The sequence below is a fragment of the Prionailurus bengalensis genome, chromosome A3 (genome assembly GCF_016509475.1).
Source record: "Prionailurus bengalensis isolate Pbe53 chromosome A3, Fcat_Pben_1.1_paternal_pri, whole genome shotgun sequence".
Taxonomy (NCBI): Eukaryota; Metazoa; Chordata; class Mammalia; order Carnivora; family Felidae; genus Prionailurus; species Prionailurus bengalensis.
The window spans coordinates 74,047,908-74,310,340 of NC_057354.1; the positions used below are offsets into that span (position 1 = coordinate 74,047,908).

Consider the following 262,433-nt stretch of genomic DNA (forward strand, 5'->3'; position numbering starts at 1 on the left):
CCATTCATGCTCTGTCTCTCTCTGTCCCAAAAATAAATAAACGTTGAAAAAAAAATTTAAAAAAAAATAAAAAAAAAGAAATGGGGAGTAAGAAATATTTTCCATAAATGATCCTTATTTTAAGGTGCCATGTTACTTTTTACCTACTGTTTACTACATCTCTAAGAGGAAATTGTAGGTTGATTTGCACATAAAATGAAGGCTTAATGAATAATAGAGGCAAAGACACTAAGGCAGTTAGTACCCTCCTCATCTTATAGTGACAACAGGCTCAGAAAGACTAACCTGCCCAAGAAAACACAGCTGGGAGCCTTCTCTAACATTTTGCCTCCCAAAGTCTTACATACGTGAAAATGAAATTGCTTCCTGCAATGTATTAGTGTATTGACACCTATGTGAAGATTGACAGAACTGGTAGATGCGATTCTCTTCCTAAACCTCCAATACTCATCCCTGAAAGATTTAGACAGAATCATCTAAACAAAGTTATGGGTTATGTCTGAAAAAAAGTTTTCCAGGGTAAAGGAAAAGGAAAGATAATACTTAGCTAAATTGTATCTTACGATTTTTAAATGATTATTAACCACTTGTTATAAAAATCACCTCTTTGCTTTATTTCTTTTTGTATCAATCAGTTTAAGTGAATGTTAAACCAACTTAATTTTTTTTAGGAGTAATAAAGTTAACTAAAAAGTAATGAAATGTTTTTAAAAAGACAAATCAACCATATGATGGTTTGTTACGAACTGGATTTCTGTGGCTGATAATAGGTATTGTCAAGTAAAAATCACTGCCATTCAACTCCAAATCCCTTAGTAGCATTACTTTTAAAGGAAATGTTACAGCTTTTGTATTATTTGATTTGGTATTTAATAACAGTTGTAAGTACAATGGCAAACATTGAAAGAGAACCCTTAGAAATGAAAAAGACAATTTAAAATCAGGTTTTGTTAAAGGGTGCTGTTATAAGTGCAACTTTATCCATAAGCATTCCTTTTAAGGCATTTTCATTGTTGTCCCAATATCTCAACATGTACATCAAGGTTTATATCACAAAATGGGCTCCTTTTGTATTACTCATTCAAGGCTTAAAGAAAAAATACATCTCAGGACTAAGTGAAGCAGAAAAAAACACAAAAATTCACTTTTCTCATAAAAAGTCACTTAAAACACAAAGTCATTTAGCATACATTATTACTCCTCATTGTAATTCCAGATTTGGTACAGTATCTTTTTCACTTCCTGACATAAACTGTTAAGACAGTGCAGGCTCTAATACTTCATTTGTGAGGTGGCTGCAATTCTGTAATATGCACAGTGATTTTTTAATAGGCTCTTACCATGCCTTGCATGAAAGGTGCTACATACAAACCTGTTACGTGAACTCTTTGGTAACCACCAGTTCAAAACGTGGACCAAACATTTCCACATGGCCAGATCTGAAGCACTTTATTGGAGCTCTTTGCCGAAGCTATTACCCTGTATATTAATTTTTCAGTTTCCTAAGGGGTTAGGTGTTGATTTAGAAGACAGCCAGATAAAAGCATGTCAGGCCCCCTTAAGTTTCTAGGTGGCCAAATATTTTGTTTGGTAGAAGCAGTTTAAGGGAAAAGAGTGACCTCCTAGTAAGTTTGCTTCTGAATCTTTTGGAGAAAGTAAAGTATTCATGAGGTTATTATCTAGTCCTTCCTTGAAATGGTATGAAAAAGGTTATGAATATAATTGAGAATATTCCTACTTTTGAGGTCTTAAGTATTTCCTTGGTTGTCTCTAACTGCACTTTCTCAGGGTCAGCATACTGAGTCTCAGTACTATATAGGCTGTCCCTAAACATTTTCTGCATGAAGCAATAATGTGCTGCTTAAATCAACAGGTTCTCTATTTTAGGACATTAGTGTTCTGGAGAGGTCAAGCTGTGGTATGATTCATCTCACTGGGCAAACTCCTACTCATTAAATTCCAACTTTTAGTAACTGTCCTGGGATGTGTCCTAGTTGTGCAAATTAGATGCTAGTTAATATAAATCTAAGTTACCCACTTACTGTATTCAGCTAAAACATAACTTCTATATTTACTTTCAATTTATCCACCTAAAAATGAATTTACATTTTTTACATGCAAGTATCTCTAGACTGCCATGATGCCCATTATCAATTTGATACTTGAATCTAGGGAGTCACAATGGAGAGAGACGTTTCAAAGTCTAGAGATTAAGTTTTAAATATGTCTGTTGTGCAATATTTGTATTTTAGTAAGAATCCTTTGTATTTACATTTACATAGCACCTTTCATCCAAGAGTTTACAGCATTATTTGGCAGCAAAACCTAAGTTAATGGTGGCATTAAGATAAGTCCAAGTTCTCTAAATTCCTTTTTAATTTCTGGTCAACTATACATGCTGTATTTCTTTTCATTAGTAAGTCTTTCTGAAAGTAGACTATGAACACAATACTGCTACTGGCCTACCAAAAACAGAGAGGGAAAGGGATAGAGAGTGGGAAAGAGAGAGAGAGGGAAGGAGAGAATGGGGTGGGGGGGAGAGAACATACACATTTCTCACAGTTACTAGGTTAGTGATGAAACACACAGTTCCTAAACCACACACTATGAATATGGAGTTGTTCCAAAAAGATTTTTTAGAGCTGGTAATGAGAGCCTAAGAAGTACACTGTTAAAATAAAAAAGTCACTATCTTTGTCATTTCAGACCTTTAAGATTATTCTGATATTTATGTTAAATAATGAATTTGCATTAATAAGTATCAATGCCTTTTTTGATTTCATAAGAAAATAAAACTGTGATATAAAATTGGAGCTACAAAAAAACTGATGTTTCCCTGGGTTAACTAAATCTACTTTTTTTGTGCTTCTTTCAAATGTTTAAGGTAACAAATGCATACAAATATTTCAAAAGTACCAATAACAGTTACCAACTTTAATGTAATATTATAAAGGACAAAAACAGAAAAGTTCTTATTAATATGTGATAACCTTAAAAATAAATGAGTTCCTGGCAAAATGCAGATCATAGTAAATTATTTACATTTTTTTTTTTTGCCATAAGAAAACTTCTTAAGCAATAGTCAGCTCTCATGTTAAAAAAAACAAACACACATATATAACCCAATACTAAAGAAGGGAAATGAATTAAAACACAACAGTTTTATCTTGGGAATGAAATTTTCTGGAAAACCACCTTACTAAAAAAGTTTCAGAAAAACACTCTCTTTAATTACCTTGGATTGTGAATGCTTAGTGTTGCTTAATGAGGAATATGGAAATATTAATATTACTGTAAATTTTTTATAACTCCTATTTTTCAGATTTATCTTATAAACTGAATTTCTTTTGCAGTGCATCAAAATAATTAGTTAAAAAAAAAAAAAGAATACCAACACATGCAGTCTGCTAACCAAATAAGGCTCTGACATGCCAAAACAATGTTCTCTGTATCTTGATATATAGTACATTCCACAACATACAGCATTTTAGATTTACACAACTAAATATAAATGGCTAGATTCTGGCTAATACTTAGCAGAAGCATTAAGCAAACATGGATAAATTCATAAACAAATGACGAAAGAAGTAGATTGTTCTTGGAGTACTTCTTGAAACCTTAAAACACTTGGTCCTTAGAGAGAGAACATCCTTTATTCAGTAGATCTTAACAATACAATGTATAGTAAGTCCTAAAACCTTCTAAAAATTTTGGCAGTTGACTCCAGTAGTGCTCCTTGATTCAAGGAAGGAATGAAGGTTTTGTATTTCTTGCCTGCTCTAGTCACGAAGGATTGTTTAAAGTCTCCTTAAAGATTTTTAAAATGATTCCTATAGTTGGGTGTCTTGTTACTTCAGAAATAAAGGCTTCACACTGAGAAACTGAAGGACACTTTTCTCTCTGTATTTAGTTGGAAGGTAGAAAGAAGAAAGAAAATGTAAGAAAAGCTTGAAGATAAGAGAGATATAAAATACAGAGCAGGCACTATACGAACAACATGCACCAGATAGGTCTTCTATAGAAATGAGAGAGTGACAGAAAGAGACACTTTTTCTTGGAGTGGCTCTTCACAGAAAAGGTATGTAATTTACTGTTTATTCTCAATTATCAAGAACATTGTGGGGGGTGGGGGGGGGAGTGGATTCCTATAAAAGAAAAAAAAACAACTTCAAATTAAAAAAGGAATTCTGAAAACATTTACTAGTAAAATTAAATTTAAATTAAGACAAAAAAATAAAAATAATTTTTAAAGGTTTGTTTCCTGCACTGATAGGCAAAAGCTTACATCAATCAATAAATCTTCCTCAACTAGTAAGTAGGACAGAAAGTCGTGAATTAAGCAAGCAATATTTACATCTGTTAATGCAATGTGCACTTGTTCTTGTACGTAACACGGTTAGTTTGTATAAATGAGACAGACTAATCTCATTTACATTGTAAGGAAGAAACTCACCACTTGGCCCACATGTCATGTAGTGGGTAATAGAATTAGGAGCTTTGTTGCTCCCTAGACCTGCTTTTTGAATTTCTGCTTTCTTGTACTTTGTCCACATCTGCAGGAGAAAAGCATTTCATGTTATTTAATCAAAGGTTAAACATAATATAATTCATGAAGACAAGAAACTAATGAGCTCTTGTTGAGCAGGGCAAGAAGAAAGAATCTAACTGGGAAATTTATTAATATTATAGACATCTTATTACATAAAGACTGATTGTTATAGTTTAAAAGCCAGAAATAATATACTTGTGTCCTCTTACTATGTTTATTCACTAAATAGTCACAAATAGTTTTAAAGTAAAAAATAATCTTGCATGCAGCCACAGAGACATCCACAATGAAGTATTTATTTACTGAGAAAACCAGGTCTTAAGGCAAATTTTATAGGCAAATAATATACCTACTTTTACTGTTACAGCTAAAGTTGTTTTGGTCAAAGGGAACCCAATACCTAACAATGTCAGTTTACAATGTCAGACAAATAATAATGGTATAATTTCTAGAAACCCAGGCCAGGAATGTGAATGCCATGCAGTTTCATCTAAAATCAGGGTAGTGAATCTCCAAATAGTTTTCCAAATAACCCTTTATGAATCATAAGATATTTATGAGATGTCTTAGAGGAAGAAAGTACAGCTGCTCAACTGGGTCAGAGTTGCTTCATTTTTATCTTAAAAAAAATTAAAAAGTTACAATATTGGTGCTTCTTTGTAAGACTCATAGCAAGTTGTATGTTGATTTCTTATAGCATGGGAAATGCTGGCTGAATAATATTTCTAAGGTTCTTCCCATGCTAAAAATTTGATTCCAAACGCTATGCTAGTGTTTTGAAAAAATTTTAGGCCTCCACAACTGGTGGTAGTCTCTAGAGGAAGTGTAGCCTGTATTCTCAAAATCCTCAAGACCTATGGACATGGTATGGACCTGTCTTAGAGTACAATGTATATGTTCCTTTTGAAAACATGTTATAATATAAATTACAAACTATAGCCATTTGTTTGTATTGGAAATACTTCTTTCTGGTAAGTCTAATTTTGTAAAATAATCACAGTTTTATGATACAACAATTTCTGTATTTTGCATAAATAAATTTAATATTTCAAATTTAAAGTGCATGGCCAGATATATAATATCTAAAGAGTTGAAATGGTGATGAAATAATTCTTGGCTCAAAGTGGAAAAGTAGTAACACTAATTATTCCATTTTAATCTATTTGGCTCCAATCCAATCTCACTTATATTTACCGTTAAGTTTTATTATTAGGTTATTAATAGGTTATAAAAAAGAGATGCCAAAAACATTTTTAATGTTAGGACTGACTGTGAAACAACCAGCAATAAAACAGACGGATGTATTCATGGAAAAAGTATATTAGGTGGTAGTAAAAAATATGAAAATTTTCTGATTGGAGAGGGCCTACTCCCCACAATGACCTTTTGTAAGTACAAGAGAATAGTTTAATTTACAAAGGATACAAATTTCATTATGCAAAGATTCTTTACAGATTCTATTTCCACGGCCCAATTAATAACCATAATAATTTAATATAACAACATGTATGAAATAGTAATCCCCCTCACCCCCATTTAGAAAGTTACATTTCAAAGCATTTCTTCCAGATGCCAGGCTGAGTTATTAGCAGTAATATTTAGGCTGAATCAAAATGTCAAAAACATTCCAGAGAAAGAGCTAAGGTATACTTCTCTCCAGAAGTAAGTGAATCAAGTACGTGTTTTGTTTTGTTTTGTAAAATTCTGGGAGTTAGAGATTCAAGTTTAGCTTATTTTACTTTAAAAGTGTTTTGACCACAGCAAGATAATTTTAAAGTTTATTGACACTTAAGTCAGAATTATGAAATATTTTATCTTATATGGTTATTTTTTTAGCTAAAAGTTTATATTTATTTTTAGTTCTAAAATTTGTTCCACTAAAAACACACTTGTTTATTTAAATAGTTACAAATTCTAACATTAATTTTATTTTAGCACAATGTACTCTTTTAAGAAATTATTTTAAGGACAGACACGTAATTTAATAGATTACTGAAGCAACAATCTTTACTACTTTGTAAACTTGCTATCCTTTTTGAACAGAAGTAAAAATGCAAATTTTCAACACACTATTATTTATTTCTTTTACCCTATAAAAAAAGAACTGGCAAAACTAATATATTAATTGATTCCAATTTAAAAAGTCATCTTGAAGGAAAGATGGTCCTTGAGCTCTTACACTTAACAGATGAAGGAAAGTGAAGAGAAGAAACAGAATTAATACAAATGCTCCTAGCCACTGTGTAAGTAACAGGTAAATTTGATGGGGTTTTTAAAGAATTACACTCAATTTATGAGTAACAACAATGTTCTAAATCTGAACAAGTTTATAAATATGGGCAGTAGTTAACATTTGCTACAAAAGTGTTAAGGGAGTGACTATTTCTTTGAAAATAAAACAGGAGGACAGAAGACCTAGTTAAATGGCAAAAGAAAATGACATCTTTTTACGTATTTTCCTTAATGCTGTACATGTGCAATGTGAAGTGCACATTTGGGGGGGAGAAGGAGTGAAAAGAACAGCGAGGGAAGAGGAGCAAAGAGGAGGGAAGCAGAAAATGAACGTTCCTTTTTGGGAGTAACAAAGTAAATATGACTTGGAAATGCCTTCTTGGTAATTATAGCATGCAACTATTTTAATATGCTTGCAAGGTATCAAAGTAACAATCTCTTATCGGGTGACAAGAAATGAGAAAGAGGAGCATGTATTGTTAAGGATTTTAAAGTCATGCAAAAAATGTACAATGTAATTAATATTTCATGCAGGCTTTGGTGTGGTTACACATTCATATTTATATACATGCCGCCATGTACAAATGAATACTATGCCACAATTTAAAAATAAAAATATAAGCCTAGCCAAATGATACTTTTCAACAGCAGCTCTTCAAATCAGATTAGAGAAGCACAGTGCATATCAAGTAACATCAGTATTATATTGTGCAGTTTTGATCATACACAACCATATTCATACCAAACAATCTGATTATCCTCAGAAACCAACAATGCAGATTCTGTGTCATCAGGATAGAGGCATGCAGTAGTGATAAGATTATTGCTATCTGCAGAAGACTGTGGGTTACTGTTACTAGGGTTCTGATTATCAGAAAACTGTTCATTATCTTTCTTTGCAGCTTTATCCAAAATGGCAGAAGCCTGGTCAGTTACTCTGGCGATTGGCCTGGGAGGTAACCCACTTATGTTACTAACTAGTTCTGTATTCAGAGATAAAAATGGCTGAGATAGATTAGCCATAGTAAATGACTCTACGCTATCTTTAGCTGATATTCCAAATGCATCATTAGACATACTAATAATGGCAAAGGTTTCGTTTAGAAAATGTGACTTTTCTGTTCTTGAGTTTCTAGTCTGGGCATATAGCGACTTGGGCTTATCTGGAGCTGAATTGTTTTGTGCATGAGAACCCACAGCATGGGTTGTACTGTGAGGTGCATGAGAGGACCACTGGAGTAAATGGTACTCACGAGAGGCTGCAGTGATGTTGCTATCAGCAGTAGCTGGTGGAGAATCAACTGATATAGGTAGTCTACTGTCCTTGGTCAGAAAATCATGGATGCTTGTCCTTCGAGTAGTTCCTTCAGCAGTAGAGATCACACTGCTTGCACGAGGTAAAGTGGCATAAGGATTACTATCTTTTGATTGTCGTGACAGAGAAGTTTCTTTCACTAATTTTATCTTTCCTTGAGTGCCTAAGGTAGGTTTTCCTGGAGAGCTAATGAAGGAGGCATCTTCAGTCTTTCGAGGACTGGGTCTCATAAATTGTTCAGGCTTACTTGTCCGTCTATCGTAGAAGTCTCCTGGGGTTTTTCCACTTACTGACCTGGCCAGACCACAGCTAACTGGTTTGTTTTTTCCCAAAAAGTCAGAAGAGACAGACAAACTTTTCATTACTTCATCTAAAAGATTCTCTTGACTTGAGGACTTTATCTGTTAAAAAAGATACCACAGCAGATTAGTGAATGCAGCCAAGCTTCTGTTTTCCTGATATATTACACTGTGTGATATAAAATTGCTAGTATCTGTTTATAAACATGTCTTGATAGAAGCTCTATAGTTCAAAGAATTTTAACTTGTAGTGTCCATCTAAATGAATGTTACCATAGACAAAACTAACCTGTATTGAGGTAAGCTTGTTGCTTTCTTCCAAAAACTGTTGTAGAGTAACAACTTCACTTCCAGGAGAACCAGTTTTGATCTTGTGATGTGCTCGACTCTCTAACGTTTCAGGCATTTTGTGCTGGAGCATTGGACTTGATCTGGTCTGTCTTTTCAAGTATTGGATTGGACTGCTACCACTGCTGGACCAAGCTTCATGATCATGAAGCAGGCTAAATTCTCCACTGCTGTGGCTTTGTGGCCTGCTTTGGATATTAACTGCACCTGCTTTTGGAGTAAATGCTGTGTTAAGAGTTTGGTAACAGAAATGAGATTAAAACTATATAAGTAATTACATTTGTGGACTGGATTCTTATGAATAGCTAAACTGACTTTCAAATTTCATTTAGATATGCTTACTAAACTGTGTTCATCTTTCAACAGTCTAACACTATCTGCCACAGTCTCTTTATTTTGTTAAATTGACAGACAGTAGTTCCACAAGGACAAATACTTGCTTTTACCACTACACCCAGAGCGAAACATATGACGCAGGCACTCATTACATTTGATGAGTAAGTGAATAAAAAAATAATACATTTTTTCATTTTTATTAAAAAAAATTTTTTTTAAATGCTTATTTATTTTTGAGACAGAGCGTGAGCAGAGGAGGGGCAGAGAGAGTCACAGAATCCAAAGCAGGCTGCAGGCTCCGGCCTGTCAGCACAAGCCCAACATGGAGCTCGAACCCACAAACCATGAAATCATGACCTGAGCTGAAGATGGATGCGCAACTGACCAAGCCACCCAGGTGCCCCAATAATACATTTTAAAAACTCAGTTCAAGTCACTGTAAAACACCTCACAAGTTAGAACAAAACAGGATGATATGATTTTTAAATTACATCAAAATGTTAAAACCAGAATAAAAATTCAGAGGTTAAAAATTCGAATTCCTTGCCTCTCTATGAAATCTTCATTCTTTACTTGAAGCTTCCTCATTCATCCTAAATGAATAACCTTAAATAAATTTTTTTTAATTGAAACAGCAGGCATATATAAAGGAAAATCAATGGAAATATGATATAGTTACTTAGCAAATTCCAGTAAAAATATAAAGTCAAATATGTTTTATTTTATTCTTTAATGTCTGAATCATCTGATTGTTCCTGCTTTACACTGTTGGTATGGTGGTTATGTAGTCTTAAAAAACTCAACTGAGGGGTACCTGGGTGACTCAGTTTAGCATCCAACTTTGGCTTGGGTCATGATCTTATGGTCTGTGGGTTCGAGTCCCACCTCTGGCTCTGTGCTAACTGCTCAGAGCCTGGAGCCTGCAGCAGATTCTGTCTCTCCCTCTATCTCTCCCCCTCCCCCACTCATGCCTGTGCTCTCTCAAAAATAAAAAAAATTAAAAAAAAAAAGGCTCAACTGAGGTTAAGCAACTGTATAGAATGCAAATTACTAGTTCTGGAAAAAAAACTCCCTAATGTTTATGTTATTCCTTGGATTCTAAATGACAGCAAACTATATAGATATAATATCAAGATGGACAACACAACTAATAATACAAAGTAAAGTGGGTCACGAAAGAATTTGGCTCAAGTTATGTAACATTTTACAAAAAAAAAGATTTCCTTGAATTTTCAAATCAGAAAAGAAATACTTCAGTTTTCAGACTGTATTCTTCTACTACATATAAGAATATGATTATAAAAATGAAAAGATAATCCCTTCTTGAGATCAGATTTTTCAGACCACTACAACAGAGTCATAGCATTAACGATAAAATTACAACTGAGACAAAATGATTTTATAATACAAAAAGCAGGGGCGCCTAGGTGGCTCAGTTGGTTAAAAGCATCTGACTTTGGCTCAGGTCATGATCTCATGGATGGAGCCTACTTCTCCGTCTCTGCTTCTCCCCCTCTCCCACTCATGCTCTCTCTCTCTCAAAAATATAAATAAACATTAAAAATTTTATAATACAAAAAGCAACAGAACACATGCACTCATTATAATGGGACAATTCTGGACTGTAGAGAATACTTTAACCAACTTTTATAATCAATTAAACAATTCCAGAATCTGAGTAGGCAGTATACCTTTAAGGAAAAAAGTATTAGTCAAAGCCTCTAGACATTTACATAAAACCTCACCTTGGAATGCATATTAAAAAATTAATTTAAAAAATCTTGCATTCTTTATAGAAGCTATGTGCATCCATCTGGGTCTTGTTCTACACATACACATTTGTTTTCTTAAATTAAAAAAAAATATTTCCCCCTATTTCATGAATAAATAAAGCTGAAAGTATTTCTAAAGCACCTTCTGTAGAGTTCAATGTACATGCATCATGAGAAAATTAAGGACAACCATTTTCATGACGAAGACAAAACATAAGAAAAATAAGGACCTACAGATATTTTTGAAGTTAAAGATGCCATAAAAACATTTTGCCTGTGAAGATGAAAAATGGAAACCAAAATAACTGCTCCTGTTTTTACATTTATATACATGGTATGTATCACAATGCTAAGTATAAAATGTTTTAAGGAACTATGTTCCAAACATAGATGATTTGGATTTCATACTTTACCCCAGAAACTTCATCGATCTTCTATTATAAAATCTGGAAATGGATGGACAATATTAGTAAATTTACCTACAGCGTACCTTTGACTTCATGGAGTGAAGCATTATTATTACTATTGCTAGTGGATGTTCTGCTACTATCAAGGCTGGCTGGTCTTGAAGCTAAATGAAAAAATCAGGAGACAGTGTGATAAACTTCCAGCTAATGACATTGAACTTTACATTCTGATCACAGAATGCTTTGAGGAAGCAATCATGCATACTTTCACAGGCTAAGCATGCCCAGAGTTGAATCTTACAGATTAGAGAAGAAAGGCATTTACAGATAGTTCAGTTAGACACTTTAGAATAAGACATTTCTGAAACACTGAGATTCAAAGAAAAGAAAAGAAAATATATATTTAGATTTGGAAATGTTTTCTAGATGGATACCAGAACTGTTTGAATAGGGTGACACGCCAAAAAAAAAAAAAAAAAAAAAAAAAGTGCTAATGATTAGGTCACTTACAACAGATCAGAAAAGGAACCCTGCACACTGCAGAAATGCCATGAACAGGAGGAACATGAGCATCTGCAGTTGATGTCCTGTATTCCTACCCGCACAAGGGAGAACAACTGCACAGTTAACACAACCCTACCCTGTTTCTTAAAATCTTGCTTACATATGAAATCCCCTGAACCTGTTATCCATTTATTATTAATAATTTAGTTTGGCAAGATATGACTTTGCAGATCTCTCCAGAAACTTAACAATATGATATACTCAACACTGCAGAAAATGTGGTTTCAGAAGAGTTCATCCCTTTACCTAAGTATTTTTAAAACCAATAGTAAAATGTGTTTCTCATAACTTTAACGTTATAGCATAATGGCAACAAAATTACATTTAAGCATTGTGCAGGTATATTTTATAAATGACCTTGACCAAAACAGAGACTACCTAGATGAAGCAACAACCTCCAGAGGGGCAAAAGGGAGTATTAGGTTTTGAAGAAATGGCAGAAAAAGCTATGAGATGCAGGTTAGAGAACACATGCTTGCCGGCAACGCAACATTCACCAAATTGATGCGAAAGTCTTAGCATTCCCATTCTGTATGTAACATGTGCTCTCTAAATAAAGTTCATATCTTACCATGAACTCTTGATCCCGTACTAGAATCATCACTAATACCTTGTGGACTTATGTCTTCAAAGGATGTAGTATCTACATAAAATAACAAAATGGATATAAAAATATTTTTAAACAAACAAAAAAAAACCCTTATAAAATTTCCCTTATGCAGTTATGGATACTGTTTTTCAAGCACATATAATACATCTTGGTTTAACATATTTCATAGACTCAACCAGAAACTGGAACTAGGAATAAGAACAGAATGGCTGTGATGAAAGTTGACTCGCTTAGGGAAAACACCAGTAGCAGTGAAACAATCTCCCCAAGGACCCTGCAAAGCAAATCAAGAGCCTGGGCTGTTCTACGTGGTTCTCTCTGTTTAAAGTTTTAGTGTTTTTAGTTGTTTTTTTTTGTGTTTGTTTTCAAGCTCCTATCATCACTTTTTCCCTTTCTCACGCTTCACATGGTTTACTTTTCCTTTCCTTGTTAGTTCACAAGATGTTTATTATGAAAGGCCTAGGAAAGATTTTAATTATTTGTAAGATGTTTTAAATTTTTGAAATGAAGTGAAATTGAAAATTCTCTCAAATTAAATCGATTATTTTGATAATTATTTCAGGTTGTTGCTGTCAAAAAAGTACACATGGGAAAGTCAAATTAAAATTCCTGTTGCCAACAGTTACACCACAGTGCAAAGAGCAGACGGCCTATACCTTTATTATTAACCAACTGCTTGGATCTGAAGCCTGTAGAAGAGTTGACAGTTGAAAAGTTGATGGCTGTAGTAGAGAAGGCCATAGCTCCCAATTCTTTTCTCCTTTTACCCGTTGAAATATCATCAGGAACCTCCAAATTCTCAGTACTACCTGTCCACTGTCCTCCTGCTAGGACCATGGACTGCACCAGGTCATTCATGGCTGGGATGCAAATGAAAGCAAATGAATCAGCATGGTTAATGTATCTGCTTTTATTCCTATCTTGTATTATAAATGATCTGGTTTTTGTCTATGGATTAATGCAAGTGAACATCGAAAACTATAACCACAAGGTCATTCAAATTATGACATGCATTCAGCTGAATGAAATGAGTAGGCCAAAGGCTGATAAATTTCAGTCAATATTTTTATCCCATCTCCACCCCCTTTAAAGATAGGAAAAGGAATTTTACTCTGTACAACTGCCATGCTTTTGCGCAGTGATGTGCAAATATAATTAGAAGCCTTCATAATGTGGTTTTGTGATGACAGAAATGGAATGAATAAAGGTAAGATGGAGAGCAGTTCTTATACAGCATCATTATTGAAAATGACAAAGAGTCCTTGGTCAGAGCAGGTTACTGAAGAAATCATTCATTTTGTGAATCAAATAAGTATACCATTCAATAAAAACCTGAAAGAAATGATATCCAAAGTGACAGACATTTAATGTGATTATGTAATTACCCATTCTTCTTAAAAAAAAATAAAACTAGAGTATTAATATATAAAGAATGACAAACGTTTTCAAGGGTTACAGGCCATTTTATTTATTTATTTAATTTACTTCATTAAGAAAATAAAGTCCTAATGCTAAAGGTTTTGTTATATTTTAAGTAAATTTCTTTGGGAAAAAAATTTCTATGGCATAGAAAATTAAAGTTTTTTTTTTCTGCCAACTTTTAGAAAGGACTGGAAATGTATATTACATGTATGACTAAACATATGCATGTATATGTACCAGTGAATATACATATAATGCAAATTAAGTGCCAGTTTTGAAAAAAAAATATTCTTCCAGCTCCTTGAATTAGAGGAAGACTGCACTTTTGCAAAATAAAGACAGTTGGCACCGTCCAGAGAAAGGTTAGTGAAAAATTAGTAATGGAAGCCAGTGTGGTCATTTGAAAGAAGCTGAACTGTCATAAAGTCTTACACATGGAACGACGGTAGCAGGCCTTCATTTTGTCTTTATCCTTCGGTCTGTTCCTCAAAAAGGGCAGTCTTTTCAGTGCAACCACTTTAATGTCAGAGCATGAGGAAAAACAGAAACAGAAAAATGAAAGAAAAAAGGGAGAAGAACAGATGGCAGTTAAATGTTGAAATTAAGGACAGAAATGAATGTCTGAGTTTCAGCTATGTATGCTATACTAAAGCTATTACTCTTGTGCTGCTGAGTGATAATGAAATATGAAATATGTACTCTGATACTTTAAAATACTTGGAAAGCACTGAAGACAATGATGAGGAACATATACTTTGAAAGCTTGGGTTGGCTAAAGTCCTACAAATATAGGAACTGTTTAGAATTACTGAAGGAATATTTTTCCTAGTTAAGTTGTAAAGGTGTACCTTTAAAATCAGGGCTATTGGTGGGCCACAGTATACATGATGAAAATACACGGGGCTTTTCAATCCTCGGTCTTTACTTTTCAAATTATAAGACTTTATTTTGGAAAAAAATTACTTAGGAAGATGCACATTCTACAAGAATATTCTAGTAATATCTATCAACAAAAACTAGGGTGCCCCATCGATGTTTAAAACTTAATCTAAAGAAACTTTAAAAACTTTCATTATTTTCGTAAACCGTAACAAAGAAAGTAGGGAATTATTTTTTGGGATAAACTGAATTCTGGTGCATTATTTAGCAGCACCATGAAAATATATATTCTGAGCAAAGTCTTTCAAAAGATGACATGAGTAATTATATTCATTTCATTTTGCAAAAGGTTGGTGAGGGAAAAGAGAAAAACTAGCACTAAGTTCTTTCTATTAAGTCTAAAGGAAAAGGAGGCACCCTGATGCAAGAAAAAAATGACAGAAAATATGTATTTATAACATTTTTAGGTATTTTGAAGGGCTTTTTTGGTGAGTTTATTTAAAAAATCAAAGGTAGCACTGTGCAGAAAAGTTCTGTAAGTGAAAATTAGGGTTGTAACTACAGTAGGTGTCATTAGCATAGACATCCAATGTTCACTAGAGTCACTAACATTCTTGAATTATAATTTAATAAGATTTGAAAACAAAAAATTGTTACACCTTTTCGGAACTGCAACTTAGGAGTCAGGGCAATGATGTGAATAAAGACCTAGCCTTACACAGCCTTAATAACGATGATCCTTCTCAGGGTTTGTCGTCATCTTGTAAATAATCAAATCATCTTGTAAATAATCAAAGTTCTTCCAACAAACTGACAAGTGTCATCCATTAAGGAGAATGCAATGGACATACAGTTTTTTTTAACTTAGTTAACAATCATGATTCATTTAAGCTTTTAATTTGACCTATTTCTTTTCTATCTTGGTAAACACAGCTGTTTTTAATGATTTAAAAAAGAAATGAACTGAAAACAATGTAAAAATGGACACTTAGCTAAAACAAAGCTGAATGGTTGCAACATGCACATGTTGTCTTATTTAGATACTGCTGTTTCAACTGTTTTCCAAAGACTGCTTTACTGACAGACACTCTTCCAAAAACAGACAGGATAAAAGGAGTTTTAAACTTGCCATTGGTGGAATGTGATCCTTCTTGTGTCAACTAGTTTGTAGATATACAATGTTCTTTTTCCAACATACTAAAATTAAGGGAACATTAACATTGCTGGGTTTTGTGTTTATTTAAAAAATTCTAAAACTGGACAAATGCAAGAAAGGACAGTATTACTGCCTTCTGATCCTTATTCTGGATGTTTCAATTCTGGATCCAATTCTGGATCCTTATTCTGGATGCAGGAATGTCAGATTTATATTTAAAACAGGCAAGAAGACCTCAAAGAAAGACTGTCCTGCCTTTCTTGTGTACGTTATCCTATCTGAATGGAAACATCTTTTCTTAGGGCACCTGGCCTGCCTCAGTCCATAGAGCAGGCAATTCCTAATCTCAGGGTTGTGAATTCAAGCCCCATGTTGGGCATAGAGCTTACTTAAAAAAAAAAAAATCAATCTCCTATGAAATATCTTTCTTTAATTGGAAAAAAAATAATTAGACCTATTTCCATTTCTCATTTAATAAGATGTCAGATAGTTTATATCTAAAGGTAGCAGTTAAAACTGAATTATCTGGCATCTTTTTAAGGTAAACCTGATGATCTCTCCATAAGAATGCTCAGAGATTTCATGTAGATTTGGCTGATAAGACTAGATTAAAAACAAAACAAAACAAAAACACCACCACCCAGGTTATGATAATCTTATGTGGGATTTAATAACAAGAATTTAACAACCTTCTTGAGACTAACACACACACACATATGTATGTATGCGTGAATATTTATGGATTCTAGTTTTTAGGGTGGTATAAGTTGTATTCTGAAATACACCTTATAATACCTAATCTATACCCTAAAATACTGTCTTTTCAGAGATAATTCCTCTGAGGACAAAACACTATAGTTTTTTGAGTGTTTTGAGAGTTGCAATAAAGAGAGACTATCCCTGGGGGAAGAAGAAGCAGTTTTTGCCTATTTACTTCAGAAGAATGGCAGTGAGATTATATATATAAATATACCTACATTTAATATAGATATACATATACACACACACATAAATATATATTTTTTAATTTAGTGACTCTGGTGATAGTATGAGTGGATTCAAAGTTGTCTTGTTTACATATTCTCTAAGAACATTGTTAGGAGTCAGCCTGTTGGACACCTTCAAAGGGCCTAGCACTGAAAAGACGTTCTTTTATTCTTTTCTCTTTCTCTCAAAATATACTTCTTTAGGCTCTTACTTTGTTCTTAGTTAAGCACACTAGTAATAAAATAAAAAGATCATAAATTGTATAGGGCATGTTATGATGTAATACTTCTGTATCTGTAATTTAAAAATTATGTTTATATACCAGTTTATAAATTTTATACACAAACTTTTATCTCCACATCTATTTAAACTGATCCTTAAATTAATTAACCAAGCAATTGCTCAATAATTTTTATAACCTTCAATTACCTCTAAATCATTGAATAACATTCTCTTCAAATTCATATCTAGTTTTCTTTGCTTCTCCCCAATGTAGCTTTACTCCAATTCAACACCAAAGTATGTGAACAGAACCCCATTATAAAATGTCTTATTATAAAATGTCTTATTATTCTATTTCATTACAAATAAGCTCATAAATGATGAGCTCAAGATGAGCTCAAAAATAGTTCTCACTTGCTCTTCAAAATCACCCTGTATAGTAGGACACAAAGGTGAAAGGCGTGCCCATATAAATAGAACTAACAAGTGGCAGAGATATTCTGGCTCTTATTTCAATGTTCTTTCAACACTTGTTTTACCTTCCTGGCTAAATGATGGTAATTCTGCGTTTGGTGTATCTCTAAACACATAATATATAAAATCATGTGGTTATGCAGTATTGCAGTATTTAGTGAATTTTATAATCATATAGAGTTAAAAAAGAAATGCATTCATCAGACTATTACCCCAAAGGACTATGGAAGTTACAAGTTAAAGAAATCTTTTTGAAAGGATTCTAAAGCAATACTAGAGATCACAAATGTTTAAAGAGCTTAAGCACTCACTGCTGCTTTTCTTGGTCCCCAAAGTTTGGCCATCTTCTAAAGAATTTGAGCCTACTGAAGAACTATCTTGACTATCTTGATGGGGGAGTTGAAGAAATCCTTCACTGGAGTCTGAGCGGGTAGGTGTTAATGTAAGAGATTTCTGACGTTCCCGATTAATATCTTTCTTAGATTTTATCAATTTTCTCATTTTTAGAGTAATCCAGTTGCCTCTCCTAATAGAATAATTTAAAAAGCTCTTATGAGTCTAAAATTCAACATATAAATTCTTCACAAAATTAGAAGTCTTAACTTTTTTTTTCCAAAATAAAATAAAAATGAGTAAAACTTGGTTAACAGTACCTTCTAGGGGGAGATGGGTCATAAAATTTGTATTGATCCATTATTTTCTCTTCTAATTTCTCCTTTTGTCGTCTTAATTCATTTAACTTATCGCTATAAAAATAAAAACTGCATTTTAGGACATGCACCATTATTTTGTACAGTTATGAATATTAAATTATTTTGTGACTAGAATCTAATTTCTCTCCAAAACATAAACAAATACAGATGCCATAGTCGACAACTAAGAATTTATTAGGTATTCACAATGGGATTTTTTCCAAGTTTCTCCTTTTCTTTATATTTTCAAACTTACTTAATAAAAGGATATAGAATTCAATTCTTTAATACAACTTACTTGTTTGAAGAAAAATTTCCTTATTACATTCTCATCCTGACAAAGGAATTCTCTCAACATCTTTTAACAGCTATCAAGCAACACCGTATCAATAGTGACTATTCTCTTATTCTTGGATCTTTAGTATCTCACATCACTGTTGGTGATTTAGTATAATTTATGTAAGTAAAAACCTTTTCAATGGTTTGCTTACAACTGTAGATATGATAAGTGATCTTGTGATCACATCTTCATGAAAACAGACTTTTTTCCTTATGGCAGAATTATTTAGGCTTAATTTATGTCTAAAGAACTATTTTCTGCCTCTAGCAATACATGAATTACACTAGTTTCACCACATCTTAGTGTCATTTATGTTCTTGGTAGTATATATTATATAGGGAAACATCAAAGACCAAAGTAAAATGATCTTTCTAAAAAAAAGTGTGATGCCACAGTGATGCTGTTTACTCAAAAATATTTAGTGATAATTTACAATGAGGAAGACACAGAGACCATATAAAGACAAATAACAAGTAGCTCAACTCTGCTTATAATACAGTAGGAGAGAGAACATAAACACATACATGACTATTACAATCCAAGTCAGTAGTGGTACCAAAAGAAAAGCACTGTCTAGGGGCGCCTGGGTGGCGCAGTCGGTTAAGCGTCCGACTTCAGCCAGGTCATGATCTCGCGGTCCATGAGTTCGAGCCCCGCGTCGGGCTCTGGGCTGATGGCTCGGAGCCTGGAGCCTGTTTCCGATTCTGTGTCTCCCTCTCTCTCTGCCCCTCCCCCGTTCATGCTCTGTCTCTCTCTGTCCCAAAAATAAGTAAACGTTGAAAAAAAATTTTTAAAAAAAGAAAAGCACTAAGTACGAAGAACTTACAAAGGCAAAATATTTCTATCTTGGATGACCAAAGAAAGTCTTGTGGAGAAAATGCCCATATTAGAAAGACTGAAAAGATAAGAATGCTAAATTAAGCAATTTAGTTGAGGGGAAGCAGTGAGGGATTTTCAGGTTTAGATTTTGCTCAACAGGAAATCAGAAGCACTGAAGGTTTCATTACAAAGTGACATTATGAAATCTTTGCCTCAGGTACCCTTAACTCCCTAATGAAAAAGAACTTATCAAAAAGGATGCGGGTAAAGAAAGCAACCAGGAGGCTAATGAAGTAGTCACTATAGTTGAGCTGTCAGGCTGAATTAGGGTAGTAGGAACCAGAATGAATGGATCCGGATCTGAAAGAATTGTTTGAAGATGCTTTGTGAAAAGGCATCACCAACAATTATAGCAGAGCACAACAGCAGATGGTCTATACCTCCCAATTGTTTTCTCTTTTTATCTGTTGAAATATTGTCAGGAACTTCCAAGTACTACCTGTTCACTGTCACTTCTCCTAGGACCATGTGACAGAGGCATTTAGCTAAAACTGACATAGAATATGAATATTTTTAATTTAAATTCAAAAAGTCAGGGGGTGCCTGGATGGCTCAGTCAGTTATGCATCTGACTCAATTCTAGCTCAGGTCATGCTCTCATGGTTCATGGGAGTAAGCCCTACTTTGGGCTCTGTGCTGACAGTGTAGAGCCTGCTTGGGATTCTCCCTGCACCCCACCCCCACCCCCCCCCCCCCCGCCCCACACTCTCCATAAATAAATAAATAAATATTAAAAAAATAAATTCAAAAAGTCAGAATAGATATTAATGTTTTTTTGTCAGTCAACAATTACTGAAACTTTGGAAATGGGTTATTCATCGAGGGCCAGAATATTAAGATGATAAAATTTTGGAAAATGCCTCAAAAAACTCAAATGTCAAGAGCTTTACATACAGTTACTACTTCTTAAGCTAAAAGACCTCTATGGCAGAGAGTAAAAGCATACATACCCCTGAAATGATTAAAGGTGTAGTCCAAAGTGGCCAGCCACTTGGACTTGGACATTTCTTTGAAGTTTTGCATTTATCTTAAGAGCTCATGCAAACTCTGCCTTTTGCTCCATAAACATGTGTTAATATAAAGATCATGTTCCCTGCCTCAAATTTTATAAGAAAACTGATGCTTCAAAAAATGTCTGATATATCCTGGTTTCATATGTGCCCCAGCTCACCATCTAATAGATTAGGAGATGCCTCATTTCATCATCTGTGCTATTTCTATTATACTGTAGTGTTTTACATTCAGGGAGGGAACGGGGGAGAGAAGAATTTAGTAAAGCTGAATCTTGGTGTAATACAAAGATCATCCACTGAGCTGCTCAGGCCCAAATCCCTGATTTAGCAGATCCCTCTACTTAATGGAAACATAACTCACCAATATGAAGCCTTGCCAATCTCTCTCTTACAACTCATATTTGATCTCAACTACCACTGCTTATGAATTATGTTTCACTAGATTATTGCAACAGTCTTTCTAAAACTTACTCCTTGTCTCTCTATTCTCAGAACCTCCAATCTGTACTCTAAAATGTCATCAGTGCCTTTTAAAAAAAACACAAATCTAATCATTTTACTCCCCGGCTCGATTTTTTTCAGCAACTCCTTTGTATGGCACAGAAAAACCTTTGTGAAATGGTTACTAAGTTTTTAGCCACTTCTCTATTGCTCCTTATTCCTCAATTTTGCTCCAGGAGGAACTATTAATTTTTAGGTTCTATATCATACCATAACACCCCTTCAATACACCTCCATGTTACTTCATTTGTGCTCTCTGGCCTGGTATGTCTCCTCAGGCAAACTCCCATGACCCTTTAAATCTTAGCTCAAGTAATCATCTTTGGAAAGTCCACCTTGCCTCTTTCAGACTAAGTTACTCCTTCCCCCTATATTTGCTATATTTATATGGCCTCATATACATACTTCCGTTACAGCAATTATTTGTATTTCTTGCTTTATGTTACTAGTTTCTTAGGAGTAGGACCTATGTGTTTTCATATTAGCATTTCTGGTTACTAGCAGAGTGCCTGGAACATAAGCATTCAAAAAAATTTAAGTAGAAATAATAATGTCGAAAATTAAAAACAGTAGCAGTGACTGTGACAGTACGGTGACTATCTCTGTCACCATATGGCAATGATAAAATGATGAGCAATATTTTAAAATTTGGTACCTACATGTATTGTCTTTGTTCAACATGAAAGAGATCTTTGCTTTCCATATTTTGCTCCAATAGTGTTCTGTTCTGTAGCATTAATGTCTGAATTTGATCTAGTAGATGTCGATTTTCTTCTTCTAAATTTCCTTTAAGTTGGCTTAGCAACTGTTTAAACACAAACATTTTAAAAAAATCAACATTTACATTTAACAGAAATCAGCCGAAACATCTGAAAAATATAAAGGGCTTCACAAAGACTGCAGTCTTCTGCTACTTGAATAATTAGATGGTTGCACTTTGATCAGAACATGAGTGATTATTTTAGTTATAATGACAGCCAAAATACTGAGTTATGTGCTGTGCACACATTTTTAAAAATTCTTACAAATAGTGGGTTTAACATACAATAAATTATCTAGTTTCACAAACACCTACTTTCTTCAAACCGTTTAACTTCTAGTCCAAAAGCTACCTGGCCTTCTATTTAAGGAGCTATGAAACACTGGACAAGTTAATTAATTCTCTGGGCTTTAATGACCTTATCTATAAAATGATAATAACTCCCACACCATACTGTTGCAAGGATTAAATAAGATATGTAAAGTATCTTTTGTCATACCTATAACACAAAGTAGGTACTTAATATACCTCATTCTTTCCTCAACCACTGTTTTTTAGGAATCTTAAAAGTGTATAGTCTTTATAGCTTGATCAAAGGGACTCAGGTAGTCGTGTCAATGGCTGGTGTTACTAGGCTGATACTATTGGTAGTTGGGCTACCAGCAGCATTAGGCTGCTTCTTTGTAGCTAGAAGAAATTAGAAATATGCCTTAGTGAGGCTAGAGGTTCCCGTAGAAGTCAGAAAGCCCAAAGTAGTGACTTTCAAACTTTAACATCACTTGTAGAGTTTATTTAAAAATGTGGATTTCTGGGTCCTAGCATTCAAATTCAGCTGGTCTGGAGTAGAGCCCAGAGATCTGTAGTTTAAAAAAAAAAAAGCCAACAACAAGCCCTCCTGTGGGGGAGTGGGCGGGGGTGGGGAAGGAAAAGAAACATTTTGAAAACTCTCATAAGATACAGAAAAGCAGATAGTATAATACTATGAATATCCATAAACAGGCATTTAGATCTAACTGCTATTAATATTGTGCTGTATTTGTTTTATCAATATATTGTTAAATTGAAATACAACATGTGGTAGATTCGTTGCAAGATTGAATGCAGTTATTCTCCTCCCTGTACCTATACCTTCTTGTGCTGTGACTTCGTACTTTTACCATCAAGAAGTGGAACTTATTTTCTGACTTTTTGAATTTGGAAAGTCTTTGTCCATGAAAAGTAAGTGGTAGTGATGGAAGCTCCAAGCCTAGGCCTCAAGAGCCTTCTGTGCTTCCACTTGGAATTCTGCTGGAGGATGAGAGACAACGTGGCACAGAGAAGACTTATGCCAGCTAGGGCCACCTTAGGCCAGCCAGCCCACTCTCAAAGAATGTACCAGTTAAATGCAGATATAGGAGCAACCTCTACTAAGATCAAATGATCTTGGTCCACACATCAATACATGCTATCAGCACATCTGCTCAGCCAATCCACAGATCATGAGCAAAAATAAGTATTTATTGTCCATTACCAAAGGTTCTATGTTGTTATACAGCATTAATTACTGTGTCAATAGACAACTGATAAAGCATATATATAGAAAAGGGAAGAAATTTTAAGTAGATATAGTTCAGTGAATTAGAGCAAAGTGAACACATGTGTGGAAGGCACCAGCACACTGATCAAGAAACAGCTCGTTAACCGTATTCCAGAAACACCTTGTGCTCCCTTCCAATCACCATCCCTTCCCACAAAGATTAATTGCTATCCTGGCCTCTAACACTATGGATTGATTTTCTCCTTCTAAATAATGTTATTATATGACTTAACCCATAGTCAAGGGTTAACATTTGACTGGGTTGGGACAATCAGCCAGAGATAAGTAGTTCGCTAGGGCCCTGTCTGGTCTCTCCTGGATAGCTTTTTGGACCACCAGTGTCATGTGGAACTTGATCAAGATTCACTGTGGCTGAATATCTCATTCCTTGATTCTCCTAGTGAAATTTTTGACTAATTTGCCAATCTATTACTTGCCTCAACCAATATTCCAACCTCAGGCCATCTGAAAGTTGACCTTTGACAACTCTCTTGGGGATGGGGACTTTTTTGTGCTCTGCTCAAATCAAATCAATCTGCTCTGGTAGCAAAGTTGATGGTTTTCACAGTATGCCCCTCACCTAAACTACCAGGTGTTGGAACTGGGAAAGGGGGGAGGGGAATGGGAGAAATCACAAGATAAAATGCCTCAGACAACCAGAGTTCCTATCCAAAGTTGAGTAGCTTTTCTTGAATAAATGCTTCTCAATTTGTTGAACATCTTTCCTTGAGGTCCAGAGTCCTATATTGGTTGTTTTTGACAATTCTGCCCAATTTTATTGTTTCTTAGGGAGTTGATTTGCCCTATTCCTCATTCTGTAAGTCCATCGCTCCATATATATTTTATTTAGACTTTTATAAATCACAGGCAGAATGAATTTTCTGTACTTTCTGAGCCTTGTTGGATAATTAAATGTATATGATTTTTATTAAACTAATTTTTCTTTCTATTGGTTTATCATTTCAGACAAAAAACTTGTAAGTATTATTTTCTGAAGATCTATTCCTATTTTCCTTTAAAGACTAGCTTAAGTGCTTGTTTCTTAAAAGTGCGATGAAATTCAGGTGTTAAGCTATATTCAAACGTCAATGATTTGGGGACCAACTAATAAAATTTAAGGATTATTTAAGGCTTTCAGTATCCTTTTATATTTTAAAACTTTTATTGCTTTATCAAACCATCACAAAGAGAGGCATGGGGATGTCTGGGTGGCTCAGTTGGTTAAGTGTCCAACTCTTGATTTTGGTTCAGATCATGATCTCACAGTTCGTGAGTTTGAGTCCAAAACTGGGCTCTGCACTGACAGTGTATAGAGTCTGGTTGGGATTCTCTCTCTCCCTCCTTCTCTGTGTGCACACACACACTCTCTCTTTCTCAAAATAAATAAATAAACTTCAAGAAAAATAAATAAAACCTAAACAACAAAGAGAGGCATGGAATTATGTTAAGAACACAACTGTATACATAAGGCCAATGTCATTTCTGTTCAAAATGCTCAAATGGCTCTGGTGTTTTACTCTGAATAAAGTTATCTTTGTTCAAGGATGCCTATTAAAATCTCAATCTATACTCCTTCATTCACCCTGGAAGTCCTCCATATCCCCTTTTACCCTACTTCATTTTTACTTGCACATAACTTATCTACCTTGTAACATATCATATGTTGCAGACTAATTTTCAAAATAGGTAGAGCAGTTTTTCCAGTCCATATGCTCTTGTAGAACCTTGACATTCTCCACCAAGAGGCTGAGTCTATTTTCTCTTTCCCTTAAATCTGAATGGAATTTTGACTGCCTCAGTGAATAGAATGCAGGGGAAATGATGCTGCATGACTTCTGAGATTTGATCATCAAAGCAAAGATGGCTTCTGTCTTGTTCTCACCATGTTGTGAGAAAGCCCCAACCAGCCCTCAGAGACACTACGTAGAGAGAAAACTGATGCCTCCAGCTGATGGCCAGCATCAACTATCGAACATGCATTCACCTTTCAATCTTCAGGCTAGGGGCCCAGTGGCAAGTGAAGCAGAGATAAACTGGTCCCGCTATCCCTGTCCAAATTCTGATCCACAGATCGGTGAGCCTAATAAATGATTGTTTTACCACCAAGTTTTGGGTAAAGTGCTATATAGCCATGTTACAAAACACTGAAACACTATGTATTTCACTTACTTGTGTTTGTCTATTTTCTTCCACCAGAATAAGCTCCACAAAGGGAGAGATTTTTACCTTTTTGGTTTCCTAGTACATGCTAGGTGGTAAGTAAACATTTTTTTCATTAAACAAGGGCACAGTTTTACATTTTCAAAGTATCTGGACATGTCAGTTTAAACTAATAGTAAACAATGTTGATACTAATAATAACAGAAGTTTTTCTGAATTAGTTGTGAATTTCAATTATCCCTGATCACTTCTTTTAGAAATACCCCACAAAATATATACTGCTATCATCATTTTAATATGATTGTTTACTTTTTAGGCATGTCTTGACTCCCAAAATGAAAAAAACTTGGTAAAGCTCACCTCACACTGGTTATTGAGCTTGGTGGATGTGATGTCCAACTGTTGGTATTGTTCCTTTAACTTTGAAAATTCAGCTTCTAATCTGGTTTGTTCCAGTTTGGAATTATTTAGAAGACTTTTCAAGTTTTTATGGTCAGTTTGTAAAACTTCAGTTTCTTTTACAAGCTGATTATATGTATGATTCAACCTATTTAGAAATCATGACAAAAATAGAATTGGAATCCTTAATAGCTTTCATTGTAATTTACACAGTGTGAAAATGCTGTGGATCACAGACATACTTAAAGAATGTAAGACTCTTGCCAGTGACTAAACTCTTAAAAAATCAGTTTCTATTCTGTAAAACTAGATTTAAAAAATTCAAACTACTCTTCTTTTGAATCTTCCAGCATTTAAATGTTTAAGAAGACACTTATAATTTTATCATTAAAATGTGAAGTACTAATAAGAAAATATTTAGATTAAAGGACAAAAGAAAAAATAACCAATCCTGTTTAGATCTCATAGAGAAGTTTAAAATTCTAAAATTCAACGTGAAAATTCAAGAAAGATCAAGAGAATCAATCAATGCAGTACAAGAAATGATAGTCCATCAATCTGTTGCCAGATAATGGACTTAAACCAAAATTTTAGTTATTGAGATTTCCACAGCTGTGACAAATTATCCATGTTTATGTAGTCTCCACTTATTGAGAAATTGGAGATTTTTTCTGAAAAAAATTTTAGATTTTTTATAAAAAATCAAACCATACACCTAACTTATCTGTTTCTTTCCATTATACCCTCAGAACAAAGTCCACTGACATCTAAGAGCAGAGGTCAGCAACTTTTTCTATAAAGGACCAGAGTAAATATCTTAGACTTTGTGGGTCACATGCAGCATACAGCAAACTCTTTTCCTCTACGTGCTCCCCTGCAACCTTTTACAATGTAAAAACTATTTTCAGTTTGGGAGCTGAACCAAAACAGGATGGAATTGTTAAATTACTATATTGTACTACTGAAACTAATATAACACTGTATGTTAACTAACAAATTAAAATAAAAACTTAAAGTAAAAAAATAAAAAACAGAAGAGCTATATAATAAAATTTGTTTTTAAATGTGGAAAACAAAAACAAAAGCAAAAACCAAAATCAGAATGCAGCCTGGATTTGGCCTGCTGAGCTAGCTGCCTGTAGCTTAACAACCTTTATCTTACAGCATTAAGGACAGGATGGGACTTGTTCAAAACACCTAACAATCTGCTTCAACTCATTCCCCAAAGAATTGAGTCAGCTTACAAGAATTATAAATAACAAAACAGTATGTTTAAAAATCAAGACTTGGTAAAAAATAAATAAATAAATAAAATGGCAAGACCAGAAACATACAGAAAATGTTCCATAAATAAGTTGAATCCATGAATGAATGTATGCCATGAGTTATTAACAGCTGGTCAGATCTGAGACACACAATCAGCTACACGGTATATGTCAATATCTATGGAGATCAAAGATTTACTTACTGACGCTTCATGGGGGTGGGATATGAAGAGATACAATATACAATGTCCTCAACACCATCTCCCTGGCAAATGCTAAAATGAGCTCTTTAAGAGAGTTTTTTACAATATCCCTTAAAGCTGAGAACATTAACACCAAAATGCAATTCAGTGAACACAATACTAAAGAGGCCAAAACAAACCAGTCCATATAATAAACATTCCTGATTTGGCATTATCAAAGATTAAAACTTAGGTTATTTAGAGGAATGGATAAACAAACTATTGTTCTTCAGAATTTTTTTTTTTTTTTTTTTGTGAAAGAGCTCTTTCAAGGTTTTGCTTAAAACCTTTTCTTCCTTTACAACATAGACATGCATGCATAAAAGCTGGGATAGAACAGCTTTGAGAGAGAATACTCAGAATCACACTTCCCTTTCAAGCCTGCAGAGTCTTCTGGTTCATATCATCATGCTCAATTTCTTCTTATCATTTAGGCTAAGCTCCTTCTCAGAAGGCTCCTCAGAAATGAATACAATTAGATTCCTAGAAGGCCTATCCAAACTCACCAACTGTCCCAGTTTGTTGCAAATTCCAACAGTGGAAAAAGGTTAGGTTCAAGATGGGACTTTGATATTAAATGCCTTCCTCAATGTTATGTGCGTAATAAAAAAGACCCTGTCTTGGGGTGCCTGGGTAGCTCAGTTGGTTGAGTGTCCAACTTCAGCTCAGGTCATGATCTCATAGTTTGTGGGTTCGGGCCCTGTGTCGGGCTCTGTGCTGACAGCTCAGAGCCTGGAGCTGCTTTGGATTCTGTGTCCCCCTTCTCTCTGCCCCTCCCCCAATGGCACTGTCTCTCTCTCTCTCTCTCTCAAAAATAATAAAATAATATTTAAAAAAATTTTTAAAGACCCTGTCTAAAGGTATTCTATAACTTGTCACAATTTAGTCTTCTACTGAACATACCTTAATATTCTTCTCGATTCTAGCTTGGTGTTGAGCTTATTGAAATTCAAATCCCCTAGTACACTATTTCTAGTTATAACAATTACTAAATTAAAAACTATTGAGCATGAATATGAAAATGGCTCCAGAAACTTAGAGGGATTATTTTTTTTGTAAAGGAAAAGAAATAGAAATCGAAAAATGGATTATATTAAATTCATAACAGGACAATAGTCAATGAATGACCCCCACTTGAATTTTTTTGTGCTGCCTTTTAGCACTTCAGCTATGGTTAAGTCTAAGTGCAGTGCCAATGTTCAGACTGCTTAAACTGTCAAAGGTTTCTAAAAACCCTTTGAAATGTACCCTTATGAAGCAGGCAAATTACCAGTTGGCAAGTTTTGATTTTCCCAAAGCTACAAATTAAACAATAATTGCCCCATGCAATATGAGAACCATTAATGCCTAAGACAGTTAAAAATAAGAGTTCAAATCAGTCAGCTAGAAAACAGGAGGCTGCTTACTTGTAGCAACTTTGAAAGACAAGAACTGAGATATCAGACTAGCAAAAAGACGGACATAAAAATCAGATTTCATTACATTCTGTAGCAATAAAGCACGTAAATGCTATCAAGGTACAGATTTCTTTATATAATGTGGCTTAAAAAATTAATTAGTTGAATAAATCAAGAGAGAAACAGTAAGAGAAAACAAGGGACCAAGGTTTTCAAGCCATTTTATAACTAGCTGCATGATTTTGGTGGGTAATTTACATGTTGTTCTGGGGACTTTTTAAAAATTCTAAATTACAGATGGTAATGCAAAGGGGGCACTATACACTCTGGATGTAATGAAGAATATAAAACTAAAATATATAAATATTTATTACCTATCATTTTCACCACAAAGTTTCTTATATTCTGCAGCTATAGTCTCATGGTTTTTGTTTTCAAGCAGCATTTTTTCCTGTTCTACTTTCAGTGTTTTTTCCAAATCTTCCAATTGTCCTTTCCGTTTTAGTAACTGATTGTAACTGGGAAAAAAAAGGTATTTGGTTTATAATATTTCTTTAGAAAAAAGAAAATACTTTAGAAACAAAGAAAACAAGAGTAATTTATTAGTATCACATAAACATGATAAATTTCCTATATAAATTATCTTAGTTTTGTTTAACATAAAATTTATTATATTGTCTAAAAAAGATAATAAATTACCGATCTTCAAGGTCTTTATGTTCTACTTCAAGATTTTTGTGGGCAGACTTTAGAGTTCCATGTTTAGCGATGAGAGACTCATACTCTGAAGCCTGCCGTTCATGAAGAAGTTCCAGCTTTTCATGATCTTTGATCAGAGAATCATAGAGAGATTTCAGGTCTTCTCGCTCTTTGATTACAGCTTCATTTTCATTTTCTAAGGAAGACTGCTGGATTAGGAGTTGTGCATTCTGGTTCATCAGTGAAGTACTTTGGGAATTAAGGGTAGAATTTTCAACCTGTAAGAACGCATATTGTTATCAGACATAAATAGCTACCTGCTCTTTGAGAAGACACAAATATGTGGTATGTGTTTATTACAGATAAAATAATTTTCTCATGTTAAAAATTATTCAAAAATATAACTAATGGCAACATAAAAAATATAAAAGAGAATAGTGACTTTAAGAAGCTCTATATAAATCACAACAGATCATTTCATATTATACTGAGAAAGTTTGGTTTTTATAAGTATCCCAAAGAAAAAGCCTACAATTTAATTTTTATTTTTGGCAGATGTTATTAAAAATTATTATGAGATATATACCATACATGTTTTGGATTCAATTATTTTAAATGAAGGTGATTAGAAACAATTTGTATTCCACTCATGAAAAACTACAGAATCCAAAATGCTAATTTATCACTTCCTAAAAGTTGAGGGTTGACAGAACTGAAAAATTACTTGTGACATTTCAATTGGAAATTTTCTCAAGAGTCTACATTAACTTAGCATGTGTTTTACCATGTGGAAAAGAGTTACAGAAAGAACTTTCAGATTTGGAGATGGAATTTTTTCCTCTGGCTCTTTAAGACGTGTCAAAGAGTTACACTTTCCCAGACCTGATCCTTCTATTTGAAAAGACACTGCAGGGGCGCCTGGGTGGCGCGGTCGGTTAAGCGTCCGACTTCAGCCAGGTCACGATCTCGCGGTCCGTGAGTTCGAGCCCCGCGTCGGGCTCTGGGCTGATGGCTCAGAGCCTGGAGCCTGTTTCCGATTCTGTGTCTCCCTCTCTCTCTGCCCCTCCCCCGTTCATGCTCTGTCTCTCTCTGTCCCAAAAATAAATAAACGTTGAAAAAAAAATTAAAAAAAAAAAAAAAGAAAAGACACTGCAGCATTAAGTGCAAGATTGATCCTCTGAACCAAGGAAAAATCTGAAGACAAAATTCTCATGCTTTGTTGGTTTCTAATAACTGATACGAAAGCTGTAAAAATGAAATAAGCAATGGTATGTTGCAACCATATTCTAAAGCAAAGGTTTCTGCTTAATTACAGTCAACTTGCTGAAACAGGTAAAAGGCCATAAAGTAAACATAAATAAAATAAAGATGAAATTATATTTTAACTAAGTATTTTATTTTGCTTATTTATTTATTTTGTTTAATGCTGGGCCTTTCTGGCAGGTGCTGCTGAAGCTCCCCTGGCTCCTTGTGCAGGCTTCTGTTGTGCTCTACTATGGCCCTGGGCACTCCCATAAATAAGTATTTTCAATAAAAATTTTTAAATATAAACAAAGTTTTTTAGTAATTTAAATAAAGATAAAATTACCTTTATTTTATTTATGTTCATTGAATGAATTTGTTAGTTAATATTTAGAGGCTCTGACATTTAAAAAAATGCTGATATATGAAAGTCTGGTATAGCACTAAATAGATTTTATCATCCATTAATTTATCTCCCATTAAATTCACTCACTAAGAAACAATGTTACCATGTCCAGTTATCCTTATTTTAAGAGCATAATTCAAAAATTTGGTTGCACATCCCCAAATATTACATTACAACCTGAAGCTTCGCATTCTGCGTTTGAAGAGTAGTATTCTGCTCCTGTAAGGACACTGTCTGCCTCTGAAGTGCAAGAATCTGAGCCTGCAAATTATTGTTCTGTGTCTCAAGTTGCTTCAGTTGAGTTTTCAGTGCTTGCTTCTCTGCTTGCAATGTAGCATTCTTAATAAAGAAAACACATTTTAAAAAGCAACAAACATTTCTGTTTAACAGATATTACAATTTCATAACAACTATTACCATTATAATCCAAAAAAAATCCCAACAACCTTAAAAGAGTTAAACAGTTCCCTACTATTCCAAATTATAAAGATTTAATCTAAGAGAAAGAAAATGATAATACTAAAACCTTACCATACTATTGTGTCTCTGTACTGTCTGCTTTATAGCGTCCGAAAAATAAAATATTCCATTCTCAATAATTAACATAAGAAACTAGAATGGAGAGAGGGAAGCAAACCATAAGAGACTCTTAAACATAGAGAACTAACCAGGGTTGCTGGAGGGGAGTAGATGGGGGGATGGGTTAAATGGGTGATGGGCATTAAGGAGGGCACTTTTTGGGATGAGCACTGGGCATCATATGTAAGACATGAATCACTGGATTCTACTCCTGAAGCCAAGACTACACTGTATGTTAACTAACTTGAATTTAAATTTAAAAAAAAAAAAAAAAAGAAAGAAACTAGAATGGGGTGTTAAATCCTTTTTGTAGTGTTCAAAAGTACATGGGATTGTGTCTAGCCAATGAAGTGCACATTTTCTAATTGCCCAAAGGGAAATACATATAGGCGAGTGCTGGTCCCAGGGGTAGCAGCAAAACTATTTTATAAACACAAATTTAAGAGAGACGCAGAACAATTTCAACTATGTGTTTAAAAAATTTAGGCCAGGGGCGCCTGGGTGGCGCAGTCGGTTAAGCATCTGACTTCAGCCAGCTCACGATCTCGCGGTCCGTGGTTCGAGCCCCGTGTCAGGCTCTGGCCTGATGGCTCAGAGCCTGGAGCCTGTTTCCGATTCTGTGTCTCCCTCTCTCTCTGCCCCTCCCCTGTTCATGCTCTGTCTCTCTCTGTCCCAAAAATAAATAAACGTTGAAAAAAAAAATTAAAAAAAAAAATTTAGGCCATAATTGACCTAACAGATGTTATATATTTTCTGTAGTGATTTTTTTTTTCCATAGTATAAAATACTCACTAAAACTCTATCTCATCTATAGGACTTCTGGAGCAAATCCAAACAAAACATACAATTTTCAATTTTTCCAGTACATTTGAATATATTTCAATTTTATAGTTAAACAGTTGAATTACTATACAAATAATAGATTATTAATTTAATGCAATATATATTAAACTCTTTGCCATAGATACTGTATTTTTAGGATTATTTCTAAATAGCATTTCATAAAAAAATAGTATCAAAAGTATAAACAAAGAACCCTCTAGAAAACTGAAATAAAACTTTATATATAAAAAGGCCAGAATTTGTTGCATATAACTGTGATATGCATAAAAAGTTACACTGGACCACAACAGATCACTTTTATCGTACCTACACAGGGGACAAAGGAAACATTCATTTTATACGCTTTCATGTTACATATACTACATGTCACTGTATGAAAGGCAAGTAATGATTTAACCCATACATTATACCACAAAATCAAAGCTGAGGAAGCCAAAGGCTTTAAGATGGGTTTTGATATTGTCCTTTTCTTATGCTAATTTGTTTAGATAAAAAGGATAAAAAAATTTACACTGGAAGAATAATATGGAACACTAATGTATTTATATGTCATCTTGATACACCAAAGAAGTGAACCATTTTTCACTTACGTACGTTAAGTACCTTGTAGTTCAGGTCTTAATAAACCAAAATGTGCAAGCTCTAATGTTAAGTCTGGGTATCCCTATAGGAATAAGAAAAATTCCTATAGTCTATAAAAGAATAAAAGAGAGTAGAAAGGATATCTCAGAGCAAGAAAAAATTTACAATGGAGAAGTTATGAGGTCAGTAAATACACTGGCAAAAACACCAAAATTACCAGTCTAATATAGGGCTAGCCTTCTTTATAAACCATTAATGGCTAAAATATGACAACCAAGTAGTTTTTTTCCAATAGAAATTTATAAAGGAAGTCAGTGGGATAAGAAATTTACCTTACAGAACTTTACAAGTCAGCCAAATTTTCTGAAATATAATTATTAATCCAAGTGATGGAGGTGTGTGTCTATGTGTATATATATATATAAAATCACTGAATAATTAAAAATAGGCATTCATAACAGCTGATAAATATATAAAGATGTAAAATAGTTTGCCAATTTAAAACATGAAAATTAAAATATTTTCTTTTTGCTTTAATAAAAATTAAAAGACTAGTAATATCAAATGTATATCTAAAAAAACAGGTACTCTATTAGAAGGACTGAAAACGAATGTGATTTTCAATTTTAAGTGATGATATCATTTAAAATTACACACATACACAGATATGTATATATACCCTTTGGCCTATCAATTCCACTGTCAGGAATTTACTACCCTATGAACATATTATACATAGATTTTCATTGCAGCAAAATCTGAAAATAACCTAAATGCCCAGCAATGTGGGTTTTATTTAAATAAATTAGAGTAACATCCATACTATGGAATAATGTGTTCATTAAACAAAATGAGATAGATCTATATCTGTCTAAAATACAGAGATCCTCAAAATATTGTATAGCATGATCCCACAGATATAACTGTAAAAGAAATACACTCCCAGACATACAGATGGCTAACAAACACATGAAAAGATGCTCAACATCACTCATCAGGGAAATACAAATCAAAACTACATTGAGATAACACCTCACACCTGTCAGAATGGCTTAAATTAACAACACAGAAAAACAACAGATGTTGGAGAGGATTCGGAGAATCCACACTGTTGGTGGGAATGCCAACTGGTACAGCCACTCTGGAAAACAGTACAGAGGTTTCTCAAAAAGTTACAAATAGAACTACCCTATGATTCAGCAATAGCACTAATGGATATTTACCCAAAGGACACCAAAATACTGATTCAAGGGGATACATGCACCTTGATGTTTACAGCAGCACTATCAACAATAGCCAAATTATTGAAAAAGCCCAAATGTCCATTGACTGATGAATGGATAAAGAAGTTGTGGTATATAGGGGCACCTGGGTGGTTCAGTCGGTTAAGCTTCTGACTCCAGATTTCAGCTCAGGTCATGATCTCACAGTACATGAGTTTGAGCCCCACAGCAGGCTCTGTGCTGATAGGGCAGAGCCTGCTTGGGATTCTCTCTCTCCTTCTCTATTTGCCCCGCACCTACTCTCTCTCTCAGAATAAATAAATAAAACTTAAAAAACCTATGACCCAGCAATAGCACTGCTAGGAATTTACCCAAGGGATACAGGAGTGCTGATGCATCGGGGCACATGTATCCCAATGTTCATAGCAGTGCTTTCAACAATAGCCAAATTATGGAAAGAGCCTAAGTGCCCATCAACTGATGAATGGATAAAGAAGATGTGGTTTATATATACAGTGGAATACTACTTGGCAATGAGAAAGAATAAAATTATGCCATTTGCAGCAACATGGATGGAACTGGAGGTATTATGCTAAGTGAAATAAGTCAGTCAGAGAAAGACAGATATCATATGTTTTCACTCATATGTGGATTTTGAGAAACTTAACAGAAGGCCATGGGGGAAGGGAAGGGGAAAAATAGTTACAAACAGAGAGGGAAGCAAACCATAAGAGACTCTTAAACACACAGAACAAACTGAGGGTTGATGAGGGGTGGGGGAGAGGGGAAAGTGGGTGATGGGCATTGAGGAGGGCACTTGTTGGGATGAGCACTGGGTGCTGTATGTAAGCCAATTTGACAATAAATAATATTAAAAAATAATAATAAATATATCAAAAAAGAAAAAAGAAGTTTATATATATGATGGAGTATTATTTGGCCATAAAAAAAGAACGAAATCTTGCCATTTGCCACCATGTGGATGGAGCTAGAGACTATTATGTTAAGCAATAGAAGTCATTCAGAGAAAGACAAATACCAGATGATTTCGCTCACATGTGGAATTTAAGAAATGTAACAGATGAACACAGGGGGAAGAAACTAAAGGGGAAAACCAGAAAACAGACTCTTAACTATAGAGAACAAACTGAGGGTTGCTGAAGGGGAGGAAGGCATGGTGATGGGTATTAAGGAGGGCACTTGTGATGAGCATAGGGTATTATATATAAGTAATGAATCACTAAATCCTACACATGAAACTAATATTACATTGTATATTAAGTAACTGGGATTTAAATCTTGGATGAAAAAAAGAAATCTACTTCTATACACAGATAAATCATTTTTCTGGGAAAACAAACTGCTTACAGTGATTACTTCTGGATGAGAAAGTAGGAATCAACACTGTAGGAAATTAATTTTTGGCATTATGGCTTTAAAGTTTGCAAAACATGTTACATTAAAACACAAAAGCAACAACTGCAACTATTCTACTTGTTAATATATATATTCCAAAATCTCATTCATCTTTAAAGGATAGATGTTTGGTGAATTTATTTGATTACTGTTTCTTGTCAAGTATTTCTCCAACTCATTCAGGGAATATTTACTGTGTCTGCTATCCACCAGGCTTAAGTCTACATACTGAAGGCATAGTGGCAAAAAAGAAAGACAGCTTTCTGCTTTCAAGGAGCTTTTTTCCAGTAGACAACCAAGAAATAAAGAAATAATATTTCACTAGTGAAACGCATTATGAAGAAACTAAATAAGGCAGTGGCTTGGTATTAAATGGCTTAGGTTGAGAATAGCTACTTGACTGGTGGAGGGGTCAGAAAAGACCTCTCGCAGGAGATGTGTCAAATGAGGCCTGAATCCTGAGGGAAGCTAGCCATGTGTTCTATGTAGAGGATGCGAACATAAAGGTCTGGAAATATGAATAGAGAAGGCCAATATGACTAGAATTAATTGACTATATATCAGGCATTGTTTTGTGTTTTCCAGGTATTCACTACAGTAATATTATCTCCAGATAAATCAACAGAGGGGGTGGAAGAATGCTATGGTACAAGGCCAGCAATATAGGCAGGACAAAGTCAGGAATGATCTTACAAGACACTAAAAAATTTGGATTTTATTCTAATTGGAAGGGGAAGCCAATTAAGATTTTAAGTAGAAAAGTGGTATGACTAAGTTTTATGTTTTAAAATAAAAACTGCCTATTGTAATAGGAATGGGTTAGACTGAGCCAGGAGTAGAAGTGGGGGAAGACAGCACCTGAGAGGATATTCTCTCATCCAGATGAGAGATGATGGTACCTTAGACTAGAGTGGTAGCAGCAACAATGGGACAGAAGTAGATGGGCTTGGGATGTATTTTCACAAGAGTTGACAAAGCTTGCTGATGGACTTATATCAGGGTAGAAAAGTATATTAAATTATTAGTTCTTCAGCCCTTTATTACATTATAAAATAAATCAGTCGAGAAAGTATAAGATGAACAAAGCTCCAAAACCAGATTAAATAAATTTTCTGAATTATATATCCAATGCTACTTTACTTCTAAAAAATCTTATTCCTACAAAAATTTAAAAATACTTACATTTCTTTCTACTTCAATTAATCTGTCTTTAACCTTCAGAAGCTCTCTAGTCGTTTCTTGACTTTCTCGCTCCCATTTATTATCTTCACCAGAAGTTGGAGGAGAGCTCTGTACCATCCTTTCTTCATCTTGTCTCTGTTTGAGAGCTTCATAGTTCTTTTTCACCTAATATTTTATTTAAAATATTTTAATGGGGAGAAAAAAATCACCAAAATTATTACTTCTCACAATTAGATTCTGCACTAGTCTGGTGAATAGGAGAGACACTTCATTTAAAACTATGATAAATAATATGTATGACTATCATTACTATCATGATCACAATTTATGCTTTGTCAATTGCAAATCCTTTCCTTCTAGAAAATATCAAATATACTCTGTTTATGTGCCATACTCCAATTACATATTCTGTAATTTCAGATCCTATTGTTTATGATGAAGAATATATTAACTGGAAATAGACATGTTGCTAAATATTAGTAATTGTTTTTTGACATATCTATCGCTGATTTAGAGATTTCAGAGATACCCCATGTAAAGAACAAATGAAGACTTGACATACATAATAATTCCTTCTAAAAAAAGATACCTAAAGTTGAAGTATCTATAAATGTCTGTTCTTGTAAGAAGGATATGTTGCCCAGAATGCGTTATATTAATAAAGAAAATTAATGATTTCTTTATTCAGATCCTAAACCACATGTAATGACTACATTTTATAAAAAGTGAGCATCCAAGAATATATCTTACCCAGGGTTTTCTGGTGTGATTACAACCAAATCCTACTTTAAGAGAGTCAACTCAATACTAACAACTGGGTAATCTTACAGTACCAAAATTACTGATTAACTTAATAGCTCTCTTTAATTTAGACTGATTATTATTATACTTATCTTGAATCATTACTTTTTCCTAGGAGACATTTATACTAAATTTCTAAATTAAAGCTCAAACTTTGTATTAAGGCAAAAATATAAATGTCTAAAATAATTCAACATCTAGGGGTGCCTGGGTGGCTCATTTATTTCAGCTCAGGCTATGATCCCATGGTCCATGAGATCAAGTCCAGCATCCAGCATTGTCAGCGTGGAGCCTGCTTGAGATTCTCTCTCCCTCTCTCTGCCCCTTCCCCACTTGTACATATGTACATGTACTCTCTCCCTCTTTCTCTCTCTAAATAAATAAACTTAAAATAAAAACAGAAATTTAAAATAATTCAATATGTAAGGCAAACCTTAGGAAACTTATGACTCAACAATAAACTTTGCCACTATTGAGTTAGAAAATAATGAAGTGAGACTGAAGAAAAAAGATGCCCTAGATAGAATATAATTTAAAAGCATGGCTGAATGATTTAATAGGTATTCTGGGATCCTAATTTTCCAGTTTTTTGTTTTTTTTTTAATTTTTTTTTTCAATGTTTATTTATTTTTGGGACAGAGAGAGACAGAGCATGAATGGGGGAGGGGCAGAGAGAGAGAGGGAGACACAGAATCGGAAACAGGCTCCAGGCTCTGAGCCATCTGCCCAGAGCCCGACGCGGGGCTCGAACTCACGGACCGCGAGATCGTGACCTGGCTGAAGTCGGACGCTTAACCGACTGCGCCACCCAGGCGCCCCCCTAATTTTCCAGTTTTGAGGGTTTTTTAAAATTACTTTTAATACCCTAATAACATGAGTGACATCATTTCCTGTCTCCTATTTTACATTAATTTTCTACAGGGTTTTTCTAGGCTTATAAAGACTACAGATATATGCCATTATTAAGAAGGAGAGCAGAGAGTGATACACAAAGCTTATTTTTAGCACATTGTTCTTATAAGTATGTTTCAAAATTGGACCCTTTACCTTATATATCATTAATCAGAATCTGTGATTTATGTTCACATAAAAAAATGACATATTTTCCATTGAGGTTTCTTAGAGACAGCATATAGGTGTGTCTTGCCTTTTTACCTTATTTATTAATCTCAGTCTCTCAATTGAGGTGTTTAGACCTTTTATGTTTAATGTGATGATTAATCTGGTTTTGTTTAAAACTGCCATTTTGCTATTTGTTTTCTATTTGTCCAATCTGTACTTTGTTCCTCATTTTTTTTCTGTTTTTTTTTTTGAATTTTTTATAATTCTATTTTATCTCCTTTGCTGGCATATTAGCTATACCTTTTTTGTCATGCTATTTTAGTAGTTACTTCAGGCATTCAACTCATACTTAACTTTCATAGTCTTCAAGTGATATAGTATTAAAATCCAGAACAATCTAATTCCAGTTGAATGGTAGGAAGCTAGTCCAGTAATAGCTATGCCAAAATGGCTGGAAGTGGAAGACGATGACATTTTGAACCTCTGTTCTCTAGACTTGAAATACATGCAATACTAACCCACACCCATACCCAATTATTTTCTGGCTGAGTAGCTTTATGAAGTTGACTTTCTTTGTAACCGACATACTGGAGATTAATTAACTCTGGTGCCAAATTTTACTTTATTTTTTGGATAATTCTTTATGTTAACTAAGCAAAATTCTAGAGTTTCTTCTGTAATGATATATATTTCATGGTATAAATACCAACAATGATGTTATGGGCAAATGGGGAACAAAATCTTTTTCCTTTTCTGCATGGGAAATTCATCTTTGGTAACTGTGCCTTTGGAAACCTGTATATCCATTGTGGAGATCTTATATCTATGCCTTAAGGGTTTCTGCAAGAGATGATGACTACTATGGAGCATACAGTCTCAAAGCAAGGGCAGCTCCTGCAAGTTCAATGTGAATCTCATCATCTTGCACTTGAACTGTCATATGGTGTGAATATGACTCTAGACAACTATATGAAGAGGGATCCTTGACAATGCCCTGCTCTATACTTGTACTTAGAACCAAGTAGTTCTAAATGTGGCCCATAGTAATCTTGTCAATCTGAATGTTTAGTTGATTGTAAAATCACTCTTGGTGGTACTACAGAGATGACTGAAGGGAAAAAAAAACCAGAATATGATTCTACCAATCTACCATACACTAACCCTAGGAAATGGGCAAGCCCCTTTGATTTCAATTTATTTATGTAAAGGAAAACGGACAGTCGCTCTTGCCTTGCGTATTTCACAGAATTATTCCAAATATCACAAGAAAACGGGTCTAGGAGAAAACCTCAAATTTATGAGATCAAGTGCTTTCACATACCACACATACTATTTGCCTCTACTTGGTATCCTCATACCCACATCTATGCCTACCAAACTGTTACCTGGATTTTCAATAGGAGTAGGGTGTTAGAGTGAAGTGTCAGTATCACACTGAAAGCTTTTCCCAATAGAGTAAGACTGCCTCTTCACCACCCCATTCCCACAATACTGATATGCCTCTAACTGAATGGTGGAAATGGAATTTAATAAATTACAGTGGATAAACAAAATATAGTTGTAATGAACTAAAAGACAAAGATTTGTTACTCTCAAATTTAAGAAACAGAAATAGACACGATACTAATGATGTTGCTTTTTTGTTTCCTACTTTACATTTTTCTGTCAAAATATTCAACAATTAAAATTCCTTCCAAGGAAATCACTTACTGTTTTAAGTTCTTGGCGCAACTGCTGGTTGTAATTTGTGGATTCTTCTAATCGAGCTTCTAAAGCAGCAATTTTTTCTTCTTTAATTTCAAGAGACTTCTTTAGAGTCGATTCTAATTTTGATTCCAAAAGTTTGTACCTACTATCCAAGTACAAAAATAACATAGTTCATCACTGGAGGTCAAAAATTATTTTTAAAGATCATTATGACCATAGACACTGATGCCATAAAGAGGTCTTATGAAACAATATTTTTTTAAGAGGTGAATTATTCTATTGCCCCACTCTCCCCTTTAAACTCTTCCTGGTTATAAAAAAAAAAAAAATCAACTAGGTAACCAGAGCTTCAGATTATAGCCTAGGTTGTCAAAAGCAAAAATTGATGCTCAAAAAAAGGCATCTGGAAGATGTAAATCCCAAAATATTCTTTTTACTTTTATAAGGCTAGAATCCATAGGAAAAGAAGTAGATGGGCTTATTATATTATTAAGCATTTGTCTATGATATGAATGTGTTAAGATACTTGTACAAGGAGATAGGTATAGTTAAGCTTAAAACTCATGGAAGGGTACAGAGTATTTACACAATATTTTAGAAAGGGAATGATATACCAAAGATACTGGATACTGGTAACAGAGTAGGAAGAGGCAAATGCGAATGTTAGTATTTTAGTTATGTTTTTGAATGGTGATTTCATAAAAAATTATATTATTTACGGTTAAAAACTTTTTTTAAATTAAAAAATGTCTATTTTTGAGAGAGAGACAGAACATGATCAGAGGAGGAGAAGAGAGAGAGGGAGACAAATAATCTGAAGCAGGTTCCAGGCTCTGAGCTGTCAGCAGAGAGCCCGACGTGAGGCTCGAACCCACAAACTGTGAGATCATGACCTGAGCTGAAGTCATATGCTTAACTGACCGAGCCACCCAGGCACCCTGTGGTTAAAATTTTTTTTACAAAAAGGACAGTGCATGAACACAGTTTGAGAGTGAATCACAAACTAGAGATTATGACTAATTCTTATACCTGAGAACCTTGATGACTAAACCAAATAAATAAGTACATATATGAGAAATTTTATCACATTCTGCCTTTTACTGTAGTTAATTTGTGTGTATGTGTGTATATATACATTTTACAATTTTTTTCTTGCTCAATCAGTTTTTTTTTTTAATTTTTTCTTCAACGTTTTATTTATTTTTTTGGGACAGAGAGAGACAGAGCATGAACGGGAGAGGGGCAGAGAGAGAGGGAGACACAGAATCGGAAACAGGCTCCAGGCTCTGAGCCATCAGCCCAGAGCCCGACGCGGGGCTCGAACTCACGAACCGCAAGATCGTGACCTGGCTGAAGTCGGACGCTTAACCGACTGCGCCACCCAGGCGCCCCGCTCAATCAGTTTTTAAGTTCACTGAGCACAGAGAACAAATCTCACTCGTTTTGGTATTGGCTTGAGTCAACAGATATTTTTAAAGCATTTTATGAACCTAACTTTGGATATATTTAATGTTGGATGCCTGAGTTGCCTCTAGACTGTCCAGATAGAGATGTCCACTAAGCAAAAAATAATGTGACTATCAGGTAAGATGATGGATGGCAATGCATAGCATACACAACAAAGAGGCCTGAGAACATAACCCTAGGAAACTACAGTAAAACCTTGGGTTGTGAGTAACTTGTTCTGCAAGTGTTCTGCAAGCTGAGCAAACATTTCTAATAAATTTTAACTTGATAAACGAGCGATGTCTTGCAATACAAGTAGTACATGATGCCGAACATCACGTGATCACAACTGAACCAATGGTTCTTGAATTTCACTTTGATATGTCAGTGCTTTGGATTACAAGCTTGTTTCCAGAATGAATTATCCTTGCAAACCAAGCTTTTACTGTATATTGAGACACAGGAAAAGAGCTGTTAAAAAAGAATAGACAAGAGTGATCACTTAGCACTCTATTTGTAACTTTATCACTAAATTTACTTTGTTGCATTCTACCTATTTGTACATACAAATCCATAACTTAGACTACCTATTCCTTTATGGCAAGAATAATATCTTAATTATATCTTAAAAGGGTCAGAGAGAATGACGCCAGTGAGAAAGATGAAAAGGTTAGACTGTTAGAGATACCATCTGAGATTAGAGGTAAACACAGAGGCAGATATACATAAACTCCAAGACAGAAGGGATAGAATATTAAAGGAATTTATGTTTGTGAACTTTTTTTTCTTTGTGATGCTAAGGTTAACGTAATGGTTGAGAAAGCAGCTGGTTTAGTGGCTTAAGACACTTCTTTTCCTGATCTACCAATTTGATCATGGTCTCAATTTCATTTCCTAAAACATTGAGTTCAACATATACCTTTATCTCTATTTCTAATGCTTTCATTATATATATAAATGTGCAGACTAATGAACACATCAATTACATCTTGCCTAGCCTATTTCAACAGCTTCCTAACTGATCTCTGTGACTCCAATTTGCCCTTTTCCTAATCCATATTCCTTTTTTTTATATATATTTATTTTGAGAGAGAGAGAGAAAGAGCACACACACACAAGTGGGGGAGGGGCAGAGAGAGAGGGAGAGAGAGAATACCAAAGAGACTATACTGTCAGTGCAGAGCCTGATGCAGGGCTCGAACTCAATGAACCATGAGAACATGACGTGAGCTGAAATCAAGAGAAGGATGCTTAACAAACTGAGCCACCCAGGTGCCCCTTTCTAATCCATCTTTCACATCACTCTAAAAATTACTCAAAAGGGGTGCCTGGGTGGTTCAGTTGGTTGAGTGTCCAACTCTTGATTTTCAGCGTAGGTCATGATCCCAGGGTCATGGGATTGAGCCTCGCATTAGACTGTGCTGAGCTGGAGCCTGCTTGAGACTCTCTCTGTTCCCCTCTTCCTCTTTACTCCTCTCCCCCATTTGCAGGTTCTCTTTCTCAAATTAGAAAAAAAATTCTCAACATAGCTTTGTGCTTTATTTGCATGGAATGCCATCTCCACCAATTCCACCTTGCACATTTCAGTCATTCTTTATGGCTCAGCTGAAGCATTATCATTTCTTTGATGCTTGATGGTCAGCAAATTTTAAGAGCTCAATTAACATTGAGCAGCTGTTTGAATTAAGGTTTGAAAAGAGCCACCAAACAATATGAAGGACCCACCTACAACTGGGTTCTAAAAGGGTTAGGGTAGTTACATGGTTTACTGTTTTTTTCCCCTCAACTATTTAAATGTCTTACATACACACACAGGTAATAAATGTTTGAATAAAAAAGCGATGCATATTCAGTATCTATATTAAGAAGTAGTCAACTAAATTGGGCCTTAAGTATTTATTTAACTCAAACAAAAATAGTTTCTCATATGGGAATGCAAGCTGGTGCAGCCACTCTGGAAAACAATATGGAGGTTCCTCAAAAACTAAAAATAGAACTACCCTATGACCCAGAAATCGCACTACTAGATATTTATCCAAGGGATACAGGTGTGCTGTTTTGAAGGGACACATGCACCCCCATGTTTACAGCAGCACTATCAACAATAGCCCAAGTAAGGAAAGAGCCCAAATGTCCATCGATGGATGAATGGATAAAGCAGATGTGGTGTGTGTGTGTGTGTATATATATATATATATAAAAATACATACACAATGGAGTATTACTCGGCAATCAAAAAGAATGAAATCTTGCCATTTGCAACTACATGGATGGAACTGGAGGGTATTATGCTAAATGAAATTAGAGAAAGACAAAAATCATATGACTCCACTCATATGAGGACTTTAAGAGACAAAAGAGATGAACTTAAGGGAAGGGAAACAAAAATAATATAAAAACAGGGAGGAGGACAAAACAGAAGAGACTCATAAATATGGAGAACAAACTGGTGGGTTACTGGAGGGGTTGTGGGAGGGGGGATGGGGTAAATGGGTAAGGGGCACTAAGAAATCTACTCCTGAAATCATTGTGGCACTATATGCTAGCTAACTAATTTGGATGTCAATTTTAAAAAAATTAAATTGGGGGCGCCTGGGTGGCGCAGTCGGTTAAACGTCCGACTTCAGCCAGTTCACGATCTTGTGGTCCGTGAGTTCGAGCCCCGCGTCGGGCTCTGGGCAGATGGCTCAGAGCCTGGAGCCTGTTTCCGAATCTGTGTCTCCCTCTCTCTCTGCCCCTCGCCCGTTCATGCTCTGTCTCTCTCTGTCCCAAAAATAAATAAACGTTGAAAAAAAAAAAGTTAAAAAAAAAACATTAAATTGGGGACACCTGGGTGGCGCAGTCGGTTAAGCGTCCGACTTCAGCCAGGTCACGATCTTGCGGTCCGTGAGATCGAGCCCCGCATCAGGCTCTGGGCTGATGGCTCAGAGCCTGGAGCCTGTTTCCGATTCTGTGTCTCCCTCTCTCTCTGCCCCTCCCCCGTTCATGCTCTGTCTCTCTCTGTCCCAAAAATAAATAAAAAACGTTGAAAAAAAATTAAAAAAAAAATTAAATTAAATTAAAAGCAATAAAATAAAATGGCAAAAAAGTAGTTTCTCATGAAACAGTTGTATGATTAATCCAATTACGGTTGCTTGAATTCAATGCTAGAACTAATGCCTCAAATTACTTCTATTTGTTATTACAGAATCTATGAGCATCAACCAGCCTATTCTTAACTTTGAATATTTTCAAAATGACAAAAACAAATCTCTTATAACAGCATTAATTTTCCCTATATACATTATTTAATATAGACTATAAATACTATAACAGTAATAATGGGTAGACAATAAAATACAAATTCTATTACAAAAATTCCAATGAATTAAAATCTAGTCTACATAAAACTGTATTTTTAACAATATATCCTTCCAGTCTAGCTGGAATCACATGGCTGACTAGATGCTAAACCATAGACTCCTTGAAAAATCTGATTGTTTGATAGATTGTAATTACCATAGGAGAAATAATTTTTTTGACCTTACATTGATCATTCTCAAAATTAAAGGGCATATAAAGTAAGGTTTTATTGTTTCTCACCTTACTTTTCCACATTATTATTATTATTTTTTTAAGTAGGCTTCATGCCCAGTGTGGAGCCCAACATGGGGCTTGAACTCACAACCATGAGATCAAGACCTGAGCCAAGATCAAAATTCATATGCTTAATAGTCACCCAGGTGGCCCATTCCACATTTTTTTAAATGTTTATTTTGAGAGAGAGAGAGAGAGAGAGGCAGAGAGAGAGGGAAAGAAAGAATACCAAGATGACTCCATGCTGTCAGCACAGAGCCCAACACAGGGCTCGAAACCATGAACCATGAGATCATGACCTGAGCCTAAATCAAGAGCCAGACGCTTAACTGACTGTGCCACCCAGGAGCCCCTCCATATTATTTTTATACCTTAGTTACCTCAGCATGTTTTCCTTTGTTTCATATTTCTCCTTTCTGTAAGTCCACTTTTGCACACAAAATAAATGAAAGAATTGAGGCATTTAAGCACATGATTCAAATAAAAACTAACTTTATATTTCAAGAGAGAGGGGTTTGTTGTTAATGTCTCATTCTACTTTCATAGGTAATTATAGTTTCTGCTTTTCTGCTACATGAGTGGCTTCCTGTTTTCCTATTATGTAACTATTTATAGTAACATTTTAGCATTTTTCTTGTATTAGGTTGTGTTTATCTGAGTTTTTACTTTTTTTTCTTATAGAACTTTCTCTATGGGAAGAGAGGAAACAGAAACAGGGTGACATATGTAAATATTCTATAGCTGATACAGGAGAGAAGGTTTGAGCAAAAATATAACAATAATTTAAACTGTTTGCCAAATAGACTTCATACTCACCTGTCATCAGTACTCTGCTCATCATGCAAGAGTCGCTCTTTATTTAGCCCTATCTTTTCAAGCTCATGAGTTAATTTTTCAAGATCATTATTCATTTGTTGAGTCTTCAATTTTTCACACACCAAATCCTTATTTTGAAAGGAATGCAAGACTCACATAAGTGTCATGACCATGAACATCTAGGAAATTCAGTCACAATTGTAACTACCACTATCCAGGAATACATATATATAATTCAAACCAGGAAAAACAGAAATGTTGTTGAATTTTTCCTTCATCACTAACAAGTAGTTAAGCAAAAAAATAAACTAGTTCAAACAATATGGTTTTCCTTTTTTGTTTTTTTTTTTTTTTGCTAATATTACTTGTAATTTTTTGTATTAAAAACTAAAAGGAAAAACTCTTGTGAACTCTTGAGGATTGAAAGCTGTGAGAAAAAGAACACGTATCTACTAACTTTTTAATAATAAGCTAGAACCTTAGTGCATATTTCTATGAATATATGCTGGATGCAACACCCTTCTCCCACCTCAAGCATCCCTCTGCCAGTGGAAGAGGTCTAACATATTGATCTGAAGAACATATTGATCTGAAGAACTAGGGGACACTGTTAAAAGTTCAGACACGAGGAACCTTGTTCCTGCCTGTAGGACGGTACAACAACAGAAAGAAAAAAGCAAAAAGCTAATAATGGGCCCCTCTCAATGCCTCTTTAGCAGAAAGGCAGACTTCCCAATGTGACGTTCTGCCAGGATGCAAAGAAACTTTTTAATTGAACTTAAAAGAGTTATCATACAGAGTATATAGCATAGGGGTAGCAAAAAAAGGCCAAGCATGCTATGAAGAACATGAATATGATCTACACCATGTTTCACTTGGATCTACGGCCAATCTACTCCAGAAAATTTCACAACTCTTCTCAACACACAGATCTAAGCCACTACCAGTTGTGCAGTGTTGACTCCTAAAGTTCAATATGATTTGCATTCTAAGGCTTAAGAGCATAATTCATGGAGATTTGGAGTTTGAAAGATCTGGATTTGAATCCAGCAATCCAACTTTGCCATTAGCTGAGTGATCCTGCATAAGTTACTTAATGTCGCTTATGCTTTCTAATCTACTGGACATAACATCTATAGAGGATTACTGTAAAAATTATATAAATAAATTTCTGAAGTCCTTAGCCCAGTACCTGGTACATGGTTGGCATTCAATAAATAGTAGCTATTATGGTTCCTATTATTCAGTAACAGTCTTGACCAAATATTTTATTTTGAAATAAAACATAAAATTATAATGTAATAAAGGAGATACCACATGGAAACCTTATTACTACAATATATTAAAAATAAAATTCACATGTACTTCTTGGTATAACAAAAGTAGGAAAATTTAGAAACTCTAGTTCTAAATGCCAATTTCTATTTTGAACCATAAGCAGATGATGCAAATTTCTGATGGGTTCCAATAAAACTTAACAATGCCTTGAATTAAAAATATAAAAATATTTTCCTTAAATTTAGGTAACTATATTTACCTCTCGTAATGTAACCAAAGTTTTTACATCAATGGTGGCTCTTTTCACAAGCTCCTTATTTTCTTTCTCTAATTCTTTCAGACGAATGCAGGATTCTTTAAAAATACTGATCTCTTTGAAAAGGGTTTTGTTTTCTTTTTCCAAATTCCCAATTTTCACATTATTTTCTTCCAATGTGGTATCTTTTATTTCTGCTTGCTGTCGGAGTCTTTTATTTTCTTTCTCCAGTTGCTTCTTATCTTTTTCCAGTTGAGAAGTCTCTTGCTCTAATGATTTATTTTCTTTTTCTAGTTGTTCTAGTCTTTTGCTGGATATTTTTAACTCTTCTAGGTTTTTCTGCAATGTTTGATTTTCCATCTCTAAGTCTTGTAGTTCACTCTCTAACTGTTGAATTTTTTTATTGCTATTTTCTAGAGCTTTCTGTAGCCTCTGATTTTCTGTATCTAAACCCTGGTAGCTAACTTCTAAGCGTTCTGTTTTCTTGAAAGATGCTTTCATGAGTTCTAAACCCTTCTTAAGCTGCTCTTTTTCACTTTCCAGTTCTTTATTTTCTAGCTGTAGCTGAGCCATTTTCATGCTTGCACACTTCAAAGATTCCACATTCCTTCGCAGTTCTAAGTTTTCCTCATCTAGTTGGGAATTCTCTTTTTCTAGGGATTCTAACTGAAAAGTAAGGTTTTTAAAACTATCTAATGTTTTTTTTAATTTTCTATTTTCTCTTTCTAGCTCTGAATTTTCTTGTTCTAAGGCCTCAATTTTTTCACAAGTAATTTTTAAATTGGTTATCTTTTTCTGTAACAATTCATTTTCTTTCTCAAGATGATGCAACTCATTTTCAAGTTCTTCTGCTCGTTCTCCTTTTTCTTTATAATGTTCCAATTCTTTCCTAATTTGTCTTTTTTCAAATTCAATCTTACTTAACTTGCTACTTGTTTCTTTGATAGATTCATGGAGAATTTTATTTTCTTTTTCAATGTCTTTCACCCTCGCTTCAGCACTTATCTGGGATCGCTGCCTTAAAGAAGAGACGGTTTGATTCAGATGTTCATTTTCCTGTTCCAATATTTTAATCTAATTGAAAAAAAAACAAAGGAGAAAATTAAAAATATAAATTAGCATAAACTAAATATTTTAAATTACAGTTTTTCCATTTCAAAAAAACTAACAATGAAATAAGAACATAAAAGGGTGCTAATATGTCTTACTTTTAATTGTGACAAATATTTGCTGGCAGACCACCGTGTACATGTACTTTCAGGTCATAAAAGTTCTGTCTTTAGGGAGTTCATAATGTAAAGAAATGGTTAGGAGAACTGTACTTAATATTAATCAAAGTGATCTTCAGATTATTTATAGTTATTTGTTTCAAATTCAAATAGGAATATAGGCGAAATGCACACACATATCTCTTTATGACTATAAGCTTTTACTTTCATTAAAAAAATTTTGCAAAGCATACACACAGTGGGTTCTTGATAAATATTGCTATATTTTATGTGTATATATGTGGGTGTGTATTCATTCTCCCAAGAATTCTAATTTGAAAAAGATCAAAAAACACAAAATCCTCTGGTATACCTGAAAACTAATTTTTTATGACATGGCCTAATTTTGGTAAACAATCCCCTGAGAGCCTTGTAAAAATACAGATTCATGCTTAGCTCTAGAATTTTTTTCTGTAGCTCTATGGAAACCTTTATTTTTATAGGTAGCCTAAGGACTATACCTGGATAATAAAAAACAAACCATTTTACTTCTAAAAAAGTAACAGAAACTTTAAAATAGCAAGTCACTCAATATATCCAGTTCTCAGTTTCCTAAAGCATAAAGTGAGAATGACCAATAAATACTTGAAAGCAAATATGAACGCATTCTAGAGAAGGCTGCTGCCAACACATCTCCCTCTTTCGTAGGGTCTGAATACATACAGCTGCATCTCTCCTCAATTCCACACAGTAACTTTATAATCTGCAGCCCTGTTCTACAGACACTTGAAATCCAGGTATTGTAAAATTTTACACCGATAATTATTAAACATACCGGCAACTTAAAGAATTCTAAGCTTTCGCTTCAACCTTCCCATGTATATGAATAGAAAATGAAAACCACAGTTACTCTAAGATCTAAACAATTCTAAAATTATTTCCCTTTCATGTTACACGAACATTTTTGTTTACCTAAACATTAAAATAACTTGCTAAGAGAATTTAAAATATATTGCTTAATAGGAAACTTAAGAACCTGTCTTTCTGAATTTTCTCTAAGTGTTTCAATTGTTTTTTCAAGTTGAGCCTTCTCCTTCATTAGATCCTTGCTTAAATTCTGACAATTCTGAAGACTTTGCTTTTCTTGAATAATCTCGTTTTCAAGAATTTCAACCTAGAAAAAATTAAATAAAAAAACAATGTAATATTAAATATTTTACAACAAAGGAAACATGTCAAAAGATAATCTTGGAATAAAAACTAAAATAAAATTTTAATACTCAAATGGTGAAATTTAAGAACTGAATACAGAAATTCAAGTAATACTCCATGCTAATTTTAACAGCTATATAAAATATGCAGACATGACTATCTTTCTTATCCTCTGCATCTCTGAAGGGCACATTTCTACTTCTAAATACAAAAAATAAACCCAACTGAATATATAATTACATACTATATGAAGACCATGCAAATTTTATTGAAAGACTCTCCTGGCTTGACGAAATTTATAAAGATTTTAATCACAGTCAAGTAATTTTAGGGAAGAAGGAAGAAGAGAATATAAAAAACATGAAAAAAGATGAGAAAAAGGTAAGTTTAATGAGGAAACAGAAAGGAATTACGTTTAAAATAAAAAGAAAGACAGGTGCCTGGGTGGCTCAGTTGGTTAAGTGTCTGACTCTTGATCTCAGCTCAGGTCCTGATCTCAGGGTTGTGAGTTTAAGCCCTGCATTGGGCTCCATACTGGGTATGGAGTCTACTTAAAAAAAAAAAAAAAAAAGGAAAGAGGGAGAAAAAATAGTAATAATACTAGAGAAAAAAAGAGCTGAACAAAGCTCAGGTAAATGTTATAGTTATAGTCTAGGTTTAAATTTATCTTCAATTATACATTTCAAAGATATGATCAAGTATGTGGTTAATAAGCATAAAAATAGCAAATTCCAGTTTAAATTATGCCAAACCATTGATTTCCCATTATGATATAACATATTCAAATCAGGTAATAAAAGAAAATAAAGATTTAGCTATATAAAATATTCCACTTCAAATTTAAGTATTACTTAAATCCTTATATCAACAGTGAAAAAGTCTCAGGCGCCTGGGTGGCTCAGTAAGTTAAGCATCCAACTTCAGCTCAGGTCATGATCTCAAGGTTTGTGAGTTTGAGCTCCAGGTCGGGCTCTGTGCTCAGATCCTGGAGCCTTTTTTGGATTCTGTCTCCCTCTCTCTCTGCCCTCTCCTGCTTGTGTTCTCTCTTTCTCTCTCAAAAATAAACAAACATGAAAAAGTCTTTTAAAAGAATAGTAAAGAAGTCTACGAATTTTAATAGTCTTTACATAAAGCAAGCTGAATTTTTCTATTTTATTTTATTTTTTTTAATATATTGTTTTAACATTTATTTATTTCTGAGACAGGGAGAGACAGCATGAACGGGGGAGGGTCAGAGAGAGAGGGAGACAGAGAATCTGGAACAGGCTCCAGGCTCTGAGCTGTCAGCACAGAGCCTGACGCGGGGCTCAGACTGACAGACTGCGAGATCATGACCTGAGCCGAAGTCGGATGCTTAACCGACTGAGCCAACCAGGCGCCCCTGAATTTTTCTATTTTAATGTCAATGGAAGATAACCACATATGGAAGACAACATTCCAGTAATATCTCAAAAGCATCAAGTCAAATCTTTTTTTTGAAAGAGACAGTGCACATTGTGCTGGGGAGGGACACAAAGAAAGAGAGAGAGAGAGAGAGAGAGAGAGAGAGAGAGAGAGAATCCCAAGCAGGCTCTGCACCACCAGTGCAGACAGCCCAGTGTGGGGCTCAAACCCACAAACCGTGAGATCATGACCTGAGCCGAAGTCAAGAGCCAGAAGCTTAACTGACTGAGCCACTCAGGTGCCCCTCAAGTCAAATCTTATCCAGTTACTCAATTTGACGTGTTCAGGAAACTTTTAGCTATTTATTACTGATCTGGTTCTCCCACTTACGATTGAAATATATGGGTAACAGTTATTTAATTAAACTCATTTGTTGTCTTACATCGATGGAATTCAAGTGAAACATTTAGTTTATAAAAGATACCTTTCATACAATGAATTTATAAAACAATGCTAGAATCACTAAAAATTTATTAGAATTCAAAGCTACTTTTAAAATCAAATTACAATTTCCAGTCCCAATTGTATATAATGACAACCAAAATAAAACTGTTCCAAGTTCTATTTAGTTTTAATTCACTCTTACTTTTATACTATACTGGTTATAAAGTGCTTATTAAGATTATTTGGTTAATGGATAAAAGATGATGCTGTGGGAGGGGAGATGGGCTAAATGGGTAAGGGGCATTAAGGAATCTACCCCTGAAATCACTGTTGTACTATATGCTAACTTGGATGTAAATTAAAAAAAAATTAAATTAGGGGCGCCTGGGTGGCGCAGTCGGTTAAGCGTCCGACTTCAGCCAGGTCACGATCTTGCGGTCCGTGAGTTCGAGCCCCGCGTCGGGCTCTGGGCTGATGGCTCGGAGCCTGGAGCCTGTTTCCGATTCTGTGTCTCCCTCTCTCTCTGCCCCTCGCCCATTCATGCTCTGTCTCTCTCTGTCCCCAAAATAAATAAATGTTGAAAAAAAATTAAAAAAAAAAAAATTAAATTAAAAAAATTATCAAAAAAATGATGCAAAAATGTCTTAAAAGACTAAAAATCTGGCAAGATAATCAAGAGGTCTACTTGCATAATCTAAGGCAGTGGTTCTCAAAGCATGGCTTTTTTCCCCCCAACAAAGCAGGAAGACCATCACTTAGGAATTTCTTAGAAATGAGAATTCTTTACTCCTACCCCAGACCTATCAAATCAGAAGCTCTGGGTATGGGGCTCAGAAATTTGTGTTAAACAAGTCCTGAAGGTGATTCTGAGGCATACTATAGTTCAAAAACCACCGATCTAAAGATTAGGGAGATTTTCATAACTGAATCTAGAAATCCAGAATCTAAAGAAAAACCAGACATGGCTGACTACATATAGAAATAATAACAAATTCATAATGGCTTATGTATAAGAACATTTATTACAGTATTATTCACTGTGACCAAGACCCAGAAACTCATACTGGGAAGGAGATGTGATAGGAGATATTCATGATAAAAATATCATGTATGTTGTCATGATATGATTCTATTTATCTACAATAGGTATATGTGTGTATGCAGAAAGATACTCAAAAATACATTACTTGGTCTGTTGCCCAACTGGAATATTTCTGTTGAACTAAAACCTTGTTCAAATTCAGGTTTCACAGTGCCTAAATTGTGGTCTCTAAATACCATTTTCCACTAAAAGGAACAAGGGCTTTTTGGAGAAATGGCTGTTTCCAGATTGGGGGCAGGAAATGTTTAAGAAGAACTGAGTTACAGTGAAAAGCACAGAGGCTCACAAGGAGTGCTAAGATTGTGTCACAGGGACTCAGGAAGTAGCTTAAAGAGGTGGAACAGTTAGAAAAACAAATGCAGTAGGCTGAAACACTTCAAATATTTTTAAATCCATGAATTCATAAAGACAGTAAAAAAAAAAACCTCACTCATTAATTATCTCAGGAGGATAGGAGAGAACTAATTTATTACCAGGAAACTGGTAAATAAAAGAATCAAACATTCATCCTGCCTTTTCCATGAGAATTCCTGAGAGTAAATGGATAGTTGTTTTTTTGAACCAATTTTTATTTTTATTTTGTTTATTTTTAGAGGATTTGGTGGTATTTTACTTATTTTGTTTTTAAATATTATTTTTGAGAGAGAAAGATTGGGAGAAGGGGAGGGGCAGAGAGAGAGAGGGAGACAAAGAACCTGAAGCAGGCTCCAGGCTCAGAGCTGTCAGCACACTGCCCGGTGTAGGGCTCAACTCATGAACCTCAAGATCATGACCTGAGCTGAAGTCGGTCGCTTAACTGACTGAGCCACCCGGGGACCCCTAAGCAAACCTTTTCCATGACAACCAACATGACAAAAGAGACAATTAGGCATGCACCTCATGACTGAAATAGACTCCTTATGAATATTCTCACTAAAAACTCACTTTGAACTTGATTAAGCCTACAGATAAAATAAGACCCACAGGGAACAAAAGAACTTGCTAAGGGACACAGAGAAAAATCTAGATTGTGGGAAAACTACAAAACCACCTGGTTTCTTCAACAGAAAAATTGCTATGTAAGGAGTAAACTGGGCACCTGAGTGGCTCAGTTGGTTGAGTGTCCAACTTCAACTCAGGTCATGATCTCACTGTTTGTGAGTTCCTGGCAGCCTGTCAGTGCACAGGGCTTCCTATCCTATGTCCACCTCTCTCTGACCCTCCCCTGCTTGCAATGTCCCCAAAATTAAAAAAATTAGAAAAAAGTTAACCTTACACTAAAAAAAGACTTAATACACACATCAGTAGATTGAATGTACTGATATATTTCAATTCATATTTTAACAAAACGAAAAAAAAATCCCAATGACTTGGAAAAACTGAAATGCTAACCAAACTCTATTAAATTTTTCAATGTGATAAAGTCACTGTTCTTGTTTTTTTAAAAAAAAATCCTTACTTTTTAGAGATATATAATGAGGTATTGGTGAAAGGATACCATGTCTAGGATTTACTTCAAAATCCTACTGGTTGTGAAGAGAGCAAGCAAGGGTAGAAGTAAGAGTGGCTGTAAGTTAATAATTGCTAAAGTTGAATGAGTATAGGAGTTAATTCACTTCACATTTATATATGTTTGAAAATTTCCATAAGTTAAAATAATATTGAGGATACATTACATTAAAAACTGGAAAATAAATGATCTAACACAGGGTTATTTACACTTTACATATATTCAACATTACATTAAACATTAATTTTTATTTACCTTTTTACTTAGTCTTTGATTTTCTTTTTCAATTTTCAGGATTTTGGAAGTGTTGCCTTCGGCAGAATCCATAGTACTCCGAAGTTCTTCCACAGTTTTTGTCAGACTCTGGTTTTCCATCTCCAACTTCAATAATCTACTTGATGTTAATTCATTCACTTCATGGCCCAAGGATTTTTGTGGTGCTATAATAATGACAAATATTGTCATTGGTAAAAACTATATTTACTCAATACTATTTAAAATAATGAATGTAAATGCACTACATCACCTGGTCCTTAACTTTATAAAAAATTTACAGAGTTATATAAGATAGACACAATGAAAAAACATAGATAAAAGATGGGTAAATCTTGAGTTTTTAATGTACCCACAAGCATTCTAGAGGAAAAAAGGTACAAAATTTAGACTGAACAGACTACAGTTGCAGTTCCAGTTCCATGAGAAACTGCTTGACAATGCCCAAGCCATTTTAACCACAAAACTCTTAGATTATTTGTATAAAATATGGTTATTGCTCTGTGTGTCTGAAAGAGATATCATGTGATTCAAATAAGAAGTATAAAGCATATCCAAGCCACATATCAAAAATTAAAGGAAGACAGTCTAAGGGGAAAAAAAATCCTAATTTCCTAATCCTGATTCTGAGAAAGGCAAGACAGTATATACTGGTTACCTTGAAAAAGTCTTTCTCTAAACGAAGAATCTCTGCTAAACTTGAGTGTAAAAACAAACATGTATACCATTTTGCCAAAAAAATCGTATTTCTAAGTCAATTTCAGCATAATTACATTTTTTAACCTAAGAAAACTCAGTTTCTGGTTCTATATATGATGTAAGTCCAAAATAACTATTTTTAATAACCCTAAAGCAGATTCATTATTTGATGATATAAAAATTAGGATTTAAAGTGAAATATAATACCTAGAATTCACTTTGAAACCCCAGATTTCAGGAAGGGAAATGGAGAAGTACAGGAAGGCATTCTAGGTCTATCTATTTTTGTATATGTTTGAAATTCTCCGTCATTTTTTAAAAATTTATTTATTTGGGGAGAGAGAGAGGAAAAAACACGAGTTGGGGGGTCAGATAGAAAGGGAGAGAGAGAATCCCACGCAGGCTCTGCATTGTTAGCACAGAGCCCGAAGCAGGGTTTGATCTCATGCTGTGAGATCATGCATGACCTGAGCTGAAATCAAGAGTTAGATGCTCAGCCAACTAAGCCACCCAGGCGCCCCAGAAATCCTCCATCATTAAGAAACACACACACACACACACACACACACACACACACACACACCCCATATCCCCACAAGCACACATTCTTTTCAAAATCAGGTATGATAAAATATCCTCAGACTGTAAACAAAGAAAGCCTCAGTTCTTCTAGCTTTTGTTCCAGTTAGCATATTATTCATCTTTTATTAAAAGCTGGTACAATTGATAGTCACTTTTTTATTTTTATTAAAATTTTTTTTTAATGTTTTTATTTTTGAAGGAGAGAGAGAGAGACAGAGCATGAATGGGGGACGAGCAGAGAGAGAGGAAGGCACAGAATCTGAAGCAGGCTCCAGGCTCTAACCTGGTAGGACAGAGCCCAACGCCCCAGACTTCTTACATTCCATTAGTTGTCCAAGTCTTCTTCAGTAAAACTTTGCTTCACGATCTGTTAGATACGATACTCAATATACCTTAGTAATACTTTCAATACTATCACTGTTTCTTCTTTTTTTTTAAGTTTATTTTTATTTATTTTGAGAGAGAGCAAGCAGGGAAGGGGTGAAGAGAAAAGGACACAGAATCCTAAGCAGGTTCCATACTGTCAGTGCAGAACCCAATGTAGGGCTTGAACTCACGAACTATGAGATCATGACCTGAGCCAGAGTCAAGGGTCGGACGTTTAACCAACTGAGCCACCCAGGTGCCCTATCACTGTATTTCAAAGATGCTTCAGGTCAGACTATAAAGAATTAAAAAGGATGCTTACAAACATTTTTTAAAGTAATCTCTATGCCCAATGTGGGGCTCAAACTCAAGACCAAAAGCTGCATGCTCTATCCACTGAGCTAGCCAGGAGCTCCCTTAGAACACATATTTAACAACATGGAAAAATGCCTACGTTATAATCTTAGGTGAAAAGAAGAACCTGAATTGTATATACAAATTGATCTGATGATGTCTAAAATATCTATTTGTAGAAAAATTCTGGAGGCCATTTTTTTAAATGCAAAGGGGTTTCAGAAATTATTAGGAACTTTAATTTCTTCCTTTATATTTTTCCACATTTCACACATTTTCTGGAAAGCAATTCTCTTGTATAGTTAAAAAACAAAACACACCATATTAAAACAAATATTCAGATCTATGACCCCAGCTAAGATGAACTGCAAAACAACTGTGATGATGATGATGATGATGATGATGACAATGACGACAACAATGATGATAAAAATAATAAACACTCAAATAACTACCATTTACCAGGTACTCTACTAATGGCTTCATAAGCAGTAACAAATTCAATCTTCACAATAACCGTACAAGGTAATACTATTTTATTGTTCCCATATAACTGATGAGGAAACTCTTAACACTGTAATTTTAACTAGCAGTAGAAAACATTTAAGTTTGAATTGTTTTTTAATAACTCAATTTCACAAAAAATACAATAAAAAAGTTCCACAAATATTTTAAGTAATATATCTCAGCAAGTTCACGGTCTGAATATCATCACTTATTGTGTAGTCAATTTACATGGGGGTCCCAGAATTTGAAATTAGGTTCTCATGTGTAAAATTAGGAAAAGCCTAATGGTAAAAAAATATGATAGGTCATCTGTAGAAGTATCCTATAAATATCAGATTATAAGCTCTCTCAGACCTCGTCTACCTCAGCATCATATCCACAGGGCTGGATATAATATTTTACACATGGTAGATGCTTAATAAATATCTGGAAGGAAGGAAAGCAGGTGAAATAATCTAATACTAGGTAACTGAGGAATTCTGGAACGAATCTAATTCAAATAAATGTGACCTGGACATAATTTCAATAAAGTAAATCAGTATCAGCATACTGAAGGCTATAACCCAAATAAGGAAAAAAGAACAAAGTTAACAATTTATCTGAGGGTCTTTCATTATCTCTAGGGTATAACTGGGCTGGACTGCTTGGTAGATATAGTGCTAAAATGGAGAGAGAGTACATATATTGATGAAAGTAGCCATAAAGATCCTTAACTTGCTTTCTTCTGGCTATATACTGACCTAAGAATCTTCCCAATATGTTTTGACTTCTTGTTTAGGTTTGTCTATAGTTAAAGAACACACTGACCAGCTAATATGACTTTTCTGTTCTATTTAGTAGATGGCTTTATTTCTCAAAATAAGTTAATAAACTTGGTATCTCAGCTTCCTATGATGTTAATGTGAAACAGTGCTTAAAAAACTGATCAAATCTGTTACTACACTCATAAAGTTGAGTTGTAAGATGTGTAAAGATAAGGACAAGACCCAGGAATGCGGCCATGAACATACTACTCTGTGAACTACTAGGGAGACATCTGGCCTCTTAGACATCTCCGGCTGGGGAAAATAAAAAATTGTAATAAAATATCCAAAAATGTAAGCATAAATACAACTTCATGCATTCATTTATGCATTTACATTAAAAAAATATCGGGAATACCTTCAGAGAGTTCGCTAGTTCTAGATATTTGTTCCAGCTCCCAGCCAAGATGTAATGATTCATCCATACTTTGTTTCTGTGCCATTTCCAAAGTCATATTTTCTTCCATTAATTCTTCAATCTTTTTTCTATCCATATCACGTTCCTTTTTTATTGTCAGGGAGTAGGAAAAGAAATGAAAGCTAAGAAACAGTACAATTTCAAGCTAAATATGTTCTATTACTTATAACTTTTATTTATCAGAAACTGAATAATATAGGATAAATTTTGAGTTCCTTAAAATTTTCAGTTTGAAGGCAATAATCAGTTATCATTCTTAATACTAGTCATTATATTGACCAGGTCTTTGATATCCTTTTAAAGTGATCCTTGGGAACACTGAAAACTTTTCTCCATATATTTTAATATATTTACTGGTATAATAAACGATACCTGACCTAATGCTAAATTTTAGCAAATTGTTTTCCTTCTGTATTTTAAAGGCATGTTTACACAACAACTTATTAGGGTGTTTTCAAAGGAGAAGACAAAATTAATAACTAATATGTCTAACAAAAGCAGAAATTTTTACTACTCCTGTTTTTATACAGAATTGGAAGCTTCTAATTTACTTAGCTACCTCTTCTCTGTTAAAGCCACAGGAGCTAGCCATTGTTGTCATTATGGGGAAATCAGATCAATCTGAGATTTCCTTGGAGGCCACGCAACTAATCAACCTTACATTACTTACCATTTCCATATCATGCAGTTTAGCTTTCAGTTGTAAATTCTCTTTTTCTAATTCATGTAATTTATCAGAACGAGCTCTAGTTCCTTCTAATTGATCTTCCAACATGGTTTTTGTTTCTAATAAAACCTGATTATCTTCTTTTAATTCCTATAAAAATTTCAAATAGGTTTTATCACAAATATATTAGTATCTGTTAATTTTTCAAAGCTCTAAAACATAAATTGTTTATTGTAAGGTAAGACATTAAGCTGTCTCTATCAACAGTTTTTTATGCAAGAGTAAAAGCTACTGAAAATAGAGATACAGTTAATGTTTTCCTGGTTTCATTTTTTCCCTCAGAATTTATTACGCTATTGCTATTATGCAAACGTGATACTCAATACTTATGCTAGGATGAGTAACACAACTACAATTCACATAAAATTGTCAGGGTACATTTAAATTCCTTTAGTCACAAGAATAAGTAGTCTCTCTGATATTTAAGACACAAACAAATCGCCATAGAATCAGGGCTTAATTTTTTTGCTGAAATAGATTTAAAGATTTCTCTCTACTTAAACTGTAACTTGAAAGTAAAGGGCTTGGGTTTTTGAGTAAAATACCAAGACCTGTGCTAAGACTCACAGAGACCATAAACTAAGGCTCTATTAATAAATATTTTACATAAACATCTTGAGAAAACACTTAAAATCCATACATATGTTTTGAAGACATGTGTTCACAAATCTCTTGCTGAACTATATGCTAGTGGTTTATAAACTAAAGTCAAAAGAAAGTATATTAAAACAGTGGCATTTATAAGGATCTCTTAACAGTGCCATGCATATATTGTTTCAATAAACGGCAAAGAATCAATAGGCACCTTATCTTTGCTATCTACTGGGTCTATTTTCTGGTAACTTTCAGGCTAACTACTTTCTAACTACTTTCTAACTACTTTCTGTTGTAATGTTCTCACTTCTTGATTTTGCATACTCCTTCCTTCTTATCACCATACTGAAACTGATAAAACTCTCCTTTGTTTGAAGAAATGAAGAAGTTAACTCAGAAAGAAAAACAGAATGTAGAAGCAAGTACTGTCAAATTCTTGCTGTCAAACTCAACTTCATGTAACACTGAACTGCAACCATTAAGTAAGAAAAATTGTCTTTTTCTACACACACACACAAATACACCCACACACATATTATTAGGGGAGAGATTGAGAGAGTGCCTTCATTAATCTTAGTTTAGCATTCTGAGTTGAACAGTGATCAGAAACATGCTTTGCTTTCGCTTCTAGAAACAAGTTTGAAATTAGAAGTATATACTTTATTTTGACTTTGAGGGAAGGACTTCAAGTCTTTCCTACCTATAAGACTAAATAAAAGAATGAAAGAACTTGAAACAGTTCAATAAAATTAATAATGTCCAGAGATCCCTTTTTACAAGTATAAGCAATATGCTGATCTACCACCATAAGATAAGCACCTAGAGGTATTTACAGTTTGTTCAACATTTCAAAAGTTCCTTAAGTTTATTACATGCGGTTTGAAAAAACTTAACTTTTAAACAAAATAATTGTGAATGGTTTAAATTATGCAACATACCTCAACTCTTGCCTTATAAAATTCAATATCATGTAGTCTTTCTTTGTATCTGCTGACTTCACTTTCAAGCTTATCCACTCTGATTGCCTTCTCCCGAAGTGCATCTAATTCATCTCGGTACATTCTAGCGGAACGAGCATCCGAAAGCAAATTCATGTTCTAAATATAAACAATTAATATTTTAAATATTATTTTCTATTTTCAAATTGATAATCTCTGGTTGCACAATTCAATGAATTTAAAAAACAAACCCAACAAATTGTATGCTTTAAAAGTGTGAATTTTAAAAGAAGCTGTTGATGAGGGCCAGTATTGACCAATGCTATACCTTGGCCAGAGGCTGCACTGTCACCCTGGCTGGGCAACTTCGCCAAGGCCACTTCTGATGGCATTTCCAAGACCTACAGCTATGTCACCCTGAACTCTGGAAAGAAACTGTGTTCATCAAGTTTCCCTATCAGGAATTCACTGACCATTTCGTGAAGACCCACATCAGAGTCTCCATGCAGAGGACCAAAGCTCCAGCTGTGGCCACCACATAGTTTTATACAAGAAAAATACAGCGAGTTAAAACCTGTTAAAAAATGTATATATATAGGGGCGCCTGGGTGGCGCAGTCGGTTAAGCGTCCGACTTCAGCCAGGTCACGATCTCACGGTCTGTGAGTTCAAGCCCCGCGTCAGGCTCTGGGCTGATGGCTCAGAGCCTGGAGCCTGTTTCCGATTCTGTGTCTCCCTCTCTCTCTGCCCCTCCCCCGTTCATGCTCTGTCTCTCTCTGTCCCAAAAATAAATAAACGTTAAAAAAAAAAAAAAAAAAAAAATGTATATATATAAAATAAAATGGGATGGGGAGATATATGAGGTCTTTTTTAAAAAAATCAATATAAATTATTTTAAAATATATATTCATGTGCAAATAAAAACACACCTACATATAAATTTTTTTATGTAATGATTATTTAGGAATGTAAAAAAATCAGGATATTTCAAATAAGTTAACCTCTAGTTAACATAACCATTTGCAATTAATTTAAGGTGTAAAAGTTAACTTTATTTATTTATTTATTTTTTAAAATTTTTTTTTAACATTTATTTTTGGGACAGAGAGAGACAGAGCATGAACGGGGGAGGGGCAGAGAGAGAGGGAAACACAGAATCGGAAACAGGCTCCAGGCTCTGAGCCATCAGCCCAGAGCCTGATGCGGGGCTCGAACTCACGGACCGTGAGATCGTGACCTGGCTGAAGTCGGACGCTTAACCGACTGCGCCACCCAGGCGCCCCGTAAAAGTTAACTTTAAAATACAGGATAATGAAAATACAGAAGAGGCAAACAGTATTACTAAAGTTGGTCATTAGTTACTTTACAGAAATTACGTTTCCATCCAGATGTATTATAAGATATCAAAATTCTGCTGAGTTTTTCAAAACTTCCAAGTGAATGATTAGTTGCATATGATTAGTGTTTATCCTAATAACATTTAAGACAAGTATTAAAATTCAATATTTAATAGCTCTCTCATAATCTTTTAAAACAAGTTATCAAAGTATGTTCCAGAGATATCTGTGGGTTTCATGTTCATGAGGTCAAAACCATTTTCATAATAACACCAAACCATTATTTGCTTTTTTCACTGTCATTCTCTCATGAGGGCAGAGTGGAGTTTTCCAGAGGCTACATGGCATGTGATAATACACCGAACGAAAAACAGATACGAGAATTTAGTAGTTTTTAGTTAAGACAGGCATTAAAGAGATTTGAAAAAATGATTAAAAAAAAAAAGACTTGCAAAAATGTAAGAGTACCAACATTCTTTTTTTGTTGTTGTTTTGTTTTGGAAAATAATGGTTATAAGCATGTAATTTTTATGTTAACATGGAATAATTATTTTTAAATAAACATTTTTCAAATTCTAAGTTTTAATTTCAAATATAGAAAATAGATATAATCTACATCAAACAATCCTCATTAATTTTTAATAGGAGAAAAGAGCCTTGAGACCAAAAGATTGAGAACCACTCACTGTTTTACAGTAAGCACACATACAAAAACCCATACTATTAAGAAACAGAATAGCAGCCACAGCATATCTAGAAATGAAGATTTTGATTCCCATCTCATTCATCTAGAAAGGTCCAAGTTGGGGCGCCTGGGTGGCTCAGTCGGTTAAGCGTCCGACTTCAGCCAGGTCACGATCTCGCGGTCCGTGAGTTCGAGCCCCGCATCAGGCTCTGGGCTGATGGCTCAGAGCCTGGAGCCTGCTTCCGATTCTGTGTTTCCCTCTCTCTCTGCCCCTCCCCCATTCATGCTCTGTCTCTCTCTGTCTCAAAAATAAATAAAAAACATTAAAAAAAAATTAAAAAAAAAAAAAAAGAAAGGTCCAAGTTTATGATCCTGCAAGTGGCGTATTCCCTGAATTAAAAATAGCAAGTTAGGGGAAATAAGGAGAAGAAATAATTATCTAGCTTCACCATAATCCTTATCATTTACGGGTAAAAGAAGACATTGTGCACTACCACCAAATAAAAATGAAACATAACAAACATTTAAAAAAGTGAATTTTTTTAAAGTTTATTTATTTATTTTGAGAGAGAGAGAGAGAAAGAGAGGGAGAAAGAGGGACAGTGCGAGTGGGAGGGGACAGAGAGAGAGAGAGAAAGAGAATCCCAAGCAGGCTTCACAGTTAGTGCAGGGCCTGACACTGGGCTCAAACTCACAAACAATGAGATCATGACCTGAGTTGAAATCAAGAGTCAGACACTTAAATGACTAAGCGACCCAGGTGCACCCCCCCCACACCCCAAAGTGAAGTCTCAAACAATCTTGCTTCGAGATGAAAAAAACCACAAAGCTTTAGTAAAATAAAAATAATTTTTAAAAGGTAAAAAAATTAAAAAGCACTGTGTCATATATAAGTTACCATAACTATCAGAGAGACTAGAGACCTAGGGAGATACACATAAAGCAGCATAGTTTACAGTAGGGTTATTCTAGCTTCCAAGCCCACACAAACCAAATACATAAAAAGAGAAACTTGGAACTACCTGAATCCTAAGAGTTTCTTCTGAATTCTAGCAAAGTATGAGCAGCACTGATAAAGAAAAAGCAAAGTCCAAAGACTATGAATTCCAGTTTTGGGATTTTAGGACAGAAAAACACTGAAAAATCATCTTTAAGCCTCAGTGACCTCATAAAACATTAAGATAAAGGCTATAAATTATAAGGAGTAAAATCAATTTCTAATTACATACTGGTCCTATATAATAAAGTTTCTGGTACAAACCTCTTGTTGCAGCCTTTTTAGTTCTATTTCCATTTGCTCAAGTTCTTGTTTACAGTCCAACAACTGTTCAGTCTTTTCTTCCCTTAAATGAAAAAATTGTCAATTAAATAATCCGTTTAATGTTTTTGAAAACTGTGATCATCATCTGCATCAATACAAATATATTATCATTACTAAATATCTAGTTGAAAACCGAATTAGCCATACGCTAACAGAGGGGAAAAAGACAAAGAAATGGATATTAAGAATGTATATGATTTGATGACATCAATCAGACTCCCCTTTAAAGTTCCCCAAAGGCTAATCTTGATGACTGACATCCTCATAGTTTATAAGGTAGTTTCTCTCTCTTCATCTTTCTTCCCATCCCCCATTCTCACTCTCCTTTTTGTCTTTCTCACTCATCAAAGACAAATACACTGGAAGAGTTTTTAAGCAAGGCACTACTATGTGGGTCTGAGTCATTTATATATATATATATATATATATATAAATATAATGCAGGGGAGGAGCAGAGGGAGAGGGAGACACAGAATCCAAAGCAGGCTCCAGGCTCCGAGCTATCAGCACAGAGCCCGACACGGGGCTTGAACCCACATAGTGTGAGATCATGACCTGAGGCAAAGTCGGATGCTTACCTGACTAAGCCACCCAAGTGCCCTGGGGGTGGTCTGAGTCTTAAAAGGATCTCCAACTATTTTCAACATTTACTGTGGCCTAAAGGAAAAGTACACACTGCCACACAAATACCTAAAATATTTATGTCCCTATTGGTTTCTTCCCTGTAGTCTATAAACATCTTCCAATTTCTATTCTTTTCCTTCTCTTTATACTACTTTACTTCTCCCATTTCCTATCTCCCTTTCAGAGCCAAGCTGCTCAAACTCAAGTTTCCATTCATTAACTCTACTTTTCCACCTTCTGTTCTTTAATTAAAAAAGGTAAAGCATTCAGTGCACAATCTGTTGCTCACCTCTCATAATACCTGTACTTTTTTGAGAACCATAATTTTTAATTGAGAAACAGTCCCTTTGTGGACTCCATTTTCATTGTCATGAATAATGTTTTGGTAAATAAACTCATTATGCATAAGATACTGTGTATTTAGGGGGACCTAGCTGGCTCAGTCCAAAGAGCATGTGACTCTTGAACTCAGGGTCATGAATTTGAGCCCCATGTTGGGTGTAGATTACTTAAAAGGGGAAAAAAAGCCAAAAAACCACAAAGAAAACCTCATATATGTTTCAGGACAGATTTCTAAAAGTACATTACATGTTTAAATGTTCCTGAAATGTACTGTCAACATCCCTGCAGAAAGGTCATTACCAATTTATAATGCAAGCATCAGAGGATAAAATTGCCTACATGAGAAACAAGTTAACAATTGAAAATTTCTGAGTTATTATTCTAATTTGCATTTATTTGAATACTAGGAGAGCCTGGAAGAAATGGATAAATTCTTGGAAATATATAAACTACCAAAACTGAAACAGGAGAAACAAAAAACTTGAACCAACTAACAGCCAGCAAAGAAGTTGAATCAGTAATCAAAATCTCCCAACAAACAAAAGTCCAGGGCCAGATGGCTTCAGAGGTAAATCTACCAAGCATTAAAAAAAATGTTTTTAAGTTTGTTTATTTATTTTTGAGAGAGAGACAGAGAGACAGAGAATAAGCGCAGGAAAGGGGCAGAGAGAGAGGGAGACAGAGAATCCCCATGTGGGGCTCCAATTCACAAACTGTGAGATCACGACCTGAGCCGAAATCAAGAGCTGGACACTTAACCAACTGAGCCACCCAGGTACCCCAAATCTACCAAACATTTAAAAAAGAGTTAATACCTGTTCTTAAAACTATTCAAAAAAATAGAAAAGGAAGGAAATCTTCCAAATTCATTCTATGAGGGAAGAATAAAGAATAAAGAATCCACTAAAAAACAGATAGTGAATCCACTAAAAGATAAAGAATCCACTAAAAACAGAACTATACGCCAGTATCCCTGACAAACATGGAAGCAAAAACGGTCAATAAAATACTAGCAATCTAAATCCAACAATTCATTAAAAGAGTCATTCACCACAATTAAGTGGGATTTATTGCTGGGTTGCAAAGGTGGTTCAATATTCACAAATCAATGTGATACACATTAATGAAAGAAAGGATAAAAACTATATGACCATTCTAAATACATGCAGAAAAAGCATTTGACAAAGTACAAATCCATTCACGATAAAACCCTCAACAACGTAGAGTTAGACGGAACATACCTGAACATAATAAAGGCCACATGTGAGTAACACAGTGAATATCATGCTCAATGGGGAAAAACAGAGCTTTTCCCCTAAGGTCAGAAACAAGGTTAGGAACAAGACAGGGACTCTCACCACTGTTGTATGACACAGTACTGGAAGTTCTAACCACAGCAATCAGACAACAAAGAGCAATAAAAGGCATCCATACAGGCAAGGAAGAAGTAAAACTTTACTATTTGCAGATGACATGATACTCTACAAAGAAAACTCGAAAGATTCCACCAAAAAACCTGCTAGAAATGATACATGAATTCAGTAAAGTCACAGGATACAAAATGAACATACAGACTATCTGTTGCATTTCTATACAAAAATAATGAAGTAGCAGAAAGAGAAATTAAGGAATCAGTCCCATTTACAAAAGCACCAAAATATTAAGAAACCTAGGAATACACCTAATCAAGGAGGTGAAAGACTTCTGCTCTGAAAACTATATAACACTGATGAAATAAATTAAAGGGGACACAAAGAAATGGAGAAACATTCTATGCACACGGATTGGAAGAACAAATATTATTAAAATGTCTATACTACCCAAAGCAATCTACATATTTGATGCAATCCCTACCAAAATACTAACAGCATTTTTCACACAAGTAGAACAAACAATCCTAAAATTTGCATGGAATCAGAAAAGACCTTGAATAGCCAAAGCAACATTGAAAAAGAAAAGCAAAACTGGAGGCGTCAAAATTCCAGACTTAAAGTTATGAACAAAGGATCAAAAGGTATAGTACTAGCACAAAAACTGATGCATAGATCAAGGGAACAGGACAGAAAAATGCAGAAGTGAACCCACAACTATAAAGTCAATTGATCTTCGACAAAGCTGGGAAGAATATCCAATGGGAAAAAGACAGTCTCTCCAACAAATGGTGTTGAAAAACTGGACAGCAACATGCAAAAGAATGAAACCGGACCACTTTCTTACACAAACACAAAAATAAATTAAAAATGGATTAAAGACCTAACTGTGAGACCTCAAACCATAAAAAATCCTAGAGGAAAACACAGGCAGTGACCTCTTTGACATTGGCTGTAACAACTTCTAGATATGTCTCCTGAGGCAAGGTAAACAAAAGCAAAAATCAATTATTGGGACTTCACCAAAATAAAAAGCTTCTGCACAGCAAAGGAAACAATCAACAAAACTAAAAGGCAAACCTATGGAATGGGAGAAGACATTTGTAAATGACCTATCTGATAAAGGGTTAGTATCCAAACTACATAAAACTTGTAAAACTCAACACCCAAGAAATGAACCATCCAATTAAAAAATGGGTAGAAGACATGAACATTTTTCCAAAGATGACATACTGACACATGAGGAGATGCTCAACACCACTTATAATCAGGGAAAAAAAAATCAAAACTACAATGAGATATCACCACACACCTGTCGGGAAGGCTAAAATCAAAAGCACAAACACAACAGCAAGGATGTGGAGAAAGGGGAACCCTCGTGCACTGCTGGTGTGAATGCAAACTGGTGTAGCCAATCTGGAAGACAGTATAGAGGTTCCTGAAAAACTTAAAAATAGATGGGATGCCTGGGTGGCTCAGTCAGTTGAGCATCCAACTCTTGATTTCTGCCCAGGTCATGATCCCAGGGTTGTGGGACTGAGCCTCGCATCAGGCTTGTGGAGCCTGCTTAAGATTTTCTCTCAGGCGACTGGGTGGCTCAGTTGGTTAAGCGTCTGACTTTGGCTCAGGTCATGAACTCATGGTTTGTGAGCTCAAGCCCTGCATCGGGCTCTGTGCTTACACCTCAGAGCCTGGAGATGGCTGCAGATTCTGTATTTTCCTCTCTCTGCTCCTCCCCATTAGCACTCTCTGTCTCTCTCTCTCTCTCTCAAAAATAAACAAACATTAAAAAGAAAATTAAAAAACTCTCTCTCTCCCTGGCTTGGCTTGTGCTGTCTCTAAAAAAAATTAAAAATTTAAAAGCAGAACTACACTACCAGTCAGCAATTGCACTACTAGGTATTTATCCAAAGAATACAAGAATACTAATTCAAAGGGACACAAGCACCCCAATGTTTATAGCAGCTTATCTATAATAGTCAAACTATGGAAACAGCCCAAATGTCCATGGAGAAAGAAGACATGGTACATACATATACAATGGAGTAATACTCAGCCACCCAAAAGAATGAAATCTTGCCATTTGCAACAATGTGGATGGAGCTACAGAGTATTATGTTAAGTGAAAGAAGTCAGAGACAAATACCATATGATTTTACTCATAGATGAAATTTCAGAAACAAATGAGCAAAGAGGGAAAAAAAAAAGAGAGAGGCAAACCAAGAAACAGATTCTTTTTTTTTTTACTTTAAAAACAAGTTTTGTTTTTAACATTTATTTTTGAGAGAAAGAGAGCGTGAGCAGAAGAGGGACAGATTGAGAGGGAGGCACAGAATCCGAAGCAGGGTCCAGGCTCCTGAGCTGTCAGCAAAGAGCCCAATGCGGGGCTCGAACTCATAAGTGGTGAGATCATGACCTGAGCTGAAGTTGGATGCTTAACTGACTGAGCCACCCAGGCGCCCCAAAAGATTCCTAACTATAGAGAATAAAGTGATGTTTACCAGAGGGAAGGTGGGTGGGGACATGGGTGAAATAGGGGATGGGGATTAAGGAGTACACTTCTTGTGATGAGCACCGGATGATGTATGGAAGTGCTGAATTACTATATTGTACACCTGAAACTCATATAACACTGTATACTAACTAACTGGAATTAAAATAAAAACTTTTTAAAAAGCTATTAACTTCTACCATTTTTTTAAATATTCATTTTTGAGAGAGAGAGAGAAAGCGTACAAATAGGGGAGGGACAGAAAGAGGGGGAGACAGAGGTTCAGACGCCAGCTCTGTGCTGATAGCAGAGCGCCTGAGGCAGGGCTTGAAATAATGAACTGAGAGGAGTTGCGGCAAGATGGCGGCTTAGGAGGACGCTGGGCTCACCGCACGTCCTGCTGATCACTTAGATTCCATCCACATCTGCCTAAATAACCCAGAAAACCGCCAGAGGATTAGCAGAACGGAGTCGCCGGAGCCAAACGCAGACGAGAGGCCCACGGAAGAGGGTAGGAAGGGCGGCGAGGCGGTGCGCGCTCCACGGACTGGCACGAGGGAGCCGGGGCGGAGGGGCGGCTCGCCGGCCAAGCAGAGCCCCCGAGTCTGGCTGGCAAAAGCAGAGGGGCCTGACGGACTGTGTTCCCACAACAAGCGCGACTTAGCGTCTGGGAGGTCAGAAATTAACAGCTCTGCTCGGAAAGCGGGAAGGCTGGAGGACAAAGGGAGGGAGAGCTGCTGAGCCCCCTGACGACAGAGCTCAGTTTGGTGGGGAACAAAGGCGCTCGCCAGCGCCATCTCCCCCGCCCATCCCCCAGCCTAAATCCCAAAGGGAACTGGTTCCTGCCAGGGAACTTGCTCGCTCCGCGCAAACACCCAACTCTGCGCTTCGGCGGAGCCAAACCTCCGGCAGCGGATCTGACTCCCTCCCGCTGCCACAGGGCCCCTCCTGAAGTGGATCACCTAAGGAGAAGTGATCTAAGCCTGCCCCTCCTGCCCCCGAGCACCTTGCCTACCCACCCCAGCTAATACGCCAGATCCCCAGCATCACAAGCCTGGCAGGGTGCAAGTAGCCCAGACGAGCCACACCACCCCACAGTGAATCCCGCCCCTAGGAGAGGGGAAGAGAAGGCACACACCAGTCTGACTGTGGCCCCAGCGGTGGGCTGGGGGCAGACATCAGGTCTGACTGCGGCCCCGCCCACCAACTCCAGTTATACACCACAGCACAGGGGAAGTGCCCTGCAGGTCCTCACCATGCCAGGGACTATCCAAAATGACCAAACGGAAGAATTCCCCTCAGAAGAATCTCCAGGAAATAACAGCAGCTAATGAGCTGATCAAAAAGGACTTAAATAACATAACAGAAAGTGAATTTAGAATAATAGTCATAAAATTAATCGCTGGGCTTGAAAACAGTATACAGGACAGCAGAGAATCTCTTGGTACAGAGATCAAGGGACTCAGGAACAGTCATGAGGAGCTGAAAAACGCTTTAAACGAAATGCATAACAAAATGGAAACCACCACAGCTCGGCTTGAAGAGGCAGAGGAGAGAATAGGTGAACTAGAAGATAAAGTTATGGAAAAAGAGGAAGCTGAGAAAAAGAGAGATAAAAAAATCCAGGAGTATGAGGGGAAAATTAGAGAACTAAGTGATACACTAAAAAGAAATAATATACGCATAATTGGTATCCCAGAGGAGGAAGAGAGAGGGAAAGGTGCTGAAGGGGTACTTGAAGAAATAATAGCTGAGAACTTCCCTGAACTGGGGAAGGAAAAAGGCATTGAAATCCAAGAGGCACAGAGAACTCCCTTCAGACGTAACTTGAATCGATCTTCTGCACGACATATCATAGTGAAACTGGCAAAATACAAGGATAAAGAGAAAATTCTGAAAGCAGCAAGGGGTAAACGTGCCCTCACATATAAAGGGAGACCTATAAGACTCGTGACTGATCTCTCTTTTGAAACTTGGCAGGCCAGAAAGAATTGGCACGAGATTTTCAGGGTGCTAGACAGAAAAAATATGCAGCCAAGAATCCTTTATCCAGCAAGTCTGTCATTTAGAATAGAAGGAGAGATAAAGGTCTTCCCAAACAAACAAAAACTGAAGGAATTTGTCACCACTAAACCAGCCCTACAAGAGATCCTAAGGGGGACCCTGTGAGACAAAGTCCCAGAGACATCACTATAAGCATAAAACATAAGGACATCACAATGACTCTAAACCCGTATCTTTCTATAATAACACTGAATGTAAATGGATTAAATGCGCCAACCAAAAGACATAGGGTATCAGAATGGATAAAAAAACAAGACCCATCTATTTGCTGTCTACAAGAGACTCATTTTAGACCTGAGGACACCTTTAGATTGAGAGTGAGGGGATGGAGAACTATTTATCATGCGACTGGAAGCCAAAAGAAAGCTGGAGTAGCCATACTTATATCAGACAAACTAGACTTTAAATTAAAGGCTGTCACAAGAGATGAAGAAGGACATTATATAATAGTTACAAGGTCTATCCATCAGGAAGAGCTAACAATTATAAATGTCTATGCGCCGAATACCGGAGCCCCCAAATATATAAAACAATTCCTCATAAACATAAGCAACCTTATTGATAAGAATGTGGTAATTGCAGGGGACTTTAATACACCACATACAGAAATGGATAGATCATCTAGACACACGGTCAATAAAGAAACCAGGCCCCTGAATGAGACATTGGATCAGATGGACTTGACAGATATATTTAGAACTCTGCATCCCAAAGCAACAGAATATACTTTCTTCTCGAGTGCACATGGAACATTCTCCAAGATAGATCATATACTGGGTCACAAAACAGCCCTTCATAAGTTTACAAGAATTGAAATTATACCATGCTTACTTTCAGACCACAATGCTATGAAGCTTGAAATCAACCACAGAAAAAAGTCTGGAAAACCTCCAAAAGCATGGAGGTTAAAGAACACCCTACTAACGAACGAGTGGGTCAACCAGGCAATTAGAGAAGAAATTAAAAAATATATGGAAACAAACGAAAATGAAAATACAACAATCCAAACGCTTTGGGACGCAGCAAAGGCAGTCCTGAGAGGAAAATACATTGCAATCCAGGCCTATCTCAAGAAACAAGAAAAATCCCAAATACAAAATCTAACAGCACACCTAAAGGAACTAGAAGCAGAACAGCAAAGGCAGCCTAAGCCCAGCAGAAGAAGAGAAATAATCAAGATCAGAGCAGAAATAAACAATATAGAAACTAAAAAAACTGTAGAGCAGATCAACAAAACCAAGAGTTGGTTTTTTGAAAAAATAAACAAAATTGACAAACCTCTAGCCAGGCTTCTCAAAAAGAAAAGGGAGATGACCCAAATAGATAAAATCATGAATGAAATGGAATGATTACAACCAATCCCTCAGAGATACAAACAGTTATCAGGGAATACTATGAAAAATTATATGCCAACAAATTGGACAACCTGGAAGAAATGGACAAATTCCTGAACACCCACACTCTTCCAAAACTCAATCAGGAGGAAACAGAAAGCTTGAACAGACCCATAACCAGCGAAGAAATTGAATCGGTTATCAAAAATCTCCCAACAAATAAGAGTCCAGGACCAGATGGCTTCCCAGGGGAGTTCTACCAGACGTTTCAAGCAGAGATAATACCTATCCTTCTCAAGCTATTCCAAGAAATAGAAAGGGAAGGAAAACTTCCAGACTCATTCTATGAAGCCAGTATTACTTTGATTCCTAAACCAGACAGAGACCCAGTAAAAAAAGAGAACTACAGGCCAATATCCCTGATGAATATGGATGCAAAAATTCTCAATAAGGTACTAGCAAATCGAATTCAACGGCATATAAAAATAATTATTCACCATGATCAAGTGGGATTCATTCCTGGGATGCAGGGCTGGTTCAACATTCGCAAATCAATCAACATGATACATCACATTAACAAAAAAAAAGAGAAGAACCATATGATCCTGTCAATCGATGCAGAAAAGGCCTTCGACAAAATCCAGCACCCTTTCTTAATAAAAACCCTTGAGAAAGTCGGGATAGAAGGAACATACTTAAAGATCATAAAAGCCATTTATGAAAAGCCCACAGCTAACATCATCCTCAACGGGGAAAAACTGAGAGCTTTTTCCCTGAGATCAGGAACACGACAAGGATGCCCACTCTCACCGCTGCTGTTTAACATAGTGCTGGAAGTTCTAGCATCAGCAATCAGACAACAAAAGGAAATCAAAGGCATCCAAATTGGCAAAGATGAAGTCAAGCTTTCGCTTTCTGCAGATGACATGATATTATACATGGAAAATCCGATAGACTCCACCAAAAGTCTGCTAGAACTGATACAGGAATTCAGCAAAGTTGCAGGATACAAAATCAATGTACAGAAATCAGTTGCATTCTTATACACTAACAATGAAGCAACAGAAAGACAAATAAAGAAACTGATCCCATTCACAATTGCACCAAGAAGCATAAAATACCTAGGAATAAATCTAACCAAAGATGTAAAGGATCTGTATGCTGAAAACTATAGAAAGCTTCTGAAGGAAATTGAAGAAGATTTAAAGAAATGGAAAGACATTCCCTGCTCATGGATTGGAAAAATAAATATTGTCAAAATGTCAATACTACCCAAAGCTATCTACACATTCAATGCAATCCCAATCAAAATTGCACCAGCATTCTTCTCGAAACTAGAACAAGCAATCCTAAAATTCATATGGAACCGCAAAAGGCCCCGAATAGCCAAAGGAATTTTGAAGAAGAAGACCAAAGCAGGAGGCATCACAATCCCAGACTTCAGCCTCTACTACAAAGCTGTCATCATCAAGACAGCATGGTATTGGCACCAAAACAGACACATAGACCAATGGAATAGAATAGAAACCCCAGAACTAGACCCACAAACGTATGGCCAACTCATCTTTGACAAAGCAGGAAAGAACATCCAATGGAAAAAAGACAGCCTCTTTAACAAATGGTGCTGGGAGAACTGGACAGCAACATGCAGAAGGTTGAAACTAGACCACTTTCTCACACCATTCACAAAAATAAACTCCAAATGGATAAAGGACCTAAATGTGAGACAGGAAACCATCAAAACCTTAGAGGAGAAAGCAGGAAAAGACCTCTCTGACCTCAGCCGTAGCAATCTCTTCCTCGACACATCCCCAAAGGCAAGGGAATTAAAAGCAAAAGTGAATTACTGGGACCTTATGAAGATAAAAAGCTTCTGCACAGCAAAGGAAACAACCAACAAAACTAAAAGGCAACCAACGGAATGGGAAAAGATATTCGCAAATGACATATCGGACAAAGGGCTAGTATCCAAAATCTATAAAGAGCTCACCAAACTCCACACCCAAAAAACAAATAACCCAGTGAAGAAATGGGCAGAAAACATGAATAGACACTTCTCTAAAGAAGACATCCGGATGGCCAACAGGCACATGAAAAGATGTTCAGCGTCGCTCCTTATCAGGGAAATACAAATCAAAACCACACTCAGGTATCACCTCACGCCAGTCAGAGTGGCCAAAATGAACAAATCAGGAGACTCTAGATGCTGGAGAGGATGTGGAGAAACGGGAACCCTCTTGCACTGTTGGTGGGAATGCAAATTGGTGCAGCCGCTCTGGAAAGCAGTGTGGAGGTTCCTCAGAAAATTAAAAATAGACCTACCCTATGACCCAGCAATAGCACTGCTAGGAATTTATCCAAGGGATACAGGAGCACTGATGCATAGGGCCACTTGTACCCCAATGTTCATAGCAGCACTCTCAACAATAGCCAAATTATGGAAAGAGCCTAAATGTCCATCAACTGATGAATGGATAAAGAAATTGTGGTTTATATACACAATGGAATATTACGTGGCAATGAGAAAAAATGAAATATGGCCTTTTGTAGCAACGTGGATGGAACTGGAGAGTGTGATGCTAAGTGAAATAAGCCATACAGAGAAAGACAGATACCATATGTTTTCACTCTTATGTGGATCCTGAGAAACTTCACAGGAACCCATGGGGGAGGGGAAGGAAAAAAAAAAAAAAAGAGGTTAGAATGGGAGAGAGCCAAAGCATAAGAGACTTAAAAACTGAGAACAAACTGAGGGTTGATGGGGGGTGGGAGGGAGGAGAGGGTGGGTGATGGGTATTGAGGAGGGCACCTTTTGCGATGAGCACTGGGTGTTGTATGGAAACCAATTTGTCAATAAATTTCATAAAAAAATAAAAAAAGAAAAAAAAAGAAAAAAAAAAAAAAAAAAAAGAAAAAAAAAAAAGGAAATAATTAACTGAATCCTGAGACTGTGACCTGAGCCAAAGCTGGACACTTAACTGACTGTGCCACCCAGGCGCCCCTACCTTTTATGATTTATAAGATATTTATAAATATTTCTATACAGTTGCTGAATGCTTTTTTAAAAAAATTAAAAACAAATTTTATTTTTATTATGGTAGCATATTTTTAACATAAAATTGCAATTTTAGTCATTTTAAGTGAAAATTTAGTGGCACTGGACCCACAAACGTATGGCCAACTAATCTGCCAAAGCAGGAAAGAAGATCCAATGGAATAAAGACAGTCGCTTCAGCAAGTGGTGCTGGGAAAACTGGACAGCGACATGCAGAAGAATGAACCTGGACTACTTTCTTACACCATACACAAAAATAAACTCAAAATGGATGAAAGACCTCAATGTAAGACAGGAAGCCACCAAAATCCTTGAGGAGAAAACAGGGAAAAACCTCTCTAATCTTGGCCGTAGCAACTTCTTACTCAACATGTCTCCGGAGGCAAGGGAAACTAAAGCAAAAATGAACTACTGGGACCTCATCAAAATAAAAAGCTTCTGCACAGCGAAGGAAACAATCAGCAAAACTAAAAGGCAACCGACAGAATGGGAGGAGATATTTGCAAATGACATATCAGATAAAGGGTTAGTATCGAAAATCTATAAAGAACTTATTAAACTCAACACCCAAAAAATAAATAATCCAGTGAAGAAATGGGCAAAAGACATGAATAGACACTTCTCCAAAGAAGACACCCAGATGGCCAACCGACACTTAAAAAATGCTCAACATCACTCATCATCAGGGAAATACAATCAAAACCACAATGAGATACCACCTCACACCTGTCAGAATGGCTAACACTAACAACTCAGGCAACAACAGATGTATGCGAGGATGCGGAGTAGAAGATCTCTTTTGCATTGTTGGTGGGAATGCAAGCTGGTGCAACCACTCTGGAAAACAGTATGGAGGTTCCTCAAAAAGCTAAAAATAGAACTACCCTACGACCCAGCAATTGCACTACTGGCATTTATCCAAGGGATACAGGTGTGCTGTTTCGAAAGGGCACATGCACCCCAATGTTTACAGCAGCACTATCAACAATAGCCAAAGTATGGAAAGAGCCCAAACGTCCATCGATGGATGAAATGATAAAGAAGATGTGGTATATATATACAATGGAGCATTACCCGGCAATCAAAAAGAAGGAAATCTTGCCATTTGCAACTACGTGGATGGAACTGGAGGGTATTATGCTAAGTGAAATTAGTCAGAGAAAGACAAAAATCATATGACTTCACTCATATGAGGACTTTAAGAGACAAAAGAGATGAACTTAAGGGAAGGGAAACAAAAATAATATAAAAACAGGGAGGGGGACAAAACAGAACAGACTCATAAAAAGGGAGAACAAACTGTGGGTTACTAGAGGGGTTGTGGGAGGGGGGATGGGATAAATCGGTAAGGGGCACTAAGGAATCTATCTACTCCTGAAATCATTGTTGCACTATTTTGGATGTAAATTAAAAAAATAAAAACAAGTTAAAAAAAAAAAAAAGAAAATTTAGTGGCACTAATTACATTTACAATGTTATTAAACTATCACTACAACCTGTTCCCTAATCTTTTTCATCACCCCAAACAATTCTGTTTTCATTAAGCAGTAAGTCTCCAATTCTGTCATACCCCTAGCAACTCCCTAATATACCAGTCTCCTAATTTGCCTATTAAAGATTTTAAGTGGAATCATACAACATTTGTCCTTTGTATATAGCTTACTTCACTTAGCAAACTGATTTCAGGACTCATTCATGTTATAGCAGGTAGTAGAATTTCATCATTTTTATGTCTGAAAAATATTCCATTGTATACTAACAGCACATTTTGTTTATTTAACAACAATCTGTTCATGGACACTTCAATTGGTGCCATCTTTTGGCTATTGGGAGTAATGCTGCAATGAATAATAGCATACAAGTACCTGTTTTGAGTCTGTTTTCAATTTTGGGGGAATATATTTAGATGTGGAATTGCTAGATCATATAAAAATTCTTTGTTTAATTCTTTGAAGGATATTTAAACGCTTTTAATTTTATTTTTTTCTGGATGTTTACATATTTAGCATCTTTTTTTTTTTTTTATTAAAATTTTTTTTTTTAACGTTTATTTATTTTTGGGACAGAGAGAGACAGAGCATGAACGGGGGAGGGGCAGAGAGAGAGGGAGACACAGAATCGGAAGCAGGCTCCAGGCTCCAGGCTCCGAGCCATCAGCCCAGAGCCCGACGCGGGGCTCGAACTCACGGGCCGTGAGATCATGACCTGGCTGAAGTCGGACGCTTAACTGACTGCGCCACCCAGGCGCCCCTAGCATCTTTTATACAAATAGAGGAACCACTTCTTTTATAAATATTTTTTATGCTCTTTTGCAAAGCTCCTCACCATCTAGAGAACAAATACATACTCATTTATATTTCTTTCTGATTCTTTCACCATTATTTCATTTTTTACATTTAACTCTTTAATCTATCTGAAGTTCACTTTGATGTATGTGAAGTATGAATTTAAATAATTTTTCCAGAAAAGTTATCCATGAGTTCCAGCCTCATTAAGAAATTAATTCCTTTTTGGGGCACCTGGGTGGCTCGGTCGGTTAAGCATCCGACTTCGGCTCAGGTCATAATCTCACGGTCAGTGAGTTCGAGCCCCGCGTCGGGCTCTATGCTGACCACTCAGAGCCTGGAGCCTGTTTCAGATTCTGTGTCTCCCTCTCTCTCTGCCCCTCCCCTGTTCATGCTCTGTCTCTCTCTGTCTCAAAAATAAATAAACGTTTAAAAAAAAAAGAAATAATTCCTTTTTGCACCCATTTGCCCATTCTATCCCCAACAATGAGGCTTCCATTTACACCTCCCTACTAATACTGTTTTTCAGTACAGTCAATTACCTCCTTAGTGATGAACCCAATGGATTATTTTTGGATCTTTTACAAGAAGTCAATACAATTAACTCAGTTCTTCTTGACACCCTCTCTCCTTTGGCTTCCACAACTTCACACTATAAGGTTCTCTACTCCTCCTCTATATATTAATTCTCTGACCTTTTTGCTGATTTCATGTGGTGTGCCCATCTTTGGCTAACAATTATCAAGCTCTTACTATCTGTGTCAGGCACATTTGTAAGCACTTTTCACTTTGCCAAGCACTCAATCCTCACATAAGTCTCTAAAAAAAGTACCAATGATATCAGCTTAAATTTACTGGTCACTTTAGATATTTACCACACACAACAACACTACAGTAGGCACAATTATTATTTCTACTTAATGGGCTAGCAAACTGAGAGCCTTAGATCAAGTTAAGTTGGCAATGGTCACTCAGTGAAGGAGTGTGTTGAGCCAGGAATCACACTCAGGCAGTATGCCTCCGAAATTCATTTTTTCAATGTGAACATTCACCAAGAGTCAACCACTAGACTTAGATTAAAAAAAAAAAAAAAGTCAACTACTAGGCTAGCATCTCTTCATTAAAACATAAAACTGATGTTATTCTCCTATTCAAAAAAATCTTCCACTGATCCCCACTGTTTAAAGTCCAACCTTCTAAGTACTGCATACATGACCTTCCATGTATCTACACCTTCATTTTCAACTTAACTTCTTGTAATGCTTGTCCTTATAGCCTACTGAATTTGTTGCAGTTCCTTTTCAGAATACCCAATAAATGCCTAGGTTGAAATGTAATTATCTCTATGAAATCTTCTTGACACACCTCCCATTTCTCTTCCAAGTCAGAAATGACCAAAACTCCTATGGTTTCAACTGCAGGCTATACTGACTTCTAATACACTTCCAGGGGTTCACATTATTTCATCCATCCACTTAAAAGTTTATCTCACAACTCAATTTTAAAATGGGCAAACGATCTGAAAAGACATTTCTCCAAAGAGGATATACAAATGTCCAACAGCACATGAAAAGATACTCTCAACATCTTTAGTCATCAGGGAAATGCAAGTCAAAAACACAATGAGGTATCCCTTCATACCCACTAGAATGCCTATAATCAAAAAGGTATATAATAAGAAGTATTGGTGATGTTATGGAGAAACTGAAGCCCTCATACATTGCTGGTGGGAATGTAAAAATGTGTGCCAAATAATTTGACAGTTACTCAAAAGGTTAAACATAGAGCTACCATATGGCCCATCATTTCCATTCTTCAGTATATATCCAAGAAAACTGAAAACATATGCCCACATAAAAATGTTCACCATGGGGGCGCCTGGGTGGCGCAGTTGGTTAAGCGTCCGACTTGAGCCAGGTCACGATCTCGCGGTCCGTGAGTTCGAGCCCCACGTCGGGCTCTGGGCTGATGGCTCGGAGCCTGGAGCCTGTTTCCGATTCTGTGTCTCCCTCTCTCTCTGCCCCTAACCCACTCGCATTCTGTCTCTGTCTCTCTCAAAAATAAATAAACCTTAAAAAAAAAAAATTTTTTTTTAAAAAATGTTCACCATGAATGTTCTTAGGAGCATTATTCATAACAGTCAAAAAGTGGAAACATTCCAATTATCTACTGACTCATAAAGGGGTAACCAAAAGGTGGTATATCCATATAATGGATTATTATTGTAAAAAGGAATGACATAATGATACATGCTACAACATGGATGAACCTTGACAACATTATGCTAAGTGAAAGAGGCCAGACACAAAAGGCCATATCCATTTATATGGATGTCCAGAATGAGTAAATCCAGGGAAACACAAAATATATTAAAGGTTCCCAAGAGCCAAGGGCAAAGAGGAATAAGGAATGACTGCTAATGGGTATGGGGTTTCTTTGGGGTTGATGAAAGTATCTTAAAATTAGATACTATGTGATGGTTGCACAACTCTATGAATATACTAAAAACCACTGAATTACATTTTTAAAGGATGAATTTTCTGATACATAAAATACCTCAATAAAGCTGTTATTTAAAAAAGAGTTAATATTTCCCTGATGAGGAGTGATGCTGAGCATTTTTCATGTGCCTGTTGGCCTTCTGGAGGTCTTCTTTAGAGAAGTGTCTATTCATGTCTTCTGCCCATTTCTTCACTGGATCATTTGTTTTTCAGGTGTGGAGTTTGGTGAGTTCTTTATAGATTTTGGATACTAGCCCTTTGTCCGATATGTCATTTGCAAATATCTTTTCCCATTCCGTCGGTTGTCTTTTAGTTTTGTTGATTGTTTCCTTTGCAGTGTAGAAGGTTTTTATCTTCATGAGTTCCCAATAGTTCATTTTTGCTTTTAATTCCCTTGCCTTTGGGGATGTGTCAAGTATGAAATTGCTGCGGCTGAGGTCAGAGAGGCTTTTTCCTGCTTTCTCCTCTAGGGTTTTGGTGGTTTCCTGTTTCACATTCAGGTCCTTTACCCATTTTGAGATTATTTTTGTGAATGGTGTAAGAAAGTGGTCTAGTTTCATTCTTCTGCATATTGCTGTCCAGTTCTCCCAGGACCGTTTGTTAAAGAGACTGCCTTTTTTTCCATTGGATTTTCTTTCCCGCTTTGTCAAAGATTAGTTGGCCATACTTTTGTGGGCCCAATTCTGGAGTCACTCCTCATCAGGGAAATAAAAATCAAAACCACACTCAGATATCACCTCACGCCAGTCAGGGTGGCTAAAATGAACAAATCAGGAGACTATAGATACTGGAGAGGATGTGGAGAAACGGGAACCCTCTTGCATTGTTGGTGGGAATGCAAACTGGTGCAGCCGCTCTGGAAAATAGTGTGGAGGTTCCTCAAAAAATTAAAAATAGATCTACCCTATGACCCAGCAATGCACTGCTAGGAACTTACCCAAGGAATACAGGAGTGCTGAGGCATAAGGGCACTTGTACCCCAATGTTTATAGCAGCACTCTCAACAATAGCCAAATTATAAAAAGAGCCTAAATGTCCATCAACTGATGAATGGATAACGAAATTGTGGTTTATATATACAATGGAATACTACTTGGCAATGAGAAAGAATGAAATACGGCCTTCTGTAGCAACGTGGATGGAGCTGGAGAGTGTTATGCTAAGTGAAATAAGTCATACAGAGAAAGACAGATACCATATGTTTTCACTCTTATGTGGATCCTGAGAAACTTAACAGAAGACCATGGGGGAGGGGAAGGGGGAAAAAAAGTTAGAGAGGGAGGGAGGCAAACCATAAGTGACTCTTAAAAAATGAGAATAAACTGAGGGTTGATGGGGGGTGGGAGGGAGGGGAAAGTGGGTGATGGTCACTGAGGAGGGCACCTACTGGGATGAGCACTGGGTGTTGTATGGAAACCAATTTGACAATAAATTTCATATTAAAAAAATAAAGGTAGGTAACTATGGGAAAAAAAAGTTATTAATTTGTATGATAGAAAAACTTTGAAAAATATGGGATCCATGGAAACAGAGAACTATTTTTTTGTTTGTTAGTTTCAGCACAATTTTATTTATAAATGCAAGCAGTGGGAGGGGGGTGGGTAGGTCTGGTGCACACACTGTAGTTTCTTGACTGCTACTCTAGTAGTGGGCCATATTCTCGAATTTGTTCAAATCTAACTTTCTGTAGTGTGATGATCTGACCAAATTTAGCTTGGAAGCTTAACTTCTTACAATGCAATCAATATACCATGGAGGATAATGCATAATAGTATCTATATTAATCATGGTCTGTAGCAAACATGTTTTTTGCTAGGCTGACACAGAGAGAATTATTAAAGGAAGTCTTTGATAGGGTATTAACTACTACATAAAAGTGAAATTTATAAGGAATTACTTCTTCCATCCAAATTGCAAATTATATTTTTTACTCTGTATGTTAATAAACCAAAAGCAATTATAGTATAATGTACCACCTGTAAGTAATATTCTATTAGTTAATTTGCATGTTCTCATTACAATTATTTATTTCCATTAGGTAGAAAGCAACCTAAACTATTTTTATCCACCATGATTTCCATGCTTCATTACTTCAGTAAAGATCTATCCCAACAAAAAGACTTAGAACAAATGTTAATAAAAGATACCTGTGAAGGAACACATTTTCAAAGGACAAAAGATGGTATTTGATGAAATGCTAGTTATTGGGAATATCTGCTGTATCTGACACATTTATTTACTCATTAATAATATTCATTTACATTTTCCAGTCAGCACATGAGAAACCAAATTTTACCAATCTCTCTAAGTTGTTTGGAATTTTAATACACTCCATGGCCAAGTAAATTTCATTTAAAAATCAAATTCTAATATAGTGCAAAATGTTAAATGAATTCACAGCCATCATTGCAGTTCTAATTGCATGCTTTATCTAAAGACTAGAGAAGATTGTGCTAAATTATATGGAACGAACTAGTGTGCACTGTTTAGGCTATCCATTAACTGCCAGTCAAACTAATAACAGCAATCTCTTCTCTAATTTTCCTGGTGCAGCTGTTTATAGAATATCCTGGGCGTGTTCACTTCAATAGATACATAATAGCACAGACATCCACAATGAAAGCTGTAGTTTTTTGTTTTCAAATTTTCCTAGAGACTGTATATTTTTTCTACCTTGCATATTCAATCACTTTCTTAAACTAACTGCTTTAAATAATCTGTAAATAAACTTAATTGTTATATTGTAGCTTTAAATTTTAAATCTATACTCTGAAGCCCAAATTCCAGGAAAACAAACCAAAAAAAAAAAAAAAAAAAAAAAGACAGAAAAGAAAGAAAAGAAAAGAGAAGAGAAGAAAAAAAGCCCCAAATATAAAAATCCTTTGTTCTTTTTACAGTACAAAATATCTCCAGCAGAGACTGGTTATGTCTTTACATGTGATTCACCAAGGAATGCTTATGTGAAATTTATACTGACTTTTCTCAAATTATCTTTAAAGCTAAATAAATGTAATTTCATCATCACTAACCAATATGAATATTTACCATATCTAAGCCTATGACTCAGGCATTTTAATTACTCAACACAGAATATAACACAAAATTATTTTTTGTAATACTGTACACCAACAATTCACTCTTTTATAACATTAATTTTAAAAGAGCTAAACTTAATGACCTGTAAAAGAGCTAAACTTATTGACCTTATTGTCTGACTGGCAACCAGCGGTTGCCAGTATTTTAGATTTCAAAGAATATAAAAATTAAAAAAATTAAGGAGACCTCCCCAAAGATTAAGGAGACCCAAATTTGCCAAGGAAGAACAATATTTTGTAAAAGAAAGATCATTTTAATACAAGAAAGATAAAAAGGACATAAATTCAGAATAAAGGACAACCTTTAAATTGGTAAGATTTAGGATTAGGAAAACTTTCTGCCAGTCTATTTATTTTTCTCATTTTAACAAATGGTAGTGAGAACTCTGACTGAGAGTCATGCTAGCAGCTGAAACAACTGATCTATATTCCATAAGATGAAAAACATTTTTAGGTCAGCTTTGCAACCGTGTAAATTCAATAAGCCTTGAAAATCGGCAACTTACAATTCCTGCCTAAGCCTTCTTATCTTTGCCTTAGCATCTGCCAGTTCCACTGACAGATGTTGTCGACTTTCTGTTCGCTTCATGCCTGGAGAACCACAGGGTGACTGTGCAGATGAAGAGGCATGGGGTAAAAAATGAAGACCATCCCGTTCTTCAGAGAGTTCTACGATAGTCTAAGGAAATATGAAAATAAACACAGAATCACTGTTAGTATTCTACATATCAGAGAACTAAACACACCAACACTATTCATTAAGTTTAAGTACTATACTGCAATACCAAAACAATTCATTGGTCAAAAATATCTAACTTTGTGATATTTAGCTATCTTTTTAAAAAGTTTCACAGGGGCACCCAGGTGGCTCAGTCAGTTAAGCGCCGAGTTTGGCTCAGGTAACGATTTCCCAGTTCTTGAGTTCCAGCCCCATGTCAGGCTCTGTGCTGACAGCTCAGAGCCTGAAGCCTGCTTCGGATTCTGTGTCTCCCTCTCTCTCTGCTCCTTCCCCATTCGTGCTCTATCTCTCAAAAATAAATAAACATTAGGGGCGCCTGGGTGGCGCAGTCGGTTAAGCATCCGACTTCAGCCAGGTCACAATCTCGCGGTCTGTGAGTTCGAGCCCCGCGTCAGGCTCTGGGCTGATGGCTTGGAGCCTGGAGCCTGTTTCCAATTCTGTGTCTCCCTCTCTCTCTGCCCCTCCCCCATTCACGCTCTGTCTCTCTCTGTCCCAAAAATAAATAAAAACGTTGAAAAATAAATAAACATTAAAAAAATTTTTTTAAAGTTTCACGCAACAGTTCATGGATTAGCTATTACTAGATAACACTAGAATTAAGACTTAATAATTTTTTCCCTCCCTAATATTTTAATAAAGGAATCAAATGTGGTAAAATAACTATACTAGATAGCAACTATTGGAAAGGTGTAAAAGACTTGTTGACAAAGGAAAGAAATTAACCCAAGCGCAATATGGCTAAAACCATGCTGTCCAATAAGGTAGCCAATAGCACAACTAGTTAACTACAAATTTAAAAAGTCAAAAATACAGTCCCTTAGTGACACTAGCCACATTTTAAGTATATAACATCCATATGGAGCTAGTGGTTACTGTATTAGCACAGAAATGCAATCTTGCCATTTTCACACAACATTGTTCTCGAATTGTAAACAGGGACCTCAGCGGGACCTAAGAGAACCTCTGAGGTTTAGTTCAATTGCTCTCTCTTTTTAAAAAATATTTATTTATTTATTATTTGAGAAAGCATGCACTCGCACGAGAGAGCAGAAAAGGGGCAGAAAGAGAGGGAGAGAGAGAGATTCCCAAGCAGGCTCTGCACTGTCAGCACAGAGCCTGAACGGGGGGCTCTGTGAGATCATGACCCAACCGAAAATCAAGAGTCAGATGCTCAACCAAATGAACCACCCAGGCAACCCTAGTTTAATCTCTTAATTCTGCAGTAACGTAACTGAGGCACAGAGATTGATTTGTCCATGATCACAAAACTAATAGCAATGCCAAGACTCCAGGGCCAGCCTCTTGACTTCATATCCTTTCTATGTTCTCTTTCTTAAGACTAGTTCTAATCTGCATCCCATCTCAATGCTTCCTTTATTCCTTTCTTTAGAGTCTCTCCAAGGGACATAAATCTCATTCTACTTTCCCTAAACCTGAATTTTAAGGGCTACCTAACCTACATTTACCTGACTCAATAATTTTCCTCCAATTTTCCTTTTACTGAAAAATTCTTATTCTAAACCAATTACTCAGCTTTTCTTTCAAACTTCTCGGGCAAACAGAAATTGTCTTTGTTAGTAATTTCAACTGTCTTACTCCAGGCAGAATAGGTGGGGTAACTACCTTGGGACAATGAAATCACCATTTTTGCTTTCTTATCACCAAGCCTTCTAATGCCCTCACTGAATCATTACTTTTATCCTTCTTTTTTCTTCTTCTTTTTCTTTTTTTAAAAACCACCCGTCAGAATTCATTTCTTTATCCTTGGGATATATTTCAGCACCTGAATCAAGGTCTTTTCAACTATTGCTTTCACAGATTCCAGTATGCCTATTGATAAACTATAGAATGTGACTTCTCATCAGTTCCTTTTCTCTTTACAACTCCACATCTGCTCTCTGTTCAATATATTCAGATTTTTCCAATGAAGGAACCATTCCTCTCTTGTGCCATGCCTCCTTTACTACCATTACTCCCTTGGCACCTATACACATGCCTGAACCTTTAACCACTCAACTCCTCCTTTCTGCCCAGATTTTCCTGGCTACTCTATAGAGTTCCTACTCAGAATGAAACTACAAATAAGCCCTTAAATGTCATCCTTACTTTCTAATTTAACACTACCATGCCATTCTCTAACTATAGTCCACTCTCTGGGGAAAAAGAAATGGGAATGAATATTTATTGAACTCCTAGATAGAGGATTTTCCAACAAGATTTCATCCAATACTATAACCTGCAATAGAGGCATTATGTCTATTTTAAGACATAAGGAAACCGTTCTTAGGTATTTACTCACAGGATACAAAAATGCTAATTCAAAGGGATATATGCACCCCAGTGTTTATAGCAGCATTATCTACAATGCCCAAACTATGGAAACAGCCCAAATGTCTGACTGATGAATGGCTAATGTTGTGGTATGTGTATACACACACACACACACACACACACACACACACACACACACACACACACTGAATATTCAGCCATCCAAAAGAGTGGAATCTTGCCATTGGCAACGATGTAGATGGAGTTAAGAGAGTATTACACTAAGCGAAGTTAAGTCAGAGAAAGACAAATACATATGATTTTACTCATATGTGGAGTTTACGAAACAAGACAAATGAGGAAAGAGGAAAAAGAAGAGAAAGAGGCAAACCAAAAAACATTCTTAACTGTAGAGAATCAACTGACGGTTACCAGACAGGTGTGTGTATGGGGGCGGGGGGGAGCGAAGATGGGTGAAATAGGTGATGGGGATTAGGGAGTGCACTTCTTGTGATGGGCACAAGGTGTTGTGTGGAAGTGTTGAATTACTATACTGTACACCTGAAACTCCTATAACACTATTTCAACTAACTTTTTAAATACTTAAAAAATTTAAAAACTCAATTATTTTTTAAAAAGTTTTTAATGTTTATTTATTTTTGAGAGAGAGACAGAGAGAGAGACAGAGAGAGAGAGAGAGAGAGCACATGAGCAGGGGAAGGGCAGAGAGAGAGAGGGGGATACAGAATCCAAAGTGGGCTCCAGGCTCTGAGGTGTCAGCACAGAACCTGACGCGGGGCTCAAACTCACAAACCCTGAGATCATGACCTTAGCCAAAGTTGGATGCCTAACTGACTGAGACACCCAGGTGCCCCCAAAACTCAATTATTTTATTAAAATAACTTCCCTATTAGATTGTAACGATCTTTGATCCTTTTTTGAAAGTTTGTCAATTTGTTGCTCCCAAGCACTCTTAGCACAGGATCTTGCAAACAGCAGATATTTATTAATATACATCCAAGTACAAACATAAAAAGATGTATCAAAGCAAAGAAAAAATTCAGAAGATTTAATAATTCTTACAAAACTCCCAATTGAGGAAAAGAATCAGAGATGTGCTAGCACATTCATGGACTTCGGCAAAGGTTTTATACAACAGGAAAACAGGCATTGGAGTTAGACTCAGCAAATTACTTAATTTCTCTGAGCTCAAGTATCTTCAATCTATTAAAATGAGGTTATTATACTGACTTACAAAGGCAGCATATTAAAACGTAACACAAAGCTTGGTATAAAATAAACAGTGACAATAAAGAGATCTTAAATTCATTAAAATCTCCTATTTGGTTTTTAGTAAAAGAAGAGGATTTAAGAAATACATGTTACAAGGAATTAAGAATAAGAAAGTTAAGGGGCGCCTGGGTGGCTCAGTCAGTTAAGCGTCGCACTTTGGCTCAGATCATGATCTCAGGGTTCACAAGTTTGAGCCCTGCGGTGGGCTCTGTGCTGACAGCTCAGAGCCTGGAGCCTGTTTCAGATTCTGTTTCTCCCTCTCTCTCTGCCCCTCCCCCACTCACAGTCTGTCTCTCTCTCTCAAAAACAAACATTAAGAAAAATTTTAACCAGAATAAAAAGTGAAAAGTAATTAAAAACAGAGTGATACATTCTATACATTCTATACACTATACATTCTGGTAAAACAATTACAACAAAAGATGAATCAAAACAGAAAAAAAAAAAAAGGCTCTGTTTTGACAAGGAAGGGCATCCTGTGAGCAGCCTGAAGCTTCTTAATACTGACTGAAAGGTGATGTCCTACTTTTGCCAGGTCACCAAATGGAGGGTATTTAAGTGCATAAATGGTGCCTGCTTTAACTCCTGGGATACTACCGCTTACCAGGATATACATGTATGGGCAAAAAGGCCTGGAGCAGGCAAGTAGCCTCCTTTGTGGCTATGGAACCTTCTAGAATTAAGTGGCCAAGTGTGAAGGAATGTATTGCTTAACTTAATAAGCTGGCAGTCTGGGTTCCACAGAGACCCTCCCAAGGGAAGATACAAAGCAGAAACAATTCTAATTGATGTTATTCTAAAAGGTGTCTCCCCCCGCCCCAACTCAAATTTTCTAGTAGGTCACAAGAGCCAGTAGTCTATGACAGAGCTAAGGACATTAGCATATTTCAAGTTAAAGTCAGACAAAAAGGTAAACTCAACACAATAGAAAACACTTACATGATATGTTCCAGCAGCAGCAGTAAGAGCCACCTGTGAGTTCTCCTGCATCAGTGGCTATGAGCTACAGGGTAGCCCTGCATGATTCTACCAATCCAACCTGGCCTGAACTGGCACAGAGCCCACCTGTGTAGCTATGAATGTCAATGTCGGTGTCAGAATAGCAGTTTTATGACTTCTATACCAGTTTTATGAGAAAAGGATCACTGTGTCCACATCCATAGTTCTCTTCTACTGGCTGCAAATGGGAATGCTTCAGCAAGCACAGTGTGGCCTGGATCTTTGACACATCACCGCAGTGGACCTGGTAGGCACGTTCCTGGCCCTCATCAGCAGGATAGGAGCAAAGATTATGTCTGCAGCATTAACTCTGCAGTTCAGGCTATTGCTACAAATCCTACTCTATTCTTTAAAAAAAAATTTTTTTTAACATTTATTTTTGAGACAGAGAGAGACAGAGCATGAACAGGGGAGGAGCAGAGAGAGAGGGAGACACAGAATCTGAAACAGGCTCCAGGCTCTGAGCTGTCAGCACAGAGCCTGACGCGGGGCTCAAACTCACAGACTGCGAGATCATGACCTGAGCCGAAGTTGGACGCTTAACTGACCAAGCCACCCAGGCGCCCCCCTACTCTATTCTTTTAGCATGGTGCTTGTGGATAAGCATAGTGTGGACAAGGAGCACTAGTGACGCCTATGGCCCTCTTCAACCCGGATGACACTTTCCCCTTACAAGGAGATGGGTCTGCAAGCTGAAAAGAGGCAGACCTATGTGTAACACCTGCTGTGATGGTTCTTCTCTTGGAAGTTCCAGTCTTCTTTCTACATAGTGCTATGCACATGGAAGGGTCTTGAAAATATCCTTATGTACAGATTTTTATTTGTAATTTTGGAAGTCTAATTTTATTATAGCTTTCTGTGCACTTAAAAATGAGCATGATGCATTTTGTACTCTGAAGTGTTCCAAAAAATGTTATGAATATGATACTTACTCCTTCTTTCTTTCCTCTAGCATGCCTGGTAAGTTTTGTAGAAAAGTTACAAACCACAACCATACATATGCTTTCAATGTGTTTATTCAGTGTGACACCAAACTTTCCTCTGTTTTTTTTACATAAAATTTTTATATAAAATAAAATATTTTTATGGGGTGCCTGGGTGGCTCAGTTGGTTAAGTGTCTGACTTCAGCTCAGGTCATGACCTCACAGTTCACAAGTTTGAGTCCTGCATCAGGCTCTGTGCTGACAGCTGAGAGCCTGGAGCCTGCTTTGGATTCTATGTCTCCCTCTCTCTCTGCCCCTTCCCTGCTTACACTCTGTGTGTCTCTCAAAAATAAAAAACAAAATATTAAAAAAATTTTAAAATAAGTAAATAAATAAATACTTTAGAGGGAAAAATATATTAAAATATTTTGGAGGAGAAAACAGAAGAGCTAAAGGTAAAATCTAAATAAGAACTTGTTTCAATCTAGTTGAATAATACAAAGTTATTACATTTATGTATTATTGTGTTACACTTAATATTTTTCACAATTATTATTTTTTAAAAATGTTTATTTATTATGAGAGAGCAAGAAAGTGCAAATGTGAGTTGGGGAAGGGCAAAGACAGAGGGAGAGAGAGAATTCTAAGTAGGCTCCATGCTATCAGTAGAGTCCAACACAGGGCTCAAACTCACAAACCATGAGATTAATGACCTAAGCCAAAATCAAGAGTTGGACGCTTAACTGACTGAACCGCCCAGATGCCCCACAATTATTTTTAATGATCTTTTCTAATTAGTCCACTGGTGGCCCAAACTGAAAAACTTTGCCCTAGAGAACGGGGTTTAAACCAGCTAGCAACTTGTTTCCCAAATAGCTTGAGACAAGAGAACACGACCAATTTTCGCTTGTTAAAAAAACAAATTCAATGAAAATGCATAGTCAGGCATGATAGGATAATACATCAAACAATCACTATAGTGTTTCATATTCCTTAGTTTTGACATAGATCATATAATGACAAATATTTTGTTCACATTCTCCAAAATAATATCCTTCTTCACCCAATATTAATAACTTCACAGAGTGAGATCAAACAATTCATACATGCCCTCAGAAGTCGGAGGACACCTTATCAAAATACAAATATAAGAAATAAAAATGGAAGAATGTTTCAGAAAAAGAATAAAGCAGTAGAAAGATGTTAATATAAAAAGAAGATAAAGCACATGGGTCAAAACTCAGACTGAAAATAAAATAATCTTAGTATTTCAAGATAAGCTTGGTGTATACTAGGGACATTTTTCAATTCTCTCTTCTTTTGACCTGTCTTAGATTTTTTTAAAAAAATGTAGTTGTCACTCCAAAATATTTCTTTATTTCCTCTATTTTCTTCTCTTGTAATGCCTGAAAAAAACCTGAAAATTTCCAACTATACTAACATGAAAGTTTTGTTCAGGAAAAAAAAAAAAAACAAAAAAAAACCTTTAGGAATTTCTTTTTTCATTAGTCTTTCAACAAGTCTTTCATTAGTCCAAAGAGTAATCAAATTCTCTATAAATAAGTTCAAAACTGTCTCTCCCATGTAAATGGAACAACTGATCAAAGCTATACATTCTTCTGAATGGCAGAGTACTTTGGTCTGCTATTAACAAAATATTACTCACCATCACATGCACTGAAGTCTAGACTCCTATAAAATTAGCTGTTTTCAGAGAGTGCAGGCAAAAATCCTGGTGCAATTTTACTCTTTTAAAAAAGCCAAGTACTCTTACAGGAGCCTATAATAATTCTTTTTTAAAATCACACCTCATTTACTGACTACAAAATTTGAGAACTTTTGTGAGACATTTTATTTAGAACACCTGTTATTCTCCATTTATTAACACTTATTTTTCCAACCTCAAAATGTGGCAATAAAAGTAAGAAATTAACCTTAAGCAAATTCTCATGCTTCGAGGCAATGATTTTTCCATTTGCATCAACAGTATTTTCAGTTTCACACTATTGTACTGTTGCCAGAGCTATGGAGAGGACTTAAAAAAACACAAAGGAACAAAATCAGAATAATAATTTAAAAGAATGGAAAAAAGAATATCTAATTGCAATCTCTTTACTGGTGATTTGGGGCTCTTAAATATCCTTTTTTGTTCCTGTGTTGCAAAAAATAAAGACATAAAGTACTTTATTACCCGTCCCTAGAAAACAGAGTATCAATTTGAAAACCCTCTGAAATTGCCTTTTCTGGAAAGCAAACCTTCACAATATTCTGAAAGGAATTTACAAACCTCTGAATGTTCATCTCTTTCATCTATAAGTCTTTTTAGATGTAATGCCATATTTTTCAAGAGTGGCTCTATTTCCTCCTGAGACATATCAGTCACTTCCATCCATTGCAGATCAAACACATTTTCCTGATTATGGGTTACCTTTAGGAAAGAAATCAAAATCAGCAATTTTTCTAAATGGCTAATACTTAAAAATTGGTTTCACTTTACTGCAATATTAGCTTAAATATCATACAGTCCATATCATAAAAATGAGAAGCAAATATGATGCCTAAAGAAGACCTGGTAAAAAGGCTAATACTAAGAATTACTTTTACTAAATATAATCTTTAAATAAAAAATTTATATTTGTTTTCCTGTCAGCTAAAAAGCAAAACATTTAATTCAGGCATTACTAGGGGAAGGTAATATTGACATGTTTGATAACTGCTTTAACAAAATCAATGAATTTTTCTTTAGGTAAGACTAAATTGTGCTGGATTCAAAAGCAAAAGTTTTTTAATCTTGTAGGATATATGTTATTGCACTTTTATACTTGAAAAGCTTTTCTTTACAGATTCTGTAGATGACACTGTCCCAGAACCTTAGGAGAAAAGGGCTACCAACATAAAGATTTTTAAAAAATGGAAAAGCTATATAAATGAAATACTTATTTCTTGCTTTCCATTTCTCACTGTGATTCTGATATTCTGCTTTAACTTTCACAAGAAACCGCAAAAATAATAATAATAAAAAAAACACTTTCAAGAATGATGGCAAATTTAGTAACTTGCAATACTTAGCATTTATTCAAAATAAAATACAAACTACAAAGCTAGCATAAACAAACAAGTAAATATAAGGGGAAACTTCCAAAAAACAAAAACAAAAACAAAAACCCTGGTATCTTGTGGAGTACTAATATGCTTACTGTTGACAACATTATTACTGACAAGAAGGCTGGGCTCTATGAACGCTAACAAAGAGAAAAGATGATATACAGAACACAGGTTATTCAAATAGAGAATTATTTTAAACACTACTAATTTTTACTATTTAAAAATTCTCTCTCTTATCTTAGTTCTCTAATCAACATGTAAAATTTAACATGATCTAGTTCTAAAAAGTCCTCTTAAGTACACAAGATTAAAAGCTCAAGACTAGATAGATGCAGAAATTAAAATCCATCTGTTAACTGTATCAATTACTTAATATTGCACAATATGTCCTAGATTTGAGTTCTTATACAGATGTTAAAATGACTAATGTGTTATAATTCAAGTAACATCTTCAATAAAAATTATACTGTGTCCATTCATTCAAAAGAAAATCACTGGAATGACTTAGTACTCGGGTTATCATCTTACTTCACATTAGTTTTGAATTACAGGCAGTGATCCATTTTCTGCTGCTTCTATTTACTATGTACTGTTCATTCTGTGCTGTCTAACAAAGACATACACTTCATTCCTCAGACACTTTCTACCTAATGTCCCTATGGGTAAAGGCAACAGTACATTGTAGTTAGTTAGCACTGTGCCATGAGGATTCATTTAAGAAACTATCTCTAAAGAGAAGATACTTTGTCTAATAGCAGAGTTCATCTAAATCTGACTTTGATTTGTTCTTGCTCATCATAGGACTTCAAGTCTTTGGGGACATATAAACACACCACAAGCTTTATAAAAATTAGTATATAAAAACCGTATATAGGTTATTACCTCTTGAATATGTGCGGCAACTGCTGCTTTTGTATCAAAATCTAAACCTTGAATTCTTTCAATAAATTCTTCTTTTTTCTGACACTAAAAGAAATGAATAAAACAATCATTCACATTTTATGGGATATAGTCCTTAATATGTTGTAAATAACTAAAAACTCAATGGGCCAGAAAGTTTGGTTATGTTTTGAACACTACAATGAGGGTTTTGTTGGTTTTGCATTTAAATGGTCTAATATACTCACTTAACAAAAAGATAACAATTTAGAAATATTTATTTAAAAAGCATGGCACTGAAAACCCATACTATTTTTATGCTGTAAAGTTCTAAAGCGGGAAACCATTACACAACCCATGTGAGGTCAGTACAATATTATTATGCTAACTTTACAAACAGAAAAGTAAAGAATCAAGAACTTGTTTCAGGGAGGATAAGTTACTTGCCAAAAAACACAGTGAGTCAGTGGCAGAATTCGGAATACAGCCAAAAAGCTCAGTCAGTCTTTGGCTATCATCAAACAAAACAGCCTTTCTTCTTGGGAAAAAAAAAAACTGTAAGCAATTTTTACTTCAAGCTTACAATCCATTCTCACATCTTCATCCTATCAATCTGAATAAAAGAAACCTACTTTTGTGGCCCAGTTCAACATTTATAAGGTAGTACAATAAATATTTGATTTGTTTCTACAATAACATAAAGTTACCAGGGACAAAATTTAAGAATATATATATATATATATATATATATATATATATATGTATACGTGTATCAAGTGGAATAAATGCAGCAATTATTTATTGTGTAACTTTAAAAAAATCTTTATATAAACTAAAAATATTATGATATAAATCTAATCTTTTTCTTTCTCAGTACTAAGTAACAGTTTAACATGCATCTTAGTATTTCTGCCTCCTGGGTCTACATCTCTTAAACTACAATCCAACTGCTAGTATAAACATATTCTTGCAGCTACCAAATGAGAAGTGCATACAAAATAGAAAGCACTGCCTTGTCTAGCTTAAGCTGCATCTCCTGGGCCAATTACCAAACTACTAGTGAAGAGAATAGACTCACAAAAAGAAAAACTGGTTCTTAGATCATTAAGAAACTTAGCAAGGTTATGATTTACACTCTACATATTTATTATATCAAATTGTATCATTCTACTTCCATTGCCTACAATTTAACTTAACACATTCCCATCAGTGCAAAAAGTTCTGTGTCCTATAAAAACAAAATTATTAGAATGACATAATAATATTAAAATTATGGGGTGACGGTTGGCTCGGCAGGTTAAGCATCTGACTCTTGATTTCAGCTCAGGCCATGATCTTACAGTTTGTGAGATCAAAGGCTCTGTGCTGACAGCATGGAGATGTTTGGGATTCGCTCTCTCCCTCTCTCTTTGCCCCCCCACCTTACACATGTACTCACTTGCACAGTCTCTGCCAAAAATTAATAAATAAACTTTAAAATTAAATTCCTGAGAATGTACAATTTCTAGCTGTGACTAGGAAATCAGAGTTTTGGGGGAATGGGATTAAAACTAGTCAATTTAAAAATAAGATTTTTTTATCTAGTAAATAGTATGTGATAGGTCTAGTAACAATTAAGAATAACTTTCTGATAGTACATCTGTGGTATATATTAACTACCTTTTTAGTTACTATATGCCTGATTTTTAAATTTAATGCTTCCAAAGATGTTGACCTATACATAGTTTTTGAGCGAATGATCATATAAAATTGGCAGGGTTATGATAACTATGACTCACTGAAAGGTCCCCCGATTTCAACTGCCATATCTTTGTCTGCCTTCAACACATATACCTCCCTTTTCTAAGCCCTATAGCCATTATTTCTTTATTTATACTATCTTTTTTTTTTTTAATTTTTTTTTTAACGTTTATTTATTTTTGAGACAGGGAGAGACAGAGCATGTTTGGGGGAGGGTCAGAGAGAGAGGGAGACACAGAATCCGAAACAGGCTCCAGGCTCTGAGCTGTCAGCACAGAGCCCGACGCGGGGCTTGAACTCACGGACAGTGAGATCGTGACCTGAGCCGAAGTCGGACGCTTAACCGACTGAGCCACCCAGGCGCCCCTTATTTATACTATCTTTAAGAGCTCATCGTTTAACACAGTCTCAACACAAATCAATGAGATTTCTTCTTTTACTCTTAAAATACCCACAGTTTCTACTAAATCTCATCTTTATTTAAACTCTATAAGTTTCAAGAATTCCAAATATGCTTCATAAATAGGTTAGGCTTTTTTAAAGAATGCAGAATGAAGGTTGTAGGATCTTGAGGGATAGACTATCAAGATGGAAAAGAGAATGAGAGAAGATACAACTCTGAAGTTCAATTATCAGACCAAAGTTTTATTTTAAGTGTTGTCCAATACAGTAATACAGCTGTCCAATATACCTGTCCAATACAGGTATACAGCTACTGAATACCAAAATGTAGCTAATGCAACTAAGAAATTGAAATTTTCATTTTAGGGGAGCCTGGGTGGTTGGTTAAGTTGGTTAAGTGTCTGATTTAGGCTCAGGTCATGATCTCACGGTTTGTGAGTTTGAACCCTGTATTGGGCTCTGTGCTGACAGCTCAGAGCCTGGAGACTGCTTACGATTCTGTCTCTCTCACACTCTTCCCCTCCCCCACTCATGCTGTTTCTCTCTGTCAAAAATAAACATTACAAATTTTTTTAAAAAGAAAATTTCATTTTATTTAATAGTAATTGATTTTAATTTAAATACCCACATGTGGCTCACAGTGGCTACTGTATTGACAGCCTAGTTCCAGAGCATAAATAAAGAAGTATGGTGTTGGGGCTCCTATTGGCTAAGCGTCCAGCTTTGGCTCAGGTCATGATCTCGTGGTTCTTGAGTTAAAGCCCTGCATTTGGCTCTGTGCTGACAGCTCAGAGCCTGGAGCCTGCTTCAGTTTTTATGTCTCCTTATCTCCGCCCCTCATGTTCTCTCTCTCTCTCTCTCTCTCTCTCCTTCTCTATCTCGAATGAATATACATTAAAAAAAAAAAAGTATGGTGTTAAAAATAGGCCTATAAATAATTTTACTTCCAGCTATGAAGACTCTTGTGAAGAAGACTAAATAATCATTACAAATTGTTTTTTTCCACTTAAAATGAAGCTCTCTTTTATCTTTATATAAAGTTTTGAATGTGTTATGGGCACTAAAGTTATTTCTAACTCTATAATAGCAACTGATACTTAAGTCAGCAGATTACCATGATATTCTAAGAATATCTGGGAAGTTGGGATATAGGAAAAGAGCAGAAAAGTTATGTGGGTAGGAAGTTGGAGGCCTGGTGGGGAGAACTGCATTAACCCTAAAGTTCTGCATCTTTCACCAGAGTATCATCTCTTAATATTCCTCAAATTCCTTATATTTTTACTTAGTACTCTCAGTGCTTTCTCTTATTAAAGAAAACAGGTTTATGTTTAAAAATCATACAAAAATAAGGAAAGAGTACCCAAAACAAGCTACTGAACAATAAAACAGTAAAATGAGGAACACATGACAATGTTTTCAGTAAGAATAAGAACACTAATGACTGAACAGAGAATAGAGATCATAGTTCCATCAAAAGTAAAACCAAAATAAGCCATGTAAAATAAATAAAAATAGAAAAATTAAAATTCCCTCTTTAAAGAATGGTTCTCCCACAACCCCAAATAGAAAATAATCAATGATGGCGAGGATATGGAGAAACTGGAACTCTATATACTGTTGGTGGGAATGTAAAATGGTACAGACACTATGGAAAACAATATGGCAGGTCCTAAAAAAGTTAAAAACAGACCAACCATATATGATCTAGCAGTTCCACTTCTGGATAGACACCAAAAAAACGGAAAGCAGTGACTCAAACAGCTATTTGTATACCCATATTTACAATAGTATAATTCACAATAGCCAGAAAGTGGAAGCAACCCAAGTGTCCATCAATGGATGGATGAACAAAATGTAGTATATACATACAATGGAATATTACGTAGTCATAAAAGGAAAGACACTCTGACACATGCTACAACATGGATGAACCTTAAAGACATTACGCTAAGTGAAGTAAATCAGTTATAGAAGGACAAATACTGTATGATTCCACTTATGTGATGTCCTAGATTAGTCAAATTCATAAAGACAAGGTGGAATGGTGGTTGCCGGGGGTTGGAGGTAAAAGAGATATAGGGAATTACTGTTTAACAGGTATAGAGTTGCAGTTTTGGAAGATGAGAAAAGTTCTGAGATGGGTAGTGGTGACGGCTGCACAACAATGTGAATGTACTTAATGCTAATGAACTGTATTTAAAAATTTAGTAAAATAGTGAATTTTATGTTAGGTATAAATTTTCCCATGATAAAAAAAAAAGTTTCAGCAAAAAAATTCCCTCTTTATATTAAGCTACATTTGCTATTTTCATGTATTCTCAGAAAAATAAATGCCTCAACTAGAAGCTATGTATTATTTCCCCAAATGTAATGGAATAATTAATGTTCTAAAATGTTAATTTTTAAGATGGTTTACAGATAACTGGTAGAAAAACATCAGAGTGTAGCCCTCAAGCTGAGCAAGTTCAAAAACAGTTTTCTGAATCAAATATGAGTCTTGTAATTGCTTATGAGGGCACACATAAAGATCAAAATTTTAATTCCAATCACACTTGACACTCAGTTACTTTCAATACTATGCAAACTGGTGAAAGTCCAAAATAAATAATATTTTTGGAAACTGAAGAGCCAGCACTAATATAAACCTAAGTTCTGCTGAATTTTACATGGTCTTTGAAGAAAGAAATTGGGAATCTTCTCTCAACTATCTCATGGCTCAGATGCAGAGCTATGTGTCCATAAAAATTTTAGCTACTACTCAGAACTGGTTTAGAAGATTTGTTACCCACTGAACAAGATCCTGTGGAACTGGACTGGTTTAATTAGTCAATAATGAAAATATATAAGCCCTGGCCTTGAAAAGTCTTCTTTGTATTCAAAGTTATTCCTGTGGTTTATATTTATGTATAACTGAAGATAAAAAAGTCTTAATGTTTTCCAATTTTCTTATGCTTCTTTCCATTTCTATTTCTTTTTATGAATATAGCATCTTTTAAAACTTGTGGCTCACTCAATTCTTGAACTTTAGTATCATATCAGCAAACTTTAACTTGCTATTTCTACCTATGAATCACAAGGATAACAAAAAACTAATCCTGATGTGGAATAATATATTTATGCAAGTTATAACATTAAATGTCAGACTTTTAACCTGTTGAATTACACAGGAATAGATTTTCTGTAATTCAGATTATATTTTAGACAGTGTTTAAACAATACTTGTTGGCTATTTAGCTTTGTCAACAGTTTCTTCTGAAGTACATTTTGGGTCTTCAGTATCCACAAAGATTTCACACTGTTCATACAGGCAGTTAAAGGGGCTGACAGGGAGATTCTGATTGTTACCCATTTGATGTCATTAGCATCAGCAGCTCCCAAATACCTACAGGATGAAATCTAAATTCTATCTTAAATATAGGATATGAGAGAATTATAGAAAATAGGGTAGGGGTTAGCAGCTTAGATTTTATAATATTTTTTTATTGCTTTTACAAATGGTAATAATGGTTTCTTTAATATTTTATTTAGGCTTTCCCTAAACTGTTCATAAAAAGTCCTTAGTTCTGCTCTGTTTCTCCTGTCAATTTTAGTAACCAGCAATAACCAAATAGTAACCAGGAGTTACAACCAAATTTATGCTGTCACTATGTTACTTAAATTTACATAACGCTCATCAGTAGTCGGTATTTTTTTTATTTTTTATTTTTTTAATTTTTAATGTTTATTTATTTTTGAGAGAGGAATGCACAGAGTGTAAGCAGGGGAGGGGCAGAGAGAAAGGGAGACACAGAATCTGAAGCAGGGTCCAGGCCCTGAGCTCTCAGCACAAAGCCCGATGCAGGGCTTGAACTCACAAACCATGAGATCATGACCTGAGCTGAAGTCGGACGCTTACCCAACTGAGCCACCCAGGCGCCCCAGTAGTGGGTATTTTTAAAAGCAAATAAAGTATTTAAGGCTGTAAATAATTAAGGCTGTGTTTCTAATTTAGGATCTGATGACCAAATTAGAATACCAATGACTATAAACACTGTATTTGCTTAATATTTAGACAATTATAAAGTAAACACCTGTATATTACACAGCATGAAACTTAAATAACATGCGATGTGTAAGTATATAGCTCCCAAGCAATCAGCTCTAAAAACCACACTCTCTCGGATATATAATTTCTGGCATATATATGTAAAAACTTACGGTCACAATATTTATTTGTTTACAAATAAATTCATTCCACAAATAACTGAGATAGTTTAACACTGTAATCACTCATCCAAAAAATGGCTGATTAAAGGAAAAATCAGCATAGAGAAATACATTTTGAAGTCAGACAAGAGTTTAATCTTAACTCTCTGGCCTGTTGGAAATACGAATCTAGAGCAACCATCTTGGTTTGTCAGGTACAGTCCCAGTTTACACATGCAGTTCCACCGTAATTGTTAACAGTTCTCTTTTCCTACTCTCACAAATGTCTTCATTAGGGGAACTTACAAATCACCTGACCTAAATACCAACCTCTTCGTGTGAAAAAAGAAATTACAAGAAAACCTATATAAAGAATCATACCTGAAAGAAAGTAGGCTTTCGATAAGCCACAGCCTGCTCTTATTATTATAATCAGTTATCAAAAGGGCAATATAATAACCCAGACTCCTAAATAACGTTTTTCATAATTTCTGCCTCTTTCTGTTGCTAATCCTTTCTCTTCTGTAGCACACATACATAAACACATAAATCATAAGGATATTTGGGAGAAGTTTTTAAGAGTACCCCTAAGAAAATTTGAAATACCTGGGGTCACTAGAAGCCTCAGAATTAAAAAAATATACACAGTTTTTAAATGATACAGCTAGCTGATAATATAACTAAAGTTTGAAATGAAGTAACAGAATGTTTTCCTTCAAAATGTCCTTAGGTTATAGTTATTTAAAAGTTCCTAATGTAGACTTTGAAAAGCAATAGCCCATCTTTAAGTCTTTCAAAAACTACAGCCTGAAAAAATATATAAAGAAGTTATTAAAATGAAAATATGAAGAAATATTTTAACTTACCTGAACTGCACAACCCAGTAAAAGTAAAAGCAACTTTTTAACTTCTTCTGTGCCTTGTTCTGAAATAAAAATGATTGCTAAGTACTACATTTCATTTTAGTTCCACTCTCTTTCTTACATTGGTAGAATTCATTGTTAAGTTACTATTCACAGCAACTTGACCCAAGGATTAAGTCTGCAAGTATAGTGAAGAATTCAAAAAAGCAGCTCTGTGTGCACAGTGTGGTAAAAGCAGAAGAAATGACCAAGGATGTCCATTTTGAAGGGTTACAGTATAGACAAAATGCACTTCAATGCTCTATCCAATAAAGTGTGCTAATTATAAATCCACTAGTTTTCCATAAATTATTATACCACACCAGTATACCAAATGAAGAACAGTTGATATAGGGGCATGCCATAAATTCAGTCAAAATGGTTCCTCATAGGTCTGGCTTCTTTTTAGGTCTATTAATGTTCTCTTTCTAAAACACATATATGATCCATCTACCTATAAAATTTAAATGGCTTTACACTGTGTAGACTCATGAGAATCCAAACCTTAAATGTTATAGCCAGGCTGGTAAAAATGAACATTTATAATAAACTGGATAAAATTAATGGTCTGTAACAGAACTGGATAGTACATTTGCTGTGCAACAGCACTCAATTCAGATTTTCTCAAAACATACATCTGACAAAAAAAAAAAAGTCACTTCTTTGGGCAGAATTTCACCATCAGGCCAATCTGTCCATAATAAAGTCCAAACCTTCTTTTCAAACATTTCCTCCTACTCTCCAGGAAACAATCTATTTTCTTAGCCACACCTGATCACCGTTCCCCAAATATATACACATCTACACTCCTCTGCCTTCACTTCTGTTACTCTCTCTGCTTGTCTTTCTTCCCTACACCATCCCTCTAGTGAGTTAACTTACTAATCACGATCCTAGGCACCACTCTAATATCTCTGTGTAGTCTTCCCTGACCAAACCAGCCACCAGTGGTCCCCAACCCTCTCTTATCTGCCAACTATAAGAATAACGGCTCCATATTTCACATGCCTTAATACTTTTACAGAGCTCTATTTTGTATTAATTATTACATGGTTTCCCAGTCATCTGTGCATCTCTCACCAAAACACAAGATTCTGCAAAGTACAGACCATTTTCTTTATATTCCTGGTCTTTATAATTTGGTAGGTAATTACTAAATGCATGTGAAACTGAAAATAATTCCATTTCACATATAATTTTTTTCATTTTTTAATTTGTATAGTCAAACATCCCAGAATATCTCTAAAGACCATCTAAACTGATTCACCTCACCTAAGTGGTAATTTCCTCAGGAAAAGCAGCTGCTTGATTTTAGTTTTTATTTCAGCTTTATTTGTGTTTTGAATGAGAATGGAGGGTGGGGTTTGGAGAAGATATACTTGGAGTTGGATTACAGACAGCCTAAAAAAGTAAGTCCATTGTTGAATTTGTTAGTAGTTGCTAATTTCCCTAGTCGTTCAAAAATTAAAACTCTGAACAGGTCACATTTAAAACCTAGCAAAGGGCAGAAATTTCTGACAAAAATAATTTAAATGACCTAAGAAAACTGCTTCTCATCTTTCTATTTAGAAGTAGTTTAATTTAAACTACAACATCAATCACTAAAATCTTAAGATTCAAACAGCTCTGGCAATGAGAGCAGATGTATGAATACAAACCTAGAAATTATTTCAAAATCACTTCTTTTATAAGGTTATGTTCCTTTAATCATGTTCTATATTGTTTATAATGAGATACTAAAAATAATTACAGGAAAGTATCGATGTGGTAGAGTTAAAACAACACTGGCCTTAACGTAAAATGAATGTCTGTTCCGTCCTACACATTACAAATATTCTAAGCTTATTGTCTCTTTATAAAATGGAATATCACCTCTGATTTTACCTAGAGTCATTGTATTCATATAAATAAGCAAGATCTTGATAAGCATTATAGCATTATGCAAAGTTAAGACTATCACATTATGCTAATTTTAATACTTACCAGAAAAAGGATTTTTGCCAATGATTAAGACATTTGGCAATGACATCATGATCAATTGCTGCAAAGTCTCCTGTAAAAAGATACCCCAATGGTTGTTATACAGGTAATGCTGATTAATTAGTCAATAAGCTGTAACTTATGATTTGTGCACTTCTCTGTGGATATGCTATACTGCAAATAAAGCTTTCAAAAAGGTGAAAAAACTTACCCAAGGTCTTAAAAAGACATCTAAGATCTTAAACTTTTTGTAACTTTAAGTTAATGAATTAAGTAACTAAAATTACAGTATCAGCCAGACTTAATAACATATCAAATATCTACAAAATAAGTGTCCAAGTGAACAGGTCTAATATTGACTATTTGGAAATCTGAGTTTTAGGTATTAGATGAAGATTTAAAGATGATTAAATAATATTCCTCAATAAAAGATCAAGCATGATTACTCTTTTTGGTCTTTTGTTACTTCTCTTTAAGGGAATTAAAAACCTCTATTAAAATTAAGGAAATTATGGAGCACCTGGGTGGCTCAGTCAGTTGAATGTCCGACTTCCACTCAGGTCATGATCTCACGGTTTTTGAGTTTGAGCCCCATGTCAGGCTCTGTGCTGACAGCTCAGAGGCTGGAGCCTGCTTCGGATTCTGTGTCTCCCTCTCTCTTTGCCCCTCCCCCACTCATGCTCAGTCTCTCTCTCTCTCTCTCTCTTAAAAACAAATAAACATTAAAAAAATTAAGGACACTAGTTACTTCATTAAAAATTGTGTCTTAAGATCATTTCATGCAAGTGAGCTCTTCCTCAGTGAATCATTATTTCTCCCCTCTATCTACAATAGATGTTTTAGTTCAATTTCTCTCAAATTGTCCGTGACAAGAATATATACACATTCTGATACTATGGGATGATTCAGAAGAATTGAATGCTTTCAAATTACTCATTTTAGTTAATACATCAACTATGCATCTTCCATTTTTATTATCCTTGTTTTGAGGAGATGAAGGAACACAATGTGTCTGTCATTACTATCACTAATAATGACATGCTACAAAGGGTCTGCAATGAATTAAGACTACAGGACGACAGGTGTCCCGTGATATTGCTCAATCTATGCAAAATTATACAAACAATTGTGAATGTCCTTATACTTTGGCTTTCACTATATATTCAGACATAACCAGTTACTGAGGAATACATTTTTAAAAGTGTTTAATTCTTTCTGAATCACTCTTTACTTAATACTATGATGAGGGAGCAAATATCATGAAAATTTAACTTGTATTGCTTTTTAAAGATGTGTAATTCTAGATCCCATAAAGCATTTTCCCATAGCCAGTGTGTAACATGTACCAGAGGTTCATTAGAATTCATCTTTTATCTATAATTCCTTATAGGTATGTATTAGAAAGACTCAAAACATTTTCTTCAGTGTTATATATACTGGCTCTTTAAAAAACTATTACCAAAACATGGATACATGTTATTTTTTTTAATGTTTATTTATTTTTGAGAGAGAGATAGCACGAACATACACGTGAGTGGGTGAAGGGCAGAGAGAGAATCCCAAACAAGTTCCTTCCTGTCAGTGCAGAATCCAACACGGGGCTCAAACCCAGAACTATGAGATCATGACCTATGCTGAAGCTGGATGCATGACTGAGCCACCCAGGTGCCCCAAAACATGCACACATTTAAAGAAAAAGTATACACTCAGTATGTGTATCATGTCAGATAAATAATTAAGAGTAAGTGTCAAGAAGTGCTAAAATCACTTACTCCAAAGACTGAGTCTGGTTATTTAATAAATAAAATTTCCAGTTCAAAGCAAGTTACCTCAGGACAGAATATGTTATTAGCTAAGTATGTAACAGCTAAATGGACCTAAAGAATCATTCTTTGTTTCCTTGCCTTGAAGCAAAATTATCAAGACTACATGGACATACTGTTGTATTTTCATTTTCATTTGTCTCCATATACTTTTTAATTTCTTCTCTAATTGCCTAGTTGACCCATTCATTCTTTAGTAGGATGTTCTTTAACCTTCATGCTTTTGGAGGTTTTCCAGACTTTTTCCTGTGCTTGATTTCAAGTTTCATAGCATTGTGGTCTGAAAGTGTGCATGGCATGATCTCAATTCTTTTATACTACATAAGGGCTGTTTTGTGACCCAGTATGTGATCTTGGAGAATGCTCCATGTGCACTCAAGAAGAAAGTATATTCTGTTGCTGTGGGATGCAGAGTTCTAAATATATCTGTCAAGTCCATCTGATCCAATATATCATTCAGGGCCCTTGTTTCTTTATTTATTCTCTGTCTAGATATTCTATCCATTGTTGTAAGTAAGTGAAGTATTAAAGTCTCCTGCAATTACCAAGAGACTTATCAATTCTTATCAATAAGGTTGCTTATGTTTGTGATTAACTGTTTAATATATTTGGGGGATCCCAAATTTGGTGCATAGACATTTATAATTGTTAGCTCTTCCTGATGTATACACCCTGTAATTATTATATAATGCCCTTCTTCATCTCTTGTTACGACCTTTAATTTAAAGTCAGTTAGTCTGATATAAGTATGGCTACTCCAGCTTTCTTTTCATTTCCAGTAGCATGATAGACAGTTCTCCATCCCCTCACTTTCAATCTGAAGGCATCCTCAGGTCTAAAATGAGTCTCTTGTAGACAGCAAATAGATGGGTCTTGTTTTTTTATCCATTCTGATACCTTATGTCTTTTGGTTGGAGCAATTAGTCCATTTACATTCAGTGTTATTACTGAAAGATATGGATTTAGAGTCATTGTGATATCTGTAGGTTTCACGCTTGTAGTGGTGTCTCTGGTACTTTGTGGTCCTTGGAACATTTCACTCACAGAATCCCCCTTAGGATCTCTTGTAGGGCTGGTTTAGTGGACGAATTCCTCCAGTTTTTGTTCGTTTGGGAAAACCTTTATCTCTCCTTCTATTCTGAATGACAGACTTGCTGGATAAAGGATTCTTGGCTGCGTATTTTTTCTGTTCATCTCATTGAAGATTTCCTGCCATTCCTTTCTGGCCTGCCAAGTTTCAGTAGACAGGTCTGCTACTACCCTTACGGGTCTACCTTTGTATGTTAAGGCCCATCTACCCCTAGGTACTTTCAGAATTCTCTCTTTATCCTTGTATTTTGCCAGTTTCATTATGATATGTCATGCAGAAGATCAATTCAAGTTATGTCTGAAGGGAGTTCTCTGTGCCTCTTGGATTTCAATGCCTGTTTCCTTCCCCAGATCAGGGAAGTTCTCAGCTATGATTTGTTCAAGTACACCTTCAGCCCCTTTCTCTCTCTTCTTCTTCTTCTGGAATTCCTATGATACAGATATTGTTCTGTTTGATTGCATCACTTAGTTCTCTAATTCTCCCCTTGTATTCCTGGATTATTTTATCTTTTTCTCAGCTTCCTCTTTTTCCATAATTTTATCTTCTAATTCACCTATTCTCTCCTCTGCCTCTTCAATCCGCGATGAAGCCTTGAATAACTGGGGAGGCGGCCATATTCCTGGAGATGGCTGAATGTTGTAAAGAAATTTATTTCCCACAGGGGCGCCTGGGGGGCTCAGTCAGTTGAGCGTCCGACTTCAGCTCAGGTCATATTCTCACAGATCATGGGTTCAAGTCCCACACTGGGGTCTGTGCTAACAGCTGAGAGCCTGGAGCCTGCTTCGGATTCTGTCTCCCTTTCTCTGACCATCCCCCACTCATGCTCTGTCTCTCTCAAAAGTAAATAATAAACATTAAAAAAAAAAGACTAACTGTACATATATTTAAAAGAAATCAGTCAATACTACCGAAAGCTATCTACACATTCAATGCAATCCCAATCAAAATTGCACCAGCATTCTTCTCGAAACTAGAACAAGCAATCCTAACATTCATATGGAACCATAAAAGGCCCCGAATAGCCAAAGGAATTTTGAAGAAGACCAAAGCAGGAGGCATCACAATCCCAGACTTTAGCCTCTACTACAAAGCTGTCATCATCAAGACAGCATGGTATTGGCACCAAAACAGACACATAGACCAATGGAATAGAATAGAAACCCCAGAACTAGACCCACAAACGTATGGCCAACTCATCTTTGACAAAGCAGGAAAGAACATCCAATGGAAAAAAGACAGCCTCTTTAACAAATGGTGCTGGGAGAACTGGACAGCAACATGCAGAAGGTTGAAACTAGACCACTTTCTCACACCATTCACAAAAATAAACTCAAAATGGATAAAGGACCTAAATGTGAGACAGGAAACCATCAAAACCTTAGAGGAGAAAGCAGGAAAAGACCTCTCTGACCTCAGCCGTAGCAATCTCTTACTCGACACATCCCCAAAGGCAAGGGAATTAAAAGCAAAAGTGAATTACTGGGACCTTATGAAGATAAAAAGCTTCTGCACAGCAAAGGAAACAACCAACAAAACTAAAAGGCAACCAACGGAATGGGAAAAGATATTCGCAAATGACATATCGGACAAAGGGCTAGTATCCAAAATCTATAAAGAGCTCACCAAACTCCACACCCGAAAAACAAATAACCCAGTGAAGAAATGGGCAGAAAACATGAATAGACACTTCTCTAAAGAAGACATCCGGATGGCCAACAGGCACATGAAAAGATGTTCAGCGTCGCTCCTTATCAGGGAAATACAAATCAAAACCACACTCAGGTATCACCTCACGCCAGTCAGAGTGGCCAAAATGAACAAATCAGGAGACTATAGATGCTGGAGAGGATGTGGAGAAACGGGAACCCTCTTGCACTGTTGGTGGGAATGCAAATTGGTGCAGCCGCTCTGGAAAGCAGTGTGGAGGTTCCTCAGAAAATTAAAAATAGACCTACCCTATGACCCAGCAATAGCACTGCTAGGAATTTATCCAAGGGATACAGGAGCACTGATGCATAGGGCCACTTGTACCCCAATGTTCATAGCAGCACTCTCAACAATAGCCAAATTATGGAAAGAGCCTAAATGTCCATCAACTGATGAATGGATAAAGAAATTGTGGTTTATATACACAATGGAATATTACGTGGCAATGAGAAAAAATGAAATATGGCCTTTTGTAGCAACGTGGATGGAACTGGAGAGTGTGATGCTAAGTGAAATAAGCCATACAGAGAAAGACAGATACCATATGGTCTCACTCTTATGTGGATCCTGAGAAACTTGGCAGGAACCCATGGGGGAGGGGAAGGAAAAAAAAAAAAAAAGAGGTTAGAATGGGAGAGAGCCAAAGCATAAGAGACTGTAAAAAACTGAGAACAAACTGAGGGTTGATGGGGGGTGGGAGGGAGGAGAGGGTGGGTGATGGGTATTGAGGAGGGCACCTTTTGGGATGAGCACTGGGTGTTGTATGGAAACCAATTTGTCAATAAATTTCAGAAAAAAAAAAAAATAGTTTGTTATAAAAGAAAAAAAAAAAAAAAAAAAAAAAAAAAAAAAAAAAAAAAAAAAAAAAAAAAAAAAAATAAAAGAAATCATAAATATGAGATGCATAAAAAAAAGCAATCACTGTTCTGTCTCTATCCCATTTAGCAGAGATAGTCTAAGAACAAAGAACATTCAAATTCAGTATTATTAAAGAGGTATTAAATTTTAAGAGATCCTGCATTATTAGGAAAAAACGTTTACCTCAGTTTCAAGATAAAGGATAATTCTCATTTATACCACTTGTTTTGGGATAACATGTGTGAAAACTGATAAATCATACCAGAAAACATCAACTTAGATTTTCAAGGTAATTTATGATATTGTTTTGCCATGTAACATTCCATGTTGGTATAATGTTATAAGGAAACTGTCCAGACCAATAGTAATCTTCAATAACGTCCACAACCTCACTCCTCCACCCTCTTCCTCAGCTGGCTCCCCACTCCTGCCTACTCTGTTATCCCATGCCTCATGGTAACTCTGTCTGTTCAAAAAGATAAAAGCAATCTCATTGATCCTTTCACTGTATGGTATCATCAATAACCTAATATGTTTGACTTTTATGCTATGTAACTCTAGTAGTTCGATGATGCAATTGCTACAAAAAACTGCTATATTCAAACTTAACTCCATGTGTCTGAAAATGTACTTTAGTGTAGCAGAATCTGATACCTAGTACAGCATACTCTGGTAGAGTACAATCTGAATGTCTAGGCTTAAATGTTAGCTCCATGACTTACTGTGTATGTGACTTCTGTTGGGAAGGGCAGGAAATAAAACAAAAGTATAAAGTTTTTTTTTTTTTAGTGGTCGTTATAACATACTAGTTAATGGGAAAAAATCTATCTTTTATGTTATTTCCAACTATTAATTTAGTTATGTCTGAAAGTGATAATATTAGGCAAGGCAGCTAAAAACTACACAAATTTTAAAAATCCAATTATTCTAAAACCTCTATTTGGCTCTATGCATCCAGAAGATTTGTAAAAATTCCTATTTCCCTATTCTAATCTTACAAGTAACACTGAAAAATAAACAAAACATAAAAGATATCAGAGACTAAAAAAACCTGATTGCTATTGTTGAAACTCTATTAAATATCATCCCCAGATTTCCCAGACATCACCTAGTTCTAAAGATGTTCATTATTAAGGTGCTAAAGAAATGGAAAAATAATACATATTTGAGCCCAAGATAAATATGACTTTAAGTAGGAGGAACAGATTAATTGAAGAGTTAAGGATGATAATACATACGTATATGAATTAGTGAAGATACTTCACTTTGTTAGAAAAGTGGCAAGAAAAGGGGCACCTGGGTGGCTCAGTTGGTTAACTGTCTGACTTCGGCTCAGGTCATGATCTTATGGTTCATGGGTTTGGGCCCCATATTGGGCTCTGTGCTGACAGCTCAGAACCTGGAGCCTGTTTCAGATTCTGTGTCTCCCTCTCTCTCTCCCTCCCTCACTCATGCTCTGTCTCTCAAAAATAAATAAATGTGAATTTTTTTTTAAAAAAGTGGTAAGAAACATAAAAAATGTATAGAGAAAGAATTTTAGCAATATAACTGAAAGAATTGAGAAAACCAGAGCAGTTATTCATTCAACAAATATTTACTGTGTGTTTATTATCTGCCAGACATTGTTCTAGAAAATGGAAATACAGCAGTAAACAAAAATCTGTGCTCTCAGGGGGTAGACAGAAAATAAGTAAGTGATTTTGATGATAAGTGCTAAGTACAAAAATAAAGCAGGGAATGAGAAGGCGTACTAGAGATTGTGTTGTTTCACAGAACAGGGAGAAATTCTATCCTGGTGTGAAAACAGCCTGGAGAACACCGATACTTAATAAAAAGAAAAAGACCAAACAAGAATGAACTGGCAAAATTTGCAACTACGTGGATGGAACTGGAGGGTATTATGCTAAGTGAAATTAGTCAGAGAAAGACAAAAATCATATGACTTCACTCACAGGAGGACTTTAAGAGACAAAACAGATGAACATAATGGAAGGGAAACAAAAATAATATAAAAACAGGGAGGGGAACAAAACAGAAGAGACTCATAAATATGGAGAACAAACTGGGGGTTACTGGAGGGGCTGTGGGAGGGAGGATGGGGTAAATGGGTAAGGGGCACTAAGGAATCTACTCCTGAAATCACTGTTGCACTATATGCTAACTAATTTGGATACAAATTTTAAAAAAGAAAAAAGAAAATTAAAAGAAAAAAAGAAAGAACTGTCAGAGATTACATTAAAAGGAAAATAACAGTAAAGGTGCTCTGATAGGTACAAGTAATTTTATTCCTAGTACTTTTTGTTGACTTACAGTTTTTCTATAAAAAGTGGTATATTAACTACATTTTTAGTTGACCATCTAAAAGCTTTATTGATATACACACAAGCTTCCGTGAATTAAAGTTCATATTGCTAAAACACTGTAAGAAAGGCTATTTCATGTTTGTGCCAACACAGACAGTATTTAGTTAATCTTTAAAGATAACTTGAACTACGGGGTACCTGGGTGGTTCCGTCAGTTAAGTGTCCAACTCTTGATTTCAGTCCAGGTCATGATCTCGTGTTTTGTGAGATTGAGCCCAACGCTGGGCTCTGTACTAACAGCATTGAGCCTGCTTGGGGCTCTCTCTTCCTCTCTCTCTTCCCCACCCCACTTGTGCTTGTGCATACTCTCTCTTTCTCAACATAAATAAACTTTAAAAATGTATCTAAGCTCATTTAAGAAAAAAAAGATAACTTAAACTAGGCTTCTCCTTCTTCCTAGAAGTTATCCAGAAACTACTTTCACAATAAGAAGTTAAACAATACTTCTGGCAAAGGTCTGGGCTCATATCCCTTTCCTGAATTACACACTGAGCAAAATGCTGTTACTAAAACTGCACATTACTATAGTACTAAACATAAGTTTCAAAGATTTCTAAAATATAAGAGTCTCTTCTCTGAGACTGATGATATAGGGGCACCTAGGTGGCTCAGTCAGTTAAGTGTCTGACTTTGGCTCAGGTCATGATTTCACAGTTCATGGGTTCAAGCCCTGTGTCAGGCTCTGTGCTGACAGCTCAGAGGCTGGAGCCTGCTTCGGATTCTGTGTCTCCCTCTCTCTCTGCCCCTCCCCCACTCATGCTCTGTCTGTCAAAAATAAATAAAACATTAAAAAAAATTTTTTTAATGAATAAACATAAAAAATATTTAAAAAATAAGACACGATCTATTTTAAAAATGCAAACATAATTACATTTATAATATTTGTATTTATACTTTTATCTGTGTTACTAGTGAAAAGAATTAAGACATTTTACATTTTAGTAGTCTATAAAAAAAAAGTAAATGAATGGCATTAAAAGGAAAGAACATTTCGGGCACCTTGGTGGCTTAGCTGTTGGGTGGCCGACTTTGGCTCACGTCATGATCTTGCAGTTTGTGGGTTCGAGCCCCGCATCGGCTCTATGCTGACAGCTTGGAGCCTGGAGCCTGATGTAAATTCTGTGTCTCCCTCTCTCTGCCCCTCCCCCGCTCATGCTCTGTGTCTCTCTCTCCAAAATAAATAAACATTAACAAAAAAGTTTTTTTAACTTGTTTAAAAAAAAAGGGAAGAACATCTGACCAAAATGTCAAAAATACGATATCAAGTATGTGTTGTATAAAAAACAAAGAGTCTCATTTCCTTGGCTACTATATTTTATTAATAATCCAAATATTGGCTATTATAACACATATTAAACAAAAACCTTAATAAGTACCACCTTTCTCTGGCAACTAGATTAATGGTACCAGACCATTTCTTTTTAGTATTAACCATACAAAAATGTCCCAATAAATTTAAATTTCCTAATAGTATTCTTTTTTTTCTGAGCCTCAAATGATTCAGCTTATTATTTTAGTGGTAGCTGAGGAACCACCTTGCTTCATTCAGTACTTATTTAAACTGCAGGCACAGTAGTCAAGACAAACACTGCTGCTGACAGAATTATAAAAATGGGAGGAGGCAAGATGGCGGCTTAGGAGGACGCTGGGCTCACCGCACATCCTGCTGATCACTTAGATTCCATCTACACCTGCCTAAATAACCCAGAAAACCGCCAGAGGATTAGCAGAACAGAGTCGCCGGAGCCAAACGCAGACGAGAGGCCCACGGAAGAGGGTAGGAAGGGCGGCGAGGCGGTGCGCGCTCCACGGACTGGCGGGAGGGAGCCGGAGCTGAGGGGCCGCTCACAGGCCAAGCAGAGCCCCCGAGTCTGGCTGGCAAAAGCGGAGGGGCCTGACGGACTGTGTTCCCACACAAAGCACGACTTAGCGTCTGGGAGGTCATAAGTTAACAGCTCTGCTCGGAAAGCGGGAAGGCTGGAGGACAAAGGGAGGGAGAGCTGCTGAGCCCCCTGACGACAGAGCTCAGTTTGGTGGGGAACAAAGGCGCACGCCAGTGCCATCTCCCCCACCCATCCCCCAGCCAAAATCCCAAAGGGAACCGGTTCCTGCCAGGGAACTTGCTCGCTCCGCGCAAACACCCAACTCTGTGCTTCGGCGGAGCCAAAACTCCGGCAGCGGATCTGACTCCCTCCCGCTGCCACAGGGCCCCTCCTGAAGTGGATCACCTAAGGAGAAGCGATCTAAGCCTGCCCCTCCTGCCCCCGAGCACCTTGCCTACCCACCCCAGCTAATACGCCAGATCCCCAGCATCACAAGCCTGGCAGGGTGCAAGTAGCCCAGACGAGCCACACCACCCCACAGTGAATCCCGCCCCTAGGAGAGGGGAAGAGAAGGCACACACCAGTCTGACTGTGGCCCCAGCGGTGGGCTGGGGGCAGACATCAGGTCTGACTGCGGCCCCGCCCACCAACTCCAGTTATACACCACAGCACAGGGGAAGTGCCCTGCAGGTCCTCACCATGCCAGGGACTATCCAAAATGACCAAACGGAAGAATTCCCCTCAGAAGAATCTCCAGGAAATAACAACAGCTAATGAGCTGATCAAAAAGGACTTAAATAATATAACAGAAAGTGAATTTAGAATAATAGTCATAAAATTAATCGCTGGGCTTGAAAACAGTATACAGGACAGCAGAGAATCTCTTGCTACAGAGATCAAGGGACTAAGGAACAGTCATGAGGAGCTGAAAAACGCTTTAAACGAAATGCATAACAAAATGGAAACCACCACAGCTCGGCTTGAAGAGGCAGAGGAGAGAATAGGTGAACTAGAAGATAAAGTTATGGAAAAAGAGGAAGCTGAGAAAAAGAGAGATAAAAAAATCCAGGAGTATGAGGGGAAAATTAGAGAACTAAGTGATACACTAAAAAGAAATAATATACGCATAATTGGTATCCCAGAGGAGGAAGAGAGAGGGAAAGGTGCTGAAGGGGTACTTGAAGAAATAATAGCTGAGAACTTCCCTGAACTGGGGAAGGAAAAAGGCATTGAAATCCAAGAGGCACAGAGAACTCCCTTCAGACGTAACTTGAATCGATCTTCTGCACGACATATCATAGTGAAACTGGCAAAATACAAGGATAAAGAGAAAATTCTGAAAGCAGCAAGGGGTAAACGTGCCCTCACATATAAAGGGAGACCTATAAGACTCGTGACTGATCTCTCTTTTGAAACTTGGCAGGCCAGAAAGAATTGGCACGAGATTTTCAGGGTGCTAGACAGAAAAAATATGCAGCCAAGAATCCTTTATCCAGCAAGTCTGTCATTTAGAATAGAAGGAGAGATAAAGGTCTTCCCAAACAAACAAAAACTGAAGGAATTTGTCACCACTAAACCAGCCCTACAAGAGATCCTAAGGGGGACCCTGTGAGACAAAGTCCCAGAGACATCACTACAAGCATAAAACATACAGACATCACAATGACTCTAAACCCGTATCTTTCTATAATAACACTGAATGTAAATGGATTAAATGCGCCAACCAAAAGACATAGGGTATCAGAATGGATAAAAAAACAAGACCCATCTATTTGCTGTCTACAAGAGACTCATTTTAGACCTGAGGACACCTTTAGATTGAGAGTGAGGGGATGGAGAACTATTTATCATGCGACTGGAAGCCAAAAGAAAGCTGGAGTAGCCATACTCATATCAGACAAACTAGACTTTAAATTAAAGGCTGTAACAAGAGATGAAGAAGGACATTATATAATAGTTACAGGGTCTATCCATCAGGAAGAGCTAACAATTATAAATGTCTATGCGCCGAATACCGGAGCCCCCAAATATATAAAACAATTCCTCATAAACATAAGCAACCTTATTGATAAGAATGTGGTAATTGCAGGGGACTTTAATACACCACTTACAGAAATGGATAGATCATCTAGACACACGGTCAATAAAGAAACAAGGGCCCTGAATGAGACATTGGATCAGATGGACTTGACAGATATATTTAGAACTCTGCATCCCAAAGCAACAGAATATACTTTCTTCTCGAGTGCACATGGAACATTCTCCAAGATAGATCATATACTGGGTCACAAAACAGCCCTTCATAAGTTTACAAGAATTGAAATTATACCATGCTTACTTTCAGACCACAATGCTATGAAGCTTGAAATCAACCACAGAAAAAAGTCTGGAAAACCTCCAAAAGCATGGAGGTTAAAGAACACCCTACTAACGAACGAGTGGGTCAACCAGGCAATTAGAGAAGAAATTAAAAAATATATGGAAACAAACGAAAATGAAAATACAACAATCCAAACGCTTTGGGACGCAGCAAAGGCAGTCCTGAGAGGAAAATACATTGCAATCCAGGCCTATCTCAAGAAACAAGAAAAATCCCAAATACAAAATCTAACAGCACACCTAAAGGAACTAGAAGCAGAACAGCAAAGGCAGCCTAAGCCCAGCAGAAGAAGAGAAATAATCAAGATCAGAGCAGAAATAAACAATATAGAAACTAAAAAAACTGTAGAGCAGATCAACAAAACCAAGAGTTGGTTTTTTGAAAAAATAAACAAAATTGACAAACCTCTAGCCAGGCTTCTCAAAAAGAAAAGGGAGATGACCCAAATAGATAAAATCATGAATGAAATGGAATGATTACAACCAATCCCTCAGAGATACAAACAGTTATCAGGGAATACTATGAAAAATTATATGCCAACAAATTGGACAACCTGGAAGAAATGGACAAATTCCTGAACACCCACACTCTTCCAAAACTCAATCAGGAGGAAACAGAAAGCTTGAACAGACCCATAACCAGTGAAGAAATTGAATCGGTTATCAAAAATCTCCCAACAAATAAGAGTCCAGGACCAGATGGCTTCCCAGGGGAGTTCTACCAGACGTTTCAAGCAGAGATAATACCTATCCTTCTCAAGCTATTCCAAGAAATAGAAAGGGAAGGAAAACTTCCAGACTCATTCTATGAAGCCAGTATTACTTTGATTCCTAAACCAGACAGAGACCCAGTAAAAAAAGAGAACTACAGGCCAATATCCCTGATGAATATGGATGCAAAAATTCTCAATAAGGTACTAGCAAATCGAATTCAACGGCATATAAAAATAATTATTCACCATGATCAAGTGGGATTCATTCCTGGGATGCAGGGCTGGTTCAACATTCGCAAATCAATCAACATGATACATCACATTAACAAAAAAAAAGAGAAGAACCATATGATCCTGTCAATCGATGCAGAAAAGGCCTTCGACAAAATCCAGCACCCTTTCTTAATAAAAACCCTTGAGAAAGTCGGGATAGAAGGAACATACTTAAAGATCATAAAAGCCATTTATGAAAAGCCCACAGCTAACATCATCCTCAACGGGGAAAAACTGAGAGCTTTTTCCCTGAGATCAGGAACACGACAGGGATGCCCACTCTCACCGCTGTTGTTTAACATAGTGCTGGAAGTTCTAGCATCAGCAATCAGACAACAAAAGGAAATCAAAGGCATCCAAATTGGCAAAGATGAAGTCAAGCTTTCACTTTCTGCAGATGACATGATATTATACATGGAAAATCCGATAGACTCCACCAAAAGTCTGCTAGAACTGATACAGGAATTCAGCAAAGTTGCAGGATACAAAATCAATGTACAGAAATCAGTTGCATTCTTATACACTAACAATGAAGCAACAGAAAGACAAATAAAGAAACTGATCCCATTCACAATTGCACCAAGAAGCATAAAATACCTAGGAATAAATCTAACCAAAGATGTAAAGGATCTGTATGCTGAAAACTATAGAAAGCTTATGGAGGAAATTGAAGAAGATTTAAAGAAATGGAAAGACATTCCCTGCTCATGGATTGGAAAAATAAATATTGTCAAAATGTCAATACTACCCAAAGCTATCTACACATTCAATGCAATCCCAATCAAAATTGCACCAGCATTCTTCTCGAAACTAGAACAAGCAATCCTAAAATTCATATGGAACCGCAAAAGGCCCCGAATAGCCAAAGGAATTTTGAAGAAGAAGACCAAAGCAGGAGGCATCACAATCCCAGACTTCAGCCTCTACTACAAAGCTGTCATCATCAAGACAGCATGGTATTGGCACCAAAACAGACACATAGACCAATGGAATAGAATAGAAACCCCAGAACTAGACCCACAAACGTATGGCCAACTCATCTTTGACAAAGCAGGAAAGAACATCCAATGGAAAAAAGACAGCCTCTTTAACAAATGGTGCTGGGAGAACTGGACAGCAACATGCAGAAGGTTGAAACTAGACCACTTTCTCACACCATTCACAAAAATAAACTCCAAATGGATAAAGGACCTAAATGTGAGACAGGAAACCATCAAAACCTTAGAGGAGAAAGCAGGAAAAGACCTCTCTGACCTCAGCCGTAGCAATCTCTTCCTCGACACATCCCCAAAGGCAAGGGAATTAAAAGCAAAAGTGAATTACTGGGACCTTATGAAGATAAAAAGCTTCTGCACAGCAAAGGAAACAACCAACAAAACTAAAAGGCAACCAACGGAATGGGAAAAGATATTCGCAAATGACATATCGGACAAAGGGCTAGTATCCAAAATCTATAAAGAGCTCACCAAACTCCACACCCGAAAAACAAATAACCCAGTGAAGAAATGGGCAGAAAACATGAATAGACACTTCTCTAATGAAGACATCCCGATGGCCAACAGGCACATGAAAAGATGTTCAGCGTCACTCCTTATCAGGGAAATACAAATCAAAACCACACTCAGGTATCACCTCACGCCAGTCAGAGTGGCCAAAATGAACAAATCAGGAGACTCTAGATGCTGGAGAGGATGTGGAGAAACGGGAACCCTCTTGCACTATTGGTGGGAATGCAAACTGGTGCAGCCGCTCTGGAAAGCAGTGTGGAGGTTCCTCAGAAAATTAAAAATAGACCTACCCTATGACCCAGCAATAGCACTGCTAGGAATTTATCCAAGGGATACAGGAGTACTGATGCATAGGGCCACTTGTACACCAATGTTCATAGCAGCACTCTCAACAATAGCCAAATTATGGAAAGAGCCTAAATGTCCATCAACTGATGAATGGATAAAGAAATTGTGGTTTATATACACAATGGAATATTACGTGGCAATGAGAAAAAATGAAATATGGCCTTTTGTAGCAACGTGGATGGAACTGGAGAGTGTGATGCTAAGTGAAATAAGCCATACAGAGAAAGACAGATACCATATGGTTTCACTCTTATGTGGATCCTGAGAAACTTATCAGGAACCCATGGGGGAGGGGAAGGAAAAAAAAAAAAAAGAGGTTAGAATGGGAGAGAGCCAAAGCATAAGAGACTATTAAAAACTGAGAACAAACTGAGGGTTGATGGGGGGTGGGAGGGAGGAGAGGGTGGGTGATGGGTATTGAGGAGGGCACCTTTTGGGATGAGCACTGGGTGTTGTACGGAAACCAATTTGTCAATAAATTTCATAAAAAAAAAAATTAAAAAAAAATAAAATTACTTTATCTGCAAAAAAAAAAAAAGAACTATAAAAATGGACTAAGATTTTACTAGCAAACTGTCTCTGATAATCAAGTTCACTATTCATTCACAGGAATAAAAATAACACTTTAAAAATTCAAAGAGCCTAGGTAATTTTACATGATAGTTATAGCTTACTTATTTCTGACTTGGAAATTTCAAATATTTATTTGCAAGACAAAAATACTTGCCATATATGGATCAAGTGATTATCTGAAAAGGTCTAACTGCAACTAAACATGAAGAAGTGCATGTTCAATGAACTTCTCACAATCTATTCTCACCAGTTATTTCTCTCAAGACCTCTTATTATTACTCCCTCATTGTACTTATTTATCACAATCAAAAGTATTTTATTTAGTCATTTACTTGTCTATTATCCCTCTAATAAAACCGCTAAGTTCCATGAGATGAGGGACATGGTTTGTTGTGTTCACCACTATAGCCCCAATGCCTTAGCATTCAATAACACGTAGCAGAAAAGAGAGGAAATCTGAATGACACTGTAATTCTTACTGAGCTTGTACATATTCCAAATCATTAAAATGAAAAAAAGGAGTAATACTGACACTTAAGTTTACCTATCATTACTAAAAAGATTCAATGAAATAATTCCTTCCACTAATAATCATTTCAGGGTATTCTGTCAATCTTCTTTTCTCCCTGGGAACCATTTCTACAAGATGACCCTGATTCCTACCAACCCATTAAAAAAAATTTGGAGACACACATTTATGAATTTTAGCATACCCAAATTCATTTTCCTTTTGTGAAACAGACCCACCATAATGTATGACAATATTTTACCTCAATACTTTTTCTGAGGAGCATATGAGATATAAATAAATATTTTTAGTAGTTTCAATAGATTTCAGGGAAAATTTTGATTTTTCCAAAAGACAGGTAATTTAACAGGTGACAAAAACTGCACTGATTTAGACTTTAACTTGAAATCTGTCTTATATTAAACCAGGCCATGTGTGTCTTGGTTACATATATGAGGAAAAAAAATTAGCAAATCAATTAATTGTGTAAATAAGACAGTTGATCTATTCCTGAAGCTACTTTAGAACTGTCCTGGGGGCGCCTGGGTGGCTCCGTCAGTTAAGTGTCCAACTCCTGATCTTGGTTCAGGACATGATCTTATGGATCATGGGATCAAGCCCCGCATCAGGCTCTGCGCTGACAGCATGGAGTTTGGGATTCTGTCTCCCTCTCTCTCTGCCCCTTCCCTGCTTGCTCTCCATCTCTTTCTCAAGGTAAATAAGCATTTAAAAAAAAGTTTAGAAGTGTCTTGGAAACATTTTATCTAAGAATATGAAGCACTGGGTTGATGGCAGAAATAGTTTGGTAAACTGGCTCTACAGGAAAAACACAAGGGAGTAATACAAGGAGAATTTCAATCTTCAGTAATATTTTGTGTTTTAAGTATCTGAAACAACACTGACAAAATGTTAAGATATTCATTCATGTCTAACCCTAAGTTAGTCCATTGGTATTCAAACAGATTAATAAAAAGAAAAGAATATGTAAGTGGTCATCCAGCAAATGTTAATGAAATATTACAGATGTGTCTAAAAAAAATGGTGTCAACTCAACACAAGTCAAAATACTAATAATAAAATCACCAGGCATGATAAACATTTGGGCTTTTCAATTCTGGCACTATTAACATTTTGGGCTGGATAATTCTTAGTTTTGGGAAACTGTGCTGCGCACTATAAGACACTTAGCTGTATTCCTGGCTTCTACCCACTAAACACTAGTAGTATTCCTAGGTGTAAGAACCAAAAATGTCTCTAATCACTGCCAAATGTCCCCTGGGGGATAAAAGTACCCTCCATTGAGGACCACTTATTTAAACTATTGAACTGATGGATTTCACAATTCTATCCTTCCCAAATTTCTTGGTGACTACAACATTGTTAGATTAACATGATTAATAAAAAGGTAATTTCAACACTTAACTTTAGGCAGGAGGAAGACAAAGAACAAGACAGCAGTAGTTTAATAAAAAAGAAATACTACTTCATGCTACAACATGAATGAACCTCGAAATCATTATGCTAGGTAAAAGAAGTCAGTAACAAAAGACCACATAGTGTACAATTCCATTTTTATGAAATGTCCAGAACAGGCAAATATACAGAGACAAAAATAGATTTTAGCAACTGCTTAATGCTGGAGTGGTGGTGGTGGTAGTGGTGGTGGTGGTGGTGGTAAATGTGTGTGCAGGACAGGGAAAATAGGAGTAACTGCTTTTAGATATAGGGTTTCTTTCTGGAGTGACAAAGCTATTCTAAAATTGGTTATTCTAAATATACTAAAAACCTCTGAATTGGACATTTTTAATGGGTTAATTATACGGTATATGAAGTACATCTAAATAAAGCTGTTTAGAAAATAAAAGCAGTGGTATACAAAACAGAATTAGGTTGCACTGACAACTGATTTAAGATTCTGATGCAGAAATCCCTTTGCCTTCCAAGGAGTCTCATTGAAAGTTTCAAGGCAAACTTCCATCTCTCTAAAGATAGTGTAAAACCAAAAATCCAGCATTGTTTTTTTTTAAATTTTTTTTCAAGTTTTATTTATTTTTGAGAGAGAGAGCATGAGTTGGGGAGAGGCAGAGAGACAGGGAGACACAGAATGAGAAGCAGGCTCCAGGCTCTGAGCTGCCAGCACAGAGCCCGATGCGGGGCTCGAACTCACAGACCGTGAGATCATGACCTGAGCTGAAGTCACACGCTAACCAACTGAGCCACCCAGGTGCCCCACAGCATTGTTTTAAAGAACAAAACTGAAGACTGTCAAAATAAGCCACTGTATCACTTAATCTAGTCATTTGTTTCATATCTGAAAATACTGATATCAAACAACATTAAAAGACAAAACAGATGTATCATAAAACCTAACTTATATCAACTGAAGGAAAATGACAGCTGGAATATTGGCAAATAATAAACAAAAGTTTATAAAAAATCTAGCACAGACTTATTTCTGACAAGGAGTACTAGATATTAGAAAGGAAGGAAGGAATCCAAAAATGCTAGATAATTTTTAAAAATTTCTTTTAAAATGACTGAGCTCAAAAGAAAATAAAAAGATAATCCTCAGTTAAAAGATAAAACAAAACAAAAACCTGAACCTTACAAAGGAAGACAAGAAAGAAGCTGTTTTTCTTGGCCTTTGGTAGAGACTGAGGAGGGTTATTTCCCTAAGGATTTGCAATAATGTAGCACCAGCTTAAAAAAAAAAAATGTAAACACATAATTTACATATACACAAATGCAGAGAAAGAGATTCAGAAATCCACATATTCAGGCACTAAGAGGGGTACTCTCCAGGCATTAGAAGTATGTTTGTATTTTGTCATCTTTTCTAGTTTTGTATAGTATACAAGTATTGCTTCTAAGTATAGAGCTGCTTAAAATAAAATGGTTCTGGGATTGTTGCACAAATAAAACAAATTCTCTCTGGAGCAATACATCTTTGGCCCAGACACAAAGTATTCCCACAGACAAATCCCCTCCCACCCAAAAGAAGGTCACAATTACACACACACACACACCATTGCCCCTGCTGCCACCACCACCATAAGAAACAGCAAACTGAAAACAAAATGCAGGTTCAGATCCCCACGGATCTGACTTCAGATTTTGGAATTATCAGGCATAAAATCTAAAATAGAAAAATTTTTTTAATTTCTGAAGAAATAAAGGAATTAAAAGAATTATTAATAACAACATGAAAAGGCAAAGATATAAAGAATCAAACAGAACTTCTACAAAGGAAGGATGTAATTACTGAATTGAAAGTTAATCAGTGGGTTAAACAAAACATCTGACACATATGAAAGGCAAAATTAGCAAACTGGAGAGATAGTCCTGAAAAAAATACTCAGAATACAGTACAAGACTGATAAGGTAAAAGAAAGTTTAATGAACATGGGGGATAGAGTAAGAAACTAATAAACATGTAATAGAAATACCTGAAGGATATCAGGCTAATATAAAAGGAAAGAGACATGAGAAGAGACAATATTAGCAACCAGGAGATAAAGTTTAACCTAGGAACAAAAATTAGACTAATAGCTGACATCTCTAGAACTGAAAGGAATCCCGAGATAGAAGAATAAAATCTGTAAAACACTGAGAGAAAAGTAATTGTTAAAGAATTGCATACCCAATAAAATGATCTTTCAAGAACAAGGGTAAAATAAAGACATTCTTGGACAAATAAAACATTGAGAAACTTTACCATCAACAAACCCTCTTTAAATAAATATTTAAAGATATACTTCAGTAAGAAGATAATACCAAATAGAATTCTGAGGTACAAAAGAAAACCTTGTTGGGGGGGTGGGGGCAGGAGGAAAACACATAGTTTGATCTAAAGGAACACTGAATCTATTTATTTAACACTACTTTCAGTATCTAATTTATGGGGTTTTTAAATTTATGGGGTTTTAATACTTTCAGTATCTAATTTATGGGGTTTTTAAAAAAGAAAACACAAGACAAGAACAGCTTAAAGATCATAAAGGGAAATAAATGGAGTTAAAGCACTCTAACATCATGGAACTATTACATAAAAGAGTAAAAATACCAAATAATTTTGGCCTTTTTTTTGCTAGGTAAGAATGGAAGGTGTAATTTCAAGAGTGGCCTATAAAAAAAAAGAAGTAGGATAAAAAACATTTACACCAGTAGAAAAAAATATGAGGAAACACTTATAAATGGTACAATTCGCCATAATAAACATTTAAAACTCATTTGCATTCAATCATAGAGCTTTCAACTGTATAAAGGAAAACTTGACACATCTATCATCATAATAAGAGATTCCAACTCATCTTTCTCAATAACTGATAGATCAAGAGACAAAATTAATCAGGCTATGGAAGTTTGAAAAATGCAATTAACAAACAAGCTTGCTCTGACTCTGCACCCAAAAAACTGGAGAATACCTATCTTTCTGAAGCACACATCAAACTTTAATAAAATGTGACAACATAATAGGCCAAGCCAAGTAATTATTAACAAATGTCAAAGAACCAGTATCACAAAAGCCAATTTTCTTTGACCAAAAATCAAAACCAAAAAAGAGTGCTTGAAAAATACCCTATGTTCAGAAATCTAAAGGCATATTTCTAAATACCTCAAGTGGAAAAAAGAAATCACAAAATAAATGCAAAATGCAAAAAATAAATATTTTAAAGAATACAACATACCAAAATTTGTGTAATGCACCTATGGTGATTTGTAGATGCACCTATGGTGATTTGTGTACTGATAGCCTGGAAAATGCTCATATTTAAACCACGAACTATGCATCTAATTTAAGTTTAAACAAGGACAATAAAAAGTACACTTTTCAAAGGCATAATTCAAGTAGCCTAACAAAGTGTTGCACTATGCAAGCTCTCAGAAACTGGGAACTGGTTTTAAAATTTCATAAAGTACAATAATTATTTTTAAAATTAGGTAATATGAAGTATTTGCTTGTATCTTTAATATTGCATAAGAAATGGATTATGTCAATTCTACTCTATCTCCAGCAAATAAACCAGTATCTGACACATAATAATTAGCATTTAGTATATTCTAGGTAAATAATACCTTTTGTTATTATACAAAAAATATGAATACATAAACATTAATTATAATACTAAATGAAGAAAAAGGACTACTTACCTGGTAATAAAATTTTATCTGTCTCACCAAAATGGATAGATTGTGAATTCTAAGTGATGCATCATTGTTGACCTTTTTATTTACTCTCTGACTCTCCGATTTAGGATTGCTGTAAGAAATTTTAAAAAAATGCTTTAAACTAAAATTATACTCAAATACATGTATCAACCTATAGGTGACTGAAAATAACCACATTAAAAAATGTGTATCTATCTGCATTAACAGAGATGACCCAAAGGACAGATGATGTGTTCTGTGCTTCTAATTAATATAAATGCATCTGATATTTCTAAGACAATGGCAAAATAAATTTGAAACATAAGTTACATATTTCTCTTCATTCTCATTTTGTTTCCCCATCTTCCTGGGATGAATAACCTCTTCTTTCTTTCAAATATATTTATTTCCATCACCCAAAATACATCTATTTAAATCAAGACTGTGGGACGCCTGGGTGGCTCAGTCAGTTAAGCATCCAACTTTGGCTCAGGTCATGATCTCACAGTGCATGAGTCTGAGACCTGCATCAGGCTCTGTGCTGACAGCTCAGAGGCTGAGGCCTGCTTAGAAATCTTTGTCTCCCACTCTTTCTGTCCCTTCCCCGCTCATGCTCTGTCTCTCTCTCTCTCTGTCTCTCAAAAATAAACAAATATTAGAAAAATTCTTAAATAAAAAATAAGTAAATCAAGATTATAAAATATGAGCTAATAACCAAGAAATGGTGTATCTCCTCAATGGATAATGGGGACTATATGTGAGCAGCCACTGTTCCACAGAAGTTAAAGAATGCAGTTATGACACAGGTTAATACTTTAATCTTAGGTAAACTATACAGATTCAATGAAAGCAAATGGTTGAAGGATTCTGAAGTAGCAGAAACTGAAAAAAAAAAAAAGTTAGACCATGGTTAAGAATGAGAAATTCAATCACAACCAAAAAAAAGGCAATATAAGTAAAAATACACAAGTGTGACTATATAAAACCAAAAAGCTTCTGCACAGCAAAGGAAACCATCAACGAAATGAAAAGTCAACTTATGGAATGGGAGAAAGTATTTTTCAAATCATATACCTGATAAGGGGGGTTAATATTCAAAATACATAAAAAGCTCATACAACAACAAAAAATGAAACAATCTGATTTTAAAATGGGCAGAGGAACTGAATAGACATTTTTTCTAAAAAAAGACCTACAAATGGCTAATAGGTACATGAAAAGGTACTCAACATCAGTAATCAAAAAAACACAAATCAAAACCATAATTAAGAATCACCTCATGTCTGTTAAAATGGTTACATCAAAAATGTAAGTGATAACAAATGTTTTGGCAAGGATGTGGAAGAAAGGGAACTCTCGTGCACTGTTGTTAGGAATGTAAATTGTTGCAACCACCATGGAGGTTCATGAAAAATTAAAAACAGAACTACCATATAATCAGCAACTCCACTTCTCAATATATATGCCAAAGGAAATGAAAACAGAATCTCAAAAAGATATCTGCATGTTCACTGCAGTATTATTTACAATAGCCAACACAGGAAAACAAACTGTCCATCAACAGATAAATGCATAAAGAAGATGTGAGATACACACACCTTATATATGTATTAAAATTATCACTCATCCATGAGAAAAGAAATTCTGCCACCTGCAACAGTCAAATGGACCTTGAGGGCGTTATGCTAAGTGTAATAAGACAAACAGACAAATACTTATATTCTTTTTAAGAATAGGAAATTCAAGTGGTTGCACTAGAACAGAAGAGTAAATCCATGCCAGAACATAAGCAGGTAAGAGCTATCCTCATTAGGGCAAAGAGGTCAGGCTGGATAAAGACATTGCAAAGTGAAACAGCAGACAATAAATCAGGACTCCCTATGCAAGGCCTGAATGCATATCATAAAGCAGGAACCTAAGCAGTTATTGGGACAGAGTACTATCCTATGATTATGACTTTAAATGCAGTACCTCCACACAAGAATGCAGAGAAGAAATTGATAGCTATACAACAGAGAATAGGAACTGAATAGAAACCTCTCATTCCTTAATCCTTCCCTTTTGTACCCAGTCCATTACAATCCTAATGCCTTCAATTCCTTCCCCAGACAGATTAGACTCTACGGTGCTATATTTTGGTAATTCTCAAACTTTTAGGCTCCAAACAACTTTTGTTTTCATGGGCTATATTTACTGTAACAGAAATTAAAACTGAGAAGATATCACAGTTACTTATTAAGTCATTTTTAAAAATAATAAATTTCACACTTAAAAATATCAAACAAAAAAATTAATGAGAATAGCATTGTTTTACTATTTTTACACATCTCTTTATTTTTTTATATAACTTATTGTCAAGTTAGCTAACACACAGTGTATACAGTGTGCTCTTGGCTTTGGGAGTAGATTCCCATGATTCATCACTTACATACAACACCCAGGGCTCATCCCAACAATTGCCCTCCTCAATGCCCATCACCCATTTCCCCCGCCCCCATCAACCTTCTGTTTGCCCTCTGCATTTAAGAGTTTCTTATGGTTTGCCTCCCTCTCGGTAACTATTTTTTTTTCTTTCCCTTCCTCAATGGTCTTCTGTAAAGTTTCTCAAATTCCACAAATGAATGAAAACATATGGTATCTGTCTTTCTCTGACTGACTTATTGCAAGTAGTATTAAATACCCTCTAGTTCCATCCACATTGTTACAAATGGCAAGATTTCATTCTTTTTCACTGCCAAGTAGTATTCCATTGTATATATAAACCACATCTTCTTTATCCATTCATCAGTTGATGGACATTTGGGTTCTTTCCATCATTTGGCTATTGTTGACAGGGCTGCTATAAACATTGGGGTACATGTGCCCCCTATAAATCAGCACTCCTATATCTTTTAGATAAATTCCTAGTAGTGCTATTGCTGGGTCATAGGGAAATTCCATTTTTAAGTTTTTGAGGACCCTCCACACTGTTTTCCACAATGGGGCACCAGTTTGCATTCCTACCAACAGTGCAAGAGGGTTCTCCTTTCCCACATCCTTGCCAACATCTGTTGTTTCCTGAGTTACTTTTAGCCACTCTGACTGGTGTGAGGTGGTATCTCAATGTGGTTTTGATTTCTATTTCCCTGATGATGAGTGATGTTGAGCATCTTTCATGTGTCTGTTAGCCATTTGGATGCCTTCTTTGGTAAAGTGTCTATTCATACCTTCTGCCCATTTCTTCACTGGATTATTTGTTCTTCAGGTGTTGAGTTTGGTTAATTCTTTATAGATTTTGGATACTAACCCTTTATCCAATATGTTGTTTGCAAATATCTTCTCTCGTTCCGTTGGTTGCCTTTTAGTTTTGTTGATTGTTCCCTTTGCTGTGTAGAAGCTTTTAATCTTGAGGAGGTCCCAACAGTTCATTTTTGCTTTTATTTCCCTTGCCTTGGGAGATGTGTGAAGTAAGAAGTTGCTGCAACCAAGGTCAAAAAGGTTGCTGCCTGTTTTCTCCTCTAGGATTTTGATGTCACATATTTATGTCTGTCATCCACTTTGAATTTATTTTTGTGTATGGTACAAGAAAGTGGTCCACTTTCATTCTTCTGCATGTTGCTGTCCAGTTCTTCCAGTACCAGTTTTGCTAAACAGACTGTCTTCTTTTCCATTGGATACTCTTTCCTGCTTTGTCGAAGATTAGTTGGCCATACATGTGTGGGTCCAGTTCTAGGCTCTCTTCTCTATTTCATTGGTCTCTGTGTCTGTTTTTGTGAAAATACCATACTGTCTTGATGATTACAACTTTGTAGTACAGGCTAAAGTCTGGGATTGTGATGGCCCCAGCTTTGATTTTCTTCTTCAACATTACTTTGGCTATTCGGGGTCTTTTGTGGTTCCATACAAATTTTAGAATTGTTTGTTCTAGCTCTGTGAAGAATGCTGGTGTTATTTTGATTGGGATTGCACTGAAATGTATAGATTGCTTTGGGTAGCATCGACATTTTAACAATATTTATTCTTCTAATCCATGAGCATGGATATTTTTCCATTTTTTTGTGTCTTCTTCAATTTCTTTCATAAGCTTTCTATAGTTCTCAGCGTACAGATCTTTTACCTCTTTGGTTAGGTTTATTCCTAAGTATTTTATGATTCTTGGTTTGCACATCTCTTTAACATCTATTTTAAATTTAAAAAGCAGGCTTGCTCACCTTTTGCATTCATCTATTGTTTGTGGTATTTTGATTGACATACATGAAGAAAATTTAGCCTTACCAAGATATGTACTCTGAAATAAAGCGATAATTCTCTCCATAGAAGAACCTATGGAACCCCTGAGAGGATCCTCAAACCATATTCTGAGAATTACTGCTTTATTTCAACTATTATCTTGCCAGCACTCCCAACATATTGATCCTTTGTCATGTGACCAAACTCACACTGTCAATCTCCAACACTGGGCCAGTTCAACCATATTCAGTGGAATTGTTCACAACACTAGATGAGAAAATAATACAACCAAAATAAGCTGAATATCAAATAGGATAGAACAGCTAGTACTAAACTTGCCCTCTTGCCATAAAGAACTAGAAAACTAGACGAAACATAAAATAATTGTTTCAGACTTTGGACAGCAGGTAATACAAGGTTATAATCCCTAGCGAAGTAGTGAGGCACTTTACAGAATGAGGTATCAGGAGGTGTAGCCCAAGTCACACCAAACTTAAGGACACAGAGCTTAGACTTCAAGGAAACTTAAGTAACTAAAATTTTCAGAAAATAATACTAGAGACAAAGGAACTATCCTAATACACAAGAAAGCTCCAAATATATGCCCTTGAGATTTTCGCTAAATACTAAGTTTGCCTGTGTACCCTAAATTCCACAAGACTGAGCAGAGGACGACCACAGGAATGCTGCAAACTAAGTAACAACCGAAGTTCACCAAGTGCAGGGAGAAATTCAAGTTCTGATCAGCCAGAGTGAAAAAGGAATCTTGAATAAACATCCACAACATTTAGTAAAGACCTCAGAAAAATGTCTTAGAAGTAGGACTAATCTAGGGGTACCTGGGTGGCTCAGTTGGTTGGGCATCCGACTCTTGCTTTCAGCACAGGTTGTGAACTCATGGTTTCGTGGGTTCAAGACCCACATTGGGCTCTGTGCTGGCAGCATGGAGCCTGCTTGGGATTCTCATTCTATCCCTCTCTCTCTGTCTACTCCCCACTTGTGCTGTCTGTCTCTCTCTAAATAAATAAATAGACTTAAAAAAAAAAAAGCTAGCAGTTAAGTAAAAGCTATTCCAGAACCTCCCCAACAAAGCTTATAAATAAGCCTTGAAAGGATCAAGATGATTACAAGCAACATGACAATCTGCCAAAATAAAATTCATCACTCCTTAAAGGATAAGATCCAGATACTCCATAATATAATGATCAAAATGTCCTCTCTACAATCAAAAATTACTAGATATGCAGAAAAGGAAAAAAAATGATTCATGACCAGGAAAGAAAAATGGAAAGTCAATAGAAACAGACCCAGAAATGAAAGAGATCATAAGAAGATCATGAGAGATAAGGACTTTTAAAAAGCTATTATAAATACAGTGGACCCTTGAACAACATGGGGATTAGAGGTGCTGACCACACATATTACTTGGCATGGCCAAAAATCCACATATAACTTCTGATTCCCCCAAAACTTAATTACTAATAACCTACTATTGATCAGAGCCTTACCAGTAACAGTCAATGAACACATATTTTTATATGTATATATACTGTATTCTTACAATAAACTAGAAGAAAAAAGAAAATTATAAGAGAAAATACATTTACATTACTGTATTTGTTGAAAATACCTGTGTGTAAGTGGACCCACAGAGTTCAAGCCTATGTTATTCAAGGGCCAACTGTCCATTAAAGGACTTAAAGGAAAGCATTAACATTATGTGGAGAGAAATGGAAACTACTCAAAAAAACCCAAATGGAACTTCTAAAGCTAAAAGAAAAATTTTTTAAATAATAAATATATACTGTATCTGAAATGGAAAATTTACTGCATGTGTTTAATAGTAGACAAGAAACTGTAGCAAAAGATTAGAGAACCCAAAAACACAACAATAAAAAAATCCAAAGCACAGGGAGAAAGAGGGCGAAAAGAAAAAACAGGCTGAAAAGAATGAAGTCTAAGTGATTTTGGGGGCAATATCAAACTTAGAGAAAAGTTGCAGGGATAAGTAGTCTTCTTCCTAAACTTCCTGAGAATAAGTTGCTAACCTGACACCCAATAATTCCCAAATATTTTAGTGTTTATTTTCTAAAAACACATATAATCACATATAAAAACACAAAATCATGAAATCAACAATAATATATCACTACCATCCAATCTTTAGATTCCATTCAAGTTTGTTATTCCCAAATAATAATGGATGTCCTTTACAGGAAAAGGATCTAATTCAGAATCACACTTTTCATTCAATACTCTGAATTTCCACCATTAGTTTCTTTCAGCTCGGAAGAGTTTCTGTCTTTCCTTGAATTTCACGACCCAAACACTTTAAAAGGTTAAAGCCAGTTATTCACAGAATGTCCTTCAATTGGGTTTACTTGATTAGACTGTGTCTGAGTTATAATTAAGTTCAGGTTGTGTATCTTTGACAGCAAAAACACAAAAGCGATGCTGTGCTGTTCTCAATGCATCCTAAGAGATGGTGCATGATTTCAATTTGTCCTGTTACTGATAATATTCCCTTTTATCACTTGATTAAACCAGTAACTGCCAGTTTTCTCCATGACAATCATTATTTTTCTTTAGTAATTATTAAATATTTTGTGACAACATACTTTGTAACTATGTCAATAATCTGATCTTCAACTTATTTATTTATATCAATACATACTCATGGTTCCCTATAATATTCAATAGATCACCATCTATTAATATAATTACTCTGATAACTATTATAGATTGCCTTTCCATTTTGTTGATTGTTCTTTTATTGTACATAAGTTTTTAGTTTGATGCAATCCCATTTGTCTAATTTTGCTTATGTTGCCTGTGCTTTTAGAGTCATATCCCTAATTGAACTCTTTTTCAAACCAATTTATAATTTTCTCTAGGAAGAATTTTTATTACATATGCTTAAATGCTTCCTAGTTTTTGCTGTTACAGTGAATGTAATATTTTAAAAATATATTTGCTACTAGGTTACTACTGATCTATGAAGCTATCAATTTTTATGGATTGCTCTTATCTTTAGAAACCTTGCTAAACTTTCTTATTCTAATGGGTTGTCTGCTGGTTTTTTCGGAGGTTGTCTTAAATTTGTAGTTCTTTCATACTGGTAATCAGTTATCCCAACACCAATTACTAAAGAGCTTATTTCCCCCTGATCTCTATGATATATTAGAATCCCATATAAGGTGGGCCTACTTTTGGAGTCTGTTGTGTTCCATTAGCCTATTTGTCTATTCTTGTGTTTAAAACCTTATTAATATCACTACTTTTATTATTTTCTTGATTCCATTAGAGCAAGCCCCCTCACTATTATTTTCATGGAAAAACCTTGAGAATTATCAGAATCTTATTAATAATAATAATTTGATAAAGACTGACATTTCCATCAGTAACATTAAGTTTTCCCACAAAAGTCTCATACACTTAAGTTATTTTTTTCTTATTTAGGTTTTTGTTTATGAAATGGATTTGTTTTCTATTATACTGTGTATTTGGTCATTGCTAGTATGTAATAGGAAAGCTGTTTTTGTATATTGCACTTCTGATTAACCACCTTTCAAAATTTAGTTTATTCAGTTCATTTTCTTGGGTTTTCTAGGTATAAAAAAATTCTATCATCAGCAAGTGACAGTTATCTCCTCTTCTCTAATCCTATATCTCGTTTCTATTTCTTTTTTTTTTAAGTTTATTTATTTATTTTGAGAGAGACAGAGACAGCACAAGTGGGAGAGGGGGCAGAGAGAGAAGGGAAGCGAGAATCCCAAGCAGGCTCCAAGCTGTTGGCACAGCCAAAACCGAGAGCTGGACGCTCAACCCACTGAGCCACCCATTCGCCCCTCATTTCTATTTCTATTTCTTTATTTACTTTATTTAATTATTGCATCAACAAACAATAATGAAGATAAGAGCTATCCTTATCTTGTCCTCAAATTTAATAAGACGGCTTTTAACATTTCACCATTAATATATGTTTGCTGTAATTTTCTGATAGATACCTTCCTTCAAGTTAAGTTCCCTCCTATTCTTTATTCAGTATCTAAATGGGTGCTGAATTTTATCCAATTTTTCCTGCATTCATTCCCATCTGATTCTTCTTTTTCAATATGCTAATATAGTGAGTCACACTGTTACATCTTATAATACTGAATTACCCTCACAATCCCAGATTATTTACTCCATCAGCTCCACCCCATAGTATAACAACTATTCCCTTTTTTGGTAAATAACTCTATCATAGGCCTTCTAATACTAAGTTGCCTTTATGCCTCTCACTTTCTCACTAGACTAAAAGCACCCTGACAGCAGAAACCTTATCTTATTCACATTTTTATCTCTAAAAATTAGCATATATCTTAACAATGTTGTATGAATAAATAAAAATAATAATCTGAGACTAAGCATAGTGCTTCAAAAATGGCTCCTTCCTAATAAAAGTTATGAGATGACATTCTCCAAGCTAATAACTCACTTGGCAGTCTAGAACAGATACCCCCCACTAAGGTCTGTGTACCAAAGATCAGTTGAATAACAAAGTCCTAACCTACAATTTGAGATCTACAGAAACAAGGGAGAATATGGTACTAAATAAAGCAGGCCAAATCTGACCTGTGACTGATTTATGCCTAGTACAAGAGAATTAATGAATAGCCCAAGGCAAATGAGTCTAACTAGAAAAGTGGGTCTCTGAGGTAAAAGCACCAACCAGAACTAGTTATTTACAAGGAAACTGTATTGCAGAAGTCAGATTATGTGTGATGGCAAACAAAGACAAACAGAAGCATGATCAAGAAGTCATGGTTAAAAACACAGAATGCTGAAGGGAAAATCTTGTTTTACATAATCCACTCTGGTACACTTAGTGCATTAAACAAATCCTGAGTACCTACTGTGGCCATATTAATATATAAAACCTTAGTTTAGTCAATCTATCATTGTGGAGAAAAGTACACAGATAACTGTAATTGGGAGAGGAGAGTAGGAACAACCCCAGTAACAAACATGTTAGGTAAACCTACAGTTAGTTACGTAAACATTTCATTTGCAATCACAGACATTCAGTAAATATCTCTCTTTTTCAGCCTTCTTCTATCTTATTTTTATTTTCCTTACCCTATATTTGAATCTCCTTACATACCTTTCACCTGTGACTGCCTCCTATTCACACACTGGTAACAGACCTAAAAAACACTTTAGAGATTACCTAGTTTTTCACTCATCTAAATCAGAAAATCTAAGTCCAAAGGAGTAATTTGCCTAGACTCCTTGACTTTTTTTCCTTCGCTGTCTTTCAGCCTTTTTTCAGATAGGCTCATTCACGAAAACAAAGAAAAGACCAAAAAGAAAAGATTTTAGCAATGTTATCTATAAAACCCACATGTACAGTAAATCACTGTTTTTATTGTATTGGTTGAGCATATTCTTAATTCTGTTTTCACAGTCAGTAACCAAACTAAAGAATATTAATTTCCTCTTCATTTCAGTTGATATTTTAATAAACCCAGATATTTAATTCTGACAACAAATATTTAAGAAAGATTTCTATATTACCACTAAAAGTATAAACTAAAAAATTGTACAAACTTATAATATAAGCCCATTATTATGTGATAATATATAATTTGGATTATACTTTAAGATGAAGATGGATGTGTAATTTCTTTTTAAAAAAAAATTTTTTTACATTTATTTATTTTTGAGAGACAGAGAGAGACAGAGTGTGAGTAGGGGAGGGGCAGAGAGAGAGGAAGACACAGAATCTGAAGCAGGCTCCAGGCTCTGAGCTGTCAGCACAGAACCTGATATAGGGCTCGAACCCACGAACCGTGAGGTTATGACCTGACCCGAAGTCGGATGCTCAACTGACTGAGACACCCAGGCGCCCCTGGATGTGCAATTTCTAATAAACATGAGTGATGTCATTCCAACTTTAACAACTTTTATAATGTAAACATTATCTTTGACAGTGTTGGTACCAAGTTTCTTTGTCTTAAGTTGATGTATTCTTTAAAGTTTAAAGGTTCTTTTTAAATTTTTTATTCCCAACATTCCTTACATGGTATTTCAAATTCTACTCGGTTGCCAGAAAAGTCTTTGGCCTCCTTTGTATAAAGCTCTTCTAAAAATTAACAAGTTTTAAGAATTTAGAATTTTGGTTTGCTCAAAATCTTTTAAGAACTTTTTCTAAAGATAAATTTAATATTAAGTTCTTTAAACCGTGAGAAAGATCTCTTGAAACAATTAAGACAATCCTGAATACAAAAAAAGGGAGCAGTTTAGTTTTTATACACTAAGGATAGCACATGAAATTTTAGGAATCTGGGAAAAAGTGAAAAATGCAACTTAGAAAAGCTAGAGAAAGTATTTTGAAAAATTTGCAGAATACTTCAACACCAAAAATTAACCTCACATTCAACAGGGATTATTTAAAGATAGGGGGATGAAAGTTTCCTGCATCTTTTTTATAAAACTGTGGTGCTTTGTGTTTATAAATCTTTGCTGTGAATACATGGAGTTTGAGAGGATTTCTGTGATCTACTAGACTCATTTGGAAATCCAATAAAATAATAGAGTTCTTCGATAGAACAGGCTGATACTAGGTACTCAAAGCTTCAGTTTCAGTTTCTAATCTACATATCTATTGTGAGTTATTTTAGAATGTGCAAACAGAACTGGAAAGTTCCTACTTGTTTAGAATCAATGGATAATACATCACAGCCTATCCATAAGCTTTCTGGACTTGGGAAACCAGGATAACTGCTAAGCACTCTAGGCATGGACCTAGAGAGCAATAAACTTTCAATTGGTTTCCCATTTGATTCACGCCCAATTTGAGTTAGGGTCACAATGACAGATGTTAGGATCACAGAAAACAAGCCCTTTCACCCTGAGAATGCAATCTCTTCATGTGAGAGGGACAGACTACCCTCAGGTGAAACTGTCTGAAAAGTCCTAATCCCCACTCTGATGAAAGATAGCTTAAGAGTTAAGGCCAGATGTCCTGAAAATTATGTACATCAAAAAAAGTAGTAACTTCAGAAAAAATAGTATTTTTTTCAAAAGAAAAACATAGGCTCTGCAGAAAACATTATATAGTTATATTAATGTGAATACTGGTTACTGATTTAACTCAACTTGTAATGAATACATTAGAAGGACAGGATAAGAAGATATACAGATGGCAAAAAAAAAAAAAAAAAAAAGCTAAAATCTCATCTACCATTATCCAGAAGTCAATAGACAATGTCTAAAAGGGATAAATCAAGAAATATGAAGGTAGGCATATTATCACTATAAATGGCAGTACATGACAGATGAAATTGCTTTACAAAAGTTAAAAGTTCTTACTCTAGGAAACAGAACTGAGAGGTAAATTAGGGTATGGATTGCCATTTTTCAATATGAATCTTAGTATTAACTAATCCTTTTAACTACGTAAAACATTTCCTAAAGAGAGTAAAAACACCAGCCAAAAAAAGAAAAAAATCGTTTCATGAAGGCTGTCCATTTTATTTACTTCTAGGAAAAAAGGTAAGTAATTGTATTTGACTGTTACTGAGCTGCAGCACATTTAATGAGGCTGTACATGTAGAAGTCAGTGCTAGAGATTCAGAGTCATGAGACAATTGTCAGGCTATGAATGAACTTAAGAAAATAAAACAGTATAAAAAATTTCTTCTGTAAAAATATGCATTCCATTAAAGACAGAAAGCACTCCACTCCTGCATGTATTTTAAGGTTCATTTTTTTCATACAACAAAAGGCACAGTATAATAATTTAAACAAAGTGGGTATAGTATGAATCCAGAATTCTCTAAAAGGAAATTGTACTCTTATTAAATATTCTAAATACTGTCTTTCATGTTTAACATTTAAAATACTAAACAAAGATTAATTCAGAATACAGAGTCATGATTAATGAAGTTTTCATTAAACTCTTTTTGAAAGCATACTTTTTTTTTTTTAGAATTTGTCTGGAAAGACCTTTTACTAAAATAAAAGATGAGCTACTAAATGATACACATGTGATATGTGAGCAAGTAACTTTCTAACCATACATAGCTATTTCCAAGCCAACATAATCCCAGATCAATCATTTCCTTTTACAAGATGAAAACTAAGAAATGTTTTAAAGAAAAATAGCCTAGCAATATAGTTGAAATTTGTCCAACCAGAAGTTAAATGCAACATGGCAGTGAAAGAGGGCCTTGAGCAATTTCACATTTATAAATGACCTACTTATGACAAGATGCTTTAATTTCAATCAGCAGACAACAGTATTATCTACCACTGTATACAGTAATTTTTAAATTAGGGTAAAAGATGAAGAGAAAGTTAGCAATTCCATAATGCTAAGATTTTAAGATTTGGTCCTTGTATAACTAAGGATTATGTCTTTACTTATTCATTGACTAATATCTATGAGAAACAGAAATCTGATAGTTTTAATGGCTTTTTGCTCTTCTACCCAGACTGCAAGCCTGTTATGTATCCTCCTGAACCATCTGTTTAGTGTTGGTGCTTAATAACTACATGTGCTCATGTTTTTGATCATACCATTCTAATTTGAAACTAGTTGTACAAAGACATTTTTTTAATTTTTGAGATATTTTATATGGTAACATATAACTATATAACATTTGCATGTCACTATGAAACATCTGAAGTAAGTTATTTCCATATCTAACTTCAAATGTGCATATACCAGAATGATTGCTTTATGAAAAATAATTAACTAAGTAAGCATCATCACCATATAGGGTTATCCAAGTAGTAAGGTATCTCAGTCTTGAGTACAATCAGGGAAATAAGTGGTTTTTAAAAAAGAACCACTTCACCTTTCTCTCCCTTCTCACAGCAATCACTGTGCATGATGGCAAACAATAAAATGTAATACTAATATAATCTTTTATATATTTATAGGATATTTTCACATATCTTAAGTAATATGATCTTCACAAAGACTGAACAGTAACTTTTGGAGAGGTGTGTGACATATAATTACCACACAGAGATCATCAACATAGCCCTCCTTAATGTACTTTCTCACAATTTAAGATACATGGGGAGCCTGGGTGGCTCAGTCGGTTAAGCCTCCAACTCCTGATTTCAGCTCAAGTCATGTATCTTGCAGGTTATGGGATGGAGCTCTGTGTCTGGCTCCATGCTGACAGTGCAGAGCCTGCTTGGGATTCTCTCTCCCTTTCTCTCTGCCCCTCCCCGTGCTCCCACACTCTCTCTAGTAAAATAATAAACATTAAAAAAAAAAAGATATATTAAGTTCCTCTTCAGAAGTTGAAGAATATCTATGACATTTTCTAGGTAGCCCACAACTGAGTTAGCAGGACAGCATTATACTCACTGATTTAACAAAGAGAATTAATGCTTTAATTAAAGACAAAAAGGCAGATGGACACAAAAAGAATAAAAATCCAATACTATACATATATTTAACTTTGATTTTATCTGAATTGGATGAAATGACTGAATATCTATCTACCTTTTACTTCTTATAATGAGCCAACATGGGCCCTTCAAATATTAAGCTGTTTTTCAAATTTTCAGTTTGAGAACCCCTTCCCACTCATAAACATTACTAAGGACTCTAAAGAGCTTTTGTTTAGGTGAGTTATATCTATGTATATTTACTACATTAGAAATTAAAATTAAGAATCAGAAATTAATTTATTAATCCATCTAAAAATAACAAACTCATTGTAAGCACAAAGAACATTTTTATGGGGCGCCTGGGTGGCGCAGTCGGTTAAGCGCCCGACTTCAGCCAGGTCACGATCTTGCGGTCCGTGAGTTCGAGCCCCGCGTCAGGCTCTGGGCTGATGGCTCAGAGCCTGGAGCCTGTTTCCGATCCTGTGTCTCCCTCTCTCTCTGCCCCTCCCCCGTTCGTGCTCTGTCTCTCTCTGTCCCAAAAATAAATAAACGTTGAAAAAAAAATTTAAAAAAAAAAAAAAAGAACATTTTTATGATAAATAACTATCTTTTCCAAAAACAGAAAAAATTTTAGTGGGGAGTGACATTTCTTTACAACTGTGTAAATCTCTTTAATGTTTAGCTTAATAGAAAACATCTGGATTCTTAAATCTGCTTCTGCATTCAATGTGTTGTGAAACATTATTATGTTCAAACTATGTGAAGAAAATTAACCTCACACATATATGCAATCAGAAAGAATACTTTAATAGTCCTTTAAGATAATTATTGATATTCTTCTTTGATACTACCAAACTTCAGTAAAGTCGTACTTTCTTAAAAGCTAGTTGCAATATGGAATCTGAAATCCTATCAGTGAACTCTTCTTACTGTTATACATTAAAATCCACTGGTGTATCTAGCATTTTGAATACATGTTTTACATATGCATGATTTCTTTTTTTTTACTGTTTATTTATTTTGAGAGAGAGAGACAGAGAGAGTGAGTCAGTCACCACAGAGCCTGACATGGGGCTTGAACTCACAAACCATGAGATCATGACCTGAGCCAAAATCAAGAGTTGGACACTTAGTCCACTAAGCCACTCAGGTACCCCTAACATATGCATGATTTCTTATTATGAATTATCATTTTGAAAATATTTATTCATTGAGTTATATGTATTTTCCAAACATGTACATTATTATTCAATATAAAAATTCACATTGAATAATATCACCTATATTATCATCAGAACTGTCTTTATTGAGAAGCTACCAAGTGTGTGTTTTCTGTAATTCAAATTTTATCACTGACAACAAAATCATTTGTTTTTCTTGAAATGGCCGGCCAACTTTGTTCATTTTTGAAAAAAATGTCTGCCCAATACTCAAACCTGAATAACCAGTTTGTCTGTCATTTTTTCACATCAAAAGTGTTCCACAAAACAGAGACTTGTTCAGCTTGCAACTCAAAAAAATTGTAAGTGCTTTTCCTTGAGATAATCATCACATTTTATTATGCAACAGAAGTGTTTTATGCATACTTTTCATTTTGTCCTACAGAATATTAAAAAGAAATGTACTCAAGGGTCAAGACTCAATAAACTAACTTTTACTGCTTCACCAAGAACATTTTTTTTAATATTTATTTTTTGGGGGGAGAGAGAGAGAGAGAGACTGTGAGCAGGGGAGGAGCAGAGAGAGAGGGAGACAGAGAATCCCAAGCAGGCTCCACACTGTCAGCACAGAGCTGACTTGGGGCTCGAACTCAGGATCTGTGAGATCACAACCTGAGCCAAAATCAAGAGCCAGACACAACCAACTGAGCCACCCAGGTGCCCCTCACCAAGAACATTTTTAAGTGAAACGTGATTTCTTTTAAACTCTAGGAACGCAACAGTGTGAAGAATACGATGACTATCAGAGTACAATTTGGTACCACTCCTTGATTCAAGCTAAGGTGTCAACAGTTTTACCCACCTGTGCTTTTCCAACATAGGCCCCAAAGGCAAATTACATCTTAATATTATTATAAAACTAATTTTGACCTGGCAGACTGGCAGGGGTCTGTTGGTCTCACTCTGAGATCCACTGTATTAAGTAAATCAATTCCTGTTCTTGGTATGGAGGCCTGAGGACTTAGTATTATGGCTAATCAGTACCTTCATCAAGTAACAGAACCTTCATTTATATGGTGGTCAACCACATAGCCAGTAACTAAAATAAAGTTTATAGCACCAATGAGCGTCACTCATCTGTGATAGAACCTCCACCCACTGTCTTTAAACCTTATCATAGGTCAGAGAGGTTTGTTTAAATTTGTTTTCATCAGTATTTTGGGGTAGTATTTGCTCCAAATCCAGACAGTTCTAGAAACTCAAGAAATCTCAAACTGAGCTGATACCTAATTAGATATTTTCCTGGATCAGTGACAGACTTAACTAGTACAGCTTTCACTCACATACTATCAATTCAATAGAGAAAGAATTCTTAACCTGAAGTCCAAAAACCCTCCAAGGTAATTTCAATAGTGCCCTTAATTAATTACCAGTGACAGGTATCATGGTTATTTTGAGAAGGAAGAAAGCTCTCTAAAGTTAAAAAAAAAAAAAAAAAAAAGCTTTAAAAAGTATTTTCCAGAGTACAATCGCTTATTAACAAACTAAAATATACGGTCATAGAAATTTACCTCAAATAAGAAATTGTAAAATTCAGTAAGAAAATCCTTTTGCCGTCAATTCCTCTAATATTAAAAAAAGTTCCCATACAGAATTACTCTAAGAATAAGAATTCTATTAAGAGCAGAATAAAAGTACCACAATATTGGTTTAATTTGCCCTTTTCAGTGTACCATAAAAGTACTCCCAAAGGGATCACAAACCTCCTCCATAATAAGCCTGCCAATTAAAAGAAAAATAAGATGGGGCATCTGGGTAGCTCAGTCGCTTGAGCGTCCAACTCTTGGTTTTGGCTCAGGTCATGGTCTCATGGTTCATGAATTCGAGCCCTGCATCAGGCTCTGTGCTAACAGCACAGAGTCTGTTTAGGATTTTCTCTCTCTCCTTCTCTCTCTGTCCCTCCCCTGCTCACTTACTCTCTCAAAATAAATAAAACTTAAAAAAAAAAATTTTTTTTAATAAAAACATAAAGGAAGATACTCATTCAAAAGGCACTGCTAGGGCACCTGGGTGGCTCAGTTGGTTTAGCATCCGACTTCGGCTCAGGTCATGATCTCTCTCACACACAGTTCGTGAGTTCGAGCCTCGTCTCAGGCTCTGTGCTGACAACTCAGAGCCTGGAGCCTGTTTCAGATTCTGTGTTTCCCTCACTCTCTGCCCCTCCCCCACTCACACTCTGTCTCTCTCTCAAAGATAAATAAACATTCAAAAAAAAATTTTTTTTAAAAGGCACTGCTAAAGACAGAAATGAAAGAAGAAATACAAGAAAAAGAAGTAGTAAAATAGAGAAAAAAATGCCACACATACAAACCAAGTATTGCACTGGAAACAACATGATATGCTGGAAACCAAGTTAGAGGAGAGGTACACAAGCAGGGAAGTATGGAATTATTAACAAACAAGTTAAAGGAATTTGTAGCAGGGTCTACAAATGGCTCAAGAGAAATAAACTGTTTTAGGGACCTCCAATTTAATACAATTAAATTTAGAGGGGCGCCTGGGTGGCTCTGTCAGTTGAGCGTCTGACTTCGGCTCAGGTCATGATCTCACAGTTCATGAGTTTGAGCCCCGCGTCGGGCTCTGTGCTGACAGCTCAGAGCCTGGAGCCTGCTTCACATTCTGTGTCTCCCTCTCTCTCTGCCCTTTCCCTGCTCATGCTCTGTCTCTCTCTGTCTCAAAAATAAATAAACATTAAAAAAAATTAAATTTAGAAAACAGAAGAATAAATGACCTAGGATTTTAGAATATTTTGAAAGCAGCTGAGAATGCAAAGTTGATAGATAATGGAATATTCAAAAGAAAAATGTACAATCCTCAACAAATACTGGACTTAATCTATGCGTTGGAGAATTAATACAAAAATAAAAACAAAAGCTCTGGATAACTATGCAAAGACCAAAATTCCCTTCCAGAATAAATAACTCAGTAACACGCTGTGTCTTCAGAATAAAGTATAAAACAAAATAATTATATGAATACTCTCAGATAACAAAAAAATTTACTGAGAACAGCACTGTCCAAACTCTGAAATACTGGTCTGAGTTCTTTCTATAAGCATAGACAGAAACTCTGAATCCTTATAATTAATTAACAGAAGTGTAACACAAAGATGGCTAAATTCTAACAACCGAGTAGTTAAAATGCAACTTAATCTTCAGGGAATTGTTAAATATCCTAGAGAAATTATATCCTATAAATGCAGACTTTAAAGCATTCTGACAGATCAAAAGAATTATAATAACACATCCTCAAAACTATTTTACTAAATATGAAAATGAAATATATACTTACAGTAATGAAAATATGAACAAGAGTATAAATACACAGCTATTGAAATGTTTCTCATATAAAATTAAGCATCATTGTCAAAACACATTGCTATATTACACATTTAAATGTTTCCAGTTGCAAGTCTAGAAAAATAAACTAAATGTCCTTATTTTTTTATGCATAATTAAGTATCCAAACTTAACATCCTTTTCTCGAGAAATACATAAGTTTAAGTCTGTCTGCTCAGCTTTAATCCTGACATATCATCCTTCATTCTTCCCTTTCACACACTATATCTAGAATTCCATCAATTCTTTTGCAAGTTCTTGAATGTGCTCCTCTTCTCCACTCACACAGCCCACACTGACTAGGACCTCACCACCATAAGCACAGATGACATCCATCACTACCCATCTATCTTCCTTACTTGTTCCTGACTATTCTCCACCTTTGTTCCAAGCACTAATACAACGTAAGTTTCATTGATTTGCTCATGGAGTCTCAGTACCTGCAATGGTATACGTAGTATATGCTTAATAAACATTGGATGAACAAATAAAGTCCATACTTAATCTTTTCTACAAACTAATGCTAAAGTCATTTTCCTTGTATTTTAATTCCCTAATAAGTAATTTTAAATGGTTCTCCAATGCCTGCCATGTGCAGTTTAAATTATAATAGTTATTTTTTAAGTTTCCCATAATCTGGCCTACTCTACTTATGGAACTTTATATTCTACTATTTCCCAACTTGGATGAATCCTCTACCAAGGCTCGTCTCCTTACCACCTCCCAAATCATAAATATGCTTTTTCCTCATGCTGATTCCCTAGCTTAAAATACCCTCCTCTCCTCATCTATGGCTACCCAAGTCCAATCATTCTTCAAGGTTTAAATTAAATCTAACTTCTTCCCCTTGACTTCCCTGACTATCCATCCTATCTCTAGAGACCAAACCTGACTTCTAACTAATTTCTAAACAGCAGGGCTCCCTAATCTACCCACACTATCATACACACTCCATTTCACTAAAAAAAAAAAAAAAAAAAAAAAAAAAAAAAAAAAAAAAAACCACAAAAAACAAATAAACAAATAACAAAAAGCAAACATACAAAATACATACAAATTAAAAAAGAAAAACAAACAAGCTAATAACAAGAGATTTGTTTCCAAATACATACTTGGGATCATTCACCATTCATTATACATTCATCTTAATTATATACATTCAATACTTAACACAAAGACTTAAGTTGAAAACAAATGAGGTACTACAAGATTCTGAATCAATACTTGTACATATCCTATTTACAAAGATGGAAATACAGTTTAATTCACTTGCAAAGATTTAAAATGTGGAGTTGGAAAAAAATTAAAATAACCTTCAATTATGAGAAAACTCAACACTCCAATTTCCTTCAACATTCAAGTTAACTGAGAATTTACTGTGGTTTACCCTTTTTTTAACCAGTCTTGGCAAAACAGAATTGGAGTACTGCCTCCAGTGGTCTTTCCCCACAACTTCTCATCCTTCCCAATTCTGTAGTTTTGTTTTGTTTTTTTAATATTTATTTATTTTGAGAGAGAGAACACACTCAAGCTGGTGGGGGAGGGGCAGAGAGACAGGGAGAGAGAGAATCCCAAGCAGGCTCTGTGTTGACAGCAAGATGCTCAAAAGACTGAGCCACCCAGGCACCCCTCCACAATTCTGTAGTAATCCAGGTCTTAAGCAAGGACTAGGACCCATCACCTAAAACTAAACTATCTTCCGTGGTGCTCTGAAAGAAAATAGTCATTTCGTCAATGATATTATGGAGTTTACCATTTTTTTCTCACCTTCACTATGAAAGTAAATTTCATTAAGAACACACCATTTTGTAAAATTTCCTGAAAAACTATTAAGATAGCCCACAAATTTTCCTGTTTAATACAAAAAGCATGGGCTTTTTAATATAAAATTTATTGTCAAATTGGTTTCCATACAACACTCAGTGCTCATCCCAAAAGGTGCCCTCCTCAATACCCATCACCCACCCTCCCCTCCCTCCCACGCCCCCCCCCCCCCCATCAACCTTCAGTTTGTTCTCAGTTTTTAAGAGTCTCTTATGCTTTGGCTCTCTCCCACTCTAACCTCTTTTTTTTTTTCTTCCCCTCCCCCATGGACTTCTGTTAAGTTTCTCAGGATCCACATAAGAGTGAAAACATGGGATCTGTCTTTCTCTGTATGGCTTATTTCACTTAGCATAACACTCTCCAGCTCCATCCACGTTGCTACAAAGGGCCATATTTCATTCTTTCTCATTGCCGCGTAGTATTCCATTGTGTATATAAACCACAATTTCTTTATCCATTCGTCAGTTGATGGACATTTAGGCTCTTTCCATAATTTGGCTATTGTTGAGAATGCTGCTACAAACATTGGGGTACAAGTGCCCCTATGCATCAGCACTCTTGTATCCCTTGGGTAAATTCCTAGCAGTGCATTGCTGGGCCATAGGGTAGGTCTATTTTTAATTTTTTGAGGAATCTCCACACTGTTTTCCAGAGCGGCTGCACCAGTTTGCATTCCCACCAACAGTGAAAGAGGGTTCCCGTTTTTCCACATCCTCTCCCGCATCTATAGTCTCCTGACTTGTTCATTTTAGCCACTCTGACTGGCATGAAGTGATATCTGAGTGTGGTATTGATTTGTATTTCCCTGACGAGGAGCAACGTTGAGCATCTTTTCATGTGCCTGTTGGCCATCGGGATGTCTTCTTTAGAGAAGTGTCTATTCATGTTTTCTGCCCATTTCTTCACTGGATCATTTGTTTTTCGGGTGTGGAGTTTGGTGAGGTCTTTATAGATTTTGGATACTAGCCCACAAAGAGCATGTTAATATAAACATTACAATTGCCAGTCTTCTTCCTTCCTTACTGTTAAATTTTTCTTTAATTATAACACTGTTATAATTAGCTATTTATTTCCCAGCTTTCCACTTTAATTCAAAATACTCATTTCTACCTCTAGTGGTAATCAAAAGACCATTAACCTTATATATTTTTAAAAAAAAGGAAATAAATTCCTTCTCAACTTTAGTTATTTTCACTATATTCTATTTTATCCACCCATTAGCATGGTCTAACCCTGGCCCTAAATCACCACTCAGAATTGCAACTTTCAAAATCTCAAACTCTGAAAATCCCCTATTCCATCTCTTCTCACCTTCTCTAATCCTACTCATCTTTCATCCTATTGCAACCTCTCTAATCTATCAGCCTCCTCCTGATGACACTTGCTTTCCTCCTTCACTTTAATGATCACACTCTATTCATTTCAACTATTCACCTGGATATCCAACCCTACATCTACATTATAGATCCCCAAATCTGAGAAAACTCTACAGATCTTTTTGTTAGTTTCTGAGCAGCTAAGCATTATTGGGTAAGTTATTCAACCACACTGATTGGCTCCACTATAAATCTGTGGTTTCCAAATCGCAAATAAGCCATCAACCTCACATGACAATACATCTTTATGCAAGACAATTCGCCTTTAACTGACTCCCTTTGTGATCTCCTCCCAGGAGTCTTGTGAATTTTCCTACTTTTCCTCAAACTTCCAGCCTTTTAATGTTACGGTTTCCTAGGATCTATCATCGGTTCCTTTCTGTATTTTTTCTGGCACCCATGTCCTTAGATTCTCATATCTCTATCTCTATTCTAGACCTTTTCCCTGAGCACCACCAGACCTATGTATATCTATCCGCCCACAAGATACTTCTCATTGTTCACCAGACCCTCCAAAATAAACTCAGCACTTATTTTCTATACTTCCCCTCCCCTCAAATTTTCATCTTCTTGTAATGTCTTACTTTACTAAGGGCACTACCATCTGCTCTTTACCCAAGTAAAAAGTGTGGCAGTCATCCCAGACTCATGCCTTTCTCATTCTTTGTATCAAATCAGTAACCAAGTCCCATCACTTTCATACTGTCTCTCTTCTGTATCACTTCTACATAAATGCTGTTAATATCTCTATTCTTGCCTCCATAAGCACCAAATTTAATCCTTCTAAAATGCAAATGCTATCTGTTTCAATTCCTTTCATGATTTCAATAGCCTATATTACTGTTTTTCAAGCTGGAGTACAGTAGTGACACCTTTTTAAAAAACAAAATTATCAAGAATCTCTGAGCATTATCCTATAGATATATATCCTAAGAGTCCATGGACCCTGTATGAGAAAGTGACTTAAGAAACTAGTCTTATTCTATGAAAAAAAAAATCAACTGTGAATTATCACTGCAAAAGAATTTCTTGTTTTTATTACCTCTTGAAAAAAAATTTGAATTTATGAAATTAAAACACAAAATTAAATTTCCTAAATTACCACAGACCCCCCCCCCCCAAGAATATCTGTGGACCTAGCTTAATAAACACTAGTTATGATGGTTAATTTTATGTATCAACTTGGGTGGACCACAGTGCCCAGATATGTGGTCAAATATTGTTCTGGATGTTTCTTTCAATATGATTAACACATAAATCAATGGACTTTGAGTAAAGCAGATTACCCTCCGTGTGAGTGGACCTCATCCAGTCATTTGAAGGTGTTACTGGAACAAAGGCTGACCTCCTTGTAGCAAGCTCCCTTTGAACTCAATGCAATTCTTCCCTGAGTTTCCAACCCACCTACCAGCCCGCCAGCCTGCCCCATCAGCTTTTAAACTAGCTAAACCTCCACAATCTCATGAGCCAATTCCTTAAAATAAATCTCTGTATACACACACACACACACACACACACACACACACACACCAAGGGCTACCAAGGGCTAGCTCTATTTCTCCAAAAAGAATGTGAAGTAACACATGTCTCCACAGGAAAAAAATCCAACCTTCTTAACATGGTATCTAAGGACAGTCTCCCAATCCCCACCTCTTCAAACTCCTCTCCTATGTGCAAGAAGCATACAATCTCTGCTTCAGCTGTACAATACAACCTATAGTTATTTGAGTCTACTATTTTTAGTCATATCTTCATGCCTCTTTTTATGCCATTTGCCTCCTACTCCAACTGTTTATGATTCCTATTTACCGAATTGGTCCTATTCAACTTTCATGTCCTAGTTCAAATTCTCCCTCTTCTAAGTGAATAATCACATCTCTCTTTGTGCCAACATTTTTTCAAGAACATAATTCTACCATATAGCACATGTATCACACTGCAATTTATCTGCATGTTGTTCTCGTTACTAGTGAGGAAAGACCGTATCTTATTCAGCATCATATCCCCAGTATCTAGCAGATAGTTTATCATATAGTGAGCACTCGGGAACTACTCACTGAATAAACTGACCTTTAAGGAAACTATCTCTTCAGCCTTCTCATTCACTGAGTACTGTATTTTAGATCCTGAAAAAACAGATCTCAGCCTTGAGTGCCACTCTGGCCCTCCTCAGGCCATGCCCCTCACCACTGAGCAAGCAACCCATGGAAGCAAGAGGATATACCCATACATAGATGACACTGCAGTTACCTAGAACTCTGGAAATTCTTGCCCAAATACCTCTAACCCAATTACAGGGCCTGCACAGGACTCTTTCCTAGGTCTGTCCTGAGGATGGACTATACAGATGTATGTATCACTGGGTCAAGGAGAGCTGTTTGCAAGAGCATGGGTCTTAGGCATGCCTACAGGATGCCCACAGGTATGCACACGAGACCCCTCTGTGGGGCTAGACAGAGCTAGGGATGTGGGGAGGAGGTTGAGCTCCACTATACTCTGATAAGAAACTGAGTTTTTGAATTCTAAATTACATAAATTCTAAATTTGAATCTTTCAAGTCATCATGAAGGTATATTTTTCAGATATATCTACTTTTCATGATAAAAGATCAGAACATAGTCAACAATTTCTTAGTCTGGTTTATAACCTTTAAATATTTAGGCCTATCGTGGTAAATGAATACTTGCCATGAGTCTCACAAATGTCAGAATAAACTTGATGAGTTTCATCAACCTAGTTTTATTAATTAATGAACTAGCAAAATAGAGCTAAGATAGAATAGGAATAAAATCATGAAGAAAGAGAATACAGACATACCACATCTTATTGTGCTTCACTTTACTGCACGTTGTAGATAATTATGTTTTTCACAAATTGAAGGTTTATGACTGTTAATCAAGTCTGTTGGTGCCATTTTGCCATTTTTTTTCCAATAGCATTTGCTTACTTTGTGTCTCTGTGCCACATTTTAGTAATTCTTGCAATATTTCAAACTTTTGATTCAATATTACTGTATTTATGATGGTGTAATCTTTGATGTTGGTATTGAAAATGTTCAGGGGTGCCACAAACCACACCCAAGTAATACAACCAACTAATCAACAAATGTGTGTGTTTTGACTGCTCCACCAACCAACCAGCCTGATCCAGGAATTAAACATAACTCTCAAGGCAGTTTCTTCCTCTATACCACACCACCTTTCTAAAAGTAGCTAGCTTGGTGATTACAAAATTGAATATTAGGTATCTTTTAATATCAATTAAATCTCAATTATTTTTAAATATTGAAACTTTCTGCCTATAGTGGTACCAATCTATGTCACAAATCCTAAAAGAAGGTCAAATGCTGTTCTCAAAGAGTATAGTTAAGAACTGATGTTTCCTGTGGGCACCTGGCTAGCTCAGTCAGTTGAGCATGAGATTCTTAATCTTGGCATCATGAGTTCAAGCCCCATGTTGGGTGGAGACATTACTTAAAAAAATAAATAAGTGGAGTGCCTGAGTGGCTCAGTCAGTTAAGCATTTGACTCTTGACTTCAGCTCAGGTCATGGTCTCATGTTTCTTGAGTTCAAGCCTCACATTGGGCTCTGTGCTGACAGTGCAGAGGCTGCTTAGGATTCTCTCTCTCTCTCTCTCTCTCTCTCTCTCTCTCTCTCTCCTTCCCCTCCCCTGCTCTCTCTCTCAAAAAATAAATAAACTAAAAAAATTTTATATACTTTTTTAATGTTTATTTATTTTTTGAGAGAGAGACAAAGACAGAGCATGAGTGGGGGAAGAGCAGGGAGAGAGGGGGACACAGAATCCAAAGTACGCTCCAGGCTCAGAGCTGTCAGCACAGAGCCTGACATGGGGCTCGAACCCACAAACCGTGAGATCATGACCTGAGCTGAAGTCGGATGCTTAACCGACTAAGCCACCCAGGCACCCCTAAAAATTTTTTTTGAATAAATTTTAAAAAATAAAAATAAGAATTGTTCCTTTTTGAGTTTCCCATATTAATAACATTACAGAAAAAAATTTCAGTTTAAAAATTTAAAAATACTCCCATATATAGCAACTAGTTTCTGTTCTCTAGGTTCTCATCGCTTTTTGTAGCTTAACTAGATATGGCTCATACAGCAAATCAGACAATGACTATGGACTGTTAAAGACATCAGTCCAATATAAGGCTGTGGACAAAAATCCCAATATTTGGACATGATCAGTAACATTACTGGAAACCAAACTGAAGTCACTGTATATTCTAATACCATTCAAAAGCATGGACTATGACTTGTTCTTACAAAGTCAACTCAAGCAAGACATAACATAGGTGGGGAAAATATTCAATAACGGTAATTAAATAATGGAACAGAGAAAGAACAAAAGGAGAAATAGAAGACAAACTAGAAAGTAAAGTAAATTAAATTCTACAATACTAGAGTTTTCAAAATTTTTTAAGTTAATAAAATTATGAAATGTTTCATTTATTCCTTAACATTTAATGAAAACTTATACCAAATCTATGCTAGGTACTGGTGATACATAACAAAAACTTCTAGCCTCTAAATGCTATCTAGTTGCTGCAGCACTTTTAACAATTTGGTAAAGATAGATATTAGATGATAGGGGAGAGAGCAATTAACTCTCCCAAGGGACTTCAGAGGGTATTAAAGAATGAGTTAAAATTTGCTAGGCAAAAAAAAGGGAAAGGGCAGTGTAGGGAAAAATGATTATTATGATAATAGGAATAAAGCAAAGATCAAGAGCTAACAATACCTGACTCTTGCTATATGCCAAGCATTGTACACAAATTATCCTATTTGATTCTCATAACTCTGTGATTCTTTATATCCTGTTTATAAATGAAGAAATTGAGAAGTAACTTTCTAAAGATTTTATATCTACATAGATGTGATACCAATAGGAATTATATAAAACTAAGCTGTGAATGATCATTTGTTTGAAGAAACATAAAAAAGCAGGTTTGGCCTACTACACAACAATACTAATGACAGCAACCAGCACTGGGAATACAGTGGTCAACAAAACAGAAAATAGATACTATCTGTACATTATTAGAGATTAAGTCTACGCCAGGAAGGAAACACTATCTTTCATCTCATAGATGTAGGAACCGAGATTTGGAAATGTAAGTAAATTGTTTAGGTCATAAACTAGTATGTAGCATAGTGAGAATTAAACCTTGTCTGACTCAAAGCCCAAATTCATCCTACTTTACCACATAACCTTGCTATTATTCATTCATTCAACAGTAGTATATCAAGTACCTACTGTATGTTAAGCATATGCTAGAAATAAAGATGAAAGAGATACTAGATGGTTTCAAGAAATTCACAGGTTAGTTAGTGGAGTCAAACATACCAAAACTGCAATACAATGAGATAAATGCTATCAGACAAGAGTCATATATAAGTACATGTGATCACAGATTGAGAAGACAACTTGAAGAGGGGCAAGCCCAAAAGTAAGACCAGTCAGGGCTCCCACATTAATCCAAAAGTCAGGGACACATCTAAGAAAAATTTGGGAGGTAAATCACAAAACTTAGTAATAAGACAGCAACTATGACTGTATCATAAGTGTGTTTTTAAAAAAGCAACAAACAAAAACAAAACTAAACAAAAACTATGAGGCCCAATGAGAAAACCTGAGATGACCATGCCAAAATTCAGAGTCAATGCCACACTTGGTAAGAAACCCATATATATATTTTAAAATATTTATTCATTTTTTGAGAGAGAGGGACAAGAGTGTGAGCAGGGGAAGAGCAGATAGAGAGAGAGACACAGAAGCCAAAGCAGGCTCCAGTCTATGAGCTGTCAGCACACAGCCTGACGTGGGGCTCGAACCCACGAACTGCAAGATCATGACCTGAGCCAAAGTCGGAGACTTAACCGAGTCACCTAGGTGCCCTGAAACTCATGTATTTTATAAGTCACTTTAGGGTCATTATAAAGTTAGCACAACCTACTTTTGAATCTTACTTTTCTTTTTTTTTAATTGAAGTATAATTAACATACTTATTAGTTTCTGGTATACAGTATAATGATTCAACAACCCTATACATTATTCAGTGCTCATCAATGTAAGTGTACTCTTTCTTGATACCCTTTATCTATTTCATCATCCCCAATCTACCTCTCCATACTTTCGAATCTTAAACACTCAAAGAACTAAGAAACACTTCTCAGTCAACTTCCTCTATTAGATAAATGCCTTCTGCTAGGTATAGTTTATGAAGGTGCTTCTCAGGAAATACTTAAGGAGAATCTGCATGACCATGTGTCATTTAATTTTTTAAATTAAAAATGATTTTCATAGTAGAGGACTCCTAAAGTTCCTTCAAGTTCAAGATTCTAAAAGAAAAAGCCAGAACAAGTATATAGTAATTGTCAGGTATTTCAAGTATAGATCTCTATAATTATCTAATGGGGTTGAATCATTTTTCTGACACCATTAATAATTTTCTCCATACTTAAAACCCTTACACATATCTTCAACTGCTTAGGTAATATAAATAGCATACTTTTAAACTTTAGAATTATGAAATTCACAACCATGTCATAAATTCCTTAAAATTTCATAGCAAGTAATATGCAAAATGGGTTACGGAACTGCATGACATCTCAAACAAGAAAATGATTATTTCTAGTGTCACCAAACCCTATGAGTGGTAACCAGAAGTGAGAAATAAAGATTTCACTTGGCTGAAATACAAAAATGCCCTGCAGCATACAGAAGAGCTGGCCCATCATTCCTGATCTCTAAAGAGCTTCCCCTTTCCCATTAGTTAAACAAGATTGATGCCATGTCACAAGCTCTTACAGAGATTCTTTGATTCAAGGAACTACTCAGTGAAATCCAGGATTTATCTCTGAATGCAGCGAATCCCAAGTCAGTGAACAGACTCCAAAATTATAAGGCAGAGTTGGTAAACAGGCATGAAGAAAATGTAAACAAAGTCCAAAATGGCAAATCCAAAGTCACTAATTAATATTCTCACTTTTAATAAAGACTGTAGATGAAAAATATATATATACCATAAGCTTTCTATAACAAAATTCTATGTCAAACTGAAAGCAGGAATAGCAAGACTGCCAGGCCAAAAGTGTAATTATAAGTATATAAACAGATTTCCACTTTGGCCAAGATGGAATGTCAGGAACCAAAGTACTCTCCTGCTTGAAAAAAAACTAGAAAAAGAAGGAAAAAATATATTGTGTTTTTCAAGGCAATGGACATGAAAAAGCAAAGGACAATAGATCCTTGACAGATGGGAAACATACAAGATGAGTCCTACCATTGCCCCAACTTATTACCTTGAAAGGGTTCCTAGGCCATAGAACAGGGATGGGGAACTCTGACAGAGCAATTACCTCCCTGAATTGAGGAGACAGAACTTAATCTAGAGACAACAAGGTGACTGTCATATACAAGGTAGAGTACATAGAGTAGAAAAGTTCACAGAAAAACCCAGAGATCTGCAGAAGGTATCCCTCAAGTCTTCAGCTGAGTACTTATTAGCATATACATGTGAGGAAACTACCCAAGAACAGTGGGGGGTCGGGAGGGTGGGTACGGATAAGAGGGAATACCACCCAGAGCTCACACAGGTCCAGAAATAGCTCCTGTTCCTACCATCGAGAGTACTCAGAAGGGTTTTGCCAATAGAGTAACAAAGTAGTACTGCCTGATACAACTTAAAAGCAGGACCTGAGAGATCAAACTGTTTCCAAGTAATTTAATGTATCCCAGAAGAAAGTTCAAAAGTATGTAATGAAAAACAAAAATATCCAGCACCCCACAAGGTAAAATTCCAAATGTCTATCATCCAATCAAAAATTACCAGGCATGCAAAAGCAAAGAAACGCAATCCTTTATGGGGAGAAAAATCGATCAAAACCAATCCAGAAATGATACAGATAGAATTTGTAGAAATAAATATTAATCCAGTTATAACTGTACTCTATACATTCAAGTGGCTAGAGAAAAGACAAAGCATGAAAGCTATACACATGTGAGATACAAAAAGAACTCTATTTCTAGAATAGAATCATAATGTCTGAAATGAAAAAGAAGCTGGATGGAATTAACAGCAAATTAAACATTACAGAAGAAAAGATTAGTGAAGTTGAAGACGTAGCAAAATTATCCAAAATGAAACACAGAAGACTGAAAAAACATGAACACAACATCAGTGAACATCAAATAGCCTGATTTACATGTAATTGGGACTTCCAAAAGGGGAAGTGTGGGCAAGAATATATATACACACACACACTTATATATTCTAATATAAATATTTATTTCTAAAAATAAAAAACAGCCAAAAATTTTCTGAATTTGTTAAGAACCGCACACCCACAGATCCAAGAAGCTCAACAAACTCCAAGCAAAACACACATGAAGAAAAATAGTTTCATTTTAGAAAGGGTTCTCACTCACAAATTCTGTAAACAAATTTAATCTAGAGATGACTTAGACTAAGGCTACCTTTTAGGTTAACTTACTGGGTACAGTTCAACTGACAATTTAATAGAGTAGATTAAATCAAACATTAACTCGAATAAAATACTTAACAGAAATCTTAATGATTTTAAAGTTAGCAAAATACAGCTTTAAAAACAATGCATATTTTGTTGCCCTATTAGGTAAATAATTAATTAAAATACATTTATCTTATTTAAACAAATTGTTTTTTAAAAAGCTAAAGCCTACTTCTTCCTTTTTTTCTAATTTTCTTTCCCTTTAATTTATATAGGTCATTCAGAACAGAATTAGGACACTGAAAAAACTTTTAAAGAAACTGAGAGGTGGAACTGAAAACAGAAGTAGATTTGAGGTTTGGAATGGAGCTAGTCCTCTCCCCACCCCCCTCCCCTCCCAAAAACAACCTGGCAACCACTATTTTGAAACACCATTACTTTCAAAATATCCATATATTTTTTTAAATATAAAGTTGCACTCAATTCCACTCAAAGTGGAAACAAGTGTCTGTTTTTAGTACCTTGGCTAACTATTCAGTGCTCAAAAAATCTAAAAATTTTTTTGGAAAAAGAATCATTCAAATAAAAAACATTGAAGTGGAAAACTAAAAGTGTCTGGCTGGCTCACTCAGTAGAGGATGCAACTCTTAATCTCAGGGTCATGAGTTTAAGCCCCACGTTGGGCATGAAACCTACTTTAAAAATAATTAAATAAAAAAGTAAATTTTAAAAAAGTGGAAAACTAAAGTATTTTCCTATTTTGTAAATACACCTATTTTTTTTAGGGTTCAGCATACAAATTCAAAATTCTCCATCTAAAAACAAGAGAGGGAACAAGTTCTGAGTATCTACTGTAATGGCTACCCTTCCTGTCATGTGTGTTCCCTAAAATAGAAGTCAATTTAATTATTCTACCCTTTTGCTTATGAAATAGTGGGATATTTCAAAGATAAAAAAATAGTTCCACTGGGAGAGCTGCCAAAAATATATTTACTGTCCATGGAAATAATTGTCTACATTCCTTTTTCCTTTCTTAAGAAAAAAAATATACACACATTTAGTGCCTATACAAATAAAACACCTATGGAAGCACATAGTAGTACAACGCTTCTCTGTAGGATCAATACATACATGAAAAACAACACACAAATCTCTTTGAGCACACAGACTACCAATATCTCTGGGCACACAGACTGAGAAGTTACACTGGAACATTTATGGTTTTGACTTCTACCTCTTCTTTTATTTAAAAAATCTAAAAAGAAACATAATTTCCTACAAAATACAGAAATGACACTTCATGTGATTATTCACAGTGGACTTATTCCTTAGTAACAATTATTTATTAATAATGCACTAAACTCCCACATACATAAAAGGTTAAGAATGCTTTGAAACTGAAGGTTCCAAACTACACTTGTAATCAGATTCTATTCAAGAGAGATTAGGCTAAATACACATTATTTTGAACACAACAATAACATTCAGAGTTGGTAACCTATGCTGATGTACTTAGAAAGCTTACACTGATGTACTTAGCTTGAATGCTACAACACCTATAATGATAAAAATGGTTTTTATTTCACTGATCTACCAATATGATTTGGATATTCAGCTCCCATCTTAAAAGTACTTCTCTACTTAATACAAACCCAAGTATCATAAACATAAAAGACAAAGATTTGCCTACTAAAATCATTATCTAGTTGTCATCAAGATGTCAGTTACCCGCATTTCAAAACTAGCTTTAAAAATACTTTAAAATGATCCCCCCAATATTAATCTAACAATTCACATAATAATCTAATCAGACTTGAGTTACTGTACCCATTTAAATTACTTGCCACAGCAACAGTTCTCACCAATCAGAACTGTTATTTGAAATTCTTTTTTTTTGAAATCTGTTATTACTTCACCAGTTTCAAAATCTCAGCCACTTATTTTTAGATACAAGGGTTAATAAGACATTTCTGCATCTAATACACATAACTTCACAGTAAAGGCTTTATTCCCCCTTAGGAAACTATTCCCATATTCTCTTTTCTCTATTTACCAGTTAGAGGACACAACGTGATTTGGATTTCAACACTTAAAGACAGTAAGTGACAATATACGGTTTGCAGAATGAAAAATTAAAGTTTCACAATTTTAATAGGCGTAATTACTAGACTGTGATAAATGGGCTGGGCAGGTAAGATTATCACTCCTTTCAAGGTCCAATTCTTAAACCCCCTGAATTCTTCTGGCCAAAGCAATTAGGAGCTTAAAACATAAAATCTCTAAGTTTACAGTATGCCCTTTTTCAAAGAAAACAAGTTACCCTAGTAAAGAAAAGAACACTTACATTTGGAGCATGACCTGGTTCAAGAATACCCCATCAACCAAAGCCACATATTCATCCAGGTTGGTCCCATTTCCTGCAGCCAGAGGTCCAAACGTTTTAACCTAGAACGGAATGATCGTCAGGACACGAACGCCCATCTCCATCTCTGCAGCCACAAATAATGCAGCAAAAGATACAATAAATAACACCCTACTTACCCAAGTGACCAAGGGGCTGGTCATAAACTGCTCCAGGAGGGGAGTAAAAATTTCGTTCTCCATTTTACAGATAATGTATTTGAAAAAGGGAACTACCACAAAAATACGCCTAGGGAATTGATCACTAAACGTTGAAGAAGTAAGTAGAAATCAGTGAAAGTCCATTTTGGCACAGGAAGAAAATCCCATCGTGGAGGGGAGAAAAACTCTCCCTCCTCAAAAAACACCCCAGAGGGGAACAAGCCCAAATCCCGAGAAGCGGCTTCGACAGCAGCCACGAGCGGCAGCTTGCGCTGGAAATGTCTGTACCGGGCGAGGAGGGGCAGAGAAAAGGCATCTGGAGGAGGAGGAAGGGAAAGGGGGCTGGAGCAGCAAGACAAAAAGCCCGTCAAGGTTGCCCAGCTCCTGGAGGAGCCAGACCAGCGAAGCTGCCCGCAATGAATTAATCCCAACGTGGGCTAAATGAAATACCACGTTAGATAGTATGTTGAGGGTTCCGAGCGGCCACCAGGCTCGACCTCCGCGTCCCGCTCAACACGTTCCACCCACCAGTGGGCATGGAGCCGCTACGACCCGCGGAGCCTCGCCTGCCCGCAGCCCCTCACCAACGACAGGCAGGGCTCGCCCCTTCCCCCCGAACAGACACCATCCCTCCGCCGACCTCAAGCCTCGCTTCCAGCCCCCTTCCCCTCCCGGGGGGTGGGGGCTTGAATGTGTGTCCCTAACCCCCCAGTTTCCTCAGCCCCGTAGCCTTTTCAGCGCGCCTCTGGGAAGCCCTGGCACAAAATCACCACCGCGCTCCAGCCTCCTCCACCGCCCTCTCTGGAGGAGCCGGAGTAACGGCCTCAGAACCGCAGTGCCGCATCACACCCCGCTCCACGCCGCCCAACCAGTGCCGTGAACCCTCCGTCAAAGGGAGCGCGCTTCTCCCTCCGCGCCCATATCCTTCCGCCGACTCTCCGCCCCTCCCGCGCCGCAGCCTCTGGATTGTGGGAGAAGAAAACCGCTGCATGAGCGCGCTCCCGAACGAGCGCGCCCCCGGGGACGGCCCCGCCGCCGCCCAGATTTTGGCGGCGGGCGCAGGCGTGGACGCGCGCTCCCTGCAGCTGCTGCGGTGGCCGGCCCTAGCTCGCGCCCAGGACTGTTGCCAGGGCGTGGGGGGCGGGGATGGGGAAGGCAGAGGAAGGGGTCTGTCTGCTTGGTCGCTCATGCTTAATTATGGTTTATTTCCTTCCCGAGTGCCTTCTTTGATGTGTGAAGGAGAGGGAACGAAATCCTTCTCTTTTAGACATGAGGGATGCAGACAGCCTTTTTCGGACAGTTTGATTTGATCTGTTCAGCGTGCTTTTGCCCGCAAAGAGTAGAAAAAATGCAGCAAATAGCAAAGGAGGGACTTGAGCCTCAAACTTGGTTTTATTTGTTCTTCTTCTCCTTTTAAAAATCCAGTCACTAAAGCATGAATGCTTTTCAAAGTTGCAAGTGAATGTAGTAGGATTTTAAATAACCAAAGCTATCTTTCAACACGTTGGTTTTCCCTGATGGGAGCAAACGTGGTTCAGACAATGTTGTTTGACTATTTGGCCATTGAAAAAAAATCTAAACAAAATCAAGAACTACTAACAGGAAACATTTGGAAATCATCCAAGTTGGGTGACAAACAGATTACATACTTGTCATAAATCTCTATGCGATGCACGACTGGAATCATCAAAGTAATTTTAACAGTTCCCCAGCAAAATCCCTCATTTTGAAGGAACATAAAAATCTTTTCCCTGGTACAAAATGGTCATGTAAAACAATTTTTTTGAGAAAATATAGTATTACAGTGTTGCTGTGTGTGTTGTTTACATAAATCTATTTTGAATACGTGATATTTTAAAAAGTAGCAGGAAAAATGTTTTATAACACTAAGTTATGATACAGAAAATTTTGTTGATTAGGTGAGATCCTCTAGAGTCTTCCTGCCTGCTTCAAATCCAGGCTCTGATACTTACCAGTTGCGTGAGCCTCGGCAAGTAAGTGAAACTCTCTCTGCTTTACTCTCTTCAAAGCGGGACTAATAATAGGGTTAAATTAAATGCTCCATAAATATTATTGATGTTTTCATCATTATTTCCCCCAAATGAAGGATATTTAGGAAATAAACTTGAAATGTAACCTTCCTACTTTAGTTACAGGAGAAAGGATCTTGCTGTGGAGACCAGAGAAATGCCCTTCGAAAATTGTCTTAATTAAAAGGAGGTTGCATTGATGTGGCACTTTGCAAGTTGTGTACATAGTAGAATCTTGCATTACCTGACCAGTATGCAGCTTTGGGTCATACTGATTGCTAGCAATCTTTTCCTTCTGCTCTTGATTTTTTCTTTCTTTTTTCTTTAAATGTTTATTTTTGAGAAAGCACACGCGCATGAGAGAGGGGCAGAAAGGGAGACAGCGAATCCCAAGCAGGCCCTGCTCTGTCAGTGCAGAGTTTGATGCGAGCCTCTAACCCACAAACTGTGAGATCATTACCTGAGAGGAAATCAAGAGCCAGATGCTCAACCAACTGAGCCCCCCAGGCACCCCTTGATGACTGTTTCTTAATCATAATCCTTTGTTTGGAAATGCAGACCAAGAGAGAGCTGACATCAAGAAGAAAGCATGGCTTTCAGAGCAGCCCAAAGCTTGACTTGCCCACTTTTCTTCGTAATCCCTCAGAAGGTCAACCAAACAACATGGAAGTATCCATGCCTTATACTGTTTATCTTCAGACAGACCCACCTGCTTCACTCATAAATGAAAAACTCATAGTATTAACACAAAGTACAATAAGTTAGGGGCATTTTGGACAGATATAGATAGCATTGTGTATCCAGTTTAGTGGATAGCTAGCCCTCAGAAATCTGGATTCCCCTCTACAGCCAAAAGGCCCCAGATGCTTCCTGGTCTATCTTTAGCTTTTACACACACACACACACACACACACACACACACACACACACTCAACAAAGAAACATGAGGAGTTAATTGTAAAAACAGAAAGCTTTAGACCAGACTGAGGTCTGGAGTAACTTACTTGAAAACCTACCAATTCACAATTCTCTAGTTCAACAGCAACCTTAGAAATGCTTTATAATATCTCAAGAGTACAATCAGGAAACTTCTTTGTCTGGCACAAAAGGGATTGTACATTATACACAATTTAATAGTCCTTGAATTGCAACATCCTGTAAGATAAAATCCAAAAGTTTCCTCCTAACCTCCTTTCACTTAGGAAGAGATTACTCAAGATTCCTTCCAGGTATTTTTGTTTTGTACTTGGTAGTCATTTATTTGTCTTGAATTCATTCTTTCTTAGAATATTGAATCCAACAGGAAAGGACTTTGGAAAAATCATACCCATCTGACTAGGGTCTAAGTTATTTGCTCTGCTCTCTTCCAGTCAAAAGTTAAATGTTTGGAATGGACCATGATCCCATTTAGGAATCACTGGAGAAAGATCCTTCCCTAAATTTTGTAATTGAGGCTTCCCCCACAGATTGCACATATATAATACTACCTGTATACCAAAAGTACCCACATTTACATCTGTCTTGACCTACTATGGGAACTGATAGACTCACTGCAAACTGGGTTCCTTGCTGGCACATATTTATAAAGCTAATCACATCCATAGGCTAGTATAATAAAAATAACACAGAGGCACCTGGGTGGCTGAGTCAGTTGAGCATCTGACTCTTGGTTTCAGCTCAGGTCGAGCCCCAAATCAGGCTCTGCGCTGACAGTGGCGGAGCCTGCTTGGAATTCTCTCTCCCTTCTCTCTGCCCCTCCCCCACTCACCCTCAGTGCTCTCTCTCTCTCTCTCTCTCTCTCTCTCTCTCTCTCCCTCTCAAAATAAATAAATAGGAGTGCCTGGGTAGCTCAGTCAGTTAAGCATCAGACTCTTGATTTCTGCTCAGGTCATGATCTCACAGTTCATGAGTTTGAGCCCTGCACTGGGCTCTGAGCTAGGCTCTGGGCTGACACTGAGGAGCCTGCTTGGGTTTCTCTCCCTCTCTCTCTCTGCCCCTCCCCTGCTCACGCTATCTCTCTCTCTCAAAATAAAACTTAAAAATAAATAAATAAATAAATAAATAAATAAATAAATAATAAACTTAAAAAAATAACATAAACACAATAGTAGAATGGCACCATTTTTCATAATAGCCAAAAAAAAAATGGAAAAAGCCCAAATGTCCATCAACTGATAAATGTATAAAATGTATTATATCCATACAATAGAATATTTTGGCATTAAAAAAGAATGAAATAGTGATGTAGGCTACAGCATGGATAAACCTTGAAAACATTATGCTAAGTTAAAGAAACCAGTCACAGAATACCACATATTATATGATTTCATTAATATAAAATGTCCAGAAGAGACCAATCTGTATAGACAAAAAGTAGATTAGTGGTTGCCTAGATCTGGGGCAGTTGGGAGGAAATGGGGTTAGAGGCTTAAGGATGCAGTGTTTATTTTTGAGAAAATGAAAATATTCTTAAGTTGTGATAGATGCACAGTTCTGTGAATATACTAAAAATCATTGAATTAGATATCTTACATGGCTGAATTGTCAATTAATTTTCAAAAAAAAGCTGTTTTTTCAAAAAAAGAATGGCACCATTACTTCATGAATATTTAAAAAGAAATGCCATCAAAACTCCATTCTCTCTTACAGTTTTCAATAAGGTCTTTAAGTCCTCTGGAACTAATGAATAAGATTTTAAACTCACTTGAGAACATAGAAGGCATATGTTTTAATTTTCTAGTTTTATTTTTTTTTTCTGAAATTTATTGACAAATTGGTTTCCATACAACACCCAGTGCTCATCCCAAAAGGTGCCCTCCTCAATACCCATCACCCACCCTCTCCTCCCTTCCACCCCCCATCAACCCTCAGTTTGTTCTCAGTTTTTAACAGTCTCTTATGCTTTGGCTCTCTCCCATTCTAACCTCTTTTTTTTTTTTTTCCTTCCCCTCCCCCATGGGTTCCTGTGAAGTTTCTCAGGATCCACATAAGAGTGAAACCATATGGTATCTGTCTTTCTCTGTATGGCTTATTTCACTTAGCATCACACTCTCCAGTTCCATCCACGTTGCTACAAAAGGCCATATTTCATTTTTTCTCATTGCCACGTAATATTCCATTGTGTATATAAACCACAATTTCTTTATCCATTCATCAGTTGATGGACATTTAGGCTCTTTCCATAATTTGGCTATTGTTGAGAGTGCTGCTATGAACATTGGGGTACAAGTGGCCCTATGCATCAGTGCTCCTGTATCCCTTGGATAAATTCCTAGCAGTGCTATTGCTGGGTCATAGGGTAGGTCTATTTTTATAATTTTCTAGTTTTAAGACAAGTATTATACAACGAGAGAGAAAGAGAGGAGGATTAGGTATGTAGTTTAACTTTTCTGAGCATCAGTTTCCTCAACTGTAAAGTGGGCATACTGTTTTCAGTTTTTACTGGGCATCTGCTTAGACACTGGACTTGCTCTGTCCCATATGTCAACTGCACAGAAGGAAGGAAACTTGAAAAGAGATGACAGGGCAGAGAGAGGGGTCCTCCTCTCAGCCCTCTTTCAATGGTTCCTCTCAAATGCCCTGATGCTGTGTTGCAAACAAAGTGAACTATCACAAATTCACCACTATATTCTATGCTATCACACCCATCTGGAATGTTCTTTTCTGCCTCCTCACCAGGTCAACTCCCATTCGTCCTTCAGGATTCAAGTGCCACTCTGTGAAGCATTCATTCCGCTTCCTCAGGTCGAGTTGACCACTTCCTCTTTTGTGCCTTGCATAGTATCTAACCACTCTATTTCTGTAACTTGCTTTCTGTAATGGCACGTATTTGCTGATGTGCTCTTCTGAGAAGATGGGGAACTCTAGGAGAGTGACATTTTAAAATTCATCCTTGTGTCCCTGGCATTTAGGACAGTGCCTTGCTATTATGGGCACCCTCTATCAATGTGTCAGAGTCTTCTTTCAACCATGGTGACGACTTTAAATTCCTAACAACTGGCAAGAGCTCATAGCAGAGCAACTTCTGAGAAATAGTATTCTAATTAACTTAATGACCTGAAGGAGGCATAAGCTGGTGATTACTGCTTGCCAGTGAATTTAAAGAACTAAAAAGACATTGAGATCATAAAATAAATGGCTTTTGAGATAAGTTTTTCCCAAGTCTATATAGTTTTTTTTTTTTGAGAGAAAAGCTTAGGAGAATGTGTAAACATCATGTATTCTTTCATTTCTCAGCATCATATAATGGTATTTATCCTTTTCAGCACCCAAATTGTTTTTCACTTATCATTTTGATGCAAATCTTCTAGAAAGTTGTCATAATTGTCTAAGCTTTATTGGACAGCATATCCTGAAGAGAAATTGACCTTTTATTAATCATATATGTCCTCACAATTGACCTAAATGATTGTGTTGTGCTTTCAATATAATTACGCATTCACGGGCTCTTGAGAAGTGCATGAATGTTTGACCTACATTCACAGGCCCAAGACAACTATGTTTTGAGTTTTTAATTTTACATTGAATAGCTTTCCTGTTTTCTCTCTTGGCTTTTGGTTTTTGTTGCTGACAAGACCTCTACTGATAGTCCCCATTCTAATTTGCTGCTTCTCGTTTTCTGTTGTGCAGGGAATTCACAGATTGTTAAAATGGGCTAGAAGAATTAATAAGTTTTGAGCGAGAACTTAATGGGCTCTCTTATGACTAAAGTGCATGAATTTGTGATATGCCTAAAAGTGTCTCTCGGTGTAATGTTTTTGCTTACTTTCATTCTCTTGGTCTTATTTAGGTGAGGTAGTGCTACCCTATTCCTTTAACTAGCTTGCTGTGATAGGACATGAAATAATCTTGTAAATTAACCATTACTTACCAGGTATTTCCAGGGTATGACTGTCCTATCATGTGATCAGTTCCTCATGTTTGCTTGGTTCCTCCTTTAATTCCTTAATCCCATGCAGTAGGTAGTGACTCATTCCTATTTCCAATGCTGCTGATGGAAAGTTACTAAGCAAATGGAAATCTGATTACAGGAGAAAATCACAAGTATAGAAAAGGACAAATTTTATAAAATGGATCTTTAAAAAAAACTGCTTTTAACATTTATTCATCTTTGAGAGACAGAGCATGAGTGGGGAAGGGGCAGAGAGAGGGAGACACAGAATCCGAAGCAGGCTCCAGGCTCTGAGCTGTCAGCACAGAGCTGGACACGGGGCTCTAACTCACGAACTGTGAGATCATGACCTGAGCCAAAGTCAGATACTCAACCGACAGAACCACCCAGGTGCCCCAAAATGGATCTTTAAAAGGTAAAAAAACCATTCTCTTATTCTGACTGTAAGCCTATTCCCAGCCTCTACTTTCTACCCATTTACACCCTAGAGACAGGCATCAGCAATACCTGTTAAAACCTAGATAAAACAGAACCTAGCCAGAGCACCTGGCCGGCTCAGTCAGAGGAACATGAGACTCTTCATCTTGGAGTCGTAAGTTCGACCCCCACATTGGGTGCAGAGATTACTTTAAAAAGTAAAATCTCAGGGGCACCTGGGTGGCTCAGTTGGTTAAGCGTCTGACTTTGGATCAGGTCATGACCTCATGGTGCGTGAAATCGAACCCCACATTGGGCTCTGTGCTGACAACTCAGAGCCTGGACCCTGCTTAGGATTCTGTGTCTCACTCTCTCTCTGGCCCTCCCATGCTCATGCTCTCTCTTTTTCTTTCTCTCTAAAAAAATAAATCAACATTAAAATAAGTAAAATCTTTAAAAAAAACAGAACCTAGCCTATGTCAAAATAAATGATGGTTCATTAATAAAATAGACTCATTCCATGTGGCAGAGACTACCCTCACAGTAAAGACCATGGAAATATAATTGACAAATTACATACCATAACATGAAAGCTTAAGACCTTCTAATAAAAAAAATATGAACTGGTTATTCTTAAGTATAATAATACCATTTTTAGAGCATCATTTGAATATGCCACATGGCATTCCCTTCAAGGTAAATCAGGAAGTGGGTTTCTACATAAAACACTGGTGCTTTTAGGTTACTAAAAATAAGTGTGGGCTAAAACAATTAAATGCTTCTAATCGTAGAAAAACTGTAGATTTGTTCTCATACAAAATAATGCAAATTAAAAATGATAATAACCATTATAAATAAGGAAATTTGAAGACATTTTATTTCCTTCTATTGAATGAAAATACGAAGATATATTAAAAATGTATACACTGGGGCGCCTGGATGGCGCAGTCGGTTGAGCGTCCGACTTCAGCCAGGTCACGATCTTGCGGTCCGTGAGTTCGAGCCCCGCGTCAGGCTCTGGGCTGATGGCTCAGAGCCTGGAGCCTGTTTCCGATTCTGTGTCTCCCTCTCTCTCTGCCCCTCCCCCGTTCATGCTCTGTCTCTCTCTGTCCCAAAAATAAACGTTGAAAAAAAAATGTATACACTGATATATGAGATGATGTATTTGATGTTCTGCTGTTGAAAGTTAAAATTCACATTAAATTTAACAAATTGTTTAATGTAAATGTTTTTTATTTCCTAATTTTCAATCAATATGTGTCAGTTGGATGTTTTATTTAAATAGTAGCTTGAGAAGAATTCTCAGATTCAATTTTATTTTGCAGATTTCATAATTTAAATACCTGTTTTTGGTTTCTTAAACTAAAATTGCAATATAAAATATTCAGTTTCATGGAACTAAACATTTTTTTTGTTTTGTTTTGTTTTTAAAGTTTATTACCTGTTGGGATGAGCACTGGGTGTCATATGGAAACCAATTTGTCAATAAATTTCATATTAAAAAATAATAAATAAATAATAAATAAAGTTTATTTATTTATTTTGAGAGAGACAGAGAGCAGGGGAAGGGCAGAGAGAGAGGGACAGAGAATCCCAAGCAGGCTCCATGCTGTCAACATAGAGCCCAGTGCAGGAATTGATCTCACCAACCATAAGATCATGACCTGAGCTGATATCAAGAATCAGACGCTCAACCAACTGAGCCACACAGGCACCCCTAAACATGTTTCATATTTTAAAAGTTACCTTATTTTCTCATTATGAAAATAATACATTTCATTGGCATGTTTGGAAAAATCAATGATATAAAGAAAAAAACAAATAAAAAATCAAACCCATAATTCTACCACTCAGAGATTAATATATCATTGCATTTATTTCACATTATTTTTAAAAGCCTTACCACTCTCACAACACCATTAGAAAATATAACAGTGATCAAAATTTGAATATGTCTCTCAGCTTAAATTAATTCATGATCCTGAGATCAAGAGTCACATGCTCTACCAACTGAACCAGCAAGCACTTCTCAAATGCATTTTTAATAATGATATTCATCATATGTTAAATATGTAGAACTGCCAGCTTACCAATTTTTATTTATGTATTTTTAAAAATTTGTTTATTTGGGGGAGAGTGCAAGCAGGGAGGGGCAGAGAGAGGGGAACAGAAGATCCAAAGCAGGCTCTGCGCTGACAGTCTGACAGCCTGACAGCAGCAAGCCCAATGTGGGGCTCAAACTCGCAAAACGTGAGATCATGACCTGAGCCAAAATCCATCACTCAACCGAATGAGCCACCGAGGTGCCCCCAGTATACTGATTTTTAAAACATCAAACCTCAAATTCCCACAACCATATCTAAAACCTGGCTAATACATCTTGCAAAAGAATAAAAATGTATTCTCTGGGTTTAGAATAAAACTGAGGTTATGAGTTCTATATTTGTCAGAGCATTCTCACTTTCTTGATTCATGAATCAATATTTATTGAGCTATCATATGTGTGAGATAGCATATGGAGCAGACAAGACACAGAAAAGATTGTATCTAAATGAGGCCAAAAGAAATAAAATGGCAAATATATCATTCAATAGGTTAGTTCTAGAGGGGGGCAGACTTTTTCTGTAAAAGGTCAGATAGTAAATATTTTAGGCTTCGTGGGCCATAAGGTCTCTGTTGCAACTAACCACTTCATGGTAGCATAAGGCAGTCATAGATTGTGTGTAAAGAAATAGGTGTTGCTGTGTTGTAGAAAAGCTTTATTTACAAAAAAACAGTGGGTCAGATTTGGCCCCTAGACTATTGCTTGTCAACCTCTCAACTAGTATTCACTGTATTTACACTGGATACAAAACAAAACAAAAAACAGGATTGAATTCTTTTCCAGTCAATTAATTAACTTTAAGAATAATTAAATTGACCATCCAAGTGTATTGTATAATTATGTTCTGGAAGTGCAGAAGAGTTGGTCTTCAAGTCGCTTGGAAATGGAATTCCATTATTCTGGTGCATCAGATATAGTTCAAATTGCTTTCAATCTCTCGTGTTACCATTGAAAACCTTTCCCCAGATATAAAATTATTTGGGGAGGGGGTGGAATTCTCTTGAGTTCCAGCAGGAAACAGGGGGGTACCCCGGAGGTGCCTAACTAAACAGAAGTTAGAAAAAGGGTAATTTAGGTGTGGGATGTTAAGTGAACCAACAGAGGCTGGTAAAGCACCCAAAGATGAGCAGTAGCAGGCATCTGCTTCACCCCTGGGCCTGAAGGGGCAAGAGGAGGACACTGTTATCAGAATCCTGGAAGACCATACATAGTCTTGTAAGAGGAGCCACCGGATAGGAGCTGTGTCCACAGAGAATGGGGCCACTGCCATCATCATGATGCAGAAGAAAAAACTAGGAAAGAATATCCCAATCTCTCTGTCCTTCTCACTCATATTGCCAGCCAGTGCCCCCCACTGCTGAATACCATGAGAAGCAGAGAGCAAGAGAACCCAGATGATGCAGTCCACGGAGGTCAGCCTCCTGGCACAGAGAAAGAGAGATTGAAACTAAAGGCCCCAAAAGAAAACTATCTAGCACAGAGCTGCATGTGAAAAATGAGGAGAACACCTAGCACTATTTTTACAGATCCTTTGATGGCCATACAAGATGGCAATTCTTTTCAAATTAGAAGCTTAAATCTTTGGTGGAATGCCTTGATGAAACAGAGGGAGCTGATAAGTGTGTTAAAAATAAAATGCCATAAAATTTGTGGCTTATAGCTTGACATGTATGGTCCATTAATGCGAGGTATAAACCAAATCTTTTTTTTTTAACTGACAGATATATAGCATCAGAGCCCTGCAGTGTCTTGCACACAGTAGAGTAGGTGTTCTATATTAGTTGAATGAATAAATTTGTGAAAATAATTAATTTTTCATAACTTTCATTTAAATAACTTGATTTGTAAGTAGAAGGAAATATAATTTATTAAAAGATATTATTTTAAAAGAAAATAACAAAACTGGGGTAAACAAAACCAAGGGGTACTTGATTCTCTTATCTGTGACCTCTACTCAACAGAAACTGGAAGCACTGCATACGAACCAACCTTTACTAAACCCATTCATCAACGTTTATTTAGAATGTATTCCTATTTCAGGGGCACCTGGGTGGCTCAGTCAGTTAAGTGACCCACTCTTGCTTTTGGCTCAGGTCGTGATCTCACAGTTGGTGAGATGGAGCCCTTGGTGGGGCTGTGCGTTGACAGCACAGAACCTGCTTGGGATTCTCTCTCTCCTTCTCTCTCTGCTCTTCCCCTGTTCTCTCTCTCTCTCTCTCTTCTCAAGATAAAAAAACGTTTAAAATTTTTTTTTAAATAATGTATTTCTACTTGAAATCCTTATTCATCACTTTGTTTAATAAAAGTAAAATGGATAACAAATCAGAATTAGGCCCTTTACTTCTATTTGATAAAGTTCAATTAGCATCTTCCAAAATCATTGTGAAATAAACATAGTGGTCATGGTACTGGCTGCAATAATGTTAGTAGGTAATATCAGCTACATCTTCTATATTTCACAATACATTAATCATGTGAAAACTTTGAGTCTTAATTAGGAAGATACTGTATGTTAATGTCACCTTTCATAAACTCATGCCCAGCTTCTGTGGAAATTTACTAGCATAAGTCTAAAAAAACAGATTTCCAAGTCCTGCATTGGGTATATTTTGATTCCAGACGGTTTTAGATCTCACCCCTCTTCTTTTTAATTTAAGATATGGCAATAGTATGTCAATTATATTACAGCTACAAATAATTTTTGAGTTTTGGTAATTCTGAATTAGTTACCCAGCTATTTCTGCCTTTTATTTTCTCTCTCTCTCTTTTTTTTACTATGGCCCTATCTAACTCATACGTGGATTTTTTTTTTTTTTTTATTTAACAAGGGTCATAAGAACAATGGCCATATTTTTCCTATAGCACAATGTGAAAGCACTTTTCTTTTACTCATTTTGCAAGGGCATATCAAATTACATGGAATTGGCAAAAGTCAACATGATTTTGTGAAGAGCAAGTCCTGCCAAACGAATTTCTTTTCTTTTCTTTTCTTTTTTAACCAACTGCAGAACCTGACAGATGGTATAGTAATGATTACCTCTACAAAACATCATCTGTGTCTACTTACTGGCATATATATCATGTGTTTTTAAACATAATGTGGTGCTCAAGTCTGAGGTGGAATCACGAAAGGAATGCTTCCTCTCCCCTCATTGCCTCTTAAATGCTGACCTCAGCATAAAGGCGTAAATGAGACTGGAATTGGTTATTGAGTGCGCCAAGTACACACACATTGTAGATCATCCGTTGTCTCCAGAGAAGCAGGAAAGTGGAATTCTACCTGTCCTAGAAATCAAGTGACTTGGTGCTACCAGGATGTCTCACAGTGTAAATAACATAATATCCCTGTACTTCTGCATTAAAGGATCCCCTCTTGACAACTACTACAAAAAATCTGGCCACTGAGAAGAGGTGAAGAAATTAAAATTCACCAAAAAATTCCTGCATATTTCAAAAATAACCTTTTTAGTAACACTTGATGCTTTCTGAACTTGTGAGAAGCACCATTCACATGCTGCAATGTCAATATTAAATTTCATCTGATGTGTTTTTTTTCAATGAGAACTTCCTGCTTAGTTCCTTTTCTTTTGTCCGTTCAGTGAATATGCATTTTGAATATTTATTATGCACCTGGCACTAGGGATATAAAAATGCATAAAATGTTTCCTTATGACACATGTACCTTTATGGACATCATAGTCAGCTAGGAAATATAGACCAACGTTATTCTAAAATACTGCAATGCATGATATGTGCTATTTACAGGAAGATTTGATGGAAAATCAAGAAAGCCTTCACAGAGAGGTGACTTGTAGCTAGGCCTTGAATGAAAAGTTGACATTCAATGGGGAGAAGAGGTTCAGGGAATTTGAGGTGGGAAAATGATAGAAGCAGTGCATCAAAATACAGAAGAGCATGATGCGTTTGCGGAGCCATGAATAGCTTCCTGTGGCTAAACTATACTTTCCCAGGGGTGGAGAATGGTGGGAAATGAAAGTTGAATTCATATTGTAAGAAAGTGAAGTATCATACTAAAGAACTGGCCTTTATCTTATAAGCAATAGGTTCAAGTGAAGCTTTAAAAAAAAAAATCAAGTGAATGAGATCAGATTTCTCCTTCAAGAAGAAAATTCTAGCAGCGCCATAGTGGGTAGTTGGAAAGAGGTGAGTCTGTAGGCAGAGAAACCAGACAGGAGTTCCTCCTACTAAAGTTTTATAGATTCAGCTTATGCTGCTTTTTTTTGTTGCAAGTTTAATAGTGACTTTCTTGAACTTTGTTGGTAGACAGGAGATTATGAACACTATCACCAGTCCAGCAACTTGTTCATGTTGCCCTCTATTGGCAGAAAAGAAAGGAAATTACTGTCTAGGACATTATCTCATACTTCATTAGCTGACAATATTTCAATTTCTATTGCAACTGTGTGCCAGTAATGGTGCTAAGAGTAGAGGATACAAAAAAGAATCTCAAGAAACTCATAATATAAGAATAAAAATAAAATTAAAATACCATTAATGTAGTGCTCCCAATTCATAAGTAATATTAATATGTGTCATACAAAATATAAACACAGCCAATTCACATCTGTGTATTGAATACATCTCAATATAGTCAGTATTAACCACATTAACAAAAACTATAACTTATATTTATGTAAGTTAACTTGTAAGAATATGTCTTTATTGCAGGAAAATCTGACACTACAGATAAATGCAAAAAAGATAAAAAAGAGAAAGGAAAACAATTGGAAAAAAATTCCACTCACAGTCTCATCTACCTAGATGCTTTCAAATTGTCATACTCGCACACTCACACACACACACACAAAATAATATCATAGGCAATATATATTATTCTTTTCCCCCACTTAACAATACAGACATTACATACAATTTTATATACATACATGTATTTGTACATATACATGTATACATATATAGAACACATAATCTACAATATACATACAATTCCTGCTTAACAATGAACCTATATTTGCATGTCAATAGAAAAGCTTTTAGAATATAATTCATATGAGATGGAAACAAATTAAAATTTTTCCAGGTTTTACAGATATTAACATATAACATATGTAAGTTTAAGGTGCACAATGTGATGATCTGATACACATATATATTGCAAAGTGATTACCACAATAAGGTTAGATAGCACCTCCCTCCCCTCATATAATTACCATTCTTTTCTATGTGGTGATAATGTTTAAGATCTACTCTCTTAAAATTTATAAGTATATAATAAAGTATTGTTGATTATAGTCACCATTCTGTATGTTAGATCCCCAGAGCTTATTCATCCTATAGCTGTATCCATCTCTCCATTTCCTGCACTCCCCAATCATTGGTAACCACCATTCTATTCTCTAATTCCAAAAGATGTTTAGATTTCACATGTAAGTAAGAACATATAGTATTCGTCTTTTTCTGACTTATTTTGCTTAGCATAATGCCTCCAAGGTCCATCCATGTCGTCACAAAGGGCAGGATTTCTGTCTTTTTTTATGGCTTAATAATGTTCCATTGTTTAACATTTGTCTGTAGTCAATGGACACTTAGGTTGTTTCCCAGTCTTGACTATTGTAAATAATGCTACCATGAACATGGCAGTGCAGGTATCTCTTCATGATCCTGATTTCCTTTCCTTCGGATACATACCCAGAAGTGGCATTACTAGATCATATAGTAGTTTTATCTTCAATTTTTTGAGGAACCTCTACAATGGTTTCCATAGTGACTGTACTAATTTACATTCCCACCAGTGGTGGTCAAGTGTTCCAATTGTTCCACATCCTTGCCAACACTTGTTACGTACATATTTTAGACATTAGCTCCTCATCAGATATATGGTTTGCAAATATTTTCTCCCATTCTGTAGGTTGCCTTCGCATTTTGCAGATAGTTTCTTTGGCTGTGCAGAAGCTTTTTAGTCTGCGTAGTCCCACTTCTTTATTTTTGCTTTTGTTGTTTGCACTTTAGATGTCATATCCAAACAATCATTGCCAAAACCAAAGTCAAGGAACTTTTTCCTTATGTTTTCTTCCTCTAGCTCTGTAGTTTTAGGTATTAAATTTAAGTTTTTAATCTATTTCAAGTTAATTTTTGTCAGTGGTGTAAGACAGAGGCCCAGTTTCTTTTTTATTTTTATGTGAATATCCAGTTTTCCTAAAACCCTTTATTGAAGACTCTATCTTTGCCCATTGAGGATTCTTGGTTCTTTTGTCAAATATTAGTTGAGTGCATATGTGTGCATTTATTTCTGAGGTCTGCCCTGTGTTCCATTTGTCTATGTGCCCATTCTTATGCCAGTGACATACTGTTTTGGTTACTATAGCTTTGTGATAAAGCTTAAAATTAGGTATTTGATGCCTCCACCTTTGTTATTTTTTCTTAAGATTGTTTTGGCTATTTGGGGTCTTCTGTGGTTTGATATAAATTTTAAGATTATTTTTTCTATTTCTATGAAAACTTCCAGTGAAATTTTTACAGGGATTGCAATGAATCTGTAGATCACTTTGGGTAATATGCACATTCTAACAATAGTAATTCTTTTTTTAAAGATTTTATTTTTAAGTAATCTCTGTACCCAACGTGGAGCTCAAACCCACAACCCCAAGATCAAGAGTCTCATGCTCTACTGACTGAGCCAGCCAGGCATCCCAATAGTAATTCTTCTAATCCATGAACATGAGATGTCTTTAAATTTGTTTGTCTTCCTCAATTTCTTTCATCAATGTCTTACAGTTTTAAGTGTACAGATATTTCACCTTTTTGTTACATTTATTCCTAAATATTTTATTGTCTTTGATGCTATTGTAAATGGGATTATTTTCTTAATTTCTGTTCCAGATTATCTTTGTTAGTTTATAAAAATGTAACAGATTTTTGTATGCTGATTTTGTATATTGCAACTTTACTAACTTTATTTAGTAGTTCTAAAATGGTTTTGATGGGCTTCTATATATGGGATTATGTCATTTGCAAATAGATAATTTTACTTCTTCCTTTCTGTTTTGGATGTCTTTTATTTCTTTTTCTTGCTTAATTGCTCTGGCTAGGACTTCCAGTACTATGTTGAATAAGAGTGATGAGAGTGGGCAGCTTTGTCTTGCTCCTGATCTTAGAGAAAAAGCTTTTACACCATTGAGTATGATGTTTTCTCTGGCTTATCATACCTGGCTTTCATTATGTTGAATTATATTCTTTCTATACCCAATTTTTAAAGAGTTTTTATCATGAAAGGATACTGGATTCGTGAGGTGCATTAGCTGCATTTATTTATATAATTTTTTAAAGATTTTATTGTTTTTAAGTAATCTCTTCTCTACACCCAACATGGGGCTTGAACCCACGACCCTGAGATCAACAGTCATATACTCCACCACCTGAGCCAGGAAGGTGCCCTGAGATCACATTTTTAAAAATCTTTCATTCTATTAAAGTGGTGAATCACATTTATTTATTTATTTGCATACATTGAGCTATTCTTGCATCCCAGTGAGAAATCTCACTTGGTCATTGTCCATGACCCTTGTAATTTTTATAAAAATTGTTATTGTGGTAAAATGTGAATACATAAAATTTACCATTTTAATCATTTTAAAGTGTACAGTTCAGGGGCATTAAGTACATTGACATTGTTGTGCAAACATCACTACTATACATCTCCAGAACTTTTTCATCATTCCAAACTAAAACCCATTATATAATAGCTCCATTCTCTCCCCCTGACCCCAACCATGGGAACTGTTATAGTTTCTGTCTCTATGTAGTTGACTAATCTAAGTACCTCATATAAATGGAATCATACAACATCTGCCCTTTTGCTCTAGTGTATTTCACTTAACATAATGTCTTCAAAGTTTATTCATGTTGTAGCATGTATCAGAATTATGTATCAGGGGAATGAAACTCGGCTCCAATGTCTCAATCTGAGACAAACTCTAAGGTATAACTAACATCCCAGAGTTCCCCTGTGGGACAGGCTGAAACTACCCTCCGTGAGACTTTGCCTAAAGTCGTACCTTTGGTTGGCTTCTTCCCTTTCCGTATTCTGCTTCTCACACTCCCATATTCTTTCCTTCTAGGGAGCACTTTCTCAATAAATCACTTGCACTAGAATCCTCATCTCAGGGATCTTCTTCCAGGGAACTCAACATAAGATACCAAGAGACAACTCATACCCAGAATACTAAAAAGAAGTCCTTCAAAAAGAATAGAAAAATGTAAACTATCTAATAGGAAAAGGGTAAAAGACTTGAATAGATACTTCATAAAATAGCATATCCAGATGGTCAATAAATATATGAAAAGGTACCTCACTTTGTTGATCATCAGGGAGATGCAAATGGAAATCATTGTGGTATACCACTATCACCCACCTGAAAAGCTAAAATGAAATTACCAAGCGTTGGTGAGGATATGAAGCAAACAGAGCTCTCATAGTGCTGGTGGGAATGTAAACAGATATTTTGGAAAATTGGTTAGGAGCATAGACTAAAGCCAAATATGCATACTCTATAATACAATAATTCCACTCTTAAATAAATATCCAACAGATACATGTGTCTGTGTGTCCCAAAGGCATGTTCTGGAATGCTCAAGGCAGCACTATTTGAAATAGCCCCTAACTGGGAACTACACAGATGCCGACCAACAGTTAAACGGGTAAATAAATAGAATACTATACACCAACAAGAATGAATGATCTACACAGAGCGATATAGATGATTCTCACGATATAACTTGAAAGGAGCCTGATAAAAATGAGTGCATATTGTAAAAAACTAATCTTTAGTCTTAGAAGTAGGATAGTGGTTACTTACCATAGGGGATGGGAATAGTAACAGGAAAGAAGCACAAGGTAGGCTTTTGAGGTTCTAATAATGTTCTGTTTCTTGACCTGGTTACTGGTTACCCTTGTGAGTTCAATTTGTGAAAATTCATTGAGCTGTACACTTTGATATATGCTTATAATTTGATATGTGGAAATTTGTGTAAAAAGCTTTTTTAAAAAATGTATGTAATTTAAAAGTAACTCCTTTTAGAGGCACCTGGGTGGCCTAGTTGGTTGAGCATCCAACTCTTGATTTCAGCTCAGGTCATGATCCCAGGGTCATGATCAAGCTGTGCATTGGGGTCCATGCTGATCGTAGAGCCTGCTTAAGATTCTCTCTCTCTCTCTCTCTCTCTCTCTCTCTCTCTGTCTTACATGTGTGCGTGCTCTCTCTCTCCTTCTGCCCCTCCACCCCATTGCTTGTGCTCTCTCTGTAAAGTAAATTTTTCAAAGTAACTCCTCTTAGAATAATTGAATTAACTATTGCACAGCAGCCCAAAGGCATATTATACAGTTATAAAAGAGAAGAGGAAGATCTCTATGAACCTGTAGGGATTGATTTCAAAATAAAATTTTAAGTGTAAAAAAGCAGAGTGAAAAAGAGCATTTACCTTCATGTAAGAAAAATAGGAAAATAAAATACATCTGTATCTGTTTATTTGTGGAAGAAGGAGAAAGAGGAGGAGGGACAGAAAAGGAAAAGAAAGGAAGCAGAAGGGGAGCGAGGGGAAGGGAAGGGAAGGGAAGGGAAGGGAAGGGAAGGGAAGGGAAGGGAAGAGAAAGGAAGGGGGGCATGGAGGAAGAATAAACCAGAAACCAATGAGGTTGATTACCTACAGGGAGTGGGTGGGAGCAAAGTAGAAATGATGGAGGAGGAGTAGGAACAGGGTAGAAGGATTGAGAGGGTACTGATACTTTTGGAGGTTAACTTCCTTGTATAGCTCTGACTTTTAGAACCATGTTAATATTTCACACACTCAAAAAATAAATAATTTAAATCAACCAGGATATGAGAGGCATACAAATAATATGGACTACAAATGGAATACAAATAGTAACAAATGAAACCAACTTTATTACAAATGAATAACCTAATCATACTGAAAGACCTAAGAGAGACAAAAACTCACCCAGGAAACTCTAGACTTCGATATTTTGACTATATATTCTAAGATAGTGTTTGACACATTAAGGCCTATAGGCCATATCCAGTCCACTGCCTATTTTTGCAAATTAAGTTTCATTAGACTCAGCCATGCTTATTCATTTATATGTTGTCCATAGCTGCTTTTGCACTATAACTGCAGTTAAGTAGTTGCAATAGAAAGCGTACGACACCCAAAGCTGAAAATATTTACCATCTGGCAAAAAAGTTTGCACACCTATTCACTAAGGCTAAAAAGAAAAAGAACTATGCATGAATATTATACTGTAGTCAATAAACTTGTTTTTTAGAAGGGAATGAGCTACAAATTCTGTAACTACTTTATGTCTATTATGGGATTAAGCCAATAAGTTAATATACTGTGAATATTGAGAGCAAGATTTTATGTAGTAATGATGTCAAGTGATTCTGATTTAATGGATTATTTTAATGACATCTTTAAGGGAATTTCTTTTTCTCTTAGCTTTTAGCATGGAAAATTTCAAACATAGAGAAATTAGTATAATAAACCCATGATGTAGCTTCAATAGTTAACACTATTTTGCTGATCTTGTGTTATCTATTTATACCCCTACCTCCGTTTTTTCTGGTTTTGGCTGGTGTCTTTTAAAGCAAATCTTAAACATGTCATTTCACCATAAAAATACTGCCCAGTATCCATCTTTTTTTTTTTCAACGTTTTATTTATTTATTTATTTTTTGGGGGACAGAGAGAGACAGAGCATGAACGGGGGAGGGGCAGAGAGAGAGGGAGACACAGAATCGGAAATAGGCTCCAGGCTCTGAGCCATCAGCCCAGAGCCCGACGCCGGGCTCGAACTCACGGACCGCGAGATCGTGACCTGGCTGAAGTCGGACGCTTAACCAACTGCGCCACCCAGGTGCCCCCAGTATCCATCTTTAACTAATAAACTGTAGCTTTTTACGGGAACTTTTCAAATCTTTGAAAATGATATTTAAATGATCTGAGTGATTAATCAATAAAATTTTTAAAAATAAGAAAATATAGGAAAACTTGACTCTCCAGGTAATGAAAATGTATAATATTTTAAAGCTACAATAATTAAGACTAGGTGTTTGGCCAGAAATGGAAGAATAGGGGATAGGGAAGAAACAATTTCATATGCTATTTAATAGGTGTAAATTGGTGCAATTTTTCTGGAATGCATTTTGGCCATATGAATTAAAAGCCTTAAAATGTATACTCTTTTATGCTAAGTGAAATAAGTCACTCAGAGAAAAACAAATACCATATGATTTCACTTATATGTGGAATTTAAGAAAAAAACAAGTGAACAAAGAAAGAGAGACAAAACAAAAAACAGACTCTTAACTATAAAGAACAAGCTGATGATTCCCAGAGGGGAGGTAGGTGGGGGGATGGGTGAAATAGGTGTAGCCGATTAAGAGGACACATATCTTGATGAGCACTGACTAATATATGGAACTATTAGAATCACTCTTGTACACCTGAAATTAATATAACACTGTGATAACTATACTAGAATTAAAATTTTAAAATGAGTCTACAAAGTATAACTTTTATTATATGCAAATCATTCTTACATGATTCAGAGAAAGAGAAAGAACATAAATGTGGAGAAAGTCAATAATTCTTGAACCTAGGGTTCATTTGTATTCCTCATGTAATTTTTCTGTAGATTTGACAAATTTTAATACCCAAAGCTTTGTGGCTTTTTAAAGGTTTATTAAGGTTTTTTAAGGTTTATTTTGAGAAAAAAAGAGAGAGGGAGAGAGAGAGAGAGAGCAAGTGAGCTTGAGTGGGGGAGAAGCAGAAAGACAGAGAGAGAGAGAATCCCAAGCAGGCCCCATGCTATCTGTGCAGAGTGCAACTTTGGCCTTGAACTTATGAACCATAAGATCATGACCTAAGACTAAATCAAGAGTCAGATGCTTCACCAACTGAACCACCCAAGAGTCCCAAAGCTTTGTTTTTTAATGTGTTATCTATTTGACCTACAAGTTCTAGGAAATTATTCAGAGAACTGAAGATACATGTGAAGATAAATGTACAATGAAGAATGTGGAGGGATGTTCACAACGTTGTACACAATAGTGAAGAACTAAAAACAACCAAAAAATTTAAAAGCAGAGGCCTGGGAATCACTGGGGTGCATGCATATAATTTAGTACTGTGCAACCATTTGAAATCCTCTTGGAGAATGTATATATTGCCATGCAATTTATTTTCATAAAATATTTTGTGAGTTAGAACTTTGTTTGCAAGTGACAGAAAAAGATCTGAGCTGACAGGTCAGTTATCATGTGACTGTCTCTCTGATTCAATCCTACCCTTCCTTAGTGTGCTTTGTGATGCTGGGACTTGGGACCCTCCAAGCATTTCTTCTGGTGCTTTCTTCAAGCTTTCAAGTTTTAATAGTCCCAACTATGTTCCTTTGTTCTATCCAACCTTAATAGTGGTATCTGCTCCTGCAGTTGTTACCTCCCTGATACCTTAATGTTTTCTTTTTGCTTTTTCATTTCATCAATACCTAGTTAGCAATTCTTTATATCAAATTATTCTGTAAAATAACTAGTGTGGCTTCTGCCTCTTGGCAGCTTGCCTGAGCCTAAAAGGAGAACATAAAGCCCCAATATGTCTTGCAGAGTCTGAGGGCAGAAGGATCTCAGGAGAGCATAAAGATAACAAAATGGTTAGCAACCAGGAACCCAGGAAATGCCTTCTCATATCCTGTCTTTCTTAGCTTCTCTGTTTAATTGTCATCTCTCTGCCTAGGAAGGGTCTCAGCTGCTCAGTTCACCCATCAGGTTACAGCCACATTCCAGCTCTGAATTTTTAAACTTTCCTTCACTCAAAACCGTGGCTCAGTCTGGGGGCACCTGGGTGGTAAGCATCTGACTTTGGCTCAGGTCATGATCTCACAGTTTGTGGGTTCGAGCCCCGCGTTAGGCTCTGTGCTGACAGCTTGGAGCCTGGAGCCTGCTTCAGATTCTGTGTCTCCCTCTCTCTGCCCCTCCCTTGCTCACACTCTGTCTTTCTCTAAATATTAAATGATCTGAGGTGAAGAATAACTCACTGAAAGTCATGGAAGTATTAACACTGTTATTTCAATTAAATTCAAAAATAGAAAGTAAAAAAAAAAAAAACAAAAAACAGTGGCTCAGTCTGAAAAAGAATATTATGGCCCCAATTTCAAATTCCTGGTAGAAAACAACTGACAGAGAAAGTTTGGGTCAGATTTCTACCCATGATGTGATCATCTGAGACCAAGGAATGAAGTCATACAAGTAGTGATATGATTGTCTGGGGCCCATCTTTAAGGAGAAGGAAGTTAAACTAGGTCATTGTGAGATGAGCCAACACCCAAAAAGAATCCAATACAGTTGTTGAGTGGAAACAAAACAAAAGAGCCATATATAATACAATCCAATTTCTGTAAAACAGAACCAAACTATCTATATACAAAATGTCTATTACTAATGCATATATTAGAAGCATCTGGAAAGATTTTAGTGAACAGGAAAAATTTTTTTAACTTTTCATTATGAAACAATTTCAGACTTACCAAAGAGTTGCAAAAATAGTACAAAGAATTCCTATATACCCTTAATTCAACTTCCCCAAATGTGAAATGTTGCATAATCTCATCAAAATTATCAAAACCGAGAAAGTAACACTAATAAATACCACTAACTAATCTACAGACCATATTCAAGTTTTGCCAACTGTCCATTAATGTCTTCCTTTCCTTGGGCCAAGAGGCAGTAACTCAAGATCACACAATGGATTCAGTTATGTCTCCTTAGTCTCTTTGATCTGGAATGGTTTCTCAATTTTCCTTTGTCATGAGCTTAACGCTTTTTCTCTTTGCCATAAATAAGTATCTTCTGGGAAAATACTTTGACGTTATGTATAAATCCCATTTCTCCATACTTAAGCCCACTAATTTTAGTATCCATTAATGATTCTTGTCTGAAACAATGTTCACTGTGTGTTTGGCAAATGGTGATTTCCTATTTCCATCACTTCTTCAACATTTATTACTTGGAATTCTACCGTAACAAAGAGATTTCCCTACTCTACTGATTGTTTTTATTTAATGTTTTATGATATAGCCTTATGGACATGATTTTTATTCCATGGTTTATAATATACCATTATCATGGGGCACCTGGGTGGCTCAGCCAGTTTAGTGTCCAACTCTTGATTTTGGCTCAGGTCATGATCCCAGTGTCGTGGGATTGAGCCCTTCATTCGGTTCTGTGCTGAGTGTGGAGCCAGCTTTGAATTCTCTCTCTCTCTCTCTCTCTCTCTCTCTCTCTCACACACACACACACACACACACACGCACGCACACACACTTTGACCCTCTCCCTCGCTCTTGCTATCTCTCTCTAAAAAAAAAAAGAAAAGAAATCTTTAAAAAATATTATAATCATTATTTATTTTGTTGCTTAAATTGTCCCAGATATGGCCATTGGCACCATCTCCATACTGGTTCCTATGTTCTTTCAACGTGCCACCATCATTTTTTGACCACTTCTTGTGGTTTTTTTCTGTCTTAGCCATTTCTTTGAGGAGCTTTGGTTTCTTTTTATTTTTTGGAAAAGTGTATTAATTGAACAAAAGCTGGGCACTGAGTATGTTTGTTGCTACTAGGATATCATTGCTTCTAGGCCCTCTCAGCAGACAGAGCTAAGAAGTGTATACACATAATACACATAAATTAATATCTATATATACATGCACACACCTCTATTTCTACATTTTTCCAAAATCATTATTTTATACTGATACTTTTTTATATATACTGATACTTTTTAAACCATTTTTATTACATTATAATTGACAAATGAAATTATATGTATTTAAGGTGTACAACATGATTTGATATATGTATACATTATACATACATCAATTAATACATATGTTACCTCACATAATTATCTTTTCTGTTTGTGTGGTGAGACTACTTAAGATCTACAGACTTGGTGGGGTGCTTGGGTGGCTCAGTGGGTTGAGTGTCCAACTTTGGCTCAGGTCATGATCTCATGGTTCGTGAGTTCGAGCCCTACATCAAACTCTCTGCTGTTAGCAAGGAACTGGCTTCAGATCTCTGTCCTTACCTCTCCCTGCCCCTCCCCTGCTCACACACACACTCTCTCTCTCTCTAAAGTAAAAACTAAACATTAAAAAAAATCTCCAGACTTGGCAAATTTCAAGTATACAATACGGTAATATTAATTACAGTCACCATGCTGTATATTAGATCCCCTGAACTTATGCAAATAAAGTAAAACTGTTCTTCTTGCCCTCTTCATTGTGTCTAGTCTCAGATTTTCTGTTCCAGTGATGTGCTGGAACTTCTCCAATGGACTGCCAGATACCCACAAAGGTATTCTCACCTGTGAGTGATTGTCAAGATGGATGTTCTATGGTGGGACAACAGTAGAAAACTCCTATTCCGCCATCTTGCTCCTGATAATTTTTATTCCAATCCAGCATCATAGGGGTCATTCTAGCCTTCCTTCTTTTCATATTGTAATTTCTTCTGATGCTGCAAATACTAATAAAATAATTAAAATTTATTGACTACCTACTCTCTATCAGAAGTGTGCCAAGTGCTTTACATACAGGTCTCTTTTAATTCTCATGACAACTCTATGGTAGGTAACATTTTTACACTTATTTTATAGAGAAGAGGGTGAGATATCAAGAGGTTAAGTAATATTGCTACTTATTAGGTGGTAGAGCCAAGATTTGGACCCATGGAGTCTGACTCCAGAATTCATGTGCTTAACCACTATGCATAGCCTATTAATAATACCTGAGGAAGCTAGCACAGTATAAACCAATCTCACCTAGGCATAAAGACAAAATAGTTTAACCAGAGAGATTGAATAGTTACATGTAAAATTTCAAATAAATATATAAATAAATAAATAATTTATTCAATCTCAGGATGAGAGACAATTCTCTGACCTTACAAATGTCCACTCCCTAGCTGCATCAGTCACTTCAGGAAATACCATCTTTTTCAGCAGGAGCCAGGTTAAAAAAGAAATTGTAGCTGTATGTACTTTTGTCAGAAATCATTTTTGGCTCGTCTGCCATCCTCTCTGTTTGAACTCTCTTTGCATTGCCTGCTCTGTCAGACAGATCAGCTTTGAACTTGAGATTCCTCTTCTGGTTGTTCTGTCTGAATTTGGCATCCTGACCCTAGACTATTGGTCTTGGCACTACTGACCCAGTAACTCCATAGGAAACTGACCTGGTAATTATCCTCTTGGCTCCATTTATCACAGCCTCATTCCCACTTCCAGCCCAGGAACTCAGGGCTCTACCATGCCTCTCAGCCCCCCATCTGTCCAAGACAGGAGTTCTTGCCAAAATACACATGAAACAAACAAGAAAAGACAGATTTGACTAAACAGTGGAGTATAAAACTTCTATTCTTCAAGACAACGTACAATTCTATGATTGTTTGATTTTTTTAATTGCTAACATTTCTTAGCACTTAGTATTTTCCCAGTACTACCATTTTTTTTTACAAATTTAGATTTTGAAAAATTCAAACGTACAGGAGATTTTACAGTACAGTGAACACTCACATACCCTTTACCTGTATTCAGCAATCAAGAATTGAATTTTCCCACCAGATTTAAATACTTAATGTCTCTACCCAAAAAAATTCATGTGCATTTTGAATTTTGTTGCATGCCATAGGGTCTCATGACCGCCTCATGTTTGGTTTTTAGCTAGAAGGATTTATAAGACTCAATATCAGGTTATACTCATGGCTAAGGTTTACTGCAGCAAAGGGTACAGTGCAAAAGCAGCAGGAAAGAGATATGCATTGGGCAGAATCCAGAGAGATTAGATACAGGCTTTCAAGTCCTTCCCTATTTAGAGCCACGTAGGATGTGCTTTCTCTCTAGCAGAGGACATGTACAGAATGCCTTCACTCAGGGGAGTCAGTTCAGATGTGACGGTCCAACATTTCTATGAAGGTCTGGTCACATAGGCACATTCTGGTACGTGACCATTCTGAAACTCAGGGCCCTAACAATGAAACCAGTGTGCACCAGCAATCTTGGTGTTTTTGCAAAGCTATTCTGAGAAGTTGGTAAATCATGACCCATTGCTCCAGGTGTGTATGACAAAATCATCAAAATTCAACATCAACTTACAGAACCTTCCAAAGACCACACACCCAGGGATTGGTGATGGTCATTTATGGGTCTAGGTGAGGAAAAAGCTGACAGACCTACTCTATTAACTCCTCATATCATACCTTTGCTTGTGCTGTTCCTGCCATTTGGATCGCCTTTCCCAGATGCCTAGCTCAAGTTCTACATCCTCTACAGCACCTACACAAAGCCCTTCCTGGAGCAGGTATTTTGTAAACATGTGCTCAGGGAAAGAACCTTGAGTGAAACCTTCCCAGATTTTTCAATCCAGTGATCTCTTCCTTTCCACTGAATTTTCTGTTGATTTTATAATCAATCATATAATGCCTAACAATATCTCTTCTACTCCTTTCTCATACTTGTCATTAAATTTTTCGAGTTCATATTTTCTCCTTGACCAAATGTTCAATGACGATAATGTCTTAGAACCTTTATATATATTCTGCTGGTCCTAGAACAGAGTATCAGTTGTAACTACACCTAAGTATTTGTTGATGCTGATTGATCGCTGGTTCAAAAAGTACCTTCCTGCAAATTAATTTTTAATTAATATATGAATAGTAAGGAGTGAATTGGTTAGAACACATGTTGAAATGAATTTGCCCTAGTACTAAGTGACATGGAAAATTCAAGCCTTCCAGTCTTGTGAAAAAAATAATTTAAAATAAAAATGGGTTTTTAAAGACTACGTGTCATAGAAAATAGAAGACTTAGTAGGACTATCAGAGATGGCATTGTATATATCATATGGCATTGATGAAAGATAACAGAGTTATCTCTACAACAGAGAACAGATAACAGAGAACTCTACAAGTGAAACCAACCTAAGAAGTTCTTATTGATGACTTATAATAATTGATGAAAATGAGAGTATTTCAGCTCATCTCATGGTGTGAGGTGGAGGTTTAGGTGAAAGAAGTCACTGCAACACTGGAGGTCTCCTGGGTTGGTTTCTTGCTGCAAGTAATGACACTAGACAAGGGAGACCCGTGCATCACGTACACCTACGTCATCAAGTCCTATTGCTTGGGCAGTTGCACAAGCCACCAGGAGAGTGCTTATCACCAATTAAGATGATGCTCCTCTGACTTTGGGGTGTACCAGAAGCATGCAGAAGACTTGTAAAACACAGATTGCTGGCCTAGCTCCCAGAATTTTTGATTCAGTAGGTCTAGAGTAGGGCCAAATAATTTGCATTTTAAACAAGCTCCTGGGTGATGCTGATGTTGCGGGTCCATGTACTATATTTGGAGTATCCAGGTACTATACCATTCATGCACACACAACAGTATACAATTTCAGTATCCCAAGTGCAATTCTCAGCAACCAACCAGGTCCTAAGTAGCAGAAGTTAGACTTTATGGCATGTCACTCCACCCACCTCCATCAGGCCACTGTCTTTTGTATATGATTAGGAATGTGTCTTTTTGCTGTGGTGGCAATGCTCTTCAGAATATATTTAATAATAGAATTGCATGCCAGAAGCTTGCTAATAATCACATCAAAGTATTTTAACACTTAAAATTGCAACTGATACATTTGTCACATTTTAATCCACACTGCCATAAATTAGTCATCATACTATAATGGTAAGATATCTCGCCACAATTTATTGTTTGAGTAGTGTTCTTGCAATTTGTTCTCTTTGTTCCTCTTTAAAGCTTCCTAGTAACTGAGAGGAGTGGAAAAACAATGGTGTCCACATTGCATGTGGTCAGTTTTTGACCTGGCACATGATGTCTGACAGACATTATGTGGAGTGAGCTATTACCAGCAATCTGTTCATTCTACCCTCCAGTAGGGACAGCAAATAGGATGTGTTCCAACTGGGCTGTAGGTCTCCTTGAGAGCTAAATACCACATATGGCATTTGTTGAATCATTTTATTGTCCACAAACCAGAGAGATATTTATCAGGAGCATCATTCACTGGGAAAATCCAGAGCTTCTTATCTATAGATGATGATTAAATGTGTAAACAGGTCATCTTAGCCAGCCTCCAATTCAATTAATTTCAATGTTTTAAGGACATTTACTTAGGTTATGATATTTGCTGCTATGGCATATTGGCTTTTTTTTTTCAGGTCAATGTTAAACCACATCTGCTTATGAAAATGTTCAGATTTCCATTTTAATGGTATCATCCCAGGGGGAGGGGGGAAGTCCCAGAAAGTTCTTATGCCAGCTCTTTACATGGTCTCTGCTAGTGAAAAATAGGAGGCGGATCAAGGTTTATGTGCTACAAAATGTTAAGATACAGAAAGCTTTAATTTCTCTTGTTTTATTTTTTATTTTTTATTTTTTGTAATATCCAATTTAACACACACAAGCCAAAGAAAGCAGGGAAAGAATAGGAAGGGTGGGGAGGCTGTGAAAACTATGGTTTTGGGCAGTTTGGCTCCACCCTTTCTTTTGATAACAGTCCTCTCCCACCCATGAAGCACAGAGCAAGTGACCCAGACTTAGAGTACGCCAGCCTCCTGCCAAAAGGATTATCCAGGGGCTATTATTCAGGCCAGGTGGCACAAATTGAAATAATCCACATCTTTCCTCATCAGGTACTAAAGGGGCCCCCTGACTCTAGGGTCACAGAGCTAGAAGGAAGTGAAACTAAAGGGGCTGGTATGCCTTGTAAAAAGTCTTAGAAATAGAAGAGGGGCACCTGGGTGGCTCAGTCAGTTGAACATCCAACTCTTGATTTCAGCTCAGGTCATGATCTCAGGGCAGTGGGATTGAGCACCACCTTGGCTCTATACTGAGCATGGAACTTGCTTAAGATTCTCTCTCTCCCTCTTTCTCTCTGCCCCTCCCCTGCTTGGACTGTCTCTCTCCATCTCCTTCTCTCTCTCTCTCAAAATAAATAAATAAACATAAAAAAAAAAAGAAATAGAAGAGAGTGAGGCCAAAACACAGAGGAATATACCTGTGAGGAAGAAACACAAAGCAGAGGGGAAGAGAGAAAGAGAAAGAGAATGAGTAGAGATTTCAATATCCTTTGAGTCCCTGTGTCCAGAGTGCCTTTAGTTGGATCCTTTCCTATTCTTGCCAGGACCACGATCTGCCAACATCTGCTCTGCTTAAATTAATTTGAGTAGGATTTCTGCCCTTTGACTAATAGTAAGGCATATTACATGTTCTCCATTTCTGAGTCATGGTAACTATTTTTAAAAGCCAATCTCACTTCCACCCCAGGAGGAAAAAAAAAAATGCTGTGAGAAATAAAATTAGATTCAAATATTGTTAGTTAAAGTTGTCTGATATTTCATCTGGAATTTTCTTGAAAATACACTAGTTTGAAGTAGAGGTGTTCGTAAATTAATCTATATCCCAGGGACAATGATTTAACATTTAACAGTCTGGTCAGGAGTCCACACCCCAGGCAGAAGTGGTTAGTTAGCAGGTCCAAGGACCCTAATCACTAGTTCAATCTTCAAGGAGGCTTGTGCAATACTTTACATATTGCTATCTGAATGTGCACCAAGAGATATCAGGTATTTTTTTTTATAGTGAAATGAGTATTATCCTAGGTACTTCCTAGAGCAATTCTTCGGGCATAACTACACTATCCAGGTACCACTTTGCACAAATAGAGGATAAGCACCTGGCAGCCCAGGACCCTGAGAGCCTTTGAGCCCCCAGAGCTTCTAGTGCTAACTTGTTTCCTTCTGTGTCACCCTCCTTAATACATAATTCTTTCACTTGAGTTGATTGGAAGGGTAGCTCATTCTGTCAGCATCCAATGTTTTGGCATCCAAGTGAATCTTCCAGGAAAGTTATCTCGTTAGAGTGCTGAGAACAAGAAGTGTGGACTTCACTAAGTTTGGAGGAGCTGTGTGTGCAACTACTGTAGTCTCTTTGGCCAATTGGCTAATACATGTTTGTATCTGTGGGACATTTAGGTCTGAGTCTAGGTTACATCATTATAAATCACAGTAACAAAATTTTAGGGGAGGAAGCATTATCCTAAGGAAGGTCCTTACCCACCTTCAGTATCTGGAAGCTACTGTTATTTTTGCTGGATGAAGCTGACAATTACTGAACTGACAGATTGGCTTAGATCAGACCTCAGTGGTGAGGGAAGCTGCCCCATGCCCCCTTATGACTTAGATTCTCAAACTTTCTCTGGGATTTTATCCAGTTTGGTTTCTTGACTCCTATTTCTAGCTTCACACTTCTATGATCTCTTTTTTCTGCTGTAATCCAGTTTAGTTTCTGGCTATCCATTTTTATGCTTGCTTGCTGTCCACCTCTGGTTTTGCACTTGGACCAGTTCACACATTCGAACACTGCACGGATCCATCCCTCCCCTTCAGCCCCCAGACCTGTTGCATCTAATACTGAAAGAGTTTATTTCTATTTTGAATATGGAAAACCTTTATCACTGTACATATCACTAGCAATAATCTGCTCATAATTAGAGTATCCTGAAGTTTTACATAAAAATAGAATTTATAGGGGTACCTGACTGGCTCAGTCGGTTAATCATCCCACTCTTGATTTCAGCTCAGGTCATGATGTCCTTTCTGGTTCATGAGTTTGAGCCCCAAATCCGGCTCTGCGCTGCCAGCATGGAGCCTGCTTGGGATTCTCTCTCCCTTCCTCTCCCTGCTCCTCCCCCACTCTCTCTCGCATGCGTGTGCTCTCTCTCCCTGTCTAAATAAACTTAAAAAAATTTTTAAATAGAACTTATATAACTGAAAAAGTCTTCTATCTTTAATACTATTTCACCATGTAATTTCTTGAGCTTCAGCCATAAGTATGTATTCTTCAAGCAGAGACCACTTTCTTCAGAGGCAGATTAATTTATTCATACAGCAGCATTTTCTGCCCAGTTCTTAGTTACTCACCTTAAGAGATTGAAAAGAATAGAAAGGTTATTCCACCTCCATCAGGAATACTACATTTGGGCTCTTCTCACCTATCAGAGAGTATTTCCAATGTATTTGTATTGACCTGAAGAAAATACACATGAACCTAACAAGCAATTAAACTGGAGCTGCCCCCAAGACGATAAGGAGGAGGATTTGATTTTGGCAGAGACCTGTGTCCCACTTTTACATGATAAGTGGATGGGGAGATATCTGAATGGGGTTCCGGAAGAAAGTTAGATATTAGAGGCCATGGCTTGGGAGATTTGCCCACACCCAAGTTTGGCATGGAGGGAGGGGAGCCACCTGCTTTCCAAAGACTGTTTCAGGTTATGGAACACCAGAAATGGTAACCACAATGGCCTTCCCTAAATGTTTTAGACTTTCTAATTCTGCTCCCTTCACTTTCAGTAGTATTATCCCAGGATTGCAGCAATGTTTATTGTACAACAGTATCATAGAACAAATTCACACCTATCATGAGTAAATCATAATTAAACAAATCTAGATAAAGCCATTTACAAGACATTTAAGCCAACAATGACTTCTTCCCCGCCCCCCCCCCCAACAATGGCTTCTTGAGGATATTTTCTTTAAAGACTATGTATTATGGAAGTTTGCAACCACATGAAGTGAATGCATACTTTGGCTACATCATAGATTTCTAAGCAGCAAGCTTGGTTCTAGCTAACTGAGGTATTGACTGCCATCAGTTCCTGGAGCAACTGGTCAGAATCCCTATCTAGTTATCTTCAGCCATAAGGAGCCTCTTCTTGCCCCACTATGCTATACATATACTGTATTATTATTTCTATGTGTGCCATTTTGTTGAGAAGGATTGGGTCATATGATCTATAATAGTTTAGTGCAAAGGGCAATGATGTTCTATAGCTGCATCTCTCCTACTGACTAAATTATTTTATTTGTTTATTTTTTTGATCAAAAAATTTCAAACAGTAGCTACCTGAATTCAAGAGATAATTTATCAAATGGAAGGGTAGAGCCAGACTAAAAACAAAATTCATCCCAGGAGTTATCTATGTTATCTAAAGAGTTATCCGTGACATTAGAGACTCAGTAAAGTTTTGGGATAGCACTTCTATCCAGATATAAAGGTGTCAGGAAACAGTTTTCCCCCTAGCTCTAGAATCATAGAAAAGTGGAGATTAAAGTCTGAACAGAAGTAAAATTTAGAAACTGAGCAGAAGTAAAATTTACGAATTGAGTCCAACCATTCTTTTCCCCCCACGGAGGTCAAACCTATTATAGAGTTTCTGATTCCCCCTAGGACTCTATCTGACGTTCTTTCCTTCCTACTTTCTCATTCAATCGCAGTGTCCTGATTCAGGAGGGTCAGGCTTTCTGTACTCTCTGTTTCTCTATAATTAGAGAGGAAATAGTATTGGGGAAGTAATTTTTCTATCCTGGCTGCACACTGAAAATCACCTGGAGAATTTCTTTCCCAACAATCTGTTGCTTGGGTCTTAACCTTAAATTGATACTTCTTAAATGTGGCCCCCCTGGAGTAGCAGCATCAACATTACCCAGGAACTTGCTAAAAATGTAAATTATTGGATCCCACATCAGTTCTACTCAATCAGAGATTCTGAGGCTGGTGCTAAATTATTACTTAGCAATGAATTTAACCAGGGAGAAGCAAAACTTACTGACTGAAAATTACCAAACACTGCTGAAAGAAGCTAAAAAAGACTTAAATAAATGGAAAAATATCCTTTGTTTACAGATTAAAAGACTTGATGCTATAAAGATAACAATACTCCTCAAAGTGATCTACAGATTCAATCCCTATCAAAACCCCAAGGCTTTTTTGGAGAAATAGAAAAGCCAATCCTCAAATTCATATGTGGTCTCAAGATATCCCAAACAGCCCAAACAATCTTCAAAAAAAAGAACAAAGCCGGGGGACTTATACTTTCGAATTTCAAAACTTACTACAATACTGCAGTAATCAAAACACTGTGGTATTTGCATAAGGAGAGGCATGTAGATCAATGAAATAGAACTGACAGTCCCGAAATTAACACACATATATATGGCCAATTGATTTTTCACAAGAGCGCCAAAACCATCCAATAAGGGAGAGAACAGTCTTTTCAACAAATGGATCTGGAAGAGCTAGATATCCATGTGCAAAAAAATGAAGTATATTTATATATAAAAACTAATTCAAAATGGTTGAAGGACCTAAATATAAGAACTATAAAACTATAGGGGCACCTGGGTGGCTCAGTTGGTTGAGCATCTGACTTCGGTTCAGGTCATGAACTCACTGCTTGTGGGTTCTAGCCCCGTGTCTGGCTCTGTGATGACAGCTCAGAGTCTGGAGCCTGCTTTGGATTCTGTGTTTCCCTCTCTCTGCCCCTCCCCCCACCCCCGACCGAGTGCACATGTGCTCTCGCTCTCTTAAAAATAAATAAACATTAAATTTTTTTTTAAAAAAAGAACTATAAAACTGTAAACTACAAGAGTCTCAGAAGAAAACATGGAGGAAATCTTCATGCTTTTGTGTAGTCAATTCAGGCTTCTATAGCAGAATACCATAGACTGGGGAGCTCATACACAACAAACATTTATTTCTTACAGCTGTGAAGACTGGGAAGTCCAAGATCAAGGTGTGGGTAGATTAAGTGTTTAGTAGTCATTTTAAAAATGAGCAAAGGATTTGAACACACTTTTCCCCAAAGAAGGTACACAAATAGCCAACAAGCATATGGAAAAGATGTTTAGCATCATTAGTCATTAAGGAAATACAAATTAAAACCACAGTTAAATACCACTCCATACTCACTAAGTTGACCATAATTTTTTTTTAATAGAAAGTAAGTGTTGACAAGGGTATGAGAAATCGGAACCCTTGTATATTGCTGGAGAAATGTAAAATGGTGTATCCACTGTGGAAGATGGTTTTGCAGTTCCTCAAAAACTTGTACATAAAATTACCATGTGTCTTAGCAATTCCATTTCTAGGTATATATCCAAAGGAATTGAAAACAGGTATTCAAACAAATACTTGTATATAAATGTTCCTAGCAGCACTATTCATGATAGCTAAAAGGAGGAAACAACCCAACTGTCCCTTGAATAATGAATGGATAATTATCCATTCATTCAGTATATCCATACAGTGGAATATAATTCAGCCATAAGGAAGAATGAAGTACTGATGCATACTACAATGTGGATGAACCTCAAAATATTATATTAAGTGAGTGAAGCCATACACAAAAGGCCACATATTGTATGATCCCATTTATAAGCAAAAATAAACTATTGGGACTACATCAAAATAATAAGCTTCTGCAAGCAAAGGAAACCATCAATGAAACTGAAAGACAACCTTCTGAATGGGAGAAGATATTTGCAAAAGACATATCCAATAAAGACCTAGTGTCCAAAAATACATAAAGAACTTATAAAATTCAAGACCAAAAAAACCTAATCATCCATTTAAAAATTGGTAGAAGATATTAACAGAACTTTTCCCAAAGAAGACATACAGATGGCCAACCAACACATGAAAAGATACTCAAAGTCACTCATCATCAGAGAATGCAAATCGAAACCACAATGAGATATCACCTCACACCTGTCAGAATGGCTGAAATCAACAATATAAGAAACAATAGGTCTTGGCAAGGATGTGGAGGAAAGGGAACCTTTGTGCACTGTTGGTGGGAATGAAAACTGTGCAGTCACTATGGAAGACAGTATGGACGTTCCTCAAGAAATTAAAAATAGAACTACCCTATGATCCAGTAATTGCAGTTTGGATGTTTACCCAAAGAATATAAAACCACCAATTCAAAAAATATATGCACCCCTATATTTATTGCAGCATTATTTGCAGTAGCCAAACTAATTGCTTCTTGGCCTTTTGTCTAAGATCATGTGTACAATAGCCAAACTATGGAAGCAGTCCAAGTGTCCATCTGCTATTTGCAATGACACGGATGGATCTAGAGGGTATAATGCTAAGTGAAATAAGTCAGTCAGAGAAAGACAAATACCATATGATCTCACTAATATGTGGAATTTAAGAAACAAAACAAACAACAACAACAAAAACAGAAAGAAAAAAAAGAAAGAGACAAACCAAAACACAGGCTCTTGACTATAAAGGACAAACGGATGGTTACTAGAGAGGCAGTGGGTGAGGAGATGGGTGAAGAAGGTGAAGGGGATTGGGACTGTACTTGTCATGATGAATGTTGGGTAACGTGTGGAATTGTTGAATCAGTATACTGTACACCTGAAACTAATATAACACTGTATGTTAGCTATAATGGAATTAAAAATAAATAAATTAATTAATACCATTTTTAAATGATCAATAATTAATTTTGTTACGTGAATTTTGCCTCAATTAAACAAAACCTTTCAGGCAAATAGATATTAGGTAAGAGATGTAAAGGTGGATGGAAAGACATGATAGACGTTGTATGATAACTATAGTTCTGCAGTTGTTTGTGAGTATTTGTGGTCCTCCTTTTTGGGGATGTCCGGACAAATGATTATTCAAGGGGAGTTGGCTCATACATATTCAAGTGGAAACACAAACAGGAACATTGTGTTTTGTAAAGTTAATGTGACAAAATCTGTATACTCTTGGGCTGCTGAAGCTCAAGCCACATGAGATAAAGGTCTAATGTTATAAGAGCCTTGAGACATTTATAACTAAAGTTCGATAGGAATAAAAACAAAGAAGCAATTATATCTTTCAGGAGAAATCCAAATTAGTTAGGAAGGCAACTTTCAGTGAGTATTGGTTAAATAGTTCATTTCTTCAAATACAATAATCCTGATGGCTTCAGTGATCGTGATCCCTTGTTGGTCTTGTTTGGGTACTCCTGTCTCAATGAGTGGACTCTGTCTGCACCTTCTTCCCTTATGTTGTACAGCTCGAAATAGTAAGACCCTGGTTGCACAACACTGTGAATGTACTTGATGTCATTGAATTGTGCACTTTAAAATGGTTAAAATGACAAATTTTATGTTACATATATATTACCACAATAAAAAATTAACAATGATCTGATATAGACAAATACTGAAAATTATCAGGAAAGTAACTTTAGAGCAATGAAACATAAGTATATAGCTTTTAATATTTGTAGGGATTAAATGATATGTGATAATATGTAGACTTAAATAAATCAAGTTAAATAAAACTGATACAGCTATGTTTGACTTTAAGTGTAACACAGACAGACTTAGAGAAACACAAGTGACCAGATCTTGACATTTCTTCTTTCCTTCAATTAAGAAAAACTGTTTTTTTGTTTTGTTTTGTTTTGTTTTGTTTTGTTTGGTTTGGTGTTGTCAGTTTCAATACTGGGCACTGACAGGACTTTTAAAAACATCATTTCTATGGGGCACCTGGGTGGCTTAGTTGGTTAAGGGTCCGACTTTAGCCTGACTTCAGCTCAGGTCGTGATCTCAGGGTTTGTGGGTTCGAATCCCATGTCGTGCTCTGTGCTGACAGCTCAGAGCCTGGAGCCTGCTTTGGATTCTGTGTCTCCCTTTCTCTCTGCCCCTCCCCCACTCACACTCTGTCTCTCTTTGCCTCTCAAAAATGAATAAACATTGAAAACAAGTAAAAAAATCATGTGTTTCAGAAAACAGTATTTTCATCAAACTAACTTAAATTAGTCTAATGTATTATATTAGTAATACAGGGGAAAATATTCCTTGACATTATATCTGTAAGATTTCCTTCAAAAAACCCTGGAGACTGAAGGAAGAGGAGAAGTGTATAGGTATGTTGGAATAGCCATTGATTGATCATTGTTGAGAATGAGTTTGGGGTCATAGAGAATAATATACTGTTCTTTCCACTTCTGTGTATGTTGAATTGTCCACAGTAACATTTTTTATTAAATCTTAAAAAAAAAAGAGTTCTAAGACAGAAAGTGTAGTTGGTCTAGTTTATGTCTCAAGCTCACCCCTTGACTACACAGAGTGGGGAGAGGGAAGTGTCTGGGGGGGAAGCCGTATGGGGACACCTTTAATTTCTGTAACAGGAGAGCACTTGGATTTACCATTCTATCGGTGAGACCTAGTGGGGAAGAGGTAATTCCCTCAAGGGACATTGGGGTGCAGTTAGGAAGTGGGATGATAACTGATTGGCCAAATAATAACAAATGTCCATTCTTTTGCATGACACGTGGGGTACTTTATCAACTTTCCTCCCTCATTTACTGTCACCCTGCTGCACCCTACACTCCAGCCAGCCAGCTGTTTCCTGTGGTCATGCCTCTCCATGCTCTCTCGTGCCTCGATGCCTTTCCATATATTGTTCTATCTGTCTGATCGTTCCTGTGGCCCCTCATCCTTCAGACGTCACCTCCCTTGACTTTCCAAGCAGGAGGTGGTAGACCTTGGATGATTCTCAATTCTTCATTTCACAGCCATAAAGCAATGGTTCTGCCTCAGAATCAACTGGAGTGCTGGTTAAAAACACAGATTACTGAGCCCTACCTTGAGAATTTTTAATTCAATTAAGTCTGGGGTTGGGACCCAAGAATTTGCATTTTTAATGTCGTCCAGGGATCACACCTCTAGGAGCCTCTGCTTTCGAGCACTGTGTCTAAATCTGAAATTTCAGCCTTGCCTATAGAGTTGTTAAAAAATATGGGGCGCCTGGGTGGCGCAGTCGGTTAAGCGTCCGACTTCAGCCAGGTCACGATCTCGCGGTCCGTGAGTTCGAGCCCCGCGTCGGGCTCTGGGCTGATGGCTCAGAGCCTGGAGCCTGTTTCTGATTCTGTGTCTCCCTCTCTCTCTGCCCCTCGCCCGTTCATGCTCTGTCTCTCTCTGTCCCAAACATAAATAAACGTTGAAAAGAAAAAATAAAAAAAAAAATATTGCAGGCCCACAGGATCAGATACTCTGAGAGTGGAATTTAAGAATTTGAATTTTTAATAGATTTCACAGGTATTCTTTCTTAAATGGTCCTGACACAATTTTTGGATAGGCATTTGGGGATCATTGTAATAGTCTGTGGGCACTGATTAGCCAGAGTGGCAAAGTGACAGAGGAGCCTAACATATTTCTTCCTAGTGACAGTGTCAGCCCTGAAAAAAGAGTGACTTCTCACTGGTTAAAATATTATGTAAGTAAAGATGAACATAACTTTATACAAATATTCAGGAAGAACTGATCCTTAAAAATTTAAATTGAAACCAGATATTAATGTCCACCTCTTAAATGAGCAAAACACTAAAATAATTTAATACATTACAAGGAGTGGGATGAGATGCATACTCTCATGCTGTTGGCATGGTACTGATACACTCTCTTTGAAAAGTAATTTGCAAATTACTTTGATGGCAGTCTCCATCAAGAGCCAGAAAATATTTGATTTTGTAACCTTGATTCAGTTATGTTTGACTCAATAATATCACTTCTGAGACTTAGTCCAAAGAAAACAATTCATAATATATTAAAATTAATGTAAATAAATAAATACAAACATTATTATTATAATAGTAAAACACTGGAAGCAATCAAAATATCTAAAAATAGAATATTGGTTAAGTAAATATATGCACTTATGGAATATTATAAAGCAATTTAAATGACTGGTTATTTATTCTTTAATGAAAGAAATAAAATAGTTGCCAAGTTGTTCCCAAAGTGTTGAATTAATGTGTACCGTTCCCAGCATTGTATCTGTATCTTCAATGACATTACTCACATTATTATATTTAAAAAGGTATCAATGGTATCATGTGTTGCTTTATATATCAATTTCACAGTGGAAAAATGCTAAAATTATACTTTCAAAAGATTATGTCAATTAGGGAAGGATGTGTTATATATGCCATGGTTAAATATCAGTGTTTTTATTTTTTATTAAAAATTTTTTAAGTTTATTTATTTTTGGGAGAGAGAGAGAGAGAGAGAGAGAGAGAGAGAGAGAGAGAATCCCAAGCAGGCTCCATGCTCAGCACAGAGCCCAGTGGGGGGCCTGATTCCACAACCAGGAGATCATGACCTTAGCTACTATCTATCAAGAGTTGGCAACCTTATCAACTGAGCCACCCAGGGAACCCTTATTTTTTTTTAATTCCTATAATTGTATGTGGCTTAAATTTTGAAATGGGTTAATTTGGGATAATTTTTGCCCCTAAAAAGAACTATTCATAGAAGGTATAATAGTATCTTCTATTTTTCTTTTTACTTAATCTTATATATTTGATTCACTTAATCCTGATTGACCATGAAGGATGAACTTTGTGTATATTTGTATTCCTATGAATAAAAAATGATATTTAAAATATATCATGAGCCTTTAAAATGTTCCAATATTTAGTCCCAGTAATTATATTTCTAAAAACAAATGCTAGGGTTATAATCCAAAATAGTTTTAATATTTCAAAATTATCTAAGAGAAAATTTTACTTATAAGGTGGTTTAAGAACATGGGGAAATGAGAGCACCTGGGTGGCTCAGTTGGTTAAGTATCCAAGCCTTAATTTCAGCTCAGGTCATGATCTCACGGTCCTGAAATCGAGTTCCTGAGCTGGGCATGGAGCCTGCTTAAGATTCTTTCTCTCCTGGATGCGGAGAAAGAAGATCTCTTTTGCACTGCTGGTGGGAATGCAAACTGGTGCAGCCACTCTGGAAAACAGTATGGAGGTTCCTCAAAAAATTAAAAATAGAACTACCCTACACCCAGGAATTGCACTACTAGGTATTTATCCAAGGGATACAGGTGTGCTGTTTCGAAGGGCACATGCACCCCAATGTTTATAGCAGCACTATCAACAATAGCCAAAGTATGGAAAGAGCCCAAACGTCCATCAACAGATGAATGGATAAAGAAGATGTGGTATATATCTACAATGGAGTATTACTCAGCAATCAAAAGGAATGAAATCTTGCCATTTGCAACCACGTGGATGGAAATAGAGAGTATTGTGCTAAGTGAAATTAGTCAGAGAAAGATAAATATCATATGACTTCACTCATATGAGGACTTTAAGATACACAAGGGATGAACATAGGGAAGGGAAGCAAAAATAATATAAAAACGGGGCACCTGGGTGGCTCAGTTGGTTAAGCATCTGACTTCAGCTCAGGTCATAATCTCACAGTTTGTGGGTTCAAGTCCCATGTCGGCCTCTGTGCTGACAGCTCAGAGCCTGGGGCCCACTTCAGATTCTGTGTCTCACTCTCTGTTTCTGCCCCTCCCCTGTTAGCACTCTGTCTCGCTCTATCAAAATTAAATAAACATTGAAAAAAATTTTTTTAGTAAATTTTTTTAATTAAAAAAATAATATAAAAACAAGAGGGGGACAAAACATAAGAGATGCTTAAATAAAGAGAACAAACATGGGTGCCTGCGTGGCTCAGTCTGTTAAGCCTCCGACTTCGGCTCAGGTCATGATCTCACAGTTTGTGCCTTGCATCAGGCTCTGCGCTGACAGCTCAGAGCCTGGAGCCTGCTTTGGATTCTGTGTCTCCTTCTATCTCTTCCCCTCCCCTACTTGTGCTCTGTCTCTCTCTGTCTCTCAAAAATAAATAAATGTAAAAAAAAAAAGTAAAAAAAAGAGAACGAACAGAGGGTTGCTGGAGGGGTTGTGGGAGGGGGGATGGGCTAAAAGGGTAAGGGGCATTATGGAAGACACCTGTCATGATGAGCCCTAGGTGTTATACATAGGGGATGAATCACTGGAATCTACTCCTGAAATCGTTGTTGCACTATATGCTAACTAACTTGGATGCGAATTAAAAAAATTTAAAAATTGGGGCGCCTGGGTGGCGCAGTTGGTTAAGCGTTCGACTTCAGCCAGGTCATGATCTCGCGGTCCATGAGTTCGAGCCCCGCGTCGGGCTCTGGGCTGATGGCTCAGAGCCTGGAGCCTGTTTCCGATTCTGTGTCTCCCTCTCTCTCTGCCCCTCCCCCGTTCATGCTCTGTCTCTCTCTGTCCCAAAAATAAAATAAAAAACGTTGAAAAAAATTTTTTAAAAAATTTAAAAATTAAAAAAACAGATTCTCTCTCTCCCTCTGCCCCTCACCACTTGTGTGCATGCATGCACACACAGGCTCTCTCCCTCAAAACAAACAAACAAACAAACAAACATGGGAACATGTTATAATATTAAATAGAAAAAGCAGGAGATTAAGCTTGACTATTATGATCATAACTGTGCAAAATAAATTTATTATGATTATAACTATGTAAAAAAGCCATTTAAAATACTGCAAAAATCCCTAAAATGCTAGCCTAGTTATACCCAAAGCATGAGAGAATAATTTTCTTTTTTTTTTTGCTTACCTGTATCTTCCAAATTTCTTTTATAGTAAGCACGCATTACTTTTATATTTAGAAAAGTAAAAATACATAAAGACTACTTTAGTTGAAATTCACAGACACACAACTCTAATTTAAGCCAAAAAGGGAAAGGAGTTTAAGGGAGAGGGAGAAGGAGGGAGACAGAAGTTCGTGGAAGGATTTGGTTTCAGGCCCAGGTGGAAATCATATCATCAAGTCTCTGTCTTCACCCTCCCCCAAAATCTCAGCTCAGTCTCCTCTGTGTAGTGACCTCATTTTCTTCCCTCTTCCAGGCTGCCAAAGAATCAGGTTGCCCACAGCTCCAGGCCTGTATCATCTGCTTTAGGAATCTCAGTGGAAAGAGACCAATGTCTACATGTGAACTCCAGTGAAGGAATCATAGCCTCTGTGTGGGCCACAAGCCCACCTCTACACTAATCACAACGTCTGCTGAGTGCAGAATTAAGATCTGGTGGACTTGCGACATGTGCCCCTGTGTGTTCCAGAAGAGAGAATCTGATACTGCAAGAGAGAAATAGCATGATGGCCAGCCAAATTAAGGAAGGTATTGGGCAGCACAGTATGCTATCACAGTTTACTATTATCATTCACACTCTTGCTTTTTTGAAAGTGTAATTCCAAAAATGTCTCATACTGAATTTAATGTAACACTCCATGCACTGTTCATCTCCCAACAAGACAACCCAAGATCTCATCCAGTGACCACCTTATCTTCAAGTCTAGTATCTCTGGGCCATATGCTTTCCTCCCGGTCAGGTGGAAACAGGACTCCTCCTTGGCCTGAAATACAAATATCCTCCAAATCACTTCCCTTGCAGTGAAGTACATTCTTTGTGATTCAATCTTACTACGCCTAGGTCTGGACGTGTAGGAAACAAGTCTCCCTTACCCATCATATTCTAGGATGGGACACCTTAGCCACCACCTTCTTATTCGTCTCATTATGGAGCCTGGATATTGCTGTAGGCTTTGCACATTCAAGGGCTTGTTTTCTTTCTTTTTTGCTTGTTTGCTTACTTTCAATTTTTTTAATGTTTATTTATTTTTGAGAGAAAGAGAGAGACAGAGCAGGAGTGGGGGAGGGACAGAGGGAGCCGGAGACATGGAAACCGAAACAAGCTCCAGGCTCTGAGTTGTCAGCACAGGGTCCAACACGAGAATTGAACTCACAAACCCAAGATCATGACCTGAGCTGAAGTTGGATGCCAGATGCCTAACTGTCTGAGCCACCCAAGTGCCCCCCTTCCTTCTTTCCTTCTTTTCTTTTTCTTTCTTTCTTTCTTTTTTTTCTTTCTTTTCTTTCTTTCTTTCTCTCATTTTCAAAATAAAGTTGATTTATTTATTTATTTTAAGAGAGAGAGAGAGAGAGAGAGAGAAATAGCAGGGGAGGAGCAGAGAGAGAGAGAGAGAGAGAGAGAGAGAGAGTCCCAAGCAAGCTCCATGCTGACAGCACAGAGCTGGATGCAGGGATCCAGGGATCAGTCTCTTGAACTGTAAGATCATGACCGGAGCCAAAATCAGAGCTGGTTGCTTAATCAGTTGAGCCACCCACATGCCCCCAAGGGCTTATTTTCAACTTGGTTTTTCTGGTAATACAACCCTCTTCAGATCTCAGCTGGATTTTTGCCAATTTCATACCTGGAGATTCCATAAACTAAGCACCAATACCAGAAATTTTACCCTGTCCTCCTAGTTTCATTCTCTTAATAACAGATCTCAGCTTTGCTCATCTTATAGCCTCTCAATTTACTGTCTCCCATGATGGTTAGCCTGACCTTAGGATGCAACCCAGTGGGTGGTGTTATGCCATGGGCATGATTTCTAATTCTACTTGGCAGGGAATAGCACAGTTTTATAAGAGAAAGGGGCAAGGGAAACAAAGTTCCTTAATTTTTATGGAGTCTCTGGTGTGTTTCCTGCTTCACTCTTTTGTATTAAACTTAGACTGAGACATAGTGTTCAGCTTTTTCAAATCAGCAAGAATTATTATTTGACCCTCATTGGTCCTGGAATGCTGGCTAGAAGCAGAAGGGGCAAGCCAGTCTGCTGCTGCCTTTGTGCTTTCAGACAAGTGAACCTGAATTCAAGTTTGTCCCTTCCTCTTAGCTCAGCAGGGTTCTTCCTAGCTCCTCCATGTTTGGATCATCCTGGTTTGTCAGTATGTCCAGAGAAATGGGGTACCATGTTTGATTGGGCCTGGGTCATGTGCCCACCACCCCCAATTGTACACGGTTTACTGGCAAAAGAGAGGAGGGGTGGAAATCCATGCTGAGGTGACTACAAGGCACCGCTTTAACTTTGTTTTAAAAAGAATTTAGCACTTAATAGGAAAATTAGCAAATTTGAAACTGAAAATGTATGAGTAGAAAAGATTCTTAGGATCACACCCTCATGCTTAAAAATTGCAAGGTGATCTCAAACTGAATGAGAAAGAGCCAGAACCAGAGAACAAGGAGAACAGAAGACTTTGTCCCCCCACCCCATCCCTGTTTCACAACATCAGAAAGGCGAGAGTCGACTGTCTCTCTCTCTCTCTCTCTCTCTCAAAAATAAATAAACATTTAAAAAAAATTTTTTTAAGGGGGGGCACCTGGTGGCTCAGTCAGTTAAGTGTCTGACTTCGGCTCAGGTCATGATCTCACGGCTGGTGAGAGCCCCGCGTCGGGCTCTGTGCTGACAGCTCAGAGCCTGGAGCCTGCTTCAGATTTTGTGTCTCCCTCTCTCTGCTCCTCCCCAACTCATGCTCTCTCTCTCTCTCTCAAGAATAAATAAACATTAAAAAAAAAAAGAAAAGAAAGGCGAGAGTCGATTCTGTAAGTATTTAGTGACTTCTTAGCTTTCAACAAGTGACAGCTTCCACATGTTTGACAGGTACAGTCTAAATTATAAAAGTACTTTTAAAAGGTACATCAGTCAGTGCTCTCTCCATCATTCTCACCCACACGTTTTGTTTTTTAAAAATATTCTGTTATTAAAATCTTGTTTCTAGGTTTATATTAGCATTTAACAACTATATTGACAACCTAGAGGATTTCTTCTCTGGTCAAGAGCTTTCTGTCAGCTTTGAACCTCCTCACCTGGAGGCTCTTCTGGTTCCAGCCTTTCTGGTTTTGCTTCTTGGTTCTCTGTCTTGTTTTTCCCCATAGTCCTGAATCCAGTCCAGATCCCTGGAATTGTGGCCTGCCCTCCCCCCTCGCCTTATGCATGGAGATAGACTAGAAAATATAACTTCAACATTTTGCTAAATTTTTTTGAGTTAAAAAAATAACCTTTTTTTTTTAATTTCAGAGCAGTTTTAGATTTAGAGAAAAGTTACAAAGATACCATTCAGAGTCCCTGTGTGTCTTTCATCCAATGTCACCTAATGTTACCATCTTACCTAGCCAGGGTGCATTTGTCAAAACTAGGAAATTCGCATTGGTACATTACTATTAACTAAACTCCAGGATGTATAAAGACTTTATCAGTTTTCTACTAATGTTCTTTTTCTATTCCAGGATCCAATGAAGAATAGCACATTGCATTTAATCTGCTAAATTTTAAAACAAATTATTTTTCAAGTCATTTACAGTTAAGCCATGGCAATTATGAAGAATGTGGCACTTTAATATTTAAGATAAATGATTCATTAGCAAAACAACACAAGTTGTCAAGATGCCACTTGTTCTGTGATGATGAGCTCCTCTGGGGAAGAGTCTCTATTAATTGTTTGGCATATTTTAGCTATATATAGTTTCCTACATTCTCTTCAGGATGTAGTTTTCACAGAAGTAAGAGCTGAGAGAAGTACAAGAAAATTCCAAACATTATAACTTAGAAAAAAACCTTCTAACTTAATAGAAAACACTTTCATTCTTCCCAATGTAATTAGTAGAGATGGGATTTTATTCTAGTGACATGCTATAAAGGTCGTGGGAATATAATTTCTGAATACATTAAATTCGATCCAATCATTACAGTCTAAGCCACAGAAACCACAAAAGACCACAGAAGCCGATTCTTGTCCAACCAACTTCTCTGGGGGAAGGGCACTTGTCAACCAAACCCAAAAGTTCTTTCTAGGAAAAGAAAGCTCTCTTAAGAGTGATACCAGGAACAATTTGGAGGAAAGTGAAAGTGACTATGTGATTTTACACAAAGATCTTTTCAGAGCCATAGAAGCTATCTTGGCATAAGACTTTTTTTTTTTTTAATTTATATGTGTCTTTCCTTTTAAGAGAACCATATTATAGGTATTATAACAAAAGCTATAAAGACTTAAACTTGAAGTCAACTCAAGGACTTACCGAAGCCAAGAGAAATACATGACTTTGCTAAGTATAATTCCATCTAGTTCCTACCACAATTAGTAGTTCTTTGCAGGTGTTGTGATCAATCACAGAAATCACATGTAAAATTCCTGTAGAACTCGCTCTCATTTTTCATTCCAGAAAAAAAGATTCAAGACTTTTCCAAATTATTTTGTAAAACTCAAAGAAAGCAAAGACAGGTGAGAAAAGCAGTAAGAAACAACAAAATATTTTGCCAAGCATTAGCCTATAAATAAAGAAGCCAAATGAAGATATTATGTATTCAGAGTTTCATTTGGCACTTTGTTTTCTGAAGGAATAGGGTATATGGTCATTTAGCTAATTAATTTATAAAAAAAAAAAAGTGAACACTTACATAGCACCTTACTGCTTCTTACTCATTTCTCATTATAATACATTGACTAGTTAACGGGAAACCTATAATTTAGGCACAGTTGCCCTGGGTGCTGGCACAAAGTATACAATGCCTAATTGTCCTCTGAAGCTGCTTCATGATTTTTTTAAGTTTATTTATTTATTTTGAGAAAGAGAGAGAGAGGGCATGAGTGGGGGAGGGGCAGAGAGTGAGAATCCCAAGCAGACTCTACACTGTCACCAAAGAGCCTGATGTGGGGCTTGAACCCACAAACCATGAGATCATGACTCAAGCTAAAACCAAGAGTGGAATGCTTAACTGACTGAGCCACCCAGGCGACCCTCTGAAGCGGCTTCAAATGTAACCTCCTCTGCTAAGTCTTCTGATTGCTCCCAGTCCCTCCATCAAAGAATCTGCACTCTTTCCTCTGTGTTCCCAAGATATGTGACCACTTTTACATCCTAGTATGAGAGCACTTATCACATTGTCACTTGTTTTAGGAATAGCATCTTATCCAACATTTTGTCTTTGTAGGTAAGTGGCAGTGTTACAGGCTGAGTTGTTTCTCTCCCTCTTCCCCCAATTCATACGTTGAAGCCCTAAGCCCCAGTAACTCAGAATGTGATTGTGTTTGGAGATGAGCTTTTTAAAGAGGTGATTTAGTTAAAATTAGGTCTTTGGGGTGGGGCCTAATCCAATCTGTCTTCATAGAAAATTTATACATGCAGAGAGTCAGAGGGGTGAGCATGCCCAGAGGAAATACCACATGAGGACACAATAAGGAGGCTGTCATCTGCAAGGCAAGAAGACAGGGCTCAGAAGAAACCACACCTGCTGACAACTTGATCTTAGACTTCCAGCCTCCTGAACTATGAGAAAATGAATGTCTGTTTAAACAATAGAGTCTGTGGTATGTTGCTAGCCCTAGCAAACTAGTACAGACTGTGACAGGTAAATGACATAGAGTAAGAGCTTAAAAAAATGATAGTTATTGGGGTGTCTGGGTGGCTCAGTTTGTTAAGTGTCTGACTTCTGCTCAGGTCATGATCTCCCAGCTAGTGAGTCCGAGCTCCACGTTGGGCTCTGTGCTGACAGCTTGCAGCCTGGGGCCTGTTTTGGATTCTGTGTCTCCCTCTCTCTCTGCCCCTCCCCTGCTCACACTCTGTCTCTGTCTGTCTCTCTCTCAAAAATAAACATTAAAATTTTTTTTAAAAAAAGAAAATAAATGATAGTTATGTGTAATCAGCAGTTATTGTAATATATATACTTCTTGTATATAGATTATTCATGTGTGTGCTTAGCAAGTTTTAGGAATTTATATGAATCTGCATTCATGCCATTAGGTCCTGTGGGTGTCTGTGCATTAGGCAGCTGAGTGAATTATTTTTCTAAAGCCTTGCATTCAAGAAATTTTGAAAGTATTCTTAGTCACTACAAAGACTTTATCATGGATAAGATTCATTCCCTAATAATTTTGTTCTACAATTCAGTTTTACAAACTTTTTATTCAAGCAAAGAGCATAGAAAAATTTCAAGATTCAAATTAATTCAGGAGATAAGTAGCTCTGGATTTAATTTTTCCAATTTTTATTTTATTTTATTTTTGCTGCAGAAAGGTCTTTACTGGGAACACAGGGGTGCGTCTAATACCAAGAGCCAGGGTGAGGGGAGATGGCACATCCTGCAGAAAAGCAGGGGTGGCATCCCTGCCCAGGGGTTTCAGTCTGAATGCACTAAGAGCTGGCCCTTCAGACAGGCTCAGGGGAGGTCTGCCCACAAGGGCTTCGGGCCCCTCCTTCATGAAGACACCATCCCTGAATGGGGCCCTTGCTCTCACATCTGCCTTGGCTACTCTCAGGAAGCGTTGTGGGGTGGGAGTGGGGGGCTTGGGACAGCCCTTCAGGAAGGAAATTTTTTCCAATTTTTTAAATAAAATTTTAATTTTCTCAAGATTCATTTAATTTTTCATAAGACAAATAGTGAGAGTTGATAATTTTTGACAAAAGCACAAGAATAAAAATCCACAGAAAAAGCTGGCTCATGAAATTTCAGGTCTTACCTGTATGATTTGCGGACCTAAGGAAAATGTAAATGCGATTGCAACATGCAAGAGCTTCCACTCACATTTACCTTGTCTTGAGGGCCTTGAATGATCTGGCTCCAGACTGCCTGTTCTGATTTCACTTTCTACCTTGTTGCCTTTTCTCCCTGTTCTTTAGCATTAGAAGCTTCCCTGCGGATCCTGAAACATGCTGAATTAATTCTACTTGCCTGGAGGACTGCTTTTCCTGAGAGTCCTATGACTCACCCTTTTCCTTTTATTCTACTCTCTACTTCAGTGTCAACTATCAGGGATATCTTCCCTAATCATCCAGCTAAAGAGCATCCCCTGTCATCATCTGTCTCCTTACCTCCCACCCCCCTCCCCAGTGTCTATAAATATCATGGCAGTATGTCTTTGTTTATCTGCTTATTGTCTCTCTCCTCTCTGCCAGATTTTCAGCTCCATGAGACCAGAAACTTTGTCAAGAAATGTTGGTTGGATGGAAATTTGTAACATCAAACATTAAAGTCTGAGATATCAGCTTTTAAAAATATTTTTTTTCTAAAAATTTTAGAGACAGGGATGGAGCAGTGGCAGAGAGAGAGAGAATCTCAAGCAGGCCCCATGCTCAGCACAAAGCCCCACAAGGGGCTTGATCCATGACCCTGGGATCATGACCTCAGTGGAAGTTAACAACCGACTGAACCACCCAGATGTCCCTGAGTTATCAGCTTTCAATATTCCTTAATGATATAATGAATATTGCAATGAAATAGTCAAACAATGCTGAAGAGATGTTTTCCACTATTGATTAAGTACATTAGGTTATCCCAGAAATCTCTATGTGTTATTTGGTACTATGTGGTTGACTGCTTTGAAGTTATCTGTTCTGCAGAGATTTTTTTTATCCAGTATCTTGGAACTTCCCCTGGTCCTCAGAAACAGATCCTTTATAGTTGTACAGAGGAATGCTGTCCAGGAGAAATATAATGTGCACCACAAATATACTTTAAAATCCTCCCACAGTAAGATTTTTAAAAAGTAGAAAGAATAGTTAAAAGCAATTTTAATATTCTGTTAAACCCAAGATATCTAAAATATTATAATCTCAACATGTAATCAAAATAAATGCAATTAATAGGATATTTTCCTTTTTTTTTTTTTTTTTTTTTACCAGTGTCTTCAAAATCTGATGAGTGTTTTCCACTGGCAGCACGTCTCAATTCAGATGGTAACTTTTAACAGTTAAAGTGAAACATAGCTCTACCCAAATAATGAAGTTACAGGTAATGGAAAAATATTTTACATCACTTCAGTTTTGAAATTTAAACCAATAACAAATAAAGTGGAAAATCCATTTCCTCAGTGGAATAGCAACATTTCAAGTGCACCAAAGCCACATGTGGCTGGTGGTGGCTTCTGTATTGGAGAGGTGCATATAGAGCATGCAAGCCTGTCTCTTGGCCTTACTTGATTGGAGCAGCAGCAGCCTTCTGACCACAGCTCAGCCAATCAGATTCTCCCACCCAGAAATTTGAATTTTGAACTGAGATACCCAGAGATCAGAGATGTTTGGCTCTGAGTCATTTGAATGGCAGAATTCCAAAGAAATGGTTTGTGAGCAGCTGTTGTCAGGGTCCCCAGAGCTTCCTTGTCTTCTGCTCTTCCAGAGGCCTGGTTGGTAGTTCAGTTCTTCTTGGATGCCATGAGAAAGCCTGATAGATTTCCAATAAGTTTTTATTTTCTCTTGAGCCAACTCTAGCTCGTTTCTGTTACTTGTAATGACATTAATAAAAAAAAAATAAAATGAACAAAACTTAACAAATTTCTTTAAAAGGAGATACATAAGATAACATAATTACACGAACAGGTATACATTTATGCAAAAGCGCTTTTAGTACCTCCGAAAAAAATCATAATTGTCCAGAGTGTTATCAACTCTGAACAGAATGGAGCAGGGTATAGATCATTCAAAACAGTAAATTGTTACAAAAAGAGCATCTATTTGATTTGGGAATGCATTTCTGTAAATTGGGGGTGGGGATGGGGACAGAGCAGAAATAAGATACAGCTTCCTAATTGTTTTACAGAGAATTTAATCAGCATGAATTCTCCAAGAATGACGTTGATCACACAGCAGGTGCTTGATAAATGCATGTTGATTAATTGACTTAGAATACACCAGCTGTCGATGAAAGAATGTGATCCACAATCAAACCGTTTGACAGAAGAAAGCCAGGATGGCTTTTAAAATTAGTAACAACATGGAATTCCGTATGCAAATAATCCTTTCTTTGGTTCCCTTACAGATGAGAACAAGATAATCATACTCTGCTTTGGGACGAAGGTGTTTGGTGTTTAAGGATATAAACCTAGGTAAATGCATTCACCAGTTATTTGTTCCCAGTTTCCAGTAAGCATTTGGAAGGCCTTTTGATTGCATTTATCAAGTCTGTGTGTGGGTGTGTGTGGAAGGGGGTTGGAAGCTGGGGGGAGGAAGTGCAATCATAAATGATCTCTCTTGATCATGGGGAGCTTTGATTTTATCTCTTCTTAGCATCAGATAATCAGTATTTAAATTTCACAGGGTAGGATAAAAACGTAAAAAACAGTTTCAGAAGAGCGGGTGTAAACGGGTGAAGGTGAATCTAATTAATCTAGTATAGTATAACTATCATACTAGTTATACTCTAATATAACTACCAGTTTGTAGAAAGCATCAGAAATAAGAAAACACACAGGGACACAGTCAGCCAAATCCAGAATATGGAAAATTCTACAGAACAAATGGCTTTTTTAACAAACAAAAATTGTATAATTATGTTGTAAATGTCACAATTACTGGAAGATAGGACCACCTCTGTTGGAACATTGTATTACAGTGAGTTCCCTACTTGTAAATTCCCAGGTGTCATGTTGCATGCAGAAGCTTATTGGAGAGATACCTCTGAGGAAGTGAGGGAGGTAAGACTAGACAGTGGAGAAGCTGAGCCTAGTGAAGTTTCAGCTGGGGCCTCGGTCGTCCTGTAGGGAGTTCTGGAGGGGGGTGACTCTTCAGAGTTGTCCCAAATTGAGACAAGGGGGCCAGGCTTTGTATTCCTGCCTCAGCCAGGCCAGTCATTTGATGGGCTGCCTCTTAATAGGGGCTACAACTTCCGGAGAGGTAGTTCCGTGCAGCCAAGAGAGTGTTCCTAGTGAGGGATGTGGCTGTGAGGTAACAGCAGCTGATGTTCCCAGCAGCTGGTGCATGGGAGTGTTGGGCCTGAAGAAGCACTCTTGAGGGAGCACAACAGTGTTCACTATAATAATGTAAAGTGGAGGCACTGGCTGGAAGAGACATGGAGTCAGTAGATGATTTTTTTTCCAAGTGGGAGATGTTACAGAATGTTTGCTCCCAAAGGGAATCATTCATTAGGGAGAAAACGTCATCGATGAGGCCAGAGAAGGAAAGAACAATTGCTGGAGAGAGAACCTTGAGTGGCTGAAGGCAATGCACAACTGCAGGGGCTGACTTGAGAAGGGAGAACCCGTGTTATATTCGTAGTTACAAGAAAGAAAGTAGAATATGTGGGTGCCGATGCTGGTAGGCCAGTAGCTGTGGTTGGTAGCTGTGCAAATTCTCTTCTCAGTGAGGTAGAAAGCAAAATCATCAACAGAGGGATCAGGAGATGTTGGAGAGTTGAAGAGAGAGAAAAGAAATGAAACAGCCCTCTAGGAAAGATGGAGAGGTTAGAGAATGTACTGGGAGTTTATTAAAGGCCCATTTGAAGATGAGACCATGAATTTATAGTGAGCATCTTCTTGTGTGGTTGTTTTTCTCCAGTCACTTTTGGCTGCTGGGTGTGACACAGGAAGAGAGTTGCTTTTAACTGGGTAGGAGTTTGGCCATAAAGTACAGTAAATGTAGAGAGGAGTAAGGGAATGGAGAGAGTATGCAGAAGAGTAGTTATAGTGACGGGGCATGGAATATAAACTGGGGAAGGAGAAAAGAGAGGTGAAAAGGTGATTATGGTCTGTAGGTTTCAGGAGCAGAATTGTGGTACTCAAGGTATAGTGAGAGTGATCTGGAAAAATAGGAGGTGGTGGCACATATAAAGCAAAAATATAGAGTCAAAAAATAAAGGAATTGGAAAAATAGGCAGTCTTATGCACTGATAGTGGGAATGTAGATGGGTATCCCTTCTCTGGGTGGCAGGGGGGTGGGTGCGTAACACTGCAATATCTGTCAAAATATTAAATACCTTTTTCCTAGCAATTTTTCTTCCTGGAATTCATATAACAATTATAGTTGCACATTTGCATTAAGATACCAGGGTGTTCTTTGCAGCATTGTTTGTAAAAGCAAAATACTGCAAACAACCTAAATATTCATCAATAGGGGACCTAATAAATAAATGATGATACAACCCTAAAGACTTGGTATACTTTGCAGTCATTACAAAAAATACTATGGAAAATCATCATTTTAAAACCTTGGTGTAACTGATTCAGGCAAGGGTCGTCAGTGGATGCTAAAACTATTGAATCAAGGGTGACTGGGGAACAGGATATTTACCTGGTCTTGAGGAATCACCCCACAGACTATTTGTGAATTACAAAGATGAGGGGTATCTTTGCACTGGAGAAATCTAGCTGATTCCACCTGAAGAAGGTGATCATTAGCATCATCAGCAATGAGATAAACTGGTGTTATGTGTCTAGATCTGATGTGATGCAGTGGGAAGTGCATTCTTCTACTATGATATTTTTACAAAAATTGTTTAATCTTAAGAATCTAATCATGATAAAGCAATTAGATAAATCCAGAACATAGGGCATTCTTTTACAAAGCAATTGCCTGGACTCTGCAAAACTGTCAAATGTCCTAAAAAGACCAAAAAAAAAACAAAAAAAAAACAAAAAAACGCAAGGGACAACAAAGGAGACTAAAGAGATATTTCCCTTATATGTAACGAGTGAGTCTTGGTTAAATTCTGCATAGAAAAAAAGCTATAAAGGACATTTTGGAGGCTAACTGGGGAAATTTGGATATGGGTCATGCCACAGTATGTCAATACTAAATTCCTTGGGTCTGATAATGGAATTGTGGTTTTATAAGAAAATGTCCTTGTTCTAGGAGAGACAGGCAAGTGGTGAATTGTCATGCTGTCTGCAATGTGCTTCCAAATGACTCAACAAAAACAAAAGAGAAATAAAGCAAATGTGGCAAAAATTTTAACCATTTATGAATCCAGATAAAAGATATGCAGACATTTATCATACTATTTTTTTTTCAGCTTTTTCTGTAGGTTTGACATTTTTGAAAATAAAACTTTTGGGGAAAAGAGAGTAACATAGAGCTCTAAGTACTGATTGTTATGTTATTATCATTGGAACCAAGATTTTCAGCATAAGTGAAAAGAGATGGAAATATAAAATCAAACCAGCCAAGTAAAACTCAAATCTTAAATTTAAACAGTCTTTTACATGATCTGTAACGGCCCCTGTGGAGAGGAAAATGAAATCTTAGTATCTAATACTCCTGTCAACAATATTTACATAATTACAATATTTACATTGTTATGGTATGTTATTATTGTTAGGAGTTTTCAATTTTTAGAAGCAACCTATGAACTAAACATGGAAAACTTAAATATGGTTACTAGAGAAAATATAAACGCCAACCTTTATAGGGAACTAATTTTTTCACCCAATGCTGTGATTTACCAGTAAATCAAGAAATAGCAGTAAAGGCCCCTTGTATATTAAAAAAAAAAAAAAAAAAAAAAAAAAAAGAACTAGGGAGGGGCTCCTGGGTGGCTCACTGAGTTAAGCATCTGGCTTGGGCTCAGGTCACGATCTCGCAGTGTTTGAGTTCGAGCCTCCTTTTGGGCTCTGTGCTAACAGCTCAGAGCCTGGAGTCTGCTTCAGATTCTACGTCTCCCTATCTCTCTACCCCTCCCCTGCTCACTCACCATCTCTCTCTCTATCTCAAAAATAAATAAACATGAAACATTTAAAAAAAAAAAAAGAACTAGGGAAGCAGCCACCAAAAAGTCTTGAAACAGAAACAATTAGAAGTGGTTCCTATTGGGAAATCGAATTAGGGGTGGGAGAGGATGGAGCAGTAGACAATGGTTTTCATTATAAGCCCTATTATATTACTGGTTTTTTTCCCCATGTGTGTGATTATTGAGATAAGATGTTTAAAATAAGAAAAATTTTAATAAACCATGGGGAATGGCTTACAATCCATAGTGTCTATACAGGCATAATAAAAACCTGATGTTTAAATTTTATCAGTTTCACAAATTCCAGGGTGGAGTTGGTTATTAAAGGCTATATAAGCCTCAACAGCAGAGGAGCATCCTGTAGAGGAGGAGGGGAGAGGGGCTGGGGGAGAAGGGAAAGAGACAGGGGAGGGAGAGGGAAAGGGAGGTGAGGGGGGAGGGAGAGAGAAGCTTATTGAAATATAAGATTTGACTCTCAGAGTAATTTTGAGTATGGTACAGTGTATTAATCATATTATTCTCTATCTAATGGTGTCCCAGCAACTGGAAACTTGAGCTAAAGCTCTGGGGAAAGATGGCTATTAATTAAAATTTTTTTCAATGTTTTTTTATTTTTGAGAGAGAGAGACAGAGAAAGAGAGAGAGAGAGCACAAGCGCATGTACATGAGTTGGGGGAGGGGTAAAAAGAGACACACAGAATCCTAAGTGGGCTCCGGGAGAACTGTCAGCACAGAGCCCAACGGGGGGCTGGAAGCCATGAACAGCAAGATCATGACCTGAGACAAAGTCAGACACTTAACTGACTGAGCCACCCAGGTGCCCCAAGATACCTATTAATTTAGAAAAGGGTGAAATCTCTGGAGTCTCTGATGGTGTGAGATGTGCAAAACAGTGCTGTTGTATAGACATGTGGAGGTAGCAGGGAACACTGCTCTCTTCTCAGCAGGCTAGAAGCCCAGGCTGCATGCGTACCAAGAAGGATCCTCCCGGGCACCCCTGGACTCCTTGCAGAAGCACGTGCAGTGCCTGTTGAGGTCTGAGAAAGAAATGAAGTCTTGCATTGCTGTGAGTGTAGGCCAAGCTAGAAAAACACTGTTTTCTTAATGTTGTCATAAGCCATGGTAGCCATGGCCATGTGTGGCCTATAAAAACATGTTCAGCACAACTGATTTTATAGCAAAAAGCATTAAGGGAGACAAACAGCATTATAGTGTGATTAAAGATACATTTAAAAAGGAAGCATAAATGTTATCATGGTAAATCTCAGATATAATCCAACAATAAAATAGAGTTTTGAACGGACAGAGAGGCAAGGAAAACCCCTTCTGGTTGCAGCATTATGGGGGAGCACACAGAGGGTAGATTGTACCATTGTTCCCTATTATTTGTTGCTCTGCATATGAAAGGGTTATGTTCACCACTGCATTGCCGTCAAGTTTAGCCTTATGACTTGCTTTGGTCTATGGGATATAGGCAGAAGTGATGTATGCCCCACATCTGAGCAGAAGCTTTAAGAAGCATCCTGTGGTTTAGCCAGGAGCCAGTATGTCTCACATAGAGGTTGCTCCTTCAGTCCAGATCCTGGAATGAAGATCGTGGAACAGAGCTGTAGGCAATATGTGCAGTGATTGAGTAATAAACCTTTATTGTCATAAGCTACTGGGAGTTGGGTGGTTGTTTGTTCATAACCTAGTGAAAGCTAACTAATATATAACAATCTCCAAACCCTTTTGCTACCAACACCTAGAAAAGCTAGTTGAATTGTAACAGACATAATTTTAAATGCATGTATAAACTCCTCCAGGACCTCTAAATAAAGGGATACTAAAACAAACTATAAGCATTTGAAATAATGCTGCAGCTATAAATAGCAATAAAAAAAAAGGAGAGAAATGCAACAAATTAACCTAAAAAGTCTAGGAAAGGACATGGCTAATAAAGCAAGCAAGAAAAAGGGAAATATTAAAATTAAAAGCAGAAATGAACAAGTTGAGTGTAGAAAAGCAGAACACTAAATACATGTACCCAATGACCGTATTTATTCATTTAAAGCATTTTTAATTTCTTTTTTAATATTTATTTATTTTTGAGAGACAGAGACAGAGAGTGAGTGGGGGAGGGGCAGAGAGAGAGGGAGGCACAGAATCTGAAGCAGGCTCCAGGCTCTGAGCTGCCAGCACAGAGCCCAATGTGGAGCTCGAACTCGCAAACTATGAGATCATGACCTGAGCCGAAGTCAGACACTTAACCAACTGAGCCACCCAGGCACCCTGCATTTATTTATTCATTAAAAAATTGTTTCTAGAATGTACCCCCTCCCTATTGTGGTCCTTCTCTCTTACTATTAGGCTTGATTACAAACTATCATGGGCTTTTGTTCACTTTGAGAAAACTAATAAATTTTGGTACATTAATAAATAACATTTAATAACAATAAATTAAGGTTACATATAGAAACAATTTAAATTTTGAACAAATATTTATGCTTCTTTTAAAATTAAACAGAATGCATTCTCCAGCAAAAATTCTACATCTTGGCCATAGAATTGTTATGATCTAGGTCAGTGTTTTTCAGTTGAGGGTTGCAACCTAATGAATCGTGAAATTAGTTTAGTGGGTTTCAATTTACATTAAAAAATGTAAGGGAATAGAACTGAAAATATCAGAGTGCAATGCATGTAGTAAAGATAAGCACTGCTTCAGAAAACATTGGTTTGAGTTATATGTGCGTGTGGGAGTTGTGCATGTCCCAGGTTGAAATCAAAATTTCAGGCGGGTTGGAGTCAAAACAGTCAGCAAAGTTTGAAAGCCACTGATTTAGGCCCCAGGAATCAAAAGTCATGGTAAAAATATTTCACAAGTGATAAAGCTTGGGCACAGACCAGTCAGAATTAAAAGCTGGCTGCAGTGTCCAAACAAGGCTCCAGGGAACACTAGTAAGTCAGGCTTTCCCCTTTTGTTCCTGGATTGAGAGTCGCAAGGGAAGGGTCAGAATGGCCAAGGCAGCAGTGGGCTTAGGGCAGTGGCTTTATGGGTAATTAGTTTTCTATTGCAATAACAAATAACCACAAACCTAGTGGCTTAAAATAACACAAATTTAACACAAATCGATGGCGATGGGAGCCTTTTACAAATGGACATGCCTGGGTGGAATATGAAAGGAAGTTAATTTTGGGACATAACTCTATTATGCTGTTTCACTTAGTTATCTAAAAACATGGAAGGATGCTAATTTATGTAGCTTTTATATTTTTGGTGACTCATTTTTCTTCTAGTATAAAGGAGACTTTACACATATTTAGTAAGCTAGATTTTTCTTCCTTCTTATGAAGCTCATTGGCTCTTGCTACTCAGACAAAAGAAAAGGTTTTCATTGTTCTTCTACCTCAACCCTCAACTTCAGAGGCAAAATGTTTTCTAACTGGAAAGATGGAGTCTTTTTCAAAATGCATGTTGGCCTCTCAAGTTAATAGCCAGACATCTGCCCTTGGACCTGTTCTGTCCTGTCCATTCTTTCCTTTCTCAACCATCCTTGGCTCCCTATCTGTCTTGTGCTACTGCCACCTTAATAAGCCTCAAGAGCAAGATTTCTCAGGCAACAATCAGAAAGTCATTAGTCCCATACACCTGTCCAATCCTTTCAGAAGTAATTTTCTACCAAATGTAAAAGATTACAAATGATTAGCATATACCTAACTGATGTTATTGTGCCAGTTATCTTTCTTTTTTTAATGGTTTTAAAATTTATTTTGAGAGAGTGTGGGCAAGTGGGGGAGGGGCAGAGAGTGAGGGAGAGAGAATCCCAAGCAGGCTCCACACTATCAGCGCAAAGCCTGCTCAATGCAGGGCTGGAACTCATAAACCGTGAGATCACAACCTGAGCCAAAATCAAGAGCCAGATGCTTAACCTACTGAGCTACCCAGGCACCCCATGTGCTATTATATTTCTGTTGGCACAATGCCACAATCTCCCTCCTATAATCTATAATTGCAGGGGCTGGACGCCTATAACTCCATTCCCCAAATCCTTCACCAACTGGCTTCCAGTCAGGTTTGGACCATGGCAGTTACTGATGGGAGAAAAGAATAAGCCATTCTTGTCTGGTACCAGGGGTAGACCCTTCTGGTCAAGTGGTGCCCCTTCCATGAAGGGTGGAATTCTGCACTGGCCATATGGTAACCTTCCAATAGCAAATGCAGCTGGAGGACTCCAGCCTGAGTAGTAGTAGCAACTTTCTCGTCTCTGGCCTTCTTTTCTCTCCCTCTCTCCTCTAGCCCTTCCAGCACCTTTGTAACCATTTGCCAGAATTAAATTCCTTTTTGTTTGAACTATGTACAGTGGTTTCTGCTTTTCTGACTGGACTGATTGGACTGATTATATACCAAATTATTACCTAAACTACCAGAGCTTTGGGAAATCAAGATGTTTGTTTCTAAGTGAAAATAGTGTAACATTTCCCTGAAAACCACTCCTGTCCACAAACTGTTATCAGGTAAGTTTCATGCACTTCTTAGTTCTAAGCACCATGAAGCTCTACCCAAAAGCAATGGCTCATGGAGTTTTATGGAGTCTTGTTTTTAAAATTTTTTTTTTCAACATTTATTTATTTTTGGGGCAGAGAGAGACAGAGCATGAACGGGGGAGGGGCAGAGAGAGGGAGACACAGAATCGGAAGCAGGCTCCAGGCTCTGAGCCATCAGCCCAGAGCCTGACGCGGGGCTCAAACTCACGGACCGTGAGATCGTGACCTGGCTGAAGTCGGACGCTTAACCGACTGCGCCACCCAGGCGCCCCTATGGAGTCTTGTTTTAACAGTACAAGTGAGATACCCAGTGTGTGGTTTGGACACTCTGAATGGTGGCTATGGACAAGTGAAAGTCCTTGGCCAATGGGAATAGTTGATCTGCTGTTCAGAGATACTACAGACTGAGGTTTCAGGCTCTGGTAGTTCCTTGAAAATTCACTGAGAGTATTTCATGATTTGCAAATGGGGAGTAGAGAACAAAGTTGGTCAGGCAATAGAAAGGTTAGGCGTCTAACTGAAGTGGGAGTGGTGGTATAGGGGCTGTCCTACCTAGTTTTTCATCTGTTTGACAAATGTGTCCAGTAGGACCCTCTCAAAGTCTATTTCTAGACTTTGTTTCACAAATCAGGAATTTCGGATGAGAAACCCTAAAGGGTTTAACCCTAAAAGTGTAATAGGGTTAGATTTTTTCTGTGGTGGTTAAGGTCACATTGAAGGGGGTTCCTGTGGCTGCTCCAATTTCTGGACTCCCCAGATTCTCCGCTTCAAGACCAGGTGATGCATTTATCTGGGTGAGTCTTTATTTAATTTTATTTAATGCCGCATCTTCCCATAAGATCTATTTTTGCTCATCACTATATCCTCAGGGCATAACAAAGTGCTACATACATTCATTCATTCAGTCCTTCATTCATTCAGTTAATATTAAATGCCTATTTTATTGCCAACACATCGACGTAACAGTAACCTCTTCAAAAGCTTCAGAAGTTTATGGCAACAAATTTTGAACACTCTTAGGGTGATTTATTCTCTACAAAATCTCCCCTATGCATCCTTGAATGTCTAAACAGAAATAGCTGTTTCTATTTTTTTAATGTTTATTTATTTTTGAGAGAGAGAGAGTGAGAGAGAGAGAGAGAGAGAGAGAGAAAACGAGTGGGGGGAGGGACAGAGAGAGGGAGACACAGAATCCAAAGCAGGCTCCAGGCTCTGAGCTGCCAGCATAGAGCCCACGAGGGGCTTGAACTCATGAACCGCAAGGTAGTGACCTGAGCCGAAATTGGATGATTAAGTGACTGAACCACCCAGGCACCCCCAGAAATTGCTGTTTCTAAATTGACTTATAGATATTCTGGAGTGTGATTTGCCTTTGTTATCCTAAATCTGCTGGCATGAGTCTTCTGTCTATATGCGATAGACCAGTGCTCCCAACCCCAATTAAGTCTCAAACTTCAATAAACATGACATGTATGAAATGAGTAGGTGCTACTTTTGATAAGAAAATAGACAACAGGGACACCTGAGTGCCTCAGTCGGTTAAGTGACTGACTCTTGGTTTCAGCTCAGGTCATGATCTCATGATTTGTGAGTTTGAGCCCCATGTGGGTCTCTACACTGACAGTGCGGAGCCTGCCTGGGGTTCTCCCTCTCTTCCTCTCTCTTTGCCCCTCCCCTATATGCTCTCTCTCTCTCTCTCTCTCTTAAAATAAATAAACATTAAAAAAAAGAAAACAGACAACAAAAGAAGCTTCCATTTTGGTGAGAGGAATATAGAATACTTTATAAGTTTGATAAAATGCTTGAAATAAGGTAAATATATAAAATTGAAATAACATTCATATGTACCAACAATACTCAGTTTAAAATATATAGTTAAAAAGGAATCCTGATTTACAATAGCGGCTGACATGAATTAATGAACTTTAATGAAAATTATATCACTAATATGAAAAAAACTAGAAGATTTTCCTGAAAGATATTAAGTACAGGAAAAGTGTTACTATATTTTAAAAGACTAATACTTTAATACTGTCACTTTTCCTACCAGTTAAATAATATACTTTAAATTATTAGGCAAAATCCCAATAAAAATATTTCTGGAAGAAATTGACAAAATAATTCTGAAAAAATCTTTTTTAATTTTCTAATTTTTTTTGGAGAGAGAGAGAGCACAAATGCATGAGCAGGGAGAGACCAGAGTGGGAGAGAGAGGGAATCTTAAACTGAGCATGGAGCCCGATATGTGGCTCGATCCCATAACCCTGGGATTATGACCTGAGCTGAAATCAAGAGTCAGGCGCTCAACTGACTGAGTCATCCAGGTGCCCCAATATAATTCTGAAATTTACCTGAAAGAAGAAGCAGGCAAAAATAGCTAATATTGTTAGCCATCATAAAAAAATGATTTTATACTACATTCATCTTTAAAATCAAGTAAGCATGCAAAAACAGATAAAAAGAATTGTATCATGTTTTATATTATTTCCTGTGTTCACATTATTTCGTTAACAAAATTTTTCCTAAGAAACAATGCAAACTTAAATTTTATATCATAAATTGTGAGTTGGTGAGGATCAAGGAAGTAAGATTATATTTTATCAGAATGTTAGTCTAATCTCAGTTATTGCTCTGAGTGAGGTGTAGCATCTCATTTCTGCTCCTTCCTGAAGAGTTTGTTACCTCTCTCATCTTTCTTAGAGGTAGCCTCCACCATCAGTCTCAACATCTTTATAGAAAACTTGGGTCCTTAAGGAACCATGCAGTCCAATATTTCAATGCTTTCAATATCTGGATTCCAAGGGTGCCTGGGTGGCTCAGTCACTTAAGCGTCCAACTTTGGCTCAGGTCATGATCTCACCATTCATTAGTTGGAGCCCTGGGTCGGGCTCTGTGTGAACAGCTCAGAGCCTAGAGCCTGCTTCAGATTCTGTGTCTCCCTCTCTCTGTCTGTGCCCTTCCCCTGCTCATGCTCTCTCTCTCTCTCTCTCTCTCAAAAATAAATAAACATTTAAACAAATTAAAAAATATATCTGGATTCCAGTTACAGATAATTTCATTTAAAATTAGCTTTTGGTTTTTTATATTTAGGCAGCTACCATTATTCTCAACTACTGAAGATTATGACTTGAATGATGAATTAATTTATTAAACGATGAAGCTTTAGCTTCAAATGAATGGTTGTTCCAACCTCTCTAAAAATAGTACTTTGCAATCTGTTAATTAAAAGATAATTCACTGAAATAATCCCTTGATCCTATTAGGTCATTTGAAACCATAACACTTTTAAAATATACGTTCAAATTACTCCTACAGAAATACAAAAAGCAACACAAGGCAGTACTGCTACAATAACGTAATCACCAAATCTTAAAATTTTAATAACAATGGAGCTAGATGTGGAGACTGCCCATAAAACTGGTGTATACCGGTGCACATTTTTAGCAAGTTTAAAGTGTAATTACGGTAATGGATTCAGTAAAACGGTTTCATCTTTGAAAAGGAATTCAATGATATGGCTGCAATTTCCATACTAAAGTGCCAATTCTATTCTTAAGTTCTCATTAAATTTTTTTTTTGCCAACTCTTCTTGATTATTTTTTTACCCATGTCCAGTTTATTGATATAATTATCCATCATTATACATGTCATATCCTTGTTCATGTCAGTATTTGAACCAAATCACTTTATTTAAAGAAACTAACAAAAATTCACAAGGTTTGGATGTGAAATTACAAAGACACCTAATGGCAGAGCTAAAAGCATGTAGACAAAAGACAGCAACAATAGCAAAATGCAAGTGAAAGGAAAAACAGATACTTCTCAGAATGGCAAAGATGTCTCAGACAGGAGAAAAGTATTAAAGTAAGTTTTTAAAATGCAAGCATAAATGCAGAGACTGATATTGATTTTGAGTTGTCAAAATATTGGCAAGTGAAATTTATTTATGCGTAATAAGGAAATGTGGTGAAAACATTTTGGGTTCTTAATGTATCCATACTGATTACATTTCATGTTTTGAAGCGGCATTGTCCATTATGGTAGCCACTAGCCACATGCGGCTACTTCAATTTAAATTAATTACAATTAAATAAAAATAAAAATTCAGTTTCTCATCAGCACTGGCCACATTTCAAGTCCTCAGAGCCACAGTGGACACATAGTTACATTGCACACACAGAAATAGAACACTTCCATCATGCCAGAAAGTTCTGTCAAACAATGTTGTAATCCATGATGAGAAGAGTTGTAATGAAGCTTTATCAATATTACTCATCTGGAAGTTTTTACCACAACTACTTTTTTATTATCCAAGCCATGACTTACTTACAGAGACAGGTTATACAACCAGATAAAATTTGAGTCAAATTCTTTATTGCTTTCCACCCTCAACCAAGAAAGACTTCCTTGGAATATTATTATTACCTACCAGAACCTAAGAAATGCAATAGCTTCTTGTGAAAACTATATAGGCAGCAACTTTTGACTTGGTATAACATTTCAGATGCTGAATCACTAGGTATAATTTTATTCTTTCCATGACTGAGCAGAACAGCTGAGAAAAATAAAGGATTTTGTCTGCTTTATGTAATAGTATAACCCATAGCACACTCAGACAGAGATAATCTTTTATAATGGGTTTGGCAGGCATTTCCTTAACATGCTGGGGTGGGGAAAATAACCTTTATTATAGCTCTTTGAGGTTCTGAGTTGTAAAAGTGTCTCTACTGTAATATAAGCATTTCTTTATTTTCATTTTTAAAATTTAAAAATAGCTTTGTTTCCATAACTGCCTTAGGAAAATAGTAATAATAAAACAGATAAAAATCATTATATATTTATTCTGTAACATAAAACACCGAAAATGATTGGATGTTATCCCATTCTTTTATGAGCTAAATATAGCTCTAACACTACAATCCAATAAAGGTATGACACACCAAACATTTACAGACAAAACCTACTTATGAATATTAGACATAAAAAACTGACAATATAAGGAAACATTAATAAAATAACTACATAAATTGATTCAATAAAAGAAATCATATGATCCTCTCAGTAGATGCTGAAAAGCCACTGGATGAAATCAACACCCATTTATAGTCTTTTATTATTATTATTATTATTAATTCTATTTTTGAGAGAGAAAAAGCATGAGTGGGAGAAAGGGCAGAGGAAGAGGGAGAGAGAGGATCTTAAGTAGGCTTCACACCCAGTGTGGAGCCCAATGCGGGGCTCAATCTCACAAACGTGAGATCATAACTTGAGCCGAAATCAGGCACTCCAACACTCATTTATACTCTTAATAAAAATAAATTATTGTATAAAATTAAAATAAACACAAGTATCTATTCCGAATAAAAACTCAATTACACATAGTAAAGCTATATTATCATTACTATTAAATTTTTTATATTTTTATGTCATTTTCAGCCAATATAATGAAGCATAAAATAGAAATAACAGAAATAAATGGTGGAAAGGAAAATACAAGAATTTTATGATATTTTTCAGGTTACATAATTGTATAGCAAGAAAATTAGGAATAACTAACTCATAGCTATTTTTAATAAAAGAATACAAAAATTAAACATTTAATCTGCAAAAATCAGTATATTTCTGTAAAATCACCAAAATCCAGTTAGAATATATATAAAATATCTCCCCAAGTAAAATTCTGAATGAGTGATATGCATGATCTTTATAAGGAAAACTGCAATCCTTACTAAGATATATAAATGGAGACCTCAATAGTGACAAAAACACATTCTTTCATGAGAAAAATAAGTATCATAAAGATCTTGATTTTTTTTCCAAATTAACTTATAGGTTTGATGCAATCCAATTATGACATTATTCTTGGAGGCCTTAAGAATGAGAATAACATTTACAGAGAAAAAAAGAAAAGAAAAGATGTTTTATCTGATAATAAAATGCATCACATAATAAACCATGTTACTATCAGATAATTAAGTACATTACTATAGTTTAAAACAATGCCTCTGAGTAATCTTCCCTGACCCCTGACCTCCTCAATACTAATAGGAAACCAAGTTTTCTAAGATCTCTGGGTCATCCTGGAGCTGGGTCTTGGTAGGTGACATTTCTTCCTCTCCTTTTTCCTTTTCCTGTGGTCTGCCATCTGGTGGTCTGAATCAGTAACTTGGTTTCCACTGCTGCAGGACATCTGGGGTTGGCTCTTGCTGCTCCTTTTGTTTATACATTTTTTGCTTAGCCACGGAATTAGAGGTGAGTGCCTGGGTCAAAGGGCACTAAATGACATCTTCCAGTGTTATTTAAAAGCATTCCTATGTGAAATGACATGGTGTCTGAGTTTGCTAAGAATGTTAATTACTATTGAAGCATGGTGCTCCTTTTGTGTGTATTCGCAAATTTATACAATAAAAAGTTAAAACTAGAAACCAAACAAAGAACCACTGCTCTCACAAATATAAATGGCTGGTTAGTATATAAAAGAATCCTCAATCTCATTAACAATAAAACGGGCAGGGGTGCCTGGGTGGCTCAGTTGCGGTTGAGCCTCTGGCTCGTGATTTTGGCTCAGTCGTGATCTCAAGGTTCATGGGATTGAGCCCCGCGTCGAGCTCTGTGCTGACAGCATAGATCCTGCTTGGAATTTCTCTCTCTCCCTCTCTCTCTTCCCTTCCCCTGCTCATGCTCTCTATTTCTCTCTCAAAATAATAAAGAAACATTTTTTAAAATTAGGCAAATTAAAACAAGTAAATACTTTTTACCTTTCAGATTAAAAACACTAAAACACTAATAGTTTTTAGTGTGGAAAAATAAATACATAATCTTTTGGTGACAGTATCAGTTGATACTGTCTTTTGCAGGGCAATTTGGTAGTATTGATGGAAAATTTTAATGTTCCAAAAATGTTTCATACCATTACACCTGGAATTCCACTCCTCTTTTATGAAACTACTCTGGCATTCTTATGCAGAAATAATGTACACTAATGTTCATTGTAGCATTGTTTATAAGAGTAAAATATTGGACATGAGCATAAACAAGACACTCATTAAATAGAGGCATATCTATATAATGGAATACTGTGCATCCACTTAAAAGAACATCTATTGTACTAATATTGAAAGATATCCTTGGAAAATGAAGTAAAAGATGCTGTGTAAATGGGAATGGTCTCATTTTGGTTGAACAAGATAATAATATGTGTTAAAATGTGCATTTAAAAAATCTGGGGGTGCCTGGGTGGCTCAGTCAGTTAAGTGTCTGACTTTGGCTCAGGTCATGATCTTGTGGTTCGTGGGTTCCATCCCAATGTTGGGCTCTGTGCTGACAGCTCAGAGCGCAGAGCCTGCTTTGGATTCTGTGTCTCCCTCTCTCTCTGACCCTTCTCCGCTTGCACTCTGTCTCTCTCTCTCTCTCAAAAATGAATGAACATTTAAAAAAAACCTTTTCTTAATCTGGAGACCAATGACCACACAATTACAGTGGTTTTCTTTAGGTGGTAGGAAAAATAGGAGACTTTCACTTTCTTCATTGTATAGTTCTATAATGTTTGAGCCTTTTTCAGGGCACATATATTACTTTTCCAACAGAAAAAGCAATAGACAAATTATTAAATAAGTAAAAGAGTGTTTACCTGCCAAACTTCAGGAATGTTCCATTATTATGCCCAATTCTCTACTGCCTCCCACATCAGCAAGGGTCCCAGATAGGATGGTTCTACTTATTCTGAAGATGGAAGAGGCTTTTATTACTCTTTTTGTTTGAGAGTCTTGATCTCAATGTCCTTGGCTGCAAGTAGGACTCTCAAAATTGTCTTTACTGTTCCTCCCAGAATATTCTAAAAGGTAATAGAGAGTAAACAGGATGCTCAGTGCCCTCCTTAAAGTGAGAAAAGACCAAACTATCAAGTTTATAAAACTCAAACTAGAGGTTCCCACAGTGAGTGCACAAGATGGTCCACTGGCACCCAGGAGAAAGTATTAGAATTCATCCTATATATTTTTATCTCACCCTTTATTTCAATTTTTTTCAAGTTTTGTTTTTTAAATTATATATTATATAATTGTTCATACTCATATATGTATATGTACATGTATGTAGTTCATTAGTAAATATATATTTATATATTAAGGGGGCATATTTAGACATTTTTTACTGATATACTATCTGGTCAAAAAAATTTAGATCCCATTCACCTAGGCTGCAGCTGCTTTTAAGAGAATGAAAAACAGATATAAGTCACATAAAAACATGTTCTATGGAATTAGTCATCCTCCGCAAAGCCAGTAAAAGTTAGAAGAAACCAAAACAGAAAAATAGATGAGAAAACACATGGAAGACAAATGCAAGGGTCATCTTAGTAGGTAATAAAAGGTAGAAGGAAAGAGAAGAAGGAAAACACATAGGAAAATTATCTACACACATACAAATGAAACAGTGAAAAAAAAACCCATAATGAATAAAGAAAGGGAGGTGAAATAAAAAGAAAAGCCACAAAAAGACCCTGAACATTTAGAGATAAAATGAAAAGAAGTGAACTATCATACCCTTGGAATTTAGAATGTACCACATCCATAGTTCTTTATTCTCAGTGTCGAGCACAGGGGTTGGTACATAGTATGCACTCAATAAATAAAGAAAGGATTTGAATCTATGCCATTTTATACCAAATGAATGTTTTTAGCCATGATTTGAAAAAAAGTCCTTGTATTTTTGTTATTTATTTGCTGCTTTTTTAAAAGTAGGCTTCATGCCCAGTGTAGAATCCAATGTGGGGCTGGAACTCATGACCATGAGATCAAGACCTGAGCTGAGATCAAGAGTTGGACACTCAACCAACTGAGACATCCAGGACTCCCTCTTTGCTATTTTAAATCAGGATGCTGAATATTTTATAGATTATAAGGAATAGAAAACAAATGACATTGGAAAGAGAATGAAAAATCTGTGATGCTACACCTGCAAATATAATAAAAATCTAAGGATTCATTGGAGAATTTGAAGATATGGTGGGTAATTATTTATTTGCCAAACCATGGAAACTTCCTCCATCCCTTTGCTGTTACATAGACCAAATAATCAAGAAAAGATTTTGCAAAGAACCTATAATTTAGAACTTCTAAAAAGTCTTTCTATAGCCAAGATAAAAGCAATTTGTAGGATTAAAGCAGTGACCTTTTTTCCCCCTCTCTTTACTTGAAAGCTGAAATAGTACCATTTGGAGTAGCAATTAGGTAGTTCATTAGTGATGTTTTAGATGTTCGATAAATTACATGTGAAGATGACACTTCTATTGCATCGATACTTTTATGCCTATTGCTAATAATAACTTAAAACTACTTGATCTGCATTGCAAGCATGTTTTGTTAATATTTTTTTAAAAAACCTGCAAAACCCTGCTCTGCCAGTAGTCATACCTATACTCTTACTCTCCGGGGCAGAAAAAAAAACATGGATTACTCTTAGGCAAATATGAGGCACTATGTATGCAGATTATCATTCACATATTCATCTAATATTCACTGTGGGTCTTTTACTGCCAAGCATTGTGTTGGTGTGGGAGATGCATTTGTGAGATTAAAAAGTCTGCTTCCTCCAGAATTCACAATCATTTCTCTGGTCATAGTCTGGATTAGCAATCACCAATGTATCTGAGATATATTTTTGAATGTGTGTGGATGTGTGGACTCATGGATGTAAAACAATAATAAAAAGGGTAAGAATTACTTAGCATTTAACCATGATTATTGCAGAATTCACAATACTTTCTCTTTAAAAAAAAACCTTCATAGGTATAGATGTCTTTAAAAACCGCATACTGTGTGATTTAGCAATTCTTCTTGTAGGAATTCATCTTCACAAAATGATAAAGATTAGGTGCAAAGCCTTAGTTACAAGGATGCTCACTGGGGAATTATTTTTTAGTGTAAGAAACAGCCTAGATCAATATGGGATTGTTGAAATAAACTGTGTTATGTTTACACAGTGGGAAAGCAATAAATATCAACTGAATTGTTTGTGACTCATATGTTGACATCCTAACCCCTAAGGTGATGTATTAGGAGGTGGGACCTTTGGCAGGTGATTAGGTCATGAGGGTGGAGCCCTCATGAATGGGATTAGTTCTCTTATAAAAGGGATCCAAAGAGAGCTCCCTTTTTTCTACCTGTGAGGGCCCATCACGAAGACAAGTTATCTATATAAAACAAGAAGTGGGCTTTCACCAAACACACCAAATCTGCTGACTCTTTGATTTTGGATTTCCCAGCCTCAGGACCTGTGAAAAATAAATTTCTGTTGTTTATAAGCTACCTAATCTTTGGTGTTCTGTGATAGCCCAAGCTAAGACACTAGATAACATTAAAAAGAATCATGTAGAAATATTTTCATTGGTATGGGAAAATTTCTGTGATATATTATAATGTGAAAGTTGGAAGGTACCTTGTAGCTTAAGTATCAAGTACAGAGAAGTGTAAGCCCTGACTTTGCTCCAACTCTGGGCAAGAAATTTGACCTCCAAAAGTATCAGTTTTCCCACCTGTTTGTTGTGGGTGGAATTGTGTCTTTCCCAAACTCCTATCTCCTAACCCCCTACCTAAGAATTTGACTGTATTTGGAGACAGGACCTTTAAATGGGTTAATTTAAAATGAGGTCACTGGCAGGGGGCCCTAATCCAGTATGATCACAGAGGGAAAGAAAAACCTTTTCCTCTACCCTCTTTGGTTTAGTAGCTGAGCAAATTAAATTGACAAAATAACAGGAGAGGAGGCATCCAATTTTATCAATACTTAACTTTTAAGTATGTGCATTGTATGTGCATGGTGGCTTCACAAAAAAGAAGTGAAAAAAGCCAAAGAGGCAACAGACTTGGAGGCTTATATACCTTTTTAACAAAAGGTGATAAATTGTGGAGAAGTGACTAGACAAAGGAAAGAGGGTTGGGGCTTCTAGAGTGCATTACTTGTTCAAAAGTGACTGGGAAATATGTGCGGGGGATGAAGATTTCTTAATGTAAGACAAGGGTTATTTTAGTAAAGTCTGTTTGTGCAAAGTCATCTCAGAGTTGACTCCTCATCTCTAGCGACAAGAATCCTCTCCTCACCTCTCCTCTTACTGGTATGGGGAGAGTACCTTTCTCAGGGCAAACTTATGCCCTGCTTTGCAGATGGTGAGAGAGCAGAGAGTTCTCACTTGCCTTTAGCTCAAAATAATCAGTATCCTGAAAGTGCCATATTTTGGGATACTATATTCAGGCTCCCCTTCAACTGATGCCCTTATAAGAAAAGGAAAGTTTGGTACAGACGGTAAAGAGGGAAGACCATGTGGACACAACAAGAAGGCAGCATCTAGGACACAACGCAAGAGGACTTAGAAGAAAGCAACCCTGCTGACACCTTGATCTCAGACTTCCAGTCTCCAGAACTGCAAGAAAATAAAAGTCTGTCATCTAAGCCACCTAGTCTGTGGCACTTTGTTGCAGCAATCCTAGCAGTCCTACAAGATGGGGAAAATCTTAGTAACATCTTTACTTACCTTTCAAGGTTGCACTGAGTCAAACAGATGTAAATCCCTTTGTAAACTACAAAGCACTACACAAATGTTACTAGTTGTTACATCGTCCCTGAAAAACCTGGGGGAACACAGTCATGTTAAGACTGTACTTTGTAACCACTTTGTAAGGCAGAGGCTCAGTTCCCATAGAGGATGGAAAGAAGCAGATTTCAGCAGAACTGTAGCGAAGAACACAAATGACTTGGCAGTGAAAGGAGAAAGGCAAAATAAAGAGAATTGTTTCTCACCCGCCCCCCACCCCCGTTGCAAGTGGTTAAAAAAAGAAAAAGACTATACATAACGAGAATAGCTAATATGTACAGAGAATTTACTAACTACCAAGCATCCCAAGGTCCCAAGGGCTTTTTATTGTTATTTTTTAGAGAAAGGGAGACAGCACGAGCAGGGGAGAGGTACAGAGGGAGAAGGAGATAGAATCCCAAGCAGGCTCCACACTCAGCACGGAGCACAATGCAGGGCTTGATCCCAACTCTGGGATCGTGACTTGAGCCAAAATCAAGAGTTGGACACTCAACCAACTGAGCCACCCAGGCGTCCCCCAAGTGCTTTTTATATGTGTTCCACAATTAAACCCCTATCACCCCTCGGGTACAAGTACTGTAGATGTATGTATATATGTGTATGTTTATTGTGGGGGAGGTTGTATACATATGTCTGTGTGTGTGTGAGGAGTGTACATATATATTTATGTGTGTATGTGTTATCTATTTTGGTCTCTTTTCCTACAACACATGTCTTCAGTATGAAAATCTGTTCATATGTAGTAGATAAAAAGTAATAAAACTGCCAAAATAAAAAGTTGTGATTTTTCAAGAGATGACTATGCTTTGCACTACTATGAAGCATGAAAAACACTACCTGACTGAACACAGTGACCTATGGTAAAATGCACAACACACAACAAATATCCACATTGTTTTCTTCTTTTTTAAAAGTGTTTATTTATTTGTTTGTTTATTTAGAGAGTGAGTGAGCAGGGGAGGGGCAGAGCAATAGGGAGAGAGAGAATCCCAAGCAGGCTCTGCGCTGTCAATGCAGAGCCCAATGCGGGGCTAAAACTCACAAATCGTGAAATCATGGCCTGAGCCGAAATCAAGAGTTGGAGGTTTAACTGAGCCACCCAGGCTCCCCCCCCTCCCTCCGCCACCCCCCCCCCCCCCCGCCACATCATCTTCTAATTCATGCTCCAGTGCATCCACATGGGTTGCCCTGAGTATGTGCACTGTTCTTTTGAGCTTGTGTTATTTCACGATGAACATATTGAACATATTTTGTTAAACTGTATAAGCATACTGGCTTTAAGAATCCCAACTAGTGAATGAAATGAAAAGCCTTACGTTATGAAGTGAAAGTTGAAATAATAAAATGTTTTAAAATAAATGAGAGAAATTGAAGGCCTGAAGAAATCCAGCCCACCCACCTTCAGGAATAATGCTAAGAAAATAAACGAAAGGAGAGCTTGTGCATCCCAGTTATTGTCTGCTTCTAGTGAAATGGGAGAACACTGGGAAGAGACTGAAGATGAAGACTCTAATGCTAAGTAATGCCAAGTGCAGTTGAATAGCACTCTGTGGCCTCTAGGCTCATTAGAAACCATACAAGCAGCTTCTTTATGAAAAGAGAGAATTGGCAGAACAAAAGTGGGATTTCTATTTTAAGCTGGTTTAGAAAACAGAAAAAGAGAATAATAAACACCACAGAAATCCTTGTCTGGTGTCACAATGGTTTAGCCTAAGAATGATGATATCCTCCTTTCCTTTTTCCTCTACTCAGTAGTTAAAAAAACAACACTCTATCACACCCATTTCCAGCAAGTGGTGTTTGGAACATGGCTATCCACTTAGGAAAATAATTAACTTATAACCTCCCATTTAAAGTCTACAAGGAAAATACAAAACTTCTATACAGCAAAACGCACAATGAACTAAATGAAAAGACAAATGACAAACATGTCATTGCAACATGTGTCAAAGGGTATAAAAAGCTCTTATAGATCAATAATAGATAAAAAAGAAATCCCAATAAGAAATGGTCAAAGGATAAGGAAAGATAACCCAGGAACAAATGCAAAGGCTAATCAATGTCAAACAATGCTCAATTTCAAATTTAAAAATGGAAATTAAAATTATGTTTTGTTTTTAACCTAGTAGATTGGCAAAGACATTTTTCAAAAAGATTAAAAAACATTTTTTTAAATGTTTATTTATTTTTGAGAGAGAGAGCGAGAGTGCATGAGCAGGGGAGGGACAGAGAGAGAGGGAGACACAGAATCCGAAGCAGGCTCCAGGCTCTGAGCTGTTGGCACAGAGCCCGATGTGAGGCTCGAACTCACAAACAGTGAGATCGTGACCTGGGCCGAAGTCGGACGCTTAACCGACTGAGCCACCCAGGCGCCCCTTTCAAAAAGATTTTAAAAAGAAGTTCAGTAATTTTCCATTTGGGAATTTACTCAAAGGAAATAATGAGTAAATAAAGGAAATAACAATTCAAAAATTGATGTTCATTACAGACTGTTTACGAATTTAAAAAATTGAAGTAATTTAATCTAGCAATTGAAGATTAGTCAAATAAATCAAGACATATATACTTTCATTTAGCAATTCTTCTGGAATTTATTCCTTAGAATAGTCAATAAAATCAACCATTCTTAGTGACACAAATATATTCATTTCAGCAGTTTGTAAGGAAAAAATGGTAGAGTACACCCAATCAGGGAGGGAAAAAAAGACTGCAGAGTAATCATCATATCTCTGCATTCACTAAGATATTGTGTGTGTATATATACACAAGCTAAAAATAATGAAATGGTAGTTTATAGAATACTTTGCAGCTGCAAAGAAAGGAGTTCTTTTTATATGAAAAGTGACCTCATAGTGAAAAAAAGTTCCATGACTGTACATATAATCCCTTTTATGTAAATATGTTGTTAAAAAGAAAGCCACAGGCCCCAAATGGTGTCACTTAGGTTAAGTCCCAAGTCAGTAAACCAAGACTTAAACTGTAGTTTCAGCTCCCTAGAAATGTAACCTCTAACTAGTTAACATGGGAATTTCTTGGTCAGCATTAGGAAATTTACTGATACATCTTTTCCGTTCCACTTAGGAGGGTGACCTTGCCTCAAACAATGGATTCTTTGCTAACAATTTCCATTTTTCCACTCTCTACCTTAAAAATCTTTAATTTCCTGTAGACCTTTGGAGCTCTCTTCTACTTGACATATAGGATGCTGCCTGATTCATGAACTGATTAGCTAATTAGATCTTGAAATTTTACTGCAACAATATAGAAGGCTGTCTGAAGATATTTTGGGACGCCAAGCACTTTGGCAATAATCTTTGAAGACCCATTCCATAATGGACTCTAATTTAAAATTTGAGTTGGTGTTATCTGACATAAAATTTTGTTATGCAGGACACCTGGGTGGCTCAGTCATTAAGCGTGGGATTTCAGCTCAGATCATGATCTCAGGATTCCTGAATTCCGCCCCATCTCGCTCTCTGCTGGGAGCACAGAGCCACTTGAAATCCTCTGTCCCTCTCCCTCTGCCCCTCCCCTGCTCACACTCTCTCTCAATGATGAGAAAACATTTTTTAAAAAATGGTTATGTAAACATTTATTTAAATGAATATTAACTTCCATTTTGCCCTTGAAAATCTCCTAATTCTAGAGTTTTCTATGTACGCATGATAGGTTAAAGACCCACTTGGAGCCCTGAGCTCCAGATAGAGCCAGAGCTACATTGCTTATCTTTGTATTTTCAAACCCTTTAATTACAAACGCTTCTGGCCCAGTGGGTTTGAATATCGTTGGCACTGAGGTGCTAAGTATACAACGGCGAACCGAAGCCTTTGAAGGCCTTACCGAGAGAAGACTAGCCACTGCGCGTACGCCACTGCACCATTTCTAAGCGTGAGCCCCCACGCACTTCTAGGAAAAGAGAATGTAGAGATTCCTGCTATGGCCTCCAGCCAATGGCTACACTTTTGCTCTCAGCCCTAGCAACTCCGGGCCAATAGGCGGAAGGCTATCTTTTGATCCAGTACTGTCCTTTCCCAGCCAATCGAAAACGTTGTTCAAATGGCCCTTTCCGAGAGGATCAGGCTCCAGGGAAGCTGGCTTCACTTCCGGGAGGCAGTCTGGGGCGGCTGCGCGTGTTGCCATAGCGACCATTTTACGTTAACTGGTTTGTGGGTTTCGTCCAGGTAGCGGAGCGATTGCGGGAACAACTCTTTCTTCTCCCATTCTGTCTCGGCCCGCTGCGGCCCTAGGGCCTTAGCAAGCTCCGGCGGTCTGGCCTAGGGTTCCACGGCGTCCCACGAAGCGGGATGGCTGCGGAAGAAGAGGATGAGGTGGAATGGGTGGTGGAGAGCATCGCTGGGTTCCTGCGAGGCCCGGACTGGTCCATCCCCATCTTGGACTTTGTGGAGCAGAAATGTGAAGGTAAAACCCAGATCCCGAACCGACAGCCCTTTCTTGTGTCTCTCTCCCCAGCATCGGCCGGAAGGTGGTCACCACGAACCACCGCTCATCTCTTAGGTTTTTACCTTTGTCGGCGAGGTTTAGAGCTGGTTTGTAGGAGGTATTATTGCTGGCACTGCGCCAGTCTTCCTTCACGGAACTGAAGACGGGGACTCCCCCTTCCCTGAGCCCGAGCACATCCGAAAATCATCAGACTTTAATCCTATGTTGTTGGGTCTTACACCCGATACTGCACGTTTCTTCTTTGGGCAGGTGGACTGTTTGGGTGGGCTTCAACAACTTCCCCAGTGACTTGGGAGGAGAGATGTCAGTTTGCCTATGTTCCTTATTATTTAAGCAGTTGATCGCAAAGGGAGGGCATGTTATTACTCCAGCAGGCCCAGAGCTGGCGACCCAGTGGCCTGTATTGCCTTTACTGAACACTCAGACTCTCTGCTGTACAAAAATTTGGGGTGGGGGCGGGGAGAGTGTTTTCTAACAAATGAACTATATACATGTGGCATAATATTCCCTGTAAGGGAAAATGACCTCCAGGTCCTTATCATTCACGCTTTGAGTTCTGCATTCAGTTTTCGGAGACAAATTGGAACTCATTTACGGAGAAGGAACTAGAAACCATGTCATATGAATGAATGCCTAACTGTTATGGTGGTTGTTTAGCTAGGCAGGACTTTTAAGGTAGTAATATCCATCAATCATTTGAACGTCTGCCTTATGTTGGATGAATTAGACTTGTTTTGTAAGGTTCAGTGGGATAGAGCTAAGGTCAGTGGGTACTAGCTACAGACAAATTTCTATGAAGTGCTCCCTAACAGAATGTATCCCAGTTAAGTTAGCCTACCTTAGGAGGTAATGAGTTTCCCAGGAGCTAGCAGTGTTTAAGTGGATTTGACAGCAACTTAATGGAGATGTTATAGAGGGGAATTCAACTATGATTAGTTATCCTGAGTGACCTTTTAAAAGTCCTTTCAACCCTGAGATTCCATGATTCTGGTAAAGATAAAATTTAGTTTGACCATTGGATCTTTTCGTTACTATAATAGAAATTACACCATAATCAAAATTCAGATAATATTTAAGTCTTGTTTTTATGGGTCATTTCTAAAGAAGTTCAGAATTATTTTTATTTGTGATCTTTTTAAGAATTTAAAATTCTGAGACCGATGAAGCATGTGGAATTCTGATCTCTCCTTTAGGAGAATAAAGAATTATTTCACCTTTTGATTCTATTTATGCCTCTGAGACTAAATGCTGAAATGAAAAAAAAAAATTAAAGCATCGTTCTTTTTATCCCCAAACATCAAAAGTGGTGCATCTCGGTAATAATACATCTGATTGTGTAATTTTACAGGGAAGCAGTAATCCTCAGCCTTATACACATGTAAGGTAGTAATTTGGTTTACAATTAACTGGAAACAGTTTAAGTAGCTATTATATTGTGTGTATGCCCTGTGTTACATAGAGCAGATGGCCGAAGTGGAAGTAACATCCCAGCGTCAGTTGAAATAACAGTGTTAATACTTGAGTGACTTTCAGTGTGCTGTTCTTCACCTTGATAATTTAATGTTTATTTATTTATTTTTTGAGAGAGAGAAGGACAGAACGTGAGTAGGGGAGGGGCAGAGAAAGAGGGAGACACTGAATCCAAAGCAGGCTCCAGGCTCTGAGCTGTCAGCACAGAGCCCGACATGGGCTCAAATTCACGGAGGGTGAGACCATGACCTGAGCCAATGTCCGACGCTTAACCCACTGGGCCACCCAGGCGCCCCACTACCTCAGTTAATTTAAAGATTAGTTTTGTACTGCCTGTGATATCAGCATTTATTTCAATTTATTGAGGTTATTTATTTAGTGTCTGTGGGCCAGAAGCTGGGGATAGAAAGATGAATGAAACAAAAGCCTTGTGCTTGAGAAGTTTATGATTTAGCGGGGAAGACAGGAAGGTCAATGGAAATTTAAATCTAAAGTGGCAGGTGTCATAATAAAGGAAGGCATGTAGTGCAGTTTTTAAGGGTTCAGAGGGAGGGATCTAACCAGCCTAGGATTTGGGATTGGGTGGCAGGTCTGGGAGAATGTGCCATTTGCAATGTCTTTAAGAACAGTTGGGAGAAGAGGACTGGTAAAGGCCAAGAGATCTAGGAACACTTGGGCAAATATACAGGAGTTTGAAGCACCACTTGTTGTTGTTATGTTTGGTGGTATTCCAAGTAATTGTGTATGTTGAGAGTGGAAAGTTTGGGTTTTGGAGTGGTGGGAGGTGAGACTTGGGATCTAATCTTGGACGTTTTGTCTGGCCTTTAAGGATTTTGCATTTATTATCTAGGCAAAGAACAGTCATTGAAGACCTTCAGATAGAAAATTAAAGGAGTTAGTTTTGCATTTTATTTATTTATTTATTTTATTTTATTTTTTTTAAAATTTTTTTTTTTCAACGTTTATTTATTTTTGGGACAGAGAGAGACAGAGCATGAACGGGGGAGGGGCAGAGAGAGAGGGAGACACAGAATGGGAAACAGGCTCCAGGCTCCGAGCCATCAGCCCAGAGCCCGACGCGGGGCTCGAACTCCCAGACCGGGAGATCGTGACCTGGCTGAAGTCGGACGCTTAACCAACTGCGCCACACAGGCGCCCCTAGTTTTGCATTTTAGATCACTTAGGGGGAATTAAAAAAGTTTCTTGTTGACAATTCATGAATTTGTCCTGTTTCTCTAATTAGATTGTAGCTTCTTGGAATATATAACTTTCTAATACACATTGTTTCACATATATGATCATTGAGCAAACATTTGTTTTGGTTTTATTTATTTTAATTTCATTACTGATTTATATGTAGCAAAAGTGGCCTAGCTAGTCACTTTTAGTAAAATCTGCATTTGCAAAGTTTGAGTATGATAATATAATCTGGAGCCTGTTGTAAAAGGAATTAATATTTTAAAACTATTAACAATAATATTCCATTAAAAGTTTATAAAGAAACTGCTGCCTTTTATTATTGAAAGTAGAAAATTAGCATTTGTCTTATCCATGAAGTAGGTCTTAAGTTGGAAAAAACTTGTTTCCAATTATCACTGTTATATGTTATATATATACAACATATATTACTACTAATATACGTATATGTGTGTGTAAACACACACACACACACACACACAGTTTCTTTTTAAATTCAAGAATTCAAAGCCTAAAAGCTAAGTTATAAGAACGAGAGTTCAATGTAAGATGTAAGGAGTTTAATTTTATATTTGCATTAATCAAATGATTTGTTCTTTTTTACACTATACAATATTTTTCTTTTAAATTTAGTTTTTGATGATGAAGAAGAAAGCAAATTGACCTATACAGAGATTCATCAGGAATACAAAGAACTAGTGAGTATTTTTTTCCACTGATTTTAAAAGGTAATTAGAATAATATTAATTTTAGCTTTTCTAAATTAAACACATGGATTTTTCCATCTTAAAATTCTTTAATTAAAAAAAAATCCCACCTTTAGGCACCTGGCTGGGTCAGTTATACGGCATGAGTTAATCTTGGGGTCATGAGTTCGAGCCCAACGTTAGGCATAGAGCCTACCTAAAAATTTTTGTTTTTTAAAACATACAATCTATCCTAATAGTACTACCAGTTCCATCAGGCTGCAAGGCTTCTCTGAGTATTTCATCCTTTTGACTTCTTATCTCTTCTACTGTAGAATCTAAAGAATGGATTTAGGGTAGCTATTTTAAGAGATCTTGCCTCTAATCTTTAAATTTTATTCTTATTCTTCTGATTAATCCAGAGAAGTGTTAATTATTAATTTGACATGATTGTCTTGTGATTTTAAAAACTGGCTCTGAGTAGCAGAAGAGTTGTACCACATTGAACATCATAACCTTGACTTCCATTATTTCAAGCAGAGGAAATAAAATTTCATTTGATTCTGTGCAAAAATTTTAACTTTTTGTTGTTTGTTTTTTTGGTGAAAGACATTGTCATTGCCATATAATAAAATTTGCTATAAATTAATAATTGCAAGCAAGAATTTTATTATCCTTTTCTAAACTCAATACTTAACATGAAAACTGTCTTTTGGAATTTTTCTATGTAAATTATAAAAGTTAAACTTTCCCTTTTTTAGGTTGAAAAGCTGTTGGAAAGTTACCTCAAAGAGATGGGAATTAATGAAGATCAATTTCAAGAAGCATGCACTTCTCCTCTTGCAAAGACACGTACATCACAGGTTTTGCTTTTGTGTTATTCTACTGACATAGAATTTTAACAAAAATGTCCAGGGTTTCGTTTGCATTTGGCTATGTTTGATTGTCAAAGTATACTATTTTAGACACTGTAAGAGTGAAAAGCTAATTCATCATATATGGGTTCTTTTTTATAATTACCTCAAGAAATGATCAGTTGAGGTATTAATGAGTTAATGCAGTTAAAAAGGAACTTTCTGAATGCAGAACTATAATCACAGGGTTTGTCCAAACTACTGTTTTATTTATATAGATCTTGGATAGGTTTTCAGTTGCTCCTTTTTTTATCTCAGCAGTTTCATAGTAAACACTTCCTTGGAATTCCTTCCCTTGGAACTACTTTTATTGTCTCATTAGTTCTGCAGTACTGGTTTGAACTCAGTATTATGTGTTTTTATAATTAATATATACTGAGGGCTCATGCTAGCTGCTGTTTTAGGCACTTGACATATATTCTAGCATTTAATCTTCCTGATGCCTCTTAAGAATTTGGCACTATTGAGTGCCTGGGTTAGTTGGTAAAGTGTCCGACTCTTGATTTCAACTCAGGTCATGATCTCCTGGTTTGTGGGTTCAAGCCCCACATCAGGTTCTGCATTGACATTTCAGTGCCTGCTTGGGATTCTTTCTCTCCCTGTCTCTCTGGCCCTCCCCTGCTGTCTCTCAAAAATAAATAAATAAACCTAAAAAAATTTTTTTAATTAAAAAAAAATTGGCACTATTTTATTTCCACGTAGAAATGAAAGAACTAATGCACATATATATTAAGCAGTGCAAAGTCCACTGCTAAGTAAGTAGTGCTAGGATGCCTGTCCAGGCACTCCAACTGTGAGCTGTTGCTCAGAGGTTCAAGATGGGGATATGTTGCTACTGACCAAATAGCCTTCTTCACAAGTTGTTTTAGCTTCCCATTTTCCACCAAATAAACTATAATTCCTTAGCCAGATGATAGTGAGGATTGTCTATGATGTGACCCTAAATTATATGTTCATTCTTCTGCTATAGTTCTCTAATATATTATGTACTATAGTCATTACAGGCCACTTGTTCTTGTAAACATCCATGTGTCTGGCTTTGTTCATGCCATTCTGTAACCCTGGAAAGTTTGGCCCTCACCTTCCCACCGCATTATCTTTCCCTTACCCAGAGAATCCCTCTTACATAAGGGCCTTGCTGAAATGTTACTTTTTGTAGCAGTGTTCCTGATCCCTCTTATGCTAGGCTAGACTAGCACTCATTCTACCTCACTGGACACTTGTACATTTTTGGTAGAATTACAGTTTCTTAAAAGTCTGTTTGCCTTTCTAGATTGTAAGTCCTTTGATCTGTTTTGAGTATCTTTGCATTCCCAGTGTCTAGCACAGAGATGAGAACTTAGTTCCTAGCAGGAGGTTCTTAATAAATGTTTGTTAACTTAAATTATCTTCTTATCAGGGCCTAGAAGAGGTTGCTTTGACTACTGTTTAACCCAGCACTTCCTACTATAGTTCTCTTTTGCACAAGCTTTGCTTATTTAATGATCATCTCTAATTCTAGAGATAGAACATCTTTAATATAACATGACATTTTGAAAAATATATTTATTATTGGTATGGTGCACTAATGTAAATAAACATTTGGTTTTAGTTAATAATGGTGTAAAGCAAAAGTTGTTCATCAATAGATTTTATTCTATATGTACCATAAGTTTAGTTTAAAGTATAATAATAGGCAATATTTTCTTTTCCTTTTTAGTTGAACAGGAATAATTTGAAAATTATTAACTAGTATTTAGGTTTCTTTTAAGACATTGATATTTGTTTTAATTTTCCTTGTTTTTCAGGAATATTTTCTATTTTGGTTAATGTTTGTCAACCTCTTAATTAAGCCATTGTGAATTAGCCTGAATTACTTTGTGAATAAAGATATTCATGCTAATGGTAGATTCATCCATCTTTTGTTTTCACTATTAGGATAACTTTAAATTATTTGTGAATGAAGATGTTCAGAATTTTAAGATACTGTTTTTAGTTCAAGAGTGATGCATCTTTCTCTTTTGTTCTGTCATATAAGACCTTTTGATTTATTTGGAGTTGATTAGTAATACAGTCTTGTTATGTAGTAGGAGACAAGCCTTTTGATACAGACAGACCTAGATTTGAGTCCTAGATGTTTCATTTGCTAGCTACAAGACCATGGAGACTGTTGTACTGTTTTCCTTTCTTATCCATTCTGATTCTCAGTTTCCATATCTGTAAAATATGGGTAGTATCTACTTTGGAAGGTTTTTGCAAAATTTAAGAGAAAATATTCATAAAGCATTTAGCACAATACCTGACATTTATAAAGTGATCTATAAATGGGAGCACCTCCCAATTAATACTAGCTATTTTGGTGGTTGATTAGCAGTGTGCTAATTAGGCCAGGGTCACTGGTTCAATCCCCATGTGGACTAGTTAGCTGTATTCTCTTATGGAGCAAACAGTTAGCATCAGATACTGAATAGCAGTAACCTGATTCAGTCAGCACAAGGCCATCACCATTACCAGAAGAACAGCTCAAAACTATGTTATTTACTGCTTTGCAGCAATAATCTAATCTTTACACAGAAAGATCAGAATGCTGATTACATATGCCAGTATAGGGTGCCTAAGAATTAACTCAAGAAACCAGTTGCTTGCCCTGGGTTACTTAGGAGGTAATTTTTATTTTGGTTTGGTTTGCTTGGTTTGGTTTCAGTTGTTTTAACCAGCTCCCACTGAATTTGACTGCTAAAGCCCACTTAACAAAATTCTTTTCATCGGGTTTGGTCATCGTTATGCCTAGACAACTGCTTCTGCCATAGTCTATTTATTGATGTCAGCAGGAATAGCAAGGAATGCATCAGATGAAGAACTCTAGTTTAAAACAACAACAACAAAAAATCTGTGAGGACATGTTTTTCTGTTATATATGTGATTCTTAAAAAATTCTCATGAATTAACCTCAGAAAATATGATAATATAATAACTACTGAGATACTTATTATCTCAGTCATCTTCAGTTGAATTTTGTAATTTTTGTGGTATTTTACAACTGAAGGAGGCAAAAATGACTTCCTTCATTGTGACTTCCTTGTGATTTTTTGTTGAGGATAAAGTACATCATTGATTTCTATGTACCATATTGCAGAAGACTTCTATATGGCAAGAGACAACAGTATTTTTTACTTTTGTTTTTTACTTGATTTGCTTTGACTTTTATAATATAAACATTAATACTTTCATATTATGATGGTAATTTGGCAAAATTATGCTGTTTTTCCAATAACTTGTATCATTGAAGAGATTACATATGTAGTGTAACTTTCATTTTCTAAAATACACACAGGATAATAAACAATATTTTGTATGAGTGCTAGTAAGATTTTTAAATATTAATACTTTATTTTTTAGGGCAGTTTTAGGTTTACAGACAATTGAGCAGATAATACCATGTCCCTTGTTTAAAAAATTTTTTTTAATGTTTATTTATTTTTTGAGAGAGGGAGAGAGAGAGAGAGAGTGACAGAGTGCCAGTGGGAGAGGGGTAGAGAGAGAGGGAGACAGAATCTGAAGCAGGTTCCAGGCTCTGAGTTGTCAGCACAGAGCCCAACATGGGGCTTGAACTCACGGACTGTGAGATCATGACCTGAGCCAAAGTCAGATGCTTAACTCACTGAGCCACCGAGCTGCCTTATACAGTGTCCCTTATTAACATCTTTCATTAGTGTGGTATATTTGTTAAAATTGGTAAGTCAGCATTGATATATTATTATTGACTAATGTCCACAGTTTATATTAAGGTTTACTTTCTGTGTCGTCCAGTTCTATGGGTTTTGCCAAATACTTTATGTCATATATCCACCATTACAGTATGTTACAAAATAGTTTTATTGCCTTAAAAATCCCGCTGTGTCCTACATATTTATCTTTTCCATCCTTGCCCCTGGCAACCACTGCATTTTACTCTCTCTCTAGTTTTGCCTTTTCCAGAATGTCATATAATTGGGATTATATAGTATATACCTTTTCATACTGGCTTCTTTCATTACGCAATATGCATTTAAGGTTCTTTCATGTTTTTTTGTTGTTGTTGTTGTTTGATAGTTCATTTCTTTTTATTGTCATGTAATATTCCATTATGTAGATGTACCACAGTTTATCACTTTACCTTTTGAAGGACATTTTGGTAGCTTAAATACTAATATTCAGGGTTTTGTGTGGACATAAAAGTTTTCAACTTATTTGGGCAAATACCTAGAGCAAGACTTTTGGGTCATATGGTAAGATTAAGTTTAGCTTTGTAAGAAATTGCCAAACTCTCTTCTAAAGTAGTTGTACCATTTTTAATTTTCACCAGCAATTAATGGGAGTTCCTGTTGCTCCACATCTCTGGCAGCACTTGGTATTGTCAGTTTTTTGCATTTTAGCCATTCTAATATGTGTGTAGTGGTTTACTTTTGCCCATTTTAAAATTGAGTTGTTTGTTTTCTAGTACTTGAATTATAAGTCTTTTTTATATACAATTTTGATACAAGTCTTTTTTTATCAGATATGGGTTTTGCAAATATTTCACAAAATTTTCTTCTGTGGCTTACCTTTTCCTTCTCTAACAAAGTCTTTCACAGAGCAGAAGTTTTTTTGTTTTGTTTTGTTTTGTTTTATTTCAGTGAAGTCCACGATTTAATCGATTTTCTTTCATGGATTATGCTTTTGGTGTTGTATCTTTGGAAGTCATTGCCAAACCCATGGTTATCCAGATTTTCTCTACACTATCTTCTAGAAGTGTTATGGTTTTGTTTTTTACATTTAAATCTGTGTTCCATTTTGGGTTAATTTTTGTAAAAGGTGTAAGTTTAATGTTTAGATTCATTTTTTTGCGTGGCCCGTCATTGTAGCACCGTTTGCTGGAAAGATGATTTTTTCTCCATTGGATTTCCTTTGTTTCTTTGTCAAAGGTCAGTTGACTATGTTTGTGTCGGTCTGTTTTCAGTTTCTTTCTGTTCTATTAATCTATTTGTATGTTCTTTCACCAATACCATACGTCTTGATTATTGTAGTTTATTTTTTTAAGTTTATATATTTATTTTGAAAGAAAGAGAGTGAACGAACAGGGAAGGGGCAGAGAGAGAGAGAGAAAGAGAGAGAGAGAGAGAGAGAGCGAGCGAGCTGTGTTGTCAGCTCAGAGCCTGACATGGGGCTCGATCTCATGAATCATGAGATCATAACCTGAGCCAATATCAAGAGTTGGACACTTAAGTGACTGAGCCACCCAGGTGCCCCTTGATTATTGTTGTTTGTAATAAGTCTTGAAGTTAGTGTCTGTGCTCTGACTTCCTTTTTTAATATTGTGTGGCTATTCGGAGTCTTTTGACTTTTCATGTATATTTAAAAACTGGTTTGTTGATATCTACAAAATAACTTGCTGGATTCTGTTTGGGGTTGCATAAATCTACAGATCAAATTAGGAAGAATTGACATGTTAGCAATATTGAGTCTTTTTATCTATGAACGTGGAATATCTCTCCATTTATTTAGATTATCTTTGATTTCTTTCATCAGGGTTTTTTTAGTTTTCCTACTATAGATCTTCTGTGTATTTTGTTAGATTTATTCCTAAGTACTTATTTTATTGTAGAAATAATGTAAATGTGTCTTTTTGTTTCATATTCCCATTATTCATTGCTTGTATAAAGGAAAGCAATTGATTTTTGTACAGTAACCTATCCTGCAGCTTTGCTATAATTAATTGTTAGTTCCGGGAGGTTTTTTTTTTTTTTTAATACTTATTTATTTTGAGAGAGAGAGAGAGCATGAGCAGGGGAGGGGTAGGGAGAGAGGGAGAGACAGAATCCCAAGCAAACTCCGCACCATTTGCACAGAGCCCGATGCAGGGCTTGAACTCAGGAACTGCAAGATTGTGACCTGAGCTGAAACCAAGAGTTGGATGCTTAACCAACTGAGCCACCCAGGCGCCCTCCAGAAGTTTCTCTAAATTGATTCTTTGGAATAATCTACAGTCAATCCTGTCATTTGTGAACAAAAACAGTTTTATTTCTTCCTTCCTAATCTTTGTACCTTTAATTTCCTTTTCTTAATGCATTAGCTAGGACTTCCACTATTATGTGGAATGGGATGGGAGTGGGAAGAGGGGACTTGTTTCTGATCTTAACGGGAAAGCATCTAGTTTCTCACCATTAAGTATGGTGTTCACTGTCAGGTTTTTTTTTTTTAATGTTTTTTGCTTTTTTAAAAAAAAATGTTTATGTTTGATTGAGAGAGAGAGAGAGAGCGAGAGAGAGAGAGAAAGTGAGTGAGGGAGGGGCAGAGAGAGCGGGGGATAGAGGATCTGAATTGGGCTCTGTGCTGACAGCCCTGATGTGGGGCTCAAACTCATGAGATGTGAGATCATAACCTGAGCCAAAGTCAGTTGCCTAACCTAGTGAGTTACCCAGGTGCCCCAGCTGTCAATATTTTGTAGATGTTCTTTATCAGGTTAAGGAAAGTCCTCTCTATTCCTCATCTGCTGAGAGTTTTTATCATGAATGGATGTTGGATTTTGTCAAATGCTTTTTCTGCATCTGTTGATATTATCATATGATTTTTTTCTTTTTTAGTCTCTTGATGTGATGGATTACATTAATTAATTCCAGGCTGTTGAATCAGCCTTGCATAACTAGAATAAATCCCACTTGGTCATGATGTATAATTCTTTTTATGCACTGTTGGATTCAACTTGCTGATATTTTGTTGGATATTTTGGTATCTCTGTTCATGAGAGATACTGTTCTGTGCTTTTCTTTCTTGTAGTGTCGTTGTCTAGTTTTGGTATTAGTATAATGCTAGCTACATAAAATAGCTTAGGAAGTACTCCTTCTGCTTCTATTTTCTGGAAGAGATTGTAAAGAATTGGTATAATTCCTTTTTTTTCCCTGTTTTTGAAGATTCTTATCTGAGGGCAGCATATGCATGTTCAATTACATGTAAAATCCTAATCTGAATCATGCAAGGAGGGGTGGTAGGAAAATAGCATACACACTGAGTAAGTTATATATGGAAGAGATAGGGAATTTCAAAGTCATACTTTTTTTTCTCAATAATTTGAATCAATAGAACATCTTTTACATCATTCTATAGGCTATGCTATTTAACTTCTGCAAATATTTAATCATTATTTTTTTGAGAAATAATATGAATCTGTAACTTTTCTTCTATGTTATCTTTTTTTTGTAGAGAAATTTTATAATTTCTTTATTAAATTTTTGGTAGAAATTACCAGTGGACCCAGCTAGGCCTGGTGCTTTCTGTTTTGGAAGGTTATTAATTATCGATTCCTTCTCTTTAATAGATATAGACAAATTCCAATTGTCTGTTTATTCTTGTGTGAGTTTGACAGATTGTGTTTTTCAAGGAATTGGTCCACTTCATCTAGGTTATCAAATTTGTGGACATAGAATTGTCAGTAATATTTATTATCCTTTTAATGTCCCTGGGATCTGTAGTGATGTATCCTCTTTAATTCCTGATTTTAGTAATTTATGTCTTTTCTCTTTTTTTTTTCATAGTTAACCTGGCTAGAGGTTTATCACTTTTATTGATAGTTTTGAAGAATCAACTTTTAGTTTTGTTGATTTTCTCTATTGATTTTCTATTTTAAATTTAGTTGATTTCTTCTCTAATTTCTACTATTTTTTTCCTATGCTTATTTTGGATTTAATTTGCTCTTTGTAGTTCCTAAGGTGAAAGCTTAGATTATTGATGTTAGGTAATTTTCTTTTTCAATATATGCATTTAATGCTATAAATTTCCCCTGAGCACTACTTTTACTGTACTCCCCAAATTTTGATAAGTTGTGTATTCTTTTAGCTAGAAATATTTTAGGGGCACCTGGCTGGCTCAGTTGGTTGAGTGTCCAACTCTTGATTTTGGCTCAGGTTATAATCCCAGGGTCATGGGATCAAACCCCATGTTGGGCTCTGCACTAAGTGTGGAGTCTGCTTAAGGTTCTCTCTCTTTCTTTCTCTGCCCCTCTCCCCACTTTCTCCACCACTCGTGTGCTCTCTTTCTCTAAAAAAAATTTTTTTTTTTAAATTTCTTTTAACAAGAAATTTCCCTTAAGACTACAGTTAACCTTCGAACAACACAGGTTTGAACTGTGTGGGTCCTCTTCTACACAGATTTAAAAAAAAATTTTTTTTTATGTTTATTCATTTTTGAGAGCGCGCGAGAGAGACAGATCACAAGTGGAGCAGGGGCAGAGAGAGAGGGAGATACAGAATCTGAAGGCTCTGAGCTGTCAGCACAGAACTTGACTCAGGGCTTGAACCCACGAACTGCAAGATCATATCCTAAGCCGAAGTTGGATGCTTAACCAACTGAGCCACCCAGGTGCCCATTCTTTTTGTTTTTTTTAATTTTAATTTTAATTTTAATTCTAGTATAGTTAACATACAGTGTTATATTAGTTTCAGGTGTACAATATAGTGATTCAACAAGTTTATACATTACTCAGTGCTCATCATGATAAGTTTACTCTTAATCCCCTTCATCTATTTCACCTAAACCCCCACCCACCTCCCTTCTGGTAGCAATCACTTTATTGTCTATAGTTAAAGAGTGTGGTTTTGGTTTGTCTCTTTTTCTCTTTGTTCATCTGTTTTGCTTCTTAAATTCCACATATGAATGAGATTAAATGGTATTCGTCTTTCTCTCTAGATCCATCCATGTTGCTGCAGATGGCAAGATTTCATTATTTTTTGTGGCTGAATAATTAATATTCCAGCATGTGTGTGTGTGTGTGTGTGTGTGTGTGTGTGTGTGTGTGCATGTTTATACACACATACCAGCTCTTTTTTTTTTTTTTAAGTTTATTTATTTGAGAGTGACAGAGAGCTAGGGAGAGGCAGAGAGAGAAGGAGAGAGAGAATCTCAAGCAGGCTCTGCACTGTCAGCATGGAGCCTGATGTGGGGCTCAAACCCACAAACTGCAAGATCATCTGAGCTGAAATCAAGAACTGGACACTTAACCAATGAACTACCGAGGCAACCCACACCTCTTCTTTATTCATCTATCACTGGATACTTGGGCTGCTTCAATAATTTGGCTATTGTAAATATTGTAAATAATGCTGCAGTAAACATAGGGGTACATATATCTTTTTCAATTAGTGTTTTCATTTCTTTGAATAAATAGTCAGTAGTGGAATTACTGGATCCTATCCTATTTTTAATTTTTTGAGGAAGCTCCATACTATTTTTCCACAGTGGCTCACCAGTTTACATTCCCACCAGTAGTGCATGAGGGTTCCTTTTTTTCTACATCCTTGTTGTTTCTTTTGTTTTTTGTGTTTTACTTTTTTTGTGTTAGCACTTCTTGTTTCTTGTGTTTGATTTTAGCCATTCTGACAAGTGTTAGGTGATATATCATTGTGGTTTCGCTTTGCATTTTCCTGATGATGAGTGATGTTGAGCATCTATTCATGTCTTCTTTGGAGAAATGTCTGTTCATGTCTTCTGTCCATTTTTGATTAGATTATGTGGTTTTTTGGTGTTGAGTTGTGTAAATTTTTAATATATTTTGGATACTAACCTTTTATTGGATGTGTCCTTTGCAAATATCTTCCCCCATTCAGTAGGTTGCCTTTTAATTTCCTTATGATTTTCATAATAACATTTTCTCTTCTGTAGCTTATTGTGAGAATGCAGGATATAATACATATAGCATATACAATGTGTGTTAATTGGTGCAATATATAATTGCTAAGGCTTCTGGTCATCAGTAGGCTATTAGTGGTTAAGCTCGGGGGAGTCAGGAGTCATATGCAGATTTCTGACTGCACAGGGGTCAGTGCCCCAGGCCTAATGTTGTTCAACTGTACTTCTTCTTTTTCTTTTTTTTAAATGTTTGTTTATTTTTGAGAGAGAGAGAGACAGAGTGTAAGCAGGGGAGGGGCAGAGAGAGAGGGAGACAGAATCTGAAGCAGGCTGCCGACTCTGAACTGTCAGCACAGAGACCGACGTGGTCATTGAACCCATATGGTGAGATCATGACCCGAGCCGAAGTCGGACTCTTAACCGACTGAGCCACCCAGAAGCCCCTGTACTTCTTGTATCCATGTGTTATTTAGAAGTGTATTGCTTAATCTGCAAGAATTTTAGTTTTTTCCATCTATCATTCAGTTACTGATTTCTAGTTTAATTCTGTTGTGGTCTAAGAGGATATTTTGTATGATTCCTATTCTTTTAAATTTATTAAGATGTGTTTTATGCCCCAGAATGTTGTCTATTTGGGTGAATTTTTCATGTGTGCTTGAGAAAAATGTGTATTTTTCTGTTGGAGAAATATCAATTTGATCCAGTTGACTGAGGTACTGTTCAGTTCAACTGTGTCCTTACTGATTTTCTGCCTGCTGGATCTATTGTTGATAGAGGGTATTGAAGTCTCCAAATGTAATCATGAATTCATCTGTTTCTCCTTGTAGTTCTATTAGTGGAGTAGTGTGAGAACATGAAATCACCTGTATCTTTCAAAATATGGCATGGTGAACTCTAAGCAGAGATAACCATAGGGTAATCTTAGGCTAAGTATGAATATATTTGAACGTCTTGTAAACTCATTTAAGTTAGATTCTCAAATACTCAGTGTTCATTTTTTTGTTAATGTGCTTTTCTCAAACAAATAACATCACATATACTTGATCTCACAGTCTTCTGTCAAAGTACTTTGACATTTCAGATAATTTAGTGGCTACTTGGGGGATTGTTGTTTTTAAACTGGTTTTTTTGGAGTTAACTCTTGTATTTAGTTCCTCCAACTGCCTTTGTTGGAAGTTCACATCCATTTCCTTGAACCAGAAGAACCTCATTGCTGTAAAGTTGTTAGGTTTAGTGCACCATTTTGATATTTAACTAGCATCAACAGGACGAGGACAATTACTTTTATGGGTACTTTTCAGTTTAAAAAGTGCTTTCTCATTTTACTTAATTCCAACACCCAACCAGAAAGTTATTATTATTGTTTTTTTAATGTTTATTTATTTTTGAGAGAGAGACAACAGACAGAGCATGAGCAGGGGAGGGGCAGAGAGAGAGAGGGAGACACAGAATGAGAAGCAGGCTCCAGGCTCTGAGCTGTCAGCACAGAGCCTGATGCGGGGCTTGAACTCATGAACCGTGAGATCATGACCTGAGCAGAAGTTGGATGCTTAACTGACTGAGCCACCCAGTCACCCCAGAAAGTTATTATTAAATTTATATCATGCTAAAGTGAAAATTTTTCCTGTTGTAATATCTCTGAAATGAGAATGCATTTTATAATGAATGACATAATGTAATTGGAAGGTTCTTTTTTCTTTTCTTGTTGGTACATGAAGTAATGATTTATTTTACTCATCTATGGAATCTTAGATTCAACAAAATTATTAGAGTACTAATTTGCAGAGGAAGAAACTGAAGCTCAAAAGACTAAATGATATGTCCAGAGTCACACAGCTAGTACATGGTTAAGCAGGAAGTGGGCTTGTGATATTAAGGGCTCATTTTTTCCAATGTTTCAGTAGTTCTCAAGCTTTAATGTTGTAAGAATTATCTGTGGAGATACATGGACACCCATCCTCTAGAAATTTAGATTATTATGTCTATGGTAGGGTTTAGGAATATGCATTTCTTAGATGCATCAAGGAACATACTTAAGTATCATCTCAAACTCTGACTTGCTGATAGAAGACCCAGTTGATACATTGCTGTTCAGTAGCATTGCCCTTTAAGAGTTTATTAGTGATGAGGATAAGGTCCTTGATATCACTAATAAGAAGTCTAGGAAGCCCCAGAACAATGTTTTGTGGGGGCATAATCATAGAAAGATGTCTTGGCAAACATCACTAATCTATTACAGAGACTGTCCACAAGTGTTTTCTTTTTTTTTTTTTTTAATTTTTTTTTTTTTTCAAACGTTTATTTATTTTTGGGACAGAGAGAGACAGAGCATGAAGGGGGAGGGGCAGAGAGAGAGGGAGACACAGAATCAGAAACAGGCTCCAGGCTCCGAGCCATCCGCCCAGAGCCCGACGCGGGGCTCGAACTCACGGACCGCGAGATCGTGACCTGGCTGAAGTCGGACGCTCAACCGACTGCGCCACCCAGGCGCCCCTGTCCACAAGTGTTTTCAATACTGAGCTTTCGGCTGAAACTTTCAGTTAAGCCTATCTGCTATGCCCTGCTGTGGGCCTTTTGAACAGTGTGTATGAATTTAATGGGAAAGAATTTCCATCATTTTTTTCTTCAGTTGACTCTTTATAAATGTCACAGAGAGCTGCTTTTGCATTTTGTTTTGTTTTCCTATATACTGTGGTTGTTTAGGGTGGGAGCTGGTTGCTGGGAGAAGGGCTCCTTCTCTGCTTAGAGCTCTTGGATGGAGGTTTTGTTGAGATGTCTGACATTATTGCTGCTGCCCACCTGGTAAACAATAGCACACCCTTGGTTGCCTCTGCATGATTTTGTGTGTTCAATTTTTCCATCAATAGCATGTAAAGCTTGAAATAAGATTTTAGTAAGTGCATAAAATTTGAGTGTTTTGGGTTTTCACACATTTCAAATCTTATTTTACTTATTGTTGATTAGCTTTGGAATTGGTTTGCTCTTTAATATAGCAATAGTTCCCTGTAGTTAAAAAAGTGTTAATTTGGGTACTCCAGGTAGACACCTTAGTTTTTCCCCTAATTTATCATATTTTTTTAATCCAGAAAATTATTTCACACTATAATTTCTAATTACCTCTTATATGAAGCCTTCTACATACAGGAGAACTATAATTGTGTTTTCATATTACTAATACCTCATTACACTTAATATCCAGACTCCATTTTTTTGCATTTACTTTTATTTAACTTGGTACTTTTATTAATTAAGGGATAATTTTGTAACTACTGATTTATTAACTATAAATTTCAAGTGACAGAATAAAAACCAAATAGGTATCTTTATTTCAGCTGAAAAACAAATCCAGATACTGAAGTTGTAACTTTAAAAAATTAAGTCCAATTTCTGTGCTGTTTTTCAGAGTTACTCAGCACTGGCTCATTTGGAAAATGTATCATCGCCATCAGCCTTAGCTTCTTGGAGGCATGGGGGTTGGGAGAGTTAGCCTCTTGAGAGCCTACATTAAAGGTTTTTAGAATCTTAAAATTTTCCTTTTGAGTCATCTGACCATAAATAATAATACAGCATTCCTGAGTTGATAGAAATGATTTGCCATAGAAATGATCTGTGTGGAAAATAGTTTTAAAACTTGAATCTTCATTTAACTTCCAGACTTCTTTCCATAGGCCATTTTGCAACCTGTGTTGGCAGCAGAAGATTTTACTATCTTTAAGGCAATGATGGTCCAGAAAAACATTGAAATGCAGCTGCAAGCCATTCGAATAATTCAAGAGAGAAATGGTAAAGTGTTGAATTTAGAAATTGAATTGCTAAATGCATTTTGTTTTTTCAGTTTTGATTATTCTGATTCTATTATGGTCTTAAGTGTAGCTGCTTTGTATAAATTTATTTCAAGTTTGAAAATCTGTGGCTGACTTAAGAGACTCAAGATAATCTTCCTGATCAGTGTGTGTTTGCCATCTCAAAGAAAGCAGACTAGAATCTAATTTAATGATGATTTAGGTCTCAGAGAGCTTGATTTTTCTTCCTAGCCATTTTGTTTATGAAATTCAGTATTTTTGAGTGGTCACAGTTATAGTTACTGTTGAGAGAAGGGGACTTCTCTTTTCCTTCTGGCTTATCATTGTTAGGACCTTTGTGAGAGACGGTGGCTCTCCAGAGTTAGTGAGCTTTGAAAGTATTTGGAGGGTTGTTGAAACCATATGGCTGTCTCCCATTTCTGATTCAGTAGGTCTGGGGTGGGATTGAATACTTTGCATTTTTAACAAGTTTCCAGGTGATGCTAAAACTTTTGGTCTTGGGACCAAACTGAGAACTGTTCCAGGGAAATGGGCAGGTATGATTGCACTACCATCAGGTGGAAAGGAATACAGAATTCAAAGCCCCAGTAACCCTCTTTTAGTTTTATCTGTTCTCTGACTCTCTTGCCTAATCTCAGTTTCTCTCTAGCTTTTCCTGCTTTTATTCCCTTTTTTGTGTATTTGAATTACATTTGACATTTTGACCTAAAACATCTGAATTTCTAACCATACTTATTATTGCACTATGTCCTTTTCAATCCAGACTCTTATCTCCTTTCAGATTTCTGGCTCTAATAACCTGACCTTGATACCTATATGTTCCTTTGTTCAATGGACCACACTGATATTCTTGACCATGCCTATATATTCTTCTTTGGCAGCAGGACCTTTTTGTAAAAAGTGTTTCTTGAACATGTGAGAGCTATAGTTCTGTTGTACTATTTGCTTTTAAAGATCTGGAACACGCGACAAGAGGTTTCTGTTGTTGCAGAGCAAACATTGGAGTGTTGCAGGGCCCCTTGTGGATTGCCCTCTTGTTAGTCTGATGTGAGTAGAGACTATCTCTTAGAGTCAACCACCACCATAACTATTCTGTAAGATCCGAGGATGCTTTTCACAGTGGTGAAAGAGGTGATGTCTGTGGGTAGGAGATAACACCACCCTAACCCTGAACTACACATGACATTGTGCTGTGACTTTGATGTAAAGAAACTTGGAAAACAGTCTCTTTCTTTGTCTTTGTACCATGGTTTTCTTTATAAAATCCTTTTCTCTGAATGTTCCTGAAATTATGCTTTATTCTGACCTATTGGATAGAGAATGTGAATAATTATTTTATGTTAGTTAAAATTGTTTTGGGGGAGCTCAATTTTGATAAAAGAGATAGTGAACTTGATATTGGCACTCTGTAGTTTCCAGTTTGAATTTAACTGGAAACTCATTTAGATTTAATACAAAGAAAGGGAACAAGTACATTGGCTGGATGCCTCAGGCTGCCATTAGCAGGAAGCCTCAGTGAAAATGTCTTAATCAATAAGAAATTATCATCTCACAGAACAAGAAGTCCAGAAAAAGGAGGAAAGGAAGATGGTCCATGTTGGCTAAGTTAAGGACTCAGTGATATTATCAAGAATGCTGACGCTTTCCATCTTTATACTCTGCTATTCTCAGAATCTTCTCTCATAATTGTACTCTGACTGCATTGAATAAGATTCAGCAACATCTCATGAAGAAAAGGGGTGTTTCTTCCTGTGCATCTCTTTTTGTTAGCAAGACAACACTTGCATAGAAGCCTCCTAGGAATTTTCCTCTCAGGTCCTATTGGTCAGGATTTGGGTCACATGCCTTTCTTAAACCGTCTAGCAGGGGAAATGAGACTGTTATGATTGGCTTAAGTCACTCATGAATCACTCTGCTGTGGTGGGGTAGGGCTCAGCCTCTAAGTACTTGGCTACCTGCTAATTAAGCAAATCTGGCTTATGTTAGCACGAGAGGATGAGACATTGATGCAGACTAATGCTGGTGTCAAACTACAGAGTGGGACTGTTTGCTTATTTTTAGGTAAAAACTAAGACTTAGTTTCTGCCATAGTATTTTTTAATACTTGGATTTAAGAATGTTGCTTAGCTTAGATCTGGTAGATAGTACCTTAGAGCAATGTTGATTGTACTTAAAACTGCAGATCATTTGAAAATTGTGGTAAGAAACATTCAAAGGCTCTTTGGATTCTTAGTTGTATTTTATCAAAGAATTTTTGGAGAAATGCAAATCAGAGCATTATTTTGATGGCTTTGAAGTATTGCATACTATTGCATTATTCTTTCCTTAGTTCTTTTAATTTTCCTTAGAAATATTATTAGAGAATACTAATTGTATATCTTTTGACTGAGCAAAAATGCATCGATGTGTTTTATCAACGTCAGCTTTCTGGTTGTGACACTATACCATATTTTGCAAGATGTTACCATTGGGGGAAAACTGAAAAAAAGTGCATGCATAGCATTTCTCTGTATTATTTCTTAAAACTGCATGTGAATCTGCAATTATCTCAAAATAAAAAGTGTAATTAAAAATGTATTTAAACACCAAGGGGATTAGAATCATATAGCTACTTTAATTTAGAGCGGATCCAAAATCCCATAGTCATTTGTGAATAGAGAAAATGGAAGGTAAAAATTAAGAGACATGTTGCTGATGTTGCGGGAATATACTAATTATAGATATGAACACAACACTGATTACCAGTCTACCTGCTTAACAGGAAGATAAAGGTAATAAAGCAAATTCAACCAATTCTTAAAATTACTTGCCATGAGTTATTATTTGCTTGGGCCAAAGTTGGTATTGCCCTAGTTTATAGTTATTGGCCCAATATCTAGATAGAAGCTCTGAGGGCAGAGATTGTTTTATTCATCTTTATATTGTCCCTGAGTGCTTAGCACTGTGCTTTTTCCCATGTAGTAAGCAGGGCTCTTTTCACTAGCATTTGCTATAGTATGAATGAAGAGTATTAACATACTGTTTCAATTAAAGTATTTTATATTTTGTTTTGTAAACTCTTTTCACACTTAAGGGATACTTTTAAGAGCATAGTTTTATTATTAGGAGCTTAATGATTTCAGTGGTATATACTCAGTATGTGATTAGGGGTGGTGATAGTTTATATTAACTAATTTTAATTGCTATATTATGGTTATTTTTAATAGGTAATACAAATAATTACTAAGAGAGTTCTAGGTAAAATTGTGGGTTTTTTGGTGGGGCTGATTTTCTAAAACAAGAAAAAGTTAAAAAGACCATAATTAGATAATAGCTGAGAACATTTTTAAAACGAAAGATATGAATAAACTGATTTGTACTTCTTGGTGAGTTAGAGTAGTGAGAAATAAATGTTTTCAGTTGAGTTTATATTCTTTTGTGTGGTCTTTGGTTTTGAACAGGTGTATTACCTGACTGCTTAACAGATGGTTCTGATGTGGTCAGTGATCTTGAACAGGAAGAGATGAAAATCCTGAGGGAAGTTCTTAGGTATCCTTCTTTAATTATTTTTTGAATGAATCATTAGTAATATTGTGATATGATCTGTATATATGTTTTCTATCTCCAAAATATTATGAACTAGTAAAAAATATCTATATTCTCTACTGAAAACCATAAAAATGATTTATCATTGTACTTGTTTATAACTATGTATAACTTTTTTTTAATTGACAGAAAAAATGATTTTCACATGCCTCATACTATATCAGGCTAAATGGGAGGGTCTTTTTCTCCTCTCATCATGGGAACAGGAAACTAGCCACCAGTGGGAAAAGTTGCAGTAGACCCATCCTGATGCCTGGAAAGGGGCGTAGTGGCCTGAGTAAGCAAGACATTCCATGGCTTCTGGACCTTGGTATTTGAGAGGGCTCGTTCTAGGTGTCTAACAGTAGGAAGCTGGACATTCAGACTCCACAGGCCGAATAGCTGACTGGGCAGGTACCCTGCAAGGGAAAAGTAGATAGTTACATGATTCTCTGCCAAATGACTGGCATGGAGTGTGCAGCACACTAAAAGAGTAGTTCTTTTTCTCTTGGGTCTATTGTCTCTTGACCCCTCTGGGAGATTTGGAAGGGAGTGGCAATTGAAGTACCTAATTTTTAAATCTCCTTTGAGAATGTATAGGCTTAGGGCAAAAGGTTACTTGTGGCCAATGTGTCCCCTACAGAATGGGGCCTTGTCCTTTGGGGGCCCTTCCTTTCTCTTCAGCCCTAACCACACACATGACTGTCTTCTAACATCCCTACCCCCCTCGTTTCAACTTCAAAGCAGAAGGGAGGACAGGCAGGATGGTCAGTAGGAGGATGGGTCTAGTGAGGAACTATGGAAGGACCTCCATGACTTAGTGCTTATTTCCAGGGGATTTGAGTGGTTGTAGGGAGGGAGGCAGGAGTGCAGGTGAACCCAACCTCTTCTGGCCAGGTCGTACTTCCCACAGCAGGGGCAGATGGGAGCCTGAGAAAATACAGGATGCTTTGAGTTTATAGGTTTGAAGAGTTAAGGATATTGGTAATAGGTTTAGAGGACTGGTAGTTTGACTTGTACTGGTTGCTTCTGTTGGTTGATTCGTGGTCTGAAAATTGATCAGCATTGTACTTTTAGATTTTATTTTCTAAAAAGCCCTTAGGTTTTTGAGGGAGATGTACTACTATAGAGTAGTAGAGCTTAGTTATGAACACATACGAGAGTTGACTTGGTTATTTCTCTAAATCAGAGGGCCTCAGTGAGCATTTTACAAAAGCTGATAGGGCTTTGGCATAATGATATCAGGAGAGCTTTGTGGTAACTCCCATGCCACTGGAAAAACTAGAATGGGGGGAGAGATGGATCTCATAATTTTAAAGTGAGAGATCAGATTTGCCATTCAAATTTGGGTTTGGGATTTCAAATCTGTAGATCTTTGTTCAGTTTGGGGCATTCACATTTCCAGAAGAAATGAGTAAACCCATATTTTATGTTACCATTTTATGCCGTGTATATCTATATGTCTTTCTCAGTTGACTAAGCTGCTTTAAGAAAAGCCTGATTATTTCCACCTTGGTTTCCAAGATTCCTTAAACACATTGTGAGCTTAGTTTAGAATGTTGTTTGTTGAATATTTGTTCTTTGACCAAAAAAGAAAATTTACTTTTCTACCTTATTTTTGTATATTTCAGAAAATCAAAAGAGGAATATGACCAGGAAGAAGAAAGGAAGAGAAAAAAGCAGGTGCCCACAGAGCATATTAGTATAGTAGAAGTATTTCATTGCTGTTATCTCTCTCTCTCTTTTTTTTTTTTTTAAAGTAAACTCACCCAACATGGGGCTTGAACACTTTACCTCATGCTCAAGAGTCTCATGTTCTACCTACTGAGCCAGCCAGGTTTCTCTCATTGCTGTTATCTCTTAGGTTTATATGGCAAGGTTTTGCTGCTTATGTGGAACCACACAGTTCCTCAGAGTATCGTATTCTCTTGGCAATTCTAAGCATTTATATGTAACTTTATAACCATATTCACTTTATAACCCATCCAGCAACCTACCTTTTAAATACCCAATAAACATTGAGATTATTAACTCCCCAAAACTGTAATATCATTCATATTTTGAGAGACTCCTTTAAAAATTTCCGTTAATTTTATGAATGGAGATAATTAAGAAAAATATTTTACTTTCCCACTCTCTTTGATTCCTTTACTGTTTTGAAACAGCAGCTATAGTTACTCCTGAGGGTCTCCTGAAGATTTTAACATTATCAGCCTGCCGCAGAATGGTTTAGTTATTATATTTCCTGGCATACTGTTCTTCCATTAAGAACTATTTCCATAAAGTACCTAATCTTTCCTAAGGATAAATTAAACGTGTATCTGGCTAAGGTGAAGGAAGCTAATATTTATTCTTTCCTCTTCCTTCGTCTAGCTGCTTCTCTTTCTACACTTGCCCAAATCTCTCTGAAGGGAAGGGGAAACCGAATATAAACTCTCTCTCAATCATTCAAAAGTCATTTTCCTTTTTTTCCTTCAATCACTATGACACATGCTTGTGTATCATGCATTGTCTTTGAAAAACCTTATTTCACTCCCAAGGTACCCAGTGAAGAGCAGGAGAAATAGAGATGTTTTAGGATTAAGAGGGATTTATTTATCTTTAAGTAAATCTCCGTTTAGTGAATGAACGTGCAATTCTTAGATATTAATATTTTTAATGTAAGAGTATAGAACAGAAATCAGTTCAAAACTGCTATTAGAAGACATTAGTATGAACACTTTGGTTTATAAGGAAACTATATTTGACTTCTTGAATAATACTATGTTTTAGGTGTACATGTTTGGGTTTTTTAAAAACTTTTCTTACGTTTTTATATGGAAATTTTGAAACACACAAAAGTGGAGCTGATAGTATGATAATGAATCTTCCTGTGTTCATTACCAGCATGTAGGGGCTTCTGTCATGAGCTTCCTAACAAGCTACATGTGATTAGATTTTACTGTTTTTAAGAAAAACAAATTATCAGTTTACTAAGTTCTTTCTAAGATTTAAATGATTTATTTGGTTTAAATATACTCTCCCATTTTAGAAATGGAAATAAACCAGTCTGTGGTTTCTTCAGGCATAACATGGTAGTGCTATATAGATTATTTTAAGTGGAAAAGCACCTTATAATTTAGTGAATTTATTTCTCTTAGAGTACTATTGGTGTCCTCATCAATGACATCAATGACTACTCAGGTCACATGAGTAGTAAGGGGTGAAGCCTGGATTTGAACCTAACTTCTTGCTAAGTCTGAAGTACAAAGCATACTGGTTGGTTACTCTTAGCACCTCATGATTTGAAATGAGAATGTTTACCTCAAAAAGTAAAAGATGTAAAGTGCTGAAAACTTTGGAAAATCTCTTGTTCATTATCGATTTAGTAGACAATATTTAATGACATCTTTGGATAACTTAAGTAGTGAATTAGTCAAAATTAATCTAAAAAATTTTTAATTGTGTTATGAATTCCTGAAGACTAAAACAGAAGAGCCTCCAGTGCATGCAAGTGAAACTGCAAAAATGAACTCCCAAGGGGATGGTGAACATTTTGCACACCCACCCGCAGGTAAGGTTGAAGTGTACTGAACTTTCTTTAATAATATGAATACATAAACATTATAAAGAGTGTGTTACTTTCTCATGCATACTTAACCTTCAAAATGACTGAATGGCCATTGGTATTTACAATTCTCTTTTAATTTAGCTATAGAAGTTGCAGGTGGGAAACACTCAGCTGACAGAGTGTAGTCCCCAGATTTCTAAGTGAAGCCTGGCATCCAGGGGAGTGAGTCAAATTCCTTGAGGGAGACACCGGCCTTTGTGCCATGGCTACAGCATCCAACATATGTTCACATCACATCTGTTGTTTTCCTTGACCACGGTTATATAGGGTCTGTGAATTAGAAGTTGAACTTGGAAAGGTAATACTATTTTACTAATGAATTCAAGCATAACTAGAAAACAAGAAGTAGCCAGTTGATGCAGATGTTTAGTCAGGAAATATCATTGAAACTAAAATTGATGAGAATCCTTGTGGGAAATGTTAGTGGATGAACTTGTTCACTGTACAGCAAATCTATTTGCACTATATTCTGATTTCTTTTGTAAGAAAACAAGTAATTCTGAAACAGAATTGGAGCCAAGAGCATGAATTCAGTTCATTTTATCTTACATTTCTATGGTTTTAAATAAATGTCCTTTTCTTATTTAAAAAAACCCACACAACTGTCGGGTAGATATTGCAATCCTTATTTTTCTGCTGTCTTATTATTACTGTGTTATAAGAAATTCAGGGAAGTTGAGTGACTTGTCCAAAATCACTGAGCACTTAAATGGTAAAACTGTAACTTACTTTGGTCTTCTGCCTCCAAATCTTGTGTTTATAATTGGGGTGCCTGGGTGGCTCAGTTGGTTAAGCATCGACTCTGGATTTCGGTTCAGGTCATGATCTCACTGTTTGTGGGTTCGAGCCCCAGTCAGGCCACATGCTGTCAGCGCAGAACCTGCTTGGGATTCTCTCTTTCTCTCTCTCTTCCCCTTCCCCTGCTTGCACCTGCATGCACTCTCTCGTGCTCTCTCCCTCTCTCTCTCTCTCTCAAAATAAATAAACTTAAAAAAAAGAAGAACTTTTATAATTGAGATAGGATAGGTTTGATGTTTACTCATTGATTGATTTTACGGTACTCTTAGTTGATAAAACAATGAGGTATAGGAAACAGAAGCAAGTTTATGAAATTGCCTTGCTTCTTTATTCCTAGCAAATGGAATCATTTTTCTTTTTTCATATTCAGATTCTAGGTAGAAAAACTTCATTTGCTTATATTTATGAAAGTACCTGCTTTAGATTTGTCTGAGTTCTTTTTTAATTTGTTGGCCTAAATTTAACTTTCTGTTTTATACAGACCTAAGTGCACACTGCTTCAGTCTTGTGTTTGACATAATTTGAATAAATTTGCTTTGTCTAGTTTTTTTGTTTTTAAAATTTTTTAATGTTTATTTTTGAGAGAGAGAGAGAGAGAGAGAGAGAGCGCACAAGCGGGGGAGGGGCAGAGAGAGAGAGAGGGAGACAGAATCTGAAGCAGGTTCCAGGCTCTGAGCTGTCAGTACAGAGCCCAATGAGGGGCTCGAACTCACAAACTCTGAAATCACAACCTGAGCCAAGTTCCTATGCTTAACTGACTGAGCCACCCAGATGCCCCTCTAGTTCTTTATCTGTTAAAGTGAAGTTATAGAAAACTTAATCTCAAACTACATATAACTCAAGTATGCACATAAGTGCACAGAAAAAATGGCAGATAATTTCTAAAGTAATGATTTTAGTTTTGAAAAACTATTCTATTTTTAAAAAATGAGTATATCTGATATTCTGGGAAATCATTTTATGCAAAGTGATGGAAATCCATTTTGAAGACCTAATTTGGGAAGAATCAAAAAGCAGTTTGACTTCCTTTTTAATCCTTTTGTTCATGTGTTTCCTTGGTTCTTGCTAGAAATGGATAAGCATCTGTTCTCAGATAGATGCAAAGAGTTGCCAGAGATAAGATGATCTTTTAGCTTCTTGGTTTTCTGATAGTCTATTCCTAGAAATAGAGAAGCTAAGTATTTTGGTTTCAAGTACTTTCCTCTCTAGGTCTGAGTTAGAATATACAAGATGTTCATAACAAAGTCAAGGAAAGAACTATCCAGAGCAAGTACATGAGTTGAATATAAATGCTTATGTGCATGGGCGCTAGGATGGCTCAATCCATTAAGTGTCTGACTTTGGCTCGGGTCATTATCTTGTGGTTCCATGAGTTTGGGCCCCGTATTGGGCTCTGTTAGCATGGAGCCCGCTTTGGATCTTCTGTCTCCCTCTCTCTGCCCTTCCCCTGCTCACGTGTGTGCGCTCTCTCAAAAATAAGTAAACATTAAAAAAAATAAAAAATAGATACTTATGTGCCTGGGATTCCCCCCTCCTCAGAATGAATGGAATTGTCCTTCTTCAGCTCTCTGCTTCCATATCTGGGGGCCAAGCGTACCTCCGTGTAAAGTCACTATTAGTAAGAATGGCATGTTTAACTCCTGTGAGCAAATCACGACTAATTTGTTGAAGTGGGTCTTTATTTCTAAGTTAGTTTTGTAGCTCCCTGTCTAGGTTGGTTGGAATGTTAGCTCCAGCCTCATCTCTTCTTTGGAGGCTTCCCTTATGTCCAAGAGCCTGAAGAGCTTTTCTTCTTCCAGCCTCCCTGGCCCTGCCAGCATTCCACTCGCTCCATGCTAAAGCAGTGGTCCTTTGGCAAGTTTTTTGTTCATACAGAGACTTATTTCTGGTTTTACTGTGCTGCCATGATTTTCAAGCATTTTGAGACACATAGATCATGTTGTCCCATCTTGTTTTCAGTTCTTGGTATCATCTTTATCTGAGTCTTTTCTTCTCTCACTCTGCTGTCTTTCATGGTTCACATACTTACCCTGAAAATGTTTTATCTTAAAAATCACCTTATCTTATAGTAACAAATTGCTCAGAAAAGCAATTAGCATTTTAATCGTCTTACTCTTAGCAGTCACCAAATAACTGGAAAATATTGAGTGCTCTCTTATCTCTCTTCTGAGTTCTACCTCAACTCTAAAATCTTTACATTTTATTAAAGAATTGGTAGGTTTGTAGTTCTCTTCAGTATGTATTACAAACAAAAAATGATGTTACTGGCATGCACTCTGCCAATACAAAAAGTTATAGCTTTAAGTTCGTTGTTCTGAAAATAAAGGTTCACTTAACAGTTTTTACCTGCAAGCAAAAGTTTGACAACCAATTACATTACCAGGAAGGGATTTTAGTGTACTATTTATTGAGCTTATGTGTCAGCCTTGTATTACATTATAGTGGTAATTCTAATCTTTAGACAAGAATTATACTTCTTGTAGCTGTAGTACCAAACAGCAGGAGCTTGGTATTTGTTGAAATGTCATCATTCATGAGAAAGAGTGGTTCTAGCTCCTTGAGGACAGAAATCATGTTTATTACTGTCACCAGGTATATGACACAATATAGGCACTGAATCAGTGTGTGTTGATTGGAAAATAAGAAAAAAGTCAGTGAGAAAAAAACACTAGCTCATTTTGGTGAACCTAGTCTCATACTGAATATTTCTTACAGTATTCTAATTGGTCTCTATCTAATTACTGCCAGAGGTTAAAATGCATTTTGCTAATCAGTCAGTACAACCTTTAGCAAGAAAGCCGGAAATGCTGCCTGAAACTTCCTCCTTCCCACAAAAAGGCCTGAAGATTCCTGGCTTAGAACATGCAAGCATTGAAGGACCAATAGCAGTAAGTAAAAAGCACCACTTTTTAAGAACTATGAGCAAAATGGCAAAGTACTAAGAACAAACAATGTAAACAGCCATACACTTGGCTTTTGTTATGATCTTGAACTCAATTTTGAGTTCAATAAGCCAGTGGCTATCTGTGCCACTTATTGTGTGGATTTGAATTTAAATGGCTCCTTCTCTTTTTTGACCCAGAATTTATCAACACTTGGAACGGAAGAGCTCAGGCAACGAGAGCGCTATCTCAAGCAGAAGCGAGATCAGTTGATGTCCATGAGAAAGGATATGAAGACTAAGCAGATACAAAATTCTGAGAAGGGAAAACCTGCTGGGGAAGCAGAGGTATGGATGGCTTTACTGTGTCAAAATTTGCAAATCTAGAGGTGGAATTCTCAAAATCAGAGTGTGTGCAAGACAGTCCTGATAATGAATGTTGCTTGTAGTCCATCCATTCCTATTAACCTCCCTGCGAGTGTAGCACCTGCCAAATTTTTTTCTACAGTGAAATGGCCATGATACGAACATTTTGTGAGGTTGAGGTGACAGATATTTCATTATAAACATTTTTGTTTCTTTACTTGCCCTGCTGAGTGCTTAAAGATCAGCAGTCTGTTTCACCTAAGCCTTTGGAAATACTTTAATCACAAAGCAACAATACAGTGGCCACAAACTCCAAGAGATTTTCTTCTCTAAGAAGAGATTTTTGCCAAGAAGAGATTTAGGGAACCCAGTCCACATGTGGCTTTTAAAATTTCTACTTACTGAAAGTGCTCTTTGAGGCAGTATGTTGGGAATTCTAGACTAATGAACCCATCTTATACTATAGCCAATTTTTTCCTTTTATTTTATTTTCTTTTGTTTTTTGTTTTTTTGTTTTTTGTTTTTTAAGGAAATGACAGAGAAACCAGAAATGACAGCAGAGGAGAAGCAAACATTACTAAAGAGGAGATTGCTTGCAGAGAAACTTAAAGAAGAAGTTATTAATAAGTAATTTTAAAAGCAATTTAGCAAAAGTTCAAATTTTCTTAAAAATAAATTATTTAATCCTTAAACTGAGCCTGTTAGTTTCAAATATTTGTTTGTAAATGCAAATATAAGCTCATTATTACTACTTTATTAAACTTTTGAGGTAAAGGGTGGTGGGGAGGGCAGCTACTTGAGCTGAGAGGGTATAGAAACTCAATTGCTAGCGCATTTATTTACTCAAACTTGGCTACCTATTTGTGCTAAGCACTGTGCTGAGTGCCAGGGATACAGCAGTCAACTAGATTGTCAAGGCCCCTGCCTTCATGGGGCTAGCGAAGAAGGCCCAAAGAGCAAAGTATTTAAAGGGAAAGGTGGTGTTCTAAGCAGGGCTGGCCAAGCCTCCTTGAGAAGGCAATGAATATTCAAGCTGATAGTAAGGCTGATTATGGGGAGAAATGCGAAGAAACAACTCAGGTCCTGCCACCAGGAAAAGAATAAAGCACCTTGTGAGGAGCGGGCAGTATGGTGAGTCTACAAAGAATGGAGGGGGTTAGTGTGTGAAATTGGAGGTAGGTGGGGTACTGATTTGCATGGCCTTGTAGGGAATGTGAGAATTTTCGATTTTGTAATGGCAGTGGGAAATCACTGAAAAGTTTTAAAGCAGGGAAGTTACATCATCAAACTGTTCAGTTTTAAAACAAAAGTGTGGCTGCTGTACTGAGATTACTCGGTGAGTTAAGAGTAGTTGTGGGTATACCAGGTATAAGGAAATCCAATCAAAAGACTAATTATCATGGGCAGTGTTAAGATGGATTTTGGCATTTACATGTGAGGCAGGAGCAAATGGGACTTGGAAAATGGATGTGGGGGATGTTAAAAATACTCAATTACTCTTTCTAGGAAGCCTACCATTAAAAAAGATAAAGGGAATAATTGATTGAGCCTCCAGGGGGGAATGTGGCCCTGGGTATAGGTCTTTTGTGTGAAGTGGCCCTGGGTGGTCTTCTGTAGTTGTTCACAGATAACCAGAATAGTAGAAGACCTTTCTTTCAGAAACTTCCTGTATTGTGTCATCCAACAGGCACCCCCTTTTCTAGTTACTCCTGAGATTGAATTTATAATTCCAATTTATCTCTTTAAATCTACAGTTATAAACTTTTAAAAAGGGATACCAAAATTCGCTTAGCTCCAGTCTTCAACCTGCAGAGAAAAACCAGCATTACTTTACATTTTTTACATTTTCATCACTTAGATGGACAAGAGGAAAAACTAGTGATTAAAACACAGAAATGTTTCATGTAACTTTTTATTAAAAATAGTTTTTATACTGGATACATGTTTACAGATATAATTTTAAGAGAACCTCAGGCAT

At 36.5% G+C, this 262,433-nt stretch overlaps 2 protein-coding genes and 1 pseudogene across 10 annotated transcripts; 2 read left to right on the plus strand and 1 right to left on the minus strand.

Moving 5' to 3' along the window:
• Positions 1-851: 851 nt before the first annotated feature.
• Positions 852-157,423, minus strand: CCDC88A (coiled-coil domain containing 88A). Of its 6 annotated transcripts, none has more exons than XM_043603406.1 (33): positions 156,440-157,423; positions 156,243-156,343; positions 124,049-124,157; positions 102,935-103,004; positions 100,916-100,974; positions 93,726-93,809; positions 92,026-92,166; positions 84,019-84,191; positions 64,292-64,373; positions 61,010-61,168; positions 59,421-59,567; positions 58,691-58,835; positions 55,004-55,188; positions 50,155-50,292; positions 47,914-48,984; positions 46,377-46,504; positions 40,542-40,683; positions 36,969-37,133; positions 31,321-31,482; positions 29,496-29,773; positions 29,171-29,314; positions 25,854-26,040; positions 21,657-21,802; positions 18,226-18,318; positions 17,884-18,098; positions 14,287-14,370; positions 13,089-13,292; positions 12,394-12,465; positions 11,342-11,422; positions 8,685-8,953; positions 8,035-8,497; positions 4,454-4,553; positions 852-3,900 (listed from the first exon to the last, which is right to left on the minus strand). In XM_043603406.1, exons 1-32 carry the CDS (start codon positions 156,500-156,502, stop codon positions 4,489-4,491), a joined length of 5,625 nt encoding a protein of 1,874 aa, XP_043459341.1. In that variant the 5' UTR covers positions 156,503-157,423; the 3' UTR covers positions 852-3,900; positions 4,454-4,488. The 6 variants fall into 6 exon arrangements, with proteins under 6 accessions (XP_043459341.1, XP_043459342.1, XP_043459340.1 ...); XM_043603407.1 differs by having other exon boundaries at positions 8,685-8,950; positions 156,440-157,348; XM_043603405.1 differs by having other exon boundaries at positions 852-4,145; positions 156,440-157,348.
• LOC122466887 lies at positions 84,986-89,584 on the plus strand (annotated as a pseudogene).
• A 73,737-nt stretch (positions 157,424-231,160) lies between the features above and the next one.
• CFAP36 (cilia and flagella associated protein 36) lies at positions 231,161-261,151 on the plus strand. 4 transcript variants are annotated; one of them, XM_043603417.1, is made up of 11 exons: positions 231,163-231,506; positions 234,849-234,913; positions 235,663-235,764; positions 249,102-249,216; positions 252,677-252,764; positions 254,432-254,483; positions 255,007-255,013; positions 256,261-256,353; positions 259,957-260,096; positions 260,291-260,437; positions 260,985-261,151. In XM_043603417.1, exons 1-11 carry the CDS (start codon positions 231,392-231,394, stop codon positions 261,084-261,086), a joined length of 1,026 nt encoding a protein of 341 aa, XP_043459352.1. In that variant the 5' UTR covers positions 231,163-231,391; the 3' UTR covers positions 261,087-261,151. The 4 variants fall into 4 exon arrangements, with proteins under 4 accessions (XP_043459355.1, XP_043459352.1, XP_043459353.1 ...); XM_043603419.1 differs by having other exon boundaries at positions 231,166-231,506; positions 259,999-260,096; XM_043603420.1 differs by lacking the exon at positions 234,849-234,913 and having other exon boundaries at positions 231,161-231,506.
• The last annotated feature ends 1,282 nt before the right edge of the window (positions 261,152-262,433 follow it).

What these genes read in the sequence shown, in the direction of transcription:
- CCDC88A (XM_043603406.1), bottom strand. Translation starts at nt 156,502, where the DNA reads ATGGAGAACGAAATTTTTACTCCCCTCCTGGAGCAGTTTATGACCAGC. An exon ending in AGAAGGCTTAGGCAGGAATT is followed by an intron (nt 64,374 to 84,018) that starts GTAAGTTGCCGA and finishes TTTTCATTTAAG; the next exon opens with GGAAGAAAAGACTGAACAGT. An exon ending in CTTTGGTTACATTACGAGAG is followed by an intron (nt 46,505 to 47,913) that starts GTAAATATAGTT and finishes TTTCAAAATAAG; the next exon opens with GATTTGGTGTGTGAAAAATT.
- CFAP36 (XM_043603417.1), top strand. Translation starts at nt 231,392, where the DNA reads ATGGCTGCGGAAGAAGAGGATGAGGTGGAATGGGTGGTGGAGAGCATC. An exon ending in TGTGGAGCAGAAATGTGAAG is followed by an intron (nt 231,507 to 234,848) that starts GTAAAACCCAGA and finishes TTTTAAATTTAG; the next exon opens with TTTTTGATGATGAAGAAGAA. An exon ending in CAAAGACACGTACATCACAG is followed by an intron (nt 235,765 to 249,101) that starts GTTTTGCTTTTG and finishes TTCTTTCCATAG; the next exon opens with GCCATTTTGCAACCTGTGTT.